This window comes from Natrix helvetica, assembly GCF_964273705.1.
Source record: "Natrix helvetica genome assembly, chromosome: 1".
Lineage (NCBI taxonomy): Eukaryota > Metazoa > Chordata > Lepidosauria > Squamata > Natricidae > Natrix > Natrix helvetica.
In genome coordinates, this window is record NC_138548.1 from 249,183,526 (window position 1) to 249,403,853 (window position 220,328).

General features: G+C 41.3%; 2 protein-coding genes and 1 long non-coding RNA gene across 3 annotated transcripts in view; 1 reads left to right on the forward strand and 2 right to left on the reverse strand.

Moving 5' to 3' along the window:
- The window catches only part of RHBDF2 (rhomboid 5 homolog 2), a 107,099-nt gene extending 72,492 nt beyond the window's left edge, over nt 1-34,607 (reverse strand). The window contains exon 1 of the mRNA XM_081937916.1: nt 34,228-34,607. The gene's annotated coding sequence lies outside the window, so the exon portion shown is untranslated. The remainder of the gene's footprint in view (nt 1-34,227) is intronic.
- A 32,560-nt stretch (nt 34,608-67,167) lies between these two features.
- On the reverse strand, nt 67,168-135,909 carry CYGB (cytoglobin). The gene is made up of 5 exons (XM_081937919.1): nt 135,710-135,909; nt 135,393-135,554; nt 100,937-101,168; nt 95,860-95,991; nt 67,168-69,818 (listed from the first exon to the last, which is right to left on the reverse strand). Exons 2-5 carry the CDS (start codon nt 135,533-135,535, stop codon nt 69,744-69,746), a joined length of 582 nt encoding a protein of 193 aa, XP_081794045.1. The 5' UTR covers nt 135,536-135,554; nt 135,710-135,909; the 3' UTR covers nt 67,168-69,743.
- LOC309384409 lies at nt 135,450-196,473 on the forward strand. Its single transcript, XR_014174051.1, has 5 exons — nt 135,450-135,586; nt 137,401-137,695; nt 191,883-191,930; nt 192,290-192,407; nt 196,224-196,473. It is a non-coding gene; the product is annotated as an uncharacterized lncRNA (long non-coding RNA).
- The last annotated feature ends 23,855 nt before the right edge of the window (nt 196,474-220,328 follow it).

The following is a 220,328-nucleotide window of genomic DNA, read 5'->3' on the forward strand; positions in this document are numbered from 1 at the left end:
GCAGAAGTTTGAGCACTGCTAGGCTGCAGTTGCAAGGGGAAATGATGCCAAGACAGAGTCTCCAGTTTGCCCCATCAAAGTCCTTTCTCTGCCCAGAGCAAACACCCCCCCCCCCCCCCGGACTGCAATCGTCTGCACAAAACTTTTAAAAATATCATAGGCAGTGTTGGAATAAGGAAGTAGGGTGAGTCAACCAAATGGCTATGAAAAAGCATTCATTTGCATGAAGTAGAGGAGCCACCAGCAAACCATAAAATTTCTATCTTGGCCAGAATCTGATCTTGCAGGGGATTCCTAGTGAATCCTCACTGCTGCAGAAAGAAAGATATACTATCCAGGGTGCTACTTCTTAAATTAGACCAGTTAGGAGAGATAAAGGAATGCCATAGTGTACTGCTTTAAAGCATGAAAGCTATAACAGTGAGAAAAGGAAGGCAGTTTTACTGGAAAGAGTAACAGTACAGGAAGGAACAAGTCATGTTAGAAGGAGAAGTGACGCAAGTCAACCATATGCCACTTGCTGATCTCCTCATGAAAGACACACTTGTAAAATAAGCAGTTTCTGAAATGTTACACAAAGGAGAATGTTGAAATCCGGTTTCCCGATATATTGGTTTGCCATAATACCTTCACTGGATTTGGGGGGAGGGGTACCCTTGAGTCAGTCTTGACTTCTGGCAACTGTCTGGATAAGTCCCTGCAATTTTCTTGGCAAGATTTCAGAAGTAGTTTGCCATTGCTTGCTTCCTGGGGCTGACAGAGCGACTGGCCCAAGTTCATCCAGCTGACTTTGTGCCTAAGGTGGGGCTAGATCTCACAATCTCTCAGTTTGAGCCTGATACCTTAACTGCTACACCAGGATGGCTCTTCACTAGAAATAGGATATGGTATAAGTGCTGCAATGAGAGAAGGAGGAGAATGACATCATGTTTTCATGTGATGTGACATGAGCGTCAAAAGGAACATTTTCTGAAATTCTCATCACGTAAAGGCTTTCTGGAACAGGAATATGGCCAGAAGTATTAGTTAAATTAAGCAATACAGGTAGTCCTTGAGTTACGACCACAATTGAGCCCAAAAGTTATGTCGCAAAGTGAAACATTTGTTAAGCGCGCTTCTCCTATTTTACAACTTTTCTTGCCGCAGTTGCTAAGTGAATCATTGATTTATTAAATGTAGTAACATGGATGTTCAGTGAATCTGGATTCCCCATTGACTTTGCTTGTCAGAAGGGACGCTGCCATGGTCATAAACACAAAACACTTGTCAAGTGCATGAATTTTGATCATGTGAATGAACTATTTGATCACCGAATGAACTATTGTAAAGTCAAGGACTATCCGTATTTGGTTTTGATAATATTTCAAACCTGCACATGTTTCCTTGGCAGAAGGAAGTCATCGAGAGGGCACAGAATGAGATCCCAGGAAAAACATATGCAGAATTATAAGCCAGAGGTGATTCCTGTTGGGATGCTCAGTTTTTCTGACACGCACTGTATGGACAGCCAGATGTTGCTCTTCTGTATCACCTTCCATCCAGAACTGCCCATTCTCCCTTCCCCATCGCTTTCACCTGCGGTCCTGATCATCTCTCTGAGGAGGTCCTGAGGCTTGTTTTTTCCAGCTCACTTCCTCTGCCCTTGCTGTTAAATGCTATCTAATTTTGTTAACAACCAGCCTTCAGGAACCAGACTTAGAATTAGCTAGATAAATACCCCTGGCATGTCCTATCTTATTATTATTTTTACCCATGGAATTTCCCTCACCAAAACAAAAATCCTCCAGGATCCAACAGTGCTGGCATGAGAACAGCAGGAAGCGATGATGTGATTATCTTTTTAGCAGCAAAAAATGTCAATTGGCAACCTGCATATACATTGCAATACATAAGCAACTCATGACCTGTAACCTGTATTTTTCTCTTCAAACAATCAAACATTCAGTTTCAGAGTCCCTGTAACCAAGTTACATTATCCAGCCTTGTTCACCCTAATGCCTTCAGATGTGTTGGAATACGTCTCCCATCACTCCTAGTTGACATGGCCCAGCCACATGGGGAAAACCTGAGATAAATTACTTATGTACTTTTCAATTCCCCTTTGTCTGTCTTTAGGTTAGCATTTGTGCCAAATTTATTAAGAGAGCAAGGAACACTCAACTCACCACTTCTCCACAACAAAAAACTTTTAGGGCACCATAATAACTCTTTGATGGTGTGGCCATGAAACAGAAAAGAGATTGTACAGAAACAAAATTATCTTAAAATTTATGGTAGGGGCCCTAAAATGAAGAGTCTAGTTACAGATTCATTTAAAAAATGAACTACTTAAGACTCCAGTGTAAAAAATATATATAAACATCAATATACTGTAGTACTTATGTAGCTTTTAAAACTCTTTTGCAGGGATCTGAAGGCTACTGAGCTTGAAATGGCCTTTATTTATTTTTAAATGAGCCCATACAGTGGGGCAAAAAAGTATTTAGTCAGCCACCAATTGTGCAAGTTCTCCCACTTAAAAAGATGAGAGAGGCCTGTAATTGGCATCATAGGTAGACCTCAACTATGAGAGACAAAATGTTAAAAAAAACCAATCAATCACATTGGCTGATTTGGAAAGAATTTATTTGCAAATTATGGTGGAAAATAAGTATTTGGTCACCTACAAAAAAGCAAGATTTCTGGCTCTCACAGACCTGTACCTTCTTCTTTAAGAGGCTCCTCTGTCCTGCACTCATTACCTGTATCAATGGCACCTGTTTGAACTTGTTATCAGTATAAAAGACACCTGTCCACAACCTCAAACAGTCACACTCCAAACTCCACTATGGTGAAGACTAAAGAGCTGTCGAAGGACACCAGAAACAAAATTGTAGACTTGCACCAGGCTGGGAAGACTGAATCTGCAATAGGCAAGCAGCTTGGTGTGAACAAATCAACTGTGGGAGCAATAATTAGAAAATGGAAGACATACAAGACCACTGATAATCTCCCTCGATCTGGGGCTCCACACAAGATCTCACCCCATGGGGTCAAAATGATCACAAGAACGGTGATCAAAAATCCCAGGACCACACGGGGGGACCTAGTGAATGACCTGCAGAGAGCTGGGACCAACATAACAAAGGCTACCATCAGTAACACACTACGCCACCAGGGACTCAGATCTTGCAGTGCCAGACGTGTCCCCTTGCTTAAGCCAGTACATGTCCAGGCCTGTCTGAAGTTTGCTAGAGAGCATTTGGATGATCCAGAAGAGGACTGGGAGAATGTCATATGGTCAGATGAAACCAAAATAGAACTGTTTAGTAGAAACACAACTTGTCGTGTTTGGAGGAGAGAGAATGCTGAGTTGCATCCAAAGAACACCATGCCTACTGTGAAGCACGGGGGTGGCAACATCATACTTTGGGGCTGTTTCTCTGTAAAGGGACCAGGACGACTGATCCCTGTACAGGACAGAATGAATGGGGCCATGTATCATGAGATTTTGAGTGCAAACCTCCTTCCATCAGCAAGAGCATTGAAGATGAAACGTGGCTGGGTCTTTCAACATGACAATGATCCCAAACATACTGCCCGGGCAACGAAGGAGTGGCTTTGTAAGAAGCATTTCAAGGTCCTGGAGTGGCCTAGCCAGTCTTCAGATCTAAACCCCATAGAAAACCTTTGGAGGGAGTTGAAAGTCCATGTTGCCCAGCGACAGCCCCAAAACATCACTGCTCTAGAGGAGATCTGCATGGAGGAATGGGCCAACATACCAGCAACAGTGTGTGCCAACCTTGTGAAGACTTACAGGAAACGTTTGACCTCTGTCATTGCCAACAAAGGATATATAACAAAGTATTGAGATGAACTTTTGATATTGACCAAATACTTATTTTCCACCATAATTTGCAAATAAATTCTTTCCAAATCAGCCAATGTGATTGTTTGGGTTTTTTTTTTACATTTTGTCTCTCATAGTTGAGGTCTACCTATGATGCCAATTATAGGCCTCTCTCATCTTTTTAAGTGGGAGAACTTGCACAATTGGTGGCTGACTAAATACTTTTTTGCCCCACTGTATTTCCAGAAGCATTCTCCTCCTTAGGCACTTTCAAAAAATGTTAAGTGATCCATCATGAATCTCAACAGGTGGAATAAAAACCAGCAGAGTCATCAATATTATTATTAACTAACTGCACGGAACTTCATCAGAAATCCATCAGGCAGGCAGCAACTGATCCAGAAACAATCCCACCGTGGAGGATTTCTGGTTCAAGAAAGGCTAACCATGCACAGAAGAAGCTGCAGCAACTAATCACTGGACTGTGATTCACATTTCCTCCCAAAGAGAATGGTGGAAGAACATTAGGAATGAGTGGAAGCATCTGCTTCACCCACAACAATTCCATAAACAAAGCAAGGCAATTACACAATTTAAGAGTTTCATTTGCAAGCACTCTACAGTACTATTCGACAATCCCTTGATAGTCCTTAGCTTCTCCAGGAAGCTGGCATGGCGCAATCTGAGCAATACATTCTTAAACAGCCCAGTCTGGTGGGCAAACTGGTTATTTTTTCTATGGGGTCATATAATTTGTGGAGTCTCTCTATTTTGCTCTTCACGACATGCATTTTCATTGATGCAAAGATTAAAAAAAGCAAGAAGAAAAGCAAACACATGAACATTTGTTCAGGTTTCGCAACTGCATCTCAAGCAATCTCTCTTTTCTTGCTGCGCCTGAACTCATGAGGAAAACTAACCCACTAAAAAAAGACTAGTCTAATTTATGAGCCACCTATCAAATCTTGTGATTTGACAATTGTTTTGCTCATGTCTTTTCCTCCTAGTGCTTATGTGGCCTGAGAAAAAGATATAGATTTTTTTTTGCAGAAATACTTAAGTTTTAATCTTGTTTACTCACTTGAACCACTTTAGTTAGTGAGCCCAATCTGGAAGCCCCAGACAATTTGAACTAGAACTCCCATTAATTCTTTATCAGCATGAATGAAGCCTACAATGTTGGCTGGGAATTAGGGAAGTTGCAGCTCAATATGCCTGGAAGTGTAGAGGAACAAAGACATAACCTTAGAGAAATATGCAAAGATCATTAGCAAAACATCAGCTCAGTCTGGGAAAACAAGACCAGCATGAGAAATATCAAATTATTCCCCCTTGATTCTTTCTGGTATAAGAGGGAACATAGTGGAAACACTATCAGGCTTTCAATAACCTATTATTATAGCCAGTAAATAGAATTCTAGAATTTCTTGTGGTGTCTGTTTCCTGACCCAGCCTATCTTGAAAGTATGACAGGGAAAGCAGGAAGAGGAAGAGGAGGTGGTTCAAAAGAAGATTCAGCACTAAAATATTCCAGAATATTTCTGAAACAGTTTCTCAATTCCCTCTAGCAAGGCTAAAATAAACATAAGGCAAGAAATCCAGAGCAAGGTGAGACACTGCTAACTATAATTTTATTTTCAGTTTAAAAAACAACTTTGCAAGCTCTAGATTACTAGAACAAGTGGAAAACTTGGCTAAATATAGGCTCCTTTTAAGTCTTAAAACAATACTGCAGACCTGGTGCTCAAATCAAAACTTTAAAAAGCACCTCCTGTTTTACTAGCAAATATATATAATTTAGTTTCCATGGCACCATTATGGAGCATTCAGGACTGATTCAATTATGAGATTTCATGTGTTTCTATCAACACGGCAATTACTGTAGGATATTTATACAGGATTTAATGAGGGATGATGTCATGCATTCATGCAATAACTCTATTGCATCTAGAGATCTTATCCCTATCAAGATCTATGCACACTCCATTAATGTTTCCTTTGACATTCAGAAAGAGTATGTGGAAGAAGATCTAGCAAACCTAGACTCAACCCAATAGAAGCAAAAGAACCCACCCCAAAACAAAAATGAAAGGATATGCTATATTTGATGTTAGTGGACCAGTGGTGGGTTGCAAATCTCGTTCCAACCGGTACGGTTGTAATGGGGCCGGCAGCGTCCTCATGGATGCGCACAGCATGAGCACGTATGCATTCAAGCGCCTCTGTGACGCTCCGCAATGCTCCAGCTGCTCCACAGAGCGTTGCGCAGGCGCTGTATGTGCCATATGCCTGCGCGGAAGCACAAAAGCCTTTAAACTCTGGTAAGGAGCTTGGGCAGGTGGGTGGGCCCTCTGGAGCACCGTACCGGAACGGTATCCGGTGGTCTGGGCTTGCTCCGGTACGCGCGTACTGGGGTGTATCGCCTGCAGCCCACCACTGTAGTGGACCCATAGCCCTCACAACCACATTTTGGTTACATTGTGGTTCATTATCAGATGCAAGCTAAGGACTTTATGTTCTTTAAAAATTGAGGTTCTCTACTGAACCAATGAAGACAGAGTAACCTGTGCCTTTGTTCACATGATCATTGGAGAGGCATGAATATATGAATAAACAAAACCCCACTTTGGCACGATCCAAACATTTTAATATTCAGAGTTGCAAGAATATAGTTACACGTGTCTAAAACACATGTTATAAATGGACCGGGGAGAAGGGAAACAGGTAAACATTTTGCAAGTGGAAAGCTGTATTTTTTAAAAATCGTAACTTTCAACAGTCAGTAGCTTTTAGGCTTTCTTTAAAGAGGAAAGAAAAATGGCTGGATGCTTTTCAGCTTAAAGAGAGAAATGACTTATTCACTACAAGCCTTTAACATTACTTACTCTTGGAATCTACAGCTGGAGGGACACTAAATTCTTGCGTGAATCAATATTTATGTCACATCACCAGACTCCAATGGCATCGATAATTAGGAATCTGTATTACGGTATATAAGAATCTAAGCTGATATATTTCCTCTACCTACACACATGAACACGAATATACTTTTTCTTACACCGTTTTGAGTATCAGGTTATGCTCTGGGTCTTTTGTAAGCCAACCACACATGGTAAAGGAACCCCCAAAGCAGCACTAAATGGGGACAAGGCAGAAGTATTGAGTCAGCACCCCATATGCCTCCATCACAAGGCTATGTGGATTCTCCGTGATCCACTTGAAGCCACGGGCAGTGGCGGGATAAACGTGGATGGTGAAACAGGCAGTGAAAGAGTCCTTGATCTGACAGAGAAATGTGAAACAACACCCACTCTAGTGAGAAGGCAGATGTAGAAGCCAGCTGGGAACTCACTTGTGGGTGTTTTAACAGCTGTTGCAGAAGCTCTGGAAAAAGTAGAGGGGGCAGCCAGCATTTGAAGTTTCAATCAGTAGCTTTTGTTTACAGGCTGAAAAAGCAGTGGCAATGATGCATACTACGGCAATCCCCATGACCTAATCTGTATAACCAGAGGATGACTCAAGTCTCATGACCTACAGAATGTTGTAGTGACCATTCTGACAAAGTTCTGTTAGACTTAGAAAGCAACGCTTGGAGCTAGTAGGATTTTTTGAAGTTTCTTGAAACTTTATGAAGAGAATGTTCTTGGGGATTCTCAATCATCCAGGTCCTTGTTGTCCCAAACAACAACGTGTCAGGGTTCCAAATAGCATCCAAAAGTAAATCAGAGTCCAAGGCAAAGTATTGCTCAAAGTTCCAATTTATTAAGAGAGCCATGTTGGCACATCTGGGAAAACACGAATCTGAAAGCTTCCAGGTTTTCCCTACCTAGTTGAAAGTTCAAGATCTTGCCCCCACACCCACAAGTCCATCACATGGTCCAATCTTCCACTGCCATGCTGGCAGTTCCACCCATCCACATCAGGTCAGGTGCAGAGGTGCAGAGGCAAAGGATGACCTTGGCTTTCTAGAAATAATTTTGTTATGGCTACATAGTATGTAACTCCTACAATCCCCCCTCCCATTTCCCCACCATAGAAAATGCGTAGTAGAATAATAGAAAGTGTGGCAGGCCAAAGTTCCAAAAGAAAAGATGGCTGCAGGCCTGACACAACCTTTATGATGAGAAGCTGTTTAATAACAACAACAATTAAAGTGATCCAAAACAGGTAAAACAATAAAGGTAGTCCTCAACATATGACCATAATAGAGCCTTCCTATTATGCTTGCATATTGTGACGATTGGGTCAATCACATGACCGACCTCACTTTATGACCTTTTTTGTGGAAATCATTAAGCAAATGTAGCATGCATTAGGCAAAGTCATTAGTCAAGGACCACCTGTAATATTGTCCAAAGTAAAAATATAAACATATTTAAATAGCAATTAGTACCTGACAGAAAGAAACTGGGGGAACAAAGGAGGGGCTACTGGAATACCCTTTTAATATTTTTTTATTCTTTTTGCTTTTCTTTAAATTTTTTAAACATTTTTTTTGAATATTTTTTCTTTGAGGTTTTTTTTTAACTTATTTAATCCATAAAGAAGTATTGTAAAAAAAAATCTCCCAAAATTTCAACTAATTGTAGATTATATCCTTTTCAAAAATAACTCATATTTTAGAAATGATCTCATTGCATTTATGTTGTTGGAGATGCAATGAAGTTAGCATCAGTGGTAGGATTCAAATAATTTAACAACCGGTTCTTTGCCCTAATGACCAGCTGGATAAGCGGAACTTGGTGGTCATGTGACTGGGTGGGTGTGGCTGATTCAACATCGTTCACATCAACGGGCGCTTTGCCTTAGCTGTTACAATGTAACAAGGGTTAACTGGAGAGGCAGTTTCTGTAAGCAAGGCAATAAAGATTAGGCTAGAAACAACACCAGATTGTTTCCTTCCTGCCTTCCTTACAGGATTAGCCCTGTAAAGTGGAAAAAAACAAAATGAGATTTCTTCCAACAACCGGTTTTCCCAACTGCTTAGAAAGTTAACAACCGGTTCTCCTGAATAGGTGTGAATTGGCTGATCTTACCACTGGTTAACATGTTATTCTTGTGTTGGACAAAGACAATGGACTAACTTTGGAAAGAAAAATATATGGCTCCAACTTTTCATTAACTATTTAATATGGTATACAGATCATTTAATGAATTACTTTAATGAATTATGAGCATCACTTTATTTATACATGTCCATAAAATGTATTATATCTTTGTGTGTATTTTAGCTTTTGCTCCTTTAATAATTTTGTGTATTCTTTTTTCTTTGTGTTTATTAACTGAATATAAAAAGGCAAAAACATGGAAGATAATAGGATTTGGCTTATAAAAGACTGCAGAGCAGGTTTGCAGAGATCACCTTGTTTCTTCCCCTATAATTCAACAACATATTGAAGACTGAGGGGATGGCAATATTAATCCTATCCTATTCTCTGGATAAGAAGTGAGCAATGTGCATTTAATCTCTTCTTATTTTGCAGCCAAACAACCCACTCGAAAATTCTAGGACGTCTAGAGATACTGAGATTTAGAAGTATACAAATGAACAAAGTAAAAAGACACTCTGCTTTTTAAAAAAAGAATATGGTTGGCACGCCTATTTAATATATGATAAGAAGGTGGATAAGACTTTTAAAAGCCATATATTAAGGAATGCCCTTTTGCGTGTCTGGAAAAAATACCAATATAGGTTAAATGATAAGATACCTACATGGGTAGTACCTAGACACGCGACAGAGAATATAAGTATAGAACAAAAACAGGATGTAATTACATACAGAGAACTTCTTAATATAGAGAGAGGTGTACTACAGTTAAAGCGTTTGAATGTACTAAGAGAGGAAGGGGTAACTCAAACCTGGTTCCAGTATGGACAGTTACAAGATGGAAAAAAAGATCAGACAATTGGTATCATGCAAAATGAGGATAGTCTGGTAAAACAAATTAGGGACCAGAGTCAAATGCACATAAAAAGGTTGTACAATATACTGATAGAAATAGATTCTAAAACAGAGTTAGTTAAAGACTGTATGATAAAATGGGCACAACATTTCGAAGAGCCAATAATGATGGAAACATGGGGAAAGATTTGGGTAACAAATGTAAAATTTATGCAAGCTCAGAATTTGAGAGAGAATTTTATAAGATGTTGTATAGATGGCATTTAGATCCCCAAAAAATTACCTTGTATGTATTCAAATTTACAACCTAAATGTTGGAAATGTGATTGTGCTGATGCTACGTATTACCATACATGGTGGACTTACAAAAAAGTCAAAGCATTTTGGATAAAAATATGGTGGGTTATTCAAAATATATTTGAAAAAGTTCACCCCACCAGTTGTTTTTGTTAGGTATAATTACAGACTGTACAGTTATAGAGACTAATTTGATTTTGAACTTAATGACGGCAGCAAGATTCTTGGTGGCACAGTACTGGAAGAGGGAAGAATTGTCTACTATTCAAGAATGGACGCTAAAAATAATAAATCTAGCAGAGATGGCCAAAATTACAGCATACTTGAAGGACCCTCAGATGAGAAATACAAGTTCGAATGGAAAAGATGGATTGACTATATTCAAAATAAATATTGGACTAAAATTTTTCAATTAGCTTATGAGTGAAGGAATAAGGAATGTTACAACTTACCTAAAGTTAGCATAACAAAAGGGGAATTAAAGCACAAGAGGAGGTAGGATGTCGAATTCAGTTAGTTTATGTTAGCATATGATTGTTAAATGTTTATACCCTGTATTTTGCTCTGGGAGGTTGGGGGGAGGGAGGGTGGAGGGAGGGAAGGTGAGGGGGCAATATTTGTAAAATGTATTAAAACTTTTAATAATAATAATAATAAAGAATAAGCAGCAAAAATAGGAACCTTAAGCTCTCAAGGGATTTAGTCTATTTTATTCACCTGCCCACCCCTATTTTCAAAACTGCAAAACAACAAAGCAAAATGCCATCTTTCTTGTCCCAAAGGTGCTTTTTCCACACGGCTACTGGACTTTTTTTTGGGGGGGGGGGAGTTTCTTTGAAAACATTTTGCTTCTCGCCTAAGAAGCTTCTTCAGTTCTAATAACTGAGAGTCTCCATAGACATTTGCCATCTTTCTTCTTCTGATGCCCACACAGTATTGCCATGCCCCCTTCAGCTTTCTGATACTGAAAAGAATGTGACTATGTATGCTTTTAAAGGAGCGGCTCCTGGCCATTCTAGTATAAAGATTCATGTAGGAGGCATACAAAAGGAATGTAGAAGACACATTGGTCAATATTTGTACGTCTTTCCCCCCACCCCAAAAATCTTGTAGATTACAATATACACCGAACAGATTATTCCGAATTGTACATTGTAGAACATGTGCAACAGAGTCTTGCTGCCACTGAAAGCAGGATAGATAGATAGATATATATTTCAATTTTTATAAGCCCTTCTCCATGTAGGGAAATAGGTAAGATTGAAACCAGGACACAGAATTCTCTCTTATCTTCTAGAAAAGTTATGGTGAACCTATTCGGCACTGAGTGCCAAAACGGGAGTGTGCGCACTCGTCTAGACCGCAACCCGGAAGAGGAGCTGCCCAGGGGTCATGCGTGTGCTGCAAAATGAACTTCTGGTTTTTGGTGTGTGCATGTGTATCAACCAGCTAGTTTTCGGGTTACTGGCGTGATGATCAGCTGGCCAGCGTGCATGCTCATGCTGGAAAATGGAAGACCAATTCTTCCAGTTTCTGGCACTGCCACACACACAAAGGCCAGCTGATTGTCGAGTGCGCATGCATGCCAGAAACCTGGAAGAGGAATGGGCAATGCCGCGTGTGCAGGCAACATGGCTCCGTGTGTCACTTTTGTGCACACATGCCATAGGTTCGCCATCACTAGAAGCTTATGAATTGCTGTACTAGAGTTTAAGAATTCATCAGCAGATAGGTGCCGTGCTGAATTTATTGACTTTTTAAGTAGATAATATACTTTTGGAAAGGAGTGGCCAGCTGCAGATGTGCACAAATGTACAGGCAATAGGCATTTGACGCTGCCTATCTCAGCTCCCAGGATATTCAACTTTGCACAATAATCTGTCTCTGTCAAGTCTGCTTCCTGTCGTGAAGCAAGGGAAGGTTTCAAACACATGTTCTCATTTACTAGAAAGGGAGGAACTTACGTGTCGGCACAGCACAGATTGTCAGTAATGCTGCAAAACCAGTTGGGAAGCAGGATTGCAATCCAACCAGTTTCCATTTCAAGATTTGTCCTCTATTGCAAAACAGACCACTGAATTTAGCTATCTGCCCGGCTTTCATTAGGCAGCTTATAGTTTGTTTGATTGGAAACCTTCACACCCACTTTGCCACACTGGCTCTTTGTTTTTTCTACTTCGTATTAAACATGCTGTGGTTGTCCTAAACACCTTTAACCGAGAGATGGGCTATAGCCAGAGAGTCACCATGGTGTAACCATCGCTGGTGTTGGGACAAGGCCCGATTTGAAATTCTCCTTCCATCAAGAAATTCACATGACCTCTTAATCCCCCATCCAGGGAAGGCCTGCCAGTGAAATGGGAGGGCGAAGTTTAAGGGATGATGTTGAGTCAGCCACAGCCTGTCAGACCAACTTCCTGACAAGATTACCAGGAGACTAAAAATAAAGGTGAGCCCACATACATTGCCCTGAGTTCTTCTGAAGACAAGTGGCAGAAAAACGTAACCCTGTATTGCCAGAACATTGGAAAAGAAAGAGAATGGTGATCCTCATCATTGAGCAGGAAACAACTGTACAAATAGCAACCTTGTTAACTTTGTTCCAGCTGTGAGTTTTCCTCTGCCGGATATTGATCCCATCCCCACAACAGGAAGCTGAAACCATCATATGGCCCACAGACAATGCATTTTACTCTGGGCAGCTATAAATTGCCTCTGTGTAGCTTAAGGGCCTTGAACTACTCCATCAAAAGTAACACGCGCACATACTACACCATTGACCTTTCCCTGAAATAATGGCCAACCCCGGCTCCCTTATAATGCGTCAGCAAACCTTCAAGAAATAGTGTGTGTCCTGCAAATTATGCAGAGAGAGAAAGGGGAATAAAATGAGCAGACTTTATTTTCCATTCTGGCATTTCCCTGCTCAGCATTAAGGAACTCTTTGCTCATAGAGAAGCCAAAAGAAGAAGAGGCCACCATGAGGTCATTGATTTAAAAGGTTATAAAAAGACAAACATGGTCATAGAACTATGGCCAACTCCCGCCTCTTCATCTTTTCTTCAAAACCTAAAGCAGAATCCATTCGTGGCTCCATAAATTGCTAGTCTGTGTACCAGAGGTGGTATTCAGCAAGTTCTGACAGGTTCTGGAGAACCGGTAGCAGAAATTTTGAGTAGTTCGGAGGAGAACCGGCAAATAGGCTGGCCCCGCCCCTGCTGCCTCCCAGCTGATCTTCTTTTGTTGCCCTGAACAGTAGAACAGAGCTGGAAAGCAGGTTAGTGGGGTGGGGAGGAAATAGGGATTTTGTAGTAATCTTTGCCTGCCACACCCACAAAACCACGCCCACAAAGCCATGCCCACAGAACCAGTAGTAAAAAATTTTTTTTGAATCCCATCATTGTTGTGTACCCAGCAACGAGCATTTTTATAAGTAAGGGCCAACAGGCAAAAAATCCTTTCAAAGGAGAAAACTCTTGGGAAATAAAAGTTTCATTTGAAAATATCTTCTGTTCAAGTTTTTCTAGACAGTTTTCCTTACAGAAACACTAACATTCTGTTTTAACACACGGGCCAAAAGTTCAGGAAGGTAGCCTACCAAACAGATGATCTCAGTTAGCTAGCTTTGTTAATTATAACTATTTCTAAACTAATCATAAAAAACATAACGCTAATTTATGGCTTTATGAGAAGTGTATGCTCTATCTTTAAAAGGACCTGTACTTTCTAGACAAAAACTTAATCTGGATTACCATAATAATGTAGTACACAATACACTGAGTTAAACTGAAAATATGTACAGTAGGTCAGTGGTGGGATTCAATTTTTTTTACTACCGGTTCTGTGGGCGTGGCTTGGTGGGCGTGGCAGGGGAAGGATACTGTAAAATCTCCATTTCCTCCCCACTCCAGGGGAAGGATACTCAAAATCCCCATTTCCCCCCAATCAGCTGAGACTCCGGAGGCAGAGAATAGATGGTGGTGGTGCCAGTCAAGACGTGGCATTTGCTGGTTCTCCGAACTACTCAAAATTTTCACTACCAGTTCTCCAGAACTGGTCAGAACCTGCTGAATACCCCCAGTGCAGTAGGTAACATATTCATTCTTTACATATTTAATATTCCTAACACATTAGAGCCTGTTGGTATAGTGGTTAAGGCATCAGTCTAGAAACAGTGAGGTAGCGAGTTTTAGTTCCACGTTAGGGACAAAGCCTGGGTGATCTTGGGCCAGTTATTCTCTCTCAGCCCCAGGAAATAGGCAAACCGCTTCCAAGATGTTGCCAAAAACATTTCAGGGACTTGTTTAGACAGCTGCCAGGAGCCAATAATGACAGAAAGAGACAAATACACACATACCAGTCTCTAACATTTTAAAGATTTCTTCTATCTAAAGAACTTTGGAGAGGCTTTGGGGGAGAGTTGTATTTGTTTTACACCCATTGGTGGGTTTCAAATAATTTAACAACTGGTTCACCCAGGGTCAGGTTGACCAATCCCAGCCTTCCAACTCTGTGCACATGCAAGACTAACCTCCTGCAATGACCAACCTGACACTGGGCGAACCTGTTGTTAAATCCCCCCCCCCGCGCTATTGAAGTGGATCCTGGGCGTTGCGCTGCAATGGAGAAACAGGAAACGGAACAGCCAGCACAAGGGAAGGAGGAAAGTGGCCTTCTCCTTCCCTCATGCCGACCACTCCATTGCCTGTTTCTCCACTGCAGTGCAGTGCTCAAGATCCACTTTGATAGTGCGAGGGGGGTAATTTAGCAACCATTTCACCAGAACAGGTGTGAACCGGCTGAATCCCACCACTGTTTCTACCCCGTTTTTTTTTTTTTTACTATCCCTTGCAATGACTGATTTCTGTGAAAGTAATGTGTAACTGGCATAGAGGTTATACACAGAACCAGGGCCGGATTTAGATGAAAAGAGGCCCTAGGCTATTCCACTTATGGGGCCCTTTCACCTCCCATTTTTAAGTTTGTAAATTACATGAGAGATAATAGAATACATCATTACTGTGATATATATCAATATATTAAATGAAACATGTTGTAATTGGTACTAACCTTTATAAAAAATGTGGCACGGATAATAAATAAAAATAAAAGGCCCCTCTTGATCTTCAGGCCCTAGGCTGAAGCCTAGTTAGCCTATAGGAAAATCTGGCCCTGCACAGAACCCATTCACATGTAGAATCTACACAGAAAGATGAACAGCACTTTATAGAATGTGTAGCCATCTTGCAATTCTAAATGACTAATTTCATGCAACTCCCTCCAAAGGAGAAATTCAATACCCAAGGCGGACAGGAGTAGCCAAAACTAGAAGGTGACCATCTTCATTTGTCACCATTCAGCCATGGAGTCTGTCAGATTATTCCCAAGAGAAAGTAGCTTCAGAAGAAAAAGAGGCATGGCCCTTATTCTCCCAGAGACCGCCTGCCAATTTTCACACAGGAAGTGCTATTTGTCAAGGAAGTTTGTCATATGTATAGTGATTGAAAACAGAACAAAGAATTAAAGGAGTCACAAATAGCATGGCCACCTGGACAGCCTTAAATTCAATTGACAGTATTTATTTTTTGATCTCCTGACTAATTTTGGTATTCAATCTGAACCTCAATCGGTAAACCGAGTTCTTTTAAAAATAATGATGATACACACAGATGTATAATCATTCGATTATGTACTAGTCTTTGATTCTGGACACCAAAGTTGTACATTTGGTGTTTTCAATCCTCTGAAAAAGTTAAGAGCAGCATTAATAACAAATCATAGTTTCACCTGACCCTAGTACAACCCAGCGTACTGCAAATCAGGGACAGATGTTTCTAACATTATCTGTGCCTGTAATGGGGAAGGGACCACAAAAGCACAGGATTACTAGAGCCGTGGTGGCACAGTGGTTAGAATGCAGTACTGCAGGCTACTTCTGCTGTCTGTAATTTGGCAGATCGAATCTCACCAGGCTCAAAGTTGACTCAACCTTCCATCCTTCCGAGGTGAGTAAAATGAGGAGGCAGATTGTTGGGGCAATATGCTGACTCTGTAAATCGCTTAAAGAGGGCCGTAAAAGCACTGTAAAGCGGCATATAAGTCTAAGTGCTATTGCCTTTGCTATTACAACTTGGCATCCTTAGGTCATTGCTACAGTCCATGCATTGTGGTAGGTGGCTTCACTATTATGAGGTCTATTTAGCTTGTGTCCATGAATTTGGCAACATCTAGCTAGCAACACGGTCTATTGAAATTGTCAATGGACTTCTGACAATAATCAAATCTCCTGGCATTTTAACTGCTCTCTTTGAAATATCTGGAACAGCTAAGATGGAACTGGCTTCTGATTGAATAAGAGCCTCCTGCTAATGAGGAGCATCAACTAAAGATGGGGAAGGAAGGCCAGCAGGAGCTGGAAAGATGTAAGGGCATCATCAAAAATATTATCTTCCCTAAAGATGAAGCAAACATGAACCCGAAGCTGGCACAAGTGCATCTGAATGGTCTTTGAATTCACTTTTTAGATTTATAATAATCAGTAAAAAGCCACAAAGGTTATAGAGTAATGGAGTTTGGGTTTAAATTAGTGAAGTTTAATGTTGTTAAATTATGGGGAGCAATCTGATTAAAGAACATGTAAAACCAATCATATGAGTTAATTAATTAATCTCAAAATTAAATTTGCTGAACAGGAAACTTACTTTTGAATCAAGTCATCCTTGAAGAGAGGAGTTCTTTTAAAATGGTGCTTTGTTATTAATTCTGCTACATCTTTTGATTAATTAAAATATTTAAAATGATTTAACTGGAAAAAGGCCAGGTCATGTTCAGAGTTGCTTATTGCGGATTGGGTCTGTTCATTCGGTGAGATCCAAAAGAGTGGAGATGTTCTAGAAACCCTTCATGAAACAATATAATCTAATGGATCCAGGAAGCATGTTCCCTGTTGCAATGCCTATACTTTGGCACAGCATTGTCTCCCCCACACTCAAAATTTTGGATAATCCTGACCGTGTTGGCCTTCCATTAGGCTTTAAAAACCTGCTCCCCCAAGGTAGTGATTCCGTTTCGATAAACCCACCTAGGTTTCAGAATAATGAAAATGCTGCAATTTGCCTTTGGTTGTGTTGCATATTATTGTTATTTCCGTGGTTTATATGTTCTGTGACCGTTTTGTTTGTGCTTTTAATGCTATGTTGAGTAACCTTGTGAGTTAGGTAGCCATAGAAGTTGTCTAAATAAATAAATACATATTTTATTTCTTGAAAAGACATATAGCAAGCAGATAGATTTTCCTCAGCTGCCACAAGGAGTTGTGTGAATCCTAAAACTAAGCAATCCACTACCCTTTTAACTAGTATGCCCAGGTACTAGTTAATTATTATATCCAGCAACACAAACTTCCAGAGGTTAGTTCAGAATATGTGTGCAATTGATATATAGCAGTGCTGGCGAACCTTTTCGGCACCGAATGCTGAAATGGGAGTGCGTGTGCCTGTTCAAATCAACTAGATTTAAATCATAATTTTTAAAGAGCTGGGGATGCGGCAGTGACACAACAAGGTGAGGGTCATGTTAGCAGGTGAATGGATACCTGCTAACAGGTGCTGCCACGATGGATCTGAAATGACAGGTGCTCTTTAATATTATATTTATAAGCTGCTTAGAAGGTTTCACTTTCATTTTTATTGTTTGCCCTTCCTCCTCATACTTAGAGCCTGGTGATACAGATGCATTTATCTTCAAAAAAATCATACAGTTTGAAGTGTACACAGATTTGCAAAACAATGGGGTAAAGGAATTTTCCTGGGAGACGGTTTGGGGGAGTGGTGAGCCTGCTGTCCCTACCGGTTCGGCCACCGAGTCACACTTTCCACTACTGGTTCGCCTGAAGCAATGCAAACCAGTAGCAACCCACCTCTGACCCTGACCCTCACAACATTCTAGATGTAGTAAGTTATTAGACAACAGCTAGACATAACAATGACAGTTGCTTGGGTTTTATTATCTCTAGCCTCTAATCTCTACTTTAGATAAGCTACCCATTATTCTTCCGGTCACATTACCTCTTTCCAAGCCTAATCATTTTCTTTAAGCTATTCATTCATCTATTCAGCTATTCTTCATTATTGTATGTTGTAAATGCTTTTGTGTTTAAAAGATTCTTTAGTGTCAATTCATGTCTTGGAAGGCCTAAGTCTCTCCAGACTGACTACCAGACAGTGGATTTAGAAACAGAAAGTAGAAGGCATTTTCCTTATTTTGTCTGTCTGTCTATAACCCGAATCAATATATATATATGTACATACATACATACATACATACATACATACATACATACATACATACATATGACTCTTCCCTTCATTTGTAGCATGTTTATCAGAAAAGTCAGCAGAATGTATCATCATCTTGCTCAACATTGCAGGCTAACAAATGCACTAATCTGCAAAACATTGTTCTAGAAGTTCCTGTTTGAAAATCTTATATAGGATACAGCAATAATAATGTAAGTATTACAAAAGTGGTTTACAAGACAGGTGATCTTCTTCTTAAAGAGGGGAAAATAAAATAGACTTAGCATTCAGAATAAAGACCGAAAAGATGAATTTTCTGTTATTGTCATTTAATGACCAACAGTCAACCCTTACTTTCACAGCCTAGGAGGGGCAAAATGGCCACGACTGATAAGTAGGCTAAAGTCTTGCCAAGCATAGGCACCTTCAGCATAACTAACATCCAAGAGATTAATTTTTCATCATAATTCTTTATTTCCTCCAGAATGGCATCTTAAGGGATGCAAAGGTTGGGATAAAGTTGTAATGTATGGAGATTGTGATGTACAATGCAAGCATTCCCTGTATGATAGCAGCCCTTGTTTTCTGTTTTTTTTTCAAGCCTGGACCACCAATTTTAGTGAGAGAAAATAAATGAAAAACAATTACAGTACATGCTACATGCTACACACACACACACACACACACACATGTATTTGTGTTACAACCCCTGGTATGCCCAAATATGGGAGGTTCGATTCAGTAAGGGTATGGCTAGCTGATGAGACCTAAATAGGTTGAAATAGATCTATACTAGTCTCCCTTTATTTATTTATCAGCACAAGTACAACATATATATGTTTGTGTGTGTGTGTGTTGTATTTGTGCTGATAAATAAATAAAGGGAGACTAGTATGGATCCATTTCAAGCTATTTAGCTCTCATCAGCTAATTATACCCTTACTGGGATTCGAACCAGGGCTGTATTGCATATTAGGCCGATGTAATTGCCACTAAGCCACAGGCTCTCCTCCTTTATTTGGGCATACCAGGGGTTGTAACACAAATACATATATATATATATACTCATGCAAAATTACAGATTATATATTTTGCATGAGTATATATATATATATATATATATATACTCATGCAAAATTACAGATTTAGACTTCCCAATGTTCTTCTTCCGTATTTGCCCCCTACTTTTAACTTTCAGAATTCTTAAAAATGGCCAGGATGGCTAGGAAATGTTAGAAGATGAAGTTTTTAGCAGGCTCTCAGGTTTGGAAAAACTCTTTAACCTCAGCCTATTCAGCTAAACTAAACACTTTTCAGACACATTCATCCTGATTAAAGGTACTTGAGCTCTTAAATGAAACATCATACATAAAGGTTTCTCTCTGATGATGGATGACAGGAAGAAAATTTCCGCCCATTCCAGCATGGAAAATAGGACATAGTAGGAGTTCAATTTCTAAACTCTGTAGGGTGACCAGGCTTCATTGTCAGAAACAATCCTCAGATGAACTTCATTTAAATCCCTATTTTTAAAAAAATGCAGAACAAAAATCAAGTTTGAGTCTTGGACGGATAGTGAGACATTAAAATAAAGCCTTCACTGCTTAAGTGTAATCATTTAAACAGAGATATTATGTTAACTAGCCTTTTCTATTTTATTGAAAATCCTATAAAGAGTAATTGAGCGAACTGAGTTTGTTTAGTTTTCAGAGACAGTGACAAGGGGAGAAAGAGACTAAAACGATTCTTTTCCGTTTGTTCACACTTCATGTTAGTTTAGGCCAGTGATGGCTAACCTTTTTGTTGTTGGGTGCCAAAAATGCCAGAGTGCATGCACGATAGCGCGTGCCAGCATCCATAATGCAAAGCGCGCCACACTACTTGCCTCCAAGCTGAGCTTGGTATTTCCTCTGGAGGCCGTTTTTGCCCTCTCCAAGTTTCACAAAAGCCTCTGGGGACCCTGGGGAGGGCAAAAATCAAGCTCAATGGGCCTATGGGGAGTTCTCGTTTTTCACCCTCCCCAGGCTCCGGAGGCTTTCCTGAAGCCTGGGAAGAGTGAAAATGGCCTCCCCGGCCCTCTGGAAGGCCGAAAATCAGTTGGCTGGTGTGCACCTGCACCCTGGAACTGACAGCTCATGTGCTAGCAGATAGGTCTCCGCATGCCACCTGAGGCACGCGTGCCATAGGCTCGCCATCATGGGGTTAGGCTAAGGGGAGTTGGGTACTATATAGGGTTCAGCATGTTGGGAAAATCCAGTCATTGCCTTAGCTTATTTATTAATAAGATTATCATATTAATTCATAATACAGAGAATTTATTAAAGACAGAACACTACAGGAATAAATTTTGTTGCTGAAGAGAGCTGACGTCGTGACGGCACGACGTGCGATCTTGATGCTCCAAGATCACAGTCAAATTCCTGCCGCTGGATGGTCCATTTGGACCTAAACTGTCCTGCAGAGATGGTAATTGAGAAGGGCACCTCCTGCTGATGTCAGGGACACTGCAAAGTCCCTGAAAGATCCAGGAAAATGTATTAAGCTAAATTTAGTTTACTAGTAGTATGTATAAAATGAAGCGACAATAGCTACAGTTAAATAATGATTAATAATGCTAACAATACATATAGATATATTAGTTTGATAATATGAAATTTTATATAAACAATATATGGAGATTATGAGAGGAGGTTTAAAAGCTTTATCTAGAATATGTTATAAAGATGTATTGTGATTGGATGGTTTTAGGATGATTTAATGGAATGTTATCATATAATCCTATTCTAGATTTTGAATATTATATATATAAGGATGTAAAAACAATTATAGTCAAATTAAGGTTGAAATATAATAATTATGATATACATGAATATAGGTGAATTTAAAATATGCGATTTGATATGAAAAACAGGTGGTGACTATGGAAGAGATGCATGAAAATACTGTAACCAACTGACACACTTTCTACAATTTGTAATGGAAGATGTTTTTTTTTATGTTTGTTTGTCCTTGTTTAAAAAAATAAATAAAATTGTTTTTTTTAAAAAAGGAATAAGTTTTGTTAATCCAGGTTTAGATTTGTTTTGCCACATTTCTATCCAATCAGCTTTGTAGAAATGCTGGGCAGCTTACATACAATACAAATGTGAATCCTCTTACCAGCAAAATATCTTGCACACCTGTCATGACAGCCTGAAACAGTTCCACTAGGTGGAAGGGTGACTCCACTGACTTTGTGAGGGTAGAAACATATTGATTGTTGCTGCCTTTACAGCGTGGTATAGGCCCAAACACAGATTCACAGCAGTGCTGAATTTTATTGACTCATTTAGCATATTAGGTGATGTCCACATTCAAATACAGGTAGTCCTCAATTTACAATCACAGTTAGGAACGGAACTTTTGTTGCTAAGCGAGATGGTTCTTCAGTGAATTGCACCCAATTTTAGAATAGAATAGAATAACAATCTCTGCTCAGGAACCCAATACCAGTGATGGCTAACCTTTTTCTCGTCACATGCTGAAAGCATGTGCACCCATAATGCAATGTGTGCGTCACTCTCCCTGGCACCCCCCATGCATGCAGTGTGACCCCCCCTATCACTGCATTAATTGTTTGCTAGCTGTGCTGAGATATTACTGCGCAGGTCATAGGTTTTTATCAGCAATGATTCTTAACACGTTTCATATACATCACACATTCCAGAGACTTCTTTCCTTTTGTTCTTCGTTCGTCTGCCAAGAAGGTGGGCGACAAACTGCTCTTGCCAAAATGTAACAATTAGATAGATTTGTTTTATTTCTATTTTCTAATTTTTGTATTAAAGCTTGTTTTTAATTAGAACTTGTTCTCGGGATTTTATTTTCGCTTTCTTGAAGATATGCTGTTTGGAAAAGTCGTCTGTCTAAGACCTCATTAGTACAGGGTGAAATTTCCCCTGACACCCCCTGTGTCCGCCCTCCCCCTGCGCATGTGTGCGCACCCCCCCACTCCCAGATCATGCACGTGCCACCCCCTGCATGCACCCCTTCCCACATATGCACACATGACCCTGCACATTCATGCACATGTGTGCAAGTCTCCCGCATGGGGCCCCACATGCATGGCAGAGACCCAGAAACCAGCTGGTTGGTGGGAGGCATGCACACATGCGTGGTGGAGCTGAGCTGGGGTGATAGCTAGCGTGCCTACAGTGAGGGCTGTGCATGGCACCTGTGGCATGCATGCCATAGGTTCGCCATCACAGACCTACACCATTTCAGACAAATAGTTGTCCAATCTCTTCTTAAAAACTTCCAGTGTTGGAGCATTCACAACTTCTGGAGGCAAATTTTCAAGCTGTTTTGCTAAGAATGTTCAGCGAATCACTGTGGCTGTTAAATGAATCATGTTCTTAAGCAAATCTAGCTTCCCCTATTGACCTGGCTTGTCGTAAGACAGCTGGGAAGGTTACAAAGCGTGATGTGATCCAGGGATGCTGCACCCAGTGTAAATACATGCCTGTTGCCAAACATCTGATTTTTGATCCTGTGACCATGGGGATTCTATGATGGTTATAAGTGGGAGCACCGGTTGTAAGCAATTCTTTTCACCACCGTCATAAACAAATGGCTGTAAGTCGAGGACTACTTGTACTTGAAGGGACGTCACACAGAAAATGGCCATGAACTGTTCTCTGTCACTCCAGAATGAACAACATGGAACTTACGGTCTTACATTTCAGGGTGGTGGACTGGATGTTAGAAAAATTCTAATGATGGATTTATTTAGTTACCAGGCTGATTTTTTAAAAAAAAAGATATTAGGAAGATGCACATTGTACTACCATGTTTTTAATTTATTAAAAATTAGCAAGGAGATAACAGAATGAGAATCAACTTATGGAAAGGTAAGGATAAGTGAAACAGTGTTTTCAAATGGAGGGCTCCTTTGAATCCTGTTTCCGTTCCTTACTGGGGTTTTTTTTTTTGCGGGGGGGGGGTAAGGGGAAAAAAAAGATACAGAATAGTGGATACAAATGATGTCATCTTGACTCCAAAAAATCCCATCCTCCCATGATTGATCAAACCAGATCTAAACTGCTTCTTCCCTATTGACTGACTGCAGATCTCCAAGTTTCAGCTTTGTTATCTCTACTTAAGCGATACTGGAGACCTTGAAGCTCAAGATTTATTTCACGCAAAGCCTTTGCTCTGCCACTTATTTACAAACCTTCCCTAATACCATTTCTAAGAGCAAGAACTTAGTTGTTATGCTGATTACAGTGAAGGCTATTCTGAAGTATATTCAAGATTGACTGATTTATACTATTTGCTGAAATGCAGCGTCTATTATAAATAATAGATTAGCCTTTCTCTGCAGGAAACCCGAATCAAATGAATCCAGAAATAAGCAAGTCTTCAAAATGTTCCTAATTATTGGGAAACTAGATAAGGTATACACAGGCAACAGCAGTCAGATATTGATCCTAAAGCCCAGGCAGACTCTTGTAGATTAGACTACCCTTGAGATAAACAGCAGAAAATCATCTAAGAGTTTGGAAGATAATACCAGTCCCTTAAATTAGAACATTTTTGGTCTAGAATACATATGTGTCCAACAAGTGTTTTGGTTGTAGATTCTGTTCTAAATATAGTTCTGGACAATCATATTTATTATAATAGTCAAATATTTAGTTAGGACATATGGTATCAAGCAGTGGTGGGATTCACATTTTTAAAATACTGGTTCTGTGGGCGTGGCTTGGTGGGCGTGGCAGGAGAAGGATACTGTAAAATCCTTCATTCGCTCCCCACTCCAGGGGAAGGATACTGCAAAAAACCCATTTCCTCCTGATCAGCTGGGACTCGGGAAGCAGAGAATAGATGGGGGAGGGGCCAGTCAGAGGTGGTATTTACTGGTTCTCAAAATTTCCGCTACCGGTTCTCCAGAACTGGTCAGAACCTGCTGAATGCCACCTCTGGTATCAAGATTTCTCCACTTAAGGCTTAAACTAAGAGATCAGATTAAGTTGTTAAAAGGCATATTGGCCACATGGCTTCTATGAAAAGCACAGAGTTCATGAGGGCTTTCAAATTGCATCATGCTCTTGAAAAGGAGTGCCACTAAATTCAGAGAAAGCTGTACATCTCCATCCAGATCAGCAGATTTTTCTATCAACTCTTCTGTCCTCCTGATTAAATTCCAACTTGCTTCTCTTCACCCTCCCCCCAAGCTGCTCCCAAATCCCTATTCAGAGTTTCTACTACCTTTTGGCTGCAATTCTGCTGCTAAACTGCTAAATAGCATGCAAAACATGGAAATATGAACTTGCTACAAGTAATGAAATAAAACCACAGTGCTACTGAAAGAGTAACCAGTGCATTATGCATGCCAACTGGAAGAGGCTTGTCACAGGATAGAATGGGAATTTCAGGTTGCATAAATAATCAGACACCTTACAGGCTTCCCAATTTGCGGACTTCCAATTCCCAGAATTTTCATCAATGGCCATGCCGGCTGTGGAATTCTGAGATTTGAAGTTCACAGAATTGAAAATTGCCATAATTGGGAAACTGTATCTTGGTATATTGAGCATTAAAGCAACACAAACTACAGATATGGGAATGTTGTGGGGGTTAGCAAGTTTGAAGATAACATTTCCTGTCTCAGCTTTGCAATAGAAGGAAAATATGGCAAAGGATGTGACCTTTGTTTCACGTAAGATACTGTCTACAACAGCTTTAAGATCACAGTAATAAAACTCTTCAAAAAAAGACTGAGAGGAGCTAGCAAAAATATTTCTGAGAAAATCCACCTCATGTTTTTTATTAACACCATCTCTTTGGTACTCCTTCCATTTTACAACAAACGAATCTGATCAATAGTCAATAGTTCTATTGAAGGGTCAGTTGTGTTGATTAGAACAACCCAAAGTAAGAGATTCCCTTCCTAGGGAGGGAAAAGAGAAAGAAACAGGAAATCTTTGCATATGTAAGGTGGAAAATGTTTGCTCGTTAGAAGCAGAGCTGGAGCAGTTTCTCTGATGAAATTCTGCAACTGCTTTAGCTTTAAAATAAATTCTTCAGCTGCCACACAAACAAACAAACAAACAAACAAACAAACAAACAAAAAGTTCCTTTGACCTATCTTGCCCATTTCTGCAGCCAAAGACTTTTATAGATAGTGATAATTCTTTGGCATGCCACACTGAGTGGCAAATAGCACTGGAAGAAGGAAAACCTTGGAAAGCAGGCTTGTCCCTGCGGCTCCCTACATCACCAGAGAGCTAAGTTGGATACACCAAGAACTCTTCAAAACACCATTACAAGTGATGTTGGAGGAAAAAGAAGGAATGACCAAATTGCCTTCCCTTTTCTTTCTTCTGGTACCTGCTGGGGTGTGGGGGAGGGAAGCTCTAACGACAGTACCAGATCTGATCTAAATAGCTATTACATGACAACAGAGAGATATGAGAAAATAGTGATGTCCCCAGATTTGAAAGCCCTACCTATTGGAGAGACACAGAGAGATATGAAGACTTTCTGTTCAGGAAATTCCCATGTTTTCATCCAAAGATGAGTTTAGATAACTGATGCCGGCAATATCAAACATTTGCTATCAGTCTGGAATTTGTAATGCCTTTTGGCTTTTAAATCACAATCACAAGTTAGATTCCACCTTGAAATTCTTAAGTCATTACTGCAAATGGTAGGTTTTGTATGACCATCATCTAGCACCAATTCCTATTGTGACAACAAAAGGCAACGGTCAAAGATGCCACCGAGAGTGAACTTAACTCTGAAGGATATGTCTTGGTGTGGTAGAAAACCATTTATAATACTGGACATACTTTTATACTGAGGGAGTGACTAAGATGGAACACCTTGTTAGCATTGGATACTGTTTTCTCCACTTTTTCTTTAAAGGAGGTAATCATTTTTCCTAGGCAAAATATACAGCTCAATGAAACTAATCCCAAAGCAAATTACTTTCACTGGTTGATCTCCACAATTATTCTAAGGCCAGCAGGTTTCCCGACACCAAGGCAAAACTCTTCTTTCAGAAGAACAACGGTAGGGAATGATATGAGTTTTAACTCTGTTCATCCTTGAGACAGTTGCTAACTGTATGGTTGCGATGCCAGAGATTTTCAAGACTTAGCTTGAAGTTCAAAACATTCCCTGAACAGCTGGATTCCACAGACCCAAATTCCATCCAAATTGTGCCCTAAAATAGCCTCTAAAAATCACATGGCTGTTTCAGGCCATTCCTTTCTGAATCGTTTCTGGATAAAATATTATTTTACTCTGCCTCTATTTGTATGCTGCCCATGTTTTATGAAACTAAGATATTTTGTGTAGTTGAATAAGACATGCATAGCCCTGTTTTCTGCTGGGCCAATTCTGTTTCAGTAAAGACTGGAAAAAATTATCACCTGGACTGTCCTATATTCTTTTCACCTATTACTAAAAATGGTAATATAACTATAAGTATAATCTTTATTGTCATTGTACTTAAATGCAACGAAATTGGTTATCTAACTTCTAGATTTAAAGCAAGACAGGGCAGCCTGCGAATCAGATTACCTACCAGCCCACAATTCTCTTTCTCTTTTTGTAATCCTATATTCCCACAACAATAAATCCCAAAGGTGGTTTCTTGACTATCTGAGATGGAAAGTGCACATCTGTAATACAGTAAAGCCTCGGTTTAGCAGAACCCCATGCTACAAACCTCACATTTAACCATCCTAATTGTGCCCTAAAGTGAAGGATGAGTCAGTAGTTTGGATTAGGCAGTTAAATTGATGCAATTTTACAGCACCCCCTAGCAAGTTACATCATTCATTTAATGACCTCAGTATGCAAATTGATGCAAATATCATGATATTTGCACCAATTTATATAATGTACATTAAAAGAAACTCTTGGGCTGAGTTTAAATCAGTGCCATATTCTTGCTGAGTAGTCAAGATTTACACAAGGGGCTCTTTATCATTCCCCCACACTGGCATGTGGGAATGTGGCCAGCCAATCCAGCTTCAGCTGCTCCCCGTACCTCCTATTCAGGAATACAATAATAATTCATATTTATTATATACTTTATCATACTTTATTTATTTGGCTAATTGTGGTTAGGCACACAAGGAATGTGTCTCTAGTACAGTAGCACTCAATGTACTTTCAAAACAACAGAATAGAGTAATATTAAAGTATACAGCCCACAAAAAGAGGAACTAAAAAAATAAAAGGGAAAAATAATACCGCAGCCTCACCTTATGGGTTAGCACACACACAGAGAGACATTAGACAAAAAACCTTAGTATTTTGTCTAATGTCTCTGTATGACATTAACTGCAAGAATCAGATGTTCAACAGGGTGATGGGCATAAGGAAAAAAGCTGTCCCTGTTTTAGCACAACAGCTTTCTCTTCTCATTCTCCTATTCCAGGAATTCATTTCTTAGTATTGTAAGGCTTCCCCATGGCTAGGCAACTGTCTACCCATTTATCTTTCTGTAGTTGAAAAAAGGGGGAAGGCGGTTCATACTAACCAGATAATTTTGTCTTTGACTGCCAAACAGTTCCTTCATTATGGCTATAAAGCTGTGTTATTCCAATGTTAAAAGTCTCACTGATGAAAGTGTGCACTGGAATGTCAAGTGGTGTGACATAAAAGAAAATCCATACGCCTATCCCTAAATATGTCCCGTTTCACACCCAAAGGGGCAAGTTCAAAATGAATTTCTGAAATGTGTATAAAGCGAGTTCATAATTTCTGTGCCTAGTGGTGCTCACAGGCCATCATAAAAAAATATCTTCCTTTGGGCTATGAACCTCTCTCAGGACAAGTTCAACTCTGTTTCCCCCCTTCTTTTCTCCTCCCAAAGTTTGAACTGCCTGAATCCATATTCTCTCTTTTTAATTAGTTCATTTTGGTATTTTTCCACCACCACTTTCCACTGGAAGACGGGAATTCTGTCATTTGGGCAATACGGCCCTTTCTTGTTACAGCCCTATATATGCATTTTATATTTATATTTCAATCGCCTCTAGGGTGCAATAATAATGCCTCATTTCCTTGAACTCAGTCCCTTAAATCAGAAGAGAACATTCACGCTGTTCACAAAATCATGCTAAACTAGAATGCAGCTTAACACATGGAAGCAGGTGCTGTTGGAGACATTCTCAAAATGGATATTGGGGGGGGGGGGGAATGTGGCCCTTTGCTTGTGCCCTGACAACTACATTTGTAATTGGGCACCAAATACCGCATCTGTAATGAGAGCACCAGCACTTCCTCAACAACAAGAATCCTGTTAACTAAAATCATGAATAAATTACAAACTTACTTTAGATATAGATCTCCTTGAATCAGGACTTGGTATTCTCAGCCCTGAATGAACCATATATAATTTAATCAGATAGCCTTGAGTTTCAGTGTTTTAAGCAGGAAAAAATAAGCAGTTTCAATTCACATTGTGCTATTTATAACCTTTTGCTTATCAGGGCCTATATCATATTTCCCTCTCTAAAGCTGTGTTTGTACAACACATTATAAACCAAGCGTAACAAATAGGGTGTTGATACTTACCTGACACGCCTCTTCTCATAGTGGGGGAGGAGTATCCAGGATGGGTTGACCTTGTCCTCTCTTGATTGGACTGAGTCAGATAAGCTCTTTTAGCCCTGTAGCGCCGTAAATGCGCTCCGTGGAGTGTCTGCGAGCTGCCTGGATAGTCTGTATAACCCTGGGGGAGAAGTGATGTTCCCTCAGGATGCTCTGCTCAAGCGCCAAGTGGTCAACTGGAGGGTCTGGATGTTCCAGCGACCCCTGACTGATGGAGATCCTCTCTTGGGGGATCCTCCAAGGCCTGTCCACCGAGAGGGATTGGAGATTGGCAAACCAAGGCCTTCAGGGCCGGTGTGGGGCAATCAGTACCACCTCCGCCCCCTCCCACAAGATTTTTTGTATGACCCTGGGGATCAGGGGTAAGGGTGGATAGGCATAGAGGAGCCCCCGGGACCAAGGGCAGCGGAGAACATCTACCCCCTCCACCCCCGTGTCTGGTACCTGGAGTAAAACCTCAGGAGCTGGGCGTTGAGAGGGGTGGCAAATAGGTCGACCTCCGGGCATCCAAAGCGCTCTGCCAGTTCCTCGAAGATTGCTGGCTGCAGCTTCCACTCCAAATTGTCCACCTCAGTCCGGCTGAGCCAGCTGGCTCTGATTTTCTTGACCCCTGCTATATGTTCTGCCCTCAGCGAATGCTGTCTAAGATCATAGGCTATCTGAGGTGCTTCTGCGATTTCTCATAGTTGGACATCCAATTCTGAGTTTGTGGTGGTTCAGGCATGGAGACCGGCCTGTCTGACCCTTTTGCCATGGCTAAAAGGGTGCTATGATTCTATGACGACGATTAGCTCAGAAAATTTCTTGAATGTATTATGAATTCTTTGAGTTCAATTCACTTGTCGGCCACTAGGGTGCATTGCAAGACTTTGTAGATGCAGGCGCAGTTCACATGTCAGCCACTAGAGTGCATTGCAAAACTTTGTAGACACAGACACAGTTCACTGGTCAGCCACTAGAGTGCGTTGCAGGGCTTTGGAGATGCAGGTGCAGTTCACGTGTCAGCCACTAGTGTGTTGCCAGACTTTGTAAATGCAGGTGCAGTTCACGTGTCAGCCACTAGAGTGCATTGCAGGGCTTTGGAGATGCAGGCACAGTTCACGAGTTGACCACTAGGTTGTGATGCAATGCTTTGTAGTTGCAGGCGCACACTTGTCGGCCACTATTGTCGGCCACTAGGTGTTGCAAGTGTTGGCCTGAAATACTAGATTGCAGTTTGTAGAGGAGCCACTAGAGGGCGCTGCTTGTGCCTACTGTTTGGAGTGATTGGTAATGGCGCCTTCCTTGCTGTTAAAGGATGGAAGGCTGAGTCAATCTTGAGCCAGTGAGATTTGAACTGCCAAACTACAGCTAGCAGTCAGCTGAATTAGCCTGCACTACTGCATTCTAACCCCTGTGCCACCTCGGCTCTAGTTGCCAAGGCTATTCTGCTGGTTAGGTTGTCAAGCTTACTCTCCAGTTTTTGGAATTCCTAAGGGTCTTTACCCGAACTCGGAACCTGTCTTGGACCTGGCTAGTTTGGTACTTTCTATAGGGGTTGAGCCCTTCCCACATAATTCATAAACAATAGTAACCAATCCACAAGAGCATAACAATCTCTTCAACTGAACTGCATCTGCCTTTTGGCCCTTTGGCTGCCCGAAGGCTCTGCACACACAAGGTAAGCTGATCTTTGGATGGTTGGGGCATCTTTATTGCCCCTTGTTGTCAGGACATCATTAAAGTTCAAAGGATTTGGGAGGTCGGGTCTGGGCTAGCTGACCTCTTTTTCATTCAAGTTTCGTTTCCATGGAGATCTTTCCACTTTTACAAAAGTGGAAGGCTTTTACAACCACTTAAGGAGTAAGGCTTGGAATCTGCATCAGGTTCTCTTTCTTTGTTAGGCCACATGTGCTTGGCCTTAACAACAGATGAACAGATTACATAGGTTGGGAAGGGGTGGGGTTGCTTTATCATGCGATTCCTGGATCCTTTCCCCTGGAGCTCAATTAGATGGAAACAAGGTCGATCTTGCTTTCAAACTAGGGGAGAAAGGAAACATGCTTTTCTAACTTTGCAGGATTTGCTTTCTCAGTGTATCAGAGAAGAACAAAAGCAGGCTTTTCAGAGCAGATTGAATCAGCTAGGTGGTAGATGCTGCATTTCTCATGTAACTCTTGGCCCCCTTTTTAACACATTTTCGTAATCACAACAGAGTCCTTCATCTCAGGAGAGATAATCAGCCTTTCTCACTGAAATGGGATATTCCTCTTTGCTCCAAGAGGTGGGGGGGGGGGGAATCCCGGCAGCTGATTTCAGTTAGATTGCAGAGTTTGGGATTCAACTCCAATGTCCCTTTTACTCGAGGGGAGCTCAAAATAACCTCATCTTTACACTGTTCTGCCTCGGGTGGTTGCCCCACCCCCATGCCTGCAGAGGTAGAAGGGAGGCTTGAGGAGAATGCCCCGTAGTGAGGGTGACTGCCATCCCTGGATAGAGCCCCAGATGCCTGAGGTATCAATGGGAATCCTCACTTGCTGGGAGGGATCCTCCTCTGTGATCGCATTAGGCTCCAGACCAGGGGGAGCCTTCTTGCCGATGGCCTTATGGCAGATGCGCCCTAGGGCTTTATGCCTCTGCCTTTCATATTTAGAGGCAGGTTTGGGAGGCTTGGAGCCGGAGCTTGCCTCTTTAGCCACCCTGGAGGAGGTGTGCTTCATTTTGCTCTTTGCCTTGCCGTCCCCACCCTTGGATGGACCTTCAGAGGTAATCTCTAACCTGATTGGAGGCTCTTCTGCCCTTCCAGTGGGCTTTAGAAGCGAGGACTTGATTCATGCCTGTGTCCTCCCATATGCAGGAAGCCACCATCTTGGGCCACGTGGGGACTCTCCTCCCCCTTCTTTTCACATGGCGCTGCGCGGCAAATACAACAGCCCTGCCGGTCAGGGCTTTGACAAAGCGGCTTGTGCTACTAAGAACTACTGCACTCTCTCCTGTGGCTTCCTGCTGTTAACAGCAGCTCGCTGAGAGCCTTGCCACCTCCTCTTCCAGCTGCTTTCCTTTCTCTTCCTTAAAGGGAATTTTTTTCCTTAAAGGGAAGATCTACTTTAAAGGGAAAGCCTCAGCAGCGATCTGAGCCTCGTTGCCCTGTCTGGGCTTCTCCGACTAGTCAGGCACTCAGAAAAGGATTGAATAGGGCTTGCATAAATCATGATAGCAAGGTTGCGGGAACACAGGATGAGGTGTCCGAGGTGTCAAAGGGAATCCTCACCTGGAGGGAGGGGTCCCCTTCTTCAGCCCTGCCAGGTGAAGAGAAACCTAGTAATCTTTCCTCAGGTTCCAGGCCAGGTGGTGGGGTGTCTTCCTGTTGCTGGCCTTGTGACAGATGTGCTCCAAGGCTTGGTGCCCCTGCCTTTCATACTTGGAGCTAGGCTTGGGGGGTTTGGATCCACAGCCTGCCTCTTTAGCCCCCTTAGTGGAGATATGCTTCCTTTTGGCCTTTGCCTTGCCTCCCCCGCCCTTGGCTGATGCCTCTGAGATGGGGCGTTTTAAAACACCGCGGTTCATCGCTCAACCCCTGAGGGGAGCAGTGGAGCACTCCGGCACCCTTAGAGCCTCCTTGGGCGCCGCTTTTACTGCAGAGGCCTCTGCAGAGCTCACTTGCATGTCTTTGGTGGGAGTCCTCACTTAGTGCCCTGGGTCTTGCTCTGTGACCTGGGGCTGCACGCCATCTTAGCAGTTGCTGAACGGGCTTTCTATCCCCACTGGGGGTTTCCTCAGCCTCTACTGATTGATCAGGCAGTGTGGAGGCAATTTTGATCGCTTTTGCAGCAATTTAAAAATTTCCCTTTAAGTTCCTTCAGGATCTCAGGACGAACACAGCCGTCCATTGATGGACTGAGTCGATAACTGGGTGGAGCCTAGTGACCAAGGCGTGGCTAAAAGAGCTTATCTGACTCAGTCCAATCAAGATCAACCCATCTTGGATACCCCTCACTATGGAGAACAGCACTGTATTTTAACACAGCATGCAATGACAAAACAGACTATATTATGAATTCACAAAGAATCAAGTGGGTTGTATATTTTTGCCCAGCAATTATGATTCATGATATTTTATTGTATGGTGTTATACCAATTATTCTAGATGTCCCCTACATTTAAATTTGCATTTTCCTCTGAGCTGAGGCCCTTAGTTTTAGTAATATTTTTACTAAATATTTTTAGTAATTTGTTTTTGCATTATTTCCCTTTGAAAGATAAGAGAGTTGGGACTATAATGTAAATAATCTAAAAGCACAAAAATGTTAAATAAGAGCTATATGAAGTACATAATAGGCACTTTAACAATGGAATGGCAGCCATAAAATATTACATCACTGTCCCCTTTACACAGTGGATACTTTGTTCCATGTTCTCTTGAAAAATACTGCCAGACAACCTAAAGTACTGTACTACAGTATCTTCTTTCACTTGTAGCAACTTCCAAAAGTTAAATGTGTTGGCTGCTGTATCTAAAACAGCATATGTGGTACCCAAGATTACCAAATGCAGACAGAAATTTGTCTTTAATACAACAATCACCATGCTTATTTTGGTGGGCCTCAACCTGAAGACACTCATAGTTCCACACATTTAATTCACCCACACACAGCTTCACTAGGGAGAAATATTGAGGAGGAAAATATAACCACCAACAAAGGTCCTCAAGAACTCTTGAGGTCGAATCTGTAAACAATGAACCAACCCCCTAAAGAGTCTGGAGTCCTTTGCACTTTGACTCCATTGAAATCAACCTTACTTAAAACGATGAGTAAATACTGTAGCATTTACAACTCATTACAAACTATTTTCATCAATTGGAAGTAGCTGCATTCTTATCAGTAACTTAGAAAAAAGGAGAGAAAGAGAAAAAACCTGGTCGGCAAAATCTACAGATGAAAAACTGAGTTGGGGAATAGAAAAACTGTAGAACTGAACTTACAAGGAACAAGAAAGCAACAAAAACCTATGTTGCAATACTGTAGTCTTATCTGCAATAGCGGGTTCTCCCAGAAAGGCGGCGAAGTGGGGGGGGGGGAGTTGGGGCGCAGAGCAGCCTTGACCCACACTCTGGATGAGGAGGATGGGCGTTGTAGTTTAACGTGGCGACAGGATAACAGGCTCGTGGGTCGGGGGTGGGGAAACGAAAGACAGCAGGCTGCCGGTAGAGCGGAGTCTCCCTCGCGAAACTAAGCGTGAGTAACCACGCGAATCACCCAGCATCGTCGGCAGGAAGAAGGCAAACCAAACTAGGAGAGGCGCCACTCACCGAGCTCCGGCACTTCCCGACACTTCCCGAAGCCCGGGAGAGAGTGGATTTCTCTCTTTTTGCCCGCGTGAACGGCGGAGGTCCGGAGACGGCGAGGCGAAGTCCTTCTGGCTGAGTCGCTCTCCTCCTCTCTTTTCGATCCACTCCCGGGTTTGCCCGCTCCAGATCCACAGCCCGCAGCAGCAGCAGCCCTGGCTCTAAGCGTGTCGCCGGTCGAAGAGGGCGTGAACGCCAACGGATCAAACCAACCCGGTCGCGGTTAACTTGTCAAATAAGGAAGCAACCGAGCGAGAGGAGAAGGAGCCACGAGGTCGCAGCCATCGTCCGCCCCAGACTCCGGAGCGCCTCTCCCTTCCTTTCCTGATCTCCCTCCCGCAGCAAAAAGAGCGCGGCCGGCCACACAGCGGCAACTAAACAGGAAGACTCCAGCGCTCCTACCTGGGAAAGTAAGCAGGGGTGGAGTCTCCTCCCCATAGGCGGAGGCAAAGAAGGCGGGGCACCCCTGGCTCGACTAAGGCAGGTGGAGGACCCAACGCGGGCGTGCGGAGTCGCTTCCTTTTCTCGAAAGCGGGGGCGTCGGGGTGGCATCTCCGGCCGTGCGCTATTGGGAGAAAGTCTATGGAGATTCTCAAGTCATCCGGGTCCTGCTGGTCCCAATGGTGCTTTTTTTCAAAAGGCAACTGGGCTTTCTGGTTTTTCTTTGAAGACGTTTCGCTTCTCATCCAATGAGTTTCTTCAGCTCTTCTTCCCACCATCCAGTCAGAGCTGAAGAAACTTCTTGGATGAGAAGCGAAACGTCTTCAAAGAAAAAACAGAAAGCCTAGTTGCTTCTTGAAAAAAAGCACCTTTGGGACTCTTGGGAGGAAGGGAATAGCTTCAATTGGGTTCATCCCTAAGTAGATATGGGAAGAATTATGCTCGAAGGGCAGATTTCCCGGTTGCTACTATGCTTCTCATGCGCCAGATTTGGCATACGTTATGGATTATCAGTATGGACAATTAACCTAGTTACCCGAGTCAGTCAATCAGAATAGAACTGGAAGGGACCTTAGAGGTCTTCTAGTCCAACCCCCTGCTCACGCAGGAGACTCTATACCCGTGATGGCGAACCTATGGCACGCGTGCCACAAGTGGCACGCGGAGCCATTTGTCAGGGCACGCGAGGCGCTGCCCTGTCAGCTGGCCAACGCACATGCGCGCGGTGGGCAGCTGAGTTCACCTTTTTAAAAGCTATTTTTCGCCTTCCCCAGGCTCCAGAGGCTTTATAGGAGCCTGGGGAGGGCAAGAAGAGACCGTCCGAGGCTTCCCTGATGCCTTCGGAGCGCTTAAAACGACCGGTTTGCTCGGAGGGTGGTTTTAAGTGTTCTGAAGGCTTCAGGGACGGTTGCTGAAGCCTCCGGGGGGGCAGGGGAGGCTCTTTTCGCCCTCCCCAGGCTCCTATAAAGCCCCTGGAGCCTGGGGAGGGCAAAAAAAACCATGTAAAAATGGAGGTGGTCACGCATTTTGCGCGCATGCGCACTGGGGTGGTCACGCGTTGCATTATGGGTGCGGCACGCTCGCACTCAACCCCCCTGCGCTCCCCCCACTTGTGGCACGCGAGCCAAAAAAGGTTCGCCATCACTGCTCTATACCATTTCAGACAAGTGGCTGTCCAGTCTCTTCTTAAAAACCTCCAGTGATGAAGCACCCACAACTTCTGAAGACAAGATGCTCCATTGGCTAATTGTTCTCACTGTTAAGGAAGTGTCTCCTTAATTCCAAGTTGCTTCTCTCTTTAATCCATTAGTTTCAAGTGAGTCTTCCCCAATCTGTCACCAGCTAGAGGGCAGGGCAAACAAAAAACCTTGCCAAGAAAAGGGGCTGAAATTTAGAAGGGTGTAGATGTCTGTTTTCTTATAACTGCCAGGCTTCTCTTACTATTTGTTTTGGTGGTTTCTTATCACAGACATGTTCACTAAAAATGTTACTGCAATTGTATTTTTTAAAGAAAGAAAGAAAGAAAGGGAGGGAGGGAAGGGAAGGGAAGAAAAGGAAATGTCATAAACGTTGCAACTCTCTACATAGGGCAAAGCTGAGAAAACCTTCTGAAGTTTAGTGACCAGAGTTGAAGATAGGATTCTGAATACAAAGGCAAATCTTTGTATTTCTCAATTGGGAAAGCTAGATTATAGACTAGAGAATTACAGTTCCTTTCATCATGATGATTACATCACAATTCCAAAATCACTTCCTAGTGTGTCTAGACTACCCATGTTTTCATAAATTTAGAATGAACCATTTTTATACATCACTTTAACTTGCTTACACAAATTATATTTGACATTTTCTGTACTCTTTCTACATCTAGCAGTAAATATTTTACATTTTTAAACTACCCTGTAAAGGCAGGAAAAAAATCCCTGGGGATACCCACAGAAATACACAAACAATATTTAAAAGTCAAACAAGTCCTGGCTATATTACTATCATCTTCCCCCAAAGTTTCAAAAGCCATTTCAAAGTGGTCTCACTATTGTGAATGCTGTTTAAGGTCATAAATTCACTCCAGATGACCAAAAGTTAACCCAGAAATAACCTGGCACTGGGGGGAGGGGATATATTATTTGGCATTGGGGGCTTTGCACCTTGACAGCTCCCACCCTTAAACAATCTAAAACTGCTGTGAAATTACTTCTGGGCGGGAGAGTACATGAGCCAGGAGTCGGTGAAGCAGATGTTCCAACAAATGGGAAATTGTGTTCTGCAAGGATCCATGAAGCTCCAGTGTTTCCATAGCAAAAGGTTGGTCCTGTAAATGGTAAACGCCATATATCTTTTCTATTAGATGTCCTAGTTTAATCAAGGTAATTGTTGTCTTCCATTCAATCACAAAATCAAAATTTAAAAAACTCATCGTAAAAATAATTTGACTGGGTGTTGTAAGGCCTCCTTATAGGAGCCGAGGTGGCACAGTGATTACAATGCAGTACTGTAGCCTAAGTCACTCTTCATTGCCAGCAGTTCGATTCTAACCAGCTCAAGTTTGACTCAGCTTTCCCAGGTCAGTAAAAGGAGGAGCCAGATTGTTGGGGGCAATATGCTGACTCTGTAAACCACTTAGAGAGGGCTGTAAAAGCGCTATGAAGTGGTATATACTGTAAGTCTAAGTCAGGGGTGTCCAAACTTGGGAACTTTAAGACTTGTGGACTTCAACTCCCAGAATTCCCCAGCCAGCCATGGGGAATTCTGGGAGTTGAAGTCCACAAGTCTTAAAGTTCCCAAGTTTGGACACCCCTGGTCTAAGTGCTAGTGGTAGTGCTCCTGCCTTGAACAGAGGGTTGGACTAAGAAAACCTCTGAGGTCTCTTCCAGCCCTATGATTCCATGTTCTATGCTCTATAAATGAAAAACTCACATACTGCATGTGGGTTATCTCACTCGTCATGAATTATCCTTTGAAGTCATTCTTTCAGTAGTTGGTGAAAAGTGACAAACTTTGCTAATCTTTTGACTCATAAATGAACTTCTGGCCCAATTAGATCAAAGTTTTTTCCTCTCTTTTGCAATTAGAAGACTTGTGATACCGGGCAAAATAACCCTGTCGCTTCAATATATAGGGCACTGAAGCTAAACAAGGTTACTTTTGATTAACATTTGGATGACGATTGCTTAGAACTCCAGGGCTATTGGCTAAACATTTTTTTTCTGCCTTTGACCCAGTTTTGACTTTTGGTGACTGCCTGGACATGTTCCTGCACTTTACTTGGCAAGATTATAAATGTGTGCCAGGGCTGAGAGAGAGAGAGAGACTGGCCCAAGTCAGTCCTAAGACAGGACAAGAATTCAGTCTATTAGTTTCTAACCATGTGTCATAGCCATTATACCATACTGGTTGTCTTGGCTATATTGGAAAGTGGAAAAAACATTCTGAACAAACCACATTTACAACATTGCTAGGAAAACAGCGTGGGAACAGCACAACTTAAGGTGTCTACTTTTCTTCTGCACAGATTCCTCCTGGTATCTGGTTATGAAGCTTTCTTCTGCCGCTGTGTATTATATGCAATATCTCTTCAATTTATATTAGTTATTTACCAATTCACACCGTTTCATTTATGTGCACATAGGAATATACACATTTATGCTATACAGTGTCCTTGTTTCTTTCTGGTGCATAAGTAGCAGCCTGTGTTAAAAGCAGAGAAGTGTTAAGTTTCAAAGGAAAGTAACTGACAAGGAAAAAAAAATACTTTTACAAACATAGCTGTAAATGTGGTCAGGAACAAACTAGGCTTAGCAAGCCAAATTTAGCATGATGTACAAACATCAGATTCTGACTTCATCCACCAAAAGGGGAAAAAAGGAAAGAAGAAAAGAAGACCCTGGCACTGTAAACAAATAAAACAAGTTACACCTTTGATCTGTGATTTCCTTGAGCTGCAGGGAGCCATAGATACATGTTAGACTAAGTGTGGAGAATTACCGGTTGGCCATGGATGGGCACATTGGAAGCAGCACTTGTCAGCAGGTGTTTTGCCACTAAATCAGCCTTAAGGCTTCATGCAGGTATAGGCTTATGTTGCTGCGGTGAAAACCCAGGATGGCATGAAAACCTCAATTTGTTCATTTTTTTTAAAAAAAAATATTTTTCTGGGTGACTCAAAGCATCGCTTTTGGCCACAGTTGTTAAAAATCACCATGTTTTGGTTTTCACACTTCTGAATGACAATAGTTGTAGCTTTATCACAGAGAAAAAGAAATACCACCCCATTTTTCACAGGAACCAGGACAGTGTGTGTGTGGGGGGGTGGCTAGCCAGTTTACTACCGGTTTGTTTGTGCTCGCAACGTTTCTGGGCATGTGCAGAAGCGTCCGGGCGGGTGGGCAGAGCCTCCCGCCGCTGCCCCTACTGATTGAGCCGAACCGGACCAAACTGGGAGCAACCCACATCTGAACCACGAGAATCAAAAAGGTCTGGTTCCTTTATGACATGGCATGACATGGCCTATTGCAGGGGTGTCCAAACTTGGCAACTTTAAGACTTGTGGACTTCAACTCCCAGAATTCCCCAGTCCACAAGTCTTAAAGTTGCCAAGTTTGGACACCCCTGGCCTATTGTCTTATCATCATGTGTTTCCTCACTTCAGTTCTCAGTTGTCCTGAATTTAGCCTGCTACCAACCACCAAAAAATGTCCAATTTTGGTTTAATGTGACCTGAAAATGCAACTCCTGCTGTGTTTCCACACCATGCAAAGTCACAATGTTAAATCAGCCCAGCTTGTTTTGGCTTGTTCAACAAATCATGGCTGAAACCTAGGTGGCTTAATGCAAAATGTCAACCCAAGCCCTATCTCTCAGGCAATCTATTTCATTTCTCTGACAGGAAAAGAGGCCACTGAAACTCTGAAATTCTTTTAGCTACAATAAAAAGCTTGGCTTGACAGTTTAAAAATGTCCAAGATAATTCTTTCTCAAGCCACCCAATTGAAATGTTCAATTTATTTTTAAAAAGTGGATTTCTTGGAGAACACAAGCTCAGGATTACTTCTCTAGCAAAGAGAGCAAGAGGGAATTTTAGTCAACTGGCTGGCAGGTGTTTGATTATAAAAAAAGAGATAAATCTTGCTAGGAAAGAAATACTTCACAAAGTTCACATTGGTTTGATTTAGCTTTCCTCATTTTTTTTTAAAAAAATGGATAATTTCTGTCTCTTTTCTTACACAGCTCATGGTGATGTATAGGACACTCCAGCAGCTACTCTATCAGCTTACAATAGCCCCGTGAAATATCCTGGGTATGTTAAACTAAAAAACTCCATTAATGAGTACATGTTCACTATCAGTTTTTCCCATTATGTGCCTCTATTAAAGAAAGCTTCACAATATATGGTCTCATCCAAACCCAAATAGCTTCCATTCTGGTTTTCCTGAAGCTGGAATTTGTCACCAAGACAAACTGCTCATTAACTGAGCTTTTCAAAGACTCTCTCTCTCTCTCTCTCTCTCTCTCTCTCTCTCTCTCTCTCTCTCTCTCTCTCTCTATCTCTCTCTCTCTATCTCTATCTCTATCTCTGTATCTATCTATCTATCTATCATCTATCTATCTATCTACCTACCTACCTACCTACCTACCTATCTACCTATCTACCTATCTATCTATCTATCTATGTGTATGTTGTGTGAACCCAGCCAATGGGTGCTTACAGAGGAGGATTTTACTATGCAACCATTCTGCTTCAACCACGTGCTTTTATATAGTGTACAGAGCAATTTGTTTGGCCCTCACCCTGGCAGGTTGGGAGGCTGAATTGCCCTCACTTTCACTATGCTATAATGTGTTGTTGTGTTACTCTTAGTGAGCCCTATTCTATCTGATGCCAACCTAGCAATCCGACCTTTATTGAGACCATGCGTGCTATGGAACTTTTATGAGTACGGCATCTCTCTGGTATTTATTAAAGGAGCCAGAAAATATTTTAGAAGTTTTGATTGCCCTCCCACTTATTATATAAATATATGTGGTCAGCAATGTCCAATGGCTTCAAAATGGTGAGTGTGTCTGGATGATCTTTTTTACATGTGTGTATGTGAAAAGGGGGCATGGGTTTGGTTAGTTAGTGGCATCTGCCATTTTAAAGCAAGATAGCTTTGAATATCTGTATATGACATAGAGATTAAAACGTTAGATTAGGGCCGGGTAGATTCAAAGCTCCATTCTGCTCTATAGTTTGCTAGGCTTTGTGGGTTAATCATTTTCCAACATATTTTATCTCACAAGGTTGTTCTAAAGATAAAAAATGGGTTTAAAAGCCTAGATGTCTAGTTAATAGAGAATAAACAAATTAGAATCTCTCTCTCTCTCTCTCTCTCTCTCTCTCTCTCTCTCTCTCTCTCTCTCTCTCTCTCTCTCTCTGTGTGTGTGTGTGTGTGTGTGTGTGTGTACATACACACATACATATACACACATCGTGGAGAAACGGTGGGGATTGCCTACATATATAAAATGTGAAATTTATTAAAGCCTCAGTATACTGTCCATATCAGCTACTGCTCTATTGTAGATATTGAAGACTAAATTTAAATAGGAAAAAAGCTAGTTTCTTTCCAAGTGCAGGAAATAGATAACTACTTTGAGCAGACCCAAAGATGCTTTTTAAGGAGGCAACCACAAGAAAGTCCAGTTGCCTCCTAAAAGCACCTTTGGGACAACCATGACCTGCATCTCTGAGAATCTCTACAGACTTCCACTTGGAACAGAATTTCTGTGGGGGGAAAAAGAAATACTTTTTTCTCTGTATAAGGTAAAAGCTGAAATTGGGCGTATTGACATACCTACCTATTTTTAACTGAAAATGATAATAAAACTGTAGCTTCTTTTTTTAAAAAATAAAGTTTTATTAATTTTCTACTATTTGGTGTGTAATAAACATCGTGTTGTCTGGGTTATTTGTTTTTGTAACAATACAAATTATATTAAAGCTGTAGCTTCTTGAAGATTACCCTAGCTATCACCAGGTATGTTTTTATGGCTCATAGACGACCTTATGAAACATCAAATGTGGAGAAAGGAGCATTATCTATGCACACAGCTGTTGTCAGAAGCAGAGACATAGGGAAGGGAACAGTAAAAGGAGAGGTGAGTGGAGGAATATTCAAGCCGTAGCAAACCTCAAGCAGTAGTTGTGACACATTTTTTTGCCTTTTTCTTTAAACTGACTTTATTGCCATCTGCTGGAAGTATTTGTGAATGTTCCTATTCCTTTTATGATAATGGATTTACACAGATGTAGGTAGAACTAAGACTGTGCCAAAATCCCTCTTGCACATTCTCAGAAATGTTTTTCTCCTGTTTTTCTCTCTCTTATTCTCACAGTCCTTGAGAAATTATTTCGAATTCTCATATTTTTCCCCTTAACTGCTGAAGTTGATGGAGGATGCTCCCACTCTGGGGAGTCTTTCTGTCATTCTGCACCCTCCCTGGCTGTCCAGTTTCCCCAAACTGAGAAAAGAGAACAGTTCTTAGGAATATTTTCCCTAGGATTTAACGGATGTGAAAGACGCCACGAAGCTTTCAGGTTGCTAAGAGAAAGAATTCAGCAATGAAAAACCTCACAACGAAAAAGTGCAAGAGCACCGCAGTCCATCCATCAGCATTTCACTAATGCTCCTTTATCTTTGGATGGAAAATTAAGAAGCCAAATTACTTTCATCAAACAAAATAAGAACTGATAAGGGGAAAACCCAGGGAGCTTTTTTCCTGCTTAATACTACTTTGGACTCCATCATTTGCATTTTTTCAAGGCCTTTCTACTGTAAGTGCCTGCAAATGTAAAGAGCATGTGTGCTAAATGTACATGCAGAAAAGCTATTTTGAGTGGTGCTGAGGAAGTAAAATGAAATGTCAGTTATAAGCAATGCATACCCACCTTATACAAATACCAGGATGCAGAAGCACCATGCACACAGAGCGGTGATGGTGAACTTGTGGCACGTGTGCCACAGGTGGCACGCACAGCCCTTCCTGCGGACACGCGAGCTGTTGCCCCAGCTCAGCTCTGCCACGCATGTGCTCGTGCCTCCCACCGGCCAGCTCGTTTTTGGGTCTCTGCCATACATGCATGGGGGGCAGGGCGCATGTGAGAGATTCACGTGCATGCACACGGGAATGCACAAAGGCATGTGTCCACATACTCGTGTGGGCTGCATGCGCATGTGTGGAGTGCATATGCATGCACAAGGCATATGGGGGTTGCATGCACATGCGTGGGGAGTCACGTACACATGTGCGGGGCGAACAGGAGCAGGGTGCACACGCATTCGGCACGCGACAACTAAAAGATTAGCCATTGCTGACAGAGAGGGACAATAGTTCTATAGGAACTCTGTGTGACTTACATATTATAATTAAAATAATTCAGTTCAGTCTTTTTACAGTCACAAACCAGCACAATTTAAAGAAAATAATATATGTCAAGAAAAATGTTAGACAACTGACCAGAACAAAACCATAAAAGTGAAGCTGTCAATGGTGAGCAACCCAAGGGGTTCAACCTCAATCACAGACCAGGGCCTGGAGGAGCAACCAGGTTTCACACTGTTTACAGAATGTCAGAAGGGTGGGAGGAGTATGGATCACTAGGGAGACATCATTTTGCAATAGTTCCAGCAGCTGATCACTACCCTGGACTGCCAGGTGCCTCTTATGTTTTCCACTAGTGTAGAGAGAAAGGAAGATTGCTTGATAGAGGAGAGAGGGGTAGGTAGATTAGATAGATAGATAGATAGATAGATAGATAGATAGATAGATAGATAGATAGATAGATAGATAGATAGATAGATAGATAGATGATAGATAGATGATGATAGATAGATAGATAGATAGATAGATAGATAGATAGATAGACAGACAGACAGACGATGGATAGATAGATAGAGATACACACACACACACACACAGAAATACAGTAAGTAGGGAGGGAGAGAGAGAGAGAGAAATACAGTAGGTAGGTAGAGAGAGAGAGGGGGGGGGTGTAGCAGGGGTGGGTTCCTGTCAGTTCTAACCTCTTCTATAGAAGAGGTTCCACAAATCTACAGTGCCGTTTAGAACCGTTTCCAGCTCCCTCCCCCTGCCCGTCCACACATCATCAAGATGAAGAGCGAGAGGAGGAATTCTGGGAGTTGAAGTCCACAAGTCTTAAAGTTGTCAAGTTTGAACACCCCTGGGGGTTTTTTCTAAAGGTTTAGGGGTGCAAGGGTCTTGTAACTTGACAACTTTAAGACTTGTGTGCTTCAAATGCCAGAGTTCCTGAGCCAACATGACTGGAGGAGGAATTCTGGGAGTTGAAGTCCACAAGTCTTAAAGCTGTCAAGTTTGAACACCCCTGGGTTTTTTTTCTAAAGGGTTAGGGGTGCAAGGGTCTTGTAACTTGGCAACTTTAAGACTTGTGTGCTTCAAATGCCAGAGTTCCTGAGCCAACATGTCTGGAGGAGGAATTCTGGGAGTTGAAGTCCACAAGTCTTAAAGCTGTCAAGTTTGAACACCCCTGGGTTTTTTTTCCTAAAGGGTTAGGGGTGCAAGGGTCTTGTAACTTCGCAGCTTTAAGACTTGCGTACTTCAAATGCCAGAATTTCTGAGCCAACATTTTGGTTGCTAAGCAAGAGCATGTTAAGTGAGTTTCACCACATTTTACAAGTTGGCCACGCCCACCCAGTCACATGGCTGGCAAGCCACTCCCACCCGGTCACATGGCCGGCAAGCCACTCCCACAAAGCAGGACACACCTACAGAAGAGGCTCTAAATTTTTTTGAAACCCACCACTGCTACCTAGCTACCTAACTACTCCCTCTCCCTACCTACTTACCTACCTACTTCTTTTTTAATTTGCCTCTTCAAAACCTTGGTCTTATATTCTGGTGGGTCTTATACTCCCAAAAATACGGGATGTTTTCCCATCCCCTCAGAAATTCATTGTTCCATTCAATCCTTACAGTTCTCTGTTGGCACATTTCAGTTTTGGCTTTCAGAATGAATCTGTCTTTGTTTTCCTAGGTTTCCCATAGTACTGCAAAATTTCCCATCCCTTTTTAAAAATTTCTAAATCTGTAATTGACAAATTGTTTCTATGAAGCTCTTCATTCTTGTTACAAAACTTCTGTGATCTCCAGCAGAACTAGGAATGAAGGTATACTCTCTTTTCCTTAATCATTACCGTATCAAAGCATAATGGTACTATCATTCTTCATTTTAATGGTTATATTACTATTTTTACCTTGTTGCAAGCTGCCTAGAATTGAGTGATAGTGAGATCGGCGGCATATAAATGTAATAAATAAATAAAGGGAAAAAAAGAGATTGTATTAAGGTCAAAGGGAAAAAAAGCCTAAGAGGTTAAGATTGATGTCAGCCTTTAAGGTAGGCCCGATCATGAAATTGGCATGGAAAATATTCCAGAAATGTCTTTTATTGTAGTGAGATAAAATAACAGACTCGTGAAAGCCTCTCCAAATTTCTCTCTATCCCATCTTACACTAACCCAAGTCTAGGTGGGGTTACTTGGAGTTTCTTTTTCATGCTTCCTTCTATCTCTGGAATGAGTAATCTTTTCTGCAAGTCCCCCTTTGTTTCTTGCTTCACAACTCTCCAGAGGATGGTAGAGGACAGGATGGTCTGGAGGAACGTTGTCCATGGGGTTGCGATGGGTTAGGCATGACTTTGCAACTAACAACAGCAGCAGCAACAGCAGAATGAAGCAGAATAAGGAAATGCAATTGCTTCAACTGTCCAAAGAAGGTATAGGAGCCAAATCTTATAAACAAAACAAAAAGTAAGACCCAGAGAGTTCTGTGCTTTTCATGGAATAATCCATTCAATAAAACCATTGTGCAGGCAGGAAGAGGTGTCTCAGTATACTTCACCCTCTTAGACAATAGCAGCCCAGTTCCTTCCATTGTTGTTTCTGATTTCCCCAGGTTGCAAAATGCCCCATATATTTTCATATCCAGCATAAAATCTTCTTGTGTTTTGCTTCTTTCTTCTCTGAACAGTAGAGAGCAGTGTGACTCTGCTGTGATTCCATCTTCGGAAGCCGAGAGCCTTGTTTTTCTAAGCCCTCTTCTCTCGCTATAATGACATGTTACATAAATGCCCTATAGGCAGACCTTTTCTAGCCAGGGTTTGATTCAGAAATGAAGGCTTATCTTTCCCCAGAATATTTTCTTAGCATGTTTTCTAAATAAGTAAATTCTAACCGGTTTAAAAAAAAACTGCTTTCAAACTTAAATAAAATTTACAATTTCCCCCAAACTAGAAAAATAGACATTTTACAATACCATAACAACTAGGCTTTTAATTTAGAGGAACTCTTAAGGCAATGGGAGAATTGGGTGCCTTTCTTTTGTCACCAGTGTGCTGGGGTGGCTTGTAGCAGTTTCTTAAAAGTCATGGGCTACCAGACAAGAGGAGCAAAATCACACTTCGTTCTGCTAGAAACTCCCTTCTAAAAACTAAGGCAAAGCTGGAAGGGGAGGACCTGCAGAACAGCTGCTTCCTACAAAGGTTTAAGCCAGCATTTCTCAAATTCAAGTTGAAGCCTACAGATCAGGGGGGAATTCGGCAGGTTCTGACAGGTCAGTGGTGGGTTCCGGATCCCGTCACAACTGGTACGCTGTGACGGGGCCGGCCATCCACCACAGGCATGCGCACTGCGTACGCATGTGCACCCAACGCCCTGCGATGCTCCAGCTGCTCCAGCCCAGTTGGCTTTAATACAGGTAAGGAACGAGGGCGGGCCCTCCAAAGCACCGTTCTGGTATGGTGGCCACTGCTCTCAGCTGCCACCAGTCTGCCCATACCGGAGCGTACCGGCCGGAATCAACCACTGTGACAGGTTCTAGAGAACCGGTAGCGGAAATTTTGAGTAGTTCGGAGAACTGGCAAATACCACTTCTGGCTGGCCTCAGAGTCAGGTGGGAATAGAGATTTTGCAGTATCCTTCCCCTGCCACGCCCACCAAGTCATGCCCACAGAACTGGTAGTAAAAAAAAGTGAGTTTCACCGCTGCTACAGATCATAAAGTTGTCAAGTTTGAGAAAGACTGATCTAAGGCTTCCTTCTTCTTTTCCCTTCCAAGGAATACTGTGAGGACGCTTCTACACAGCCACCAGTTTTACCCCACAAAATCTCAAAACATTTTGGCTCTGCCTTGTGAGGGACCTCATTGCTGGCCATTCCTGCAATACGGAGAGTTCCCAACGAGGCGACCCCATTCCATTCCAGCTGGCAAATGGGAGACACAAAAAGTGCCTTCAGCCAGAGTGCCCACCCCCCGCTTACCTGTAGTCCTCAACTTATGACCACAACTGAACCCGAAATTTCTATTGTTAAGTGAGAGATTTATTCAGTGCGTTTTGGCCCATTTTACAACTTTTCATCCCACGGTTGTTAAATACAATACAATACAGTAGTAGAGTTGGAAGGGACCTTGGAGGTCTTCTAGTCCAACCCTCTGCCTAGGCAGGAAACCCTACACCATTTCAGACAAATGGCTATCCAACATCTTTTTAAAGACTTCCAGTGTTGGGGCATTCACAACTTCTGGAAGCAAGATGTTCCACTGTTTAATTGTTCTAACTGTCAGGAAATTTCTCTTCACTTCTAAGTTGCTTCTCTCCTTGATTAGTTTCCACCCATTGCTTCTTGTTCTACCCTCAGGTGCCTTGGAGAATAGTTTGACTCCCTCTTCTTTGTGGCAACCCCTGAGATATTGGAACAATGCTATCATGTCTCCCCTAGTCCTTCTTTCTCTTAAGCTAAACATATCCAGTTCCTGCAACCGTTCTTCATATGTTTTAGTCTCCAGTCCCCTAATCATCTTTGTTGCTCTTCTCTGCACTCTTTCTAGAGTCTCCACATCTTTTTTACATCGTGGCGACCAGAACTGAATGCAGTATTCCAAGTGTGGCCTTACCAAGGCATTATAAAGTGGTATTAACACTTCACGTGATCTTGATTCTCTCTCTCTATGTAGCCTAGGACTGTGTTGACTTTTTTGGCAGCTGCTGCACACTGCTGGCTCATATTTAAATGGTTGTCCACTAGGACTCCAAGATCCCTTTCACATTGAGCATATTGAGCAAAGTACCACCTATACTGAAATGAATCACTACAATTGATAACCCGATTATTAAATGGACCTGGGTTCCCCATTGACTTTGCTAGTGAGAAGATAGCAAAAGGGGATCCCACGACCTTGGGACATAGCAACCGTCATAAATATGAACCAGTTGCCAAGCATCTGAATGTTGAACACATGATCATGGGAGGCTGCAAAGGTCATAATTGTGAACAATGGTCATAAGTCACATTTTTCAGTGCTGTTATAACTTTGCATGGTCAGTAAAAAAAACTGTTGTAAGTTGAGAACTACCTCTATTGTCCTTGCGTCATTGAATTTCTCTTTACATTGTGCGGTAAGGTGGAAATCCTCCTCCCTCAATTTTTAAAAGCCCGTAGAGCTAAACAGACTAATCTGACAAGTAAATCAATTCCCTTGAATTTAAAACCTGAAACAGTAAGTGGAGGGATTCATATCTGTCAATGGCCAGAACTCTCATGCTCAGGATTGGCCTTGCCTAACTGGGAATTCTATTATCAGGCAACAAGTTTGATGTGGGTTAAGGAGTGGATAACACTAAGGAATTCTAGATTATTGACTGTAGAAGGACATGACTTACTGTTGGGATGGCATGCTTTTTTATGGTATAAGGGCACTAAAACATAGGGTTATTTTAGAAGACACTATTTACGGGAGGCTTTGTTTCTGAATTGGGAGAAGATCAGAAGGCAACATTATTTAAAAATTCCAGTTTGGCTATCAACTATTGAAGCTTTTTCATATCCAATAATATACAAAAAGGAACGAACAGTTAGATATGGTGAAATATTGAACGCAGAGGGTGAACTTGAATCTATGCAAGAGTTGAAACAGGAAGGAATAGGAATGAATTGGTTTTCATATGTGAAAATACAATCTAGATATGACAAAGACCATAAAACGGAAGGTTTTTATGATAAAATGACTGAATTAGACAAAATTTTGACAGGTACTGATGAAAAAGTAATTTAAAAATTATATGGACACTTACTAGAGGTTACGTTAAAGGAAGAACAAGTTAAAGAAACTATGATAGCTTGGGGGAAAAATTTTGGACATAGGATTGAACTAGAAAAATAGCAGAAATTATGGCCTCAAAATTATAAAATGACAATGTCAACAGTATACAAGGAAACTTTGTATAAGATGTTTTACAGGTGGCATCTACCCCCAACGAGAATAGCAAGAATGTTCAAGAACAAGTTGGAAAAGTGTTGGAAATGTCATCAGACACCGGGTTCATATTACCATATGTGGTGAACCTGCATAGAAGCTAAAAGATACTGGACTAAAATCCACACGTGGTTGGAGAAAATGATACAAAAACACATAGACTTTAAACCAGAGATTTTTTTTATTGGGAATCATACCAGAAACATACAGTATAATAAAGATCTGAAATATTTCATTGTAAATGTTTTAACGGCAGCTAAAATTGTATTTGCAAAAAATTGGAAAAATGAGAAAATACCAATGCAGGAGGAAGTTATTCGAAAAATAATGGAATGTACTGAAATGAGTAAATTGACATTTGAAATTAGAGAACAAGAAGATGAACAATTTTATAAGGTATGTGATTTGTTCTGTCAGTGGTTAGATTAAAAAAAACATGGAAATGAAAACATGGAGAAGTCTTTCACATTGTAAGAATAATAGAACTAGATAGGTGATATCACAAAGACATATTATTATTAAATAGATTTATAATGATGCAATGGAATATTGGTATATATATGAATCAAATATCTAGAATATTTTGTTTAAAATGAAGGAATAACAATTGTAGTTGAACATATGATGTACAATGATAACAACTTATCTATGTATATTTGATGGACAATCTGTGATTTTATATACAACTGAAAGTGGTGATGCATAAGTATTCTTTCATATTGTAAGAATAATAGAATGAGATAGCTGAAACTATAAAGACATATTATTACTAAATAGACTAATAATGATGCAATGGAATGTTGGTATATATATATATGAATCTAATCTCTAGAATATTTGTTTAAAATGAAGGAATAATAATTGTAACTGAACATATGATCTACAATGATAACAATGTACCTATGTATACCTGATGGACAATCTGTGACTTTATATATAATTGAAAGCGGTGATGCACAAATGCTTGTAACCAAACAACATGCTATAGGTATATGTAATTGATGATGGTTTTATGTTTTATGTCTTGTTTGTCTTTGTCTGTTTAAAAATAAAAAAAACTTTCATACAAAAAAAAGAACTCTCATGCTCACAATGTTGTACTGTTTTCAAAGATTGAATTGGCTTGGGGAGGGGGGGGTTGCCTGAGTCTTTGTGGCTCTGAAATGGGTCACAAAACCCATCCATGCAGAATATCTAGCACCAAAGAGTGGAAGCCAGCCCTTGGCTTGAAAAATGGCCTGCTGTTTACTTGAATCTCTTATAGCAAGCAGTGGAGAGGATGAGCTTTGAGCATAAAGGTTTCAGGCAGCAGCAAAATGAGTACCACAGAAGAACTGGGCTGCACCTGGTGCATGTATTGTGGCTATTTCTTAAAATTTGTGGAGATTCTAAATAATACCAGAAAGTAAATGCGTAAATGTGAAAAAGAAAGAGAGGGTTTTTATTTCTCCATGTTCAACAAAGGCATTATCTAATCTTTAGCCATATTTATCTTCATTTAAGAACCTCATAATCCCTTGTAGGGGATGATGTCTGGGCAACTGAATGGAGCTAGCAGAATGTTTTAACGGCCAGCTGCCCTTCCTGTCGCCAATGTGGAGCTTTATTCAGTGGATATATTCTCAGTTTGCCCAGAGAGAGAAATATCTGCCTATACCTAGGATCGAACTCACACAGCCTCCTGATTGTGAGGCGAGAGCTCTACCTCTAAGCCATTGCACCACTCCAATCATTAGCCATATTGCTGTCTGGAATGTGCTGAACTATTAATATTCATTAGCCACAACCTAATAGAGTGAAAGCCAATATAGACTAAAGGCATGTTAACCCTACAAAATCCAGCATTTTTTCTTGCCCAAGAAATTCTGGGAAATCTGAGCTGTTTAACTCCAGCTGAGTATCATGGCTTGCCTGGAGTTCTAGAATGCAAGCAGTCCACCTTGTTACTATAGCATTAGATCATTTTCTTTTAAAAAAACAACAAAGTTTTATTGGTTTTTTAGAAAATAATATAGGAAAAGGGTAAAGGAAAGGTTACAAATTTTGGCAGTTGCAATGTGCGGCAGGAGTCCCCTCCCTCCATAGTCATAGAATACAATTACAAAAAATTCAATACTAAATAACAATATATAATCAGCATGTAAATTCAGTTAATAATTTCGATCAATTTATATCAAGTGGATTTTCTTACTCATTTTTGTGATCTGAGTTTTCTTGGTATTGCCCCTTCTCCCCCCCCCCCCCCGGAAGAGCTCCGGCCCCTCCTGTGTCCTGCATGTCTGTTGTAGGATCATCTGATTTATCTAGGAGTACTTTATTTTTTTCCATAAAGGCCTGTGCCTCTATGGGTGTATTAATTCTAACTCTTGTGTCCTCCCAGAATATTAGCATACCTTCAGGCATCAACCATCTGAACCACACCCCCTTCTGGTATAGTTTCTTCGCCAATTGCGAATAGCTTTTTCTTTTCTCCCTCACTTTCTTGGGGATCTGTTTCAGGATGGTTATTTCCCTACTTGGTATTTCAAAGCTTGCCCCCTTTGTGCACTCAGAATTTCATCTCTTGTGATTTTTCTGAGAAATGTAATGTGTACCTCCCTGGGTACATTGTGTGTTCTGGCATAAGCTGAGTTCACTCTATAAACCAAATCTAATTCCCACCCCATCTGTTGTTTCTCTTTCTGGATGTATTCAGCCAAAATACTTGTCATAATGTCCCTTATATCTTCATCATCTGTCTCCACCACATTTTGAAATCTAAGGTAAAAGGACATTCTCTCAAATTCTATTTTTATCTGTTGGGTGTCAAGTTCTTTGTTCCCCTTCTGCACCCCTTCCATCCCCTCCCTCATCTCAGCCGTCCCACCCTCCAAAAGATCCAGTCTCTGTGAGTTTTTGTTAATCTGGTCCTGGTTCTCTTTAATTTTTTCTTTCATCTCTTTTAGTTGTCTTTTAATCTCCTCTTGTCCCTGTAAAATTTGTTGAAACATTTGTTGGAATTCAGTCTCAGTGGTTTTGGGCTGCATCAGAGATGTTATCGTTGACTGTGTACTTGGACTGGATGTTGTAGATGTCGGGGCAGAGGCAGCAAAGCCAGGCTTCCCAGGAGGTGGTTTTTAACGTGACATTATAGAGTTCAGTCAGTACAGAGAATGATCAGTCAGAAAGGTAGAACCGCCAAGAGAGTTCAGGAGACAGAAGGTCCAGGCAGAAGAGGATTTTTCTAGTCACACTGGCAATAGAGTAAAGTTTTTCAATCCAGGGAGTCCAAAAAGTCACAAACAGCAAGAGATTTATCTGAGTAGCACGGAGACAAAGACCGGATGCCTGAAGTTTTATAGGTGGAGTCAGTTTTCACTGTTTATGAAGACAACGGAAGTGTGCCATCTTGCCCTGCCAGCTTCGGGTTTAGGAGGCATAACAAAAGTTTCAAAGTTTCCAAAGTTTCCAGATCATCATTCCATTATCAGTTTAAAACCGAGATTCACCTTTGCTAAGAGCGTGGCGTCATTAATTGGCTCTCTCCCTGCCTCCTCCCCCAAGGGCCGAGAGCAACAATAGTTAACAGCCGCCTGTCTGAGGGGGGGGGAGAAATCCCCCTCCCTCCAGCCGCGCTTCTCAAAGCCAAGCCGAAAGGAGATTTTAAACAGCTGGCAACTTCTTCCGCATATACAAAGGGAATGGAGAGTGGATTCCTCCTCACCGCACCGCATCCGCATCCTTCTGAATGTTTATTCTTCCTGCTGCCTCGCATCGAAGACGCCGGAGTGCCTCCCCATCATGCTCCCCAGTGCCTGGGGCGATGCGGCCCCCCCGGCCGCCGCCGACTCGGAGGATCCCCCGCGGTGCCGCCCCTCCGGCAGGAGCCTCTACGGGGCGTCCTGTGCCCCCCAAGGAGTGAGGGGCCCACTGGGAAAGTGCGGGGCGAGCAGAGCCTGCCCGTCACCATCAGCAGCAGGAACCGGAAGTGTCAACATTAGATCATTTTCTTGACAAGATGAATTGTAGGATATTAGCTCAATGCCTCCAAGATGGCCAGTTCACTACTAGGAGCTCAGTGGAGGTGGGAAAGGAGAAAGGAGAAAGAGGAAGGAGGATTATTTCAACTACGTATCTGCAAGTCCTCTGTCAGGTTTGGACCTGACATTCTTTGACTATGAGCTGAAAGCTGCAAGATTTCAGCTATTTGAGACAGGAAATTCTAATACTTTCATGCTAGCCCTACAAAGAGTTAGACTCCCCAAATCCCACCAGCCAGTGGAAACAAATAAAAATATCTGCTCTGCTTATGTAGTGGTAGGTCCTGCCCAGTTTCACCTGGCTTCCTTAAAATAACAGTGTGGTTCCTGCCATCTAAAACTGCCAACGGTACTTTAATCAATTAACCAAAGTATAATCAATTAACCAAACTAGACTATTACACTGTCATAAGCCATCTATGGCCCTCCCAATATTATCAAACTACAAATCCCAGCCACCTTCCCCATTAGGCAGTCTGGATGCAGTGGCTAGGATTTGAAGAATAAAAAATGAGCAATGCTAAAAGTCTTGGGTAGGGCTACCAGATTTAGGTTGTAAAAAAACAGGTAACTCCTAGATGGCACCAAAAAATTCCACTGGAATGGGTTTCAAACTGTCATTTCCTGACAGTTAGAACAATTAATCAGTGGAACAACTTGCTTCCAGAAGTTGTAAATGCTCCAACACTGGAAGTTTTTAAAAAGAGATTGGATAATCATTTGTCTGAAATGGTATAGGGTGTCAGGCCTGTGGGCTCGCTGGAGCTGACATAAGGTTTCCTGCCTAAGCAGGGGGTTGGACTAGAAGACCTCCAAGGTCCCTTCCAACTCTGTTATTCTATTCTATTCTATTCTATTCTATATCCCACAGGTACACCTATTTTGTAATTGGGGCTTTGTCCTTTGGTGTATGAATGATATGGTGCATAAGCTGCTCTTTTGCTGCTTGAATCCTTGTTTGGAAAAAAAAATACACCAGAATGACAAGTATAAACTGTTTGACTTTCTTAGCTCCACTTGACAAGCAAACCTTGGCTATATGTCCTTCTGGCCCATGGTGACAGCTCTCCAGGGACTTGGGCAGAGAGGCATCTTTTTCATCACTGCCCAGCTGAACATGCCAAGGACTTAACTAGAGACTTTCTGGATGCAAACCAAATTTTAGGGTCTGTTTTCCCCTTATCTCCAAGTTAAATGTTGTGAAGGCAGCAGGCAGGAGAAAGGCAACCACAGAGATTTCTTTACAATTCCCCCACCCCTCCACCCTCAGCATTTAACCATTATATCTTTTTCTCTGCCAACACCAGATGAGTCCAAGGGAAGAGCATCCCTCGATCATTTGCCTTTCTATAGTAAACAGTACATAGTACACAGTAAGGAAGCATTTCTGCTTACAATTGACTGACCAATGGGATATTTTTGTTTTATTGCTTTCCCAAAGCATAAACACGTGCCAGGCATTTTGGGAGTGCAGGATTTCATCAAACGGGGAGGCAGCCCAGCCAGAGTAAGAAGCCTATTTCCCCTGGCCCCCTTCTCCTGGATTGTGGTTTAGGATTTTTATTCCCACATAAATGTCATCCTGGTGAAACATTACAGCTATAAATAGGGCTCTCTGGTCTGATCCCAGAAAGCAGCCTGAAGTTCCGTAGGGACTGCAAAAGTTAAGAGACCTGTTCTGCAAGATCAGGGCTGCACTGAGAAGTGGAGAAAATGGTGCCCAGGAGGGGAACAACAGATGGGCTGTTTGTTTTTTTAAAAAAAGCCCCACCACTCCTTCTGATAAATGGAAAAAGCACATCCCCCACGGCGTTAAAAGGGGGATGGCGTGAAATAGCTTTGAAGCCTTGGGAGTTTTTAGAGTTGTTCCAGTGAGCTGGACCAGGCAGAGATGACCAAAAGCAGGAAGAGCAATTAGAGAATTCACACTCGTTGACTTTAAACAGAAAAGGAAAGGAGATACCATGTCAAAGAAAGCCTGACAGCTCTCTTGCAGAGGGTGGCTGAGCAGCCTGCCCTCTTCCAAGTCGAAAGCCTCTCTGGATTTTAGAAAGCAGATTGATTTTCCAGACAGACCTTTTGCTCCTGTCACAATATATTACAACATTTGAAAAGGAGATGTCTATCCAAGAGACATATGCAGGAAGGCGTGTTTGTTGTCTCTTGATAGCTTGTTCTGCAAAGTCATATTAGAGGTTTTGATACTTGGCAGCAAAGAAAGACAAGAACAACAATGTGAATGTTCCTTAAATGGATATCATGGAGACTAATCTACCATATAAATTGTGAAATGGCTCCAGGAATGGATTTCGCATCTCAGGTCATGTGCACGCAGTACATGCTGGCTAGGAATCAAGTATCTTCGAGCTCGGAAGAGTTACTTCTTATAAATAATGTGTCGATTCCTAGTCAGCTCAATGTTATGGCCCACAAAGCAGTGGTGAAATTCAAATTTTTTACTACCGGTTCTGTGGGCGTGGCTTGGTGGGCGTGGTGTGGCTTGGTGGGCGTGGCAGGGGAAGGATACTGCAAAATCGCCATTCCCTCCCCATTCCAGGAGAATGATACTGCAAAATCTCCATTCCCACCCCACTCTGGGGCCAGCCAGAGGTGGTATTTGCCAGTTCTCAGAACTACTCAAAAATTCTGCGACTGGTTTTCCAGAACCTGTGAGAACCTGTTGGATTTCACCCTTGCCACAAAGTGATGGAGTTTATGGATCAAAGATCAAACTTCTGCTGTGTCTGAATTATACAAAGGAGCATTTGATGATGGGGTTGATGATGTTAGAGATGATTGTCCAATTAGAGCAGGGCTGTCAAACTCCCAGACCGCAGGCTGGAGGTGTCGTGCACTGGCCATGCCCATGCCCGGTTTAGCAAAGGGGAAAAAAGTCCCGATACGTCACGTGATGCCGCCATGATGATGTGAGTTTGACACCCCAGAACTAGATGGATTGTCTCTTGGGAAGGCAAGGCCTACTATCTGGTTATTCAGAAGGCCTTTTCAGGAGGTACACAAAGTTTCAACACTGCCCCGTCCTCCGCTTGCCTCTTTGTAAATGGCTTTTGCATTCAAAAGTTTTGGATTATAAGTAAATGTTGCCAGCATTTTTTTTAAAAGCTCAAGAGGAGGGGAAAAGAAAGGAAAGAGTAATAGAACCAGTGTTAAAAGAAGTCTGGTTTCCTGGATAAAATTGATGTTTTATTGAAATCCTTATATGGACAGAAAGGCAATATGTGTTATGGTATTCAGGAGGTTCTGACCAGTTCTGGAGAACCAGTAGCGGAAATTTTGAATAGTTCAAAGAACCGGTAAATATCACCTCTGACTGGCTCCACCCCACCTATTCTCTGCCTCCCGAGTCCCAGCTCTACTCTGAAATTTGAAAGTTTTTTTTATGGACCATCTGGTCCACCCTCCCTACTTTTGAGGAAGAAATACTCCAAGGGGAAGACTCAGCCTCGGTGACAAGCCTTTCCCTTATCCTAGGGCCCTCGGATGAGCTGGATTACAAATTCAGTTATTCCCTACCAGCAGGCCCATGGAGAACACCTACTTGGGCAGGCTATGCTTAAGTAACAAAGAGGAGACGACGGCTGCCTTTTATTCACAAGTGAGACTGCTGTGAAAATCATCTTTCAGGATCAAAGAAAAGGGAATCGCTTTGAACATGTTCCTCATCTCTGTCTGGAATGTTGAGATGTTAACTCAGCTCTGGTACACAGCCAGACCCTCAGCTGTGTTTATCATTGTAGATTACAATAGTATTTACAGTCAGCATGGTAGTGAGCAAAGTACTTACCCAATTACCTGAAACTCTTCATAGAGAGAGTAGAATAAAACCAGTGGGCAGGGAACTGGTTACAGGAGCAAGGAGGATGTACAAGGCTTCCTACTCAAGGCAGAGATAGTTTAAGATTAATATTAGGGGAGGGGGGGGGGAAACAGCAAGCAAACACCTTGACAAAAATTCCAGTACCAGCCAGAAAAAGCCAATGTAGCCAGCAAGCGCCATCTAAAGAAGCATCTCTAGTTATCCGGGATCTAAGGATTCCGGAATGGGACTGTTCTCCTCGTGCCCTTCGCCGCCTCTTGTTCACCCCCAGGGTTACGCCCCCAGCCATTGACCTTTACCATTTTGCCTCCACTGAAAAGACCCTAGCTGTTCGCCCTGGGCAATGGGACCCAGCCTCCTCGGTCCCAGAAACTTCCTCATGGGACATTAGGTGAAATACTGCTCACCCTGGACTTTTGGGCTCAGGAGACAGTTGGCCACCAGCCAGTCAGAGGAAGGGAAGGGAGAAAGAGGGAGGGAGGGAGGGAGAAAATGTTCTGTGTCGAGTTTCCTCTCTGGGGTTTGTTTCTCCGCCCAGTCACCTCGGTCCAAGCTAGAAAACCGTATGCATCCCCACCCTTGAAATGTGCTTATTATTATCAGATAGTAGCTTCCAGAAGGTTCCAATGTCTGTTAGAAATCTGTTGGCTTCGCTTGCAAGATTAAGATCTGGGAAGGGGGAAAATATTGGTTTCCCCCCAAAGGGTGGCCATTCTATGCTGAAAGTGTCAGTTCAGGGACCAAATGAAGCCATATCTTAGAAACAAGATATGGCCCCTCATATTCTGAAATTCTGAGATGAGGGCCTGGGGATGAGGTGCTAGTGCCTGGCTAAATAGGGAGGAGTTTGTTGGTAGGAGCGGAGCCTAGTGGCAGTGAACAAAAGAAGGTGTGGTTGAAAATGGAATCTGATCATTGTGCCTTCCTAAAGAGATACCGCTGGTTCTAGTTTGATTTATATTTGACACATTCCTAAATCACCAATGCATCATTTGTGTGTGATTGCTTTTTTCTTGCCATCAAAAGCAAGTCAGCAATTGCGTTAGAAAGGCTGCATCAGTTCTGCACTGGTCCAACCCATTTTCATTGCTCTCCCTATTTCATAATTTTGTTCTTCTCCACCACATAACATTGCAAGACCGGTCTTTCCTGGCTAATCATCACTGAAAAAAGAGGTGGAAGAGGTGATTCTATCTATCATCTATCTATCTATCTATCTATCTATCTATCTATCTATCTATCTATCTATCTATCCATCTATCATCTATCTATCTATCTATCTATCTATCTATCTATCTATCTATCTATCTATCTATCTATCTATCTATCTATGATTCAGTAAGTGGAATGATTGGTTGTGTGGTTGTATCATGATTGGTAGATTGGTGCTGATTGGTGCTGGCTGTGTGTGCATTGTTGTTTTGTATTGTAACGGCTTGGGTGGTGGGTGGTGTTCGTTTATTGGCTAGGGCTGGTTTCCAGATGTTTGGTAGGCGGGAGGTATCATCACGTTTATTCATGTTGTGGGGGTGTTTCTCTATTTCACACAACCAATCATTCCACTTACTGAAACAAAGCCAGCACCCCATCCCCTCCCACCAAGATTTACAGAAAGACGGCAGCTCCGTTCCAATTTTAAGCCCAGGCCGGAAGATGGCAGGTGAGATCTTGCCGAAACGTTGCAAAGACAACCTCAATCCTACACAGGAAAAGACCCAAATACAACAAAACCAGCATACCTACACCCGTGAAAATCTACAAAAACATATATATATAGATGTTTGGTAGGCGGGAGGTATCATCACGTTTGTGATGATACCTCCCACAGCATGAACAAACGTGATGATACCTCCCGCCTACCAAACATCTGGAAACCAGCCCTAGCCAACAAACGAGCCCCACCCACCACCCAAGCCGTTACAATACAAAACAACAATGCACACACAGCCTGCACCAATCAGCACCAATCTACTAATCATGATACAACCACACAACCAATCATTCCACTTACTGAAACAAAGCCAGCACCCCATCCCCTCCCACCAAGACTTACAGAAAGACGGCAGCTCCGATCACATTTTAAGCCCATAGCTTGAAGATGGCAGGTGAGATCCTGCCGAAACGTTGCAAAGACAATCTCAACCTTACACGGGAAAAGACCCGAATACAACAAAACCAGCATATATATATATATATATATATATATATATATATATATATATATATATATATATATATATATATATATATATATATATATATATATATATATATATATATATATATATATATATATATATATATATATATATATATATATATATATATATATATATATATATATATATATATATGCTGGTTTTGTTGTATTCGGGTCTATATATATATGGAGAGAGAGAGAGAGAGAGAGAGAGAGAGGGAGGGAGGGAGGGAGGGAGAGAGAGAGAGAGAGAGAGAGAGATAGAAGGTGGGGGCATCTGTGTCTCTTCTGGCTGTCTTGATTCCTCTGGACCGAGACTGTTCCTGGCAGAAGCAGACTGCAAGGCCAAAGAGGCAGGAAGCAGGGAAGATACACAACCATTAGGTAAATGAATTGTACCACAGGCATGAGTTCCTTTGCTAGTTCATTTCCCTTGCTGCCTTTCCTCAAAGGAGAAATCTAATTTTGGTTGACAGATAGTTGTAGATAATCATTGTAATCAAAGATGGAAATGGAACTAGTCAGAGCCCACTTCTTTAGATTCAGAGTGGCATGTAGAAAGAGGGAATTTTAAAATTGTTTTATTGCTAGAATGTACCCCAAAGAAAGAAAAACTACTGTAAAACATCATATATACTGTACATGTACATGCTCATACATGTGTGTGTGCATAAATAAAACCCCAAATTAAAAAATAAAGATACAAAAGAAAATCCCAACAAACCAAAACATATACATCATAGGTCTGAAAAGTGATTTCAATTTTAGAACCATGTTAATCCTTGCCCAACCAAGAATTAATTGATCACCCTTTTTACTGTGCCCAAAGAATGCCAACTAAAGGCAAAAGCATGAACACCTTTCTTTATTTCAGAATGTTAAGCCTGGCATGGTAATTTCTTTCTCCCAATGCAAAATTATTATTTCATTTCCACCCCAAGTTTGTTGTTCGAAATGGTTGATATATCCATATAGAGAATCTCCATAGACATTTAGCTATGCACCTTGGGATGACACCCTTTGAATGGTGTGGGAGTATGGATAGATTTCCAGAAAAATTGCAGAGTACAGGAACCATTTGCGCTTCAGTTTGAGATGCAGACAACACAGACTCATCCCCAACAACCTGCGCCTGTTTCAACAGTGAAGGGACACGGGGCATAAAACTTCCTGCAGCAACCATAGCTCCACAACACAGTCCTTTCGGCAGTTCCAAGAAGGCTCCACACCCTTTTCCTTTACTCAGGAGACCCTGTGCACACAGATAAACCTCCAAGTGGCCTCAACAATTCTCTAAAATAATGCAAATGACCAGCTGTCTGCAAGGGATATAAATCCTTCCATTCCCCACTGCCAGTCTGAGCTGAAGAGGCTTCTTGGATGAGAATGAAACATCTTCAAAGAAAAAATAATAGGGGGCAGGAAAACTGGACCTTAGCTATTGCTGCCCTAGCACAAAGAGAGACGAATGACTGGAAATGATTCATGATTACCATGTAATTGGCAAATCATGCTTAGGAATTTGCTACAGAATCAGTAAATTAAATAACTTGAGTAAAATAAATTCAGTAAATGAAAAAGTAGATATGCCATAAAAATCAGGGCGGCAGCTTGGTGAAGAAAACAGAAAATAGAGTCTTTTTGTTTACTTTCTGTCCATTTTTTCTCCAGCTCTTAAATATTGATAGTTAAACATTTGATAATACTTTGACCAAGTATTGTGTCTCAGCAGGTGGCAGCACCTGCTCCTGGTATGGCAGAATAAGGTCTCCTTGAAGGGGACATCATTAGGGAACACCAGGGTTATAATTTGGAAAGCATCCAGGAAAAGGGAAAATATTTCTGAGCTGTTATTAATACATGGATGTGTTCATGAAGCCACTAGGAGTAACACACAACTCAGGATCACTTTCCCCTTACCAACATTCTGGTCCTATGCCATAAATTATTATATTTATGCCCAGCTTGGGCTATTCCTCCGAGAGTCCTTTTGTTGATCAAAGGGATCTTGGAGATCTTTTAATCCAAATTCTTGCCCAGACCACCTCAGACTACCTCAAATGAATCCAACGTTTGTTTGAAAACTTCCAGTAAGGTTTGAGAATGGTTTGAAAACCTCCAATAAGGAAAGCTGTTCCACTGATTAGTTTGGATCTTTGTAAACACATTAGATGGTTGGACATTGGTTGATGTTCTACTCTTGGGCAAAAGAAAATATCCAACCCCTTTAGCCTGCTCTTCTTTAAAGTAACCATACCCAGTTCTTTTAATTGTTCTTCATAAGGTTATGTGCAAGACTACCTCTCCCTGTTTTTTCTACTTGTCCTAGTGGATCCAACAGGATGCTCCAAGTTCCTTCCATAAAACATTATCATTTTATGTGGCCTTGGAAGGATGCCTTTTGTATCTTAACAGAACACACACCCTGAGGGATTTTAGGGGTGTGTGTGCCCCCCCCCCAGTATTTGTTTCCAGAGAGTAAGTCATCTGTGTACCAAGTTTGGTTGAAATTGCTTGAGGCGTTCCAGAGTTAGCGCACACACGCATGCGTCCGCACACACACACACACGGCATAGATAGATAGATAGATAGATAGATAGATAGATACATACATACATACATACATACATACATACATACATACATAGTGTTACCTTGATGAAAGGCAACCTGATTTTAACAATATGGCTTTCCTACCCCTCCCCCCCCCATCCCTAGCTTCCCATCACTTCTTTCAGCATTTTTATCCTTTAGGTCAGTGATGGCTAACCTTTTTGCCATCATGTGCCAAAAGCGGGAGGAGTGGGGGGGTTGAGCACACATGTGCCCACACCCATAATTCTATGCACCCACCCCCCTTGCATGTGCGTGCAACACCAACCCCACGCTCCCCCTGCTTTTGGCACACGATGGCATGGTGGACACGTTTTTCACCCTCCACAGGCTGCAGAAACTTTCTAGGAGCCTGGGGACAGCGAAAACAGCCTCCTCCCTCCGGAGGCCGAAAACGGCCTGTTTGCCGACTTCCAGTCAGACCGAAAGACCCGTTTTACGCTCTCCCCAGGCTCCACAGCCTTTTTAGGAGCCTGGGGTGGGTGAAAATGACCTTCCCCAACCCCCCGGGGGCCAAAAACAACCTGTTTCCTGATTTCTGGTGGGCCCAGAAGGCCCGAAAATTAGCTGAGCTGAGCTTGCATGCCCACCAATATGGCTCTGCATGCCACCTGTGGCACACATGCCATAGCTTCGCCATCACGGCTTTAGGTAGTCAATTATAACTGGCTAACTTTTTTGAGGGGGGCAAATAACATAAATGCTGAAAGGAAAGAGGGATATCTGTGACTTTTCAGAAAGCCTAATGAGAAAAAGTAACTGTCAAGATATTTCTCTCTTTCTGCTCCTTTAGATTGCTGGGCAGAGTGTATAGGTTATTAGAAAAACAGCCAGTGAGGAGTTTCAGACTTCCTTTTGTTAAAACAACCATAGTCAGGCAGCTGTGATTGCATTCAGGCAGCTGAACAGCCTAGAGTGAGGACTACATGTTTGCCATCTTCAACAATCTGGTTCCCAGGTAAAGTATTATGTTTTATGTACAGTATATTATTTCTTTGTAGTCCAGGAAGAAGCAGGGCATTGTGCAGGAGTTCTCTTGCCTCTGTTGTCTTTTGTAGCTTCAGATAGCCTTTTAGTCAAACACCCGATGGCTTTTCCAGTCTGCAAAATGTCTGGGCCAATTCCTTTTTCTAAAACTTTTGAATCTTTCCAATTTTCAAATGTTTCTCCAGGCTAAGAGCTCATATGTACAGCTCCCAGTGCAGACATTACTGAGCACTCAATCACTTAAGCTTCAGCAGATATACTAAAACTTCCAATGGTTCCAGAGCGTTTTGTGGATCAGAAAAAGTGTACTTTCTGTCTGTAAGCTGCATCTACCCCTTGTGCAACCAAATGCTTGCTTTAATTCTTCCTTCTGTGGGAGTCTGTTAGTCAAGTCCCGTGTCAATTGTATGGCCAGGGTTCAACGGTGGTTAAGTTGTGGGACTTGTTATTGAGAGGCTCCTTTCAAATATCCCTGCCCATAAATTTCCCTGGGGACTTTGGGAGTCCCTCTCTCAACCCAGCCTTATGATGGTGATAAAATTAAGACAGAATCACTACATATAGTTAATCCTCAAATTACAATCCTAATTGAGCCCCAAATTTTTGTTGCTAAGTGAGACTTGTTCAGTGAGTTTGACTCCATTTTACAACCTTTCTTGCTATACTTGTTAAGTCAATCACTGCAGTTGTTAAGTTCACAGTTGTTAAGTGAATCTGACTTTGCTGGTCAGAAGGTCACCAAAGGTGATCACATAATCCAGTGGTGGGTTGCGGATCCCATTCCAACCAGTACGGTTGGAATGGGCCCGGCGGTGTCCACATGGATGCGCGCAGCAAGCACATGTATCTTAGTGCCTCCGTGAGCCTCCGCGATGCTTCAGCTGCTCAGCGGATTGTCACCAGGCGCTGTACGCACCGTGCGTGTGCGTGGAAGTGTGGAAGCTTTAAAAGACTGGTAAGGAGCTTGGGGGGCCCCCTCCGGAGCACCGTACCGGAATGGCATCCGGTGCTCCAGGCAGGCTCCAGTACGCCAGTACCGGGGTATACCGCCTGCAATCCACCACTGACATGATCCCAAAATGCTGCAACAATCATAAAATATGAGTCAGTTGCCAAGTGCCTGAATTTTGATCGTGTGACCATGGGGATGCTGCGATAGTCGTAAGTGTGAAAAATGGTCATAAGTCACTTTTTCAGTTGTGTGATAACTTCAGTCACTAAATGAACTGTTGTAAGTCGAGGACTACCTGTACATTGCCTTGAGCATTGAAAGGATAAGTGGAATTTAAATGTATTCTGTGAATGCTTGAATCACTCAGGTGCTTTACACCAATGGTCCATTTCTCCAGATTGTAGGCCCATTGAGCTCAAGGTCTCTATGTCATAGCAATAGCAATAGCACTTAGACTTATATACCGCTTCCCAGTGCTTTACAGCCTTCTTAAGCGGTTTTACAGAGTCAGCATATTTCCCCCCAACAATCTGGGTCCTCATTTTACCCACCTTGGAAGGATGGAAGGCTGAGTCAACCTTGAGCCTGGTGAGATTTGAACTGCCAAATTGCAGGCTGCCGGCAGTCCGCAGAAGTAGCCTGCAGTACTGCAGTCTAACCATTGCGCCATCACTGCTCATCATACCAGTTCTACAGTATATACTAGTTATTTCTTCTGACAGTGTTAATAATGAAAGGTACTGCATATTGGCAATGATGTTTTTGTTTAATTCTTTTGCAACTTTAATAAGAATATTAAACAACAGAGATACTGAACAACAAAAAGGGAATGGACAGGAAGTGAAACAGATTCCTGTGGGAATATTTTGATTAGCATGTTAGCTTGTCAGCCTTTGACTCATTTAACCAAAGATTTCTCTATTTATTTTTGTTAATATAATTACCCCAGAAGAAAGAAATGGCAATCTAGTTTTGCATTATTGTCAAGGAATTAACATAGATGAGTGTCCAGGAAGTCACTGGGAGTTGATTTTGATTTTTTAAAAATCTTTTGAAATGGTGACCTCACTGATATTAAAGTATTAAAATAAGATTTCATAGAAGGGTTGAAGGAACAGGTCTGCGATTCAAGTCTGAATAGTGACTTAAGCGTTACATCCATTTGCAAAGTAGGAAGGAAAGTGGCAAGGATATATTTAATGCCATAGCTATCTTCCTTGCTTGTTTATCCAGGATAAAAGGAAAGGATAGAAAAAATAATCACAATGCAGCTTCTTTAGCAGAGCTAGCACAATTTTAAATTTGTATTTCATTTGGTGACCTTTACTGATTGCAGCTCTGTGGCATCAATATTGTACTTTTCCCCAGTCAAACATCATCTAAAGTGTTGGACTACATCATCCCGTGGCCCATGAAAGCTGTAATCCAACCTATTGGGTGGGCTTTACATTGGAGAACACAAAATATTGTGTGTCTCAAAAACTCATGCGATATAGCTTAATATTATTCCTCTCTATCTTTGTTACTCTTGGAAGAGGCAGTATATTCCTGCTCAGGAATAGAACAATGCTCATCCCTTGCCTCCAGTGAGAATGGAGATACCATTATGACATCAATAAAGAAGGTTTGTGAAAGTGTCATGAGCTAAATAAAAAGGCAAAACATATTTAAAGGTATTTCTACATGTAGAATTCAATAGCCATGGCTTTTCTTCCCACCAAATAATACTAATACTAATTTCTATTAATAATAGTTGAGGAATTAATGATATTTTTTATTTATTTTGTACTTTATGCCAGTCCTCCTGCTCTAAGCCTGGAATCCTGGGAAATGTAGTTTTGTAAGGATACTAAGCATTCTAAAACAAACACTGTCCATTCTGTCCAAAACAATACCTCCCAAATTCCTTGTGGTGAGCGAGTCAATTCATCCATATAGATATGTTCCAGACTAAAAACATATAATCTTTGGATGGCTGCTGGCAAAACTAATTATTGTTTGAAGAGACAAAAATCATAGTAGGCAATTTGCTGATGCAAAGTGCAGCCTTAGAAAACTGCTTTACAGGTTTTTATATCTATAAATGGTACCATAAATCTTAAGGCCACTGTGTTCCAACAAAGTCCAAAGGGCTGCAAAAGCAATTATTTCAGTAGATACACACACCGTCTGCAGCCTTAGACTGCCTGTGTTTGCTCCAAATTCCCTGTGCTTTGTTATTTGCATTAGCTGGATGAAATCTGTCATATAGGACTAAGCTGGTGCTTCCCAAATCTGAATAATTTACCCCACTTCGGGCACATGAAACCATTACCCATCACAACAGGGTACATTGACTTAAAGATTGCCACGCATAACATATCTGAAACTCTCCCAAAGTTTTCCTATTAAGATAAAAATCAATGACATTACCCATGGCAATTTGTTGTTGAAGTGACCTAAATTCAGTGACATTTTTATGATAACAAGTAGTCCTCGAATTATGGCCATTTGTTCAATCACTGTTCAAAGTTATGATGATGCTGAAGGAAGAGGACTTATGTCTGGTTCTCAGAGTTCAATGACACTTTTTAATAAAGGGTTTTGGGTTATGAAGGAAATGTTTTGGAGAATGACTTCGAGAGACGAGGGGAAGAGATGCTGCCTAAGCAATGATTAGATAAAAAGGGGGAGAGCCTGCAACCGCTTAGGGGGAAAGAAAGCAAGTTAAAAAGAATCTGTGCTAATGTATCAGACTGTTAAAAGTGACAGGGAGATTTGTACTTTCAGACTTGCAAGTTTTTGTTAATATAGCCTTACAATAAAATAGAATGAGCTTGTCTGGTTGTGTTTCCTGTCTGGTTTACTGGGGAGGACTGTCCCTGGGCTAGACTAACAGAGTCCATCGCAACCTGCCATCCACATATCATAAGCTAGAAATGGGCTGACCTTCCCTTTACTCTCCTTTTCTTGGCATAAGAGATTTAAACATGCACTAATGGGTGCATAACCCTCCCTAGGTACAACATGTATTGCTATAGTAAAAGCAGGATGGGCCTGTAGAAAAACACACATGGTGTGTCAACTTGCATTCGTTTAACATCTGTTTTTAATGCCCTTGAAGTGGAATATACACTTGCTACCAAAAGCATGTTTGTGGAAATGAAGATACCTTTTGTAGGAGTTTAGCATATAAAGGAAATCAGAGTTCTATGTAAGTACATAAGGGAAGAGTTAGGACAATTTAAAATCTGAATCTATATGTTTATATTGAGGATTAGAATATCTATAAATCTGAGATTGATTTGATGTAGAATTAACAATAGTAACATATTAATGAATCAATCAGTCTTGGGTAGGCCAAAGGGAGACAGTGCGTTGATCTCCGAAAGTATAGGACTTTGATTTTTATGAGCCCCAAGTAGCATGGTCAATGACAAGGACACTCCATATTGCCAATCTTTGGGTTAACCTGCCCTGCCATAGATGGTTTTCTATTACATGGAGACAACACAAAATGGTAACACTTATAACAAGGAACTGATGTATAAAGATTAAACAAAATCACAAGACAATATATTGGCAGCATACAGAAGTCATACAAATAATACAGAGGAAAATTACAACAGGATTCAGCCAGTACGTTGGGTAATAAACAAGAGGATTTAGTACGATAAGGAGGAAAACGTTCACAAATCACTTTTCATAGCACCAGAAGCTCATTTTATAAAATACACTATTAAATTATATGTATTAATATTTATTATTTTATACAGTGCCGTATTCTTGTGCATGGCTGTTTAACAGATAATCCCCATAACAAACAGCTTTTTGCTCCCAATGAGCCGAGACAATTCAAAGTTTGGAAGAATTGGGAATGAACTGAAGGAGAGTCAGTAAAGAGCTATAAGTACTGTCACAGCCAGGTTCCCTCCAGCTGTGCTAAACAACAACTCTGATCACCTCTGCCATCATAACCAAGGGGAATTGTAACCCAGCACATTGATAGGGCCCTGGCTGGCCAAGACTATTCTACTCTTACTTTGCCTTTGACCTGCACAAGCTCTGAGTTTTTCAGCTCGTTTTACATTTCCATCACCAGCTGCTATAGGCAAGGTTATGCCGTGGTTTTTTGCTTTTCTTTTGCATTCTTGCGTGGCTGTCCCTTTTTCATTTATAATAAAATTACTTTACTCAAAGTTGTCTGTGTTTGTGTGTGTATATATATATATATACACACACACACAGTTTTGACTAAAGTGATTTAGTGTGTGTATGCAACATAACAGTAAGATTTTCCCACCATCATATGTGTGTGTGTGTGTGTGTGTGTGTGTGTGTGTTTGAGAGAGAGGGGGGGGGAGAAATAGTTATGGATTGAAATAATATATAAAGCTGCAAATTTTTAAGGATGGATGTATTGCTTCAAGGATAAATTAATGTGTACGTATTTTCCTTTCAAAAATGTCATCCTGCTTTGAAAATTAATTTCAAAATACTTTTAGATTGTGACATGGGATCATGTTTTTACTGTAATGACTTTCAGGATTTAAGGTCATATTTTTTAAAGAATGGTGGTGGTGAAATTTAGTAGTAGTAGTAGTAGTAGTAGTAGTAGTAGTAGTAGTAGTAGTGTCCATGGTGTGTCTTTTAGCAGGAAAAAAAATGTATATATAAACATTAGAACTGCCAAGTTTTGTAACCAGTCTAGATCTTTGCATCTTTAATGGCAGATTGGCTGATTCCTTATTTCCATGTCATGAAGGATTCCCTTCTGATTTTTGCAGATCTGTTCTCTATTAAATGAACAGCCAAGTCAGCCAACAGCTCAGATTTTCCTCTTCTATTTAGGTGGCAGTGCTACTTGCTGGAGTTGATTGGTGGTCATAGGAACACAAAAATCCTAGCAGAAATCCTTTAGAATCTAATAATGGGAATTGGAAGGAAAGCGATTAAAAAATGATCAATACCTCAAACCTATCTGGGCAGTATTACCAACTCCACGGCAGTAATCCTATGTACAGCTAGACCTGCATAAATCTCATTCACTTACAAGGAATTTATTCTGTTATAATTGCTCACAGGGGGCAAGGTCTAACAAAGAATGTACTTCCACATCCACTTATTGTAAGTAGCCCAATAAGACCTCAGAAAGCCAACATATATAGGACTGGATGAACTGATTCAACTCAACTCACACAGAGAATATCTTAAGCATCAGGAAACAGCTAGAAATTAATATATTGATTTGTTCTTTTAATACATCATATATTTTTTTTGGTTTCAGGTGTTTTAGGTATTCAAGCTTTGGCTAAATCTTCTACAATCTCAAGACTTCTAAAGTTAGTTTTGTAAAAGGGGAAAGAAACATTGTAATGGAATACAAAACTAAGAACAAAACAGTGAGGACTGCAAACACAATTCATATTATTCCAGAGAAACTCCAGTCCAGAGGAATTAGCAGTAGAGAAAAGCGTAAAATGACAAGACAAGACTAAGCCTTGTCCCACGGTGCAGATTTTGAAATCTAGACTAAATGTATTGAGATCAATTGTCCTTTTAAGGACATGGTCTGAATGTATCATGCGGATATGAGATCCTGCAAGCACTTATGCACACATCAATAGTGTTTTGTTTTTTTGGGAGTGAGGGAAAGCAAGGACATGGACTTATCAGTGATATATGGGCACAAAAGTACTTGCAGAATTCAAATACTGGAACTTGTACATTCTCACCTTACTACAAAAGATGGAAACGTATCAATTCAGTGCCATTTGATGAAAAGTCCTCTTCAAGACAGACAAAAATGGTAAGTCTCCAGAGTTATCAATGTGGGTGAATCATAACAGTCATGATCTATATAATATATATTTTTTCCCTCTGGGGAAATTCAATACATTCCCTCCCCCCGTCACAGTGTACATGATTTTAATTTGCCTGGCTAACTTCAGGGAGAGTGTTTATGGACACCTGGTTTTTCTATAGCTTAGCTGGCCTTAGCTATAGAAATTATAAAGCATTTCCACTGACTAATATGTACACGGGATAATTAAAGGAGACAGATGTAGTTCTCTTGGGTGCTATCCTGTTCCGGTGCCAGTTTAGTCTTCTGAGAGACGGCATTTCAGGTCTGTGGGAGGGGTTCTGCCACTTTGCTGCTACTCCAGCTGCTGCTGCCACCACTGTCACCTGGGGGTTCCTAGAAGGGAAAGGGAAAAGGGAGGAAAACAAAACCAAAGGAAGCTTAGGTTAATCACTTCTGGGATTTTGGACAGCTCAGAGGATTGTGCTAGATGTCTGCAATGATTACAATGATCTCATGATGTCCCTCTGAGGGAACTCACATTCTACCATGTTCAATGGGCCCTATTCCTAGCCAGGTGTGTATAGCAGAGGGGGGTTCCTACTGGTTCGGACCGGTTCGGCTGAATGGGTTGTAACTTGGCAGCCTAGGTCACTGGAACTGGTAGCGATCCAGGCCTGCCACACATACACATCCGAACTGGTTCTCCTACGGCGGCGCCATCTTGATTTTCGGTTCTGAGCATGCGCAGGTCAAAGTTCATTGCAGGAATGTATTTTTTCCCCATTTTTTAACGTTTGGCGCATACTCAGACAATTTTAGATGCAAATGTGCACGCGAACCGGCAGTAATACCAGCAGCAACCCACCCCGGTGTATAGGATTGTAGCTCTTTGTTTCTGACATTCACAAATTGCTAGGTGAATCATCTATTCCTGAAAGTGAATATCAACAGCATGAAAAGAAGTTTTTACTAGGGTTTTCTGCTTTCTTTTTTTTCCTTCCAAGAGTTTGAATTCACCTTCCAATTCTGCCAAAAAGAGCTTCATTACTGGAAACATTGATCTCACCCAGATTTTTAAAGACGAATTTCAACATTATTATTTATAATACGTTTATCACACTTTTTAAGCCAAGCAACTCCAGAGGGTATAAAGCCACCTCCATTGCCCTTTCATCTTCATGGAATTTCCCCCAAAAGCTTTTTCTGGTTATAGAACTTGTTACTTTAAATTTTTTTTGGGAAACTCCTGCTGTTTGGTTGTCAAACACAACAAAGGAAGAAGTCATCATGACCTCAAATAACTCCTAGGGTTTGGAGCAGTGGTGGGTTTCGGATCCCGTTGCAACCGGTATGGTGCAAGGGGGCTGGGCGCCCACCACATGAACGCACACAGTGCGTGCACACACATTTGCAGCGCGCAATCACATGTGCAACGCGCACATGCGTCCTTACCGCCCGCCACGCTCCAGCTGCTCGGCGGAGCATCGCGCAGGTGCCGTACTCTCTGTGCTCATGTGCGGAAGCCCCCAAAACATCAAATACCAGTAAGGCATGCGGGTGGGCGGATGGGCCCTCCGGAGCACCATACTGGAACAGTACCTGGTGCTCCCGGCAGGCACCGGTACACCCGTACCGAGGTGTACCGGTCGTAATCCACTACTGGTTTGGAGGCTTTTTAATGTTAGCTAACCAGCCTTGCCCCTTTCTATTTTAAAAAATGGCTATGAATTATCCTGATTGCTGGCTGCAGTTTGAAAAATGAAGTCTCTTTTTGGTTGCTGAAAGATGGATCTGAGAGGGAAGAGTTAACTCCATCTATGGTAGCTGGAAGGCAGAGCTTAAGTTTCTCATATTCCATTGAGAAATCCTCTCACTTTCAGATAAGTGCACTGACTTTAGCTCAATGCACTCCAAGTTCCTTTTTAATTGAATAATTCATTGCAACAGACGAAAAAACAAACAAACCAGTGGACAAGAAATGGAAGGAAATGGAAGAGCAATAGATAACACTTAGCAAACACAGTCACTAGTTAGTATCATGGGATAAACTATAGCAGTATTCCCACACTGGAACAGTAGTTGTTACAGTACCTTCTGTACATGTTTATCTTACAATGTTTAATAAATATATTTGGACCTGCCCTACAATTATGGTGGGATTCCTTCTATCAGAGCTGTTGAGATGGGCTGTGCTGCTGGAGAGAAGCTCTTCCTGGCCAAAGCAACGCAGCCTGCTGGTGATAGATGATGTAAACTGCTGCTTTGTAGAATAGGGGTCCCCAAGCCCCAGGTAGCACCCTACTACCGGGCCTTGAGCTGTTTGGAACTGGGCTGCAGAAGTGGTGGGCGAGTGCTCATGTATTCATCCCCACTTGCATGAGCAATGGCAGAGTGTGCGCGTGTGCTCTCCATTTGCATGAACACCAAGTGGAGCTTGCCCACCACTCAAGTGGAACACACACACACACCCCGCCTGTTCCCGGTCTGCAAAGTTGGAAAGGTTGGGGAACTTTCTTGTAGGAGACATATAGGCCATTGGCTTTTCACCCTTCTACAGCAAGTTCAAGATATATTCCCAGCACGTCATATATCTAGCTTGCGCCTGGTTTATTCCTCCCCGATGGGAAAGTCAGAATGCTTCCTTCATCCTGAGCTGCATTTGATGTTGGGGAATGGCTGGAAACTTTATCTTGGGTCTTGTGTGGATTCCAGAACATATCTTCTTCACCCAACTATCTTTGTAATTCTGCTGCCCCATGCAGGTCATCTACTGACCTGTGAATGACAGCATAAAATTGAGGAATATTTTCTTCGGTTCTTTTGCCTTGCCTAGTAATAGTGTATTTGTTTGGGCAGGCTGGGATCCATTAGTTGTTTCTCTAATGGCTTCCTACCTGAAAAAGGTTTGGACGACTATCATTGGAATGGGACCTTCAGTCCAAAAATGTTTGGACTGCTATTGTTGGAATGGGACCTTCAGGCCCCTACCCTTGGCTCCATCTCCTTCTCCTCCAGGCTTCTGGCTCCGCCCATTTACCTCTAGTTTTCCTCCTCAGCTGGCCCTCCCCTAGCCATTCACTATTGTTGGGCTGAAGGAGAGAAGCTGATCTTCTCACGTACTTACTCTCCTTCAGGAATCCTTCATGATTCTGCGCAATATTGGCCATGTTTTATACTAGGACTGTATCAATAGACTATCCTCTTAATTCATTTCCTGAAATGGGCTTAATGGTGGACTACTTCCCAGTGCTGTCTCATTTCTGGAAATCATAGATCTGTCTGCAAATTGTAAGCCGTCCATAGAAATATCTTTCAGGAGCTATTTGCTGATGTTGTCTCTAAGGCATCTGGTTAATGTGTGAAATTGCCCTCTGTGTTACATCCAGGACAGGAAAAGAATGATTCCCAGGATATATATCTTTTGGTTCATCCCCAAAGCAGAAGTCCTGCTGCCAGAAAAAAACCAGCCCTAGAAATGGAAGGAGGAAATGGTGTTTGTTTGTTTAATGTCAGATTTTCCACCACCATGGTCAGAGTTCTCCCTCCCTCTGCAGATGAAAACTCAAAATATCCTATATCATCTGAGATTTATAGCTCTAATCAAAATGACATTGAATAATTCAGTTGCCTTCTGTAGCTGTTGATAAAATCTTCTCATACTATACTTATAAAATGGCATGATTAGCTTGGCTGAATGGTAAGGACAACCTTAATAAAATGGTTAAATATCTGAAGGGCAATATCTTATGAAAACAAACAAGAACCCTCTCTTTTGAGTAGGGAAGCATTGTGTGGCCAGGGAAAGAGAAAGACTGAGGAATTAGCCGAGTCCATAAAAACGGCAGCTTGGCAATTATTTTATACTTAAAGGCTCTGGGGTACCCTGAGGGCTGTTGGCAGGATTTTTGCATGAAGACAGAAACGGAAATTTTCCATATTCTATCCCTCTGTGAAATGTGAAGATTGATGCTGTGTAATTTCTGGTCATTAAGCAGCTTCCCATGTGTGGAGAACAGAACAGGAAGTAAATGGCAAACTTCTCTTTATGCCTCCCTTTTTATCTTGTGTTGGGGTTTTCTTTTTTTGGTTAGGGTTCCCCCCCAAAAAAAACCATTAATATATATCTGGATCCCACATACTCCACTTCGGTCTTCACTACCTAATACTTAAACCTTTTCTTGCCAACACTGAGGTAATTAATCTTGGTCCTGATAGAGTTTATATTAAACACTCCTCAAATAAACCAAATTGTTTTGAGCAAGTGACGAAGAGACAATGAAGTCAGTTCCTGCTCCAGAATCACAGCAGGAAATCTCTTCCTTCCTTCCTTCCTTCCTTCCTTCCTTCCTTCCTTCCTTCCTTCCTTCCTTCCTTCCTTCCTTCCTTCCAGAATTTAAAAGAAAATCTAAGTCATTGGATGAAAGTAACTGAGCTTAACTATTAAAACCAAAACCATTTTAGGGGTGTTCATTGCATTAAACAATCTAATTCTCAATTGGATTCTGTGGGAATCATATTATTTGGAAAGAATCTGGTGCTTTCCAATAACAGTACAGATAGTCATCCTCACAATATGACCATTTGCTGAGAGGCCACTTTAAGTTATAAGTCACTGAACAAATAATACTTATGCCAGTTCCCAAATGTATGACCACTGCAGTGCCTCCAGTGTCCTGTGAGCAAAATTTTGGCTCTTGGCAGCTCACTTGCACTTATGATTATAGGAGCACTTCAACTCCCAAATCCACTTGCACTGTTCCCCAAATAGCATGTGCTGTTCTCCAAATATCATGCACTGTTCTTGTGATGCTTTGGAAAGCCTCAGAAGTTTTCCGAAGGCTTTCTGAAGCATTATGAGAATGACATACGCCGTTTGGAGAATGATGTGTGTCATTTGGAGAACAGTCTGAGCAGCCTCAGGAAGAAATGGCCAGCAGATGTTGCACAGAAAGGCTTGAGAAGTGCAGGACAGCTGAGCTGACTGGGATGGCTGGCCACAGCTTGGGCTTGAGGTGGCACTGCTTGGTGATGCTGAGACTAAAATAGAGCTCAGATGATGGTGGCAGCCAGCTGAAACTGCTGTCTGTCCTGGGATAGGAGATGACCAAGCTGAGTCTGAGGGAGGGGTCAAACCCATCATTGACCCATGATGGCGCAGTGGTTAGAATGCAGTACTGCAGGCTACTTCTGCTGACTGCCAGCTGCCTACAATTTGGCAGATCGAATCTCACCCAGCTCAAGGTTGACTCAGCCTTCCATCCTCCTGAGGTGGGTAAAATGAGGACCCAGATTGTTTGGAGCAATATGCTTACTCTGTAAATTGCTTAGGGGGGCTTTAAAGCACTATGAAGCAGTATATAAGTCTAAGTGCTATTGCTAATGCTATCAGTCATGAGTCCCTTCACGCCCACAAGAGATCTAAGCCCAGCTCACCTTTAATTCCTCTGACCTTTAACTACCACCAATTGGCTTGGGCTGTTAGTAGTTCAGATTCTTGTAGAGACCTTAAGCTTGCAATAAATCTTTATACCCATTTGGATTGCCCGGATCTCCTGATTTCCCTGGTGCTTGACACCTGGGCCTCTACCCCAGTGCTGCCACCACAAAGGAGTGCCACTCGGCAGGGTGGTCAAAAGAGAAAAGACAAAGGTAGAGATAGGAGGGTGGGGAAAGTTGAAGAAGAGGTAAAGGAAGCAGTCTCTTATTTTACCAAGGATCAGGGCTGAAAGGAACCAAGCCAAGAAGCCATAACTTCTGGTGGGATTCGGTTAATGACAGTAACAGGCACTTTTAAGATTGCTGTCACTGAGCAATGCAATCCCATGACAACATGCTTTATGAGTGCATCACTTAGTGGTAGCATTTCTGGTCCTCATTGCTGTTGGAATTCGAGGATTATGTTTTATTGATTAAGACCCGCAGGGCTCTACAGAGGTGCTTTGCTTCAATAATGACTTGAGCAAAGCATTCCTTCATCAAAGTAGAAGGATTTCCCCCCCTAAAACAGCTGTTCTGCTTCATCTGGCAGCAGGATCTTCTGCGTATGGCCTGCTCTGTACAGTGACTGCTGTCCATGAGGCAGATGAGACCATCAAGGCAAACTTCCCCATCTCAACTCTCTTTTGAAGTACTGTATTTTTTAGACTATAAGGCTCACTCCTCCCCCCCAAAAGTGGGTGGAAATGTCTGTGCGTCTTATAGACTGAATAAGGCCCTGTTTTTTGGCCTCCTGAACCCCCTCCCCCCCCACCTGCATGTCCCATTTTTGCCAAAAATGGGACACATGAAGGGGTTGGGAGGCCTGAAAAGTGCTCCTGGGGACTGGGGAGGGCAAAAACAGGATACATGGGACATTCAGGAGGCCCAAAACAGACCCATTTTTCATGAAAATGGGATGCACAGAGGGTTTGGAAGGCCTGCAGAGTGCTCCTGGGGGCTGTGGAAAAAAGGAAAAAAAACTATTTTTTTCTTGTTTTCCTCTTCAAAATCTAGATGTGTCTTATACTCTAGTGCGTCTGATAGTCCAAAAAATATGGTAGTTCTCTGAAATAGGCAACAACTAATTTCACAATGGATTTGCTATTTTCTCATTTTCAAAATGAGAAGTGTGAAAGCAGTTAGTAAGCAGGATGTACTGTGTCTTAAAAAGTTATATTAGGTCTGTAAAGATAGAGATCATGATAAGTCACATCAGCATTGATAAAAGAAGGGGTCTCAAACTCCGCAGGGCCACAACTTCATAAAATTTCAAACAGAATTGACCTTTCTCATCAGAATTCAAGAATCTGCTCGAAATAACACAAGCTATCTAAAATTCAATATAAAGTCTTGAGAAATGCAGTGGGTTTGGAACGTGAGACTGACAGCCCTTTAATATAAAGTATATTCCCTCTGAGCTGACAGGCATTTCATCATAATAGAAGGTTATATATTCGATCCCGGTTCTCCACTTAATGAGGAGGTTAAACTTGCAATTCCTGTGGAACGTAGAGGGTGAAAGTACGAATGCTTACAGACATTTTTTTTCTTATTTAACCTCAAATTTTAGTATTATTGATACGGTGTATAATCAAGCAATCTTAAAGATTCTTTCTACTTGCAGTCCAAAATTCACAGTACATACTTCTGCTAAGAACTGGGATAATATAGTGCAATTTTCTACCATGTGTCCCACTGAACTTGGCTATGCAAATCAACCTCTGTTTTAAAAATAAATAAATTAATAAAGGTCAAACTCCAGTATTTGAAATTGTTTGTAGATGAGATGGGTGGCAAATTAATTAATTAATTAATTAAATAATAAAATTTGAGTACAATTAAAGCTGAAGCCAAAATCTCACCTTTTCTTATTGTTTGCAAAAACAAAATAAAACTTAACATAATTATTTTTTGGTTGCTTTTTTGAAAAACTAAAAATTAATAACCAAACCTCCAAATCTGCAAGACTAATATCAGCAGACAATCTACAAGAAGGCTGCCTAGTAATCTCATGTGGGAGGCTGTTCCAAAGGACTAGAGTAGCCATTATGCATTAGATGCATTTCTAAACGCATTAGATGCATTTCCAGGTCCCATCAGGTGACAACATTTAAGGGAGGAGACCTGGATTGTACCCATTCTAATTAATCTGGTAGGATGGGCAAATACCCTCATGGCCCACAAATAGCCATACAAACTGGAGTTTTTGAAGAAAATTAGGACTGAAATGCCTGCTTTAAATTTCACCTACGCTGAGGGCATTTTTCTTATCTGGCCTGAGATTCAGGTAATAGTCTTTCATTCATTTATTCACCACAGCCATGTATTGGCTAAACTCTTTTATTGCTTCAGCTGGGTGGGGCGAAGGGTATAATAGAACTGCGATAACAGAACTGTGATTATCATCAATATGCTAACGGCATTGCTTTCTTTCTTTTCCAATTATCTCTTTCAGCAATTTCATGCTGACATTAAATAGCAGAGTTAAATAAAGTAGAACTCCTGTGGGTTTTGCATTCAGGGGGAGATGGCTATTCACCCTGGACAGCAGCAAATAAGTAACCTGTCTTTTTTTAAAAGATCATTGAATAAATAAACTAATCCAAGGCAGGGATTGTGGGAGTTTGTCTGGAGGGACAAACAATGCCCACTCCTAATTCAAAGTGATAGTTGTGCAATGTGACTGTCCATGCCTATCCTAACAAGCCTCCCTTGCTGGCATTTCCACAAATTTCCTAAAAATGTTTTCTTTTTCTTTTGGTTGCAGGGCATTTAAAAAAAAAGTATATCTCAAAGAGAAAGAAAGATACAAGACTTGCGGTACTATACTCTGAACTCGACAATTTGCTGTGAATCAGTAAATGTGTTGGCCATTGAGAGCAATTCACTGGATATACAGTAAATGGGATTGTCTCTCAGTGCTTCTGTTAAAGAACAACTTGTGCCAACAAAGGGAAAGTAACGTTTTGCCTACCCACTGGCACAAACAGAGCCTCTCCAAGGACAGCAGTTTATAAAATTGGAGTAAACCAATTTAAAAAGCTCCCCAATATGTTTGAGTCGGAAATTTAAACATAACACCGTATTTTTTTGGAGTATAAGATGCACCTTCCCCCCCAAAAAGCGTGGAAATGTTGGTGCATCTTATACACTGAATGCAGCCATTTTTGGCCTCCCGAAGCCTTGCCCCCGCATCCCATTTTTGCGAAAAACAGGATGCCTTCCCTCAGCCCTCAGCAGCCCTTTGTAGGCTTCAGCAGGGTTGGGTCAAGGCAAAAATGCCCCACTTTTTCACAAAAATGGAGGGTTTTTTGCCTTCCCTCAGTCCCCAGCAGCACTTTGCAGGCTTCAGCAGGGTTGGGTCAAGGTGAAAACAGGGACATTTTTGCCTTGCCACAGTCCTGCTGAAGCCTGCAGAGTGCTGCTGGCGGCTGAGGGAAGGCAAAAACTTTTTTTTCTTACTTACCTCTTCAAAATCTTGGTACATCTTATACACCGGTGCGTCTTATAGTCCAAAAAATACAGTAAGTGTCACACACGCCGTATTCGTACATTAGGTGGGAGAATTTTCATTAGCTGTAAGAGTATCACATTTGTCAACTCATTCATAAAACAATATAGTTGTTAGAAAGACGGTCCAGCTGCCTTTTGGAAAAGCAGCTTTGGAACAACCGTGACCTGGATGGTTGAGAATCTCCACAGACTTTCAGCAAAGGGAGTTTGCTGAGCAAATAGGAAAGGGAGGGAAATAGCTGCAGCCATTTCTGGGCAGTCTGTCTTTCCCTGAAATCCCCCTACTAAATTCTTTGCCCCCAGATGTTCAGACCAGCTTTGCAAAATCTTTGCAGGACTGCTTGAAGGAAGGGAAGAGTCAGGAGAGTTCCAAAAGGAAATAGGTAGTCTTTTTTACAGAAAGAGCCATTTCCTTCTGGCGTATGGTTTGGCTCATAACATCCACTTTATCTCCTTCAGCCTGCCACTTTCTGCCCTTGGCAAAACGTTTTGGCACCTAAGTAAAGCCAGCTAATGAATATGCATGCATTGTTATGTGCCTGCTTGTCTAATTCATAGAATTTGGGTTTGCGGGTCAGATAGAAACATTTATTTTTAGCATCATATTCTAAGTACAAGTCTGAGGCAGGGAAACACAAAATTCTCAAGGATTCTGAAACCCCTCTCTAAAGGCAATCCATCTTGGCTTTCACTTTTTTGTTTGCCTTTGTTCTTACACAACTGTGTACATTACCAAAATCAAACAAAGTCATGAGGCACGCCTGCAGGCTGGTTAAAAAGAGGGGGAAAGATAATCAAGGAAGGATTTCTGGCATATAAGAAGCCGACTGAAGCATTCAAACATTCCTGCAGCTGCACTGTGTGTGTGACTCAAATATCATTAGATCTCATGTTCAATCCGCAAGGACAAAGTATATATAGGAGGTGGTGAATGTATATGTGCCTCAAATCTCCTACAAATAACTTTGTCTTTAGACTCTTCAGAGCAAATGGCAGTTGGGATTTTACCAGATTGAGCTTCTCTGAGGGTTCAACTGAACCAAGTTAGAAGCCCTCATCCTGAAACGTGAAAGTTCCTTTTAGAATCTGGTAACTGCATAACAATCCATAGAGGATCTGCTTACGGGAGCAAGTTGGCTGAAGATTGCAGTCACATACCTAGGATTGGTTTAGTTCTTGCACATTCAGGTGAATGCTTGAATAGATCTTTGGTCTACCACTCTTTTTCCTGCATTTGCCTGAAAGGAAGCTGGGATTTTTTAAAAAAAGGTTACTTAAATTAAGTGACAGCAGGAGGCTTCCTAAAGTAAGTTAAGTTTCTTAGCTTCCTCATTACTGCTGTGTTGGAGTTCCTGACCTCCAGTGACAAATGGGCAATAGATCTCAGAAACGTTGGCTGAGCAACCAGAGCCAGCAGCTGCAAGATTACTGGAAGAAAAGTTGTTTACCCTTTGCAAATATACAAAAACTGGAAATGAAGAATTAATGATCTGTTATTACAAATCAGATCCAACTAGAAGAGGATATCTGAAAAGAATACATCAGTTCTGAAAAGGACAAGAAGAAGAAGCAGAAATAACAGAGCCGAGGATAGAACAGCGATGGCGAACCTTTTTTGGTTCACGTGCCATAAGTGGGGGGAGCGTAGGGGGGTCGTGTGCGGGCGTACCGCACCCATAATACAATGTGCGACCCCCACAGTGCACATGCGCGCACCACAGGTACAACCCCCCCATTTTACATGTTTTTTTCGCCCTCCCCAGAGGCTTTATAGGAGCCTGGGGAGGGCAAAAACAGCCTCCTCCGCCCCCCTGGACGTTCTCCGGAGGCTTCAGGGACCGTCAGGAGGCTGCTCTGACGCCTTCGGAGTGCTCAAAACGACCCTCCGAGCAAACTGAAAGTCACTTCCGGTTTGCTCGAAAGGTCATTTTAAGCGTTCCAAAGGCTTCAGGAGGCTTCCTTGAAGCCTCCGGAGCAGTCAAAACGACCCTCTGAGAAAACTGGAAGTCTGTTCTTGAACTTCCGGTTTGCCCATAGGGACGTTTTTATGCGCTCTGGAGGCTTCATGGAAGCTCATGAAGCCTCCGGAGGGCCACAGGGGAGGGGGAGGCTCTTTTCACACTCCCCAGGCTCCTATAAAGCCTCTGGAGCCTGGGAAGGGCGAAAAATGGCTTTTAAAAAGGGTGAACTCAGCTGGACAGTGCGCACATGCGCGCTGGCCAGTTGACAGGGCAGCGCCTCGTGTGCCCTGACAAATGGCTCTGCGTGCCACATGTGGCACGCGTGCCATAGGTTTGCCATCCCTGGGCTAGAACATTTAACTATGACACGAAAGAATGTATTTGTAGATTCTACAAGGGAGGGGGTATAGGAAATGACCAGGCTGACCCTGAGACCAGAGTCAAATGCATCGTCAGTCTGGTCTGGTGTCTCTACATCTCAAAAGAGTCCTGTCCAATCCTCCCTTTGTACTCTGTTGATTCTTATCTGCCACCAATTTCACTTGACTGTTAGTAGATCAGATTCTTGTGTATAGCATGGAATAAACTCACAGTGCTTTTGAATTCTATCCTGGCTCCTGGTTTCTTATGCCTCATCAGGGGTGGATGGGTGATTATGGCAGTAGAGGAAATCAGCAAAGCTACTGAATAATTTTCATTCCTCTACCTTCTCCTCAGAAAGAACAAAACCTTGTAACTAAAGAAAGAGAAGGGAAATTCAAACAGAGAATGACTGGACAACTAGAACAGCACAAAAACAATATAACAAGATTGCCTGTATTGAAGCTTGTTCCAAAGAAACAGCACAAATAATGATACTAATGCTAATACTGTAATATCAAATAAAAGAACCAGCTCACAGCAAGAAACAAACCGTCTAATGTGCAACATGGGTTCAACTATAACTGGATATCTTTGATGCAAAATCAACAAAAAAACAAAAACAAATAGTGCATCACCAAAAAAGATGATTAGGTTAGAAAATAAGAGCAGCATGCTAAGATAACTCAACTTACAACAGTTCATTTAGTGACCATTCAAAGTTACAACGGCACTGAAAAAAGTGACTTATGACCACTTTTCACACTTAACAACCATTGCCACGTCCCCATGATCATGGGATCAAAATTCAGATGCTTGTCAACTGATTCATAGTTATGACCATTGCTATGTCCCAAGGTCATGCGATCACCTTTTGCAACCTTTCAACAAGCAAAATCAATGGGGAAGCCAGAGTCACATAACAACCATGTTACTAGCTTATCAGCTGTGGCAAGAAAGGTTGTAAAATGGGGCAAAACTCACTTAACGAATGTCTCACGTGCCAACAGAAATTTTGGGCTCCATTGTTGTTGTAAATTGAGAGCTACCTGTACAAAGTTGGTCGAAAGATCCTGATGTATCAGAGGGGTCATTGTTCTGTGAGCGAGGATGTTTTTGGGATAATAGCCCACATTAATAGAATAACATGCCTCTGAAAACCAATTCCCAAGTGCCATTATGATGCACTCACTATTGGTTGATTTGAAATAGGAAGATTTGGCTTCATTGGTACCTGGGTGGGGACGAGGGATCAAAACAGCTAAGACAGAGGATGCAACATCACAATCCAAGGCCTGGCTCTTTTGTGCAAAAAGAACATGGATTGTAATGTCATGTCTGCAGTGTTAAGTGAATCACTGCAGTTGTTAAGTTAGCAACACAACTGTTAAGTGAATTGGGCTTTCCCATTGAGTTTGCTTGGCAGAAGGTTGTAAAAGGTGATCACATGACTCCTGGACACTGCAACAATCAAAAATACATACCAAATGCCAAGCATCTGAGTGCTGGCCACATGCCTATGGAGAGGCTGCAATGGTTGTAAGTGTGAAAAACGGTCATATGACTTTTTCCAGTACTGTTGTATCTTTGAATGGCCACTAAACAAATGACTGTATGTCAAGGACTAAAGCTAAAAGTAAAGCTTCCCCTCGCACATACTGTATGTGCTAGTCATCCCCAACTCTAGGGAGCGGTGCTCATCTCCATTTCAAAGCTGAAGAGCCAGCGCTGTCCGAAGACGTGTCTGTGGTCATGTGGCCGGCATGACTAAACACTGAAGGCGCAAGGAACACTATTACTTTCCACCAAAGGTGCTTCCTATTTTTCTACTTGTATTTTTTGCATACTTTCGAACTGCTAGGTTGGCAGAAGCAGGGACAAGTAATGGGATTTCACTCCATTACGCGGTACTAGGGATTCGAACCGCCAAACTGGCAACCTTTCTGATCGACAAGCTCAGCATCTTAGCCACTGAGCCACCGCATCCTTTCCTTTGTCAAGGACTACCTCTATTTAATTTATATTCTACCCATCTCCTGATAAGGCGACTCTGGGCAGCTGATGAGATGATAACCACATTGTAGTATGTGGTATGAATTGACCTTTAGTTACGTACATGTAGCAACAATATTTAGAAATCAAATCCTAAGTTCCCTGGAGTCTTTTAGTCACATTCAAGCAAAAAATCCTGCCCCTGGCCATTTGTGAAAACATTCGAGGTTAATATGTTTAAACTGCAGAAGGATGTGGTGAAAACCCACAGGATTACTTCTCCAAAACACATTCACTGTATGGAAATGCTGATTCCTTGCCTTTTAGGGATCTGCATAAAGTAAGGTTTAACTGGGCAATTACTAATGCTACATAACTCCCTCCCTTGGTTCATTCAATATGTTTTTCTTGACTCATTCCCTTGTTTTGACTATAGATTCTGTTAGTGAGTTTGCAGAAGAGACACTTAGAGACACATGAGACAGGAGAATGAAACAAGGGATCACTTTTGAGTTACTTTTAGCCACTGAATTCCCTCCATTTCTGAAAAAAAAAAGGAAAGGGAGTTTGCTGTTGATGAGTTTCGTTAAAGAAAAGAAATGGTTTGGAAATTTAGCAAAATGTTATTTCACTGGTCTTCATCTTAGTGGTATGTTTTAGATTAAAACTATTAAAAGTGAAAATATGGCAGCAGGTTATTTTTCATCATTTCACGCTTCTTACGAAGGAAGAGTAAGGTGGGATAATCTGGAACTGTCAAGCTGGCATCCAGGAAGCTAAATCTCAGAATGAGTTGAGGTTAGAAATCAATGCTAAAAATAATAAAAGTGTCTTCCTTAAATGCATTCCCCAAATATAGAAAAAAAAGGAAAAGAAAATAATCAGTATATCAGCAAGTCAATGGCAAAATGTTAGCAGGCAACAACAAACAAACAAAACAAAAAGACATTGCTACAACAACTCTTACTTCAGTTTAGACTTTAGTTCAGCACAAAAGTATACATTCGAAGTGGAAATTGTGAGGAGCAAGATAAAAAAAATAGGATTGAAGCTTGGGATAAATAGATTATATGGTCAGTTTAAATCTACAGGACGAGATAAATTGCATACTAGGGCATTGGAAAAAAAAACCCTAGCTGATAGTTTAGATGAATCTGTATGTATTGTCCTTGACAACTCCTGAAGAACTGATCACGTACTAAATTTCTAGGGGGGGAGGTTATTTTCTCACCCGACCCCACCCCAAGAGCTGAAAAAAGGAAGAACATATAAAACCCAGCTTGACATCAGGACCTGGGAAGTTCTATAATAAATCATAAAGAAGTTATTTGCAACCACACAGAAAACAATGCAATAATAACCAGAAATCATAGATTTATCAAGAACAAACTTCATCAGACTAACAATATCTGGATGGCATTCATATTGAGTGCTTGGATTTAGAAGTGCATGAATTAATACTTCCTCAAGTATAAAACCATAATCGCTAGACTACAAATAATATATTTGTGGTTGCTAAAGAAGGGAAATTCTTTAGCTTTGAGAAAGGAGACTAAAGTGATAGTACTCTTTGAGTAACTTCCATGTTACGTAGAAGTTCCAGAACTGTTCTCTTTCATTTTGCAGTGCAGGACATAAAATAATGGGTTTAAGTTAAAGGATGGCACAATTGTACTTGAATTTTTTTTTCTAACAGTATGAGCAGTTTAGTACTGAAACTAATTAACCTGAGAAGTGGTGGGTTTCTTTTCACTGAGATACTTCAATATGGATTTTTGTTCTGATCAGTGGGTTGAGCCTGAATGGCCTCTTACTTTTATGATTCTATGGTTTTCCCTTCAAGTTAAGTCTAAGGCTTTCATCATTGCAATACTTCATGCATACATAGTAGATTAAGCATCTAACTCTCATCTCTGGCTCTCTAATTACAATGCTCACTCTAATGGTGTTGTCTATCAGTCACTTGCACTAAATTCTTTTGTCTTAGATGCAGATGTCCATGCTACTGTTACACAAGTGTTTTCCAAGTGCCTTCAGTTTAAATTTGCCAAAGCATATCCTGCTATTTGACTTACAGTCTGAGGAGTCACTCATTGGTTCAGCCACATGGATACTGAGTTTTTGCTGGGAGAAGAAGCCAACAGGATATCAGTTGCTTTTTCAAGGAGTTTACACATAGCAGTGCTTCAGCAAAGCAAGAAAAAGAGTGTTTGTATAACGAAAAGGGAATACGGTTGGACTGCAAATCAGTTTAACTGTATATGAAACTTTGCCAAATAACCGTATTTCAATCAGCTGCACTGCTTCTGCTTTGTTCTGGGAGTTTTATTTTAGTTTCGTAGGATCCAGAGATTCTACTATAAAAGAAGAGACATGTTTACTCCAGCAAAAAATATCTCTGTTTGACAGTTGGAGAGAATTGAGGTAGAGAATGGAGGCGCAGTGGTTAGAGTACAGCATTTCAGGCAAACTCTACACACAATCTGAAGTTCAATCCTGACAGGCTAGAGGTGGACTCAGTCTTCCATCCTTCCGAGGTCAGTAAAATGATGACCCAGATTGTTGGGGGCAAGATGCAAATAATGCTGACATTGTAAACCACCCAAAGAGTGCTGTAATGCGCTATGGGGCGGTGTATAAGCCTAAATGCTATTGCTATTGTGAACAGCAGCAGAACTAAGTTGCATAAATTAGTATGATATAGCAAGTAGTCAAAGAGACTATGGGGTAGGAACTATGGCACCTATGCTTGGGGCAGATGACCTTTGACTGACTGGGATCATGAAGTCAATGGTCAGCAACGGTAGGGATTTCCAGAGTTGTTACTGCCTGCCTCTAAATGCTATAAAATTACTTTTATGTTTATATTTGATATACTCAGCTTCCAAAACAATAAGGTGCATACTAATGTTGACCTAGATGTTGTTATTATTGCCATTCAATTTATATAGTTGACCATTTGATGTACTGTATATGTCTTTTGGTGGTACATCTGCACACAACTAGAAAACCTACTATCTGAACCCATGCCTTTTATTCCAAAGCATTTTGACAATGTATCACAGATGAAAATAACTTTCCCCCTCTTTCTCTGTCCCCCCTCTCTGTCCCTCCCTCCCTCCCTCCCCCTTCTCTCTTCCCTCCCCCGCATTTCCTGTGCTCTCTCAAATTAATATTGGACTTTTTCACTGTTCTCTCCTGAAAATCCTGGATAAACTTCAGGATATGGTATTTAACATGTTATATACAATAAACTGTTTAATGATACTGAAATGATAACGCAGGGGGAAAGGTTTTATCAAGTTCTATTTTTATAATAGTATACCATATCTCCAATTCTGAATCCCTATTTAACAGATAAATCAACTTCCTGTAAGATCTGTTACCCATGGCAGAATGTCAGCAATATATTCCCTAAATAAAAACAGTACAAAATCAAGAGTTTGGGAGATTTTCTTTTAAAATGGTTGATTATTTGTAACCCTTTCTTATTTATTCATAACTACAAAAGTTATTACATTATATAGAATCTCAGTAGTACCAGTACTGTATAGAGGAAATGTCCCAACAGAATAATTTTATTTTCGGCTTAAGAAGGTTTGTACAAACAGAACATTTCAAGGAAAAACAATTTTCAGTGGGTTGCTTAAATACAGCTGAGGCACTAAACACCTGTTCAGCAATGACAGTTCTGGCTGAAAGTTGATCTGGAAGCAGCTTTGCAATTAGGGAATTCATACTGAGTGATTGATGTATCAGTCAGCTCTGCATATCAACAAGGAAAAACTATCATTAGAACCTGCTTTGTCAATGTCAATGCTCTAGAACAGGGGTGTCAAACTCGATTTCATTGAGGGCCACATCAGGATTGTGTTTGATCTCAGGGGGCCAGGGTGGGCATGGCCAGCTCAACATCACTCCTGTCGGGGGCACCTGTGGCGGCCTGAGCTCTCTGCCAGTGAAAACAGGCTCCTGAGCTCCATTTTCAGCTGCCACAACCTCTTGCAACCCTCTGCCAGTGAAAACAGAGCTCGGAGTTGGGTGTGTGTGTGTGTGCATGCGGCCCTTGCAAGCTCCGTTTTCCCTGGCAGAGGTAAAAGGGGCCGGTCCTTTGCTGTTTCCAGGGCCAGATCTAAGTACCCCATGTGCCGGATCTGGCCACCGTACCTTGAGTTTGACACCCCTGGTCTAAAACCAAGACCGCAAGCTGTTTGGTTTAAGAACTCATATAGAGGCCAGAGCAAATATATTAAAACAATAAGACCTGCTAGTGCTCATCAATAATTCAATGTGACACTTTGTATATCAGCAAAGTTTTGGAACTATCTTCAAACTCAGCCTTACATAGAGCACACAACCACAACCACCTCATCAGAATATTACTACTAAGTATCTTAAGTTCAAAGCCCAGTGAGCATACTGATGGAACTTACGAAACGTTTTAGATCATAGTTCCTTCTTGTAAATCAAAGAGCAAAAGTTGAAAGTTATTATTTTGGCAGCTTTGGAAGTTGAGTATCTCAAATATAAACATAGTAATAATTTTATAGCATTTAGAGGCATTGGCCCAATATACGCCCAATGATCAAGGGCGTACTTTAGCCTTACAGCCAACAGTTATCCATTCTTATCTTGAACTTGCATTTATAGATCCTCCCTTAATTCATCATCAGCTACAAATATTTCTTTAGGGAATTCTTTACTAGAAACAGACCAGACCGAAATGGATGAAGAAGCTTGCAGGATGGCTGCTATGGGGAAAGGCCACAATCTGCCACCATCACTTTTACAGTCCTTCCTTCCAATATAGGAGTAGAGCTTTTACAAAATAGTATGTTAATGTAGCAGTTCCTAGGACAGACCAGAAAAAGATCAGTGTGGGTTTGATTGAAAGCCACACTGCCCTTTTTACTTTCCCACCTGGGTGGTGAGTTATGGCACTCAGGCAAGTTCCTCCAAACCAGGTTGAATGCCAGGCAAAAATGGATCAAAACAGCCACCTTCAAGGCTCTGCATTGTTCTAAATTTTTAAAGGCTAACAGAACAAATGTGAAACTGGCAGAATACAACTGGAATCTAAGATTATTGTTTTGTTCTGTACTGTTTTATTTTATTGAGGAAATTTATGTGCTGCTCACATCCTTTACACTTTTAATGTGCACTGGAGCATGTGATGGGAATTTCACCTATCTGTGCAAGAATGATTTATTTAAGTGATATTCAGGCCTCATGAATATCTTCGGGGACTGGGTCTGTAAATATCTAGAGTAGCTCTATCAGATAATTGTATCTATAATCTGAGTGGAAGGTGAAGGGATGAATTAAAGCAGAGGTTGTTATTCAGCAGGTTCTGACCAGTTCCGGAGAACTGGTAGCGGAAATTTTGAGTAGTTCAGAGAATCAGCAAATACCACCTCTGACTGGCCCTGCTCCCATCTATTCTCTGCCTCCCGAGTCCCAGCGGATTGGGAGGAAATGGAGATATTGCAGTAACCTTCCCCTGGAGTGGGGTGGGAATGGAGATTATAGAGTATCCTTCACCTGCCATGCCCACCAAGCCACGCCCACAGAACCGGTAGTAAAAAAAATTGAATCCCACCACTGAGTTAAAGACAGCCCTCTGCTTCCCCTTCTGATGGACAGCTTTCCTTAATTAACTTCACTGAAGTTGGTGTCTTGTAAGACCTTCAGTCATTTCAAGTTGTTGTTTCTAATGCATCTCCTAGATATCTCTACATGAAAGCTTGCCCTTTACTTGATAATCACTGGATGAGTTGAACGCCAGCTCTCTGTCCCGCCACAAACAAGGGTGTTCCCTGACCTCTAGAGTGCTATAATTTTCTTGAAGAACATCAGCCGATGGTTTTTCAAACAATCCAACTAATTCCACCCAAAGCACAATGCAAGCCACTAGAACTATGCAAGGCACTCAGCAGAGTAAACATGGTATGATGCAATCTATGACATATCTACTGGGCACAGAGAAAACAGAAGAGATAAATGAACTCTGGTTTCCAAGAATTTTCATTTTGAAATATTTGTTGCTTCTGAGGTCAAGAGAGAGGGAGGAAAGACTTGGAATGTAGATAGGAGATGAAACATGGTGAAACATGGTGCAGCTGGCTCAAAATATATTTACCGAATCACCAACCAAAGTTACATTTCAGTCTTCCTTCCTTTTTCTCTTCCTTTTTAATTTCCTTGTTTTTTAAATTATTTATTCGGCAGATTTTAAATTTGAGTTATATATCTTCTTTATATTAAAAGAAAGACAGATTTTTTTTAAAAATATAATGAACTATAAACATATTTCTGAACATGCATATCATCTTTCTGGGTGGTAATTTTTCAGGTTGATGATACCAATTGCTGCATGCAACTGAATAATGTTTAATAAACATTATTTCTGCAAAATAGCAGTAGCAATAAACAAGTATACCAAATATTTTAATAATATGCTTTTTGAAGATATGGATTTATTATATCTCACAGCCAGAAACAAAATAGTCCAAAATGTTGATTGTATATTAATTTGACAAGTGTTTTCCTAATGATTTTTTTTTTTAGTTTTGTTGCTAAGGTATCTAAGGCTGATGTCAATCTTGCTAATCTGAAAAATATTTCTTCCCTGTCACCTTTATAGCCCAAGAAACTAGAGAACAGCCCTTCTTTGCCATACCTAAATTTCTTTTATGAGCTAAGTTGCTTCTTGTCTGACTAGTCCCTTGATTGTGACTCTTCCTCCTGCCTCCCAAGGTCATTCCCACATACCCATTTCACCTTGTCATCTCCAGCTTTGGGAGCATCACACAACATGGGCCACAAAGCTAGTGATAAAAGCTGTGTTGGTATGTTGGAAGATTCAAGCCTCTTCCCGATGTCAACTCAGTTATTTGAGAACTATTTAAACCTGATTATCTTTTGTGTGGCTGAGAGCATGTCTGAATGATCCAATTATATGGTCCTACATAATTGGCATTCTCTTTCTGCGGAAATGCTAATTTCATGGGGAAAATATGAAGAATCAGTTCCCTAGTACATAGTTGGAGGATTTAAATACAATTACTTCCATGGAATAACTACTTGGAGGCAGATGGCTGAGACAACATCAAAAAGTTGCCTGAATGAAATATTCTTGAATTTTGGAACCCTATTGAAATTCCCCAGACCTCTTTTGAAAACAAATATATGAGTCAGTTGCCAAACATCTGAATTTTGATCACATGACTAGGGGGATGCTACGACAGTCATAAGTTTGAAAAACGGTCATGTCACTTTTTTTCGGTGCAATTGTCACTTCAAACGGTCACTAAATGAAATGTTGTAAGTCGAGGGCTACCCGTCTTTAACATCTTGAGACTGTAGAAGTGACAACACTAATGTTTGAATGACTCACCTAAATGACCCCTAAACCGTGTAATAAATTGATCTAATACTCTCAGTCTTGAATACATCAATTTCAGATTTTGCTTCCCTACAAAGATTCTCCCCTATTATCTCATTTAAACAACAAACAAGAGGTGAAAATATTTTGCACTTTCTTACTGGTCAGCTGGATGATGAGCAATGACAGACCATTGGGATTCTTTCTGTGCTTATTATTTCACCAAGGGTGTGTTAGGAAAGTGGGTTTTGCCACTAGATCAGGGTTGTCAAACTCCCGGCCATTAGGCCGGATGCGTCACGTGCTGGCCATGCCCATGCCCGGTTTAGCGAAGGGGTGGGGGGAAAGTCCCGATATGTCACGTGACACCGCTGTGACAGGTGAGTTTGACACCTCTCCACTAGGTAATTTATGATATCCTGTCTAGACCCAGAGATGGAGGTTTTCTTTAACTTGGGAAAACAAGAGTCTCCTTAGAGAGGGTGGTTTTCAGTTATTCTGCATATTGTATAAAACTGAGATTAGGTAAAAGGTAAAGGTTCCCCTGCACTGGCTCTAGGGCGATGCTCATCTCCATTTCAAAGCTGAAGAGCCAGCACTCTCCGAAGATGTCTCCATGGTCATGTGGCCAGCATGACTAAACACCAAAAGTGCATGGAGCACTGTTACCTTCCCATCAAAGGTGGTCCCTATTTTTCTACTTGCATTTTTTACATGATTTCGAACTGTTAGGTTGGCAGAAGCTGGGACAAGTAACAGGAGCTCACTCCGTTATGGGATTCGAATGGCAGAACTGCCAACCTTCTGATCAACAAGCTCAGCCACTGCCGACCTTCTGATCAACAAGCTTAGCCACTGAGCCACCACATCCCTTAAATTGAGGTTACTGCTGAGGAAAAAGGAGGAGAGGAAGAGGAGAATGACAGGCTGCCTATTAACATGCAACTGGGAGTCCAGATCCACTCTCTTGAATAATTTCTTGGTAGTATATTCTGAACATGTGCTGAAATCAAAATTTCAGGCAAATCCACATTTTAATGGCTTAATTGAGTTGACGGGTGTCACTTATTTCAGAATGTCTACTGATATGAAATCTCATTACTGCAGCATTTAAAATTGCCAAAGAAATGTGGTCCTATGCATGCAAATTTCATGGTATTAAGGATTCCCCAAATCAAGGTTTTAATATTGATAAGAGGGAAGTTCAAAAGTAATATTAGAAAGTATACTCTTTCATAGAAAGAAGAGTGGAAGCTTGAAACCAACTTCCAGCTGAGATAGAGGGTTAATCATCAGTCATTGAGTCATGCTTGGGATAAATACATGTTGATCATCTGACAACAAAATAAAAATAAATAAAATATAGAAATAATAATTACAATTAATTAATTAATTAAAAAGAAAACAAACCCCCCCAAACTTAAAGGGCAGACTCAATGGGTCATTATGTCTTTTTCTGCCATCAGTTTTCTATGTTTCTAATTCTAATATAGTTTACTTAGGCTGACTGTATTGACTTGATTCAATTCCATGTGTGTGTGTGTGTGTATGTATATATATATATATATACATATATACATATATACATATATACATATATACATATATACATACATACATACATACATACATACATACATACATATATATATATATATATATGCAAAGTTGCACAGCTATCAGTTGCATTTCAGAATGGACACAAGGGTGTGCGAAGCATTGTAATTCTAGGTTTGGGGTAAGAAAAATTCAAAGGTATTCTCTCTCCGCCCCCCACTGTTTCTCTGTAGGTGGGCTGAAGGGAGACATCTGGTTTTAAAAAGCTAAGAACTCCCCAGCTGAACACAGTCAAGGAGAATCAGGACGTTCACCCTGACTGCTGTCATCTTGTCAGAAGTATTTTTCACTGGAGAATCCTTGTGACAAAAAGAAAGTGTGTGTGTGTGTGTGTGTGAACTGCTGGAGGAAGGTTTGCATTATTTTCCATCCTAATCCATAAGAGCTCCCATCTGAATTCTGAGTCAGGTTTTTTTTTTTGTTTTTTTTTTGCTCATGCTCTGTTCCTGAACATAATCCTCAGCTTCTTCTGATATTTTAAAGCATACAGCCATTCAATTTCCATGGCTTTCTTCACGATACAGTCATTTTCATTTAAAAATAAACCAGAGAAATGTAATTTTGTTTTTTTAAATTGGTCTGATGGCACACACAAATACATTGAAGGCAACCTTCTGTCTATTCTTGCTTGAACTGGGAGAGGTAAAATGTAAATTGAAAAAAAAGTCTTGATAATTACTTGATAATTACTGTTTGAGATCAGACTGTGTGTGTGTGTGTGTGTGTTTAGTGGTGTTAGGAATTTCTGGCTGTCTGATTCAATGGGTAGTATGTAGTTCCATTTATTTTAGACATGCATTTCATTCTACCCTGAAGTAAACACCCAATTTTAATTGAACATTCTTCAGCTGGCTAAAATATTTTATGAATTTAGCCTAGGCTTTGAATGTGTTGATCACACTAAGAATACAAAGTTCTTCCCCCTGCCAACCTTTATCTCTCAAACTGACGAATGCTGTATTAAGCCACCCTATGTTAAATAAATTGCTTCTTTCATTTTCTCATAGTAAAAGCTGCAGCTTCTCCCAACCATCCTAATGTTACCTGGAATGTTAGGTTTCATTATTAGCATTTTAAGAGTCTAGGCATCTTTTTCAGCTTCAGGAAAACATATATTTTTTTCTCCTTAGCTAAGGCCCTTTCTTTTGGTATGGGAGAACTTGTCTTTTCAGCACTAACGAACAGGGAGTTGGGATAGAATAAAATAATTTATAGTATAAATTTCCCAGGTGTAGAATGTTATCTAGAATTGATGTTTTCTATTGTTCAAGTCTCACATGTCTTTATTGCTTGATTACTTACTTTCTGATGTATCACATATACCAAATATATGTATCATTTGTTTCTGTACCTTATAAAAAGAATGCCTTTTGCTTTGAATTATTAGGTAATTTATATTTTTGGGTAGACAGAGAAGCCCCTTTGCAAGGGTAAAAAGTGTATCTCTCCAATTCCACATCTGTTAAGTGTTAAGCCCCATTTTATGACCTTTCTTACCACAGTTGCTAAGTGAGTCACTGCAGTTGTTAAATTACCACATTTTTCGGAGTATAAGATGCACCGGAGTATAAGATGCACCAAGGTTTTGAAGAGGCAAATTAAAAAAAGGTTTTGCACTCTGCAAATCTCCCCAAAATGGCCCATTTTTCAGAAAAACATGCCCCCCCCTTTTTTTAAAAAGGGCATGAATAGTCCTTAGGAAAAAGGCTTGTAGAGTGCTCGGGGGGGGGGGGGGCAAAAATGAGCAAAAAAATGGCCTTTTCTTGCTCATTTCTGCACTTCTGCACTTGTGAAGGGGGTGGGGTTTGGGGAGGCCAAAAATGCTGCATTCAGTGTATAAGTCACACCCAGATTTTCAGTCACTTTTTTTGAGGGAAAAAGGTCCATTTTATACTCTGAAAAATACGGTACTAATACAGTTGTTAAGTGAATCCAGCTTCCCCATGACTTTGCCTGTCAGAAAGTTATAAAAGCTGATTGCATGACCCCTGGACACTGCAACAGTCATAAATATGAGTCAGTTCCCAGGCGTATGAATTTTGATCATGTGACCATGACGATGCTACAATGGTCATAAGTGTGAAAAACGGCCATAGGTCATTTTTTTCAGTGCTGTTGTAACTTTGAACGGCCACTAAATGAACTATTGTAAGTCAAAGGCTACCTATGTCATTCTCAGTAGGGTAAAACTATTACATCTCTTCATTTTTATGTCAGGCTGGAGATGAGTAAAACAGAATCCAAATGGGCAAACTATCAATAGTATTGAGTGAAAGAATCCTTCCTTCCAATTCTTAGTACCCATGTTTCCCTGAAAATAAGACCGGGTCTTATATTAATTGTTGTTCCTAAAGACACATTATCCAGTTAGATCTTATACTAAATGCATCTGTCTGGCTGACAATCTTAACTGGGTTATTTTGGGGGGGGGGGTAGGGCTTATATTACGAGAAACTTGAAAAATCATTTTTGGAGAAACACGGTAGAATGGAAAAGATGCAGCTGAGCTGAAATCTTGCAGCCGGGTACCCCCATTTGTGCTACGTTTGGAAATCCAGTCTGAAGCACTAGCCACCTTAGTTAGCAGTGATTCTTCCAAGCAGGGGACAGTGCACCTGTACATATAGATAGCAAGCTTATTCTATCCAGTTAAACCAGATTTTTCAGGAAGAGTCAAACAACATCACACCATCATTATATCTTCCTTGTTTCTCTTCCAGTTACTGCTTTCCGTATGTGCCACTTTAAAGACTGAACTGCCTACCATGTGCTGATTCATTGTGGAAGCAGCACTGCCTTTGGGAGGCCATCCAAAACATTGGCAGATTCCTTTCTACAGCAGCCTAGCTGACTAATTCTTTGTTCTGTCTAACCCAGTATGAATCAATACTGGAAGGGGAATCCCAGTGCACTCATCTAATATCTCTGAAAATAGGCCAAAACTGACATGCTTTGCCACCTAAGTAGATCACTGAGGTGAATCACAGCTTTCAAAATCTGTAAACGAATCAGCATCGGTGAAGGCATAAAAATATAACTGTGTTTGGAAAGAGATGAAGTGGGATGATTCAGTGGGCAGAAATCACCTGATTTCTTGTTATTTATAATCTGGGGGGGGGGGATTTAATTTTGAGCTAGGGATTGCTCTAAGAAAGATTAAGCTGTTTTATAATTCCGCTAAGTATGAATTGAATTTCCTGGGCTGTAGAAAGACTGCAGACGAGTCATGCGCATTGGTAGTGAAAATACCTGATAAGACATCATGCCCATCCATCAGTGGAAGATTTGTAGAATTACACATTTAATTCTTGAGAATTAAATACCTCTATTAACATCAAGCTGAAATAAGTATATCTGAAATAAATACATTCTGAAAGCTATTACCGTAAACTAATAGCTTTTAGAATGGTAACTGGCTTCTGCTGAAGCAAATAAAGACTCTTGCGATACTTTAAAAGAAAAGATTTATTGCATCATTTGTGGATCATTGTCCACTCTACCTGATGAAAAGGACTCAGATCCACAAAGGCTTATACAATTACCAATTAAAGGTGCTACAAGATTTTTTTACAAGATCCATAGAGCATGGCTTCACACATCCTAGCACCACATTATTAACAAACCTGGTAATTCTAAAACTCACCACTGAACGTATTTCATCTTCTTTATGCTGGCTTTCCATTCCAACATGATTACTAATGCTAATACAGTACAGCAGGGGGGTCCCCAATGCCCTGGCCATAGCCCACAGTGGGCCATGGAAGCAGTATGCATGCGAGTGCATGATGCCCCATTTGTGTGAGCCCCACATTCCTGCTGCTGGCACAAATGGAGCTGCATGTGTTCACCCACCACTCATACGGAGCCATCCCCTCTTCCCCCTGCCAGTCCGCAAAGCCAAAAAGATTGGGGATCACTGCAGTACAGTACAGACAATTGCCTATCTCTCTAAAAGGCCAAGCACTGGATTTCTTCTTAAATACCTACAGAGCTGTGCCTATGAGCCTATTGCAAGTAGAGTGAAGGGGTGACAGGTCGTGATAATCAGGGTGAAATTGTGCAGGAATCCCAAGCCTGCCCTGCCACGTTACACTCCCATTATTGAGTTTGGAAAGTGCATCCAGCCCACCTCCTTGTATGCAGCCGTCACATGAGTGTAGATGAGGCTCCTCATCTTGGCCCAGGCTCTCTGGACCTCTGGAACACTGAACTCATTGGTGTATTGCTCTGTAAGCACTTCCAGCAGGACGCCAGTCAGAATCTGGGAGAAGAACGAAGAGGAAAAGTTAGGAGAACAGAATTTCTCAGTCTCCTCCGTAGTTTCAAAACCCCCTTTTAAAACTGCTATCGCTTTGGCTATGTGCTGCCGCAATGGGACTTTATTCTTAGTTGCTGTACAATACCCAGTAGATGAAGATGATTAATAATAACATAAAAGCAGCCTTCCTTAATATTGGGCTTCCCTGGGATTATAGACTATAGCTCTTTCATTCCTTGGCAGGATGTTTTGGTCTAAAGGGTGTCCCTAAATAATTTTAGGCTTTGGATATAAGGGTCTTGATTTCCTGATCTTTCCTAATCATCTTAGATGACTAGGTTATTTCAATTCAGGGGCATGAAACTAGACGTTCTCCTTTACTTCATAGCCATTTTATGTTAAGCAATTGCTTGTCCTTGATGCTCTGAGCATGTGTAGTAAGACTACGCACCCTTTGAAAATGACACAGAAGAAACACTTCAGACATTCAAGCTTGAGCACAGCACATTTCTGCTATTCAATAAGGCAGACTGATTAAAACACACACACACACACACACACACACAGGTTACCATGATAAAAAAAGTTGGAACTCTTTTATGAGTTGCTCATTTTAATGATTCAGTGCTTATAACGTGAAAAATAATTATTTAGGTATATTAAAGTTGGGCTTGTTTACTATTTTCCTCATCATCTGACTGGTCCTATGTGGCCATTTCAGCAGCCTGTGGGACTCTGAATTTCAGCCCCAAGGCTGCACCACAGCTTGCGTTGAGCGAACTGTAAAGCAGACTATTTGGATGGTAACACAACATAATTCCAAAATCAAATCAACAGAACAAAATCTGGGATAAAATTAGATGACCAAATACTTCATAAAAGCAAGGGGATTAGAAAAGTGTTTACTTGATGTTAGAAAAACATCACTCTAGGTGCTAAGAGAATTCCACAAGCAGGAGCCCCAAAAGCTATCCTCAATACGTAATGTTATTAAGAAAACAGCCCCTTTAGTCATAAAGAGTCATGGGACAGCTCATCTAGAAGCAGATTCCACCCCCCACCTCCAGTAGCTACCTGAAGATTAAGTATTTGCATTCAAACTGGACGGAGACTGCAAATTGCACAAGTGAGATGTGTTTCAATTACTAGTTCTAATTAGTACTTTAGCAGCTGCATTTTGTGCTAACCCCCTGAACTGAAAAATGATTTGGCAAGTGCTTCAGACTTCATGTGTGCAGTATTTCATCTTACTTTGCTCTCTATGAAAACAGCTTTTCTCAGGCTTCTTCACAAGCTTAAGAAAATACGTCTTTCTTTAACGAATCAAAAGGAGTCTGACTCTTAAGCAATGGGCTCATAAAGAAGCCTGAAAAAAAACAACGGGTGTGTTTAAATAAACGGCAGAGAAGTGCTGCATACACACCGTGTCTAAAGCAATTCTGAATTGCTGTCAAAATATGCAGAACCTCCCACCTGCTACTTCTGGTCTGTCTTCAGAGATAGTTCACTTGTGGTTCACTATAGCAATCCTGGTTGAAGATTCCTATTGCATGAATAACTCTAACCAAAGTATTTCTATCCAGGAGAGGCTGCGAGTCATTCCCCGGTTTGCTATAGATTACAAGTAATAGAACCCCAGCATAAAAGAGATGAAAAATAAAATATTTGAGGGCATTCATAACATAGCTTACAGCTGGTGCCGCCAGCTTCATGTTTGTGTCTGAAAGTCTAATTAGGAATTTCAAACATCACAGTCATAAAAAGGCATCAATCTTGTCAGAATAGTGGGCAGATCTGATATTTTAAAACTATATTCGCTATTCATTGCAAAAGGTTGAGAACTATTTCCTCTTTTTTCAGTTTACCTTTTAACTTTTTTTCTGGGTTGGGACACACTTTAGAAAAAAAAAAAAAAACCAAAATCTTGACTCTAGCCACCACCTCAAGGCTAAAAAAAGTAATCAGTAACAGTTTCAAAACGAAAAGAAAATGCTTTGTGCCATGCCAGCTAAGCTTTTTGGTTTCATTTGGTTTTTTAAAAAAATCACCACCGGTAATTCCCGGGTTAAGGGTTGGAAGTTACCCGATCAACGCCCAAATGAGGCCCGAAACTACAAATCTTGCATCACCATGGCAGTTTTTGCTCTTGCCGGCCAAAATGGACTCGGGGGCTGGATTTGGAGGCTCCATTTTGGTGTGCAACGGGCTGGGGAATGCCTGCAGAGGGCCAAATGGAGCCTCTGAAAGCTGGATTTGGCCCCTGGAAGCTCCATTTTGGCATGCAACCAGGCCGAGGGAGGCTCACGGAGGGGCAACCAGAACTGCGGAGGGGTACACGAGGCTGGAGAGAAGACTGCTTGCTAGATCTTCACAAGGTAATTGACTCAGTGCAGCAGGTTGGGGGAGAAGCTATTTGGGGAGCATGAGGTATTTCAGTGGGTCAGGGAGGCCTTGGGTGGTCTTAGGCAGGTGACTTGTTCCATGAGTAGGCCCCTCATGACCTTCCCCATCCTGAAATACCTCATGTGCACTTAACGAGCCTTGCATTTGATTAGCGAATGCGTGGGTGAAAGGAGGGAGTGATCGGATTCAAGGTACGAGATTCACTCCCATGAATCCTTGGGCTACGAATGGAATGGGCAGGCTGCATTACACTTGTAACTCAAGGACTACCTGTATAACAGTATATATACTTTAAATCAACAGGGCAGATCAGGACAGGCTACTTTATATTTGATTGTCAGCTGATATTCTGGAATGTGTTCTGCCAATCTTCTTTCTGTCTGTTCTACACTGTGGTTGCTGTAATCTTTAGTGTCTCAGCTGAGAAACTGTAGATATTTTAGATCAAGCCAAATCCAAAAATGCTAGGGAATTCCTGCAAAGTTGGCATTCTGACAAATCAGCCATCATCAATAGAGATAAGCCCTATTTATACACCACTTTTAAAAAGATGCAACCAAAAGTCAAGGAAAGGAAGAAACAGCCTCAGAGCACCCAATATCTAGGATTAGTAGGAAGCAGCACCAGATAAACATGAATGAAACAATACCAAAATCAAGGCACCATTAAAGAAAAAACCATACCACAACCAAGCTGCTAAACATATATAAAAAAACCAACAAAATTGCACTAATGATGTTAGCGAAATAATAGAATGTCTGAAGGAAAACAACCAAGCTCAGTGTATGGATGTATTCTTTTGGGGCCAAATTAGGATAATGCATTTCCAAGGGTTTGTTCCCAACATTTAATGTTTTTGGTCATTAGGTACATATAATGCATTTCAAAAAGTATGGTATGCGAAACATAATGATTAACAAAGTATTACCTGTCCTGCAATATAGTTACAATTTTTAGAATTCTTAGGGGAACTGGAGAACCATTTCAGTCAAGTCAGGTTCTTGGTATGGTTACGTCTGATTCGAGGGGAAATGTTTTGTGCAGGGGCTTTTAATGTCTCTTGACAGATTGTAGGACAACATTTTTATTTGAATTACCTCTCTTATCACCAGATCCTACTGCAGTGTAACTTATTACCCTTTGTGATTCTCCATCAAGTGTACAGGCAAATTCAAAAAACTGAAATAATTTTTGCAATACTAATTAGTCTATTTCAGTTCTTCATAATTATTGAAGGGCATAGGGTTTAAGTAGGAAGCTGTATAATCTATCAACTATCAAAATTATGATATATCCAAATTTGTGGGTAATTCATTTGGCACTCTTTGCTGTGTAGTGAACCTTCTCTCTGTTTTGGGCACACTTTGAACTACATTCATATTTATTTATGAGAACTAGAGGTGACATAATTTTTTTGTCTATACTGAAGGACAATCATGGTATCATCCATCGGTCATCAACTAGAATGAGTCATCAACTAGAACCAATGAGAGATCTAGAGTTCAAAATCAATAGAAACAGAACTGCAGTAAGGTGAAGTTACTCCAAGTGCTCTATTTGCAACAAAGTTAATAGCTTAGATCATGGATGTCAAACTCGCCGTGTCACGTTGCAGTCACGTGACGTTTCACAATGTTTTTCCCATTCGTGGAGTTGGGGTAGGTGTGGCCTGTGCCTGCATCTCACTAGTTTGACACCCCTGGCTTAGATCAAAGAGCATAAACAAATAAGGGCTCGTTGGCTTGAGATTCTTTAGCAGAAAGAATATAGTTCCCTAGAACTGACAGAGGAAATCAATCCTGGAAAAAGACACAAAATAATAATCTCTAGAGAGCGGCATATATAACTGCAGTATTTTCCATTAAAGTAAAAGTCCTCTGAAGGATAGAAAGACACTCTAGTCTTCTCAATCTAAAAATGACAATCTGAACAACCTTTCAAATAGCCCTTAACCCACTATTTTTTTAAAAAAAAATGTTTTTGGAAAACAGCAATTAATTCAAGTCTGAATTTGCTGCCTCCCTATAGAGTGAATAATGGAAAAAATGTATATGTATTTTTTGGTCTCTGCCCTTCCCTTATAACTACTCTTAGGTTATTGCAAACAAACTCAACTCAATCCGCATGCTAAAACAAATAGGAATGATTGTAAACAGAAGACTTCAATATACACATTCAATTGTTCATTGGGTCTTACAAGTAAACTGAATACTGATGATCACACAACAAAATGATGTGTAAATTTTGTTATTAGATCAGGAGTGTCAAACTGGTGGCCCATGGGCTGGATGCATCACGCACAAGCCACGCCCACCCCAGCTCCGTGAATGGGAAAACCGCCACGTAATGGCAAAGTGGTGCCTCAAGTTCGACACCCATGAGTTAGATGGAGATTCTACATCACGTCAATATTTTGAGATAAAATTTATCTCAATAAATTGGAAATTGCAAGGACCTACTAGCCAGTCAATATTACTGTTTTATGTCTACTTTGTTTGGTTTGGGGTTTTCTTATCAATGTTCAAGGACATGATTTTGCCCTTACCTTAAAGTAGACAGGGTCAACTTTGTGCTTGACAGCATGTGCCTTGCCCACCAGAGCTAGCACAGAGGAGACCTTTTCCGAATCGTATATGTTCTCCACCACGCTATTAATAGCCCCCATGACCCTCCCGGCATGTTTACGCAGCTGCAGGCTCCTTTCCATCTCTAGTGGATCTTCCATGTGCTTGAATTGGCTGAAGTACTGCTTGGCAGATGGGAAGTTGACAAAAAATCTGTACAATACCAAAAAGAGAAGAGTGCCGAATTAGTTTGGAAAACAATATGTCACAATGTGTTTTGGGGTGGGTGGGGAGGAGAGAGTAGTGGACGTGAAGTGAAATCTTTAAAATAAGGATTTCAAGAGGGAGACCCAGACGCCATTTTTCCTGACATCATTAGGGCAGCTTCTACCAACGCTAGTTTTCAGATGAATTGTAATCATGCCAGCAGAAAAGTCCATTGCTTTAAAAGAATTTTGGAGAAGCTATTTAGCTTCATCAAGCTATTTAGCTATTTAGCCCTGGTTCGAATCTCAGAATGGTATGGCTAGCTGATGAGAGCTAAATCACTTGAAATAGATCTATATTAGTCTCTATATTATTTCTTTGTTGGTAAAACATAAACTTAACACAAACATTGGGGGTTTATGTACTAATTACACTCATATTCTGCTCCCCCCCTCAAGAAACTCAAACTGTGGGGTGGGTGACATTTTTATCCTTCCCAACAATTCTGGAGAGAGAGGATAATGACTACAGTTACCTAGAGTACTTCATTGCTGAAATTTGGGGAAAGATTAGCATGATGTGAATGAATCAGAATTTCAGTCAAGCTCTCCCCTCTTACTCCCAAATGCATCTTGTCCTCAGAAAGGTTCAAAAGCCTTGAACTATGTGACATAGAATGGCAGCCTGGGGTATATTTGCCATGGCTTTGAGAGTTGCTTCCTGATGCTTGCACAGTTTGCTCTTCAAGCAAATTCCTAATTGGCCAATTTCACTCCAGAGACAGGGGGTGGGGTGGGGGGACAAAACGACCTGGCTGTTTTTGATCCTGACTGTTTCCTCCACCCACACACCATGACAGTGCAGTCGACTCTTTTGGTTCCACTTGATTAGGTTGTTCCCACTTGGCCGGTCTCACACAAGAGGTTGTCAGGGAAGCCGTGTGAAGCCGCAAATGGAATAACCGTATGTCCTGCTGCCTTCCCTTAGACATCTGGGATTCATCAGCCTGCCTAAAATAAGTTCTGAAGTGTGAAGAGTGCGTGGAAAGCAACAGGATGGGAAAGATGAGAGACAGAGGGCGGACGGGGGGGGGGGGCAGGGAAGAGGAGGATTAAGTGCTTTATTTTGCCTTTTAAATATTCTTTCATTTTCTTTCTGATCCAGTCCAAATGCCTGTCTCTCCAGTCGATTTTGATAGAAGGAAGGTTGTTTCCCTCAAGGAGAAGAAGCAACTTGGAATTAAGGAGAAACTTCCTGTCAGTGAGGTCACTTAACCAGTGGAACAGTTTGCCTTCAGAAGTTGTTGGTTCATTACTAGAGGCTTTCAAGAGACTGGACACTCACTTGTCTGAAATGGTATAGGCCTACAGGGTGTCCTGTTTGAGCAGAGGGTTGGACTAGAGGACCTCCAAGGTCACTTCCAGCTCTATTCTGATTGAAATGTGTGCCAAGGCTGCTGTTAACTAAGTCTCACTTAGTTTCTCTGCAAAAGTCTCAGGTACAGGCCTGTCCAATGCTTATTTCTGCCAGCAACAATAGATTCCGCCTAATTTTTCCCCGCAGGGTCAAAAAGCAGCTGCCTGATAGATGGTCCCGAAAGCAGCCTGCCCATTTCTGCAAAAAGAGGTAGCCAAGCAAGTGAGACAAAGTGGATGCCAGATTGATATCTTAGTAGAATAACTGTTGTGTTACAAAAGAGGAAAGAAGGCAGATCAGGAGTCAAAGCCAAAGGATTGTTGCTAATATCTTAATTAGGATGAGCCAAAATGGCAGAACAAAATATGAAATCTTTGGAAAAGCTTTACAAGCAAGATGTTACAAAAGCAAGCTGCTTAGATTAATTTACTCCTCACTAGAGGTACAGAATTCAGCTGGGTTAATAAATTGCAAAAGTAACTTTGCAACCTATCCTTGCATTTCTGTTCTTTCCTTACTATCAGATTTCTTTTCTCAGGACAGCAAATCTAACATATATTTTCAGTTCTCTCTATACATTGCAGAAATGATGTGTTGGATTTCACTAAATGCATCCTCTCTTTGAAGGTGTTTTCTGTCTAAATGAGTGTGCAATGTAAGTCTAATTAAAAGGCCTTTAAAAAAGGGAGAACCAGGAGCTCTGAAACTGACACTCAACAATTACGATCTGGACAAAGCAGGCACACAAATCACCTAATGTCTCAGTCATTGTGATAAGAGCTGTGCTTTTTCCTTCTGTAAATTATTTAAAACCTGTTTTTGTACATATATATTGGTAGAAATAAATTTTATATAAATCCTTATTGGTTATGGTTTCCTAACTGGTGGTGCTGATTTAAATGAATGCATCCATATAAATCAGAGCTTCATTTGTTCCTTGTCTGGTGCCTTATTGGTGGGCTGGTGTTAAAAAGTTTTACCAAGAAGGCAGAGGGCACAGTGAAAGAAGCTGAGAACCGAGTAAAATGACCCCTAATTTGATTTAGTATTGTTTTATAGAATGTTGCCCCTCCCTCCCAAAAGTATGTACCCATATTGTTCAGAGTATAAGACGCACCAGAGTATAAGACGCATCAAGATTTTGAAGAGGTAAATTAAAAAAAAAGTTTTTGCACTCTGCAGACCTCCCAAACCCTCTGCACGCCTCGTTTTTTGTGAAAATGGGGCATGCATAGCCTTTAGGAGGCCTGCAAAGTGCTCCTGGGGGCTGGAGGGGCAAAAACGAGGAAAAAACAGCCAGTTTTTCGCTCTTTCTTGCCCTCCCGAGCTCCCAGGAGCACTAAAGGCTATGTTCGTCCATTTTTGTGAAGGGGTCGTGGTTTCGGGAGGCCAAAAATGCTGTATTCAGTGTATAAGATGCACCCAGATTTTCACTCTCTTTTTTGGGGGGGAAAGGTGGGTCTTATATGCCACAAAATATGGTAATATAAAACGAAATAAGTTATGTGGAGCTATTGCTATCTGCTTTTTAAATCAGAAAAAAGGAGCTCAGCACATATCTATTGTGAGGAATGCATACAGATACATAAAAGTGCATAAACTTAGGAGTTGCAACAACATTTTGCAGTTTTGTATCGAGCATTTTAGATTCTAATGTTCCGTTATGTTTTTCCTGTCCCACCTCCACCCCATTTCTACAGTGGCCTTTCCTCCTATCCTCTCCACTACTAGGGCTACATTTCACTTTCCATCCTCCTTAAAATATTTTTGGGGTTTTCACTTTTAAGAGGCCTTCCTTCTAATGCATTTATATTTCTGCAAAGAAAAAGGTGTGCTTTCTGACATTCCCTCCTAAGTATGAAGTGTGGTATTTTGACTATACACGCAAGTGCACTCAAAGCCTGGCTGTCTGAATTAAGGTCTGACAAAGCCCCTTCAAAATACATTCTGCAGCTGTGATTTATTAATCTGCTCCACGTTTTGCTTCCCATGGATTTCAGCTATGTTTGCTACAAACCTCCAAGAATCATTACAGATGAGTGGTAACGGAATACATGCAATTGATTAATTAACCCTCAGCCTTTGAATAACAGCTGGGAGTGAGGATCAAACTGTAACTATCTTTCAGCTTGGCTTACACATGGATTTCCCCATGGGGAAAAAAAATGATCACATCAAGATGGGAAAAAACAATTGCGTGAATTCAAAGCTTGGCGATAAAAACAACAAATATTATTGTATGTTACCAGAAAGCTTTGCATATCTAACACATGCTATTGCACAACATGGACAAATAAAATTGATAGAAGGCAGCTGTCAAAGTATGGATTCTATGGAACTGCTTATCTTATGAATTCCTTTTAAAGCATCTTCTGTTGTCTTTTGAGACAGACCGCTGATAAATGTGTACAAGATGTCTTTTGAAAAAGATCTCTTTTCCCTTGGTCTTTTGAGGACATACGTTTTGTTTCTGAGATTATAATCCTATAGTTAAAGAGTGCAATTCTATGGTTAATGGAAGGGTCTATGACAATTCGCCATGGCCATCTCGCCACAGCAAACTCAACACAGCCAACTTGCCACAGTCAACTTGGTGTGGCCAACTCACCATGGGACAACTCACCACAGCCAAATTATCGTGGGACAACTCACTGTGGGACAAGAGTTACACTAATGTCAAAGAAATGTTGGGAAAGGATCATTAAAGAAAGGATGCAAACAGAGGGACAGAATGAATTGTGAATGACAAAAATTGAAATATTTTTTAAATATATTTTAAATAATTAAATTGAATTGTTAAATTGTCCCATGGTGAATTGACCATGGTTAGTTGGCCACAGTGAGTTGGCTGCGGCAAACTGTCCCATTCCGCTCCTGAAGGAGATCTCAGGGCTGATAGAAATTTTGATAGTTGCTTCTCTGACAGTGAAGAATTCTGACCCTAGTGACAGAATTCTGGCACAGTTTTAGAGAAATCTATTTTAGTAGCCAATGTGAACTCCTGCAATCTGTTCTTTTGAAGCTCTCTAACATCAAAAAGATGCAAAAGGAGATGACAGTGGTCAATGATCAGGTCTTCAGACTTATTGCCTAAATATTAAATGCAACTTCTCTCTCATTCCTGGCCAGCTGCTAACAAGATGTTTTTTAAAAAAAAATTAACTTGAAATATTGTTATACTCTTTGAAAGATGAACAGTTTTTCCACTGTCTTACAGAATAAAGAAATACAATAATAAATATTTTTTAAAATGATGTGAGCTAATGATAAAGAGATATTTCATTTGTTTACTACTTATTTACAGTACTCTCTTATTCCTTATCTATTGCTTTTCTACCAATAAGGCATTCAAGGCTGTAAAATAAATAAATGAAACCAATTCTATCAGATTTCTTTGTTAAATGTAGTTCACAGAAAAAAATATTCCATATCTCCTTTTTGGTCCTATTGGCAATGATTAGTGTTTCCTTAAAATCAAAAATATGAGTGGGCTCAAAATTGGAGAGTACTTCTAAATCCAATTTGCTTCTTAAGAACTGTGAGTGGGGTAAACAAAATATTATTCTGTTCATGAATTTTATTAATTTGTTTCAGGATCCAAGTTATTATTATTTGGGTGTACCTATTGGGAAATCCAGACTAAAAAAAATAGAACTCAAGATAAGAGCTGTGCTGTTGGAGAAGGAGGTATTGCCAAAGAAAGATATAAATTTATGGGTTGTTGTGTTCTCCCTTAACAGCAGAATTTGAGAAATGGTTGTATTCAAAGGAAAGATTTCTAGGAGGGCTGAGAATATGTTTTCAGTTTGCATGTTTTTGAAATATGAAATCTCTTCAGTAGGCTGAAAAAGTGATCTATATGTTTATGATCCTTGTAATCTTTCCAATATTACTTATGAAATATATTTGCCATGTGAGATTCTTGGTTCTCTCTGAGCTTGGTGGTCTTCTTGCAGACATTTCATTATCAAACTAGGTAACATAATCAGGGCTAGGAGGGAGTGGGGTTTGCTTTTATTTTTGTATACTGGTGGTTTGCACTGTCAGTGTTGGTGGGAGTGTTCTTGGTGGTTCATTAATACATTTGTCAATCCGATAAGATAATTTAGAATGGAACCTAGTAAGTCTGGAGTTTGGAGCAAATGGAGCAAATTTTAATCCACGAACACCTTAAAACAAGAATCTTTAACCACAAATAAGAGCCAAAGCACATCTGTATCAGTGGTGGGATTCAAATTTTTTAAACTACCGGTTCTGTGGGCGTGGCTTGGTGGGTGGGGTATGGCTTGGTGGGCGTGGCAGGGGGAGGATGCTGTAAAATCTCCATTTACTCCCGATCAGCTGGGAGGTGAGAGGCAGAGAATAGAAAGGGGCAGGCCCAGTCAGAGGTGGTATTTACCGGTTCTCCGAACTACTCAAAATTTCTGTTACCAGTTCTCCAGAACTGGTCAGAACCTGCTGAATACCACCTCTGGTTTGTATGCATATTATACTAAAGCCATTGTGTATAAAATTAAGCCCTTTGGAGTATCCTCATTCTCTCTGTGTATGTGTATGTTGTTGATGGTCCTTCAAGTCAATAATCATTCCTGATGCCTACATGGACAAATCTCCTTTTGACAACATTTTTGGAAATAATTTGCCAATACTTTCTTCCGAGGCCTGAAAGGGGGGGAGGAACCACTGGTTCAAAGTCACCCAGTTGGCTTCCTGCCAAAGGGAACACTTATTTTGACACAATGACATCAAGACAAATAGGATAATAAGAATCAATAAAATAACATTGTTTTGAAGTAGTTGAGGAGAAAGCCTTATTTCAAATGAGGAAAGAGTTGTTTTTCATTTGTTCACTTGTTTGTTAATAAAGAAGGGTCTCTGTTTCCACAGTTATGTCAATTAAGAGAGAACAGGAGAATTTTCCTATGAGGTCAAAATATTATCCACAACTATCCTGCCGTGGTCAAACCTTATGCAATTGTTGGCTTTTATAATTAAAAGAAAATAATTTTCCTCATAATGACTAATGGCCTGAGAACAACATACAGCTCCAACTATTCAGTAACTGTGATGCTTAGTATTTTATTTAAATGTGCGCAGTGGATACCGTCCAGCATAATAGCAAATAAATTTCTCAGAAAATACACATGCCATTTAGTGTGTATTAATGGAACGCTGCTGGATTGTGCCTGTTCTTTAAATAAATACTGTAAAACTCCACAATTACGGAATTGTAGAACAGCTACTATTTTTATTACCAGCAACAGTTCTAACTTCTGATCAGGAAAATAAGTAAAGGAAACTTCAGGGATGATATAACTTGACAGGAGCTATTTGAAATTTAATCATTTAATCATGCCCTTTTATACATGCGTGTAACATCATGATACATTATAAAAATATGGAACCTGCATTTCATTGATGTGAAGCTTTATCATCTGCCTCCCCCCCACTTGCCCCACAGATGTCACTATACTCCAATGAAGCAGAAATGATGGGTGATAATATAAGTTGTAGCACAACATGTGGCTTTTCATTTTGGAATCCTTTCCCATTTTCCACTGCCTCATTGACTAGTTGGCTGATTTTTAATTCTATCTGTGGCAGAAAAGTTTGGTCAGAAGGCAAGTAAAAAATTTCAGTCTCTAGAGTTATATAAAGGAGGAAAACAGTTAATATGTTTAGATCTGATGCTCATTTTCTAAGCCATAGTTTAATTTGATAGTCTGGAGTGGATCATACTCCCTAACATGATGCAACAAGTATACCAAAAATGGGGAAATGCTGGTTTTCTAATGTTTGATTATCAGAACTGTAATGATATGGCTTCCAGTAATGAGTAACTGATAAATAAATCACAGTGAAACTTCGTAGTTAGGTGTCTGAACAAACCAAAGATTAACATTGCATTGTAAGTGACAGTAGAAATCCAGCTGACTAGACAATCGATTGTAAATACTGTGGTTAATATTATTGCCCCAGAAAAAGACATCTTAGGTCCTTTGGGTTAAATTTCTAGCCAATTATGGGGAGCAATAGACTAATATTGAGAAAACTCATTGATTTTTGGAAGCTAGTGAAAGCTAAACACATAACGTCTCTTGTTTTTCCATGTAATCTGTTGACAAGATCTATAGCTCGGTTATCTTGCTGACGAATTAAAATGCATATTACTCTTATTTGATCTACTAGCCTCTCTAGACATACAGGAAAATGCTATAAATTCTCTCTTTCCTTCCATTGCTTCCTCCTCCTCCTCCTCCTCCCTACATTCTTATGCCAATCTCCAAATGGTAGAGAAAACATAGACAATCTAGCAACAGAAAGACTGCTGTTCCATTTTTGTCTGAGCACTAAGCCCTTGCTCTTGACCTTATGTAGGCAACTGCTTGTCCTTTCCGTAATTCTGTTATCTTGATTTTAGCAGCCCTGCTTTGATTGATCAAAAGCTTTCAGGAATATTCACCTCAAAGAATAGAAGACACTGCTGTGCTTTGAAGTAATTACCAATCTTACAGAATCTTGTGCTCAATGGTCCTTTAACTATCATAGGCAATCTATTCCATGAAACCCAGGTAATGGCCATCAGATTCACTCTGTCTTCATTATTTCTGTGGCTATGGCCAGAAATTGAAATAGCCCTTGTTTCATAAATCTGACTTTTCATTCTGTGGTTCCATAAGCCACCTCTTCAGCTTCAATAGATGTATATCAGAGGTGGATTCCTACCGGTTCGGACGAATAGGTAGTAACTTGGCAGACTGAGTTTCTGGAACCGGCAGCGACCCAGGCCTGCCACGCCCCTGAACTATTTCTTTTGGTGGTGCCATAGGCACCGCCATATTGTTTTTGGTTTCTCCGCATGTGCAGAAGCATTTTTTGTAGTACTGCGCATGCGCTCACGAGCGTAGCACGCCCCTGAACGAACCAGCAGTAGCAGCAGCCTGAACCCACCCCTGATGTGTATAGTGTGAGATACATCACACCTTTATTCTAGGCCAGGAAACAATATGGAAATAGTATAATTTGTTTGATTATATTACATCTTTCCTCCAACATCCCTAATTTTATCTTTATCTCAACCATCATGTGATTTCTTCTTCTGTGCCTTCCAGTCATTGTTGATTCCTGGCAACTGCCTGGATAAGTCCCTGCAGTTTTCTTGGCAAGGTTTTTCAGAAGTGGTTTGCCATTGCCTTCTTCCTAAGGCTGAGAGAAAGTGACTGGCCAAGGTCACCCAGCTGGCTTTGTGCCTAAGGAGAGACGTGAACTCACAGTCTCCCAGTTTCTAGCCTGGTATCTTAACCACTACATCAAAGTGGCTCTTCATGTGAATTTGGTTGAATGAAAATAAAGTGACTTGCCCCAAAGTATTCAGTGAGAACTACTGCCAAGTGAGATCTCTCTATTGACATATTAATAGCATAACCATTATACTGCATTATAGGACTTCCAAGATATTGTAAAGACATTAAAATGAATAAGATGAGATAAAGTGAATAAGATTCACTCAAGGATACAAATTAATCATTCAAAAAGAATTTCAGTTTTCCTTCTGCTCTTTGCCCCCTTGCACCAATTCCTTTATGTAAGCATTTGGCTTCTGAAGCCTGGAGTCACATATCTCTCACCACATGTTTACTGAATACAAATCAGCTTTGATCTGTGAAAAACTGATCTAAAGCCAGTCTGGGATTTGGCAACGTTAGACTGGTTGAGAGGCCATACTGATGGTTAGATATTTGCATCTTTAAAGTATTAATTCATTCCTTTCCTGATCATTTACCAGTAACTTGTTTTCTAAAGGGTTTCTGCATAGTTATGGCAAAGAAAAGCCTCATACTAAATATGAAATTAAGCCAAAGAGAGAGAGAGAAGAAATAGAAGCTTATCATATTCCAACATTACTGGAACTGCCTGGTATTTAAACATACAGCGCTTACATAATCTAAAACTACTAGGTTCAAAATATTTAACCTTCTATGAAACAATTACTCTATATGTTGTTGCTTAGTTATCACTACATAAAATTATCTGCCATGCTCACTGGATAATAATTCTTCCATCATTACTCATTGAAGAGTTACATTTTAGGCTGTGGTTTATGGTAATCAGAACCTATGCCACATCAATTAACAGAGAAATAAGTTCCTTTCTTACAACTAAAAGTCTGTAGAGATTCTTAGTCATCCAGATCGTGGTTGTCTCAAAGGTGCTTTTTCAGGAGGCAACTGTACTTTTTTTGTTTTCTCTTTGAAGATGTTTCACTTCTCATCCAAAAAGCTTCTTCAGCTCTGACAGCTCTGACATTCCCCTTTATCCTGTCAGAGCTGAAGAAGCTTCTTGGATGAGAAGCAAAACATCTTCAAAAAAACCTCCAAGAATGTCCAGTTGCCTCCTGAAAAAGGACTTTTGGGACTTTCTTACAACTGTTTTTTTAAGAAACTAAAATCAATCCAAAATAACAGAAATACTAACCCTCATAATCTGCTGAGTAACAGCATTATGAGCTGGAAGAGAAATTTCTACTAGCAGAGAAAATCTGTTGCACCAGGCCAGGGGTTCCCAAACCTGGCAACTTTAAGACTTGTGGACTTCAACTCCCAGAATCCCATAGCCGGCTAGAGAATTCTGGGAGTTGAAGTCCACAAGTCACAAAGTTGCCAAGTTTGAAGACCTCTACACTAGGCTAATGTCTTCACTGAAGCACCAGTTGTACATATGAAAAACTCCACCAGAATTAATTTTGCTACTATTTGCATTCCCACCAGTGGGCTCAAACTGAAAGGGACTAGCTTTGGATCTACTGGTTTCAAAAGCTTATCGGTTGCCCCAAGAGGTCATAGGATATGATCGTTGGTGAGTCAATCTAAACGGAATGGGACAACTTGCCACAGACAATTTGTCACGGCCAACTTGCCGTGGGCTGGCACATTGAATTCTTCTGGTTTTCAATGGGAGAGTTTTGTTTATTGGTTTGTTTGTTTGTTTCAGTCATTAGAAAAATAAGAGAAAATGTGCCTCGTATGCTACCTCATTTGATAAATTGGCAGGATTTTGGAAGTAGCAGACGATCCACTGCTTAATTTCCACATAGTCGGGAATGTTCTTAACACTACTGGAAATTACGGTAAGTTCCATTTATATCAGGGGGAGAACCTAACCATGAGTAATATCCCGATGATTTTAATTAGACTAAAGTGTGACCTACTCTGCCTCCAAGTCAGCTGCATATGCTTGCCTTAAAAATATTTACACTAAGACAATAACAAGGTCAAGAACCGGCTATTTCTTATTAGGTAAACAAGCACTTCGTAATACTAAATTTCCTGCAATAGTTAAAAGCAAACAGCTTTGTTGCTATTTTTAATGACAAATTCTAATCAAACATCAATTATGGAAGTTAGCAATCCCTTGCTTTCCATATCAGTGAGAACCTTGTCAGTGACAGCAATCTTTGAACACATTGCCAAATATGAGGCTGGCCTGTTTTGTCAATGTCTTAGTGAAAGAAAACAATGTAAATCAAGCATTTCCCCATGGGAGGAGATAGTCTGTTTCTCATGAAGCTTTCTCCTACAAAAGGAAGTTATCACTTATTCAGATCTTGCTCATTTTGCCAGAAATGCTATTTATTCTTTGCTAATATATCTATCCATATATCTATTAAACAAGTCCCTTGCTTTTCCACTGAGCTCAGGCTAATTAATAATGCCTTTGAAGGCTAGATACCAGAAATTATTCCCCCCCCCCCTACAATCAGCTGTATGGCTGAACAGATCCAGCTGAAATCTCAGTTTCAGCATCAGGAGTAGAGGGATGTGCATTGAAAAATGTCTGGATGCAGCTGCCAACCATTCTGTCCTGAGCCCAATGAAATCTCTAAACCATTTTGGAGATCTTGAAAGAGGTGGGCATTAGGAAGATTGCCTCATGCAGCTCCTGTCCCTTGGATGCAGAGGTGGTATTCAGTGAGTTCTGACAGGTTCTGGAGAACCGGTAGCAGAAATTTTGAGTAGTTCGGAGGAGAACCGGCAAATAGGCTGGCCCCGCACCCACTGCCTCCCAGCCGATCTTCTTTTGTTGCCCTGAACAGGAGAACAGAGCTGGAAAGCAGGTTAGTGGGGTGGGGAGGATTTTGCAGTATCCTTCCCCTGCCCCGCCCACAAAGCCATGCCCACAAAGCTACATCACGTCCACAAAGCCTCGCCCACAGAACAGTAACAATTTTTGAATCCCACTACTGCTTGGATGATATCAGGGATAGCATCATTTCCACAACAGGTCAATGCTTTCATTCCAGAAGGGAATCGCTGGGCTTCATTCTTGATGAAAGATAGCAAAAAGGGTGTGGAAAGATTGAGCACTTACTGGGTCTATCTAATGTTCCAGTATAGCAGAAGTGCACTCACGCCCAGTTGGATTGCACAGGATTTGGGTGGCATAGCATATTTGGAATATGAACCTCAGAAGTATTAGCGTATGTTTGGGGGTTTTATTCCCCCCCTCCGTGTCAGGGGAAAAACACCCTGTTGGAGATCAATGGACCGTGGCTGATTCCCTTCCGCATATCTTTTGAGATATTGAGAAAAATAAGTCTTTAAAGTATTCTAATTAATAAACAAACTTTAATAATAAAATAATAAAAGTAAATGAAACAGAAAATAACTAATTGGTTACATTTTGATAATGAAAGCTACGTTTGCCAAAGTTGGCTGCCGAACAAAGAAGAGAGGAATTTTGGAATGTGTAACGCGTGCGCAATAAATCACTTTCAGATAAGAACCTTTTTTGTTTTATGACCTGCGCAATAAAGCTTTCTTAGTTTAACTCTTGAATGTCAGTTTAGGCAGTTCAGGCCTAGCAAACTTTTTAACATCGTGACACCCCTTCTTTTGCTAGTCTGGGCTGACGTCATCAAATCATCAATTAAGGCACATCTTCTTTCGCAGATACTCGTGTTGATTTGTGGCAAGTGGTTTGTTAAGCATGTCTGCGATCTGATCATGTGTAGAAACATATTGCAATTTAACAAAACCTTGCTTAACTAATTGCTTTGTGTTTTGATAACGAATGTCAATGTGTCTGGACCTAGAACCTGTAAAATGTGACTCAGAAATATAAACCACAGATACATTATCTTCCATCACGGTGATTGGTCGAATCGGACGTGTCCAGATATCTGTGATCAAAGCATCAAACCACGTTAGAGAATTACAAGCATCTGAAACACAAGCATATTCAGCTTCAGTAGATGAACATGAAACAAAACTCTGTTTTCTCACTTGCCAGTAAACAGGACAACCATTTAGGAACATCATGTAACCAGAAGTGCTTTTGCGTGACTTCTTGTCGCTCGCCCAGTCGGCGTCAGAAAAACAAATCAACTTTGGTTGATCAGTGTGTGTTGGTTCTAGCAATAACTTCATGTGCTTAGTGTGTTTTAGGTATTTCAACAACTTCTTAATGCATGACCAATGAAATTGTGTTGCCTTACCTACGTGTCGTGATAAAAGATTAACACTAAGTGCGATGTCAGGTCTGGTCCAACTACTAATGTATAATAGTGAACCAATGACTGAACGATAAAGTGTTTGATCCTCGAACTCAGGACTTGGTTCATGTGTTAAGTTGTGAAAATCTGTTTGCATGGGTGTCTTTGTTGTGCTAGCATCTTTCATGTTGCAATGATGTAGAATGTGGTCAATTTTCTCTTCTTGTGAAAGACTAAACCCCTTCTGTGTCTTTTCAATTTGAACACCTAAATAAGTGCTAATGTGTCCTAAAGATTTTAGTGTGAAGTATCTCTGCAAACTTTTGGCAAAAATCTCACTCATTTTCTTATTTGGACCAATATAAACAATATCATCAACATAAACAAGAATTATCTCATATGCATTGTTAGATCTTTTTGTGAACACGCATTCATCAGTTTCGGACTTAATAAAGCCCATTGAATTTAGTTTGTCAGTAAGACATAAATACCACATTAAACCTGACTGTTTCAGACCATAAAGACTTTTGTTCAGGAACCAGGTATCCCCTTCTTGCTTTCGGAATCCTGGAGGGCTTCTCACGTAGATCTCTTCATCTAGGTCTGCATGTAGATAAGCTGTGTCCACATCAAATTGGAAAACTTCTAAACCAAGAATAGTTGCAGTGGTTAAGGCAATTTTTACACTTTCAGTTCTGACTGTTGGTGAGTAAGTGTTTGTGTAGTCCTCAGGATAACGTTGAGCGAAACCCTGAGCTACAAGTCTGGCTTTGTATAAAGACTCACCATTTGGTTTCTTCTTGATTCTGTAGACCCATCGGGTGCCAATGACTTTCTTGTTTGCTGGAGGTTTTGCAGGTGTGAATACATTAAGTTTCTTCAAACTGTCCATTTCATCCTGCATTGCATCATACCATTTGTCTTGTTCTGAATCAGGAAGCTGTTTGATTTGTGTGAATGTCTCTGGAGGAAGAGTAACGTTGCAAATCAAAGGTACTGGTGTTTTTGTCAGTTGCCATGAATAACGTTGTGGAGGGATTCCTTTTGTGGCCCTCTTGGAGCGTCTAGGAACATCAGTCCAGTCTTCTTCTTCTTCTTCATCATCATCCTCGTCCTCACGTTCGTCGCTAGCATCAGCATCCGCGGGTTGCGAAGACGGAACATCAGGTTGTGAAGAACTGGTAGAAGGAACATCTGCCTGCGAATTGTCATCAGGCTGCGTGGCATCTGGAACACCATCTCTAGGAAAATAAACTTCAGGATCATTGGAATGAATCCTGGACCAGTCAATGTCTTCCTCAAAATTAGCAGATTGTGAAATGACAATCACATGTTTAGTATCAATGAATTTGTACCATTTTGAATTATCATCAATACCCATAAATCTTAGTCTCTTTGGTCCTTGAGTTATAGGAGTGTTCACCATAGCATATGAACCAAAAATGTGGAGGTTCTTGAGATTAGGCTTGTAGCCATACAGCATGTAGAAAGGAGTTTGATTGATTACACTGCTCCAAGTACGGTTGACAATGTAATTTGCATATTTGATTGCTTCACCCCAGTATGCGTTACTGAGATTGGCATCTTCTAGAAGACAACGCATCATGGTTTGTAGAACCCCTTGTCTTCTTTCTACGACTCCGTTATGAGCCGGTGTATATGGAGCAGATGTCTGATGAAGAATTCCATTCTTACGCATCCAGTCCTGGAAACGCTGAGACATGAATTCTGCACCATGGTCACTCTGGATTCTGGCGATGCGAACTTGGTATTGTGTAGAAACAAACGCTGCAAAGTCTTTAAAGATCTGAAAGGTCTCAGATTTCTCTCTCATAGGATATACAAATCCATATCTAGAATGATTATCTACAATTGTTAAAAAATACTTTCTGCCACCAAGTGTTGGTGGGAAAGGACCCACTATGTCAGTATGTACCAAATCAAAAATGCGTGTTGACCGGCGTGTAGCGTGTTTGGGAATTGCAGCTGCCTTGGATTTAGCCTTTTTGCAAACCGCACAATCCAAAAACACCTTACACCCCTTTAGATCCAAACCTTTTGCGAACTCCGGCATCTTTCTAAGAACACGGAAACTGGCATGCCCCAATCTTCTGTGCCACTTATGAATACACCTGGAATGCAAAGGTTTACCAGTTAGTGAATTCTCAACATTAACAGTTTCATGAGGACCCTCAGGCTTGCTCTGAGCAATCTGTTTCTGTTTTCTTTGTTTGTTGGCTTTAGGAGCCTTTGGCACAGTAACGCTTTCTCTCTCTGGGACAACTCTCTCTGGGTTTGCATTGTGCCTTTTTGGAGTTTGCATACTTGCCTGTGCTTGCCCTTTAGGCTTTGGCTTTAAGTAATAAACACCACCAATCAGCATGGCTTCAGCAACAATATCTCCATCTTTAACTAAGTAACTTGCTTTTTCGAGGTGGTGAACCTGGAACTTTAAATCTCTAGACAAGTGACTTTGACTAAGCAAATTACTGGTTGCTGAAGGTATGTAATAAACATCAGGGATGTGTGTATCGAGCTCTTCAATGTAAACAGTTCCTTTTCCCATAACCTTGCAAGTGTGGTTGGTGAAGGAATACAGTTCTCGATACTCGGGCTCTGGTTCGCCCATCTCTGTGAAAAGTTCCCTTCTGTGGGTAACGTGCACAGCTGCTCCACTATCTAAAGTCCACAAAAGACGTCTGTCGAACTTTGGATCAGGTTGTGGAACGTTGCTTATGGCCAGTGTTGCAAGCGGAGCTTGTGGATCACGCCTTGGACCACGACGACCTTGTCTTCCGCCTCTACCTCTGCCTCTGGAATCTCTTCCTCTGGGCTGGTACGTGGCGGGAGCTGGAACTCGTTGGGGACAATCCCGGGTGTCATGTCCCACACGGTTGCAGGTGTAGCATTTTGGCATCCTTGGAGCGTAGCCTCTTCCTCGGAAGGGACGTCTGGCTGGAGCCTTTGGTGCTGGAGGCCGTTGCAGATGTGGGGTAGCTAACCTGATAGCTTCGTCTTCCACTAAAAGTCTGCAAACGTGGTTAACTGTGCGTTGAGCAATAGGCACGTAGTTAATCTTTGCAACAGCATCTTTCCATTCATAATTCAATGAGTTAATGATGATGCTAATCATTTGGATATCATCGATTACATGGCCATTTTGTCTCAATTCACTTCTCATTCTTTTCAGTTTGGTCAAATGTCCACCAATTCGTTCACCAGGTTTCAACTTCGAACCATGGAACTCAGACATGAGCAAACATGAGGATTCAATTGAAACGGGCCTGTAGCAATCTTCCAAAATAGCCCAAATTTCTTGGGCAGTTGCATCAGGTGGAAAGATACCTTGGATCTCAATTTCCATTGACATGAGTAAAGTCGTGATTGCTCTGTTTTCGAGGTTTCTTATTGCAGGAGTCCACGGTGGAGGAGGAGGATTAAAAACCATGGAATATGTGCCTTCTCTTCGAAGCAAGAGCGCAATTTCACTGACCCAGGCTTTATAATTCTCTCCTGACTCCTTTAATTTGGACTCACCAGTCAAGGGGGTGACTGTGAATACCTGCTGAGGAATGATTTGTTGCTCTGGTTGCAAAGCTGGTTGTTGAACCAGGGGATGCTGGGGTTGCATCATTGGCCTTTGCGTGGCAACATCAAATTGGCTTCCTCGAATTCGCCTTTGGCTTTGCCTTTTTCCATCTAGGGAGAATTCCGCACCGCCAGGGGGTGTTGAAGACTTAACCTTTGAGGGCAAAGTTTGGGCTTCTGTAAAACTCATAGCTAATTCTTTAAACCTCATCATCTTTTGCTGTAATGATTTTTCTCCGCCAGCAGATGGCAGTGCAGCTTCACTTCTTGGCTGCAGCCCTCTATACATGGCCGGAAGTTCAATTGACTCAAAGGGACCACGTGACCTCGGTGACGTGTACATGTCTCTTTGTTCTAATTGACCAATGAACTCTGTGGGGTGTGTCTTAGGCTGTTGTTTTGAAGAAGACAAGATGGCGTCCTCAGACATTTTGGGAGTGGGGGAGCTTCTTCTACTTCGCCTTATTTCGTTAAAACACACTCTCGCCTCCCTAACATATTTTTCAAAACGTTCTAATCGATCAAGATAGCTTTGCATTTCTTGCTCACCATCTGGGGGAATTTCATAAACTTTGCTTTCTGCGTGGGAGGATTTTTCCTCTGCCGGCAGTTGCCGTTTAAACTTTTGCCGTTCATTAATTGTATCTTGATAATGAGGGACATTTACTGACCTCAGTCCGTAGATCTTGCCTTCTGTAACTCCTTCCCCCATTTCTGGCTCGGCACCTGAAGAATCTTGCTCCTCTGTGTCCGAGGGAATGGATTCTTTCAAGTGCTTTCCATGTTCGCGTTTTTTTTCTTTTTCTCCGACATTGCTAATTAGGCTTAGTCGGTTATCTTAAGATAGCGCGAAGAGAAAATACAGCCATAAATTGAACCATCTCAGCTGGTATCATCAAAACCATCCTCTGCTACCAAGTTGTCAGGGGAAAAACACCCTGTTGGAGATCAATGGACCGTGGCTGATTCCCTTCCGCATATCTTTTGAGATATTGAGAAAAATAAGTCTTTAAAGTATTCTAATTAATAAACAAACTTTAATAATAAAATAATAAAAGTAAATGAAACAGAAAATAACTAATTGGTTACATTTTGATAATGAAAGCTACGTTTGCCAAAGTTGGCTGCCGAACAAAGAAGAGAGGAATTTTGGAATGTGTAACGCGTGCGCAATAAATCACTTTCAGATAAGAACCTTTTTTGTTTTATGACCTGCGCAATAAAGCTTTCTTAGTTTAACTCTTGAATGTCAGTTTAGGCAGTTCAGGCCTAGCAAACTTTTTAACATCGTGACACTCCGGAAAAAAACTAGGGGAGAATTGTCATTTGTAGTCCAATTTACTTTGAAAGGTTATGTGGGCTATAAAGGAAATGCTGCTTGGTTGCTTTTGGCTTCCAGCCTGTAGTTTTCAAAAGTAAAATAAAATTTGAGTGTCTGGATACCTAGTCAAATCCCAAACTAGCACTGCACAAGGATTGTGCTTTCAGGTTATCTATATTTTCCATATTATTTCAGGATTATTGTTCAGGAGATAGGCTGTGTAATCAGTAGGGTCAAAATAGGCAAATTCTACTTAGTCACAAAGCTGAGAAAATAGAACTGCAGTTCTATTTAATCTGCATACAGGTTGCTTATCAACTCATTGATGGAAGTCCTCCATGCAAGACAATAATGATTCTGGTTAATGCCTAGACTAGCAGTTTCCACTTAGAGTCTTTGAGTTTAATCTACTCTTTTCTCCAGAGTGAAGTGTTCTTAATGAAGGAGTAGACTTGATGGCAAAACCTGTCTCTCTTTCCTAGAACAATTAAACACGATGTCTCGGATGTCACCATATTTGAAACATCTCTTACTGGAAGAGACAAAAATGAGGACTATCTAGTTTTCTTCTAGTGGAAGAAAACGCATGAAGAGGTAGATCAAATAGGACATTTATCTCCTTCACATACTTATAATTATCTCTTTTCTCACTGGTCATTGGGAAATTTTAAAAAATTCAGTAAAAACAACAATAAATATTAGATTACTAAAGGCTTAATTATATGTTGTGATAAGAATGCAGAACATTTGCCACAGGCATCCTCTGAGGCAGTGGGGGAGTATAAAGGAATGTAGAACTGATCTCAAGGAAGGAAGAAGCAAGCTTAAAATCTCAATGGAAAGATACAGTCTTTGCAGTCTGAGCATAATAATTAAAGGTTATTAAGACCATCCTTCCTAGAAAGAGAGCTCCATAATTAAGATGCTGTTATAAAAAAAAATAGTATTTCAAACTATGTTTTTAGATCATGGGAGATGTAACTAGGTATCTGATGTCATTTGCAAACTACAAGCCTGTGAGTATGGTAAGAGGTATTTTTCAGATGTCCTTGTCCAGAAGTGTCAAACTCACATCGTCATGGCAGCATCACGTGACATATCGGGACTTCCCCCCGCCCTTTTGCTAAACTGGGTGTGGGTGTGGCCAGCACATGACGCATCTAGCTCGCAGGCCACGAGTTTGGCAGTCCTGTTGTGATCTATGGGCATCTGCACAGAAGACAAGAGGGAGGCAAATGACATCATACACATATGATATGGATTATGTAATGGAGGCAAACCCTATAACTTAGATTGTGTGATGGCATCACGATGATGTGATGTCATTTTGTTTTGGACCTGGACACAAACCGTTTGGAGCTCTACCCAGAAGACCCATGATGAATTAGAAAGCTGATCGGAAACTGATCCAAATATCAGTACTACCGGTATGTGTCCTATAAAGGATATTGTCAAGTAAAAGCTCTTTTCTCTATCCAATTTTCCTTATAAATCTTTCACCAAATTGACCTCGGCTATTCCCATTACAAAATCAAGGTCTGAATGCAGATTGGAAAGGATCCAAATAATCAGCTTCATTCAAGAAATCTGATAGATGCCACTGCCCATTGGAGCACTTTATTTAGAAAAGGAAGCTTGAAAATTGAATAATAATTATCAAGGGTCTTACAGCTGTTCCGTTCAGAAGAGTTATAAAATAAGCATTCTTCGAGGAAGCGTTCATAGTTTCTAACACCCAGTTAGTCAATTCCCCTCTGGCAGTTCTTCAAGACCAAAATGGAAATGGGTTTAAAGATCATCCGATTGGTCTCCACCCTTCAAACTATTTGTTCCTGTATTGGGGCGGTGCAAATTAAAACACATCCATCAAAGCTGGTCAACAGGCTGCCTCAATAGTTTGATTTTCCCAGTGAAGTCAAAGTCCAAAAGTATTTTGCAAAACACGTTGTAATAAATTCTTCCTCGCTATATTGCAGGATGAAACTGTGCTTATATAACAAAGGCAGGGATGACCCCTACGGCAATATTTCTTAACCATGGCGACTTGAAGAGATGTGGACTTCAACCCCCAAAATTCCAGCCAGCCATGCTGGTTGGGGAATTCTGGGAGGTGAAGTCCACACCTCTTCAAGTCACCAAGGTTAAGAAACGCTGCCCTACGGAATAGGTCTTATTAAATTTGCTTAGATTCAGTTTTCTGTTTTTCCTGACATTTTGTAGCCATATGCCTGAGCTGTGTACCAAGCAAAGGGTTTAAGGAGGGACTGTGAGCTGCCTGGGTCGCCTCCCCCCCCAATCAATCAACAGGATTGCCAGATCTTATGTGTTGAGAATCCGCTGCAAATTAGTCCCTGAAATTACTCCGCTTATAAATTCCCCACTACTGTACAACATAAAAGCACCAAAATTCTAAACGTTACTAGATAATATTCTCTTCATGACAGCGGGATATTTGGATCTTTATCCAGAATAGCAAAAACCTCTTTATCCATATGCCCTGCTATACAAATAAGTCCCAAAATGAACCGAGACAAGCCTATGGTTGCCATGGGAGCCATACATTGCTGAGCTGCTTCTGTTAAGGAATGCTGAAATTCCCTGACATAATCAAAATCCTTTGATACTCTAAAAAGTTTCTTAAACATGACCAGAATGAGTATTTGAGCATCCACAAATAAATGACAGCTTAAGTCTTAGCAGTACAGCTCACATAGCCTTGCAGTTGGGTTTTCAGTGAATGGGTGGCGACACATATTCAAACTTTTCCATTTCTCATCCTAAGTTTCAAATCTTCTCAAGGAGCTCTTTTCAGCACTGAACTGCTATTGCAGTAATAGGACATAAACCAGGTTTGGAACGAGGGTACCAATGGTTTTCCTGCTGCATCAATATAAATCTATCTCCTTTTAAATTTAAACTAGTTGCTTGACATGCCTGGTCCAACAAAGGACAAACAGTTGTTTCCTCTCTGATTTCAAATAGTAAAAGTTTTCCTGGGGATGACAACATTCAAATTGCACTGAACTAGCCCCAGGACTGTCAGCCCCAGATGGAAGAATTCCTTCCATCCTCATGGGGCTGATGATCCCTTAAATGGATTAAGATGATTCTCATCAATTCTCCCATATACTTTGAAAACAGTCTTCTGTTCTCTCTTAATTACTCAAGAGCTCGGTAGTAACATGGGGGGAATAATGCAAGGGTCTGCAAAGAGAAAAGGAGAGGGAGAGGGAGGGAGAGAGGGAGAGAAATTGGCAAAGATCACCCCTTTCCTTTCCACCAACAGGAATGTGGAGTGTAAAAGTCAGTTTTGCAGGGGGAGGGGATGGAAGCAGGATCTAATTCATTACCACTTTGTTCTACATAGTTGTATTTTCCCTGCGGTGTGATAACATCTAATAATCATTCCTGAGAGCTGCATCCTTACTGGGTTAATGTATTTGCAACTGGGTATAGAGCAGCAAATAAAAAATTGGGATGAGAAGGGGAAATACTGGGCCTCAACCATGAAGCATGTGGGAGAATTGCAGCTGATCAAGTATCTTAGCTAGTCTAGTCTATTCGCCAGAGGGATAGTTTCTATTTTTGAATACTTGTCTCTATTCTGCCCTTATATTTTGATAGGTTGAGACATTGTTATTGTGATTTGCCAGCATTGCCATTTTTCCTATTTCCATTCCTTCCCCAGATGCATCACCAGAAATAAAATCTCTTAGTAGATGCACATGTAGATAAAACTATCTGTTTGAAGACCAAGTTATTGTGCAGTAGACAGCCTGCCTTTCTACAAACTTACACCTACTGAGAATATTTTGAACTAGAAGTAACAACTATTTTTAGTATATCTTTCCCAAAGAAATTGTGATGGTTTTTTTTTTTTAAATAATGGAGAATAATCGAGTGCTGTGCAATAATTGCATATAAATCTGACTGGGAAGAACTTTCAAAGATATGTAAAAAATAGGAGTGCTGAAATCCAGGTTGGATTTCAAGCTGGGTAGATGTCTAAGGCTTCTTTCAACAGAATGAACCAGAGGATCTCTAAGAGTTCAAGGTTGCCTTTTCATCTTCAAAAACTAATCCATATGCTTCTCTGAATAAGAGGGTTCATGGAACAGAAGTCAATTGAAACAGATCCTAAACAACTATTGAATCGTACTATTCAAAAGGGAAGCATTTGACTGCGAGAAGGTTCCTTATAAATCTGTATTTTCATCTATAAATATTAAAAGGGTATGACAAGTTTGTCATCAAATTAAATGGGGAAAGAAAGACTGCCTCTTAAAATCCTTAACGGATAGAAAAATAAAAAGGTTATAAAATTTGGGATGCCAAGAGAGAAGATGGACCTTTAACACATCCTTTATTTTAAGAAAAGTTTATAACTCTAGGATAGGACCAGGGCATGTCACTATGCAAACATTTCCACAAGGTCTTGCAACGTAGTTAGATGAACCCCATAAACTTTACTGCTCTCAACTTTTACAGATTTTGAACTGATATTGGAAAATATGACTGACAGAAACCTTGTATAAGGAAGTCTGCTTGATTTTGGCAGATTGTTGGCAGAAACAGATTTCTGTGAGTTTCCTCTACTAAAGGCAAATCATATACTAAGAATTGTATAAGAAGCATGAACATTTCTCAAGTATTTGTTATCTAAATAACCAAATTATCACAAATTGTCTACTATCTTATGATTTGTAACTTAACATGTGTCATTTCTGCAGGGGAGAGTGAACAACAATATACAACATGTAGCCTTTACATCAGTTCTCAGTTCACTTTGTTCATGATAAAGGGCTGCTGTATTGGCCATTTATAAACTAATAACTGCTGACATTCTTATAACATTCTTCATAACATTCTCTAGACTTCCATGGAAGCCACCTATTATTTTGAACAGTGGTCCCCAACCTTTTGGGCACCAGGGACCAGTTCTGTGGAGAGACTTTTTTATGTGGACTGGGGGGAGCATGGTTTTGCATGTTTCCACACATATACTATGTTGATCCATCACATCATCTTACCTTGGGAAGAACTTACGTATATGAAGCCCAGCACTAGCTAAAGAACTGACAGCTGTGATTTCACACAACACATACATACTCATGCACACGCACAATAGCAATGGCACAACAAAGTAGCAACAAGACCTGAAAATAGGAATAGAATGACTGGGACAAAAGAAAGCAAATGTAGTACCAATAGTAATAGGTGCCTTGTATGCAATCCCCAAACACTTGAACACATAAGCATTGATAAAATCACCACCAATCAATTGCAAAAGGCAGTTTTACTTGGAACTGCTTACATCCTGCAATAATACCTTCAGTATTACTACTACAACATCTGTTTATCTTAGGCCTTAGGAAGGACTCATTAGGTGAGCAAAAATGCCAAATCCAATCCAAACATCTGGCTGATTTTTCAGCCAACCATGATAATAATATGCCCCATAAAGTTCCAATTCACTGTCTCCATGGATTTTTTATTCATATTATATTATTATCATGCTATTCTATCCATTCTCATCAAAGCTGCCCCATCTCTCTTTTAAACTAGTGGGGGTCTAAAATGTGAAATAGTGTAGCTGTCCATGTGATTTTGTGAGTGTGGCATAGAAAAGTCCAAAATCTTGATTTCAGAAATGCCTGCTATCCGAATCATAATTTTTCAACAATCTGAGATAGGAATGCTGTTTTAGATTCTTCTAAAAGGCACCCAATGTTTCTTTTGACATTCACCCAAGAGGTGTCCTTTCTCTTCCTAGTTTCTGCTACAAGAGCTGGACTGTTATGTCCAGGCTCCATTTTCTGGAAAAGGAAGTGGGCCTGACAAACAGGATCTTGATCGGCTGCACCCAATGTAGGATTTGAGCAGTGAGCTTCTTGTCAGGTCATTTTTGGCTCTCAGAAATATGGAGTGATTTAGTAATAGAGACAAAAATATTCCCAAAAATTGTAGGAATGGGGTTTCTTGATCATTTGGAGAAGCAAATTCTGCAAAGGCAGGCTAGATGCAATTTGGAGTGCTTTTCACCTCACTATGCCTCCCAATAGTTTCTTCAAATGACCTAGTTCTCCAGGATGGAGTGATGGTCTATTATCTAGCTGTAAAATACAGGGAGCGGGCCAGCTGCGTAAGAGCTGTGATCACAGGTACTGTTCATTTTAAACCACAACTGCTGTAATATGAGGGTGTGGAGACATTTGCTAGAGTAGCTTCAAAGTGCTACTCGGCAAAGGGAGTGATAAAAGGGTCTTTCTAATTAAAATGCCTTTGTGTGCTTTTCTCTTTCCTCTTAATGTTTCTCTATCATCATTCCACAGACCTGTTCTTATCAAATTGTAATACTGTTATATTATTTCATATTAATGTGCAAAGTAGCTATTTATGCTAATCTCAGCTCGCTGGAAAGAAGGTAAGAGATAGATAAGTACATGGTGCATGTAGTTAATGGTAGGTTATGAGTCTAATGGTAGATTATGAGAGTATCATGAACAGCCAAGCAAACCAACACATTATTGAACAAATCAACCCAGAGTTCTCACTTGAAGCACAAATAACCAAGCTCAATTTATCCTACTTCAGATACATTATATAAGGACCTAGCTCTCTGGAGAAGGCTATAATGCACGGGTGTCAAATTCATGGTGTCATGTTGCCATCAAGTGACGTATCATGACATTTTCCCCCTTCACGTAGCTGGAGTGGGCATGGCCTTTGTGTGACGCATCCAGCCCAGGGGATGGGTTGGGATGAGTTGGGTTGGCTGCCAGTTTGACACCCCTGCTACAATGCTATGAAAGGTAGAAGGAGAGTGAAGAAGACAATCAGTAGCAAGGTAGATGAAGTCATAGTAGCAATGAGTACACCAATGGAAGAGCTAATCTGTCTATGTAGTTGCTTTGACACTGATACAGAAAAAGTGACACTGGCTTGATGGCACATAATTAATCAAATGAGCAAAAAAGAGCCCAAACTGTTCAGACCCAAAGGTCAATCTGCTCTGCCATTTTTTTCCAATAGGGGACAGCCAACTGCTTGTAGAAAGTGAAAAGAAGGAGAAGTAACAAAGAACAGGTTACCAAGGTCACAGCATCTCCCAATACCTGATGTTTGAAAATATCCTACACATGAATGCAGACCTTTCATTTAACTCTATGCTTTGTTAATTTACCTCATTATTCATATATTACATTAAGTCATACTGAGTTTGGTTTTGATGTGTGAATTTAAATTATTCTCGTTCAAATAAATAACAGGTAAACAAACTATGACTTAGTGTGTTGTATGGACTCTTTCATAGGTACTGTGGTTTAAGTCTGGAAGTGAATGTAAAATTAAAGTATGGTTAGGCTGAAATCCAAAACTAAAGCAAAAAAAAAAAATAGAGAAGGTACACTCAAGATTTTAAAGGTCACTAAGAGAAACTATACTTTTTATTCTTCTGCAAAGTGTGTTCTTTCATACATTTAATATTTCCAGATGTTTAATCATGCTTTCTACCAATCTAGCTGGAAACAGAGATCTGTTTGATACATCTGTAATGTCCTGGATATAGTCCTAATTTACTTCTTATTGCAATTATTAATGTAATATTGTTCTTCCTTCTAATTCTTTAACATATGGCTATACCTTAACAGTATGGAAACCATCCAGTTTAATTTTCAGAAGATAATGTAGAGCTAGAACTCTTTTATTTGGCCAGATCTCTCTCTCTCTCTCTCCTCCCTCCCCCTCTCTCCTCCCTCCCTTCCCCTCTTTCTCTCACACACACATAGTGTGTTAATGTTTTACTTCTGTCAATAAAATGCTATTTAGGAAAGTCTCTGAATCCAAACAAGGTTTAAAGTCTACTACTATTCATGAAGACGACAGCAAAAGTCCATTTGTACAACAACAGCAGCAGGAATGAAACATCTGGCAAGATTTTCAGAATCAATACAACTCAAGGCCTCTTTCTGTGATGTCATCATTGTGCCAGATCCTATAATCTACATCATGGGTATCAAACTCGATCACATCACGTGACATATTGTGATGTTTTGTACCTTTGCGGAGCTGGAGCGGGCATGGCCTGCACATGACACATCTGGCCCGCAGGCCACCAGTTTGACAGGCTTGCTCTACATAGTAAAATGTGAATAATCACCTGCCTGTTTCTTGATCATATTGGCCATTATTTGGGGAAGTTGCATTCTCTGATCTGTGTTGAACTGGGATTTTCTACTAACTATTCTTTTCAAGCTTGATTTTCTTTACTGTTCAAAATGGTGCTAGCCATGGAAATCTGTCTGGGAACAGATATGAAGAAATGGGTTAAAAGAGAGGAAGCTTTTGGTTTTCATGTTTTAATAAAATGGTAACTTTGAATAAAGAAATAAAAAAACCAAGCACTACAAAACTGTCCCAACTTTAGCCACTTTAGTAACCAAAAGCAAATATTTACGGATATTATGTGCTTTCAAGCATTTCATATTTTACACTGTTACTAATGGCTGTGGGATCAAAAGGCTCCTGTTTGTTATGAAGAGAAGGACTAGGGCTGACATGATAATAGTCTTCCAATATATTAGGGGCTGAGAGGGAGTCAACTTATTCTCTAAAGCATCTGAAGGCAGGACAAGAAGCAACGGATGGAAACTAACCAGAGAGATCCAACCAAGAATTAAGGGAGAATTTCCTGACAGTTAGAACAATTGATCAGTGGAATGGCTTGCTTTCAGAAGTTGTGGGTGCTCCATCATTGGAGGCTTTAAAGAAGAGATTGTCTGAAATGTATAGGGTCTCCTGCTTGAGCAGGGGATTGGACTAGAAGGCCTCCAAGCAACTTTACCAGCTTGCCTTTCTTGTAGAAAATTCACTGGCACCCTGTCACTATGCTTAAGTTTCTATCTGTATCTCAGCTCTTATTGCAAGATGTTTGTACACCCAATTAAAATACTAACACCCCACTAATACCATCTTTTATATAACATGAAGCAGTCTTCCACAGCCAGCTATCTGTATTAGACTTCAATAACAAGAATTCTTATGACTGATAGAAGTCCAACTTCAGCATATGTGCAGCAGCTGCCAAAAAAGCCAACACAGTTCTAGGCTGCATCAACAGAGGGATAGAATCAAGATCACGTGAAGTGTTAATACTACTTTATAATGCCTTGGTAAGGCCACACTTGGAATACTGCATTCAGTTCTGGTCGCCACGATGTAAAAAAGATGTGGAGACTCTAGAAAGAGTGCAGAGAAGAGCAACAAAGATGATTAGGGGACTGGAGACTAAAACATATGAAGAACGGTTGCAGGAACTGGGTATGTTTAGCTTAAGAGAAAGAAGGACTAGGGGAGACATGATAGCATTATTCCAATATCTCAGAGGTTGCCACAAAGAAGAGGGAGTCAAACTATTCTCCAAAGCACCTGAGGGTAGAACAAGAAGCAATGGGTGGAAACTAATCAAGGAGAGAAGCAATTTAGAACTGAGGAGGAATTTCCTGACAGTGAGAACAATTAATCAGTGGAACAGCTTGCCTCCAGAAGTTGTGAATGCCCCAACACTGGAAGTCTTTAAGAAGATGTTGGATAGCTATTTGTCTGAAACGGTATAGGGTTTCCTGCCTAGGCAGGGGGTTGGACTAGAAGACCTCCAAGGTCCCTTCCAACTCTACTATTGTATTGTATTGTATTGTATTATTGTATATCTTGAAGGCACCAGTTTAGGAGAAGCTCATAGATAAATCACTGGTTCAAGCACTGCAATATTCATTTGAAAACAATTTGAATACAAAGATAAGGTGATTTATACTTGGGATATACTGATCAACAGCTCAATGCATTTTTGGAAACGATGGTAATCTCTCTGCTGAGTTGGCTCCTATCCTTGGTGTTCTTCCTGCTTCAATGTAATTGCTTCTATACACACTGTAGCCCAAAGACATTATTACCATATTTGTAACAGGAGGTAATCACTGAATTTTCAGTTTGAGAAATATCATTCTTATTTTTTTTAAAAAATGTTTTTAACTTTATATGTGAAAATGAGGATGCATAACATCCAATTCTTCAGGAAAAGTTCAACAAAAACTGGCTCTCTCTGATTTTCTAAAGAAAGATTGGCAGGCAAATTCTTGTTACTGAATTAATTCCAAAGTATTTATGCTGCTGAAGAAAATCAAGAGCCAAAACCCATTCTTTGAAATTAGTTTTCATTCCCCATCTCTCTTGACTGCTAGAACTACAAGGATAAACAAACTGTATTGGATTTAATTAAACAAGCAATTCCTAAGGTAGTTTAGCCATCTAAAGCCCATTAGTAAGGCAGTTAGACATACCTAGTCTAGAGCTCCCATGATTACAATACAAGTAGAAAACTTATAGTTAAGATTTTCAGTTTTTTTATTCATTACATCTTCTCTCAAGCTATTAGTAATATGTTCTAGAGATGATTGCTTAAAGACAGATATTTTTTCTTTAACTATCCAACAATTATTTAAAAGTTACTTGAAGAAACAACAATTTTTCACATACAATATTTTCATTATCTGACTGCAGAGTTTTAAACAAATAATTGCAAGCTACACATTCACCGAAGTATGGAATAAAGTTTGGAGTTTACCTCAGACAATTAACCTTATATCTTCTTCCAAATCATTACTTTATTAAGCTTATCTGGTCTGAAATATACTTAATATTCTTGTGAAAGAGACATGAAGAAAGGAAAACATGAAGATTGCTACACAGCTAAATACAGTGGTACCTCAGTACTCATTGTTAATTGGTTCAGGGAGAAGTGATGAGTACCAAAATTAATGAGTACCAAACACATTTTCTCCATACGGAATAATGTAGTGAGTCACAAAGCAGTTGACACCAACAAGTTATAGCTTGTGCGTCGAGAACCAAACAAACGATGAATGCTGGGACAAAAGTTTCATGTCAAAATGCATTGAGTACAAAATTATATCAGTTTCAAAGCAGTTGAATACCAAGGTACCACTGTAATTGCCATGCCCAGTACCACCTCAACATATTGGATGAACACATTCTCTGCTAAAGGCAATCTTTTTAAAAAAACAAAACAAAAAACAAAACAAAACTCTTATAAGTATTAATCCAGAAGCAATTTCTGCCTTCCTGTGTTTGCCCGCCTTGCCTCAAGGTTTCTTCTCTGTTCAGCATAGCAAGACTATCTATTTGCCTACATGATGTCTCTTTCTCTTCCCCCACCCTGTTCATTACATAGTTGAACTTGGATTGTTAACTATCTACTATAGCTTCCTTTTTTCATACTTTATCTTCAGTTATTATTGTGTACATATCCACATAATATATATCCAGTGTGGACCATTGTATTACTCTGAAAAGGCCAACTGCAAAAACCTACTCTTATGATTGATGAAATGGTTGTTGTGAGAAGCATACATATTTTAATTCCTTGGGATTTTATTCTTCAGCTATTGTTGACTCTTATTTCGAACAAATGTATTTGGAATTGGGATTAGCTAAACTTCTGTTTGAATAAAGATAAGGTTTTTTAATTCACAGTGGCATTTCTGTAGCAGCCTTCAGACCATTGCAAAAACCTTGTCCTGTTTTCTTTTCATAACAAGCCTGTGAGGTAAACCTAATGATAAAACAAATTGTGGTTCAAATTGTGGCTGAGCAGGAAATTGAATGAAAGGCCAAAATATTGATCTTATTTTGTCATGTTTCTCCTATATCCCCCCCCCCCCACCAAACCCAGAAGCAGAATATTCTTTTGAATACTTTATACTTCCTTCAATACTAAAATTTGGTTAGCAACTGTTTTCTTGTTGGCACAAAGAGCCAGCGATAGCGTGGCTAACTTTCAAAATTATTTTTAGCGTGTTTGCATGTGTGAGTTTGTGTGTGAGGTAAAGGTAAAGATACCATTGAGCTGCTTGGTGTGTGTGTGTGTGTGTGTGTGTGTGTGTGTGTGAAGATTTATTTTAAAAAATGTCTAATTTGTATTTCAGAAATCTAAACAAAGGGCAGCTTATTCAGATTCAGTGTTTCTTCTTTCCCTCCCACCTTTGCCTGATTATCTGTCATGCTTAGATCTGGTGGGCAAAATCCAAACAGCATTTATCTTTCCAGGCTACTCTGGAGCCCTGCTTGGAAATTAATTTCAGCATGGCTTGCAGGCTGTAAGAAACAGGGTAATAATCTCTGGTGTTTTTCTATGTACTGGCTTCTTTGCTACTCCTGGAGTGATTCTATCATTTTCCCTCCTGCCCGCCCTTGACATCCTTCACTGAGTAATGACTTTGCAGTCACTGTGTACATGCACAGAATGAATTCAGGGCCAGTTCTTCATAACTGTGCACTGTAATCTATCCCTATATTCTATTGTGCTGGCTTGGATTGGCAGAAAAATCATGTCACTGATGCCACAGAAATTTGCCAGTTTCTTTTTTAAACAAGATATTTTTTAGCTGCTGGAATGGATACATATTCCAATCCAAATATTCTTCTATATCAGTTTTCAGGTGGAAGTAAGTGCGAAGGAGAGATAAGTAGAAGCCATATTGAGGTGCAAAGTCTTGCTCAAGAGAAGTCAAAAGAGAAGGAATAAAAACCAAAGGCAACCGGGGATTTGAATACAGATGTTCATCTCTGCATTAGTCCCAGTGAGGTTTTGTTTTACTGGTGCACAAATAGCTCAGTTTGTCCAATGTATCTACACATGGTCAGAAACGAATTGGGCTATATAAGGGCAAAGCTTAATACACATTACAAACAAATAAATAAATTTCTTCTGAGCTATAATTGGCACTTTCCAGAACAAATGAGGTACATGTACTTGATGAAATAACTTTGCTCTTCTTCCCCTTCTCCAAATGAGCTTATGTTTCACACCAAGGCAGCAAAATTGAATGGCAATAGTGGTACAGGCAGAATATTGGCATGCATATTTGCATATTTAAAGGATTGACACACATGTGCTATGCCAGTCATTTGCAGAAAAAGGGTTTGTGTGTGAATGCAAAAGACTTCTATGAGGGCAAAAATAATTCAGAAAAGCAAAGAGATTTCTGGTCCCCTGCAGACATTCTTCTTGACATCTGCTTTCCCGTACAAAGGAAAAACAGAAAAGTCTGAAAACAGAAAGACAGCTTTTCTACTTCTCTTGTGTTCTTTCCACTATTCATCTAGAATATAAATGTCTGCCTGGCTAATGAATTCTGGGAGTTGAAGTTCACAAGTTTTAAAGTTGCTCAGGTTGGAGACATGTGATTTAGAACCTTAAAACCGAATTGATGGCCATGTTAACAGGACAGAAGAGTTCATTCCCTCTTATTGTCCAAGACACATAGCAAAGACGTAATCTGAATAAATTTTATACCCATCTCCAGAGAGCATTTTGTTTTGTTTTGTTTTATTCATTCTCCTCTCTTTTTGACTTCAGCCTGTCATGCCATAGAGTGAAGCTGACCTGCCAGTTCCATTTTGTATAATCTGTGTTGATCTTTGCTTCGGTGGAAACCAAATGTTTGACAGAAATATAGAAATCAGAAATCTGGTACTTTATGGATCAAACAATAATCATGGGACACTGTCATGTACTATGAAATAGAAAAAGTAGATAACTGTACAAGTTATCTTTCTAATTTTTCCATTATTATGAGGTACATCTCTGTGTAAGAAGGTTAATTTTGTTCCAGCTTCCTAAAGTTCATATTTTATAAAGAATGGTATCCACAACACTGTGGCTCTTTATACTATAACAAGTTTTGCTTTTTTGACCCAGTTGAATGGGTACTTCTACCTGGTAAATACAATGTCAGCTTCTCTGTGTGTATATATACACACATATGTTTATGCGCCCCGAGTCCTACTTGGAAAGGGAGCGGCTAATAAATCCAAATTATTATTATTATTATTATTATTATTATTATTATTATTATTATTATTATTATTATTATTATTATTATTATTATTATTATTATTATTATTATTATTATTATTATGCAGCTAAGTATACCAGCTAGGTACATCTTCAAATAACAATAAAGTGATTCTTATGAAAATAATAATTTAATCAGAGATTATTGAGGAACATAGAAGATATATGGAAAAATGTACAGTTTCGTACATTCAAGTCAAGAAAAACAAATAGAACCGTGATCTGAAATTCAGGACCAAGGTTATTCCCTTGCACCATCTTCATCATTCAGCATGGGGGAATTAAAATTAAAATCACCACAAAATTACCCTGATAGATTATTTACCCCAATTTCCTACTCAAGAATAAAATAAGAAAAGTTCTATTCAATTTGGGGGGGGGGGAGGGAGTCATTTGGTGGGGATTCCAGAGGTTCATTTGTGGGCTGTTGGTTCCTTTTCTGAGTATTCTGATCAGCTGCTTAAAGTTTGAGGGATACCCTGGAATGCATGTTGCCTTACCTTACCTTAGTTAAGATTGCAAATCTTAGCACTATCACAAGGGATGTTCAATATGTTTTGTAGAATGAATAGAAGAAGCATTTTTTAAAAAAAGGAATAGGTCTCCCCTCCCGCCTCAAAAGAACATATTTTAATATAAACATGAATGAAACATCTTGGGTTTAAGTTAAATTCCTCAGATTTTTTCCCCCAGAAAGCAGATCTGTAAGAAAATGAATTCTTCCAATTCCCCCCACTCCACCCCAGAAAGAATCTACCTGAAAGCATATCTAAAGATGCGACTGACAATCTTGCTGTTGTCCCCATGGGACAATGGGATTTGCACTAAACAGCTTTCAAACAATTAGTTCTTGGAAAATTTCTGAAAAACAAAACTAGTATAATTTTCCACAGAAAAACTGACGGGAAACTTTAAGAAAAACTGGGAAGATACCACCATAGTACATTTGTGGATGTCCTCATTGCTGCAAAATCCAAAATCTTCTCTACTCTCTAGTCAAATTGGATGTTCTTGAATCGCAGGGTATTTTCCCCCCTTAGAACTCTGAGAAGTTGCTATAAACTGACCTAACAGTTTGTTGGAGAATATGCTTGTTAAATAAATGAAAGAATCTTACTTCTTTTTGAATGCCAGTTTACATAGTTTCTACGTCAAACTTTGTATAATAGTGGAAAGCTACGACTGGAGTCCCTAAGGTTTATTTAAACTTTAAAAAATGGGAATTGTGGGAGGCCTTGGATTAAAATAGGAGCAATAACATTGGAAATGTGTTTTTCCTGTCCAAATCCCACTCCACCGAACCAAACCTAATTTATAGTTGGGAATAGTTTCAAATCCAGATCAGTTCAGTGACTATTTCTGTCAAGCCTGGTCTTTTTCTCTTTGCATAGCTCTTTTTACCCTGATTTAGAGAGAGAGAGAAAACTCCTTTTACCAATGTAAAAAGAGTGCTTTCCACACATCTCCAAAAGAGTCTGCAGGAGTTAACATGAAACAGGGTCAGATTTTGAAATAATTCCCAAGGTAATTTTGACAGGGACATGGCCATTGCACATAGGGTATTTCAAAGGATTATTTGTAGTGTGTGGAGCCCAGTAAAGTACTTAGGATCAGGTAGGCTATAGAAAAATAAATTAGTCTGGAGAATTGTCCTATTCATAGGCCACCTTAGTTTAAAGCAGCTTTCTATTTCACTTATCTAGTGATATATAAATACACAGGCTACATTCACACATCTCAGTAATCCACGGTTTGAATCATGATTTTTTTTAAAGCAAGCCATGCAACATGCAAAGTCAGAAATCAGGGTTTTCGAGTCACAAAGGCTGGGTTTATACTCTGAACTATGCCAAAACGAAACAAGCCACATTATTGCTCAGTGCCATGTGTAAACTTAGCCACAGGCTTCCTTAAGATTCCCTATGACCCTCCCCACCCACGGCCCTCTGGCAATTTTGCCAAGAGCTTTCCAGCAGTGAAGCATCCAATTATCCTTTACCTGTCACCAGTTTGCCTCCCTTATACCAACCCCCTGGCTATTAACCTTCACGGCAGACTAAAGAGACAACTTCAGCCTCATATTTTACATTGATACAGACACCCAGCTGAGGAGCAGATGGTGCCGACAAGCTTCAGCAGCCCTGTTTGGATTTATCTTGGCTCATAAGTTGCAGTGTTTCACCCAGGAGTATGATGTATATCTTTTTCTAACAGCAAAGAGCTAAGCCAAAACCATCCCTTCCTGCTAAATCCCCCAGTTGTACACAAAGAATGAGATGACCTTTCTGGCTGAAATATTGATTGCCACCAACTAAGCTACACAGAGCGTATCCCCCCCACCTCTCTGCTACTCAAACTGTTGAAAATCGAAATGCAATGCAATAATTCCCAATCACAGCTAATCCGCCGAGGGAAACAGTTACTAGCTTCCCACCCTGTCCCTGGAACCAAAATTTGGCTTTTTGTGGTCATTGTAAATACCTGATCAGAATGGAGACCCCAACATCTTCGCAGTTCGCATAGACTCTGTTCCACGTCTCTTGAATCATCTTCTTCTCGGCATCTGACAGTTCTTCGCTTCTTTCCCATCTCTCAATCTCCATTTCTCCTTGGACTTTCTCCATGAAAAACAGCCAGCAAAATCTTCCAAGGAAACCAAGAGATTAAAAAGATATGTGAGTCTGTCGCTCTGTGGGTTTTGGTGTGTGTGTGTGTGTGTGTGTGTGTGTGTGTGTGTCCAGCAAGAAGAGATAAGGTGCTCTGTTGGGTTGTGATGGAGTGGCTGATACTGCCCTTACCTTCTTCCCTGGGTCTGAGTGGCCTCCTATATAGACAGACCAAGATATGCAATAGAGGTAATTAGGGAGGGAGATGGTGTGTGATCAGATTTCAGATCTTCTAGAGCAGTCCATTGCTGTGGTTTCCTTCAGCTCAGCATGTGTGTGTCTGCATGACTCGGAAGAGAAACTGGCAAAAAGTAGAATATTCAAAGGCACTGCAAGACCAGCCTCTTTACCAATGTGAGAATGTGAGCTCACTTTTCGCTCTCCTCCCCTCCCTCCTCCTCCTTCTCCTGTGTGTGCATTTGTGGGTGAGTGAGTGAGAGGGAGAGGGGGGGGGAAATGAGTGTCAAAAGCTCCTACTTTGACTATTTTATGCCTTGTGTGCTTTCTCTGTTTTCTGCATCTGCAAATGGCTTGGAGAAAATGCAGCATCTGAAGTGAGCAGTTAAACTTATCCCAACAGCTGGCTTAGCTGAGATGATCTTTTTTTATGGCTTCCCACCCCCAACATCTGCTTAGATTGTTTTTATCAACAGCAGCAAAAAGAATCCTTATCTCTCAGGGTGCCCTCCCCCCCTTTATTTTTGAGGGAAGGAGAGCTGGGAGGAAAAATCCACTCTTGAATCATTTTTTATCTTTTGCACCATCTGAATTATATCTTTCCTCTGAAGGAATGTTTCTAATTATACAAGGCTTGGAGTTTTTTTTTTTGTTACTTCCTTCTTATCTGTGAATCAGATATTAGAGGAATAATCTGGTTGAAAGCACTTGTGAAAGAATCTTATTAGCTATAAACTCTCCTTTGGGTTTTTAGATTGGAGATAAGATAGGTTTTTTCAAGAATGAAGGAATAGATTAGAAGCAAATATTGCTGCTTTGTGGGAATACTAGTAGATTTTTGGCTGACTCGATGTGTTTGTTTGTTATTTCAACTTGGATTAAAAATACTGCCATTTAATTCATTTCTTTCCCTCCCCCCTCCCTCCCTCCCTCCCTCTCTTTCTCTCCTTTTGTGTAAGCACATGCAGACCTAATTTAGCCTTCCAAGAATTGATGCCTTCTAGGTTTTGGGATTATAACTCTCAGAACTCCATGCCAGCATTACCAAAACTTGCTTTTGGCTAGGACCAAGAAATAACTTCTGTATTTATAAACGCCAGGCTATAGTAGTTTGTTACTGTCCTTGGCCAAATCCAGAGGTGGGTTGCTCCCGGTTCAGCCTAGATTGGGTGAACCGGTACTACAAGCCGCGTCTTAGCCAATCAGGCGTGGTTTGACTGTTGCTGGCTGCCAGGACATAACAGGAGGCTCTGCCCACCCACCTGGATGCTTCTGTACATGTGCAGAAGTGTCACACATGTGAGTGGGCACGCAAGCACACCCGAACTGGTAGTAAAAAAATTGGGAATCCACCATTGGCCAAATCATCTGGGAATGGTGGCTATCTTGGAGGAGGAACCCTAAACTAGATCAAAAGGAGTTGGAAAATATTGATCCTGTCCAAGAATTCCACCACTTCCGCAGACGCTACCTTTGAAACTTACTTTCAAAAGAAAGAATGTTCTGGATCAGAGCCATTGTGTCAAGCTGGGAAGGAACGACATTTGCTCTGTTGGAATCAAGCCCTTATAAAATTGATTTCCCCAATCAGCTTCCTGCTGGTCAGCTTCCCTTCTAACCTGAAAGTAATTATTTTTTACTTCTAGGGCTGCTCCTGGCTAAGTGTCTACTCTAGGCAGCAAGAATGGCAGGAATGACATATGTTGCTCTTCAAAGAGAGAAGGCATGAGTGAACCATCTTCTTCCAAGCTGCAGACATGATTATTCCAAATAAGCACCAATATTTCTCATCAATACTCTGTCAAGTTCTGTTTGTTCTTATCCTCCTTGGAAGTCATTGAAATGTCTGCCCATGCCAAAACAAAAATCCTACGGTATTACTGTGAAAACTACAAGAGAGTTTATCTCAATGGACATTATATGCTGCTGCATTTAAATGAGGTATGCTACTTTTTCAAAAGAGACAACTCTTTGCTATATTGTGGATTACATGTAAAAATTCTGGTTAAGATTTTGTTGTAGTTTCTTCTCTCAAAACACTGACAGCACTTTGCTCCCCCCTCCCCCACATTTTAGAAGGAAGAGCTTGTGGCTTAACATGGATTTTGGCTCCTAAGAAAATTCTTACCCATTTACCAATCTTCTGGGAGGAACAGGCTAGTAGACTAGGAGGGCCATTTAATGTGGCCTTAATAAAGAACTGCATCATTAGGTTTTAAGGGTTTAAATAGTGAACCATTTTAAAAAAAGATTCAGCCCAAACTAGCACAAAAGGGGATACAGATCTGTATCATAAATATAATTCAGGTGTTTCGATGTTCTTTAATAACACAGCATGTTTTACAGGAAATTGGGAAAATAAGGGTGGTTGAAGGGGCAAGCTTGAAGCTTAAAGCTGAAAAGAAACATGATAAAGTAATAACTATTCACTCAATGAGTTTGAACCTCCAGGGCTAGATGAATAGCATCCAAGGGTATTGGAAGAACAAAGTGATAGGATGAGGAATTATGTGAATAATAATGATGATAATCACAAATAATCACAAATTTAAAGGGGGAAAAGAAGGATATGATGAATTAGGGCCAGTTAATCTGATACCAATATTTGGAAAGATTCTAGATGCACAGTAGAGATTCATCTGTGGGGAGTTGAAAATACATTAATTATTAGGTCAGCATAGATTTGTTACCAGACTAATTTCGCCTCATATTTTGACTGGGTAAAGCTTTAATTTAAAAAAATATTCAAATGAATCACCCCCCCCCCCCAATCAGCTGTCTTTAAGGAACAACTGTAATGGGGAGAAGGAATAACCTTGAGGAACAGAAGGAAGACACACTACCAAGATAAGTCAGGTGAAAGAAAACCGAGTCATGACTAGAACTTTAACCTGCGTAAACATCTCAGGCAAGAGTCTCCCTATTTCTCATGAAATAGGGAGGGAATATTTCCCCTTCCCTCTCATGAGAAAAGGGAGGGAATGGAAAGTAGAGTCAGACTTGCAAGAGTCTGTTGCTATAACAGAGGCAATAAAAGTAGTATTAGCATTCATACCATCTTGAAAAGCTGCCAATAACAGACAGGTTTTGAACTCATGTGAATATTTTGCTCTTCACATTAAGCAGGGAATATCGCATGTGGTGCAGATGCAGGTGAGGTTGATAATGTAGTCTATATCTCTTCAGCATTACTGAAAAATATTACCTGAAAGTTTGATTGACCGAAGCTATGTTGGAAGGTGAGAGGTCTCCAAAATCTATGGGGCTGTCTCTGGAGATAACCATGGAATGTGGGAGAGTGTGACTTCTTCCTCTTTACAAGGAGTAAAGAGGAAGAAGTGAGAAAAAAGTCAGAGTGTTGTATGAAAAAGTATTAATAGCAAGAACACTTAGACTTATATAGCCCTTTACAGTGCTTTACAGCCCTCTCTAAGCAGTTTTACAGAGTCAGCCTATTGCCCCCAACAATTTGGCTCTTCATTTTACTCACCTCAGAAGGATGGAAGTCTGAGTCAACCTTGAGCCTGGGTGGATTTGAACTGCCAAATTGCAGGTAGGTGGCAATCAGCAGAAATAGCCTGCAGTACTGCACTCTAACCACTGCGCCACCGGGCTCTCAAGGTAATCTCTCAATGGAATGAATAGAAAACAGAGGTAGGGAAAGAAAATGTGGGAGCTGCATAGAACATTTATGGGACACAATGTCACCAAGTAATATGAAAATATGAGAAAGAATATTTGGTAGAATAGTAAACCATTATATAGAAACTTAATCCATTATTTGGATGCCAAAAATAACAGAGTTGCAAGGGATGTTGGAGATCTTCTAGTCCAACCCCCTGCTCAGGTAGGAAACCCTATACCATTTCAAATGGTTGTCCAATCTCTTCTTAAAAGCTTCCTGCACTGCAGCACCCACAATTTATGGAGGCAAGACATTCCACTGATTCATTGTTTTAACTATAAGGAATTTTCTCCTTATTTCTAGATTGCTTTCCCCCTTGGTTAGTTTCCATCAGATACTTCTTGTCCTCTCTTTAGGTGCTTTGGAGAATAGGTTGATCCCCTCTTCTTTGTGACAGACCCTTAAATATTGGAACACTGCTATTATGTCCTAGACCTTTGTTTCACTTCACTAGACATACCCAATTCCAGCAACTGTTCTTTATATGTTTTAGCCTCCAGCCTCTAATCATCTTTGTTGCTCTTCTTTGCACTCTTTCTAAAGTCTCAACATCTTTTTATATTGTGGCAACTATATAAAAAGGTACACATAAAACACATATAAAAGAGACACTGTTGTGAAATATTAGGATGAGAGAAAGAGATTGTGTAATTATCCATAGAGGAAAGGATATATGCATATAATGTAGTCAACACAGAACTATTAAAAGAGGAGAAAAAATGGTTTTAATTAATATTTTTAAAAATGTTTCGGCATTAGATGAAGTGGGAATGAGTAGAATTAAGAATAAAGGTATGGAAATGGTTTGGGATGAAAAGTGAGAGAAGGCTGGAGGGGCAGGTCAAAGAGTGGAAGTGGAAGTATTCATGAAAAAGTGATGTAAAGGAAGACAAACATGTTTTCAGAACGTTGAAAAATTGTGAGGTGTAAGTTGTATAATTGATAAAAGGCTAAAATATTAGCGTAGTTAGCTTATGACATGCCTATGTGATTCATTCAACATAGAGAGAGACTGATTTTGTGCCTGACAACTGGAAAATGCAGTTTCTCCAAAGAGACAAGTGCCTGTGGTAAGAATAAATGCCAAAACTACAGGGAGATTAGTTTGTAAGGAGAAGGCATTTGGCAGAATTGTGTCTGAAAGGTTATGAAATGGGCAAATTTAGGAAACACTACACATTTATGCCAGGCAGAGGACTGCAAACCAGATTTTTATCTCATTAGCAAATCACTGAGAAAAGTATGAATGTGATAAAGGAACTTCATCTTTAGCCTTAGAATCATCCAACCAGCAGCTCATTCCAGAATATTCTGGACCCTCTGAAGCAGGGGTCAACAACCTTTTGGACCTCAGGGACAACTAAATTCATAATTTTAAATCCTATGGACCACTAATATGATCTGCTTAATGAGTGGTCGTGGCCAGGTGGGCATGTGACTGGGTGGGCATGGCCAACTCGATGTCACTCCATGTCGAGGGGTGCCTCGCTGGCCTCTACTCACCTCTCCCCTGCCAGCCACTCCCCGCCTCCCCGCCTGGGCTCTTAGGGCCACAACAGGAAGCAGTTGGAGCTAAGCAGCCATCATAAGAAAGAGTTGGCAAAACAGCTGGCTCAGTTCAAATTGGATCTGATCAAGAAGGAGGCTCAGCAGAAGCACCTCACTGAGGATTACAAGCATAGGATTTCCAAGCAGAGGGAAGACCTGCAGGAGTGCAACACCAGGCACTGGCGCCTAGAGGCTCAGCGGGCTGAGATGGTCAGCCAGTGTCAGGCCATGATGCAATTCCACTGGGACAAAGCCTTCCGGCTCTTCACCACCAGCAGCACTTTCCTCCAGCCTCTGCCCAAAACCCAGAACCAGGAGGCTGAAGCAGGCCCCAAGTCAGAATTTCTGCCCCCCTCTTCCCCCCACAAAAGACCCCGAAGCGGGAGACTCTGCAGCAACACAAACGTTCATTGCACGTATCTGGCCCAGGGACCATAGTTTGAGGTCCCCTGATTTAGTGCAATATACAAAATGCAAATAATTTTTCTGTGGACCACCAAATTTTTCTCATGGACCACCTGTTGGTGACCGCTGCTCTGAAGGATCACCTCCAGATTTGAAGTCTTAAAGACAAAATAAACTCAAGCCAGAAAGCAGAGCAGGTACAGGCCCAACCTCTAAGAGACACACAATTCACAAACAGCTCTCTCTGTGAGCAAATCCTTACCCCAAAAGAGAGTCTCACCAGTGAAAAGGAACTCTGGGTAGATGATCTGGTGCCCAATAATGAAGACTCAAGAATGGCTTCAACTGTTTTCTACTCATAGCAGCTACTGGTAGAATATTATTTGTCCATTGGGTTCAGTGCTTGCTTCTTGACTAGTCTGATCTCTCTTCTATCTGGTGGTTTTTTAAAGAAATTGCCTTGAATTCCACTTTTGTTTTATGTTTTGCCTTTGTTGTTAAACCCAAATCACAGGCTGCTTTCTGACCTGGCTTATAATTGACTGGATGCTTGGTTGATCTGTGACCCCTACCTATCTTGGTTTATTTCTGATTAAGAGCTCTTTTGTTCTGCAGCATAGACAGTCCTGAAGTAGGGTCCCGAGGTTTTTTTGCTTAGAGTATCCTCCTTGGCATAGCAAGATGATTTGATGAAGACATAAACAGCTTCCTTCAGACTGAGAAGGGCTGCCCTTCGCTTTTGAATGATGTGCTAAGATTGCATTCCAAAGTCAACAAGTAAATAAGATAAGGCCATGATTTAAAAAACTGCAGGATAAAAGCTGGGTCTGATTAAATATCATTAAAATTAAATATGGTTGATATGATTACTTCCTATGTATTTAATCATCTAACCTTTCAAGACTGCTTTTTGGCTTCTCGGCTCAAGACTTGTGGGGGTGGGGGGACAGTTTTGCACTCTTAAGTCAAGCTTATGAACAGTTTCCAAGTGGGATGTAATCCAGGACTCTCATACTCGTATGATTTTAACAACTCCATGAGTGTCCAGAAAAAAAATCCAAATGGTCTGGATGATTTCCAAACTGGAACTGATCCAGTCCAAGCATTTCTAGGAAAAATAGTTTTACGTTAAGTATTATTTTTAATCCTTAAATAATACTGAAATCAAAATAAAGGTTTACAGGGTGGTTTAGCGTTGCATCTCTCTCTGCCATTCAGATCTGAGAGTCTATACAGAAGGAAGGGCTGCATTTCCAGATAAATAACCAAAATAAATAACCAAATAAGTTATCAAGAGGTGTGTTGCTTGAGTTACAAAGGATCCATTCTAAAAGAGTAAATAGGAGGCTCGGTGAAACCAATGGAATAGAAAAGAGATAGGAATGTATTGAGCAAAATCTGAAAACTTGCTCATGTTTAGAACAATTGCTACCAATAAATATTCAATGCACCCAAATTGCTGGGTGAATAAAGTAGCTTCATATTACTGTTGAGTCTAAAGCCTGTTTCAGTTTCATTGTACATCCCACTTTTCAGAGTCATTCTGTGGATAAAGTGCGGTAATCACACTTAAATCAAGCTGTATTTAAAGTCAAATCTTTTACATATCCAACTTCCATTGTGAGTCAGAATTACTTTATTACAGCCTTGATGCTTCAAGAGATCCAATCAAATGGGTTTTCCCACCAGGACTTAGAAGCCCATGGAAAAGCAGGAATGTGAATTATAGTTTCAGAATGAATTGAACATGTGATAGCGTGCATTAGCTCAATAGTTTTCATTGTTACGAGCAAAAAAAAAAACCAAAACGGACTCAGATGTTTGTGGAACAAGTTGCCTCACTCTTCAAGTCTCAAGTGGCAACAGAGCTCATTTTAATTCAAGCATAATATTTGCATATTGTGTTCCTTCCGATGCTCATTTCTAGTACCTGTTTATGAATAGAGTTTATACCTATGTGGCAGGCAATAAATGTTGCTTCTCAATGAACATTTTCAAAATAAAAACAAATGGAATGGTATGGAAAAAAATTGCAAGGAATGTATGTTTACTTCGGGCTTTGGACTCTGATCTGTTTTCATACTTTTTCTTTGGGTGCTGCTGTGGAATGTATTTAAGAAGCTGAATATGGGCTGCCAGTTTCTAGTTTCAATCACATCCGTACAAAACAAAAGAGGAGGATTTTTTTCCCCCCCAAAGGAGAAATCTGATTCTGAAATGACACTCAAGATACAACAGATTGGAACATTGAGAGGGCAAGAGAAAAAAAAATCTGGCTTTGACTGTAGAACAAGCCTCCAATATTAGAAGCCAAGTTCCACGTTCCTCGTATTTCTTTTGCAAGACAGCAGAAGCAGCAAGAAAGAATCAGATTGCCAATGCCTCTTTGGAACTATAATTACAGGTAATCCTCGACTTACGACCACAACTGAGCCCAAAAGGTCTGTTGCTAAATGAGGCATTTGTTAAGGGAGTTTCACCCCTTATTTTGACCTTTCTTTGCTAAGTGAATCCCTGCGGTTGTTAAGTTAGTAACATGGTGGTAAAGTGAATCTGGCTTCCCTACTGGCTTTGCTTGTCATAAGGTCGCAAAAAGGGATCACATGACCCCAGGACAATGCAATCTTCGTAAATATGAGTCAGTTGCCAAGGGTCTGAATTTTTATCATGTGACCTCAAGGATGCTGCAACAGTTGTAAGTGGGGAAATTGGTCATATATCACTTTTTTTAGTGATGTTGTAACTTTGAATGGTCACTAAATGAACTGTTGTAAATCGAGGACTATGTACTGAACAATTATAATAGAGCAGGGCTCTCTAACGTTGGCAACTTTAAGACTGGCGGGTTTCAACTCCCAGAATTCCCCAGCCAGCAAAGCTTTGGCGTCTGTAGCTTTTGGCATCTTGGAGACCCCTGTAATAGAGGACACTTTAAAAAAAAACAAGGTAAAAGGACACATGCTATGGGTGACATGTTGTTACCTATTGTGAGATAAAAAGATTCCCCCAACTCTGGTTCAATATTTAAGGAAGCGGATAGTATTCTTTTGATTTTTGTAGAGCTTTCTCCCTCAAATTAGCTGAGTTTATATTTTTCCTTCAAAGGAATGCCAAGATAGGATATAATAGCCAGATTGCAAAACTCTGGACCACCATTAAGGCAGTGCTTCTCAATTATTTTCTGTCATGCCCCCCCTAGGAAGAAGAAAACATTTCGCGCCCCCCCCCCCCCGCGCGACTGTAAATAGTATCATTTGTCTATAAAATTGTTTTATACACCTCTGCATAACATAGCACACCGGTCTTTCCTCGTCTCCCACCGTAGTCACATGCTTTCTTTCCTCTTTCCCTCTTACTTGTCTATTCTTCCTTCCTTCCACCCTCCCTTCCTCCTTCCCTTCCTTCCTGCCTCCCTTCCAGTTCCCTCCTTCCTCTTTCCCCCTGCCTGCCTGCCTTCTTTCCCTCCTGCTTATCTATGCTTCCTTCCTTCCTTGCACCTCCCTCCCTTCTGCCTGCCTTCTTTCCTCTTTCCCTATCCTCCTATCCTTCCTTTCTCCCTCCCTCCTTCCCTGCCTCCCTTCCAGTTCCATTCTTCCCTCCTTCCTTCTGCCTCCTTCCTGCCTGCTTGCCTTCTTTCCTCTTTCCCTCCGGCGTGTCTGCTTTTCTTTCCTTCCTTCCACCTCCCTTCTGCCCTTCTTCCCTCCCTCCCTGCCAGCAGCTCCTCCAGCATCCCAGCTGGAAGCAGCAGCACAACAGTCGCCGTTACCAGGGGCGAAGGGGTGGCGGTGGCAAGATCGGGCGACCGCCGCCCCTTTGTCCCTTCCCCAACAGCGGCTGTTGCGGTGGAGCTTCCAGACGGAATGCTGGCGGTGGAGCTGCTAGCGGGGAGGCGAGCTGCGCGGTGGCGAAGACGGGCGGTCCCATGCTTCCCTCCCTCCCACCCCCGCCCGAGCAGGCTTCTTGTACAGCTCCAGCCTGCGGCTCCAATGAAAATCCACAGTCCGAAGTGCTGCCACTTCCAGGCGGCATATATTATGCCTCGCCCACGCCTTCGCCGCCGTTGCACCCAGATGGAAAGGGAGCCTTCGCGCCCCCCTTTACGGAGCCTCGCGCCCCCCCAGGGGGGCGCGCCCCACTATTTGAGAACCGCTGCATTAAGGTAAGATAAAGGTTTCCCTTGCACATATGTGCTAGTCGTTCCAGACTCTAAGAGGCGGTGCTCATCTCTGTTTCAAAGCCGAAGAGCCAGCGCTGTCCGAAGATGTCTCCATGGTCATGTGGTCAACATGACTAAATGCCAAAGGCACATGGAAAGCTGTTACCTTTCCACCAAAGATGGTCCCCATTTTTTCTACTTGCATTTTTACATGCTTTCGAACTAATGGACTACCATTAGTTAGCCATTAAATGCCATCCAACCTCTTTGCTGTTGTTTCATGATTATCCTGGATTTTGTTGTCCAGATTTGGTACCTCTAGAACTCAGCTGAAGCCATCTTTGAAGAAATCTCTTCATTGTCCTTTCCCTCTACATCATTATGGCTTCTCCATCTGAGCCCCTGTACTGGTTCAAGAAAATGAAGAAAGGAGAGCCTGTCCAACTCCATAGTTACTTAGTAGTCTCTGGATGCATCCAAAGAAAACTCCCATTATTTCCATTCTGAGTGACGGGATAATAGTTCCAAACATCTGCACAACATGAGGAAATCAGTGCTCATTTATTAGATTCTTGTCTTGTTTTCTATGGTACAAATGCTCTCAAAGCTGTTTCTGAGCAAGCTTCCTAGGTCTTCGCCAGCAAACTTTCAGAGACATGAGTGCAAAGGAAACTGAATGTTGCCATGACATGGTCACCCACTCCGTACATACGTTTATTTTAAAAGGAAACTGGTTTATTTCCCACATACACACCTATATATGGCACAACAGCATTAGCTTGATTCTCATACACTCAGGATGACATGAAATGGAGAAGCAACAACTCAAGAAACAGAGAGGGAAAAGGGCTTCTTCAGTAGGCCCATAGATAGCACATGGATAGGCATGCTAATTATAAATAACCCAAGAAAGAAAGATCGGAGAGAATGACAGATGCCAAATTTGGCTGGGCAGGTAGCCCTAAAAAGAACAACAGAAAGTGAACAAGAATAAAATACACTTACCTGTCTTAGAGAAAATGGATTGCAAAAGAACTTAAACTTCCCAGTAGCTGTTGGGCAAGTAGAATCTTGAATTTAGAATCAAATCTTACGCAAGGCCAAACACTCTGTTAAAAATAGAGCTGCAATTATCCAGTTGTTACATTTAACTTGAGATTCACTCTTAACTCTTGGGTACGAATGTTTCCTTCCCCTTAGATACTTTAGACCTTAGACCTGCATTAGATCTGGCTTTGAGACTAAAGTTCCTTCTTCAGGGAAAAACAATGGAAAATACTTTATATCTTGCAGTAGCAAAGCAACCAAGGGTGCCAAAAAGACAAGAACTCTGGATCTTAAAACATAAGGGAAGTCCTAAAAATAAAAAATAAAAAGAGAGAGCTAGTGCTAAGTAGGAATCTCAAGAATCAAAATAAATTCTAGATCAGTTGTACAGTTCTTAGGAAACAGCATGCTAGTCTAGAAATGAACAATGATCCTGCAGGCTGAAGAGTTAGTTACAACCTCCTGGACAAAGGAGAACCAAGGTGAAAGCCTTGATTAGATTAACCTTTGTAAACAGCAGAAGGTGCTCAAATGGTAAACATTTGGTCAACAAGACCAGGTGATTCATCAAAGGATCACTGACTCCTATAATTTGAATGAAAATGGTTCCCTCTCCCTGCCACCCCCACCCCCATTTCCAAAGATGATTTATAGTCATCACTCTACCTAGGTAACCTTTTGGGTGTTGCTAGGTTGCAGAGGATATGTGCTTATCTTTTCAGAAGGCATGTGCCTTTGAGCACAAATCTCCTTCTGAATTCCCCGGGGAGGGGATTTTATCATCAATATAACTGGAGGCTATGTTGCTATTCTTTGTGTGAGGGAGTTGCAGAACAGAGATAGTTTTACACATTCCTGATCTCTTTAAACTTCTGCCTAATGACCTTTCAATGAAAAACAAATCCTCTGAAAAAGCTTGCCCAGATGAAACATACCATATATACAGTATATAGGAGCCCCTAGCTGAATCTGTCTAAATTCAGGCTGTCCATTAAATCAAAACAAATATACTTTCTTCTGCAATCTGGGGATCTCATTCTGGAAGGCCTGAATAGACAGAATCCAGCTTTTGTCATTCTCCCAGCCAAAAAACCCTCTGGTAAAAAAAAAACATTAGGAGGGCTTCACCGCTGGACAATTTCTGATTTGCTAACTAGATTCTGGAATCAGAAATGGAGCACTTTGCTTGGCAGGAGAAAGCAACAGCTGGTCTCCCCAAAGAAGCTGCTTTCTAGTTATCCTCCACTTTCTATAAAAACTGAGATTAGTGCAAAGAAAATAAAAGATGCAACACATTCTGAATCCCAGTTGCAATGTATGGCTGTGAAAATTGGACCATAAGGAAGGCTAAGCACCAAAGAATTGAGGCTTTTGAACTATGGTGCTGGAGAAGACTCCTGCGAGGCCCTTGGACTGCAAGGGGATCCAACCGGTCAGTCCAGGGGTTGGTTCTGCCAGTTCTAACCTCTTCTATAGAAGAGGTTCCACAAATCTACAGTGCCGTTTAGAACCGGTTCCAGCTCCCTCCCCCCGCCCGTCTGCACATCATCAAGATGAAGAGCGAGAGGAAGAATTCTGGGAGTTGAAGTCCACAAGTCTTAAAGCTGTCAAGTTTGAACACCCCTGGGGTTTTTTTCCTAAAGGGTTAGGGGTGCAAGGGTCTTTGTAACTTGACAGCTTTAAGACTTGCACACTTCAGTGCCAGAGTTCCTGAGCCAACATGACTGGAGGAGGAATTCTGGGAGCTGATTATAATAGATATATCTATTAGGGATATAATAGAGTCTATTATAATACTTCTCTTATTTTATGTATGCTGAGATTATAACTGGAGTGGAACACTTCTGGTTAACACATACAAATGAGAATACTGCATAGCTGGGAACAAAGCAGAAAGAATCACACGCATCATTTTTTAAAATAATTTTTAAAAATTAAAAATTACAATTAGAAAGATAATACTAATGTAATATTAATACAAGGTTAAAAAACAAAAGGATAAAAATTGAAAGTGCAGAAAAGAAAAAAATAGAAATAAAAACAGAAAAGAAAAATTAGAATATAGTAAAGAAAAAAATATTTTTACTAATTTATTTTTTAAAATGTATAAGGCCGCACCGACTCACTCTCAATGACTCTGGCAGCTTACAAAAGATTAAAAATGAAATGTATAAAGAAATGACTTCCCCTTTCATCACAAGACGTTTAAACAATTTTAGTAACTTATCATCTTTTCTTAAAATACAACAAATGATCTTTTCTTTCCATATTTCATCCTTTACCTCTAAACAAATCCTTAAAAACCTCATCACTTCAATTCTGATCAGCAAAGGTTTAAGGGTTATCGAAAATAACAACACCCTTACTTTATGTTCAAATAAAATTAAACACACCAACTTTATATTCCTTCTTTTTATTTTTAGCAATATTATTTAATCTCTTTAAATAATGACCTGCAATTTGCTTTCTTTTCATTGTTTCTTCTCACAACAATTTTCAAAGGTTTTACAAGACCATTATCAACTCTCCTAAGTAAATCAGATGGGAAACACAACTAAATGAGCTAAATCTACAGTACTTTATTGTAAGACTACATTAACAGAATCTTGCAAGTCTGAAGTTACAAACTTTCTGCTGCCACTTCTCACTGTTTGATCCATTAGGGGAGGGCTTCCCAAGCTTCTTCTTTTGACTGCTAAGCTATTGGATGCCTCTACCTATTTTGTCGGATTGTTTCTTCTGGTAAACATAAACATTTATTTACAAAATGTGTAGCTAAACTATAGAACTGGCTACTGTCAGATCTGTGATTTCCACCAGATAAGATGATTTTTCACAAGGTACTAGACAAGTTAATGGAACAACAGTTGATGGAAAATGTTAGATATTAGCATATATCGTGGCAAGTCTCCCCTCTGGTCCGCTGCTACAGCGGGAAACAGGTATCGTTCTGATTGGTCGAGGGGCGTACCCGATCCCTATAAAAGGGGAACCCTCCGACCACAGAGCAAGCTGGATCACTACTATTACTAATAAAGAGCTGTTAAGTCACTTCGTGTCCGCAGTCTGTCTCTCGTTGCCCAGATTTAACATTGGCGACGAAGGTGGGATCGAGAGGCAGATAGGACGAAGAACGCTACCTCCAGAATCTCCGGATTTGATCCAGCCCAGGAATTCGGCAGAAATTCCGGCAGCCATCTCAGATCACCGCAGCGCGGCAAATTCAAACAGAGAAGATGGCGATGCATGCTCCCCCTGCTCCTTTCGACCCAGCAAACGACGAATGGGAAGCCTTCATGATTCGTTTCGAGTGTTTCCTCGAAGCGAACGAATACACGGGGATCACCGACGCGAGGAAGAAAAACATCTTCCTCGGCTACTGCGGAAAGGAAGTCTTCAATACGGCCAGAGACCTCACCGCGCCTACTCCAATACAGGCAGTATCGTGGACGGCGTTGCAACAGGCTCTGCAAACTCATTACGCGCCAAAACCTTCCCGCCATGTCTGCCGCAAGGAATTCAACACGAGGAACCAGAAGGCGGGAGAATCTATAAATCAATATGTTGCAGCCCTACGAAAAGCAGCAACTCACTGCGAGTTCAGGGATCTGGACGAGCACATCTTAGCGCAGCTCATCTGTGGGTTAAGAGACATTTCGCTACAAAAGAAGCTGTTGGCAAACCCGAATTTAACCCTACAGATAGCGCTAAACGAAGCAAGAGCGTCAGAGTCAGCGGAGAAATCATCGGTGACCATACAACGAGGGGCCAACATAAACCAGCCAGCACCAAGACAAACCAGAGTACACTACGAGGACACAAGCCCCGACTACGAGAATCCCGAGTTCGAGGACAGTCACCTGATGCAGAGCAGTCACTTGAGGCCTGGGGGGAGACCCGGATTCCGTTTGCCGCCCTGCGCAAGCTGCGGAGGGAATCACCCCAGGTCTACTTGTAGGTTCAGGAACGTTGTTTGTTCGCACTGCAACAAACTTGGGCACATCGCACGAGTGTGCCGGAGCGGAGTCCCTGCCTCACGGCAGCCACCCATGTACCGCCAACAGAAGCCCAACCCAGGGGCTTGGCGAAATCAAAAAGGGCGCCCAGAGAGAAATCCACAAGTGTTTACCCAGAGAGAAAATTTCCAAAGAGCTGAACGAGCGTATCCCCAGAGAGATTACTCACAAGGAGCTGAGCGAGCGTATCCCCAGAGAGAATACACACAAAGAGCTGAAAGAGCGTTCTATCAAGACGCTCAACGAGAGTATTTTCAGGATGTAGACGATGAGATAGAGTTGACCCAGAGAGAGGAGTTGCGAACGTATCTCACCACAATACATCAGGTCCGCCCTAAGCGGCCAAAAAGGCTGAGAGTCACAGTCCTCTTGGAGGGCTCACCCTGCGAGCTAGAAGTTGACACAGGATCGACCCTGACGATTATTTCATGGGCATCCATGAAACAGGCTATCCCTAGCCTCAGAAAGAGCCAACTACGCGCTCCAGACGTCCTGCTACGAGACTACCAGGGGAACCAAGTCCCCATCGTGGGCCAAGGCACATTCCACATCCGTTTCAAGGACATCGAAGCCCAGCTGCCCGTGACCATCGCCAGCGCGCCATTACAGAACCTTCTGGGGCTTGATTGGTTTGAAGCCCTGGGGTTAGAAGTCACCGGAATCAACGCCGTGAGAAACAGCAGCGCTGAACAGATTTTTAAGGAGTTCGAGGATGTGTTCAGCCCCGGTCTTGGTAAGTATGTGGGTAAACCAATATCATTCAATTTAGACCCCAAAGTGGCGCCAATCTGACTTAAACCGAGACGAGTGCCTTTTGCACTCCGCCCAAAAATAGATAAGGAAATAGATAAGTTAGTGGAGCAAGGAATCCTTGAGCCGGTAGATCACGCGCGCTGGGAAACACCCATCGTGACCCCAGTCAAACCAGACGGATCAGTCCGCATCTGCGCGGACTATAAATGCACAATTAATGTCGCGCTACAACAGAGCGCATACCCTGTGCCTGTAGTACAGCACTTATTGCACTCGTTGGGGCCAGGAAAGGTATTTGCTAAGTTAGACATGGCACAAGCTTACCAGCAACTGCCAGTTGATAGCGCCACAGCGGAGGCCCAAACTATAGTGACGCATAGAGGAGCATTCAAATGCAACCGGCTACAATTCGGTGTGAGTATTGCCCCAGGATTGTTCCAGAGCGTCATGGAACGACTTTTGCAAGGGATACCGGGAGTCGTCCCCTATTTTGACGACATCTTGGTGTCCGCTGCAAACGAGGAGCAATTAAATAAAAGAGTCAGAACTGTTTTGGCCAGAATCAGAGAAAAGGGTCTCCGCCTTAAAAAGGAAAAATGCCAAATTAACGTGCCTAGCGTAGAATTCCTGGGTTATAGAATCGATGGTCAGGGAATACACCCCACTTCAAAGAAAATTAAGGCGATCCAGGACGCCCCCACACCACGAAATCAGACCGAGTTGCAGGCTTTCCTCGGACTACTTAACTTCTACAGCGTTTTTCTGAGGCAGAAGGCGACCGTTGCTGAGCCACTACACCGTCTACTCCAGAGGAACGCACCATGGAAATGGGGACGATCCGAAGCTGCAGCTTTCGCCGGGGTAAAGCGCCTGCTCACCACTGACTCACTGCTTGTCCAATACAGCCAGACCCTACCGCTGGTATTGACCTGCGACGCATCACCCTTCGGAGTTGGAGCAGTCCTCAGCCACAGGATGCCCGACGGAAAAGAAGCACCCATCGCCTTCTACTCCAGAACTCTTTCATCGGCCGAAAGGAATTACAGCCAAATGGACAGGGAAGCGCTGGCTGCCGTAGCTGGAGTAAAGCGTTTCCACGAATACCTCTACGGCCGCGATTTTGAACTAATTACAGATCACAAACCGTTGTTGGGACTTTTGGTGGGAAACCGCCCCACTCCGGTCTCCCTTTCTCCACGCATGACCAGGTGGACTGTTTTCCTGGCTGCGTACTCATACAAATTGATTCATCGACCGGGCTCCACCCTCGGACACGCAGACGCACTCAGCCGTTGCCCATTACCTGACATTCTGCCAGACCCCACTCCAGAAGTACCGGTATTGCTCATTGACTGTTTGGACTCTGGACCGGTTTCTTCATACGACGTTGCAAGGTTCTCCTCTAAAGACAATGTAATAAAGCAAGTTCAAACTTGGGTTTGGAGGGGGTGGCCGAAGGGCAACGTGGGCCCGGAATTCAAAATGTTTTGGTCAAAACGGGACGAACTCTCAGTGTTACAAGGTTGTTTATTGTGGGGGATCGAGTTGTTATTCCGTATGTTTTACAAAGGAATGTATTAGATGCTTTACATGTGGGTCATCCGGGGATTGTTAGAATGAAGGCGTTAGCAAGAAGTTACGTTTGGTGGCCAAACATGGACAAAGAAATAGAGGAGTGGGTGGCCTAACCCTAACCCTAACCCATGCCAGGAATCGAGACCAGCACCCCCGGAAGCGCCCGCCACAGAATGGGAGAAACCTAAAGCACCCTGGTCGCGAATACACATCGATTTCGTAGGGTCATTCCAAGGTCAGACTTTCCTTATAGTTGTGGATGCATACTCAAAGTGGCTAGATGTAGTCCTAATGACTTCAACCACGGCAGAGGCAGTCATTAAGGTTCTACGGCGACTTTTCGCCACCCATGGCCTGCCCGACCTCCTGGTCTCCGATAACGGGCCCCAGTTCACGGCCATGCAATTTGAGACATATCTAGCAGGTCAGGGAATTCGGCATGCCCTCGTCGCGCCATTCCATCCGGCATCAAATGGACAGGCGGAGAGAATGGTACGATTCGCAAAAGAGGCCCTCGCTAGGATGGGTCCAGGTGATTGGCAAACACGCATTGATCATTACCTCTTAATTCAGCATATCACCCCAAGTGCAACGACGGGTAGGAGCCCCGCTGAACTACTCATGGGCCGCCGTCTACGGTCTCACCTGGACCGTCTTCACCCAAATTACTCTGCCACAGCTCCCCCAGACTCCACAAGCAAAATTCGGTCTTTTAGCATAGGGGATTCAGTATACGCCCACAACTATGCAGGGGGAACATTGTGGATGCCGGCAAAGGTCATTGGCATCACGGGTCCACGATCGTATCTGCTGGAACTGGAAGATGGGCGGAACTGGAAAAGGCACATCGATCAACTTTGGGGTCGCCTAGCGCACTCAGACCTTCGAAACGAAGACGAGATTTTCCTGCCTACAGAAAGTCAGCCACGCGAGAGCCTCATCATAGAAAACTACGACACCTGCGAACCAAGCTCGGGACAAGAAAGCACGCACGAAGCAGAGCAACCCCCAGGCAACACAACCGAGCAGACTCCGGAACGCCCTAGCAACGAGGGTACGAAACCTCCCGAACGTGGAACAGGAAAAGCATCCGATCCGGAAACCATTTCTGACCAACCAGAACCACGACGTTTCTCCCGAGTAAGACAACCCCCAACATACCTAAAAGACTATGTTACCTACCGCAACGTTCCGTCTAGGAGGGGAGGGGTGTTAGATATTAGCATATATCATGGCAAGTCTCCCCTCTGGTCCGCTGCTACAGCGGGAAACAGGTATCGTTCTGATTGGTCGAGGGGCGTACCCGATCCCTATAAAAGGGGAACCCTCCGACCACAGAGCAAGCTGGATCACTACTATTACTAATAAAGAGCTGTTAAGTCACTTCATGTCCGCAGTCTGTCTCTCGTTGCCCAGATTTAACAGAAAAGATGGTGATAGAGTTCTCACCCTCCTTTCCAGATTTCGTTAAGATCTTGGTTAAATCAGCTGGCCTAGTTAGAGGCCTGATCCAGACCCTTTATTTTTTCATTTGTTTTTACTCTTTATTTTCTTATTTGTTTTTACTGAGCTAGATGGATATGGCTTAGCTCCATATATGGTAGCTGTCTATATTTCTAAGCTTTCTTTTCTTTTTTGTATTATTTCATTTTTAAATATGACATCCAAGGATGTCCCAAAGGTTATTTTCCAAGGTAATCGGGTTTTCTTGGTTTTTTTCCTTGAAAATGTTTTGCTTCTCATCCAAGAAGCATTTTCAATTCTGAAGCGCTTGGATGAGAAGTGAAACATCTTCAAAGAAAAATCAAGGAAGTCCAGTTGCTTTTTGGAGAAGCCCCTTTGGGGCAGCCATGATCTGGATGATTGAGAATCTCCATAGACATGTCCAAGGATGATTTCTTAAAGCATCATAACAGTCTAAGGCTGTTTAAATCACTGGGTGAAGCTGAAAACCCAGATTTAACGCTCCTCATTTGATAGCGTGGATGATCCCAGGCAGCACCATGTAGGAAGTTAGCATCGACCCCTCTACTACCATGTTTCCCCGAAAATACGACAGGGTCTTATTTTCTTTTTACCTACAAAATATGGCTTGGGCTTTATTATGGGGGGAGGGTTTATTGTTTTGGGGTTGCTGGGCGGCTGCTCTCTTGTGAGCGGGCTACCAAAGAGCCGGGCACAGCCTCATGGGCAAATGGCTGTGTTGAGCTGTCGCAACAGCCCAGCACAACAGCCATGAAGTGACCACGCTCATGAGCAGCCGCCCGGCAAACCCCCTTTGCAGCCGGGCACAGCGCCATTCACTGACCTAGGGGTATCGCCTGTTTGCCACCGCCCACTTCCTACGGCTTGGCACCTTCCAAATGCTAGTGAATGGCGCTCTGCACAGCTGGAGAGGGGGGTTGCACGAGCTGCTGTTCTGCTCTCGCTCACCAGCCTCCCAGCCTCACAATGCATGGCCCAGTTCTCATTACGGAGCCAGGGCAGCTCCGCCGCCATCCCAGCCTGGCTTTTTCTGCAGCTTCCAACCTGAGTCTTTTGGCAGTGGCCGCTCTGGGAGCACGCTCTATGGTTGTGGGCCAGCTGCTGAGCATACAACCGTAGAGTGTGTGCCCAGAGCGGCCACTGCCAAAAGACTCAGGTTGGAAGCCATGGAAAAAGCCAGGCTGGGATGGCAGCGGTGGCGGTGGCGGAGGTGCCCTGGCTCTGTAATGAGAGCTGGGCCATGCATTGGGAGGTGGGTGAGTGAGAGTGGGACAGCGATACCCCTAGGTCAGTGAATGGCGCTGTGCCCGGCTGCAAAGGGGGTTTGCTGGGTGGCTGCTTGTGAGTGTGGTCGCTTCATGGCTGCTGTGTTGCGCTGCTGCGACAGCGCAACACAGCCATCTCCCGTGAAGCTGTGCCCGGCTCTTTGGGAGCCCGCTCGCAAGAGAGCAACTGCCCAGCAACCCCCCTCTTCAGCTGGGCACAGCGCTGCTCACCAACCTAGCGGTATCCTGAAGGCGCCAAGCAACGCGATCACCTTTGCCTCCCCCCAGGTTCCCGCAGCTTGGCACCTTCGGGATACTGATAGGTTCATGAGTGGCGCTCTGCCTGGCCGGAGGTGGAGGGTTGTCCAGGGGGCTTATATGCGGGGGAGGGGGGTTATATTTTTGCCCACCAGAAAAATGTGGCATGGCTGTATTATGAGGACATGTTGTATTTTGGGGAAACACTGTAGAAAAATGACATATCCTGGGAAATATTGAAAAGGCAGAATATTATATTTCCCTGGATCAGAAATGGAGAAACATGTTTTTAGGCAGGAAACAGACTCACTCTTAATAGCCCCCACTTTTCTTAATGGACCATTAAAATGTCTCATCCAGTCTATTGTACATAATAGAGAGTTCCCCCTTCAGCTCCAGGGTGATGGGATTGAGGCATGATAGTATTAGCCCTTTACTCAACCCATCACATGGTATCTGGGAATTCAACCAAACCTGGACTCAAAACACAACCTAGAGAGTTGCCCCTGCAGGACCCCATGGGAATCTGACAACCAATCAGAATACATTTCCTACACAGGAACAGGAAACAGAGGTGGGGCCTGAACAGAGTATAAAAAAACCCAGCAAGCCCCGTTTTTATCTCTCTTCTTCACCCAACATCTGGAAGCATGTGATTCCCCCTTTTCTGTCAAACCATATTGTCCTGTCCACCATTAAACTATCTTTCCAAGCAGCCTCCATGTTTCCAGTGTCTTTTTCCCCACTTGGAATTGAACCCAGAAGGACATTTCTCCCAACCACCACTTAACTAACAACATCCTGCAAGATTATGAAGTGTCCCTCTGACTCAGTCCTTCTGACTCTCCTTTACAGGTACACCAGTCTCAGCAGATATCAAAATAAACCTTTTTTTAAAGAGGAAAATATAAAAATCATGAAATGTAAAATATTTTAAGAGGCAAGAATTCAGTGTAGGGGGAAAAAAATTAATAGCTGTCCACAACATGAGGAAGCAGTGGCTTAAAAGAAATTGGGGGAAAAATTGCAATGCTCCAGGTGAACCACAAGATGGTAGTGGTCTGCCACAAATCTCTTGGATCCTGCAAGAAATTAAAAAGTCCAAATATTGGCCAGTCCACATTACATTAAATTTAAAAGAAAGAAAATATATTCATGTACAATCTAAAGTTTGAATGTTTGAATTATAACTTGTAAAAAGTAATAAGAACATTAGAATTAAACAGAACATTAAAAAACACCAAAGCTCCTGGTTAGACTTTTGCCTCATTTTTTGCAATAAGAGCACATCACTTTCAATTTTCCTGGACATACCACTTCTTGAACTATTGAGAGGTCTTGGGGACATGGTAAGTCCCACTTTATTCTAGCATTCAACCACAGCTTCTCTGAAGTTTTCTCTCCTAATTTTTAAAGGATCATTCATTTTCTTTTCCTAGCAGATGAATTGACTTAGTATATGACCCAAAGCATCCACCTCTCCCTTATGGAAATATGGATCCATAGTCTAGCATCAAGGGTCAACAGATATGCTACTTTCACAATAATTGGACTATACTTTGCATGCCAAATTACCTATTCTAGTTTACTTAATCTTTTAGAACAAATGTCAGTAAAATGGGAGTTATTTTAGGCTGAATATACTATAGAATTGGCTTAACAACACAGACAGATGTCAGAGACTAATAGCATGTCTCAAAATTGATCAACAAGGTGCAATAAATGGATCAACAAACAGTTGTGAACAGATGCAATGATATGTCGAATTATCTTGAAAAATCAAGTGAAGCACAATTGTATAATTGTAACTGTTGTTATAGTAATAAAATAGTATTGGCAAAAATAAAAAAAACACAAAAAGCTACTTTATAAGGATTTTTTCTCATGCTGAAGAAGCTTTTGTTACTTCTGGACCCAGCTAAAGAAGACTTTGTTCTTAGAAGAATTGGCATGGTGAAAAATTCAACCAGGAAGCTTATCTAGTTACCATTGAACAGATTAACTCAGTGTTTCTCAACCTTGGCAACTTTAAGATGTGTGGACTTTAGTTCTCAGCAAGGATGACTGGGGAATCCTCAGAGTTCAGGTCCACACATCGTAAAGTTGCCAAAATTGAGAAACACTTGTCTAACTCTCATAGAGTTGCTATGAAGATGAAAAGGAAGGAAGAGGCAATTGTTTGCCTTATACTTTTTGGAAATAAAATTGGATGTAAATATAATGGAATAAATAAGAAAGGAATAAATGGGTGAAGCCCCACAGAAAATTTTCTGAATTCCTTTCCAGATATGCCATATATATTTAGATTAATGTAAATAACTATTAAAGGTAGATGAACTATGAATGAAATTGATAAATACATGAAAGATTACTCACTCACTCACACAAACAAAAATATATCTCTCTCAATTATAGACTTGAAGAAATAAATGACTTCTTAGAAACACAGAGTTTAACAAATGAGTCTGATTATTCCCAGCCAACAAACTTTATTCAACAGAGGAGGAAATACAATACAATACAATACAATAGTAGAGTTGGAAGGGACCTTGGAGGTCTTCTAGTCCAACCCCCTGCCTAGGCAGGAAACCCTATACCAGTGATGGCGAACCTTTTTTGGCTCGCGTGCCACAAGTGGGGGGAGCGCAGGGGGGTCGAGTGCGGGCGTGCCGCACCCATAATGCAACGCGCGACCCCCCAGTGCGCATGCTCGCACAACACACGACCCCCCCCCATTTTTACATGTTTTTTTTGCCCTCCCCACGCCAGGCTCCAGGGGCTTTATAGGAGCCTGGGGAGGGCGAAAAGAGCCTCCCCCGACCCCCCGGAGGCCCTTGGACAGTCCCTGAAGCCTTCGGAACGCTTAAAACCACCCTCCGAGCAAACCGGAAGTGACTTCCGGGTTGCTCGGAGGGTCGTTTTAAGCGCTTGGAAGGCATCAGGGAAGCCTCGGACGGTCCCTGAAACCTTCAGAACGCTTAAAACGACCCTCCGAGCAACCCGGAAGTCACTTCCGGTTTGCTCGGAGGGTGGTTTTAAGCATTCCGAAGGCTTCAGGGATGGTCCCTGAAGCCTCCAGGGGGGGGGAGCCTCTTTTCGCCCTCCCCAGGCTCCTATAAAGCCTCTGGAGCCTGGAGAAGGGGAAAAATAGCTTTTAAAAAGGTGACCTCAGCTGGCCAGCGTGCGCATGCGCGCTGGCCAGCTGACAGGGCAGCGCCTCGCGTGCCCTAACAAATGGCTCGCCATCACGGCCCTATACCGTTTCAGACAAATAGCTATCCAACATCTTCTTAAAGACTTCCAGTGTTGGGGCATTCACAACTTCTGGAGGCAAGCTGTTCCACTGATTAATTGTTCTAACTGTCAGGAAGTTTCTCCTCAGTTCTAAGTTGCTTCTCTCCTTGATTAGTTTCCACCCATTGCTTCTTGTTCTACCCTCAGGTGCTTTGGAGAATAGTTTGACTCCCTCTATTATTATTATTCCTCCTGGGCTGGGGTTCTTTGTAACAACATACATTGGGCTGTATATGCCTCAGAAAGCTCAGAGTAATTGGAAATAATAGAGGAAATCCTTGCTATCAATCACCATAGCAATATAGCATATTTTAGAAGCTTTTGAGGTCTGTGGCAAAATAATTATTTTTCAAAGTATGTTGGATATCTTGCCTGAAGAAAGAAGTGTACTGCAATCAAGCCAGGGCAATGTCTGAAAAAAAGAAGAAGAATATGAAAAAACTCAATATTATCCTGATCAGTAATGGATCAAGTGTAACAATAGGACAGATGAGAAGCTTAGTTTTAATTGGTTTTGATTCCCCCCCATCCAATCCAGTAAACAAATTCATTCATACCAACAGAAAAGACTGTCTTGTCTTGAAGGAAATAGGAATTGATCTCTCTGACAAAAATTACTAGCTATATTTTGTTTCACGAATGAAGACGAATATATGTTTCCCAGGATAATGTTGCCAGATCCAATCTGAGTCAGTCACTGGGACCAGAGATTTTGTCTTCCGAGCTTTTGTTTCTATTTTGTTTCTTCAAATGTGCCATTAACCATCGTTGAGCTTGCCCTTTGTACATAGAATGGGCGAGGACGTGATCTCTGAGAGATGTTCCAGGCATGTGATTTTGAAGAAAGAATGATTCTTCCTTTTTGGTTTCAACTTGTTCGCCCTCTGCTCTTGCTCCTATTCTCAATTATCTCCATTATGGAAATAACCATGTCTTAGAGGCAGAATCCAGCTTTTGCATAATAATCTCCATGGTTTGGAATTCAGATGGTGGAAACTGATACATCAAAGAGGAAGAATTCTTGTACATTGCTATCTTATCTATCCAGATTGACCCCGTAAGCAAAACCTTTATTGCTCAAAGGCTTGACCTAGTCTAGTCAACCAAATTATGTTATTGAGATCATGTTTCAGTGATTGGAGGCTATTCATATCTGTACAAAGAGGAATAGGCTCAACCTTGACAAGAATGAACAGATATGGGTGCATCAATCTGATCCTAGTGATTTTCCATCTTTAGTTCTCAATAAGTGATACATTCCCAAACAGAACAGGTATATCATTTGGGGATCACAGCTACCAGAAAGGCTTTGCACAGATTCATCTGGTTTGACAATAGCACCTTTTCCCAAGATCACAAGTTCTTTCTCATGGTCATTTTTGCTCTGATCATCTTAAATGTGAATTATTGCTATGTGGTCTATATGGGGCTGTCTTGAAGGCCACTTGAAACTTTGCTTGGTCCAGAATGCAGCAATGCAAGCAGTTTTGTGTGCATCTTGGTATGCTCATGCAAGATCTTCGCTATGTCAACTGCACTGCTCAACAGTGAGCTTCTGTGTGCAATTCAAGGTGCGGGTTATCTATAAAGTTTTTCATGACATAGTACCTGTGAATCTGAGGAGCCAAATCTCTTTCATCATTACTGCCTGTCCCTTTAAATCCAACAGAGAAGATGCATCTTGGCCCCCTTCACTAACTAATATCATCTGATAGGAGATGCTGTGGTCCCTGCCCTATGGAATCCTCTTTCCCTGGAGGCTCAGACTGCCATGACTCTGTAGGCCTAGAAATGATCTTTCAAAACCAGTCTCTTCCCCTCAGGCTGTGGTATAGGTTGGTGATGTGTCCATGCTTTAGGCATTATGCAGGAATACAGCCCTTGTTTTATTAGTGCAGTGTTTCCCAGCATGCTGGCTGGAGAATTCTGGGAGCTAAAGCCCACAATTCTTAAATTTGCCAAATTATTGCTATGCTATGACAAAAATTTGTTCTAGGCTAGGGTATGTTAATAGAATAGAATAGAATAGAATAACAGAGTTATTGGAAATCTTCTAGTCCAACTCCCTGCCTAGGCAAGAAACCCTACAGCACTTCAGACAAATGTCTATCCAACATCTTCTTAAAGACTTCCAGTGTTGGGGCTTTCACAACTTCTGGAGGCAAGCTGTTCCACTGATTAATTGTTCTGTCAGGAAATTTCTCCTCAGTTCTAAGTTGGTTCTCTCCTTGATCAGTTTCCATCCATTGTTTCTTGTCCTGCCTTCAGATGCTTTGGAGAATAGTTTTACTCCCTCTTCTTTGTAGCAGTCCCTGAGATATTGGAACACTGCTATCATGTCTCCCTTAGTCCTTCTTTTCATTAAACTAGACATACCCAGTTCCTGCAACTGTTTCATATGTTTTAGCCTCCAGTCCGCTAATCATCTTTGTTGCTCTTCTCTGCACTCTTTCTAGAGTCTAAACATCTTTTCTTTCTCTCTCTTTTGGCTAAAGTAAATTGACGTATTTAGTTAATTCATTTTTAGGCATAGTATTTATTCTGAATTTGTATGCCACTTAGAGTCAGTGTTGATAAACAGAAAGATATAGTGGCACTCAACACAGGCTTTGGTGCCAGAGGTTTTTAACACCTTTTTTTCCTGTCTCTCTCTCTCCCATGGCCATATGAGGCATTTGGTTCTCAATGAGCAGAAACTGTCATATAGCAAGAGGAGTGTTTTGATGCTTAGAAGGCTTCCTTTCAGGATTGCAAGCTGAGAATACCTTGTGGAATTGGTAGCTGTCTTGGAAATAGCATATTATTTGCGCAGAGCTAAAGAAATATCTGGTGTCTGTAAACAGATGCACAGTTAGAGTCCTTCTTTTCTATCTTGTCCTGCTTTTTGAAGAAATGCTGTGTTAATCATATGTTTTGACAGCTATGAGCCATTGCGGGAAAGAGACACAAAAAAGAGGGGAATGATATCAACTGATTGGGTATAGAACTACAGTACATGGGCTTTCCCTTGTTTTCTTTTGACTGGGATTATTTTGAAGGTGGGTTTTTTTTCCAGACCCCCAAGGTTGGCACAATTGTTTTATTGTGCTTTTTCCTAAAATGTCTGGAAACATAGCTGCTGATTTATGGAAACTAAATCAATGAGGATTAGTAGTGAGATAAGAGAAGGCTTTAGGGATTGCAAAAAGGGTGGTTTTTTTGCAACTTCAGAAACAGGTGCATTTTTGAAAGGGATAAAAAAAATCAAAGTGGCATCTACCACAACACACCTGAATCTCTGTCCCTTTTTTGTAACCATTGCATATATCTTAAATAGAGTAGAGTAGAGTAGAGTAGAGTAGAGTAGAGTAGAGTAGAGTAGAGTAGAGTAGAGTAGAGTAGAGTAGAGTAGAATTATTTATTGGCCAAGTGTGATTGGACCCACAAGAATTTGTCGTTGGTGCATATGCTCTTAGTGTACATAAGGAGAATAAAATATATTCATCAAGAATAAAAAGATACTTAGTGATAGTCAAAGTTACTAATAAGCTATCGAATTATATTAGGAAACAATAAAAACAATATAATTGAAAGATACAAGCAACATGGTTATAGTAATAAGTTGGAAGAGATAGATACCAGGAAGAAAGAGAAGAAGAATAGTAATACAGCCTTAGTAAATTATTTGACAGTGTTGAGGGAATTATTTGTTTAGCAGAGTGACGGCATTTGGGAAAAAATTGTTCTTGTGTCTAGTTGTTCTGGTGTGCAGTGCTCTATAGCGTGGTTTTCAGAGCAGAAGTTGAAACAATTTATGTCCAGAATATGAGGGATCTGTAGGCATTTTCACAGCCCTCTTTTTGACTCGTGCAGTGTACAGGTCCCCAATGGAAGGCAGGTTGGTAGCAATTGTTTTTTCTGCAGATCTAATTATCCGTTGACCTCTGTGTTTGTCTTGTTATAAAAAAGAGGCAGGGTTTCAACTGCATGCCTGTAGTCACCCTCTTGGCTACCTCCCCACAAGGGATGCCTTTGCTCAGACCTCCCGATTATCCGGCTGAAATCCTGAACCAGATTGTTGATCCTCAGTACTAAACAGATAAAAACCTGTACGTCAAGAAGTGAAAGACGGGGTTCCTTGTGTTGATTGCAATTAGGCTGATTTACAGGAAGCCTCCAGCTGCTGCTGAAGTCCTAGCACCCACAGCCTACTGGCCAATGGTAAGGATAACGGGAGTTGTTAGTCTGTGTTGGGAAGGATATAGGAACTCCCAGTCCTACTTAAACAATTGCTTCCCAATTCATTTCCAGGGCCTTTGGGGTCCCTTTTCACTCATTGTTAAGCCTCAGCTTAAAGTTATGCACAGTTCTCAAGAGTGGCAGCTTCCTACTTACCAAATCAGGATTCTAACAGGCTCAGGAAGGCCTCCTTCAAACTATGGACATCTAGACTAAAGCCAATAGTTGCTAATCTTATCCTCTGCCTCTTTTTCTCCCAGGCGTTTTGCTTTCCCTTGCCACTGCCTGTTTCCCCTTAGTTTGGTTCCATTCCCCTTCCTGCATAATTTATTTTCCTTCTCTGTTTGACTGACTTGCTCCCTGCTGTAGATTTTTAATTAAGGACCTTGTCCGTATCTGTCACCCTCCATTCCTCTCGCCTCTCATCTCTGTTCCTGTGTATTCCCCCGCTCTGCCTGCCTACCCGCCTGTTTTCTGTCTGTGGCTTCCTCGGGTTTTTTTTTTTTATCCCCTTTAGAAGCAGCCTGAGTTTGTGCCCTGTGCAGCGGCTGCCCCTGGAGAAGATAGAAAATGACAGGAGCCTGACCTTCTGCTTGTCAGAGAGCAAAGGGATCACAGTATTGTCAGCTTCAGACAGCTTTGGAGGCAGAAGGAGCTCCTTCTACGTTCCTACAGCTTTTGAAAAGATCAAGTGCACGGAGGGGCAGCCTCCATTTGTATTCGCAATGCTCAGGAGGTGCTGAAATGATTTGTGGCCAGGAGTGACTGAGCTTCTAATTACGAGAATCTCTTGGTCCCTAATTTCTGAAGTGTCCTTTTGATTCATCCCTTTTCCACAGGAGTGAAATCTTTGGTTTTTCCTATTCCTCCCTCCCTCCCCTCTGCTTTTTTCCCTTCTTTCTCTTGGGATGTTTTGAAGGCTGCCAGTTGTTTTGGGCCTGCCACAGTGGTGCAGAAAATTCAAGAAATGCTACAGATGAGGAAAAGCTGTACTGGCTGACCCCTTCAGATATCTCTTTCACTGGCAAAGATGGATGACATTAGGACCTGGGAGGGGCAATTTAACATCTCATTGGCAGACTTTCTTTTCCAAATTCTTTCGGTAAAAGATTACTCCATTCAGGGTGATTTCTCTAACTCTCCCCATTGCTGAGTTTGTCCAGCTGGAGAAACTTAGCCCTTTGGCTCACCTTGAGAGAGCTTTGCCTCTATCTGTCACAAACAGAAGTGAGCAAGCTCGTGCCAATCCAAAATCCCAAAGTGTGGCTTCTGAAGCCATGCAGTTTCACTTGTGGGGAAAGTTTTAATGAGACCTTTCCTGATGAAAACAAGAATACCAAACCTTTACATATTAAAAGGTGTTTATCAGGAAACACCAGTACTCCCACCAAGAGAAATATACTAATTTAGGTCTGATTGTGTTGATTAGGATGTGGTGGCTCAGTGGCTAAGACACTGAGCTTGTTGATCAGAAAGATTGACAGCTCAGCAGTTCGAATCCCTAGTGCCGCATAACAGAGTGAGCTCCCGTTTCTTGTCCCAGCTTCTGCCAACCTAGCAGTTCGAAAGCACGTAAAAATGCAAGTAGAAAAATAGGAACCACCTTTGGTAAGAAGGTAACAGCGTTCCATGCGCCTTTGGCGTTTAGTCATGCCAGCTACATGACCATAGAGATGTCTTCGGATAGTGCTGTCTCTTCGGCTTTGAAACAGAGATGAATGACTAGCACATATGTGTGAGGGGAACTTTTACCTTTACCTTATATTGCTTTATTCTTATTTTCCAAATTGGCCAGAAATCCAGTGCACTTTTAAAATTTGTTTTCAACCATTTCTCTCTTTCCAGTAGATAACAGGCATACCTCCCCATTTTTTCCCCTTTAGTTCCAGTTTCACAGAATGCCTTCTCGATTATGATAAAGAACAAACCTAACTAGATGAAAGGAAGAAAAGAGAGAAGAGGAAGGCAGGAGGGCAACTGCGGGGAGTTAGCTATTTTCTTATCTCTTCCACCACAATGTATCAGATCACTTGATATCTGGATCCTGTCCTTATTCCAGCCCGGCTGCTTGAAATTGATATTAAAAAAAAAACTTTTAAAACTTTGGGGATAAAGGATAGGCAATAAGCTGACACTTTTTTACAGAGCTGTGTATGCTTGTTTCCCTCCTACTGAAACTGAATGCAATCTCAAGGTGGCAGGTGGCTAATAACCATATTCATATCATTCTGCATTTCATCGTGGCACTTGACGTGCTTGCTGTCAAAGATCCTAGCTGAGGTTCAAAGCAGACCCCCATTTTAGATGCAGATCGTGCACCTGATGTGCCCATAAAGATTCATTGATTCATATCTTAAAAGCCAAACAAATCTTTAGAAGAATTTTAAGCTTGGCTTTTCATATACTTTTTGGTTTTCCAAAGTTTAGAACAGGCAGCTCGGGCAAGACTCATATTGCATGCCTTTGAACCTGGGGTGTCGCTGTGTCAATCAAGCCTGCTTTTAATTGATCTCTTCTGTCCAAGCTCCAAACGTTGAAAAGTGAAGGTTATTAACAATCAACGAGACAGAATTTCAGCTATTCATCTCCTTATCCCTTTCCCTCTTTCTCTCAGATGTTTTCAGTCAGGCATACTGAACCCATTCTAATGATGTGAACTCTCATGGGCTTCTACCCTAGTAAAGTTGCTGGATCTGGAAGATGTTATCAATGCTCCTGTCCACTACAATGCAATCATGTTGATATATTGACCCAAGATTGAGGTTGTGGGAGAGAACAGAATAAAAAAATGGAAATGAAATTCAGATGATAGTTACCTATTGATAATGATTATGCTTAAAACAGTTGGGAACGATATAGGCCAGGGCCTAGGCATTTTAGCATTGGTATTGTGGGCAGGAAATCAAACCCACCCCCTCACCCAGTCTTCCACTGTAATCTTCTCCAAAATCAGAACATTAAAAATTACAATGGGCTCAACAAAGTTTTGGGAATATATCTTCCAGGCTGATAATAGCCAGGCTTAAAAAAAAACAAAAGATCCTTTCTCCAAAGCGATTACCACTTCCAGCTACAATGCTAAATAAGTGGAAACCACAGCTCAACAAGACGAATGACTCCAGTGTGCTCTCTGTAGGTAACCTGGCTAAGTGCCCTTTTTTAGAATCAGAATTTCTGAGAATTAGAATTATGCTTAATCTATGTAATAATACAAGCAAGCTGCTGGATGAACTAAAGAGTTCCTGAACAGAAAGGGTGATCACATGCTTCAATGTTGGGTGGAGAAGAAGAGAGGGAAGGCCTGAAAGTTCCTAGCTATATACTCTCTGTTCCGCCCCACCTCTCTGTTTCCTGTTCCTGTGTAAGAAATGTACTCTGATTGGTTGTCAGAGTCCCATTGGGGCCAAGTTTGAGTTTCCAGATGCCATGTGATGAGTTTCTCTGGAAGGCTAATCCTTCCTTTATTATGTAAAGTACACTAGCTCAGGCTTTAATGGCTCATTGACAAAGGGGGGAGGGCAGAAATATGCAGGGAGCTATTCTGTCTTTAAAAACATGTTTATCCCTTGTCTCATCCAAGGAAATATAATATTCTGCCTCTTCAATATTTCCTAGGATATTTCATTTTTCTAGAAGAGGGGGATTGCTAATTTCCTACATATTTGTTTATTTTTTTTAATTTTTGCATTCAGATTGGCAAATTCATTTTATACTGACTGCAGCTAAATGTTTCTAACGAATTATGTGCTATTAGAAGAAAAGTTGCCTATGAAGTCAATCAGCATAGAGAATAGAGCTGGAAGGGACCTTGGAGGTCTTCTAGTCCAGCCCCCTAAACCATTTCAGACAGATGCCTGTCTAGTCTCTTCTTAAAAACCTTCAGTGATGAAGCATCTCCAACTTCTATAGATACCAAACAAAGCATATTGCTTTCCTAATATTAAAAGGGGAAAGAAATATGGTTTTTTTGAGCTTAGTAACAGTATAGTATAAGACACATCGGAGTATAAGACGCACCAAGGTTTTGAAGAGGCAAATTAATGGCTTTTAGGAGGCTTTCAGAGAGCTTCTGGGGTTAGGGAGGGCAGAAATGAGCAAAAAAAGGCAGTTTTTTGCTCGTTTTGTCCCCATAGCCCCCAGGAGCACTCTACAAGCCTCCTAAAGGCTATTCATGCCCTTTTTAAAACAAAAATGGGCCCATTTTCGCGAAAAACATGCCTTTGGGGGGGGGGGGGTTGCAGAGTGCAAAAAAGGGTTTTTTTTAATTTGCCTCTTCAAAACCTTGGTGCGTCTTACACTCTGAAAAATGCGGTATATAAATGTTTGATTTCTGACTCTTCCATTCTTTGTTCTCCCACCATTTTGCAGTATATTTTGATATAAACTTTGGCAAGCATGCCTTACATATATTTATTTTTGCCTTGCTGCATAATGTGTAATATGTATGGAAGCCACTCTTGCTTGAAGCTGTAATATATTTTAAATTGCTGGGAACTTGAGCTTTGAAGCTTATGAGCAGTTCCTGTTCCTTTGCAGAATTGTCCCCATCTCCCAAACCTTTGCTGGCTTTTCAAGGGAAAAGGTGGCTTGAGAGCTTCCCAGCTCCCTAGTAGAAAGCCTGATTAAGTTTGTTTGCTTTGTCTTTGTCCAGGCAGAAGCATACAGCAGGATGGTGGACAGGAGGCAATCATCTAAGGCATTTCCCTGTGTCTGTATGTCTATGTGTAATGTGTGTCTGTTACTGTGCAGGATGTCTGGCAGCCTGGAATGGAGCAATAACTAAATAGCTTTCTTTTCTCCTTATTCTCAATGTTTTGTTATTAGCAGATAAAAATCCGACTGCAAACCACTGTATTTTCAAAGTCAATTTAAGGAATTGAAAAACAGGAGAGGCTTCTTTGTTGGGGTTTTTTGGGCGTTTCATTTGGTTCAGCAAACATCTGATTTAAATGTTGAGCTATGAGCTTCGGTTTGATGTCTAAAGATATAAAGTTGCATTGTAAGGGATCAGCTATGGAAAATTGATTTTATGATGTGTTTGTGTAGAATGTGGTAATATGTAAGCATAAACAATTGCCAATCATTTTCTATTATATAAAAAGTAAAGTTTCCCCTCGCACATGGATGCTAGTCGTTCCCGACTCTAGGGGGCGGTGCTCATCTCCATTTCAAAGCCGAAGAATCAGCGCTGTCTAAAGACATCTTTAGAAAAGACGCCTAGAGAGTGGCTGGAGGGCCAGCCGGTCCGAATCTGATCGAACACTAGTAAGAATTCATATTAAATCCTACTTAGTGGCGATGGAAGTGGCAAAACGGCAACATTTTTTCGCTCTTATCGCGTCCGCAGATAACTGCCCAGCCGCCCTGTTTAGGGTGACCCGCTCCTTACTTAACCAAGGAACTGGGGAAGACCCCTTGCAGGGTAGGGCTGAAGAATTTGTTCAGTATATGCAGGATAAAATCGCTCAGATCCGGACAGGCTTGGACTCTGACTGGGTAGATTTGGGCGAGCTGACGGGGATGAATCTTGAGGAGACAATCTGGGATGAGTTTGACCCTGTGACCCCCGAGGGCATGGACAGGATTATGGGGAGACTCAGTGCTGCCACTTGTGTGCTGGACCCGTGTCCCTCGTGGTTAGTTTCGGCTTCCCGGGAGGTGACACGAGGCTGGCTCCAGGCGATTACCAACGCTTCATTGAGAGAGGGGTTCTTTCCCACCGCCTTGAAGGAGGCGGTGGTGAGGCCCCTCCTTAAGAAGCCTTCCCTGGACCCAGCTTCTTTAGCCAACTACCGTCCGGTCTCCAACCTTCACTTTGTAGCGAAGGCTGTCGAGAATGTGGTAGCACGTCAGCTTCCCCAGTACCTGGATGAAGCTGTCTACCTGGATCCGTTTCAGTCGGGTTTCAGGCCCTGGTACAGCACGGAGATGGCATTGGTCGCGTTGGTCGATGATCTCTGGCGGGCCCGGGACAGGAGCTGCTCCTCTGTCCTGGTCCTATTAGACCTCTCAGCGGCTTTCGATACCATCGACCATGGTATCCTACTGCGACAATTTGGGGGGTTGGGAGTGGGGGGCACCGTTTTACGGTGGTTCTCCTCCTACCTATCGGATCGGTCGCAGTTTGTGTTGACTGGAGGGCAGAGATCGATCCCCAGGAGCGTCACTTGTGGGGTGCCCCAGGGGTCGGTTCTCTCACCTCTACTGTTCAACATATATATGAAACCGCTGGGCGAGATCATCCGTGGTTTTGGGGTACGATATCATCAATATGCTGATGATACCCAACTTTTCATCTCTACCCCAAACCACCCAAACGATGCCCTCGATGTGATGTCCCGATGCCTGGAGGCTGTGTGGATCTGGATGGGGAGGAACAGGCTCAAGCTCAATCCCTCCAAGACTGAGTGGCTGTGGTTTCCGTCATCCCGATTTGTGCATCTTGTTCCATCTTTGATGATAGGGGGAGAAATTTTAGCCCCCTCAGAGAAGGCTCGCAATCTGGGAGTCCTCCTGGATATGCGGCTTAGTTTAGAAGAACATCTGACGGCCGTGACCAGGGGGCCTTTTACCAGGTTCGCCTGGTACGTCAGTTGCGCCCCTTCCTGGATCGGGATGCTCTGTGCACAGTCACTCATGCCCTCGTCCTTTCTCACCTGGACTACTGCAACGCTCTCTACATGGGGCTGCCCTTGAAGAGCACCTGGAGGCTTCAGCTGGTCCGGAATGCGGCCGCGCGGGTGATCATTGGGGTACCTAGGTGCTCCCATGTTACACCCCTTTTAGGCGGCTTGCACTGGTTACCGGTTGTCTTCCGGGTGCGATTCAAGGTACTAATTATGACCTTTAAAGCGCTCCATGGCTTAGGCCCAGGGTACCTGCGAGACCACCTACTGCCACCAATAGCCTCCCACCGTCCAGTACGATCCCACAGAGTTGGCCTCCTCAGGGTGCCGTCAGCCAGACAGTGTCGGCTGGTGACCCCCAGGGGGAGAGCCTTCTCTGTGGGAGCGCCTTCCCTCTGGAATGAGCTGCCCCCGGAGCTTCGCATAATCCCTGACCTCCGGTCCTTCCGACGTGCCCTAAAAAGTTGGCTTTTCCAGCAAGCCGGCCTGGCCTGTTAATTTTATTTAATTTTTAAAATGTGAGTGTTATATAAATTGGGTTTGTTTTTTGGACTGTTTCTAATTTCCTTTTAACTTTTGTACTATGTGTTTTTTAATGCTGTACGCCACCCTGAGTCCTTGGGAGAAGGGCGGCATATAAATCTAATAAATCCAATCCAATCCAATCTCTATGGCCATGTGGCCGTCATGACTAAACCCAAAGGCGCATGGAACGCTGTTACCTTCCCACCAAAAGTGGTTCCTATTTTTCTACTTGCATTTTTACATGCTTTCGACCTGCTAGGTTGGCAGAAGCTGGGATAAGAAACAGGAGCTCACTCCATTATGCAGAACTAGGAAGTCGAACCATGAAACTGTTGACCTTTCTGATCAACAAGCTCCGCCTGTTAGCCACTGAGCCACCATATCCTTTTTCCTATTATATACAACCATTATATTATTTCACAATCATGTTCATCTTGTGAAAACAAGCTGAGGTTAGGGGGAAGACTATTAATATTCTGAAGAACTTATCTGGTGTTTCTCTTTTTTGATTCTAAATAGACAACACCAGGGCACCTTAGAGAAAAAAGATGGAATTGGGCAGCATTTTGAGAGGGGGGGAAATCAAAATCTGCTCTAAGATATGTTTACTTCAGCTTAATCAAGAAAGCTGAGTTTGTGCTCACACTGGCCTTTTTGTCATCTGCAAAGAAGTAGGCAGCACCCTGCTACAACAGATTGACTTAGTGCATAGTGTTACTAACATTAGTTGGCATTAACATTTCCATTAGAGGATTCTCTATTTACAGTGCTCAAAACCAGCTAATTATCTAGCATTTTATCTTTCGTGTGACAACAAATTGAAGGGCTTCTTTCAGGAGGGATTGTTGAAGAAATACTTACTGTACAAAGTAACAGACTTCGGAGAAATTGTAAAAGAGGTTATCAGCAAGAAGGCAAAGCATGGAAAGCAATACAATAGTCTCTAAAAGAACAGGTGGCTGGCCAGAACCTAAAGGATTTGCAGATTATCGGGGGGGGGGGGGGAGGGGGCAGATGGTGGTATTAGAGGAAAGAAGGGAATGCATTGAGTGGAGAGGAAAATAACTCTGAAGATCATGTGCCAACAAAAAAAAAAAAAAACAGCGAAGAAATGCTGCAGCCCAGAGAAGGGATAAGACATTGTGAAGGAGTTGGGAGACAGCATGAAAACAGAAGTACTAGAAAAGTCTGTCATTTGTTGAGCAAGATAGTATTCTAGATATTGATGGAGAAGTGATTTCCAGGTGATTTACGATACATTTTATGCCATATTTTCTTCCTTCACCCCATTATTTTACACAATTCCTTATGCCAGCAAATCACACAAGCGAGGAAAGATTATGACTTTCCAAGACTTCAGAACATGATGCATGCGTAGCGGCGGCTGTTGTGCAAAAACAGCGTTCGTTCCAGTGGGGCCTTAGAATATAACCTGAATCCTGTGCAAATGAGAAGAGGGGGAGATTTTCCCCAGAAGAAAAAAGCCTTTAGCTTTCTCAGCTTGTGACTCGGAGCCATTGCATGACTTGGTCCATCTTGAGCCGTACTCTCTGAAAGACTAGAGGCCTGTGCCCTCATTTTCCTCCCCATTAATTCCATCTGATCCTCCTCTAATCTTCTCTGAAAGGGTCAGGAGAGCCCACAGGTGACCAGGAACAAAACAGGCCCCCCTCCTTTCTTCTGCCTAGCCTCCTTCCCGTGCTACCAGGGAGTCTGTTCCAAGGGCAGCAATGCCACTCTGCCTGTTGCTTTCTGAGTAGCTCAATAATGCCCCTGGTTTGGTAATGGAGGAAGAACCATGTGCACCACCTTCTTGGCCATCACAACTCTAATACTGCTGCTACGTCGACACTTCTTCAACAAAGTTGAACCGTAGGTCTCGTCACCCTCCTCTTATTATAAAGAAGCAGTTTTAGCAGCTTTTATGGCAATGAGCCTGTGGGTGGGCGGTGTCTGCTTCTCAGTCATAAAGAGCTGTCGTTTGTATGTGTTGTTGTTGTTGTTTTGTTGTTGACTTTTGGAAAGTGGATCTTGAGATATCAAAATGGCTGGTTTTGCTCAGATTTTTAATCTAATTCCTGAGATAAGGTTGATGTGGGTTTTTCTTTCTCTCTGGTGCTCAGTGCATATTCTATCCGAACAATTTTATTTCAGTGAGTAGGTCTTAGGGATTACATAGAAATGATTCTCCACAAGAGCATGTCAGTATGACTGTCTAGTAAGCTATTTGAAACAGAGTCCTGGTATATTTGGGGTGGCACTGCTCAGGGTAGGACACAACAAGGCTTCCAAGGCAGGGTTTTCTTTTTGAATTTGTATAATGTTCTTACATTTTCTAACTAGTCTTTGAAGTGATATTTAGCCTGTTAATCTAGGACTGAATTATCAGTCACCATGAATCTTTACATACACACACACACACAATTCAGGTTTTATTAGGAACATCCACCATCCCATGGTGAGTTAGGATATTGTTTAAGATAAATTATGGAACAATAATATGCATTAATGCTTGCATGATGCTTAATCAAGCCATGTTTTGCCTTCCTTTCCTTAGTAATTCTCTAAAGTTAGACTGAGCAGGGAAGGTGGGATTGAGTGGCAGAGCCTGTATGTGGAAGTTTGAGATGAAATGGAGTGCAGGGTTTCCCTGCCGTGCCAAAACATCAAGCAGAACCTTTTAGATCCCAGTAAAGATACTCAGATTTAGAGTTCCTTTTCATACCATAGAAACACATCCTAAAATGGGCTTCCACATTCAGCTTCTAAAATGCCTTGGTTGTTGGCAGTGGTTAGTTCTTCTGTAGGAAATGTGGTTTATTTATTTCCTTTATTTTCACTGCATTCATTTAGTTGTAATGTACTGTATAACATTTCAGTCCTGTTGAAACCCAAATCTTCAATCTCTAATAGGAAAATGAGATAAGAAAATATAGGAACAGTAGTGACTTTAAGATAAGACCCTCCTTTTTGAGATTAACTTGTTTTATATTACTCTGATATATGGTTTCAAACACCAAGATTTTTACATTTAATTATCTATTACTTACATGGCATTAATTGTAGAAACTGAAAATAACTTCCCAATCAACTACTGTTTTATAATATGCAAATGTTTTAATGTGTCTACATGATCTATAATTACTTAAATACTTTCTTTTTTTAAAAAAGTAGGAGAAGATAGCATACAATAGTGAGATTATGATATGAGAAAACTAGATTTTTGGGAATTTTTTTTTTTTACTGCAAGCTCTTTTAGTGCCAAATTAATACAGATAATGGACAATCCAAGCGACATTTGCAGTAGGCTGTATGCAAATGAAAACCAATCCTGCTTTCCAAGTAGGTTGTGTGGCATGTGGATTTTGCAGGGTCAGATTACGGTTACGGTTTAAGTATCTCTTTGAAACAACTTAGATGTGTGTGGAGTATGCCTATTACTTGTGCCAAATCCCTATAGAGAATAAGGAAGATGTCCTTGACGGAGAGATACAGGATCTATTGCTTGGGTAAAAGAACTCAAGCACATTTTAACCACAGAATGTCCTGCTAATGTTTGGAAGCAACTCATGCAGGCACCTTGCTAATTCACTATCCTATTAAGAAGAGAGATTGCAGCACAATCAGGATTGTAAGATTCTGTTATTAGAGTCGGTCTAAATAAAATTTATTTAGGAATGCAGTGGCTCAGTGGCTGAGATCTTACCGATAAGAAAAGTCAGCAGTTCAGCGGTTCAAATCCCTAGCACCACGTAACAGAGTGAGCTCCTGTTACTGGTCCCAGCTTCTGCCAACCTAGCAGTTCAAAAACATGTAAAAATGCAAGTAGAAAAATCGGAACCTCCTTTGGTGGGAAAGTAACAGCGTTCCGTGCACCTTTGGCATTTAGTCATGCTGGCCACATGACCACAGAGACGTCTTTGGACAGTGCTGGCTCTTCAGCTTTGAAACAGAGAGGAGCATCACTCCCTAGAGTCGGGAACGACTAGCACATATGTGCTAGGGGAGCCTTTACCTTTAAATAAAATTAGTTTTAGCTTTCTTGGAGCTGAATTTTTGGTCTGGTTGACCTAGTGGAGCTGATAATGACTGTTTAAAAGAATCAAACCTAGCTGAATTTTCTAAATTAAATTGGAGAAAGTTAAAAGACAAACCCAAGATAATTATCTAAAAGATTAGGCCTCTTTTTCTTCCTGTAAAAGGAATAACAGAATCTTACAATCCTTTTTCTTCAGATCCACTGAATCCAACAGTAGTTACTCGAACGCTTGTACATATTTTCTTTTTCTTCTCTTCTTCCTCATCTACATCTTTCTTCTCTTCTTCATCATCTACAAAATATCTTGTTATTTCAATGCATCTCAACAATCCAGAACGTAGCTCTGGTCACAAGGCATCTCTACAAGGAGAACTGATCTCTGCGAACAAAAGCCTTCCTTCTGGGAAAGGTTTGGGTTACAAAGGCGCAAAGCTATTTTTCAACTGAAAAATGGTTGACACTTAAAAGATTCACATTGTTTCAGCCAATTAGAGTCCAAAATTGGATATAGTTATCCTTGATTATATAGATGAGGTGATCGCAAGTCCTTTTCAAAGCAAACTGACAAGTGCTGTTTGTAGATTAACCAGCAAGTATCTGTAGTTTTCATTCTGCATATACTGTATCTGCAAAATTGTTCAAGCAAGCAATTATCAGCATTTCTTGCTGTGGGTAATTAGGTAGCACTGGTTTTTGCTCTACTAAAGAATGGGATGTCAGTTGTTAGCAATTCACTTTTTAAAAACAAAACCGGAGAGGAACAGTGTATTCCCTTAAGAATTTGGAAGTCCCATAAAATGCACAGTGGAGGATCTCATTTGAGGTTGCCGCCCATCTTCCTTCATTATAAGGATGCATCCAGCATGGTTTATATCTATTCTATTCTTTTAACAGCCCAGCCTATAGCATGTATGAGAGAAACTGTGTGCATGTGAGAGAAAGACAGCAGTAGACTTCAAGTCTAAGGAATGAGAAGGTGATGGAGTTGGAACTGGACATTGCTTGTGTCCCAGACCTGGAAATTAGGTAGTCATGACAGTCTTTGAACAAATTTCTTACATCAATCCAAATCTTTATTGTGGTCAGTTCATAGTCATAGTAAAGAAAATGTCTGTTACATATGTGGGAAATCTCATCTGCTTCCTTCTGGTGCTTTGATGCCTGTGTTTGATACAAGTGAATATAAAATCCTATATTACTGGATAGCAATAAATAGTAGATCTCATAAATAAATAAGCAAGCCTGATCATATATGATACTATGGGGTCTTTAGTGCTCCTCTAAACTTGGTTGTCTGCTTGTGGACATTTCATTACCTAATTAAGTTACCTTATCAGTGGTAGCACCAATAGTGGCTAGCATTAGTAATGTTACCTAGTCAGGTAATGAAATGTCTGCAAGCAAACAGCCAAGATTAGGGGGCACCAAGGACTCCCCAATTAAACACTCACTTACATATATTATCTTCCATTGGATACATCTGGTTAGGAAACTATGAGGAAATGCCAAGCTACCTACTCCTGGGAGTTATAAAAACACCCCAGGTTGCATATAGAGTTTGTTTGCCAAGACATATAAACTTTATTTGATCTGTCTGTATACATCTCAAGGAATCAAGCTTGTCAAGAAAAAAAATTTTTAGTCACACAACACTAAGCCAATCCCATATTTTTATAGTGTAATGTTTAAATCCAACTTGGGTAGTTAATTTATGATTTATTGTTTGATGCTAAACTACCCAGTTGAATTAATTTAATAAACAATGGTTATCTTAATCATCCATGAGCAATGATTGAATGAAGAGCAACCTCTTCTTAAAATCTTACAGAGATGGCAGTCTGGTCCATTGTTTTAAAGCTCTTTGTGTCAAGAAGTTTTTCCTTATATTTAAATGAGACATATTAGTAAATACGTGTTGTATTAACAAGCGGTTGTTACCAGAATGCAACCCAAATCTACTCCTCAGTCTTAAAATACTATATAGTCTGAGCTCTAGTGACTTTCTGCAGCAGCCCTATAGGAAACACAACATGTAATCAGTACAAGAGATGTGTTGTGCTTAGCCAGGACTTCCTCCTTCCTTTCTCCTACTAGTTTTCATTTTGCTGTTTGGGAAATATTTGTCAAAACATTAAATTATTTAATCCCCTCTTCCTTTCCTTCTCTGTTCACTCTCTTTTTCAAATGCACAAGGGTGGGGGGAGAGGAAGAGATGTGTGCTATCCAGAAAACACCATGTTGGTTAATACTTCTGATTAATCAGTGCAGTAAAACAATAGGCAATCAACAGAAATTATGTGACTGAATCCATCTTTCCTATGTTGTATTGTCCATCTCATTCCCTTTCGCTGTTTTAAGAGCTTTTTTCTCTCTTTGATCTTGTAATTATGGAGTTGAACAATCCCTCTCTCTGGGCAGAAATCTGAATTAATGCACCTCAACAGACAGCTATCTAACATCTATTTCAGCATATCCAGCGAAGGGAAGCCTACCACTTCTCTGGCTAATTGGTTCTATTCTTAAACTGTTCTTAATATTAGAAAGTTTTTGTCAAACATTCAGTTGGAATTGAAATTTCAACCCATTATGTAAATTCCGGTAATCTAGAATGAAAAAGAACCTTCTGTGTGGGGAAGATCATTTTCTTACCTATAGAAATCCTGAAAAGAAGATACTGAAAGTTTCTGCTCATTATCAGTCAGATGAATAGGGCACTTTCATTGATGGAAAATTTTAAAAATTATTTTGGATTTCAATCTAGACATTGATAATATTTTTAAAGAACAGGTGAAGAATATGTCTTATATAATTATAACTGAGAATATGCATGTCATGCAGTCAGTCATTTGCACTAAGATGTCTAGAGTTTTCTATATCTACGCATTATTCACAAATGATTTACAGATCGTACACATTGACTGAATTTTATATATTTAGTGCAGTTATTTTCCAGCTGCAAAAAGAGAACATTATGAAGGGCTGTGTACATGGTGGAAATTTGCCCTTAATCATCAAGAGTAAAGCTTCTGGAAAGAAAAGACTGGAGGAATGTTTCTATTTCTGATGAATTACAGTGCAACTTCAGATGTATCCTGTACCAAATTTGGAAATGCCCACCATTACACAAGTTGTTAGTAAAATTGCCATCTTTTAAATTTCAGGATTATGTACACAGTTTGCTCTGCTCTGAACAGGTTTCCTTTCTAGATGAACAGCTAAGAACATAACAGGGAAGAAAACAGCTGCTAGCATTAATGATAATGCTTAAAATCAAGGAAGCTGATGGACCGACCCACCAAATAGTGCTACCTATTGCCAAACATAATGATTTAACACCTGCTTTTCTTCCTTTTCTGCGGGGATAAAATGCCTATTCTTAGAATATAATTATTATTTTTCATTTGAAACCAGGTATTAGCTGTCTCCAGTAGTAACTCATGCATTGACTGCTTATCTGTCACTTTCCTTCCTTAGGTTGATAAACATGTCCTAAATCCATCTCTAGTTTCTGACAAGAAAGCTATTTTATTCATTTTCACTTCCTAGTGAGGTTTTTAATGTGCCATCTGCTTGCCTCATTCATAAAATTTTATACGGAATCCAGACACTGCCACATTCCACTGGTAACTCTCCAATGTATTCTCACCCGTGTTCTATCCATAGAACAATGTATCCGAAATTGAACATTTGAACATATTCTTTTGTTTCTGCCAGAACATCTGTATATCTTGTTCAATATAAAGAAAGCAGTTACATGTTATGTTTATGGGAAAACAGTCAAGCCCATGTTAGAATGGTTTGAAAATTCATCCTTGTTCAACTGGCTATGGAGATGGGAATGAAGGACATACTGAATTGGTTCGTCTCCTTCCTAAATGGGCAGTTTTAGTCGGTAGGAAAAGCAGGGGTGAAATTTAGCAGGTTCTGGAGAACTGGTAGTGAAATTTTGAGTAGTTCAGAGAATCGGCAAATACCACCTCTGGCTGGCCCCAGAGTGGGGTGGGAATGAAGACTTTGCAGTATCCTTCCCCTAGAGTGGGTGGGAATGGGGATTTTGCAGTATCCTTCCCCTGTCACATCCAACAAGCACACCCACATAACCGGTAGTAAAAAAAACGAATTTCACCACTGGGGAAAAGGGAACAGTTGAGCTGTCTTCCATTCTGATTTGGGATACCAGCAAGTTCGACTCTTTCTCCCTTGTTGTTTAATGTAGATGACTGGATAGTCACTGAGACAGGTGGTCAAAAGATATGTATTAATATATGGCTGATATTCAATTATACAGGTGTTACCATTGGTTGCAGTTACTATTCTGTTCTGATGTCTAGAAACTGTTAAGGTCTGGATGTGGAGAAACAGATTGATATTTAATCCCAGCAAGGCAATGGTAGGGGATAGGGAAGGTGATTACTCCAAAGGAAGCCCATCTGGTGAAGCAAGTTAAGAAACAAGGGCTGCCCTTAGACTCAGCAACATCTGCTGGAAGAGATGTAGGAGGTCATGGCCAGGAGAGTCTTCGCACTAGTTCATCTGTCTAGTGCCACTTTCAGCCATTCCTGGAATGGGAGCTTTGCTGATGGTGGGTCATACCCTTATCACTTCCAAACTGCACTGAGCTGTTGCAGTTCACTTAGTATGGAGCTATCCTTACAGTTGGTTCTAAATTCAGCAGCCCAGATAGATACCAGCTTGATTCAACTTATCCAGGTGCTGTATTGGCTGATAAAAATTCAAGATCCTGGTTATTACCATTAAAGGTCTCTACTATTTTGGTCCTGGGTAGCTCTAAGACCACCTGCTCTAGGTGAAAACTACCCCTCCTGTGAGATCTATGAGGGAAAGCATCTTTCAGATCCTATCTCTGGAGAAATGTTGTCATCAAGGATCTCAAAATAAGGCTTCTTGTTCCCCTCCCACTTTCCTATAGAATAATATTCCCCTAAGATAAGAGTAGTGCCTCCTTACATTTCTGAAGATTTCAGTTGACCTGGCTCTTCCGTAGGATTTGGGGATGGAAAGGAATTGTGAAGAGTATGATGCCAGTTATTGATCAGGGGTAGTTTAATATTTTAGATTTTTTGGTATTTATATCATTTTAATTATTGTATGTAGGGATAATAAATTGCTCAGAGCCTTGATTGATTGGAGCAAATTTTCCAATTCTATCAAACAAGTAACTAAAGTTGAATTAGCAAAGAAACATTTTAAAAGAATACAATTATTTCAAAACAACTTATTACTATTTCAATTTCAATTTATTTGTGCTTCTAGACCGCCCCCTCTCCCAGAAGGGACTCGGGGCGGTGTACAGTCCATAGAGAATATCACAAAAATACAATAAAAAATTAAATATTAAATATTAAATATGTACAGTTTGGAGGAGGTTAAAATGCAATTAAAAGAACTGTACAAAGCTAAATAAATATATATATTTTTTAAATCCCTAAAACAGACACAACAGATTAAAAAACCCTAAAATAACCAGATAATAATACATTTGCCAGGAGGGACAGTTGTAATTATGCCAGGCCTGCTAATCGGAACAGGTGAGTCTTCAATTTTTGCCGGAAGGAGCGGAGGTCAGAAGTGGTTCTAATGTCGGGGGGGAGGTCATTCCAGAGGGTTGGGCCCATCACAGAGAAGGCCCTACTCCTTGGTGTCGCCCGTTGGCATTGCCTAGTGGACGGCACCAGGAGAAGTCCCTCCCTGTGTGAGCGAATTGGCCGCAGGGATGTATGTGGGAGGATGCGATCCCGCAAGTAACTAGGTCCCGTGCCATGGAGCGCTTTAAAGATGGTAATCAGCACCTTGAAAAACCACAGGTAGCCAGTGCAGCTCGCGCAGGAGAGGTGTTACGTGGGAGTACCTCGTACTCCCCATCACAGCCCGCGCGGCTGCGTTCTGAACCAACTGCAGTCTCCGGGCGCGTCCCAAGGGCAGCCCCATGTAGAGAGCGTTGCAGTAATCCAGGCGGGACGTCACCAGCGCATGAGTGACCGTGCGTAGGGCATCCCGGTCCAGTAGGGGGCGCAATTGGCGCACCAGGCGAACCTGGTGGAACGCCCCCCTCGCCACGGCTGCCACATGGTCATCCATTGACAGCCGGGCATCAAGGAGGACGCCCAAATTGCGCGCCCGTTCCACAGGGGGCAATTGTTCGCCCCCTATGGCCAGCGATGGAATCAGCTGGCTGAACCGAGGTGCCGGTAGCCACAGCCACTCGGTCTTGGAGGGGTTGAGTTTAAGTCTGTTGTCCCCCATCCAGACCCCGACGGCTTCCAAGCACCGGGACATCACTTCAACAGCCTCGTTGGGGTGGTTTGGGGTTGAAATATACAGCTGAGTATCATCAGCGTAGAGGTGATACTCAACCCCAAAACCACGGATGATCTCACCCAGCGGCTTCACATATGTGTTGAACAGGAGAGGCGAGAGGACCGACCCCTGTGGCACTCCACAAGTGAGTGGCCTCGGGGTCGACCTCTGTCCCCCTGTCAACACACATTGCCTCCGGTCGGAGAGGTAGGAGCCGAACCACCGCAAAACGGTACCTCCGACTCCTATCCCCTCCAACCGGCGCAATAGGATACCATGGTCGATGGTATCAAAAGCCGCCGAGAGGTCTAATAGGACCAGGATAGAGGAACAACCTCTATCTCTGGCCCTCCAGAGATCATCGACCAACGCGACCAAGGCTGTCTCTGTGCTGTGCCCGGGTCGGAAGCAGGACTGGCGTGAGTCTAGATACTCGGATTCGTCAAGGTGTTGTGGAAACTGCTGCGCCACCACATTCTCGACAACCTTCGCTAAAAACGGAAGGTTGGAGACTGGACGATAGTTAGCTAGCTCCATTGGGTCGAGTGCAGGCCTCTTAAGTAAGGGTCTCACCACCGCCTCCTTCAAGGCGGCTGGTAAGGATCCCTCACCCAATGAGGCATTCACCAGGCCCAGAAGCCAGCCTCGGGTCACCTCCCAAGATGCCAGTACCAACCAGGAGGGACACGGGTCCATTAAACATGTGGTGGGTCGCAGCCGTCCACGCAACCTATCCAAATCCTCGGGGGCAACAGAATCAAACTCCTCCCAGGATGGTCTCACAAGACTCGCTGTTGGCGGCCCGTCCGGTCCACTGAGGGGGGCCCATCCGCTCCGGATCTGAGCGACTTTATCCTGCAGATATTCCCCAAACTCCTCTGCTCTGCCCTGCAAGGGTGCCCCTTGCGTCCTCTGTGACAAGAGGGAGCGGGTCACCCTAAACAGGGCGGCAGGGCGGTTATCTGCGGACGCAATAAGAGCAGCGCAATATCTACGTTTGGCCGCCCTTAATGCCACAAGGTAGGTCCGTAAATAGGCTCTTACCTGTGTTCGATCAGATTCGGAGCGTGAGGACCTCCACCTGCTCTCTAGACGTCTCCTATGGCGCTTCATCACCCCCAGCTCCTCGGTATACCAAGGAGCCCGGGTGGGTCGCTGCCGCAGGAGAGATCGCAAAGGCGCAACCCGGTCCAAGGCCCCAGCCGCCGCCCTATTCCAGGCAGCCGCTAGGTCCTCCGACCGAGCGCGGGTCAGGGCTACAGGTAATGGCCCAAGCTCCATCTGGAACCTATCCGGCTCCATCAGGCGCTTGGGGCGGTACCAGCTTGGACCATCTGGTCCCGCCTCCTCGCGGTGGGGGGTAGCGCCAGGGAAGTCCAGCCGGAGACATGAGTGATCCGACCATGACAGGGGTGTAACAACAAAGTCCCCTATACCCAGATCACTCGTCCACTGCTCAGATACAAAAACAAGGTCCAATGTGTGGCCACCTTCGTGTGTGGGGCCCTGAATTAACTGGGTCAGGCCCATGGCTGTCATGGAAGCCATGAACTCCCGAGCCACCTCAGACGCTGCTCCCGTCGACGGCAGGTTGAAATCCCCCATAACCACAAGCCTGGGGATCTCAACCGCCGTCTCCGAGATCAGCTCGAGGAGCTCGGGCAGGGCCGCTGATGTATAGTGAGGAGCCAAGTATACAATCAGCAAACCCAACTGCCTCCCTGGGCCCCATTTCACACCAAGGGACTCACACCCGGATATCTGAGGAACAGTGAACTCCCTCGGCTCTAGACCTTCCCGTATAACTACCGCCACCCCACCACCCTTACCCAGGGCCCGAGGCTGATGGAATGCGCGGAAACCTGGTGGGCACATTTCCACGAGGGGTAAACCACCCTCGTGGCCCAACCAGGTCTCCGTTATCCCTGCAAGGTCCAGCTCCCCCTCAGAGATCAGCTCATTAATGAGGGGGGCCTTGTTGGTTACGGACCTTGCATTGCAAAGCATCAGCCGTAGGCCCGGGCTCTGTAGTTCCTGGCCACCTAGGTTGCGGGGGTTGGTACAAACGACCGGGCGTAGCCAACAGCCACGGTCTCCCAACCGACCTTGTGATCTTCTTTTGTCCTCGCATCCCCCCCTCCCCGCGACCGTTGTAATCAAACAACCCTCTATTGGAATAACTTGTTCCCTCTCCCCCCCCCACTCCGCTCACTTCCCTCCTGGACTCACCTGTTCGTCTGGCACTGGCTTCCCTCCTGGCCTGGTTATCCCCCCCTCCCTTCCCAGAACCCCCTAAAAACAATATAAAACATTTAGCTAAAAAGCCCCTCAGCTTCCTCTTCTTCCACCTCTCGGGGTTCACAAACCCGTCATCAAGGCTGGCCCCTGAGAGAGCCAAGGGCCATACCTGCGAAAGAGGGGCCTCCCGCAGGCGGAGCAGATCAGACCTCGAATAAATTAAAACGTTGTGATAGTCCCAGTAGGGTAGGGGTGCAGATGATGCAAAGTTAGTAATTAATAGAGTCTCGGTGGAATGGAGGGTAGAAAGTTAATAAATAGAAGAGTCTCATTACAATAATTTAATAAACATATGCCCATATATACACATATCACACCATTCCTGTTGAGGATAAGGAACATTATCAAAGCACAGAAAAGGAATAAGAGACACCCAAATGAATTGAAGTTGTAAGATAAGGAAAATAAATAGATGCAATTCATTTACACCAACCCCACTCACTCTATCTCTCCATAATTTATAACTTTGCTTCCATAAATCCACACATGCTTTATACACTATCTTTGCCCTTTAAATCAAAATCATCATTCATTTTCTCTGTATGACTAAGCCACAGCATACTACTTTTTTTTTTAAGTGTCATGCTTGGGCATATGCAAACTTACTTTCCTTTAGTGAAAATAAAGTTTTAATAAATGAATTCAAGCATTTTCTGCCCAATCTTAAAACTTCTCCGGGAGAACTAAGAAATTCACCTTCTTCTTGCCATAACCATCCATTTCTTCTGTCTCAATACCAGCCATCTTTGAGGCTCTTAAAAGAGGTGCTGCTTTGCCAGATGCAGTCCCAGCCAAAGACTTTGTTTCTTTTATGTGATAGCCTATGGGGAAATTAAATGCCATAAGCAGGTGTGGGGGGGGGGGGAGAATATACTGAGGGAAAACAGTTTTAGAAAACAGACAAGACAGCATGGTGTAAGAATCGAGGGTGAGATTAATATCATGGTGTTGGGATAAAATGCCTGTCAAGAACCTCTTACATTTGTCTAAGGTGCAGTCTGTGCAAACAATTCTGTACTGTCTGTACTATCTTTTCTTTTTTGGGGGGGGATGGTGGTGGTTCCAAATAACATTTGAAACATTTTTATTCAACACAGAATAACGTAAACAGTGCTAATTCTAAGAAAGATCTTGACATCTTTGGTCAGGTAATACCTTTCTTCAGCTCCGCCAATATTCTAAGCATGTTTTTAAGTCCTGTCGGTCTCTTAATCAAGCACAATGTTACATTAGACCATCTCTGGATATTACAGAATAAATGTAATAAGCAACATTTTATCTGTTAATTGTTTTTATCTGCTGTTACAATGGAAGATTTTAATGTTTTCCAGTGTTTTCATTTTGTAAGCCACCCAGAGTCATTGGATACAAAATGGGTGGCAAATAAATTTAACAAACAAACAAACAGAACTCTCTTACTATTCTGGTGGCATATTATACCAAGTCCCAAAACTTTTTGGTTATCAACTAACAGGACAGAAGTGCAGGGAGAAAGAATATTAACTGCTCTCTAACTCTAGATTTAGGATTGGCCTAAAAACGTTTCAAGTATTTTGAGGCATGGCAGAGTGTTGGGGATTCTTTAAATCATGTTCACTCCATCTTGCTATGTCTAATAATATTCCCTCAGGGGACGTTTAATTCATATGAGAAAGAATCCCTCATAAAGACTGACAAGGAGGAGACAAGACCTGAATAGTAGATTTCCTCTCCACCATTTGGTGGAGAGGAATTCTCTAACTTCAGTTACAGAAATACTTCATATCCCAAAGTTACTAAAACTCTTTTCCAGGGTCTTATCAAAATGTACCTTAAACAGATAAATTACTCAGACAAAAGAGGTAGAGTTATAAAACCATAATGATGTGAAGAAATTCCATTGGCAATGTTTCAGTTTATTAGAAAAATCTCTTTGGAATATGTATTTGGGATATTGTGATTGATAATGCTGCAGCAAGCAACCCTCATTGAAAAATACTTAAAAGGTCTTTTAACTGAATTCATTCATTAGATCAAACTGGATTTGTTTCGAAGAGACTCCTGTTGGATAAGCTAAATTTTGAATATATTGATAACATAAGTAAATTGATAATATACATTGATAATAAAACTTTAAATAAAAAATATTTTTAATAATAAAAAAGGAAGAAGGTAGCTATGATGTTTCTTAATACAGAGAAATCAGTTGATAATTTAGAATGGCCTTTCAGTGATTCCAGGGAAGATGAACTGTGGTTTGAATATAAAGCATAAAGAATAAGAAACCAAGATCCAGGAAAATGGAGTCTTGTCAGAAAAATATAGTATAGCAAAGAGAGAAGAACATATCTGCCCCTCTTCTTTATTTCTACTGGTATTGGAACCATTTCAAAAGGAAGGGATACCAAGAAAAAAAAATTAAATTTGCAAATGAAGAACACAAACTAAAAGCACACACAAATAATATTGCACTTAGTTACTCATCCAAATAATTGCCTAGAATTAATGATGGAACATATATAAGAGTACAATTCAATGTTAGGATATTAGATTAATAAGATTCAAATCATATAGAATTTATTTGAAGAAAAAAATGCAATATCTTCAGCAAATCACAGATTTTAATATCATTGCTAAAAAGACAAGTACAGGGAAATTTGAGGGAGGGTGCAGTCCTGAAGTGTGAACTAATAAAACAAACAAACAAATATTTGCTTTACCAAAACAATAATTACTTTTTTCAGAATAATTATTCACACACTTGGAAAAGCATGATGGTGGTTATTTTAAGATGGAGAAATCCAATATAGTTATTTGTAGGAAGATCTACAATGGTAAAAACGAATATTTTACCAAGAATTGAAGACAAAGTATTAAATGAATTAAATGGCAGAAAAAATATTTTATATAAAGCAATAAAAGACTGAAGATCAAGCAGAACTGTATATATTATAGAGACAGCAAATATTAAGGCATTTCATGAAGCAGATACTTCATCAAATATCACAAGAATGTAAACAGATAAAGAAGAGAAAAGCAGAACCTAACAGATTTGGCCAGAATTACTTTTTCAAAATGCAATTACTATTTTACAAGTTTGTCAAAGAAAAACAGACTTACTTCCTGTCTTTTACTTGTTACACAGTGGTGGGTTTCAAAAATTTTTAGAACCTCTTCTGCAGGTGTGGCCTGCTTTGTGGGAGTGGCTTGCCAGCCATGTGACTGAGTAGGAGTGGCTTGCTGGCCATGTGACTGGGGGTAGGAGTGGCTTGCCAGCCATGTGACTGGGTGGGCGTGGCCAATTTGTAAAATGTGGTGAAACTCACTTAACGATGCTCTTGCTTAGCAATCAAAATGTTGACTGAGAAACTCTGGCATTTGATGAACGCAAGTCTTAAAGTGGTCAATTTACAAGACCCTTGCACCCCTAACCCTTTAGAAAAAAAAAACCCAGGGGTGTTCAAACTTGACAGCTTTAAGACTTGTGGACTTCAACTCCCAGAATTCCTCCTCCAGTCATGTTGGCTCAGGAACTCTGGCATTTGAAGCACGCAAGTCTTAAAGCTGTCGTTGCAAGGCCCTTGCACCCCTAACCCTTTAGGAAAAAAAAACCCAGGGATGTTCAAGCTTGACAGCTTTAAGACTTGTGGACTTTAACTCCCAGAATTCCTCCTCTCATCTTCATCTTGATGATGTGAGGACGGACGGGGGAGGGAGCTGGAACCAGTTTAAAACGGCACTGTAGATTTGTGGAACCTCTTCTATAGAAGAGGCTAGAACTGGCAGGAACCCACCCCTGTTGTTACATCACATGTTACATTATAATTCCTACCTTAAATTATTCAAACCTGGGGGAGAAAAAGCAGGTTAACAGATGTGAGTTGTAGCTTATCTTAAATATTCCCCATGGATTTTAGGAAATCGATATTTTTTATGTAAGTAGGATGATATTTTGGATTGAGATAACATCCAGATTGGAGAGGCTAAAAGGCAAGAGAACATTTTTACTCACAAAGGACAAAGCAATGCCAACCAAAATATCAGCAGGAATTTATTTTGGTTAGAGAAGTAAAAAAAATATATTCCATTCAGTTGTGTCCAGTTCTCAAAGACTGCCTGGACTCATCTCTGCAGTTTTCTTGGCAAGGTTTTTCAGAAATGGTTTGCCATTGCCTGCTTCCTAGGACTGAGAGAAAGTGACTGACCCAAGATCACCCAGCTGGCTTTGTACCTAGGGTGGGACTAGAACTCACGGTCTCCCACTTTTTAGCCATAATACCTTAACCGCTACACCAAACTGGCTCTCTAGGGAACAATACAATTAGACATCAAAATAACCTTTTCAACAAATGTCAGATTTGTCCTTATGAAGTGTGACCTAAAGAATTACGGTAATTGCTAAAGTTGCAATGGCTATGGAGTGAGCTAAGCAATTTTCATAATATGCATTTGTGATGGACTCAGAGTGTGTAATTAGTGATTCTTTAGGACTGGTATATTGCAATTGAATTGATTTGGAGAAAAGAATAAGTTATGAGAAAAATTTGCATGAAGGAAAGTCTTATTCCAATGAATTTAGTAAGAGTTTGTACAATTAGTTTTTATATCATATTTTCTTCTCAGCACACTCTATCTCTTCCCTGCAGTTCGGAGAACCGGCAAATACCACCTCTGCCCTTCTTCTTCCCGCCGTTCCCTGTTCTATATTCCCTTGGTTTTTAGCTCAGCTGATTCGCGCAGCAGCGTCTCAGCTGAGCTAAACAGCTCAGCTCACCAGCGCTGACACCAAGGGCGGTTTTTGAGTATGGTGCGTGTGCGCAAAGCACTCTCTCATAGAACCAATAGGAAAAGATTTGGAATCCCACTGCTGAACTTCCCCAACACAACTTCATCCAGTTCTCCGAACCATAGCTGCATTTATAGCCTCTTGCTGCTAGTTCCTGCTCTGCCTGTTGAACTTGACTCGCAGCAAATTCTCTATTAAGTTTCCCAGTGACAATTAATTATTTGGAATATGGGTGTTTGCAATCGGCTGTCAAAGTTCTCAAAGTTTGCTCAAAGCTCTTTTTATAACTCAGTCAATGTTATCAAACCAAATGAGAACCTGAGCATGAGAAAATAGATTGGGGCCACAGTACAACTTTTTAAGCACTCCCCACCCTCCCCATGCCTCTGATCCTGATTCCTATGTAATTCCATTCTAATTGGTCAGAACTAAAAAAAAAATCTTACCCACCAAACTATTTGATCACTCCTTGAGCCTTATCACAACCCCTTCAGATTGCAAAGTACAGGCAGTCCTCAAGTTACAACAGTTTGTTTAATGACTATTCAAAGTTACAATGGCAGTGAAATAAGTGACTTACGATCCTTTTTTATATGATGATTGCAGCATCCCCATGGTCACATGATCAAAATTCAGATGCTTGACATAAGTATGACGATTGCAGAGTCCTGGGATTATGTGATCATGTCTTGCGACCTTCTGACAATCAAAGTCAGTGCGAAGCTAAATTCACTTAACAACCTTGGCACTAACTTAACAACTCCAGCGATTCACTTAACAACTGTGGGTAAGAAAGGTTGTAAAATGGGGCCAAACTCACTTAACAAACATCTCACTTGGAAACAGAAATTTGGGGCTCAATTGTGGTTGTAAGTCAAGGACTGCCTGCCCAACTGTGATGACTTTCTTGGATGATTCCTCACTAGATGTCCGCTCGGGGGAGGATGAACCGGTTCGTGACATGTCAGGGAGCTAATTGATGGCTCCGAGCAGCTGTCTGGAAGGGATTTGGCAGAGGCTACAGCTGGGGAAAGCATGCACTTGCAGCTGGTCAGTAAGGAGGAGGAGGAAGAAGTGCCTTCTACCCCTGATCCAAGAACACATAGGGCAGAGAAAAGGCAGAAGCAGACTACTCGAGAGGAGAAAGCCTCACTCTTCTTGATGGGCTGCACTGGAAGCTGGCTACTTAGCACAGCAGACAGAGGGTGGCGTTGCTGGGAACTATGTGCTTGTTTCCTAGCTGTGTGTTTTTGGGATGTGATGATTCTTGCCGCACTTTGGATTGACACCATGCCTTGACTTGAATCATGCCTTGGAAAGTCTGGACTTTTCTTGACTTGTGTTGTGGATTTAAGTTTGCCTGGTGGATTTATTTTGTTTGAGAAACTTCCAAGTGCTTTGTGGACTAACATTGGTCTGCTTGTGGCTGGATTTAATTGGGATAGTTCTAGGTTTTTGGGTGGAGGAAATTGCTGGGAAATATGAATAAACTCACTAAGCCACAGTTATGGCTTATGTGTGTGTGTGTGTCAGTTATGTGTGTGTGTCAGTGAGTCGGGCAGCACACCAACCCCAATGCACAATTCCCCTATTCCCACCTTCTCCAAATCCAAAAGACATACTGCAAAGTATTATCCAGTGATGGGATTCACCCAGTTCGCACCATTTCATGAGAACCGGTTGTTAACTTTCTGAGCAGTTTGGTGAACTGTTCATTGGAAGAAATCATTAGGGCAGAGAACCGGTTGTTAAATTGTTTGAATCCCACCACTGGTGCTACCCATGTGCTCGTGACCCCTGAGCTTGCAGAGGGCACTGCTCTGCCCAAGCCAACCAGCAACTGAACACAAAAATATAAGCTTTTCAGCATTCAGACTGAATGGCCATCCCTGAATTTCTTGCCAGTCTTTAGAGCTCCAAATCCATTGTGTGGGCACAAAGGAGTTTCCCCTTTACAAATGGATGTTTTCTGGCACACTTCCTCCACTTTTTTTTTTTTTAGCAAGCACTTGTGTAACCTCCTGGTGATTTCCTCCTGGCGAGGTGATCTGGATTGTTTTGAAAAGAAGACTGATTTTTGAAAGCGTGAATTCACTGAGAAATCTGTAAAGTTTCATCTCTACATGGTATCAGATCGGCTTCGTTTTGAAATGGCATTAATTATTTTGCACTGATCCATATAAAATGATATTCTGTACTCAGTCCCTAGAACAATTTTCATTTGTTCCATGTATTCAGGATTCCCACTTTTTCCTTTGAGTTGCAGTGAACAATAAGGAAAATTCATTTTCCATAGTGCCGTTCTTGAGAACAATAATACAAGTAGTCCTTGACTTACAACCAGTAAATTTAGTGACTGTTCGAGATTACAATGGCACTGAAAAAAAGTGGTTTAGGACTGTTTTTCACACTTACAACCATTGTAGCATCTCCATGGTCACATGATCAAAATTCAGAAACTTGACAACTGACTCATATTTATGATGGTTGCAATGTCACAGGGTCATGTGATCACCTTTTGTGACCTTCTGACAAGCAAAGTCAATGGGGAAGCCAGATTCACTTAACCGTATTACTAATTTAACCTCTGCAGTAATTCACGTAACAACTGTGGCAAGAAAGGTTGTAAAATGGGGCAAAACTCACTTAACAACTGTCTCGCTTAGCAACAGTAATTTTAGGCAACTGTGGTTGTAAGTTGAGGACTACCTGTATAGTTAAAGGTGATATCAAGACTCCTTCTGTGTTGCTGCTGAAACTGGAAGCCTAGGGCCATCACAGACTCCCTGAAAGTAAGTCCTTCCATCAGTGTTCTCAATATTAGTGGGACTTAACAAGATTAGCTATTGTTAGTTTGCTGTTTTGTTGTATTGTTTTCCTCTTTTAATCTTCTTAGCAAAAGAATGCAATGTAAGCTGCTCAGAGTCCTTCTGGATGGAGCACATAAACCGAAATAATAAACGGTGATGCTTGCCATCTCTTTAATCTGTACCAATAAGAAATCAAGGAGTGTTCTCCTTCATATATTGATAGTCTAATGAGGCCCCTTTGACACAGGAAGGCAAATGTGGTTTCCAGAGATTTTGATTTTCAATTCCTATCAGTTCTATATAAGCCTCATTACTGGTAAAGGATTGTGAAAGCTGCTAGACCCAAAATCTAGAAGGCAGTAAATCTTTCCCTGACCTACAAAAATCTGAAATTAACCAAAGTTCTCAGATGCAAAGTGTCAACTTGCAAAGCATTTCCATGTCTGTTATCGAGGGCATCTTTATATTATATATATATATATATATATATATATATATATATATATATATATATATATATATATATATATATATATATATATATATATATATATATATATATATATATATATATATATATATATATATATATATATATATATATATATATATATATATATATATATATATATATATATAAAATTACATATAGTTATATAATCTATAATTAGGGCATCTTTCAGAAACCTGACACAAAGTATACTGCAAATTCAACTTTATTTTTCAGTCCTATCTGGCAAAAGCTGCTTTGCACTCCCATCTTGTGTGCAATAATATACAGAAATTGTATCAGTCAATGAGCTAGGATCCTGATGATAAACACAAATATTTTGGCACAGGATATGGCAGATAGGACTGTAGGCATTGCCAGCAGTGTAGAGTGATGGTAGCATCTGATGCCATTGGAAGCTGCCCAGAGTTGTTTGAAAGATGGATAGCTATACAAATGTTTTAAATGAATAAATAAATACCATCATAATGAAAGGCTGTTTCTTATTGCTGCTCAAAATAAATAGTCTCTCTTTTCCCCCCCAAACTTCAGAGAAACAACCGAAGAACCCAAGGAGACTAAACCAGATTCTTCTAAAAGGTAACATGGTCCATTTATATAAATATCATTCATTTTGATAAAGTTTTCATAGCAGAAACTCCTGACCAGTAAATATATTACTATGACCATTCCGATTTAGACCCATTAATAGAATTAAACACAAAACTTGCTGCAATTTTCCATCCTCAAAGCAAGTACTGTTTGGTTTAATAGGACCTATTTCTGAGAAGATTCTAACAGAATTAAGCAGTTAATTATACAGAATTAGAATGATTTACCAGCATTAAGCTGCCAGTAGTCTAGTTTTAAACACCCTGAAAGACAGAAAGGCCCCATCTTAAATATTTAGTTGCAGTGAATGTACAGTAACCTGTATTGTGTTTTGTATTTCTCTACAGAGAAGCAGGAAATTGACTCTGGTCCTGCACTAAGTATAGAAATGGAAGAGAAACATGCTTTCCTGTATTATAGTATCACCTGGTGGAAAATTCATAACCTGTTATTGACTATATCATGGTAAGTTCATGGACAGAGAATAGGTGGCACTTCTGGAATAATAGTTTTTAGGCATATCACTCAAAGGACAACAGGGATGTGCGGTCAGGGGAGGCAGGGGAGGCAGAGCCTCACCGCTCTCATCATGAAAAGAAAAAAAAGGGAAAAGGGAAAAGGCACACGTGGTCCCATTCCCCGCCTTCCTGAGTCAACATGAAGGAGACTGCGGAGCGCGCTCTGCCGGCCTGCGCTCCACGGTCCCCTTCATGTTGACTCAGGAAGGCGGGGAATGGGACCAGGTGTGCAGGAGGAGTGTGCTCTGCGGTCCCGTGGCTCACGCTCCGCGGTCCCCTTCATGTTCACTCAGGAAGGCGGGGAATGGGACCACGTGTGCAGGAGGTTGAGGCTGCCTCAGCCTCCTGCACACGTGGTCCCATTCCCCGCCTTCCAGAGTCAACATGAAGGGGACCGCGGCTCACGCTCCACAGTCCCCTTCATGTTGACTCAGGAAGGTGGGGAATGGGACCATGTGTGTAGGAGGCTGAGGCTGCCTCAGCCTCCTGCACATGTCCCATTCCCCGCCTTCCTGATGACATCACCAGCCTCACCAGCCATAAACCTCACCGCACGTCACTGAAGGACAATGACCTCATTCACATATGTGCTAAGTCATAATGTGACTTATTTGGCTTTGGATTAAGATTTTGAATGAATCCTACTATTGAAATATGGGCTTGTTTGTGGTTTGCCATGTTGTATGAACCCAACTAACTCTGGTTTAACAATAAACAATCATTAAGAAATTTGGGTAAGGTGTGAACTCAGTGCGTAGTAATTGCATTTTTTCTCACACAGCGCAGATAAAAGGAAAATGTATAAAAATTACCAAAGGCAGATAATATTGTTTGGTCTTCCTGAAAAATTATGTGAATAATTTATTATGTCAATAAATCAATGAAAGTGTCCAAGAGCCTCCATCCTTATCCATGAAGGATATGCTGTAATGGGACATGCAAATGACACAATGTACAATTATATTACATATTTGCATGGTGACATCATGTTACCAGGATGTGCAAGATGGAATCAGAGCTAGAGGAATCCAGATAACTAGACCATTTTCGGTTCCCTGTTTGTTAAATTTATATGTTGCCCATCTGATAAAGTGATTTTCTTTAACCCACATTTCCCCACCAAATCAGGCTAAATAATGTACACTAATCTTATTTCTTTATTTTCCAAATTGTAGCCACCCATCTCACAAAACAAGTATTGATTACAAATCAGTAGCAATACCCTATTTTATTAATAAGCATCACAATTCCACAATGAGACACAGCGAATTCTTAACCAACTTTGGAAGAGAAAGGACAATTTTCTTTCCACGGTTTTTCAAAGGCAGAGATCACAGTCCAATGGCAAAATTAAGTAGGGAAGGCCAGCAGGACAATAACCCAAATGGGACTACTGAGGAACGTGAACCCCAAAGTCTGCATTGGTAGAATATTTTTTTTTAAACCAAGAACAGCACATATGCTTACAAGCATGGGGATTCTAACAAATAAGTATGTACATTCTGAACAACTTAATGCTGTTTCCAGAGTTAAAGCATTAAAAAACACACATGCAGAGATAGGAGCCAGCTTTAAAATAAAGTGATTTTTGGCATTTCTCCAGCTCTCATTTTCAGTTATTTGCTCTTGCTACAGCTTTGATGATGCTCCAATAATCTGTGTTGATCCAGGTTGTATCATCTACAAAAGGTTCTGTCTTTGAAAACAGACAGAATTATAAAAAAAAACTTGTGGCCCCAGTTGAGCCCAACATTTCTGTTGTTAAGGGAAACATTTGTTAAATGATTTTTGCCCCATTTTATGAACTTTTTTTGCCACAGTTGTTAAGTGAATCATTGCAGTTGTTCGGTTAGTAACCGGTTGTTAAGTGAATCTGGCCTCCCCATTGACTTTGCTTGTCAGAAGGGGATCATGTGAGCCCAAGGCACCGCAACCGTTATAAATATGAACCAATTGCGAAGCATCCGAAATATGATCATGTGGCTATGAGGCTGCTGTAATGGTTGTAAGTGTGAAAAAAGGACATAAGTCACTTTTTTCACTGCTGTTCTAATTTCAAATGGTCACTAAGCGAACTGTTGTAAGTTGAGGACTACCTGTACTAATTCTCTTTCTTTGAGCCATCCATTTAACAAACAAACAGCTCACCAGTGGATGGTTCCCTCATTCCCTTCAGGTAGAATAGTTTCACTCCAGCTTTGAAATAGCTCAGATGAGTAAGGACTACCACTCCATTTACCTGGGTCCAATTGTGTGTGTGTGTGGGAGGGGGGACGCAAAGAAAGGCCCAGCATTTCAACAGTTTACCAGCAGATTGAAAAACATGCTCCAAAAGAAAAAAAAGCCCAGTAGGAAAGAAGGTTTATTTTTTTTAAAAAAATGTTTTGATCAGTTGCAGACTAGCAACTGTTTATGTATGAGGCAAGTGTGGTACTCACCACACTTTTGAACCACAATTGGAGTAATAGATCAGTGGTGGGTTCCGGATCCCAGCATGCATACGTCCTTACCTCTTGCAGCGCCTCCGCAACACTCCAGCTGCTTGGCGGAGCGTTGCGCAGGTGCTGTGCACTACGTGCGCAGAAGCGCCAAAGAGCTCATATACAGGTAAAGAGCTCAGGCGGGCCAGTAGGCCTTCGGGAGCACCATACCAGAACGGTACCCGGTGCTCCAGGCAGGCACCGGGACGGCCGTACTGGGGCGTACCGCCTGCAACCCACCACTATAACAGATTCATCAGAAATTAGGCAGCTACTTTTGACCAAAGGCAATGCAGGGACTTTTATTTTAAAGCTGTTTGCTCTGCTTTCATCGATGTGCCTTTGGAACACTTCAACTCTGTAAATAGCAATATTTCCAGATATATTATGATAAACCAAGGCAGATAACTATTTTTACAATGCTTAAGTACCAGCATCAATAGGAGGCTGGTTGCACAAATAACCAGATCAATTAAAATCTGAGTAGGTTCTATGATCTTGCTTCCTTAGGTTCAGCTTATCACCCTTGGAAAGTGGCCTCTGAATGGGATGGAATTCAGCAGCCCAAGAAAAATGGCAGAAATAAGGCGGGGCCCAGAGGGGAAGCTGTATTTTTGCAGCACTGCACAGTAGCCAATCACAGTCAAGACAGTTGCGGACAATCCAACGAGGCGCAACTAGACAAACCAGTTGGTTATCTCAACTTTTTTGGAAAGTGGAAAACCCTGGTTTTGAGACAGTGCCGGAAAACAGGATGGAGGTTGCATTTGCTGCAGCCTGGGGTGGGATGAGGTTGAGAACTACAGCGGAGGTGGTATTCAGCAGGTTCTGACCAGTTCTGGAGAACCGGTAGTGGAAATTTTGAATAGTTTCGGAGAACCGGCAAATACCACCTCCGACTGGCCCCGCCCCCATCTATTCTCTGCTTCCTGAGTCCCAGCTGATCGGGAGGAAATGGGGATTTTACAGTATCCTTCCCCTGCCACGCCCACCAAGCCACGCCCATCAAGCCATGCCACGCCCACCAACCAGTGGTGGGAACCAGTAGTAAAAAAAATTGAATCCCACCACTGAATTACAGCATATATTCTGGTCTCCAAAAACAGCAGGTGGGGATTAAGCTCATGCTGGGGCATGCAGGAAGTGTCATACCTACTGTAGCAAAACCTGAGCTTGTCTCAATGAGCATTATGCTTTATACCAGGCAGAGGTTCTAACCAGGGGGAAAAAATCTCAAGAAGGTATTTTAAAAACTATTTGTAACCATGGCCATTGTTTTCCAGTAGAGTTCGGGGAAGAAGAAATGAAGTCACTGCGCCTTTAAATTGCAAGACAGAAAGAAAGAAGCCACAAGTGGCAAGAAAAGGCAGCATTAAGATCTCCTGCAGAAACACGCTGTTGCAAAGTAATGGGAAGAGATACCCTGGAGGAAACATTTTCCATGGCCTAAATTGAGAAAATTATATGTGTTGTGGTTTTAATTTTTTCCCAAGATGTAAATCCCTAAAGAAATAAAGAAATAAATAGTCCCATGAGCCCAGCAAAAGTCAAAACACTTGAATTATTCTTGGATCAACAAGGAGTACAAGCTACCAGATGAGGGTTTACTGGAGTTTTCAGTCACTCAACCATTTGATGGCTGGTTTGGGGCACTGTGAGGTGTTTCAGCAATCATGTGAAAGCATGTTGGGTACTATACATATGAATTTGGAAGAGTTCACATATGAACTTGAAACAGGCCCAATTCCTTTGTCATGCCCTCTTCCTGCACATGACAGTTTCTTCATTCCTTTCTCGGTATAAAGATACGTAGCTTGCAGATTTGGCAGAAACAGCAAAATATATTTTACATAAAGATAGGAATGGTGGCTAAGTACATTTATTGGTGACTGGATACATCTTACAGACTTTTTGAAATGGGGAAAAATCAACTTGAGGTTTATGGTTTTGACGATTGGACAGGATAGATTATAGAAAGAAGAAAGTCATAATATGAAGAAGAGATATAATTTTAGAGAGAGGAGTTAGAATAGAATTGTACTTATAACAGCTGTGAAGAATATGGGAAGCTACTTCTTTATACCTTTCTTTTTTCTACTTTCTTCAATTATTGCACTTTTAGGGTTTTTTCCTGTTATTTTTCTTTAAAAACCCCTCTGTTCTATCTAGTGTATATAAGTTCTTCTAATTACTATTCTTGAAACTTTTAATAAAAAGTATATTTGAAAAAATGGACTGGTTGCTGGGAAAAATAGTGTGATTAAAATGCAGGCAAGAAGTCAAAAGGCTCAGGTACTTAAGGCCTAAATTCAACCAGGATGTTACATGCAAACATCTACTTTGCTAGCTTTGAATCTCAGTTTCCTTATATATAAGAAATATGTCAGGCACAAGGAACCAGAATGACACCGTGAGCTGATCAAAGTTAGTTCTTTATTTGTTGCATGCCTATTTGCAGAAATCTGGCTGCATTTTCTTGAGAACTGCCAGATAAGGCTTCTGCACCACTCCCTGCTGTGCAAGAATTCTAAGCTTAGTCCCCTCTTCACACTTCCTCCCACTCTAACTGGAGGTTCCACCACAAATAATAAATACTGCTCCAACTTTCCCCAGCCTAGGCCAGAGCACCTCCATACGGTTGGAACAGACCATCAAGTTGATCAGATCCCAAACGTTAATTCCACTTTCTCTAACTTACTGCATTCTAGAACTGATGTACCTAAAATCCCAAGACAATGGGGTCATGCTACTGGAAGTACTGGGAGTTGTAGTTGCAACATAACTAGAACTATCCCATGGAAGAAAAGCCATTAGCAATATGGCACCTTCCAGAACTGGTGTTTCGAATGATGGGACGACTATTTTCTTACCAAAATGAAAACAAGGGAAGAAAGACTACCAAGACATCCAAAATGGGGATTTAAATATTTAAATAAATAGAGATGCATAACTAGGTATCACTCAGCTAATACATGTCCACCCTCAACTAGGAAACATTTAACCCACATATTTTGCCCTGAATTCACTTTGCTCACAGCCACTGAAATGTAAAATCTAAACAGCAGCTAGAAGAGCAGTACTACTCAGCATTGGGAGTACTATTCCTGTTAGTTCACCATTTGCTTAAGAGAATGGAAGAACTAAAGTATCTTTAGGGAAGGCTTGAATTGTTTCCACTCAAGATTTATACAGCGGTGCTAAAGTTTCACAGAAGACAGGTTAACTTTTGGAAGGAGTAAGCACATTCTGAATGCAGTTGAGGGCATGTCATGATTACCTTAACAAAATGGTATCAAAGGGGCAGGGCCGGATTTAGATGAAAAGAGGCCCTAAGCTATTCCACTTATGGGACCCTTTCACCTCCCATTTTTAAGTTTGTAAATTACATGAGAGATAATAAAATACATAATTACTGTGATATATATCAATATATTAAATGAAACATGTTGTAATTGGTACTAACCTTTATAAAAAATGTGGCACAATAATAAATAAAAATAAAAGGCCCCTCTTGATCTTGAGGCCCTAGGCTGAAGCCTAGTTAGCCTATAGGAAAATCCGGCCCTGCAAAGGGGTGATCTCTTCCTAAAAGGGTTGCCATGGTGACAGTGCCCAACTGCAAAGTACCTATTAGCCAAAAAGCAGGTAAATGAGGTTCCCCATTATCTTTTCTGGGCCCACACTAATGGTATGGGATAATCCTGTATACTTTCTGCGTTTTCTCTATGTGTATAGACTGCATTCTGTACAATCACATTCCTGTAATGCTAGAGTCTACTGCATTTGCTTTCAGCAAGCCAACTTATTTATTTTGAATTAAAATATTTTTTTAAAGATCAAAGGGAGCAGTAACATTAGCAGGAAAATGACTCCGGGTACAACATTTCCTGATATATACCGTAGTTTGTAAAGGTTGGAGGAAGTGTTTGATCGTAAGGCAATAGAGATCATACATAGTAAATAATATAAACTCCAAGAAGTAGTTAATAAAAGCTTACATTTCAGTTCTTACATTTTCCTAACTTTTCCTTTAACTCAGGATTTTTTTTTAAAAAAACTTAATGACTAGCAAGTTCTTGTAATAAGATTTTCTTGCTCCTCTAGGAACATTTCATTAAGTCTTTACAACTCCCATTCCATATCCTTAATGAGGTTTTTTGGTCCGGAAATAATGTCTGTCATCAAAATCACTACTCTGTTGGGGCCTTCTTCATTTTTGTAGCTGATTACTAGCAAACACAGAGAGAGGGGAGGACACAGAAGGAGCATCTAATTAAAGAGAGGCTGGGAATAGGGAACAGGAGCTGAAAAGGCTGAAGGAAGAGAAATTCTATAAAGTAGAAATATCTCTGGACCCCAGAAGCTTATAAACAGACTTTGGAAAAGGTTGGTGAAGCCTAAGAGAAGTATTTTGCACCGTCTTTTGTAACATATTTCCCACTTTCCTGTACGTTACAGCTTTATTATACTTTAAGACACAGCACTCATATCCCATTATATTAGAACAAATTTGATGATCAGAAAAATGTTTTTATGACTCCATGCTAGTTAATTTAAATGTTGTGTGTGTATATACCAGGGGATCTGGCCCATGGGGTGTTTAAATCCGGCCCACTGGGCTGGCCTGGAAATATGAAAGGACCAGCCCGCGGTGCCTCTGGCGACTAAAATGGCGGGAGGGCAGGGGGCTGCCTCGTTTTCACTCTCCATGGCCTCCAGCAGCACTCTGCCAGCTAAAAACGGCCTGAAAAACGGCCCAAAAACTGGCCTGAAAACGGCCCTGAAAATGGCCTGAAAAAAGAGCCCCAAAATGGCTCAAAAATTGGGCCGAAAATGGCCTGAAAATCTCCCCATAAATGGCCTGAAAAACTGTACAAAACAGCCCTAAAAGGGCCCAAAAATGGCCAGGTAAGTGCTGCAGGAGATCTTGGATGGTGAAAACAAGGCACATGTGCCACCACCCCCGCGCCCCCTTTTTGGCCAGCAGGGTGTTGCAGGATATTTTTTTTTCCTCTGAACATAGATTGTTCCCTGGGCCCGTCACTATAAGCCTTCTAATCCCAATTCCAAGATGGTTTACATGTCATTTCTTGAGCCGATATCTGGTGCCTAAATGCTGCTGAGGCACATGGAAGGCAGTTCAAGATGACCTAGCAGGAAAATGGAATTTTATAAAACAATCTAGGTAGGCATTCTGTGTCACTTGGCAGAATTGTCTTCTTAAGGTCAATGAACTGCTGAGCTCCAATGGCCGGTTGAGGGGGCCATTCTCTCCCATCTGGTGACTGAGCTCCTTGTCTCTGTCGATAGCCATTTCTACTGTATTGTGGTTCTCCAGGGCAGTCTCCTTCATTTCTTTTTTGTGGTATAGTCAGAGGTATATCACATGGATATGGAAAATCAAAATTTGGTCCCTCCATGAAGTTGTTATTGCCACCAGTAAGGAGACAGCAAGACTTCATTAGTAACTTTTACTTATCTTACAGTTGTGCTTGTGTCTTCTCAAAATCCTAGCATAATATGTTAAGGATTTTATTTCTCATGTCTCTCTCTTTCTCATGTGTGGATACTAATTACAAAAGTTATAAGGACACAGCTGCAAGAAAATTCCAGAATATACATTGGGTCAATACCCCAAATCAATTTCTCCAAATAGCTTGATAGTAAGCCAGTGAGCCAACACCAAGACTTTGCTCAGAATCAGCTGGAAGGAATTGAGAAGCGGGTGCAGAGAAGCTAGTGGTATTTCCTTTTCTTTCAATTTGAAATGGATAGAAAATGAAAAGCAGTAGCGGGAAAACTGTTCCACATATGTGAGCAGAGGGGTAAAGTAAAGGGGCAGAGGTGGCATTCTTTTCTCTCCTCCTCATGGCAGTGCTGCTGTTATCTTTCCTCTTGGTCCCATCCTGGCAGCTTCCCAAGAGCATCACTGACATCTGGAAGAAAGCGCAGCGACTTTATGAGTCTTGTTTCTGAGGCATAGAACAACTGTGTGTGTGTGTGGGGGGGGGGAAACACTTGTCAAAATGGCATTTTTCCTTCTACTTTGAGGATGAAAGGAAATCACTGCAATGGAGCCATCTCAATGACAGCTTTCTAATTAGGGCATGGAATATAATTGGATGATCTTGACTTCAAGCATAGATGGCATTATTTGGGAACAGGGGGCTCATACATATATTGAAAAATGGACAAAACTAGTTTATTCTACTTAAAACATTAGAGTACATAAAGCTCTACCAGTTTATCTTCAGTCCAATTCTACCTCCAGGTACCATCATATTTTCTGTCCAAGAATTAATAATGCTATACCAAGTAATCCATTTTTAGACATGAAACATCCCATTATTTGAAAAGAGACAACATTCTGCTCATAGTATTCCATGGAAGAAGATCCGCTGGGAAAGCTGCCCTGGCTGACCTAATAGTGGGTGGATTTGCTTTTTTTGAGCAAGGATTTCTGGCCCACTCCAAGCCTTTACTGTCTGGAGTTAGATTTGTGTTTGTCCCAGAAGGTTCCTGATGAGTGGAAATGGGCAACTCTCCATTCTGCTATTTTCCCATCACCCAAAAACCACAGCTAGTTTTTATGAGAAAGAAACAAAACAGCATTGATGTTGATTATATTGGGCCAATAGGCCTCAGAGAAGGAACGGCTGGCCTCTTTCCAAGTTCTTGTTTTGACAACCATTGGGTCTGCTTGAGTTTTGGGAGACTCTATCACCAAGCAACTCTATATAGTTGAACCTTTAGCTGGAAAACCTTCACTGGAAATAAGGGTGATCTTGACTCTAGGCCATATTTCTCTTTATCTGTACTGCAGAGCCAAACATGACATAGATTTCTGTATCCTCTGACATTTCAAGGCAATGGTGTAAGAGCGAGAGTTGAAGAGATCTAGGATAAGAGGCCTTGGGATGGGTCATAAGGTGCTTTTATTTCCCACTTTTTCTGCCCACTCCCCCTTTTTGCCTCTTCTCATTGTCACCCTTCCCACCACTGGTCTTCTTATTATAATGTGGATGGGATGTCTGAATGAACAAGAGCAGAGTTTTCATTCTCTTTTTCCATTAACTTTTTAAAAGGCTTGGGTGCATAATTGCAAGGCAAATCTGTACTTATGCCCAGCATTTTTGTATCCCCAGAGAATCTCTAGGAAAAAAGAGGCAACTCATAGTTGTATATCTGCTTGAACATTTGTGTGATTGTGGTTTTATTTGAACAAAAAAGAGACTTGATTCCGAATTTGTGAGCTCTTTGGACTGAAGAGCAGTGTTAGCAATATGACTGACTCAAAATTTGCCTCCCAGTCGGTTGGAAGCTGTCTCTTTGTATACTTTATATTCTGTATCTGTTTTTTATGCTGGACAGATTTATTGATATGATGGTTATCCAATGTGAAATAAATCTTGGAAGTCTCCATATAGGACGTGCTAAGATTTGTTGTTCCTTTCTTATCTTTGAATTCTGCCACATCATTGCTGATTCCATTTGCAAGCCATACCCAAACTACATCTCTCTCTGTTTTTTCCTCCCTGTAACTTGGTCGAAGAAAATAACAGATATCATACTCTTCAGACTGAAGGGACCTGAGCATAACACTTCTACAGAGAAAGCAGTGCAGTGAGAAAAAATGGTAAATTGTAGTGGACTGTTTTCCCAGAAATTCTCTTCATTCAACAAGCAAGATTTCCAGGCCACCAGCAAAAAGAGGACTTCTTCTTTCTGTCCTCATTTCCTCCCATCTGGCAAGCATAGTCTTAACATCAAATCTTGCCTGGCTTTTTGCGTATCTACAAACTAACCTCTTCCTGAGCAGCTGTGCTCTACTGCTCAGGGCTTCCCTAATAAGGACTAACTGCAAATTAACAAGCTCTACTGGGTGACCTTGATTAGTACCCTGTCTGAAATTGACACAATCTTAATTAGCTACACTCTGAAGTCTTTTGCCTTCTAACTGCTGTAGCACATTCCTGTGATTGAAAAAACAATCTTTCTGGTGATGGAAAAAATAATTTCATATACAGGTGAAACTCAAAAAATTAGAATATTGTGCAAAAGTTCATTTATTTCAGTAATGCAACTTAAAAGGTGCAACTAATATATGAGATAAGACTCATTACATGCAAAGCAAGATAGTTCACGCCGTGATTTGTCATAATTGTGATGATTATGGCGTACAGCTCATGAAAACCCCAAATCCACCATCTCAGAAAATTAGAATATTACATGCAATCAATAAAACAGGGATTGTACATAGAACAATATCGGACCTCTAAAAAGTATAAGCATACATATGTACTCAGTACTTGGTTTGGGCCCCTTTTGCAGCAATTACTGCCTCAAAGCAGCGTGGCATGGAAGCTATCAGCCTGTGGAACTGCTGAGGTGTTTTGGAAGACCAGGATGCTTCAATAGTGGCCTTCAGCTCTTCTGCATTGTTCGGTCTCATGTCTCTCATCTTTCTCTTGGCAATGTCCCATAGATTCTCTATGGAGTTCAGGTCAGGCAAGTTTGCTGGCCAATCAAGCACAGTAATCCCACAGTCATTGAACCAGGTTTTGGTGCTTTGGCAGTGTGGGCAGCTGGAAAATGAAGTCAGCATCCCCATAAAGCTCGTCTGTGGAAGGAAGCATGAAGTGCTCCAAAATCTCCTGGTAGATGGCTGTGTTGACCCTGGTCTTAATGAAGCACAGTGGTCCAAAGTCCTGTTGCTCAGTGGTCCAAAGTCCTCTTTTCTGATGAGAGCAACTTTTGCCAAAAGCACCAAAACCTGGTTCAATGACCGTGGGATTACTGTGCTTGATTGGCCTCTCCATTCTTCCTCCATACTCTGGGTCCTTGGTTTCCAAATGAGATGCAAAAGTTGCTCTCATCAGAAAAGAGGACTTTGGACCACTGTGCTTCATTAAGTCCAGGGTCAACGCAGCTGTCTACCAGGAGATTTTGGAGCACTTCATGCTTCCTTCGCAGACGAGCTTTATGGGGATGCTGACTTCATTTTCCAGCTGTCCACACTGCCAAAAGCACCAAAACCTGGTTCAATTCCATTCATTATTACTGTGGATGCCAAGAAAGTTAAACACTTAGTGTGGCCTCCTTATCACCACCACCCCAATTTGTACTCCTTCCCAATTGTTCTGCCCAACTACCTGATAATCCTATCTACAAGCTTTTTTAGTCAGGCAACTTACCCCACTTCAAGATATCAAGGATTGAAATGCTTCTCGCTGAAAATCAGAAGCTTAGAGTCCAGACCTTGAGTCCAAGACTGGGATCCTGGAGGTCTGGTTTGCCTGGAAAATCAATCCATCAGCCAGACCATATTTGCTTTCTCTTCTATGAATAGAAGAATGTATGATCGAGAGAGATACAGAGATAACATTTTCTGTTTGCCATTATATTGCATTTTCTTATATCTTCTTACTTATCTTTGTTATTTTCTTTTAGTTATCATTTTGGTTTAATGCAATATATTACATCAGAAAAGATGAAATTACAAAGCTTTTGCCTAGAAGTACAGAATGTAATTTGCCAATTGAGCTAGCAATCACGGAAGTCAAAAGACGTCCTTTAATAATTAAGCTATGAGAGTATTTTTCAATGTCCAAAATAACTTAGTATTTAAAAACAACTCTGATAATGGTACAAACTTATCCTGGAACTATTTATGGGTTGTAACTCTGCACATTCAGTGAACTTACAGCTGAAATGAGCTTCTCTTAATAGAAGGCTTTTAAATGTTAAATCGTGCCTGATTGTAATAAAGATAGACTTTCTTACATTAGGTAAAAAATTATATTAATGAATTTGTTTATTCCGATTCATGATGCTTGCTATATTTGTGGCTATTCTTAACAGTAGACTTTAATTTAAAAATTGAACTAGGAGTATCTTTACTCCTATGCGTAGAATTAATCTAATATTACTTTGAAAATATGTGTTTTATATAGCTTGTGAATACTTTTGAATTTATTTTTGGTTTGTTCCTCTTTTTTTTCTTAGTTGCACTTTAAAAAAATTCTGTAAGGTTGGGAGGAAAAGTCTATTCCATACATAACAGCCTTCTATAGGATCAGTTGGATCGTATGTTAAGATAGCCCTATGAGGCACATTTGGTATTTGACGAAACTCAACCAGTGTGGCTTTTATTTGTCAGATTTAGATCCTACTTTTCCCCCAGGAGCAAAAAGTGTCTTGTATAACACTACATCCTCCTGTTTTTCTGACAACAACAACAAACACCCTTTGGATTGAGGGAAATGCCTGGCTCCACATTATCCAACCGAGCCTGCAGAGCTGATATTGCATTTGAGCCTTTGTTTGCTCAGATCCTACTCCAACCCTTTTACCACAATACCACACTCAGAAGGAATCTTATTACCATCTGGCAGACGGTACAGAATAATAAAAACAAGGGCAAATAGGCTGAAAAACAGCTTCTATCCCAGGGCAGTAACCATATTGAATTCTATGGTACAGTAGTGCAATATCAGGTTTTCAATTTCAATTATATAGCAAGTAAAGGATGTATGTTTGTGTTTTTATTTTTAGAGTTATAATGTACACTGAAGACTGCATTTAATTTAGTTGTACCATGTGCAATGACAATAAAGTAAACTAATCTACAGACAGAAAAATTGAGTTAGACTAATCAACCAAGAGAGTTCCCTATCAAAAGAATGACTTTCACCAAAGCAACATAACGGGCTTCATTTATATTACCACTACCTGCGTAGGACTTTGACTTCAAATTTTTTTAGCGAACATTTTTTATGATTTTCAACATGCCGTTCCAAAGAGAGAGGCTGCTAATTCAAAGCCAAAATCTCATTTATCATGCTGGTGATTACACCTTGATCAGATACTCAGTAGAGCACATTAATCCTCCCAGCGAGCTCCATGCAAAGGGCAAAGGTGAACTCTCCTGCCTTCCCACTTGACTTGGGGTGGGGGGGTGGGGAGAACCGCCACAAAGCTTGAAGATTCCACTTCATTTCTTAAGCCCACTGACACTCGGGACAAATAACAAGCCTCCTCTGATTGAAGGTCACCGATATTGTCAGGTCTGATTCACCAGTCATTCCTTGAATGGGAAATTATGCAGAATTATGAGAAGACAATTGACCCAGCATTTGGAGTAAATGTTGTGAGGCTAGTAATATTCGAATTGTTGCTCGCTTTTTCTCCAGGAGTTCAGTGCTGCTTTAGTGGAGAGCATCTTTTTTTAATCCTCACAACAACAACCCTTATGGGTAAATTGGCCAAGAGAGAGTGATGCAAATTCATGCTGGACTAAGCCTTTTTCTTCCAGTTTTCTGGGTGGAGAGGAGGATGGGAGAGGTAATTAATTGCATGCATTCCCTTTTAGCTGCTCAGAAAAAAACACGGACAGAACCAAAAAGGACGAAATGCAACTGTGGGAGGAAGAAAACCAGCCATTGTAGACTAACACCAGGCCTCCAACCTTTTTAACTATCCCATTTAATGCTATTCCTGCTTTAGTGGAGATGAACATGTTTATAGTAAATGAAAAACTCTAAATGTTTAAGGATCATAGGAGAACGCAAGGTTTACACAAGCTCTCATTTATGAGGATAGCTGGAGAAGCACAACCATGGATTCCAACAGCCATTAATGTCTTTTTTTTTCTCTCCTTTGCTCCAATTCCCATAAAAGTGTGAGTGGTCAGTGTTGATACAAAATCCCTAGTGGATAGAATTACTGACAAAGCCTGGCAAGACAGAAAAGGAAATTGTTTCTGGGGAGGGATTATCTGAGGCTAGACCAGAAAAACAAGACAGAATATGGATGTAGCTTAAGGGCTAAAGGACAGAAATGAAACAGAACAGATGTGAAAATTACATTTGAATGAAAAGCATGCCCAGTCTATTGGAAATTGAGAGCCAGGAAGAATAAAGTTGTAGCCTAGTCTGTGTCATGAGTCTAAGTTGACTATGATGAACAAGGTTTATTAAAACTAAGGACCTGCAGTGTTTTAGGGGAAAGAACATATAAATTCTGCCACGGCTGAACATTACTGATGGAAATGCGCATAGTTCTTCCGCGAGAACGTTTAATGAGAAATCAGGGTAACGCTTACCTGTTCTCCTGCTCACTCAGCAATCCAGTGTAATGTTATAGACTAGAGAATAATATTGGAAGACAGTGGGAAAAGATGCACACTGGATAACCAGCGGATAAAAGATGACTCGGTTCACAGAATGAGTGAGGGTATGGAAAATGTTTCAGAAGTGACCCTCCCTAATTTACCAGAGAATAAAAAAAAATCTTAAATTAAAGATAGAGAAGAGTATACATCTAGTTCTGCTTCTTGTCTGGACTACCTTGTGGGGATTACATTCATCAAGCAGGGGTGTCAAACTTACAGAGTCACGGCATCCTCACGTGACACATTGGGACTTTTTCCCCCTTTACTAAATCAGTCGTGGGTGTGTCCAGCACATGACGGATCTGGCCCGCGGGTCACAAGTTTGGCAGCCCTGATCTAGAGATACTTGTGCACTCCAACTGGCTACTGATAGTATTGCTTGTTATCCAGGGCCTGAAGAAGGGAGTTCTTTGGTCAGTTTGCTCCAATCACACAAAGTCTGTAAATGGAGTAGGAAGACAGGGGGCTTCCTTGCAAGATTGTATTGAGCACTGATTCCTGCTAACAGAGCATCTAACACTAACATCCATTTCATGCAAAACATTACCCTGCAAGTGAACTCCCATAAAAGGAATCTGTACTAATAAGCCACCCAGGGCAGAATGTTAACCAGTGATGTCAGGAAGGATACACAACTAGGGGAATTAAGAGAGATTATGGATATTGATGGAAGCTTCTATCAATTAAAATGAATATAACTGGATGTACTTTCCTGAAATGGAGGCTTATAAGAGCCAAGGGAGTAGCTCAAACTGCAGGCTGTTGGATTTAGAGATCATTTAATAAAAATACTGATTTTGGCTTGATGAAAGAAATGTCCTTCTGGGTTCGGCTCCAAGTGGGGGAAAAGACACTGGAGACATGGAGGCTGCTTGGAAAGATGGTTTTTTAATGGTGGACAGGACCACATGGCCTGAGTCCTGAACAGAAAAGGTGATCACATGCTTCACTGTTAGGGAGAAGAAGAGAAGGGGGAAAAAGACAGAGAAGAGGCTTGCTAGGCTTTTTATAACCTGTTCAGTCCCACCTCTCTGTTTCCTGTTCCTCTGAAAGAAATGTATTCTGATTGGTTGTCAGACTCACATGGGCCCATGCAGGGGCAACTCTGTAGACTGAGTTTTGAATCCAGGTTTGGTTGAATTCTCAGATGCCATGTGGTCAGTTGAGTAAAGGCTTATATTATCATGCCTTCATTCCCATCCCCCTGGAGCTGAAGGGGAGAACTCTTTATTATGTAAAGGGACTGGGTTGGCCTTCTTAATGGCCCATTGACAAAGTGGGTGGAGGCAGGAAGCTACAGGGAGCTATTCTCAATTTAAAACATGTTTCTTCCTTTGCACATCCAGGGAAATATAATATTCTGCCTTTTCAATATTTCCTAGGATATTTCATTTTTCTGGGAGAGGGCTGGGTGATAACTTTCTACAGGCTGATACTTACTTGGATATATTAATAAAACCAGAAGAATAATTTATGGGAAATGATTTTATACAAGTATCCAATGAAATGAAAAAGAGAAGCCCATAACACAGTATTTAGCCTCTTGTTTGAAAGACCCGTTAGTTTGAAGAGTTATCCAAATCTGACTTAAACATACAGTAAAGATAAAGAGAGCCAATTTGGTAGTTGTAAAGACATCAGGCTAGAAACCAGGAGATGGTGAAGTCAAATCCTGCCTTATGTATAAACTAGCTGGATGATCTTGGTTCAGTTACTCTCTTTCAGTCCCAGGAAGAAGATAATGGCAAAGCACTTCTGAAAAGCATTGCCAAGGAAACTGCAGGGATTTATCCAGACAGTCTTCAGGAGTAAACACTGATTCAAAAGCACACATACACAAAGGAACCCTCAGGTCAAGCTTGACTCTTGGTAGCCATCTGAACATGTGCATATTTTTTAAAGAAACAATGTAGACGTGATTTGCCACTGCTTTCTTCCAGGATGTTTGTTTGATTTCATCCTGTCTAAACCCGGATTGCCCAGAAATCTTCTGTAGGAAGTTATCACCCAGCCCTCTCCCAGAAAAATGAAATATCCTAGGAAATATTGAAAAGGCAGAATATTTCTCTGGATGTGAAAAGGAAGAAACATGTTTTAAAAGACAGAATAGCTGCGTGCAGCTTCCTGCCCATCCCCCTTTGTCAATGAGCCATTAAAGCCTGAGCTAGTTCACTTTACATAATAAAGAGTTCTCCCCTTCAGCTCCAGGGGGATGGGATTAAGGTATGATCAGCCTTTACTCACTCACCACATGGCATCTGAGAACTCAACCAAACCTGGATTCAAAACGCAGCCTAGAGAGTTGCCCCTGCATGGCCCCATGGGAGTCTGACAACCAATTAGAAGACAAGCTCAAGATCAAAGGCCAGAGAGGGATAAAACCAGGGACTCAGCATCTCAGCCCTTCCTTCTCTTCTTCTCCCCAACGTTGAAGCATGTGATCACCTTTTCTGTTCAGGACTCAAGCCACGTGGTCCTGTCCACCATTAAAACCATCTTTCCAAGCAGCCTCCATGTCTCCAGTGTCTTTTTCCCCACTTGGAGCCGAACCCAGAAGGACATTTCTTCCAACGCTTCCATGCAAACTATCCAGGTCCAACCTTATTTAGCATTTTAGGTCAACCAAGATCAGGTAGGCATTGCTACTTGCAGTCAGTTTAAAGATAATGAAGAATTTAAAATGGAGTGCAAGGGCACACCAGTCCTTAGGCTGCCTGGTTATACATTTCCCCGCTATGCATTGCATAGTTCATTGTAAATTTGCAACTATTCCTATACAATATGGGCAGTTCAAAACTTTCCTGCCTTAAGTGAATTAGAGAGGAAGTATGGGCATCCACACATGAGTCTCACTGTCTAAGTAGAGATTAACTTGTCTCCATTAATTCAGGAATATCAACAGGAAGAGCCTGGAGTCACGGAGATTGAGAAATCTGGGATCAGCGCCCTACGAAGAAGCCCTGTCTTTAACTTGTCCCATTAGGCGTCTAGGCTAAACCACAGCATGGGTGTTCCGTCTAGTCAGCCATCCCAGCTGTTATCCAGAGATTATTTCACTCCCTAAAGAATCTCCCAATCATTCCAATTCACCACCCAAATACAATTCTAGGAACATCTCCAGCTTGGTTGTTATCAAAAGTCATAACTTCCAGTCTAAGCACGTCTCTCGCTGAGCCGTGAGCATTGCACAACCAGGTTCCTTAGCATAATTTCCATTCCTCTGAGGTGACTAGCAGCTGCAAATCACCCTTGCCAGGACTTCATCTCAAGAAGACGCCTCATCGCCTCCTGGTGTTCTAAAAGCAACACTGATGATCACAGTTAACAAAGTTTAAGCAAGTCCCAGAAGTTGTAACAAGTTCTCGTTACAGAACCTGATATGTTTTGGATTACAAGCCCTTGCAGGCCCTTTGCTCTGTTGTCTGAAGCGGATGGGAGCTGATGCCCAAAATGTCTATGGATTTGTTTTTCAAATGTAAAAAAAACAAAACAAAGGGGAACATGTTGAAAGTAGAGCCTTTCTCCACCTCTGAGTTAAAGTTCCATTCACCCAGAAAACTCTTATCAGATGGAACTTCCCATTGTTAATTCCTCCTATCCCACATTTATTGCCTCTGGTCCCAATTGTTATAGTCACCTGACTTCCCTCTAGGTAGGGCAAGGTAAGGCAGGACACTCTTTCTTTAGAGCAGTGATGGCTAACCTTTTTGTCGAGGCATGCCAAGAGCATGGGGGGGTCGCGCGCATGCATGCCCACACCCATAATGCAATGCGCTCCACATGCACACACAACCCTCCCCCCCTCTGTGCATGCACACAGGCCTCACTGAAACTTCCGGACTTCCGGGAGGCAGGTTGGGCCATTTTTCGCCCTCCGCAGGCTTCAGTGAAGCCTCCTGAAGCCTCCAGAAGGAGAAAAACAGCCCAACAGGCAACCTGGAAGTTCATTCCTGAACTTCCGTTGGGCTCCGTTGGTCTGTTTTTCACCCTACCTAGGCTTCAGGGAAGCCTCCTGAAGCCTGGGGAGGGTGAAAAACGGCCTAACACGCAAACTGGAATTTCAGGAACGGATTTCTGGGTTGCCCATTGGGCCATTTTTTTCCCCCTGGAGGCTTTAGGAGGCTTCCCCGAAGCCTCCAGAGGACGAAAAACTGCCCAACGCACCAACCGGGAGGCGAAAAATGGCTGAAAATCAAGGCTGAAAATCAGCTTTCCAGCATGCACATGTGCACTGGAGCTGACAGGGCAATGCTTCGTGTGCCCTCAGAAATGGCTCCACGTGCCACCGTGGCACACGTGCCATAGGTTTGCCATCACGGCTTTAGAGGGTACCGAAATAAGAGTTGGGATGGGCAGGGCAGAAACATCACTTTAATCCTGCTAAAGGAGGAGAACTTGTTTTCCTGAGCTAAGACAGGTTGAAAGGACAAAACAACAAGCAAAAGATGTCAGGCTAAGTTTCCATCATGGCTAAGTGCAAGTGGGGAAAAGCCCACCACTTCCAGCGAGAACAACTCTCAATATGCCATTCTCAGTTAATTCAGCGACCTGTCTTTTGATCACTGAGTAAATATTTCCTTTGATTCACACCAGCCCGGTTTTGCATGGAGTGCATTCATTCATCCAAAACCGAATCTAATAGTCTGGGAGTATGAATGAATTTGCAATGAATGTCTCTTCCCTCCCTTTGTTTATGAGTTAGTCAGACTCCCAAGTCAATAAAGAAACATCTACCGTATGTCATACATAAAGATTTTCAGCTATCAAAACTATAATGGCTTACAATGGCTCTTAGTTAGCTTATTAGAAACAAATTGCTTATAAAAGTTATCTTTTGTCCACAAGGGTGGCAGGTGCATTATGCCCTCATAATCTTTAGTGCAACATACTTTCCTGTTATCCTCTGTCTTGGAAGAGTAATCATTTCATCCATAGATTTTGGATCATAGAATAAATCCCTTTCGCTATCTGTCTAGATATGGCTCCCAACATCCCTTTTAAAATGTTATCTTAAAAGTATAGGTAGTCCTCAACTTACAACAGTTTGTTTAGTGACCGTTTGAAGTTACAATGGCACTGAAAAAAGTGACTTATGACCAATTTTCACACTTATGATCATTGTGGGCATACTCATGGTCAGGGGATCAAAATTCAGACGCTTGGCAACTGGCTCATATTTATGACCTTTGCTGTGTCCCAGGGTCATGTGATCACCTTTTGCAACCCACTGACTAACCAAATCAATGGGGAGTCCAGATTCACTTAACAACCATGTTACTAACTTGGCAACTGCAGTGATTCATGTAATCACTTTGGCAAAAAAGGTCATAACATGGGCCAAAACTGACTTAACAAATGTCTCACTTAGCAACAGACGTTTTGGGCTCAGTTGTGGTCATAAGTCAAGGACTAACTGTACCAGAATGGGGAAAGTGACCCAGAAGGGCCTATTGGATGTATCTTCACAACAAGTTAAATAGCAAAATTATTTGTTTTGGCTTGGTACATGAACCTAGCAATCCTGTTATTGTGACCTAATATATAGGCTTGTTTAGCAAACCATGACTTTAAAAATCATCATTTATCAGTATGTACAAATGAAGCCACAAAGTGAGTCATATTAGTCACCAAAGAGGGGCAAACTGTGTGATGATGTCATAATGCAATGTTGTGACCTCTGTTCTTGCATTAGACATTGTGATGCAAATGTTGTTGTGAATATAGCCACATGCCAGGCATCAAGTTCAGAGACATACAAAACATAACCCCACATGGAAGACATAGCTTCTAGCCACAGGTAATATGAGGTCTCTCCTTTTGCTAGATACAGAAAAGTAATTCTTTAAAAAAAAAACAAAGGTAGAATTCAGGAGAAGTCTTTAGATGGAGGATGAGGAAAACTGGATTTTTTCATTTCTACGGTCTCTGAATTACAGCTGGAAAATTCCAGAAAACTGTAGAAGTCCAACATGATTGAAGCCCAGGCATGTTTGACTCTGAAAAGAGCTGCTCTTTTGGTAGAAAAAAGTATAAAATTCTACCTGGGAGTTTGCAATATATTACTTATACTTGTTTTCTATGCTAAATTCTCACAATCTCTTCCTCTCTGTGCTTGTGATGGTATTAAATGTTTGGTATCCCTCTTGTATCTTGAGTTCTGGCATTGAGACCATATATTTTTTAGAGTTTGTGATCAATAATGAAAATAATTTGACATCTTTCCAGTATTTTAATGAATGTTTTGGCAGGAAAAAGCTTCATTTGTAGCAGACCAACCTTTTCCTGCATTCTGTTTGGATTCTTTCTTTTGAATTTTTTAAAACAAAGTTTACCAACTATGGTTGGGACAGCTCTGCAATGTAACTGTTAACTCTGAATATTTGCCTAATAATATTTAAAGTTTTAAAAAGTGTTCCACCTTGTAGCTTTTGAAAAACTAAATTATATTTTATGTCCTGTGAGATACAAAAGATTTATCTTCTAGGCAGCTTCTAATAGGAAGAGCCAAATTATCCAGATGTTATACCTGTACGTTATATAAGCAAGAAGTGATGTTACTGAAATATTTCCAAGTATATTGACTTTCCCCTGGAAAATAGATAGTAGCAGAGGAACAATGAGGCTAACCCAAACCTGACTAGGGTTCAAAAGATGCTCTAGAGCAGGGGTGTCAAACTTGTGTCATCATGGCGGTGTCATGTGATATATCACAACTTTTTTTCCCTTCGCTAAACTAGGTGTGGGCTGGCCAGCATGTGACGCATTCAGTCCACAGGCTGAAAGTTTGACAATCCTACCAGAGGTAGTATTCACACCGGTTCGGGCAAACTGGTAGTGGCAGAGGCACAAGTCTCCACCTGCCCACCCAGATGCCAGTGGTGGGTTGCAGGCAGTACGCCCTGGTACAGGCGTACCGGAGCCTGCCCGGAGCACCAGATACTGTTCTGGTATGGTGCTCCAGAGGGCCCACCTGCTCGCCCAAGCTCCTTACCTGTCTTTTAAGGCTTCCGCGCTTCCGCGCATGGCATGTACAGCACCTGTGCGATGCTCCACGGAGCAGCTGGAGTGTCACGGAGGCGTTAAGATGCATGCGCGCATGCTGCATGCATCCATGTGGATGCCGCCGGGCTGTACCGGTTGGAACAGGATCCGGAACCCTCCACTGTTCTGCGCATGCCCAGACATGAGCTCTCTTGCTACCGAACCGGTAGCGAAGAAAAGAGGATACCATTAGTGACCCGTACCTTAGAGTTTTTGAGACAGGAGATTTGGTACTCATTAGCCTTCAATTCTATGGCCTTAAGACGTATATTAAAAATATAAAATCATGGCATTTGCTAAAAACATCACTTGCAAGTATGTCATTAAGTTGGCACTACAGCAGTTTATTACGCATGCCACTTCAGGAAAAGGAAAAATGAAACTGGGTGGAATATGAGTGGGAATTGTTTTCTCAGAAGAACAACCTCTTAAATCTAGATACTATTAACAAATCCTGATAGAAAACCTACTACTGCTGTAACTATATTACAGTCCATAAAGGCATGACACATGATAAAATTCAGATTTGCTATGGAGGTAAATGCGGAACAGTGCCCTCAGTATACACACTAGAAAAAACTGAAGGAATACTACTTACCAGATTGCTTCCATAATATTCCGCTTCTCATAAATTCTTGTGCTTATTTAATTACTTTTTACAGACAACCCAGACATTGCCAAACCAGTGAGGCTGGATGTTTTCTATGTTACGGTCGTGGCACTTTTTATGGGAGAAGATAAATAAAACTTTCAGTAACTGGAGACAGGGCCATCTTGATCTCTAAGGCCCAAATATGCTATTGAGAGGTTTAGAGGATAATTTCTCTATAAAAGAAAAAGGAAGTTAATGATTAAAGAAATCCTCCCTTTCCAGTTTGGTGAAGATGGGCTTTTTCGAGAGTAGTCAGGGGGTGCGAGAAGGTCCTGGGTGTGGGGTGGGGAGTCTTTGCAAGCTATCTGGATGAAGAGTTAGAACAGTAAGTCTTTGTGTCCATGGTGCAAATTATCAATGAAGAAGGCCTTTTTGAATAACTGACTTTGTGTTTCAGGCTGGGACATAATACTGGCCTGGTTCACATTTAGAAGTTACTTTGGTTGGATCTGGATGGAGGTAGTGCATTCATCTTAGTTCTCCTTGACCTCCTACCAATGGAGATGCACTCGACATGAGACTGCCCTTGAAAGTCACATAGAAGCTTCAATTGGTCCAGAATGTAGCTGTGCAAGGAGTCGTAGGCACACTGCAGTATGCCCGTGTAACACTGCTACTTTATGTGGTGCACTAGCTCCCTGTAAGCTGCTGGATACAATTCAAGGTGCTGGTTATAAAGCTTTTCATGGCACAGGTTGTGACTAATTGCAGGGCCATCCTTCTCCAATTATCTCTGCTCATTCCATGAGGCCTAGCAGAGTGGACATGCTGAGGTTCCCTTCTAGGACAGTGTTACCTGGCAGGATGCAGGAGACGTGTTTTGTCGGCCTCTGAAAAGCCCTGAAAAACCAGGCATTGGGCCATGATATGGGATAAGTCCAGGAGTGGGTTGCTGCCGGCATTACTATTGGTTCCATTTGCACCTAAAAAGGTCTGCTCATGCGCACGTTAGAAAAGGGGAAAAAAATAAATTTCTGAAATGAAGATTGTTCTGAGCATGCACAGAATCAAAAACCAAGAGGCTACTGCCACTGATAGAACCAGTTCAGGGGCATGGCAGGCCGAGTTAATACATACTCGGCTGAACCAAGCCGAACCAGTGGGAACCCACTTGTGGATAAGTCCATCCAGAATGAAAAGTCTTGAATGAGGTATGTGTTTGATAGCCTCAGTTACTTTATTATTAAATTATTCTGGGGTTGTTGTTGTTTTTTGTTCCAGATGTTCATGATATTGTTTACTTCCTTGGTTTTTTGTTGTTGTTATGCTTCTGCAAACTGTAAGTGGCTCAGAACTGTTTTGCAAATCGGGGCTTTACGAATGTAGTTGGATGCATAGATAGAAAGATAGACAGGCCCAAGCAATACTCCCTATCGTTTTATTTACCCTGTGAGCTTATTAAACAGCAACGACATTATATAAGCATGTTCCGAACATCTCATTGGGAATGAGGAGCACTGAAAGGTTGGGTGATACAGTACTGATACTTCCTGTATATTAAATCACCCTCTTGGTTCTTATAACAAGTTGTCCCCAAGACTCTCTCCAGTTGTAATGAGAAACGGCTGTCAAATTCCATCAGTTGTATCTGTGTTTTCATTCCCAAGTGGAAATTCTGGAAGGATGTATGGTATCTCTTGCAGTTCTTTTAACTGTAGCAAATGCTGATCTGCGCTTTCAGAGGTATTGCCTCCTTGCTTAATAGTGAATAAGACATTGTCATTTGTTCTGGTTATGGTGAGCTCTTTAAAGGATTTTCCTGTCCATTTCCCTTCATTTTAATTCCCAGGTACTTCAATGCAATGCTCCTTGAAGGAACTGTCTTTAACTTCCTTCAGACTTTCTGTCACTCATGCTTTCCTTATCATTAATTCAGTCACTTTTAATTTGGTCATCCTAGCAAGACAGAGGAAATAATGAGCTAAAGTCTAGTACCCAAGGTTCTCCTATGTGGGTCATGTTGTCAGATATACTTTGTGTATCAGGTAGAAATGAGCCTGTCATACTTGAATTGATAGTAGCTCAAGAGATAAAAGAGATGCCTCCCTCCCCCACCAGCTATCATGAACCAATGCTATGGATGATGGGCAATGTAACCGTAATATTGGGAGAGGAACCAATTTCCTTTCCCTGGATTAAATTCCTGGATGAGGATTGCTTGTTTTAAAAAATGATACTGGTAGATAGGAGCAATGGCCCTAATTACAATTCCTGATGTAACTAGAAATATCATTAAATGTTAGTTTAGGTAGGAGACCAAAGTCTTCCTTCTGGAGTCATACCCGATGCTGCTTCCAAATAAACCTACACACAATGTCCATGGAATGCATAACATGGGAACAGTAAGGAGAAAGATAATATGAAAAACCCTGGTAGAAAAGAGGAATGGTGAATGCTGAGCAGAAGTTTTTTTTATTTATCCTAATGTTTTTGCTGCGCGCACCTCCTTACATACAGAACAGAACAGAGTTGGATGGGACCTTGGAGGTCTTATAGTCCCAACCCCCTGTTCAAGCAGGAGAACCTATACCATTTCAGACAGGTGGTTGTCTGGTCTCTTAAAAGCCTCCAATGATGGTGTATCCACAACTTCTGAAAGCAAGCCATTCCACTAGTTAGTTGTTCTCACTGTTAGAAAATTTCTCCTAATTTTTTTTAATATAATAGATGAGGGAGTTACTCGGAGTTTCCAAAACTGCCACCAGGATTATACCACTGTACCAGTGGTGGGGATTCAAATTTTTTCACTACCAGTTATGTGGATGTGGCTTGGTGGGAGTGGTTTGGTGAGCGTGGCAGGGGAAGGGTACTGTAAAATCTCCATTCCCTCCCCATTCAATAATACAATACAATACAATAGCAGATTTGGAAGGGACCTTGGAGGTCTTCTAGTCCAACCCCCTGCCTAGGCAGGAAACCCTATACCGTTTCATACAAATGGCTATCCAACATCTTCTTAAAGACTTCCAGTGTTGGGGCATTCACAAGGCAAGCTGTTCCACTGATTAATTGTTCTAACTGTCAGGAAGTTTCTCCTCAGTTCTAAGTTGCTTCTCTCCTTGATTAGTTTCCACCCATTGCTTCTTGTTCTACCCTCAGGTGCCTTGGAGAATAGTTTGACTCCCTCTTTTTTGTGGCAACCCCTGAGGTATTGGGGGTTCCAGGGAAGGTTACTGCAAAATCCCCATTCCCTCCCAATCAGCTGGGACTTGGGAGGCAGGGAATAGGTGGGGGTGGGGCCAGTCAGAGGTGGTATTTACCGATTCTCCGAACTACTCAAAATAGACCAGTATTGACCAGTTCTGGAGAACACTACCGGTTCTCCAGAACTGGTCAGAACCTGCTGAATACCACCTCTGAATCAAGATCACATGAAGTGTTAATGCTACTTCTGCACCGTACATGTCTGCCCCCCCACCACCACCACCAACCACCCTGTGAGTAGTAAGTAGTGAGTGTGGTCTGAACTAAAAAGGCTGTTGAGAAAACTTTGCAAGTGACTTGCCTAATTCTGCTTCCATGTCTTTTTTTTTAGTGCTAAACTAGAAGGGGCTCAGTCTGGCATTTGTTTCAGTTAGGTGAGCCAGGATGCTTCTGTTGATGACTCTGCTGTGGTGAATAAGGGATTATGAAAACAGAAAGGTGTATGTACTTTGCTAGACAAAAACTGGGGCTGTTATCATGAGAACAAGGGTGGCTGATCAACCTCAGAAAGAGTGAGAACTGGATATATATGATTTCATGATAAAATTAGGAATAGCCACGCACTGTACTGTGTATGTTGAAAGTGAGATAGCAAATATCTAATGTTCTTACAAAAAGTTAGCTCTGTTTCCTCTCTCCAGCTGATTTGAACAGCATTGCATTGGTATGAGGCTGAAACGAAAAGACACCCAATGTCTCCTACAAACTGCTAGCAGCAATAGGTCAAGACCTCACTGGAAGCAACGGTCTGGGATCCATTTATCACCTCCACAATCCCTCACATGCAAGGGGAGGCCTTGGTCCCACTCTCCTCCCTTTGCTGAGACTTCTCCTGTGGCCTCTTCCCCTTCTCCCCCTCTTAGCCTGCTATGCAGGACTTTGGAATCCTCTGGCTTTCTCTTCCCAGCCTTGCTTTTCAAATAAATAGAAATTGAGAAGCCTCTCAGCATGGTAGCCTATAAATCACAGCTGCCACTTTTGATTTGGGAAGAGATGCAGGGAGAGATGATGCAAGGAAGTGAGGTTACTGAGGAGAAGAGGCGGAGTTAGAAGTAAAGAGAAAATGTAGCCTTATGCAGGCTCTCCAAATGTATAAAATTGGGGTGGGTGAGAAGGAAAAAGGTGGGGGGGGGATGAGGGTGAAGCTAGCCAGATTGTCAAAAGCTGCTTGAATAGGTCACGTCCTATGGATTTATAGAGTAGAATAGAATTCTTTATTGGCCTAATGTGATTGGACACACAAAGAATTTTTCTCCAGTGCATAAGCTCTCAGTGTACACACAAGCAACAAGTGATAAACCATGATCACTATAAAACATATTCATAATCATAAGTGATAGCCATAGGATACCAAATAAGCAATCAACATAAATCTTACTAGGATACTAAATAAAACAATGTAAATCATAAGATACAAGCAACAAATTTATAGTCATAAGAAGATAAGGAAATAAGTAAGAGGAAGGATGAGGAGGATAATAATAAACAGCTCTACTAGATAGTTTGATAGTTTTGTGAGAATTAGTTGTTTAACAGAGTGTTGGCATGGGGGAAAACTGTCCCTATTTCTTGTTGTTTTGGTGTGCAGTGCCCAATAGTGCCCCTTGAGGGGAGAAGACACAGTTTATGTCCAGGATGTGAGGGGTCTGTAGATATTTTCACAGCCCTCTTTATGGCTCGTGTAGGATATAGGTCCTCATTGGAAGGCAGGCTGGTTGTGATTATTTTTTCCTGAAGTTCTAACTATCTGTTGCAGTCTGTGTCTGTCTTGTTTGATATCTAGTAAGCTTGCCCGATTGGGAAAGATGTGCATCAGATGAATTGCAGTAGGCATTGCCCACATCTTGTCAAAGGACGCAAAGGGCAGTTTCCGAAGATTTGTCCACATGCCTCTTCACTAGAGATACCGTAACTTCTAAGCAGCGTTTGTTAACTTTGACAACCTTAAGATATGTGGACTTCAATTCCCAGGATCCCACAGCCAGCTTTGAAGGTCACACATATTAAGATTGAGGAACACTATTCTAAGGAGAAAGGCAGATTACAGTGAAGTGGACCAAATCCCACCAGTATGGACCAAATGAACTTGTGCTGACCAGCAATGGTGGGCACTATTCCCACAGGCTGGATATCCCGATTGAAGAGATTGAATTAGGCATCCAATCCTGGCATTTCTTAATTGTGAATGTAATTGCAGAATAGCAAACAAGACCGACATGAGATGAAACTAAGAAGTAACAGTATTATAAAACGATAGAAGGAGGAGGACAATATTTTGATTATGATTCTGTGAAGCGATCAATTGTAAGTTTTAAGTTT

What these genes read in the sequence shown, in the direction of transcription:
- CYGB (XM_081937919.1), bottom strand. Translation starts at nt 135,535, where the DNA reads ATGGAGAAAGTCCAAGGAGAAATGGAGATTGAGAGATGGGAAAGAAGC. An exon ending in TTGACCCTGTCTACTTTAAG is followed by an intron (nt 95,992 to 100,936) that starts GTAAGGGCAAAA and finishes TTCTTCTCCCAG; the next exon opens with ATTCTGACTGGCGTCCTGCT. An exon ending in TGACGGCTGCATACAAGGAG is followed by an intron (nt 69,819 to 95,859) that starts GTGGGCTGGATG and finishes TTTCCCTTCTAG; the next exon opens with GAACCCCCAGGTGACAGTGG.